Raw genomic sequence first — 288,358 nt, forward strand, 5'->3', positions numbered from 1 at the left:
GCCCTGGCCAGCACATTCTCCAGATCTCTCACCAATTGAAAACGTCTGGTCAATGGTGGACGAGCAACTGGCTCGTCACAATACGCCAGTCACTACTTGTGATGAACTGTGGTATCGTGTTGAAGTTGCATGGGCTGCTGTACCTATACACGCCATCCGAGCTCTATTTGACTCAATGCCCAGGCGTATCAAGTCCGTTATTACGGCCAGAGGTGGTTGGTCTGGGTGCTGATTTCTCAGGATCTATGCACCCAAATTGCGTGAAATTGTAATCACATGTCAGTTCTAGTATAATATATTTGTCCAATAAATACCCGTTTATCATCTGCATTTCTTCTTGGTGTAGCAATTTTAATGGCCAGTAGTGTTTTACTTTAGATACCGGTACTTCGTAAATAAAATTAATAACAATTGATTGTATATCACTTTAACGAAAATTTCTGACTGTGGCTGATGTACACGATTATAACTAACGAAAATATGTACACTGAGACGTCAATCAGTGTCAGGAGTTTACTGGATCATGCCACATTACCACGTGTAGTTCACGAGTGATTTGTAAAGAAATATTCAGAATTATTGTCATATGTGTTTTGATACGACATTAAAGACCATGGTGAATAGTAAAATAAAATCCATCCAAGAAAACGATTTATGGACGGACTGCACGGGTTCAGAAAATATCGGCCTTGGGCAACAACTAGTTCTTTTTTCACTTGAAGTAATGTGTGCGTTCCGTATTACCCTCCTTTATTTATTTTATTTATTTATTTATTGTTCCGTGGGACCAAATTAAGGAGAAGTCTCCATGGTCATGGAACGAGTCAATACATGAAATTGTAACACGATAGTAGAAACAGATAAAATGAAATATAAGTAACATATTCAGGCGACAATTCATAAGTTTAAATAAAGAAAATCAACAACGTAACACCCGAATTTGCTTAATTTTTCAGCTCTTCCAGGAGCTCCTCGACAGAATAGAAGGAGTGAGCCATGAGGAAACTCTACAGTTTAGACTTAAAAGTGTATGGACTACTGCTAAGATTTTTGAGTTCTTGTGGTAGCTTATTGAAAATGGATGCAGCAGAAAACTGCACTCCTTTCTGCACAAGAGTCAAGGAAGTGCATTCCACATGCAGATTTGATTTTTGCCTAGTATTAACTGAGTGAGAGCTGCTAACTCTTGGGAATAAGCTAATATTGCTAACAACAAATGACATTAAATAAAATATATACTGTGAGGGCAATGTCAGAATTCCCAGACTATTGAATAGGGGTCGACAAGAGTTTCCCGAACTTACACCACACATAGCTCTAACACCCCGTTTTTGAGCCAAAAATACCATTTTTGAATCAGAAGAATTACCCCAAAAAATAATACCGTACGACATAAGCGTATGAAAATATGCGAAGTAGACTACTTTTCGTGTTGAACTGTCACTTATTTCAAATACTGTTCTAATGGTAAATAAAGCAGTATTTAGTTTCTGAACAAGATCCTGAACATGGGCTTTCCACAAAAGCTTACTATCTATCCGAACGCCTAGGAACTTGAACTGTTCCGTCCCGCTTATAATATGCCCATTCTGTCTCATAAAAATATCGGTTCTTGTTGAATTGTGAGTTAGAAACTGTAAAAACTGAGTCTTACTGTGATTTAGCATCAAATTATTTTCCACAAGCCACGAACTTATTTCATGAACTACATTATTTGATGTTTGTTGTTGTTGTGGTCTTCAGTTCTGAGACTGGTTTGATGCAGCTCTCCATGCTACTCTATCCTGTGCAAGCTTCTTCATCGCCCAGTACCTACTGCTGCCTGCATCCTTCTGAATTTGCTTAGTGTATTCATCTCTTGGTCTCCTTCCACGATTTTTACCCTCCACGCTCCCCTGCAGTACTAAATTGGTGATCCCTTGATGCCTCAGAACATGTCCTACCAACCGATCCCTTCTTCTAGTCAAGTTGTGCCACGAACTTCTCTTCTCCCCAATCCTATTCAATACCTCCTCACTAGTTATATGATCTACCCATCTAATCTTCAGCATTCTTCTGTAGCACCACATTTCGAAAGCTTCTATTCTCTTCTTGTCTAAACTATTTATCGTCCATGTTTCACTTCCATACATGGCTACACTCCATACAAATACTTTCAGAAACGACTTCCTGACACTGAAATCAATACTCGATGTTAACAAATTTCTCTTCTTCAGAAACGCTTTCCTTGCCATTGCCAGTCTACATTTTATATCCTCTCTACTTCGACCATCATCAGTTATTTTGCTCCCCAAATAGCAAAACTCCTTTACTACTTTAAGTGTCTCATTTCCTAATCTAATTCTCTCAGCATCACCCGACTTAATTCGACTACATTCCATTATACTCGTTTTGCTTTTGTTGATGTTCATCTTATATCCTCCTTTCAAGACACTGTCCATTCCGTTCAACTGCTCTTCCAAGTCCTTTGCTGTCTCTGACAGAATTATAATGTCATCGGCGAACCTCAAAGTTTTTATTTCTTCTCCATGGATTTTAATATCTACTCCAAATTTTTCTTTTGTTTCCTTCACTGCATGCTCAATATACAAATTGAATAACATTGGGGAGAGGCTACAACCCTATCTCACTCACTTACCAACCACTGCTTCCCTTTCATGTCCCTCGACTCTTATAACTGCCATCTGGTTTCTGTACAAATTGTAAATAGCCTTTCGCTCCCTGACACCTTCAGAATTTGAAAGAGAGTATTCCAGTCAACATTGTCAAAAGCTTTCTCTAAGCCTACAAATGCTAGAAAGGTAGGTTTGCCTTTCCTTAATCTTTCTTCTAAGATAAGTCGTAGGGTCAGTATTGCCTCACGTGTTCCAACATTTCTACGGAGTCCAAACTGGTCGGCTTCAACCAGTTTTTCCATTCGTCTGTAAAGAATTCGTGTTAGTATTTTGCAGCTGTGACTTATTAAACGGATAGTTCGGTAATTTTCACATCTGTCATCATCTGCTTTCTTTTGGACTGGAATTATTATATTCTTCTTGAAGTCTGAGGGTATTTCGCCTGTCTCATACATCTTGCTGACCAGATGGTAGAGTTTTGTAAGGACTGGCTCTCCCAAAGCCGTCAGTAGTTCTAATGGAATGTTGTCTACTCCCGGGGCCTTGTTTCGACTCAGGTCTTTCAGTGCTCTATCAGACTCTTCACGCAGTATCATATCTCCCATTTCATATTCATCTACCTTTCCATAATATTGCCCTCAAGACCATCGCCCCTTTTATAGACCATCTATATACTCCTTCCACCTTTCTGCTTTCCCTTCTTCGTGTAGAACTGGGTTCCCATCTGAGCTATTGATATTGATAGAAGTGGTTCTCTTTTCTCCAAAGGTCTCTTTAATTTTCCTGTAGGCAGTATCTATCTTTCCCCTCGTGAGATAAGCCTCTACATCCTTACATTTGTTTTCTAGCCATTCCTGCTTAGCCATTTTGCACTTCCTGTCGATCTCATTTTTGAGACGTTTATATTCCTTTTTGCCTGCTTCACTTACTGCATTTTTATATTTTCTCCTTTCATCAATTAAATTCAGTATCTCTTCTGTTACCCAAGGATTTCAACTAGCTCTCGTCCTTTTACCTACTTGATCCTGTGCTGCCTTCACTATTACATTCCTCAAAACTACCCATTCTTCTTCTACTGTATTTCTTTCCCCCATTCCTGTCAATTGTTCCCTTATGCTCTCCCTGAAACTCTGTGCAACCTCTGGTTTTATCAGTGTATCCAGGTCCCATCTCCTTAAATTCCCATCTTTTTGCAGTTTCTTCAATTTTAATCTACAGTTCATAACCAATAGATTGTGGTCAGAGTCCACATCTGCCCCTGGAAATGTCTTACAATTTAAAATCTGGTTCCTAAATTTCTGTCTTGCCATTATATAATCTATCTGATACCTTGTAGTATCTCCAGGGTTCTTCCATGTATACAACCTTTGTTGTGGCGTAACAAGGTTGCTACGCCACAATGGGAAAGGAGCCGAAAGAAAGGCACGCGTACACAAACGCCGACTGGCGTCAAGTGTGGAACAGGATAACTATTGAATGGTAGCAAGAAAAGTACGTAGCTGCTTTATACTTAACTTTTATTCTTTGATGAATACAGTGTTCTTCTTGAGACATTTATACGATAACTCTCAAACTAGGTAAGGCTAATGGTGCCTTGCTAGGTCGTAGCCATGGACTTAGCAGAAGGCTATTCTAACTGTCTCTCGGCAAATGAGAGGAAGGCTTCGTTCGTATTGTCGCTAGCAATGTCGTCGTACAACTGGGGCGAGTGCTCTATCGTATCTCGAGACCTGCCTTGTGGTGGCGCTAGGTCTGCGATCACACAGTGGCGACACGCGGGTCTGACATGTACTAAATGGACCGCGGCCGATTTAAGCTACCACCTAGCAAGTGTGGTGTCCTGCGGTGACACCACATTCCTCCCCCGCAAATCGGCGAACGGTCGTGTGATAAGGCTTCCGCCCGCCGTGGGGAGGACCCCATGTTGACGTATGCGATGAGGTGGGGAGCCTAACAACAGGCGAGGCTGTGCCACCCGCACCCCGCCATTCGGTCCGAGGGGAGCTAGGAAACGCCTGAAAAACTAGTCCAGGGTGCACGTCAACATGCGGTGTATGCGCCCGTAAAGAGACAGGAGGGGCCAAAGGGTCGACCTCCATTGCGTTGGGGTATCCGACGCGCGATGACGTCATGTGGTCCGGAGTGGGCAAGAGGTCCATGGCGGAGGACGGCTGGTCACGGGAAGCTATCGGCGGCGCGTGACCCAGGGAGGCGCTTGGCGGCTGCAGCGAAGCGTCTAATGCGGGCGGCGCCGGCTGGAGGACAGGTGGCGGCGGCGGCGGCGGCTGCGGCGGCGCGTCGCCATGGGGCAAAATGGAAGGCATCGTCGGTAACACCTGGGGATGAGGCGAGCCAGTAGATGGGTCCCCAGGGCGCTGACCGGACGGCACCGTCGCTGAATGCAGACGGGGAGCGGCAGAACCCGTGCGACGACAGAGGCGCAGCTGATTGAGATGCCGACGCACCTCACCAGAGGCCCCCAAAACCAAATACATCGCGCGGCCGAGGCAGCGAAGAATGCGCCCTGCGAGCCAACGCCATGAACCTCGATAGTTGCGATAAAATACAACGTCGCCTGGAGCAAAAGCAGGAGTCTGCCGCTGCACAGGAACCTGATGCGGCGGATGCAGCAAAGACATCAAGGTTCGATGAGGACGACCGTGGAGCAACTCAGCCGGCGAGCGACCATCTCGGGGCTGAGAGCGATACGAAGACAAAAAGAGCAACAATGCGTCCTCCCGAGAATGCGACTCTTTCAATTTCAACATCTGTGACTTGAAAGTCCGGACCAATCGTTCAGCGGCACCATTTGACTGAGGCGAAATCGGCGCGGATGTCAGATGTTGAATACCATTGGCCCGGCAGAATGACTGAAATTCTGCGGACATGAATTGTGGGCCATTGTCGGAAACAATAGTCTGCGGAAGACCTTCAATGCAAAAGATAGCAGACAACGCTTGGATGGTGGCGGAGGACGTCGTGGAAGACATCCGGACAACAAAAGGAAAATTACTGAAGGCATCGACCAGAACCAACCATCGAGCATTCCAGAATGGACCAGCAAAATCAATGTGCAAGCGTTGCCAAGGGGAAGTGGCTTTTGGCCATGCAAAGACTTTCCGTGGCGGTGCGGATTGTTGTTCGGCACACGCCATGCAAGAAGAACACATATTCGTAATCGCAGCATCGATTCCGAACCAAGTACAGTGCTGACGAGCAAGTTGTTTCGTTCGCACTATACCCCAATGTCCTTGGTGAAGAAGCCGTAAGACAGAGGACTGTAACGAACGTGGGACCACGACTCTGGACTGATCATGATCAGAACGCAACAACAAAACACCACGTCGAATAAAAAGTCTCTCCCTATGAGCAAAAAATCGGCGAACCAACGGATCCTCGATCCGAGACTTTGACAAAGGTCATTGCGTAGAAACAAAACGCAAAACGGTAGCAAGGACAGGGTCAGCAGCGGTGACTGTAGCTACACGACGAAAATCAATCGGAAACGATTCGACCACGTCATCAGTTTCCGCATCAATGAACATGCAAGCAAGTTCGGAAGAATCGAATGCTTTATCCTCAGCAACAGGCAAACGGGACAACGCATCGGCGTTTCCGTGCTTAGCAGTGGACCGATACAAGATATCGTAGCGGTACTGCGAGAGGAAAATAGACCAGCGAATGAATTTCTGCGCTGTACGTGGAGGTACAGACTTGGTCGGATGAAAAAGCGATGTCAAAGGTTTGTGGTCTGTGATGATGGTAAAGTGACGACCATACAAGAAATCATGGAACTTAGTAACACCAAATACGAGAGCCAAAGCTTCTTTCTCTACTGTGAATAATTTCTTTGCACAGACGAGAGCAATTTGGACGCAAAGGCAATAGGGCGATCATGCGAGCCAACTTTGTGCGCAAGCACAGCACCGAACCCGAAATCCGATGCATCTACCATCAACAAAACGGGTTTCCGGGGATCGAAAGGCGTGAGGCAAGTATTAGAAAGCAACGCCGATTTCAACTGGCGAAAGGCGCGTTCGCATTCCGTCGTCCAGACGAACGGAACACCCTTACGGCGTAAGCGATGAAGCGGAGCTGAAATGGAAGAGGCATTGCGCAGAAAGCGATGATAGTAGGTAATTTTACCCAACACACTCTGCAGCTGCTTCACATTTTGAGGGGAAGGCAAATCTTGTATGGCACGGAGGTGCTCTGGACACGGATGTATGCCTTGGGCATTGATGACATGGCCCAGGTGTGGTAAGTCACGAGCAAAAAACACACATTTGTCCTTCCGCAAGCGAAGACCATTTTGTCGCAAGACCTGAAATAACGTTCGTAGGTTCGCAAGATGATCTTCTTCTGTCTGTCCGGAGATCACTATATCGTCCAGATAGTTTGCTGCAGTAGGGACCGACGCACAAATAGTTTGTAAATATTGCTGAAACAATGCAGGGGCGGATGCACACCCGAACGGCAGTCTTTTGAACCTGTACAATCCAAGATGCGTGTTAACCACCAATACGCGCTGGGATTCGTCGTCCACCGGTATTTGCAAGTACGCATCGGCTAGGTCCAACTTTGAAAAATATTTTCCCAGGCACAGTTTAGCCAAAAGATCTTCCGGGCGGGGCAAAGGAAAAGTAGCAGTCACTACTTGTGGATTCACTGTGGCCTTGAAGTCCACGCAAAGTCTCAATTTTCTGGAAGGTTTCGGCAAAATTACTAAGGGTGAGGCCCAGAGAGAAGCTTGCACACGTTCAATTACACCCTGTGATTCGAGATCGTTTAATGTTCTTGCGACCTCATCACTCAATGCGTGGGGAACATTGTGCGCTCTGAAAAATTTCGGTTGCGCGTGTACTTCTAGTTCCAAATGTGCTTCATAGTTTTTAGCGCAACCTAAGCCCGGTGCAAAAATGTCTGCAAATTCTTCACATAACCTAGAAACACTGTCTGAAGTCACAGTCTGATTCACTGATAGGACCTGATTTACTATAGACATGTTAAACAATTGAAATAAATCTAAACCAAACAAGTTCACTGCAGTAGAATAACGAAGAACGTAAAACGACACAAGTTTTGTTTGTCCCTTGTATGTTGCAAGAAGAGTGCACTGTCCTAACACAGGGATCGGCTGTCCTGAATAACATTTTAGCGTAACATTTGCGGCACGCAACGGAGGCTTGCCCAGTTGTTTGTACGTGTCGTGATTGAGCAGTGAAACTGCAGCTCCGGTATCGAGCTGGAATGGTATGACCTCGCCATTAAAATCCAAATCTACAAAAAGTTTATTGTCCTGCTGACGACAAGAGCGACTGTTTTGGGCAATTTGAACAGACACTGGTACAGCATCACTTGCTAATTGACGTGATTTCCGGCGACGTCGACGCACAGTTTTTGTGGGACGAACACAGTCACTGTTAGAAAGAGTGGCACTGGACGAAGCGGAATTAACGACATGAATGTCCATGGGCGAAGGTCCACGAGTCTGAGCGTCCTTGGTTCGATTCCGGCGCAAAGCAAAGGGCCTGGAATGGTTGTGATTGTCTGATCTGAGCTTTTTCTGGCAAACACTTTGAACATGTCCTTTCCTATTACAGAAAAAGCAAATAGCTTGGCGTGACGGGCAATGTTCACGCGAATGTCGAGTAGCACACCGCGGGCATGATTTCACTGCATTTGTGTGCTGGCGCGGCACACGTGGCTGAGAGCGCGGCGGCAGCTGCGTCGACGTGCGCGAGGGCAATTTACCGGGCCGCGCAGATCACCCGGCGGGCCGGTTAATGTTACACACTGCTGGCGAAGTTTCAAAAGATTCCTGAGCACAGTCAAGTGTGTCTTGTCTATCCAATATGTCTATCACTTGTTGAAGGGAGGGATTTACTAGTTTCAAAATTTACTCCCGTATGCGAACATCCGAAACGTTCTGTGCAATTGCATCATGTACCATTGTATCTGAATAAGAAAGGCCACAGTCACAGTCAAAGGCACAGTCCCTAGTAAGTCCTTGCAATGTTGCAACCCACTCCCTATTAGTTTGACCGGCCGTACGTTTTGTATGAAAAAACATATACCGTTTTGCAACCACATTAACTGTTTCTTTGAAATAGGCATCTAAAGCAGACAAAATTTCCTCATAGGACAGAGTTGCTACGTCGCGTCGGGGAAACAATTTCACTATCACACGGTAGGTGGACACACCGACACAAGAAAGCAAAAACGGCTGCCGCTCATTACCTTGAATTCCGTAGGCGGCTAGATGAAAGCCGAACTGTCGGGACCATTCTGGCCACGATTCGTGTGCCGCATTAAAACTGCGAAACGGCGGTGCAACTGCATGTTGTGGCTGCGGTAGCGGTGAATCGGCGGCTGCCGCATCGGTTTGAATGGCACGTTGACCCTGGACGAGCTGTCCAAGGGCATCCAATAACGCCTGCGTCTGCTGATTCTGCAAGCGATAAAATTCGGACAGTACATCTGGAGATTGTGGCGAAGCCATGACACAAATAAATCAGAGCAAAGCAAGTAGAAAGAATCCCATCCTCGTCGCCAATCTGTTGTGGCGTAACAAGGTTGCTACGCCACACTGGGAAGGGAGCCGAAAGAAAGGCACGCGTACACACACGCCGACTGGCGTCAAGTCTGGAACAGGATAACTATTGAATGGTAGCAAGAAAAGTACGTAGCTGCTTTATACTTAACTTTCATTCTTTGATGAATACAGCGTTCTTCTTGAGACATTTATACGATAACTCTCAAACTAGGTAAGGCTAACGGTGCCTTGCTAGGTCGTAGCCATGGACTTAGCAGAAGGCTATTCTAACTGTCTCTCGGCAAATGAGAGGAAGGCTTCGTCCGTATTGTCGCTAGCAATGTCGTCGTACAACTGGGGCGAGTGCTCTATCTTATCTCGAGACCTGCCTTGTGGTGGCGCTAGGTCTGCGATCACACAGTGGCGACACGCGGGTCCGACATGTACTAAATGGACCGCGGCCTATTTAAGCTACCACCTAGCAAGTGTGGTGTCTGGCGGTGACACCACAACCTTCTTTCATGATTCTTGAACCAAGTGTTAGCTACGATTAAGTTATGCTCTGTGCAAAATTCTACCAGGCGGCTTCCTTTTTCATTTCTTAGCCGCAATCCATATTCATCTACTACGTTTCCTTCTCTTCCTTTTCCTACTTTCGAATTCCAGTCACCCATGACTATTAAATTTTCGTCTCCCTTCACTATCTGAATAATTTGTTTTATCTCATCATACATTTCATCAATTTCTTCATCATCTGCAGAGTTAGTTGGCATACAAATTTGTACTACTGTAGTAGGTGTGGGCTTCGTTTCTGTCTTGGCCACAATAATGCGTTCACTATGCTGTTTGTAGTAGCTTACCCGCACTCCTATTTTTTTACTCATTATTAAACCTACTCCTTCATTACCGCTATTTGATTTTGTATTTATAACCCTGTATTCACCTGACCAAAAGTCTTGTTCCTCCTGCCACCTTCTTCACTAATTCCCACTATATCTAACTTTAACCTGTCTATTTCCCTTTTTAAGTTTTCTAACCTACCTGCCCGATTAAGGGATCTGACATTCCATGCTCCGATCCGCAGAACGCCAGTTTTCTTTCTCCTGATAACGCCGTCTTCTTGAGTAGTCCCCGCCTGGAGATCCGAATGGGGGACTATTTTACCTCTGGAATATTTTACCCAAGAGGACGCCATCATCATTTAATCATACAGTAAAGCTGCATGCCCTCGGAAAAAATTACGGCTGTAGTTTCCCCTTGCTTTCAGCCGCTCGCAGTACCAGCACAGCAAGGCCGTTTTGGTTAGTGTTACAAGGCCAGATCAGTCAATCATACAGACTGTTGCCCCTGCAACTACTGAAAAGGCTGCTGCCCCTCTTCAGGAACCACACATTTGTCTGGCCTTTCAACAGATTCCCCTCCGTTGTGGTTGCACCTACGGTACGGCCATCTGTATCGCTGAGGCACGCAAGCCTCCCCACCAACAGCAAGGTCCATGGTTCATGGGGGGGGGGGTATTATTTGATACTGTTTCAATATTACACACAAGATCCTTCACTACCAAGCTGGTGTCATTAGCAAACAGAAATATATTTGAATCACCTGTAATACTAGAAGGCATATCATTTATATAAATAAGAAACAGCAGTGGCCCCCGCACCGACCCTTGGGGAACGCCCTACATAACAGTGCCCCATTGGGACTGAACATCACTACCACTCTCAATACTGCGGAGAATTACCTTCTGTTTTCTGTTCTTAAAGTAAGAGGTGAACCAATTGTAAGCTACTTCCCTTACTCCATAATGGTCCAACATCTGCAGTAATATTTTGTGGTCTACACAGTCAAAAGCCTTCGTTAAATCAAAGAAAACACCTAGCGTTCGCAACCTTTTATTTAATCCGTCCAAAACGTCACAGAGAAAAGAGAATATAGCATTTTCAGTTGTTAAACCATTTCTAAAACCAAACTGTACATTTGACAGCAAATTATGTGAATTTAAATGCTCCAGTAACCTTGTATATACAACCCTCTCGATAACTTTATCAAACACCGATGGCGTAGAAATAGGTCTACAATTGTCAACATTATCCCTGCCTCCCTTTTTATAAAGTGGCTTCACTACCGAGTACTTTAATCGGCCAGGAAACCGACCACTCCTAAAGGAAAAGTTACAGATATGGCTAGGTACTGGGTTAACATACATAGAACAATACTTCAGTATTCTGCTAGATACCCCGTCATATCCATGAGAGTTCTTGGTCTTTAGTAATTTAATTATTAACACAATCTCCCTCTTGTCAATATCATGGAGGAGCATTTCAGGTAACAGTCTCGGAACACTTTTTTCTACGAGCGCTATATGATTCCCTGTTGGGACTAGGTTTCTATTTAGTTCAGCTGCTATATTCAGAAAGTGATTATTAAATACTGTACATATATGTGACTTATCAGTAACACGGATATTCCCACTACGCACTGATTCTATATCCTCGACCTGTCTCTGCAGACCAGCCACTTCCTTTACGACTGACCATATGGTATTAATTTTATCCTGAGACTTAGCTATTCTATCTGCAGACCACACACTTTTTGCATTCCTATAACTTTTTTAAGCACCTTACAATACTGTTTGTAATGGGTTGCTGCATTTAGATTTTGACTATTTCTAACGTTTTGATATAATTGCCACTTTGTTCTACAGGATATTCATATCCCTCTAGTCAGCCACCCAGGCTGCCTGTTTGTGCTAGTACCCTGTTTTGAACGTTCTCACGTAAAGCAACTTTCAAAGAGCACGAGAAAAGTTTTGAGGAAAGCATTGTATTTATCGTCTACTGTATGAGCACTATAAACATCTTGCCACTCTTGTTCCTTGATAAGGTTTACAAAGGTCTCTACAGCAACTGGATCAGCTTTCCTAAAAATTTGATAACTATATTTGACATGTGTTGCAGCACAAAAATCTTTTAGAGCTAAAATTTGTGTATCATGATCTGAAAGGCCATTCACCTTCTTACTAACAGAATGCTCTTCTAGGAATGAGGAATGAACAAAAATTTTGTCTATGGTTGTTCTACTGTTCCCTTGCACTCTCGTTGGAAAGAATACGGTTTGCATAAGATTATATGAATTAAGGAGGTCTACCAGCATCCATTTCCTTGCACAATCACTTGTACAATTAATATTGAAGTCACCACATACAACTAACTTTTTGTATTTCCTATAAAGTGAACCAAGAACCTCCTGTAGCTTTAGCAAAAATGTTGTGAAATCGGAATCTGGGTATCTATAAATAACAACAGTTAGAAGTTTAGCTCCACTAAATTTAACCACACCTGCACAACATTCAAACATCTTTTCAGTGCAGTACTTTGAAACATCAATTGACTCAAATGGGATACCGTTTTTCACACATATGGCTACTCCCCCACACTGCAAAGAGCTCCTAGAAAAGCTGCCAGCCAACCTGTATCCTGGTAAAGGAAGCCTCTGAATTATCTCCTTATTTAAGAAGTGTTCAGATACACCAATAATTTCAGAGTCAACATCTATAAGCAGTTCACTAACTTTACTCTAATACCTTGCATATTTTGATGAAATATACTAATTCCCTCATTAATCGGATACCTAAGCTTTGTCGAAAGTGGTTTCTTTGTTAGAGAGACTTCCCTTAAGCAGGAATACCTATCAGCTGACTTCAATCTAAAAACGGTACAGCTCTAACACCCACTACTACAGGAATTTTCCCATGAGTAATCCCACCGCCCCCACCTATGCTGTCACCTATAAGCTTTGCCAACCTCCCCTTTCCATACCTGTTGAGGTGCAGGCCATGTCTAGTGAAACCTGTCCTGCTGATAGACTCCACCGACACCACTGAAATGTGACTCATGCCTTCTGTCATCAGCGCACCCCCAAGTCTCATGTTATTATGCTTGACGCCTGTATTAAGATGAGGTCGATCGTGACGCTGAAACAGTTCCACGAAATGCACATTCGTGTTGCCAGTCTGAGTGGCTATCTTTTCCAGGTCACCATCATATGTCATACTCACCATCCCCGTCAATACTATTACCAGCCCCACCCACAATTACTACCTGATCCTCTTTAGTAAAATCCCTACATAACCCCCCCCCCCCATGTTAACTGTCACCTAAGCCAATGCCGCATTAGGCTTCACAATGCTGGTGACCTGGTACTCACTCCCCAGCACTTCCTGCAACTGCTGGCCTACACCTCTGCCGTGAGAACTACCTAACAGCAGAACCTTCTTCTTTCTCTTAGACTATGCAACTGTCCTAGCCACCGTAACTGCTGAGGTCTGCTGCATACTTCCTACATCTACAGCTACTAGATAGAGATTCCTCTCCACTAGACTCTGACAGTTGGTCATATCTATTGCAAACATCAATAGTAAAACTATCTGAAAATCTCCTTCTCCTAGCAGATCTCTTACCAACAGCCAGGTCCCATTCCCCAACCCCCTTCTCCCTCCTCATCCTATCTAGCTCCTCCTGTGCGTTTTTCAACTGCACCTGAAGGGCACAGATCTTACGCTCCTGCTCCTCTATCAACTTACTCTTGCTACATAACCTGCAGTTCCTGGAGATGATCTCACCAGAATGCCCACTGGCTTCCCCACTGCATTCCCCCCAGTGAAAATACTTCGGACAAGTCTCACACCGCAATCCACTACTCACGAACCTACGGCAAAGCAGACACTTCTCACTTATGGTAAAATTTTACTATTATTGAAACAAGAAATCTACTTTATCTAAGTTCCGCTACTACAATAAGAAGATATTAAAAAACTGACTACAATAATCACAAACTTGCTCTACCTGAACCCACAGATTCCATATTTTGCTAACAGTCATTGGATCTCGACCAACGCGAGCAGCAATGTCGCGATACGATAAACCGCAATCGCGATAGGCTGCAACCCGACCTTTATCAAAGTCGGAAACGGGATGGTACGCATTTCTCCTCCTTACACGAGGCATCACAACAACGTTTCACCAGGCAACGCCGGTCAACTGCTGTTTGTGTATGAGAAATCGGATGGAAACTTTCCTCATGTCAGCACGTTGTAGGTGTCGCCACCGGCGCCAACCTTGTGTGAATGCTCTGAAAAACTAATTATTTGCATATCACAGCATCTTCTTCCTGTCGGTTGAATTTCGCGTCTGTAGCACGTCATCTTCGTGGTGTAGCAATTTTAATGGCCAGTAGTGTACATGTAATAAAAGTTTTATAAACTACTGACCATTAAAATTGCAGCATCATGAAGAACGTCAAATTCGCATGAAGTGTACTGAATACTTGGATATACAAACCATTAACATTTCAGCATAACCACAGAGAGTATATAGGAGTAACGCTGTCTTTATTCTGTATATACAGGGAAATATTTCACAGAGGGGTTTCTCATCCCTAAATCGCACTCGAATGTTGGTCCTCTGTGAGAAGAACGTGTCATTTCTCGTATAAGATAGAGAAACAGCTACCAGCTCGGGCCGGACTTCGACAATAGCAGAACTGTGGCCTATCGAGATTGCGGTTTATCGTTCAGCAGTATTGGTCGGAGCCCACGCCTGTGTCAATAATCAGTGTGGGGCAAATAAAAGTGGCACTGACGAGTGGCTAAGCGATACAAACAATGTAAGTAATAGTAATAGATGTTTAAACAGGCACGATGTCTACGGGTTAACGTAAGATAGTTTGAGGTCCAGGCTTGAAGCTCAAGAATGCTCCAGGTGAATATCGTGGACACAGTTGTATGGGGTCATTCATCATGTGGGCTGCACAACAGCGAAGCCAAAGCCGTTGTCTCCATTGCTGAAAGATAGCTAATTACACTCTTTATCGAAACAGGACTGTTCCTACTAACGGGAATGTATGCAAGTTAACGTACCAAAATATTATTAATTGAAAAGAAACCTTTCTATGAGGAAACACGGGAGTATCTTTGTACACTCCTGGCCATTAGAACTCCAGCAAATCAAATAACGAAATTTCACGCATTGTACATATACATTATACCAAGAGGAGTAAATGATTAAATTTGTAGGTGATTTGGGGAAATACAGGCTGCGAAAGTTGAAAGGGTACAGTACCGCCCGACATTGAAAATAGGTACAACATACTTCATTATTTTTGTCAGAACAACACATTTTTTTTGTAAAATAACTCAATTTCAATTAATACAGTGAAGCCGGATACCAGTGTGGGAAAGAATGACGATTTATTTATTTAATTGATCACATGTGCACTCCCACAAAATAAATCCCTACATCCAGTTTGGTGAGATCTGTGAAATGAATGAATGTATGGTCGTCTGCTAACCGCAGATAGTGAATGTGAATATATCATCATCTTTGAGACGATCCTTTGGCCACCTTTGGTGAGACCAAAGAGATGAAATTTACCTAAGCTTTGAGCGCCTGAAATGTGGCTGACCAATACGGTAGCAAGGTGCTCCCCCACTTCAGCAGAGGTGCGAGAGGACCAGGAGAACGGCCATATTTCTGGACTCTGCCGCTGGATCTTGTGCTGTTAAGACCTGTTTTAGTTGTGCTCCATAATGACAAAAGAGTGGAGACATGGTATGCATGTGGAATATTTAAGAGTAGTTTGAAATAATAATTTCTCTATTTCAGGAACTTTTGTGGGGAGAATTAAAAGTCAGGCAGGTAATATTAATGGGATCGTAGTAATCTTTGGAAGTGACCAATGGTCACAATAAAACCACGTGTAGCAATAAGTTGAAATACTTCCGTATGCCTAAGTTAAGCTGAATTACTAGCGTGTCTACAATAAGTTGAAATATTTAAGAAATAGCGTGTGTACCATAAGTTGAAATATTTAAGAAATGGCGTGTGCAGGACTTGAAATTAGAGACGAGTACTTCCACGTGGTGAGTACTGTGTGAGTCTCAATCTGTGTATGAGACAAAGGATAAAGAGAAGTACTTGTCCATGGTATCAGTTGAGGACTCGCGTGTGTGATGAATATGTTCTTAATATTACTTTGCGTGATATGATTCCGTGTGACGCTAGATTCAAACTCTGAGAGAGAAGCAAGGTGAGTCGGCCGTCTATCCAGCAACGCCACTTGGCTTGCATTGCACAGGAAGACGTGCATATATCTCCAGAGTTCATAGTAGGAAAGTAGAATTACGAAGTGGGGCAGTGTCGTGTGAAACTGGGATAAATATTAATTGAAGTGGGAAAGCTGAAAGTGATAATGTTGTGACTATTTAGTGTTTTGTATTCCATGTCGTAGTGTGGTGTATGTCATGTAATTTGGGTATGTGTGGTTTGCATGGGAGAGTAGCAAGGTAGTTTCAAAATATTAGTGGGTTATGCTTGTTCCTTCTGTACTGCTCGGTCTGGAGGATAATTTCGTGATGATGATTGTGAGAGTCGAAGTGTGAGAAATAATAAAAGATCCACCATCCTATCCAGAAAGTGCACTGTAGCGTTAAATAATTACGAGACCATAATATAGAGAATCACCAATGTAAAGCCATGCCCACTGGGCGGAATTTCTCATGTGTTATTGTTGTAGGTTATAGAATTTGTGTGTTAAGGTTATAGAATTTATCGGAATAAATAAGATAGTGAAAAGAAAAAGATTGGTGGCCTTTTCCTTCGAATTGTATGTTGTCATGATATCCAGAATTTATAATGTGTGCGCCACTCATATTCAGTGCGATGGCCACGTGTTGATAAAAGCCGTTAAATAAAAAGGTAAGAAAATGTGGTATTGCCAGTGCGTAGTGAACAGTCAGAGTTCTGTAAATTACTGATAGTCAGAAGCGTGTTTCCGTTGCGTATTATTCATACAGGAGGATAATTTGTAACTTAATTGAGAGTACGAGAGTTCATATTACTCGATAAATAAAAATGAATCCACTCGCTTGGCAGACCACTCATCTTGCAGGCCTGACTGCTTGATGCCACAGTATGAGCAAGGCATGTGGGTGCCTCTCATAATTTCGACCCTGCCAGGATATTTTGCTGTTAGGGTTTGCTGTTAAGATTTTTTTTATGGAATGTATTGTGATAGCGCTAATAAGTAAAATTTTTTGGTTTGCAATTTCTTTCTGGATTGGTGAGGATCTTTTATTTTTTTATGTAATTAATTGCTATAGCGTCCAAGGCTGGAAGATCGTTGTATAATTTTCTTTGCATAATGTCCGTAGTAACTAGGTCGCAGTCAAAAAGTGTAGTCACCATGGAGAATAGCGATTCTGGGGTGAACGTTGCAGTGCAGCAGGAAGTAGGTGTCGACCATGGGCTAATGAGCGGGAACGGTAAACACTCGGAAGGGGCTGAATTGTTCAGTTGACCGCTGCCAGGTGATCCTTTGAGCGGCGGGCTTTGTTCACAATCGGGGGCTTTTCCCGACGACGCGGGCGAGCCGGGACTAGGTCAGGTATGCAGTGAAAGTGCAGCTACCCTTAGTGAAGCTATGGTTTCTCAGGCGAACGAGGTGAGCGCACCGAAAGTAACAAATGACAGTGTGCTACTGCAGTTTTTACAGAGGATGGTTAGAGATAATAAGGAAAGATTGGAAGCGATGAATAAAGATAATAAGGAAAGATTAGAAGCGATGAATAGAGATAATAAGGAGAGAGATAGGGGGAATAAGGAAAGATTTGAAGCAAATAAGGAAAGATTGGAAGCGATGGATAGAGATAATAAGGAAAGATTGGAAGCGATGGATAGGGAGAATAAAGAAAGATTGGATGCAAATAAGGAAAGATTGGAAGCGATGGATAGAGATAATAAGGAGAGAGATAGGGAGACTAAGGAAAGATTGGAAGCAAATAAGGAAAGACTGGAGGCAATGGATAAGGGAAATAAAGAGGCAATGAGGAAGCTACACACAGTTATCGATGAGCGTCTGTCCGCAGTTAATAATCGGTTAGATGAGGGGGAGAAGAATCTGGATGCGTTGAAGCAAATATGTGATGCCGTGAAAGAAAAAGCCAATAATTTGGAGGTACGAATAAGTGCAATAGAGAGCGATATTACAGAACGTAGGGACGTGTTGCCGGATGAGCGAATCAAAGAGATAGTGGAGGACTTACTTGCAGATAAACAAGGGGCATTAGACAGCGTGGAAGCTCAAGTCACCCGGCAGGAAGTGGCGCTAAATAAACACAGGGATGAAGTTGTGGAGGTAGTGGTCAGAATGAATACGATTAGCGCAGATGTAGAAAAGATCAGTATGAGATGCAAAACAGGCTCTGACAGTACGCAGCGAGAGGTTTATGCCGACCAGGAGGAGATACAATCACTATTACAGTTTAAAGAGGCACAATTAGAAACAAATAGGAAACATAGGGAAGAACTTGCACAGTTGCAATTAGCGTGCAGAAGTGAAAGTGAAACACCACCAGGTAGACTGCAGAGGGAGAGTGAAATAAATTCAAAAAACGAAAATAGGCAGAAAGAGGAAGACGAACTCAGAGAGTTAGAAGAACGGTTGTGTCGGATAAAACAGGTGGCAAACCCAACTGGGTATAGTCCAAGGTCGGAAAACATAAATGCGGAAGAAGAATGTAGGAGGCACTTCGTGTCGGTACAAACGTACACTTGTTTTCCGGATCTTGATAATTACCAACATCCATGCCTGTGGCTGTCTCAATTTCAAGATTCATTACCTTTATCGTGGGGACCGCTCCTCAAAATGAAGTTTGTGTGTAACCATTTGAGGGACGAGGCTAGAGCGAAAATGCAGGAAGTTATTAAAAACTGTAGTAGCTACAAGATATTTTGTGACAAGTTTTTAAATGAATTCTGGTCGAAAAGTAAGCAGGACCATGTTAAGCAAAGCATATTGATGATGCCAAATTGTAACGAAGGTGGTATAAGAGATCCAGTGTCGTGCTATCAGGAAATGCTGATACGAAATAGGTATTTGGATGTGCCATACGAAACTGGGGAGCTCATTAGGATCTGTATAACGAAGTTGCCAGTGAGATTGCGCAGAGATATAATGATAGCAGGCAGAGGCTTAGACGATTCCGCGTCATTTCAACACTTATTACAGGAACTGGGTAATGAGAGCAACATTGTGAACGGCGACATGACTCATAGGTCAGATAGTGGCGAGGATAGGAACGGCAGAAACTATCAGAATGACAGGAGAGCATGGAATCCTGGCATTTCATTCTTGTCAAAATGGATTGAAGGATAGGAGAAACTAATCCAATATATCAGCCCTTAACATCTTGCTTTAAAACACATGCAGCTGGCACTGAAAATTGTCTAGGTAGCAGACATAGTCTACTGATATGTAGGAATGCAAATACCATACTTCTGATCAGAGAATAAAACACCAGTAATGGCATCTGTTAGGCTGGTCTCTCAGAGCAATATTTGCAAATTTTTATTTCGAACACTAAAGTAAAAGAACTGTTTCCTCAAAACAAATCAGTTGCTAAAAAAAAAAAAAGTTACGTAATAGTGCCAATGAGTCCAGTTTAATTAGTGAGATTTAACTATTGCAGGTACTTAACACGTAATGTAAAAAGTCAACATTGTGATCTGTATGGAATAGGATACGTTTATACTGCTGTTACAGGTAACATCAGTAATGTGATCGAAGTTTTTAAATTAGATGCCATCTGATCGGTAGTATGTCATTGTCATAGTGACAGTTATGAGGTGTTGCGTATGGTTGTTCAGAATCTGGTGTTAGGGAAAGAGGATACTAGCACCAAAGTTTCTAACACTTGGGCTGTCCCATCTCTCCCAGCTTGTATACGCTCTGCACACATTTAATTTTCATGTAAGCTTAGATTCCCAACTAGCAAATTCTTTACTGTGTATAGTCGACCATTCAGAGTGAGGCGAATTGTCCAGGAAAATGCTGTACTGATTGAGACGATCAAGGGAAAACAATCTCGTGGGCTTCATCACATTTCTAACATCAAATTATGGAAAAGTGAAGGATAGATCGAAAGTAGGCAATTTATGGTAGATAGTCAGTGTATTTATTTGTGGTGTGTAACGTTGTGCAGGGTCAAATCGAACATAACAATTTTCAGGCGGGATGTCAGGAAGTATGACGGAATAGACTGGTCGAATGAGTCATGAACAGGAGTCGACAGAGTGGTGTATGTACGTATTTTTTGTCATATGAATAAGGATCAAGCAGAAACGACGTGATGATTAATGAGTGGATAAAGATGGTAGATAGAGAAGCGACGTGATAAATAGTAGTGGATAAAGGTGATATTTAAGGAGAGAGGCGACGTGAAGCAGTGTGATTAATAAAGAGAGATTCAACGTGATGAAACAGTGGTAAATAAAGGTGAGTAGAATTGAATAGTGTGGAGATGTCTTAGATGTATGTTACAGAGAGGCCGGTGTATGCTGCAATCGAGATAGATGCGAATGGCGAAGGAAGACCAGGAAATGATGGAGTAATGGACGGACAGAGAGCCGGAATACGAATGAAGAGATGAGGACAACTGCACAACGTGAAAGGACATAAAAGGAGTATGAGATCCAGATGGTGAACGTTGTGGAATACTGACGTAAGATGTAATGTAAGTGTAAATCTAATTCTTACCATAACAGTTGCTATGTGAAAAAAAATAATTTTTGTTGTTGTTGAAGCCTGGTACCAGTATAACTAATCAAAACGGTACCAAGAATGTGTACTGTTATTTTGCAGGATGAATAATTTGTGTATTTTTTGTTCTTAGATGAAATGTCGCAATTCTAAGTTGATATTTAGCAGGATGAATAATCGGTAAAGTGAATGCAGAGGTAAGCCGAGGGAGAGAGGTGCCAGAGTGAAAGGACGAATTCGGAGACTGGAAAGCTATCTCTGAAACAGCTGCATGTGTTATGTGGTTGAGTATAAGGGAGCAAAGGTATGGTATGTTGTCGTGAGTGTGGTGGTGTTAAGGTTAGCTGACTTATAGACCTATTCTGTTAGTGTATTAATGGATTGAATGAGAAGGAAAATGTGTCTGGTGAGTGAGAGTCGTAGAGTAGTGTGATCAATGCACACACTCCTGTAAAGGTGATGCTACCGATCCATAACTAAAACATTATTGTGTCATTGTTGATTTGGATGAACCTCGATGGCAGGTCAGGATCTGACATCATGTGGATGGTTCATACATGTCCTAGAAATGTTGTTATATATAATAAAAAGGTAAAATATATAAAGAGACACTAATTTCAGTCTGTCACAAGCACAAAGGTGCATTGTATGTTGTAGATTTAGAGTCATCAGTTCCTAAAATGTTTATTGTGTTAGGATGTTAAAGTAGTTTAATATTTAATAACATGTGGTAGGTAATTGTGAGCTGTGTAGATTATTTCTTATTTTTTTGTTAGAACTCTTTCAAGGGGTATTAATTTCAGTCTGTCACAAGCACAAAGGTTCATTGTATATTGTAGTTTTAGAATCAACAGTTTCTAATATTTTCACTGTGATAGGATGTTAGAGTAGTCTACTATTTTATATTGTAATTATGAGTTGTATAGATTGTTTCTTATTCCTTTCTCTTTTTTTTTTTACACTTTCATGTTTTGTATGAGGGATGACAGGTACAATCAATAGCACAAGTGTGGGCCGTATATAGAAAAGGGAGTTGTATAGATTGTTTCTTATTCCTTTCTTTTTTTTTTTTACACTTTCATGTTTTGTATGAGGGACAACAGGTACAATCAATAGCACAAGTGTGGGCCGTATATAGAAAAGGGATAAATGTTGTATGTGTAGAAAACTAGGGTGTATAATTTTATTTTTTTTAGAACAAAGATTCTTTTATTACCAATGTATCTAATAGATCATACATGTAATCAATGAGTATTTAAATAATGTAAGAATATCCTTTTGTCTGTAATGTTGCGAGATGCACGGAAGGGTCTGACTGATTGGGTGTCGTAGCGGTGAGGAGCTATACAGAACACGCCCGTACCACATAAGCCAAGCAGACGTCGGCAACAGAACCGGTGCGCTCCCCACTCCACTGCCGGTCGGGGTACACTCCACGCGCCCGCTACAGCAGGTCAACGGCCTGGGGCGACACGCACGTACCACTGGCCATTCATAAGTTCCGCCACCCTTACGACTGGGGAAAGTATCCCGCGGAGGCAACAGCGGGTGGTTTCTTCTGCTCAACGGCGGAGCGACGGCAGAATGAACGACGTGCGGCAGAGTCTGGTGGGCATTTGTTACCAGCAACTATTAACTAGTACTGGACTGTGGAGCCGTGAAGCAAGATGACTGCTCGTATGTCTCCATAAGGTGGAAAGTGAAAGACTGGTGTTTCCACGTTGTGAGTGGTGGAAAAGATTTTGTCTTTAGCAGACAGGACGATCCTTTTGTTTTGTCTTGACCACTGAACGGTGGGATCCATAAACTTTTGGCAGTGACTTGTTAAGTGTGCTTTGTGAATTGCATGTGGGACGCTTGGTATTCTTGAAGAGGACAGTTGTCGTTTGGTGACTAATTATTGTATGAATGCAAGAAACTAGAGTGGGACATTGACATTTGTGTCTGTAGTAGGAGACATTTCTTGAATTGGTGCGGGAATAAGTGCTGTTTGTTCGAACTTACGACTTTTAATTACACCATGAACTGAAAGGACAGAATCGTGGATAATAGTAGTTGTAGGGCCATTTCTGGACGACCAGATTCTTGTGGATGGTGCGCTGAGAGTGACTATGACATTTGTGTTTAATGTGAGATACAGTTTACTGTTCAGTGCGTGTTCAAAATGCCGATTTGAGTGACTTAAAGACTTTCGTCCGGGTAACCATGGGAGAGCTTTGGCACCGAGACAGTGTTTCTAGGGAACCTGTCAACAACTTTTTTGACCCCAAGAAAATCACAGAATGAAATGATTCCGTGTGACTCGCAAGATAGGGAATAATGTATTTGTAATTGTGTAAATGTTTTTTTATATGTTTCATTCCTGAAGGGACAGCAAGTGTAATTGTATTTCATTAACATTTGTGTTTAGAATAGTTAGTGTTTGTTTTTGTTTGTTCTCAGTTATCAAGTTCACGTAGCATGTTTATTAGAATATTTGGTACAATGATGCTTTAATTATTAGCCAGTGGCGTAATACTAACGTAGCGGCTCCTGTAGCATTGATCAGTAAGGTTGTCACAGGGGAGAAGAGTTTGCATTGTACAACAAATATCGAAATTAATTGATGCATTTTGATGTCATGGACAGTAATGATCTTGTTGGTGTGTTGACTGAAGCCACTTATTTTATTATCACAGTGGTGATATTTCACATTAAAGTGTAACGAAGGCTACTCGAAATGCAAGTTCTTGTCGTCTAAATGTGTGACAACAGAGAAAAGAGCAGTAGAGTAAGATACGAGAGCTACTGGTGGATTCAAGCACTTATTGCTAACTATTTATTGCGTGTATTGATATGGAGCCTGACTTCTATATGTAACTAGTGTACGCAAGTTTTTTTCTTTTGTTGATTTTGTTTTGTATTTAGACATTGCCATGTAAAGATTATTACAACGCAATTAATGAATGTCAGATTACTTGCTCTGTGTTTGGACGGTGAGCTATTTAAAATTTCATGAGTACAATTAGTATTTTTTTTAATTTGTCATAGAATTAGTGAAGTTTGGATTACTCATAAAAATAACGAAGATCCCAGTAACTAAGCAAATTTTTATCTCAACATTATTTTTTATTTGTATGATGTAATGTTTTATTTGTCATGTGGATTGTTGTAAATTTGTATGTGTACGTTACTCCGGATTGTGGAGAGTACAATAATGCAACAACTGTGTCAATAATTTGGTAAAGTAACAGCATTTGGTCGTCTATTTGAGGTCACCAGGGGCTAAGGTCTCCTCCTGGCTATTCTGATGACTTGCTATGTTTGTTCTAATACAGTTTTCTTAAAAAAAATGTTCGTAACTACCCTCGCATTGCAAGGATAGTACCGTGCCATTTTTTTCTGCATGGGTAGCCGGTGGTGAAAGGGTACAGTACCGCCCGACATTGAAAATAGGTACAACATACTTCATTATTTTTGTCAGAACAACACATTTTTTTGTAAAATAACTCAATTTCAATTAATACAGCGAAGCCGGATACCAGTGTGGGAAAGAATGACGATTTATTTATTTAATTGATCACATGTGCACTCCCACAAAATAAATCCCTACATCCAGTTTGGTGAGATCTGTGAAATGAATGAATGTATGGTCGTCTGCTAACCGCAGATAGTGAATGTGAATATATCATCATCTTTGAGACGATCCTTTGGCCACCTTCGGTGAGACCAAAGAGATGAAATTTACCTGAGCTTTGAGCACCTGAAATGTGGCTGACCGATACGGTAGCAAGGTGCTCCCCCACTTCAGCAGAGGTGCGAGAGGACCTCAAGAACGGCCATGTTTCAGCACTCTGCCGCTGGATCTTGTGCTGTTAATACCTGTTTTAGTTGTGCTCCGTAAAGACAAAAGAGTGGAGACATGGTATGCATGTGGAATATTTAAGAGTAGTTTGAAATAATAATTTCTCTATTTCAGGAACTTTTGTGGGGAGAATTAAATGTCAGGCAGGTAATATTAATGGGATCGTAGTAATCTTTGGAAGTGACCAACGGTCACAATGAACCAAGTGTAGCAATAAGTTGAAATACTTCCGTGTGCTTAAGTTAAGCTGAATTACTAGCGTGTCTACAATAAGTTGAAATATTTAAGAAATAGCGTGTGTACCATAAGTTGAAATATTTAAGAAATGGCGTGTGCAGGACTTCTAATTAGAGACGAGTACTTCCACGTGGTGAGTACTGTGTGAGTCTCAATCTGTGTATGAGACAAAGGATAAAGAGAAGTACTTGTCCATGGTATCAGTTGAGGACTCGCGTGTGTGATGAATATGTTCTTAATATTACTTTGCGTGATATGATTCCGTGTGACGCTAGATTCAAACTCTGAGAGGAGAGGGAAGCAAGATGAGTCGGCCGTCTATCCAGCAACGCCACTTGGCTTGCATTGCACAGGAAGACGTGCATATATCTCTAGAGTTCATAGTAGGAAAGTAGAATTACGAAGTGGGGCAGTGTCGTGTGAAACTGGGATAAATATTAATTGAAGTGGGAAAGCTGAAAGTGATAATGTTGTGACTATTTAGTGTTTTGTATTCCATGTCGTAGTGTGGTGTATGTCATGTAATTTGGGTATGTGTGGTTTGCATGGGAGAGTAGCAAGGTAGTTTCAAAATATTAGTGGGTTATGCTTGTTCCTTCTGTACTGCTCGGTCTGGAGGATAATTTCGTGATGATGATTGTGAGAGTCGAAGTGTGAGAAATAATAAAAGATCCACCATCCTATCCAGAAAGTGCACTGTAGCGTTAAATAATTACGAGACCATAATATAGAGAATCACCAATGTAAAGCCATGCCCACTGGGCGGAATTTCTCATGTGTTATTGTTGTAGGTTATAGAATTTGTGTGTTAAGGTTATAGAATTTATCGGAATAAATAAGATAGTGAAAAGAAAAAGATTGGTGGCCTTTTCCTTCGAATTGTATGTTGTCATGATATCCAGAATTTATAACGTGTGCGCCACTCATATTCAGTGCGATGGCCACGTGTTGATAAAAGCCGTTAAATAAAAAGGAAAGAAAATGTGGTATTGCCAGTGCGTAGTGAACAGTCAGAGTTCTGTAAATTACTGATAGTCAGATGCGTGTTTCCGTTGCGTATTATTCATACAGGAGTATAATTTGTAACTCAATTGAGAGTACGAGAGTTCATATTACTCTATAAATAAAAATGAATCCACTCGCTTGGCAGACCACTCATCTTGCAGGCCTGACTGCTTGATGCCACAGTATGAGCAAGGCATGTGGGTGCCTCTCAAAGTTAGTACAAAGACCTGCAGCCTCGCCGGCCGGTCTGAAACCGCGCGACCGTTACGGTCGCTGGTTCGAATCCCGCCTCGGGCATGGATGTGTGTGATGTCCTTAGGTTAGTTATGTTTAAGTAGTTCTAAGTTCTAGGGGACTGATAACCTCAGATGTTAAGTCCCATAGTGCTCATAGCCATTTGAACCATTTGAACCTGCAGCCTCCGATAGCAACAAGAGCGGCCTAACCCAATTCAACTTGCGTGACAGACACGGTTACGTCTTTGCTTACCACTCGAACCCTATATCAGAGTTCATCAATCGCAGTGGCTGGCGACAGATGGTGAGCCAGTCTCTTGGCAATCTAGGAAACGATGTGTTGAGTGGGTGAGAAATCTGGGGAAAGTGCTAGCTAGGAAACGATAAAACTCCTTATGCATCGAGATAGTTCAGACCTGCAGGCGCAACCTGCGGTCTTATGTTGTTGTCATTGTGGTCTTCAGTCCTAAGATTGAATTGATACAGCTCTCCATAGTAATCTATCCTGCGAAACCCCTTTATCTCTGCATACCTGCTGGAAGCTACATCTCTTTGAACCTGCTTCCTGTATTCAAGCTTTGGTCTCCCTCTATAACTTTTAGCTCCCATACTTCCCTTTATTACCAAATTGACTGTTCGTTGATACCTCATGATATGGTCTATCAAATGATCTCTTGTTTCAGTTAGGTTGTGCCAGAAATTAATTTTCTCCCCAATTCTGTTCAGCAGTCTCCTGTACCATCAGATTTCAAGAGCATATACTGAACTGCTCAGAGCCAATGTTTCTTATCTGTACAAGGCTACACTCCAAACAAATATGATCAGAAAAGACTTACTGACACTTAAATTCAGTTTCGATGTTAGCAAATTTCTCTTTCCCAGAAATGCTTTTCTTGCTATTGCCAGTATATATTACATACAGGGTAATAATTATTGAACTATATGAAATAAAATTGTCATAACATCTTAACTGTTTGCTTTAGGACGTTCAAACTGCACGGCTGGCCGCGGGGCATGATGGGAATTAGTATGCGCATGCATATGGTTTGGTTTAGTGACGAAGCCCACTTTCATTTGGATGGGTTCGTCAGTAAGCGAAATTGGCACATTTGCGGGGCTGAGAATCCGCATTTCGCGATCGAGAAGTCTCTTCATCCTCAACGAGTGACTGAGTGGTGTGCAATGTCCAGTCACGGAATAATCGGTGCCACATTCCTTTCTGGCGCGGTGACTACAGAACGATACGTGAAGGTTTTGGAACTTAATTTCATCCCCATTATCGAAAGTGACCTTGATTTCGACAAGATGTGGTTCATGCAAGATGGAGCTCGAACCCATCGAAGTAGGAGAGTGTTTGATGTGCTGGAGGAGCGACCGCATTCCGGCTGTGGCCGCCATATTCTCCGGATATGGACACATGCGACTCCTTTTTGTGGAGCTAAATTAAAGACAAGGTGTACAGCAATAACCCCAAAGTCATTGTTGAGCTGAAAACAGCCATTCATGAGGTCATCGACAGCATCGATATTCCAACACTTCAGCGGGTCATGCAGAATTTCGCTATTCGTCTGCGCCACATCATTGCCAATGACGGCAGGCATATCGAACATGTCATAACCTAAATCCGAATATCTGCAGTGTCGTTTACATGTTGAATTAAGTGTGTGCACGCCGTAGTTTGTAACTAATTTACGTTTTTTTCATGTAGTCCAATAATTGTTAACCTGTATCTTCACTACTTCGACTAACGTCAGTTATTTTCCTGTTCAAATAACTAAACTCATCCACTAATTTTTATATCTCATTTCCAAATCTAATTCCCTCAGCATTAGAATAAAATACATTACCTTTGTTTCACACATATTCCTGTTATTCTTATAACATCTTTTTCAGACACTATCCATTCTATTCAGCTTCTCCTCCAAGTCCTTTGCCGTGTCTAACAGAATAATTATGTCGTCGGCAAATCTCAGATTTTGATTTCCTCTCACTGGGCTTTAACTCCCTTTCGAAATTTCGCCTTGGGTTCCTTTACTTTTTTTTATCTTATGGTACTTCTACATCTACATCTACATTTATACTCCGCAAGCCACCCAACGGTGTGTGGCAGAGGGCACTTTACGTGCCACTGTCATTACCTCCCTTTCCTGTTCCAGTCGCGTATGGTTCGCGGGAAGAACGACTGTCTGAAAGCCTCCGTGCGCGCTCTAATCTCTCTAATTTTACATTCGTGATCTCCTCGGGAGGTATAAGTAGAGGGAAGCAATATATTCGATACCTCATCCAGAAACGCACCCTCTCGAAACCTGGCGAGCAAGCTACACCGCGATGCAGAGCGCCTCTCTTGCAGAGTCTGCCACTTGAGTTTATTAAACATCTCCGTAACGCTATCACGGTTACCAAATAACCCTGTGACGAAACGCGCCGCTCTTCTTTGGATCTTCTCTATCTTCTCCGTCAACCCGATCTGGTACGGATCCCACACTGATGAGCAATACTCAAGTATAGGTCGAACGAGTGTTTTGTAAGCCACCTCCTTTGTTGATGGACTACATTTTCTAAGGACTCTCCCAATGAATCTCAACCTGGTACCCGCCTTACCAACAATTAATTTTATATGATCATTCCACTTCAAATCGTTCCGCACGCATACTCCCAGATATTTTACAGAAGTAACTTCTACCAGTGTTTGTTCCGCTACCATAAAATCATACAATAAAGGATCCTTCTTTCTATGTATTCGCAATACATTACATTTGTCTATGTTAAGGGTCAGTTGCCACTCCCTGCACCAAGTGCCTATCCGCTGCAGATCTTCCTGCATTTCGCTACAATTTTCTAATGCTGCAACTTCTCTGTGTACTACAGCATCATCCGCGAAAAGCCGCATTGGACTTCCGACACTATCTACTAGGTCATTTATACATATTGTGAAAAGCAATGGTCCCATAACACTCCCCTGTGGCACGCCAGAGGTTACTTTAACGTCTGTAGACGTCTCTCCATTGATAACAACATGCTGTGTTCTGTTTGCTAAAAACTCTTCAATCCAGCCACACAGCTGGTCTGATATTCCGTAGGTCTTACTTTGTTTATCAGGCGACAGTGCGGAACTGTATCGAACGCCTTCCGGAAGTCAAGAAAAATAGCATCTATCTGAGAGCCTGTATCTAATATTTTCTGGGTCTCATGAACAAATAAAGCGAGTTGGGTCTCACACGATCACTGTTTCCGGAATCCATGTTGATTCCTACACAGTAGATTCTGGGTTTCCAAAAACGACATGATACTCGAGCAAAAAACATGTTCTAAAATTCTACAACAGATCGACGTCAGAGATATAGGTCTATAGTTTTGCACATCTGCTCGACGACCATTCTTGAAGACTGGGACTACCTGTGCTCTTTTCCAATCATTTGGAGCCTTCCGTTCCTCTAGAGACTTGCGGTACACGGCTGTTAGAAGGGGGGCAAGTTCTTTCGCGTACTCTGTGTAGAATCGAATTGGTATCCCGTCAGGTCCAGTGGACTTTCCTCTGTTGAGTGATTCCAGTTGCTTTCCAGCTTAACTGCTAAGGTCATCAGTCCTTAAGCTTACACACTACTTAACCTAAATTATCTTAAGGACAAACACACACACCCATGTCCGAGGGAGGACTCGAACCTCCACCGGGACCAGCCGCACAGTTCATGACTACAGCGCCTCAGACCAATGGCTCTGAGCGCTATGGGACTTAACTTCTAAGGTCATCAGTCCCCTAGAACTTAGAACTACTTAAACCTAACTAACCTAAGGACATCACACACATCCATGCCCGAGGCAGGATTCGAGCCTACAATCGTAGCGGTCGCGCGGTTCCACGCTGTAGCGCCTAGAACCGCTCGGCCACCTCGGCCGGCGCCTAAGACCGCTCGGCTAATCCCGCGCGGCAGGTTCCTTTACTGAGAGCTCAATGTACAGATTGATTGGCATCGGAGATAAGCTGCAACCCTCTCTACTCCCTTCTTAACTACTGCATCTCTTTAATGTTCATCTATTCCTATAACTGCAATCTGGTTCCTACGCAAGTTATAGATCATCTTTCACTCGTTGTGTTTCATCCTTTCTGCCTTCAGAATTCCAGCATGTGTTGTGTTATTCAAGGTTTCCTACTTTATTTTGATATTTTTGCCTATTTGATTCTCTGTTCCATTCATTATTTCATCTCTCACAGCTACCCTTCATGTACTATCGTTTCCATTTCTCCTGTTCCAGTCAATCGTTGCCTAATGCCCCCTTTGAACTTCTTAAGAACATGTAGTTCTTTCAACTTATCTACCTTCCATGAAGTTGGAAATGTTTGACGGTTTAAAATCTGGTTTCTAAATTTCTGTCTTACCACTACATAATCTATCTGAAATCTTCCCGCATTCCAGATCTGGTCCACAATAGACCGTCTTTCATAATTGTTAAACCATGTGACGGCAATGATTAAATTATGCTCTGTACAAAACTCTCTTTCCTAGAACGGAATTCCGATCCCCCTCCTGTAACTATCTTAATTACTTCTTTTATCTCATCATGCATCCTTTCAATCTCTTCAGTATCTACGGAACTAGTATGGATATAAACTTGTATCACTGTGGTAAGTGTTGCCCTGTATCTATCTTGGCTGTGATAACTCGTTGACCATGCTGCTCATAGAAGCTGAAGGGGATACTTTCTTACACAGTATAAACTAACACTATTTGTTGAAAAGTATACGGACACCTATTAATGAACTTTGATATAGGGTGTGTCCATCCGTCGCCTTCATGACAAGTTGATTGGTGCTGGAAACACTTTCAGTGAGGAGTCTGAATGTCTGTGATAGAATGGCAGCCCTTTCCTCCTCAAGAGTCGAAAGCGAAGAATGTAGTCATGCTGGACGCATGAGTCTGGAACGAAGCCGACGTTCCAACTCACCGCGAAGGTGTTCCATCGGGTTGAGGTTGTGACTCTGGGAGGATCAGTCCATTTCAGGAATTTTATTGCCAAAAACCATTGTCTCACGACGCTACTTTATGAGAGGGTGCATTGTCTTGCTGATAGAATCATTATCCCCGAACTGTCCCTCTATTGTACGCAGTAGAGAATGCTGAAACTCTTTACGCTCAGTCACTGTGCTAGCTGGACCTCTGGTAGCACTTTGGAACTCACGTGTAGTTCCTTCCGCTGTATTCATGTGATTTTCTTACAACAGCTCTCGGCAATAATCGACGGTCCCTGTCTGGCAGTATGGCCTCGGTTATTTAAATGATATCATATTGCTTCCAGCTGTCACTGCTTTTATTTTACTATTGCAACTGCGGCATTTGTACCATTTTAAGCATAAGATTTTTGACCTGCAGACAGACGTTGGGCGATTATTATCTCTGCCCAACGTCAACCTGCACATCATGAATCTTATGCTTGGAAATCTCACAGATGCTGAAATTGCAATGGTAAAAACAGTAACAGCTAAAAGCAGTGTGATAGCAATTAAAAATTTCTATAAGCTCTGGATCCATACTACAAGAAATTAACGTCTTGGTTTAGCTGTGGTTGTTTCTTCTTGTTTACAATTCACAATCACATCACCAACAGTCGGATTTGGCTGCTTTAGAAGGATTAAATATCAGTGATGGATTTGTTACTCAGAGGACATTCCGTGGCTGGTCCACGTTCGAAGTCACAGAGCTCTCTTCACTGATCCAGCCTGTTTCTCTACTGACATCAAAATACTGTCCACCTCCATTTATACTGGCGGGTCTGCCTCTCGTGACATCTATTGCGCAATTTCGCATTACGTAGGGGTATCTGAATACTTTTGATCAGATGGTGTGCTTCTCCATTCGCCCTACTGATTTTTCGTTGATAACCTGACCAGGAATCTTGTACTTCCTGTCACCGCACACCACTAATTCTGACTATTTATAATATGTATTCTCTAACATACCTACCTGATTAAGGGATCGGCCATTCCGCACACTGACACGCAGAAGGCCAATTTTGAATTCCCTGATGACAGCACCCTCCTCTGTAGTCACCTCAACTATTTTACCCCCTGATTACTTTACCCAAGAATTTACTGTCATCATTAAGCCAAATAGAAGAGCTGTGTTTCGTCAGGTAACGTAAAGGTTTTAGTTTCCCTTTGCTTTCTGTCGTTAACAGTACCTACATAGAAAGGCCGTGATGGCCAGTGTAACAAGGCCAGATCCGTTATTTATGTGAACCAGAGGTGATCGTGTTACGTACCCAATGACAACCCATACCATCACACCAGGTGCTTAACCTGTACGACGGTGTGCCGGGTGGTTACAATTGAAGTGCAGCTACTCACAGAGGCCCAGTGTGGGGTGCAATTATCGCATGGCAGTGAAATTAAGATATTTTAATGCTTTAGTGCAGAATCAGTTTACGCTGAAAAAAAATTACTTAGGTTTTCTTCAGGCAATTTTCAGCAGTTGATACATGTTTCAAAAGCTTATGAGACTGAACTGTATGACTGGATTTTATTATTACTACCTGTTTCGGCCGCATGACTGGATTTTATTATTACTACCGGTTTCGGCCGTAAGACAACATCTGGTACGAAAATCAATTAAAACATTTCATTTGTCGCGAATATTGAAACGGAAAGCATTGAATATTTTACTCTACATTAAACACATAATAAAAAAAAACGCAATCATAGCATTTACAAGTGCAGCAATCGTCCTATTTGTAAGAATGCTGCACTTCTAAATGCTACGAATAAGTTTTTTATTCCGTGTTTTATGTGAATTAACCCCCCCATGAACCATGGACCTTGCCGTTGGTGGGGAGGCTTGCGTGTCTCAGCGATACAGATTGCCGTACCGTAGGTGCAACCACAACGGAGGGGTATCTGTTGAAAGGCCAGACAAACGTGTGGTTCCTGAAGAGGGGCAGCAGCCTTTTCAGTAGTTGCAGGGGCAACAGTCTGGATGATTGACTGATCTGGCCTTGTAACACTAACCAAAACGGCCTTGCTGTGCTGGTACTGCGAGCGGCTGAAAGCAAGGGGAAACTACAGCCGTAATTTTTTCCGAGGGCATGCAGCTTTACTGTATGATTACATGATGATGGCGTCCTCTTGGGTAAAATATTCCGGACGTAAAATAGTCCCCCATTCGGATTTCCGGGCGGGGACTACTCAAGAAGACGGCGTTATCAGGAGAAAGAAAACTGGCGTTCTGCGGATCGGAGCGTGGAATGTCAGATCCCTTAATCGGGCAGGTAGGTTAGAAATCTTAAAAAGGGAAATGGACAGGTTAAAGTTAGATATAGTGGGAATTAGTGAAGAAGGTGGCAGGAGGAACAAGACTTTTGGTCAGGTGAATACAGGGATATAAATACAAAATCAAATAGGGGTAATGCAGGAGTAGGTTTAATAATGAATAAAAAAATAGGAGTGCGGGTAAGCTACTACAAACAGCATAGTGAACGCATTATTGTGGCCAAGATAGACAAGAAGCCCACACCTACTACAGTAGTATAAGTTTATATGGCAACTAGCTCTGCAGATGGTGAAGAAATGGATGAAATGTATGATGAGATAAAAGAAATTATTCAGGTAGTGAAGGGAGACGAAAATTTAATAGTCATGGATGACTGGAATTCGAGAGTAGGAAAAGGGAGAGAAGGAACCATAGTAGGTGAATATGGATTGGGGAAAGAAATGAAAGAGGAAGCCGTCTCGTAGAATTTTGCACAGAGCATAACTTAATCATAGCTAACACTTGGTTCAAGAATCATAAAAGAAAGTTGTACACATGGAAGAATCCTGGAAATACTAGAAGGTTTCAGACAGATTATGTAATGGTAAGACAGAGATTTAGGAGCCAGATATTAAATTGTAAGACATTTCCAAGGGCAGATGTGGACTCTGACCACAATCAATTGGTTATGAGCTGTAGATTAAAACTGAAGAAACTGCAAAAAGGTGGGAATTTAAGGAGATGGGACCTGGACAAACTGATAAAACCAGAGGTTGTACAGAGTTTCAGGGAGAGAATAAGGGAACAATTGACAGAAATGGGGGGAAAAATACAGTAGAAGAAGAATGGGATGAAGTAGTGATGGCAGCAGAGGACCAAGTAGGTAAAATGACGAGGGCTAGTAGAAATCTTTGGGTAACAGAAGAAATATTGAATTTAATTGATGAAAGGAGAAAATACAAAAATATAGTAAATGAAGCAGGCAAAGAGGAATACAAACGTCTGAAAAATGAGATCGACAGGAAGTGCAAAATGGCTAAGCAGGAATGGCTAGAAAACAAATGTAAGGATGTAGAGGCTTATCTCACGAGGGGAAAGATAGATACTGCCTACAGGAAAATTAAAGAGACCTTTGGAGAAAAGAGAACCACTTGTATGAATATCAAGAGCTCAGGTGGAAACCCAGTTCTAAGCAAAGAAGAGAAAGCAGAAAGGTGGAAGGAGTATATAGAGTGTCTATACAAGGGCGACGTACTTGACGACAATATTCTGGAAATGGAAGAGAATGTAGATGTAGACGCAATGGGAGATACAATACTGCGTGAAGAGTTTGACAGAGCACTGAAAGACCTGAGTCGAAACAAGGCCCCGGGAGTAGACAACATTCCTTTAGAACTACTGGCGGCCTTAGGAGAACCAGTCCTGACAAAAGTCTACCATCTGGTGAGCAAGATGTATGAGACAGGCGAAATACCCTCAGACTTCAAGAAGAATATAATAATTCCAATCCCAAAGAAAACAGGTGTTGACAGATGTGAAAATTACCGAACAATCAGTTTAATAAGCCACAGCTGCAAAATACTAACGCGAATTCTTTACAGACGAATGGAAAAACTAGTAGAAGCCAACCTTGGGGAGGATCAATTTGGATTCCGTAGAAATATTGGAACACCTGAGGCAATACTGACCCTACGACTTATCTTAGAAGAAAGATTAAGAAAAGGGAAACCTACGTTTCTAGCATTTGTAAACTTAGAGAAAGCTTTTGACAATGTTTACTGGAATATTCTCTTTCAAATTCTAAAGGTGGCAGGGATAAAATACAGGGAGCGAAAGGCTATTTACAATTTGTACAGAAACCAGATGGCAGTTATAAGAGTGGAGGGGCATGAAAGGGAAGCAGTGGTTGGTAAGTGAATGAGATAGGATTGTAGCCTCTCCCCGATGTTATTCAATCTGTATATTGAGCATGCAGTGAAGGAAACAAAAGAAAAATTTAGAGTAGATATTAAAATCCATGGAGAAGAAATAAAAACTTTGAGGTTCGCCGATGACATTATAATTCTGTCAGAGACAGCAAAGGACTTGGAAGAGCAGTTGAACGAAATGAACGGTGTCTTGAAAGGAGGATATAAGATAAACATCAACAAAGGCAAAACTAGGATAATGGAATGTAGTCGAATTAAGTCGGGTGATGCTGAAGGAATTAGATTAGGAAATCAGACACTTAAAGTAGTAAAGGAGTTTTGCTATTTGGGGAGCAAAATAACTGATGATGGTCGAAATAGAGAGGATATAAAATGTAGACTGGCAATGGCAAGGAAAGCGTTTCTGAAGAAGAGAAATTTGTTAAAATCAAGTATAGATTTAAGTATCAGGAAGTCGTTTCTGAAAGTATTTGTATGGAGTGTAGCCATGTATGGAAGTGAAACATGGACGATAAATAGTTTAGACAAGAAGAGAATAGAAGCTTTCGAAATGTGATGCTACAGAAGAATGCGGAAGATTAGATGGGTAGATCACATAACTAATGAGGAGGTATTGAATAGAATTGGGGAGAAGAGGAGTTTGTGGCACAACTTGACAAGAAGAAGAGACGGGTTGGTAGAACATGTTCTGAGGCATCAAGGGATCACAAATTTAGCATTGGAGGGCAGCGTGGAGAGTAAAAATCGTACAGGGCGACCAAGAGAAGAATACATTAAGCAGATTCAGAAGGATGTAGGTTGCAGTAAGTACTGGGAGATGAAGAAGCTTGCACAGGATAGAGTAGCATGGAGAGCTGGATCAAACCAGTCTCAGGACTGAAGACCACAACAACAAAATGTGAATTAAAATATTTAATGCTTTGTGTTTCAATATTTACAACAAATGAAATGTTTTAAATGATTTTCGTGCCAGATGATGACTTATGGCCGAAACCGTAGTACTAATAAAATCTGGTTATTGCAGTTCAGTTGCACGAGTTTTTTAAAAAATTTAATTCCAATTTTGGGCACCAGGTGCGTATCTCCGCTGTGAATGCAAGAAAGACTTATAGAAAGTTTCCATATGTAATGGATTAGCACCGAGTTGTGGGCAGAAAAGGTCAAACAAGTAAGAAAGGCACAATCCTGATTTTATTATTAACCACCGCTTACACAATTTCTTCAATATGAGCACCGGAGACGTCGATGAGTTGCTGTAAGCTGCGAGATTTTTCTGGTGTCAAAAATAGGAATTAATTTTGTTCCAGCGTAGACCGGTTCCGCATTAACACATTATCATATCTACTAAGTTTCGGCCGGCCGTTGTGGCCGAGAGGTTCTGGGCGCTTCAGTCTGGAACCGCGCTGCTGCTACGGTCGCAGGTTCGAATCCTGCCTCGGGCATGGATATTTGTGTTGTCCTTAGGTTAGTTAGGTTTAAGTAGTCTAGGGGACTGATGGCCTCAGATGTCAAGTCCAATAGTGCTCAGAGCCATTTGAACTAAATTTCGGTGCTTCACGATAATTACAGCTCACACTGAAACTCCGTGAGTAGTTGTACTTTAATTATAACAACCTGGTACTATTGCGATCTGGCAACGTTCGTTTTCCTCGGAGCCTCCGCACACGGATACATTGGCTGTGGCGCTCGTCAGAAAAGACAACGTGGTGCCACTTCTATGTACAATGTTGCTATTAGGCGCGTCCCCCTCTGCTGCCGCGTCGAGGGAAGCCGCAACATTGGCCGTCGTGATGCCAGCCCGTGGCGCTCCAGACGTTGTCACACTGTCCGTGTGGGGATTTGTCTCACTATAAGCAAGCCCATTTCTTTGCGCAATGTATGTGACGTGGCTTTACAATCCCGCACTGCCGACCAAACAATGTCCCTGTCCTCTCAGGCCAGTCTGTTGGGGCCGTCAATTTCCTGACGTTGAGTATGACCTCTTGAACGCTTTGATTCTACAGGGTGAGGAAAATAAAAGTGACCCGGAGAACAGAGTACCAGGGTACAAATAAACACAGCAGACGAAAGGAAATAAAGGACTAATCTGACTATAGTAGATGGTGAAAGTGACCCTCATTCATCTCTTGGCACTTTTGAGACCTGGTCAGCAAGCTGCTGAAGGCGATCCCAGCTGGACTACCGGAATCGCTGCAGTCTCATCCGAAATATTCTGCTGCACTCTTGAAGACTATGAGGGTTGTTGAGATACTCCTTGGACTTGAGGGCTCGCCACACAAAATAATCGCACACTGACAGATCAGGTGACCTTGGTGGCCAGCTTGGGCCGTGACCAGACCGACCTCTGCTAACAACTCTGCCAGGTATGAAGATCGCGTAAATGTGCTCCAAGGTACTGCTGGCTGAACGGGCAGTTGCTCCATCCTGTTGGAAATAACGATAGGTCTTTTCCTCCTCCATTATTGCTGCCACAAATTAACGTCCACGCATATCCACTTGGCCAGCCACTTTTATTTGCCCCACCCTGTATATTACCAGGTCCGCTCAAACCGCAATCAAGGGTTAAGGGCGCCCGGAGCGATGGGCGCACGACAATCCTCCTCCCAGTGCCGCGCTGAAGAACGGCTGCACTCTACCTGCAGTCAGGCTGATCGACCACCGGTTTTTTTAACACCATAGAGCAATATGAAATGGAACAAAGCAGTAGCAGGGAAGGCGAATTGAAGGCTTAGATATATTTAGAGGGTCCTAGGCAGTGCTGCGCATGTGCCAACGAAACCGCAGACGATACTGTAATGGAAAATGGTTCAAATGGCTCTGAGCACTACGGGACTTAACAACTGAGGTTAACAGTCCCCTATAACTTAGAACTACTTAAACCTAACTAACCTAAGGACATCACAAACATCCATGCCCTAGGCGCGGTCGCGCGGTTCCAGACTGAAGCGCATAGAACCGCTCGGTCACCTCGGCCGGCTCTAATGGAAACTATTGTTGACTACTGTTACACTTTTTACATCTTTATCACGTAAGCATATCAGTAGACATCAAGTAAATCAGGAACGTGCTGGTAAGATTGTAATAGATCGATACAAACCATATGAAAGTATCACTGAAGTAACAATTAAAAATACACTCCTGGAAATGGAAAAAAGAACACATTGACACCGGTGTGTCAGACCCACCATACTTGCTCCGGACACTGCGAGAGGGCTGTACAAGCAATGATCACACGCACGGCACAGCGGACACACCAGGAACCACGGTGTTGGCCGTCGAATGGCGCTAGCTGCGCAGCATTTGTGCACCGCCGCCGTCAGTGTCAGCCAGTTTGCCGTGGCATACGGAGCTCCATCGCAGTCTTTAACACTGGTAGCATGCCGCGACAGCGTGGACGTGAACCGTATGTGCAGTTGACGGACTTTGAGCGAGGGCGTATAGTGGGCATGCGGGAGGCCGGGTGGACGTACCGCCGAATTGCTCAACACGTGGGGCGTGAGGTCTCCACAGTACATCGATGTTGTCGCCAGTGGTCGGCGGAAGGTACACGTGCCCATCGACCTGGGACCGGACCGCAGCGACGCACGGATGCACGCCAAGACCGTAGGATCCTACGCAGTGCCGTAGGGGACCGCACCGCCACTTCCCAGCAAATTAGGGACACTGTTGCTCCTGGGGTATCGGCGAGGACCATTCGCAACCGTCTCCATGAAGCTGGGCTACGGTCCCGCACACCGTTAGGCCGTCTTCCGCTCACGCCCCAACATCGTGCAGCCCGCCTCCAGTGGTGTCGCGACAGGCGTGAATGGAGGGACGAATGGAGACGTGTCGTCTTCAGCGATGAGAGTCGCTTCTGCCTTGGTGCCAATGATGGTCGTATGCGTGTTTGGCGCCGTGCAGGTGAGCGCCACAATCAGGACTGCATACGACCGAGGCACACAGGGCCAACACCCGGCATCATGGTGTGGGGAGCGATCTCCTACACTGGCCGTACACCACTGGTGATCGTCGAGGGGACACTGAATAGTGCACGGTACATCCAAACCGTCATCGAACCCATCGTTCTACCATTCCTAGACCGGCAAGGGAACTTGCTGTTCCAACAGGACAATGCACGTCCGCATGTATCCCGTGCCACCCAACGTGCTCTAGAAGGTGTAAGTCAACTACCCTGGCCAGCAAGATCTCCGGATCTGTCCCCCATTGAGCATGTTTGGGACTGGATGAAGCGTCGTCTCACGTGGTCTGCACGTCCAGCACGAACGCTGGTCCAACTGAGGCGCCAGGTGGAAATGGCATGGCAAGCCGTTCCACAGGACTACATCCAGCATCTCTACGATCGTCTCCATGGGAGAATAGCAGCCTGCATTGCTGCGAAAGGTGGATATACACTGTACTAGTGCCGACATTGTGCATGCTCTGTTGCCTGTGTCTATGTGCCTGTGGGTCTGTCAGTGTGATCATGTGATGTATCTGACCCCAGGAATGTGTCAATAAAGTTTCCCCTTCCTGGGACAATGAATTCACGGTGTTCTTATTTCAATTTCCAGGAGTGTATGTGCCACGACCAGCAATCGAACCTGAGATTCCGGCTTACCACTGGTAGCAGTCTTATCACCTTACGAAACACTGTTGAGTATTCGAGGAAGAATGAACAACAGTTCTTCTATCCCTCTTGTACATCGTGTGTATGGATCACAGAACTGTGCACCTGTTTGCACAGTACTGAACTGTGTTGTAGAGAAAGCGCAGCTGTCACTCAGCTAATGGAACAGGTCGACTGTTAGGTGACTAGAGTGTCACCTAAATATATACATTCCGAAAGCCATTGTACAGTGAAAAGCAGAGAATACATATTACCATTATATGTCCTATTCCATTTGCATATTGATTGAGGGATAAATGACTTTTTCTATTGTCGTATTCTCATGATATCTACAGGAGATTCACAGTTCAGTCACATTAATGTGACTACAACCCATGTTCGAAATCAACGTGCAATAACAACTCACAGGCAGCAGGTGGCAGCACTAACAGTGGAGGTTATATAAAGCGTGTCTGAGGGCGAGGAAAACAGTGCAGTCGTTGTCGTCATGCGGAACCGGAGCAAATTACCTAACGTCTAAAAGGGCATGATCATTGGCTTTCGGGTCAGGGATGGAAGCGTTTCTGAAACGGCTAAATTTGTGAACTGTTCATATGCAGCCTTGTTAAAGTACACTGTGTATACCAAAATGGCGCTATCCAAAACCAGTGTCGAGACAAGTGTGGTGCATCACGGGACATATATGACAGGGATGAACGATAGCTGCGAAGATGTTGGTTGATTGATTGGTTTGAGGGAAATGACCAAACAGCAAGGTCATCGGTCATATCGGATTAGGGAAGGACGGGGAAGGAAGTCTGCCGTGCCCTTTGAAAGGAACCATATCGGCATTTTTGTGAAGCGATGTAGGGAAATCACGGGAAACTTAAATCAGGATGGTCGGACGCGGGTTTGAACCGTCGTCCTCCCGAATGCGAGTCCAGTGTGCAAACTACTGCGTCGTACAACTGCTGAGCAGTGACTGCCCAGACGAAAAGTATCTCTCAGCGAACGTTGATGCGAATGGGCCTCCGCAGCAGGCGCTTGGTTCGTGCACCAATGCGGACTGCTGTTCATCAGCGGCGAAGGCTGTAATTTACACGCCAATATCACAAAATGAACGAAAAAAAATGTGTGTAAAAATGGGACTTAACTGCTAAGGTCATCAGTCCCTAAGCTTACACACTACTTAACCTAAATTATCCTAAGGACAAACACACACACCCATGCCCGAGGAAGGACTCGAACCTCCGCAGGGATCAGCCGCACAGTCCAAGACTGCAGCGCCTAAGACCGCTCGGCTAATATCGCGCGGCGCAAAATGAACGTCCACAGAGTGGCGACAGGTGGTCTTTCCAGATGAATCGTGTTTTATACTCTCTCGGACAGATGGTCGTTGGCGTGTACGGCGTGAAACGTTTGAAAGGAAACACCCTGGAACAATCGTCAGATGGGCCTAGTCTGAAAGAGGGAGCGTTATGATCTGTGGAATGTTTTCGTGGCATTCCATGGGTGAACTCGTCATCCTGGAAGGCACAATGTATGAACACGAGAATGCATCTACCTTTGGGGACCATGTCCATCCTTAGCAGCAGTTTGTTTTTCCTCGGCACGATGGTGTTTACCAGCAGGACAATGCAACGCGTCACATATCTCGCAGTGTAAGTGCGAGTTTCGAAGAGCCCCAGGATGAGTTTGCCGTACTCCCTTGGCCACCAAACTCCGTGAACTGAAATTCGATCGAGAAGCTGTGGGACTACCTTGCTCGAGCTGTTCGCACCAAGGGTCCTCAACCGAGGACCCCACTGCAGCTGGCTACAGGACTGGAGCCGATATGGCTTCACATCCCTGTCGGTACCTTCCAGAAACTCATTGGTTCTCTCCCTGAATGGCTTGCAGCGGTTCGCGCTGCAAAACGTAACCATTCAGGATTTGACAGGTGGTCACATTTTAATGTGACTGGACAATGTATATGATAGTGGTACCATAATGGTCTTGCAGTGTTCCGTGAATACAAGGTCTCTAAATTTTCCCAACAGGGTTTCTTGAGAACTACCCGGTCTTTCTTCCAAGGAATCGCACTTCTTTTCCCCGATCAGTTTTGTTACAGTTCGTTCAGGACTATACAGACTTTTACAATACTAGCAGCGTATGTCCGCATTCGTTCGATGTGCACTATGTGATCAAAAGTATCCGGACACCCCCCCCCCCCCACAAACATACGTTTTTCATATTAGGTGCATTGTGCTGCCAGGTACTCCATATCAGCTAACCTCAGTAGTCGTAGACACCGTGAGAGAGCAGAATGGATCGCTCCGCGGAACTCACGGACTTCTAACGTGGTCAGGTGATTGGGTGATTGGGTGTCACTTGTGTGATACGTCTGTACCCGGGATTTCCACACTCCTAAACATCCCTAGGTCCACTATTTCCGATGTGATATTGAAGTGGAAATGTGAAGGGAAACGTACAGCCCGACATCGTCTGTTGACTGACAGAGACCGCCGACATTTGAAGGAGGTCGTAATGTGTAATAGGCAGACATCTATCTAGACCATCAGACAGTAATTCCAAACTGCGTCAGGATCAACTGCAAGAACTATGACAGATAGGCGGGAGGTGAGAAAACTTGGATTTAATGGTCGAGCGCCTGCTGATAAGCCACACTTAACGCCGGTAAATGCCAAACGACGCCTCGCTTGGTGTAAGGAGCGTAAACATTGGACGATTGAACAGTGGAAAAACGTTATGTGGAGTGACGAATCACGGTACACAACGTGACGATCCGATGGCAGGGTGTGGGAATAACGAATGCCCGGTGAACGCCATGTGCCTGCGTGTATAGTGCCAACAGTAAAATTCGGAGGCGGCTGTGTTATGATGTGGTCGTTTTTTTCATGTAGAGGGCTTGCACCCCATGTTGTTTTGTGTCGCACTATCTCAGCACAGACCTACATTGGTATTTTAAGCATCTTCTTGCTTCTCACTGTCGAAGGGCAATTCGGGGATGGCGATTGCAGCTTTCAACACGATCGAGCACCTGTTCATAATGCACGGCCTGTGTCGGAGTGGTTACACGACAATAACATCCCTGTAATGGACTGGCCTGCACAGAGTCCTGGCCTGAATCCTATAGAACACCTGTGGGATGTTTTGGAACGCCGACTTCGTTCCAGATCTCACCGACCGACATCGATACCTCTCCTCAGTGCAGCACTCCGTGATGAATGGGCTGCCATTCCCCAAGAAACTTCCCAGCACGTGATTGAACGTAAGCCTTCGAGAATGGAAGCTGTCATCAAGGCTAAGGGTGGGCGAACACCATATTGAATTCCAGCATTACCGATAGAGGGCGCCACGAACTTGTAAGTCATTTTCAGCCAGGTGTCCGGATACTTTTGATCACATAGTGTATATGGTCACGTTTACTTGAGAAGGTCTTCAAACATTGAAACAGTTCTCTAAAACTAGTCGCAGTAGTGCTTAGTATGCGATAATTTTCATACGAGGTGAACCAGAACTCCACCAACGAACTTTCACAGGTGTTACAACGGACCAAAACAAGAAAAACGGTCAATAAACATTGGCTCTAAAAGGCATATGTTAAGAGCTATGAGAACTTATTCAATAGAAGCGATGTGTTTCACAGTAGCGAAGATGAACAAGTGCTCGTAGTTTTTAATTTATGCTTATTAAAGCCCATGTTTACCGGATATTTTTTCTTTGTTTTGGTCCATACTACCACCTCTCAAAATATGCTAAACAAAGAGCTTTTAGTAGAAGAGATGTGTCTTACACTAGCGAAAAGGAACATTTGCTCATAGCCCTTGGGGTATGCCTTTTATAGCTCTTGTTTACTTCACATTTTTTTCTTTTTTTGTTCCATACTACTAGCTCTACTGGACTTGTGGTTCAACTTTCATATACAGGGTGTAAATGTTAAGTTGACAAGCCAGAATAACTCGAAAAATAAGCTTCACATGAAAAAATGTGTAGAATCCAAATTTGATTATCTAGTACTTACTACTACATCCTACTTACTAACAAGTGAACTCATTAACTAAAAAACTAACTGACTCACAAACCTAATTTTTTATTAGATTAGGAGTAATCACTCTTGTTTGCCGAGAAGTCTCACAGCTGGGGTGCTCGCTTAATTTGTGGCTTTTAGTTTGTTAGCTAGTCAGATGATTTGTTTGATAATTAAAAGTTGTGTGGCCTCATGACCACGAAAAAAACAAAACTTATCCGAATCTGGAGAAAAAATTAATATTTAGGTCGACGTTTGTAAAACTCTAATTCCTCTCCCTCAAACCCCACCCTATAGGGAGAGAGGGAGAGTTGTAGTTCTAGCAAATCAAAATTTACTAAGTAAATAATTATTTTTTATTTATCCGTAACCATTTTCCGCGCAAAAATGAGAACATGGATTTTCTTGAATTACAGCGTCAACTGCCCGCCGCTGTGTCCGAGCGGTGTTCTAGGCGCTTCAGTCTGGAACCAAGCGACCGCTACGGTCGCAGGTTCGAATCCTGCCTCGGGCATGGATATGTGTGATGTCCTTAGGTTAGTTAGGTTTAAGTAGTTCTAAGTTCTAGGGGACTGATGACCTCAGATGTTAAGTCCCATACTGCTCAGAGCCATTTGAACCATTTGAACAGCGTCAACTACCAAGAATCAAAACAAATGTTTAAGACAAAATGTACGTAGTTATTCATGTAGAAACTGATTCTGCAATCAAAATGGAGGTTCCCATTTGAAATTTTAAAGTTGCCTCCCGCCCCACCCACAGGGAGCTGCACTGGTAGGCTAATTTTAGCACCAGATGTCCCCCTCGAAAATAATCAACTTTGGATTCTACACATTTTTTTCGTGTGAAGCTTGTTTTTCGAGTTATTCTGGTTTGTCAACTTAAAATTTACACTCTGTATATTGCACTTTCCCAGTACCCTCCGAAAAGCTAAGCCTTCAAATTACGTTCTCTAATACTGATTTTACGGGATCGTCCAGTTCTACCTATACCGCATCTTAGTATTCTGCCTAAATACTTAAATAATGTGATATGCTCAAAATGTTCATCAGTTACCTTGTAATTGGACACCATAGGGTTGTTCTCTTATTTATAGACATTACCTTACATTTAGCCACATTTAAACAGACCTACTATTCAAAGCAGCAAGTGGAAATTTTAGCAAGTATTTATGTTTTCCTTACTACTGTCCACGGATAATAATTTCCTGAAGGCAACGGATTTGTTTGTGAATAATTTTATATTGCTGTCGATCCTATCGGATAAACGATTTAGATGTACGTACAACATTAGAGGCCCTATTACGTTTACTTGGAGCACACCTGATGTTACTTTCATTTTTGTGGAACTTTCGCCGTCCATTATAATGTAATGGGTTTCGTTCCTCAAACATTCCTCGAGCGCGTCACATATTTGCGAAGATACCCCATATAATCGTATTTTGGTCAGTAGGCGAGGATTTTCAACAGTGTCGAACTCATTTCGGAAACCTGGAAAGAAAGGTTCTACTTGATCACCCGAATCTATTGTTTTCAAGACGTCGTGTATGAACAGAACAACCTGTATAACACCCGATGGTTTTTTTCTGAATCCGTGCTGATTCTTTTAGAGGAGCTTGTTTTCCTCCCAAAACATCGCATTGTACGAGCTTAGAATATGTTCTAGGATCCTGCAAAAGATGGACGTCTAGCTTCGTACAGAGAGTCGGCGTGACAGTCCTGTATAGGATGGGAAGGTGCGCCCTATAAGTGCCTTAGAAAGCGACCAGATCGTGGCTGCCCGACATATAAGACACTCCTCCGAGGTCACGCAGGCCCTGGGCTTTCCACGTGCCGCCGTGTCAAGGGTATATCTTGAGTACCTCGATTTACAGAAGACCGCTGCCTCCAGAGTCAACTGCTGTGAACAGTTAACATCTAGACACTCACGTCACGTAACCTCAGTTCTGTTGTATCAAGATGGTATTTGTTCTTTTGGACATGTCCGAAGTCGGCACGGTAGCTCAGTGTGTTCGGTCAGAGGGTTAGCTGCCCTCTGTAATAAAAAAACTAAGTTAATGGATCAACGCTGAACTTCAACGGGTGTCATATGGACGTCCATCCCGAAAAAATGCAACGAACATCAACGAAAGAAAAAAAAAGCTGAATAGAGCGTCTGCCATGTACGCTGGTGATCCCGGGTTCGAGTCCCGGTCGGGGCACACATTTTCAACTGTCCCCGTTGAAGTGTATATCAACACCTGTCGACAGCTTACGGTCTTGATTTAATTATCATTTCATTCAGTTCTGTTGAGCATATCTGGGACTCAGTCGAGTGAGATGTGCGTACCTTGTATCCAATTTGAAGTAGTCTTCGTTAGTTGAGCAGTCATGGGTCGCGATGGTTTCGTATCTCTGTCATGCATGGCCCCTAATGTTGCTGTTTAGAAGCAGACGCTTCGCCTGAGAGCAGTAACCTTGGTGTCGTACAGACACACAGAGCGTAAATATTTCACTGAGGGATGCAAACTGATGGTAACTAGGCAAGAAAAATAATCTTGTGAGCAAGCATATAGACAGACTGCTATCTGCTTCGAGATGTAGAGTCTTCTGATGATGTTCCTCGCAGTTGCGCAATAATGTTGCAAACTGACAAATACTGGCTTCAGATAGGATTGCGGATAGCAATCAGTATTAAATGAAAACCGAGTTCCATCACCGCATGTTGATGGAAATTAAACACTACGAACATTACAGCAGTGCCCTGTATGTCCAAAGGAACATTGCATCGTAATTCGGAAGAACACAAGCACCGCAATATCATATTTATCCACCAGCACTGGGGAAACGATTTTCAATTAAAATATTCCCCTTGAACAGGAATATACGTAATGAATGTACGAGTGCAGGTTGTAGATACATGGTTGACGACGTATGGAAGTTTGGGTGTGGCCGTGAGTCGTGCACGGGTAACCTAGTGGTAAAGTGACTGGTGATCGCTCGTGATAAGCGGGAAATCCGGGTTCGTTCAGTTCCACCTCGAGCACCGGGCGGGAAGGTTGATAGTTTATCGCCTCACCGCAGCGTCTCGCGCGTATAGACAGTTTTTCCTGTCTTGTCTGTGTCTTCATGTGTGTCACATCGTTGTATGGTCCGTAGCGTTAGTTGTTGCGTGTATCCGTTGCCAGCTCCCGTAATGTCCGCCATGAGTTCCAAGTGTGTTCCAAGAAAAGGTACAGTCAGCTTTAGTTTCGACAAATCCACGCATTCTGTGCAGCTCGGATCATTGGAAATTGACGATTCGCTCGTTAATACAATTCATGTGACATCTGACCCGGTTCGTACTGTCTTATGTTTTTTTGAGTCCACTGCAAGTAGATAGGTTGCTTTCGTGTCATGGTTCTCCAGTTCCCTTTAAGCATCGTGATGGTTCCATTACTGTGGTGCTTATTGCTAACGCGGTATTGGATGATGTCAATGTCCGAGTGTTCAGTCTCTCGCCAGATGTTGACGACAGCTTCCTTAAAAAGATGTTGTTCCCATATGGTTAATCAATTAATGTCGCGTGACTAAGGCCTACCGTAGGGTAGACCGTTCGCCGGAACCAAGTCTTTCGATTTGACGCCTCTTCGGCGACTTTCCCGCGGATGGGGATGAAATGATGATGATTAGGACAACACAACAGCCAGTCCCTGAGCGGAGAAAATCTCCGGCCAGCAGGGAATCGCACCTGGGCCCTTAGGATGGACATTCAGTCGCGCTGACCACTCAGCTACCGGGGGCGGACTTCCCTTTTGGTGATGGGAGGGGCATACGACGCGAACACTAGTTCACTCAACACCGGTTCCAATGTTATAGCAGACTCCATTCAGTTGTGAGGATAATGAAATGTAACATTCCTTCCCATCTACAGGTCTGGCTTGCCGCATTCATATTAAGTATAATTGGCAAGTGGCGGCTTGCTTTTCCTGCAAAGAAAGTGGCCACCTTAGATCTAATTGCTCGCGGCGGGTATTTGTGTTGAAGTCCTCATTCGAACAGAAATTGACGTTAATTAATCTCGTTTCTTCTACTCACGACGTTGACGCCGTGTCTTCCCCGGGTGCATTGGAACAATAGAGGGATGCGTCACTTACTGCTCCCGACTTTCCACCTTTACCCTCGCAACACGATCCTGAAACTGATGTTACCAAGCCGACAGTGTCCTCAGTGCAAGTTAAGAGACGTCGTATGCAGGATGGGGAGGGATCAGGTATGTCTACTTCTCATCCACCGCTCCCTGAAGTAACTTTGTCGGTTGATGTATCTTGTAGTGCTAGTTCTGCGTTCCTGATGGGATCGATAGCGCGGAAATAGCTACTGAGGTCTGTAGTGTTTCTCCTAGTGTTCCTCCTGCCGTTGAGGTGATTCCTCCGAAACCAGTCAAGGATGGGGAACTCATTGAGACTTCTGTTGGTCCGATGATTAAACAGTAGCAAATGATACGCCCCTAAAATTTCATTTTCCTTGATGTCACTCATTCAGGAGTCGCCTGAACGACAACCCGTTGTTACGCCAATGGAGGCGATTGGTGGTCATGAAGTCCTACCTGTCGACCCAGATGTTGTGATGCCTGACCCATCTGTTGTGTGTCTATCTGAACTGCAAGCATCCCATTCTACGGAGTGGCCCTCTGTGGCTCCTCGTTTGCCAATTACTTTGTTTAATTTTTAAGAGCCACCTACGTCCCCGACTGTTGATGCTGTATTGTCTCGTAGTAGCTCGGGCGGTGGCTCGTGAAAAGGAGAAACATAAAGATTCCAGAGGCAGGGATGAGGGCCCCCTACCCTTTGACTCGTCACTGGACTCCACAGTTGATCTTGAAACACGTTGATCGCGTAATTCATTTGGTCAGCAGCTCGAATTCCGTTTCTTGTTGTTAAAGTATGCAGGCTTATACATTTCTTGTTGTGGTTGGCAGGAGAGCCAACACCGTGTTACTAGAGGAGGCCGAAATGCACACGTTTTAGCTCACGCAGGTTGGCGTGAGGTCTGGAACAGGACAAGGAAATTAGAATTTAGAAAATCCGACGTAGCTGGTGGAATACTTAACTTTAATACATTAATGATGAACGTCGGTCTTGACGGTACATGATTCACAATATCAATAGTAACTGAATATGACACCTTGCTAGGTCGTAGCAAATGACGTAGCTGAAGGCTATGCTAAACTGTCGTCTCGGCAAATGAGAACGTAAGTAGGCAGTGAACCACCGCTAGCAAAGTCGGCTGTACAACTGGGGCGAGTGCTAGGAAGTCTCTCTAGACCTGCCGTCTGGCGGCGCTCGGTCTGCAATCACTGATAGTGGCGACACGCCGGTCCGACGTATACTACCGGCCCGCGGCCGATTTACAAGCTACCACCTAGCAAGTGTGGTGTCTGGCGGTGACACCACATTTCTTTCTTTGAATATTAATAGGGAGGAATCGGACCTGCGGCCCGCTTCGTTGCGTCAAAAATGGTTCAAATGGCTCTGAGCACTATGGGACTCAACTGCTGAGGTCATTAGTCCCCTAGAACTTAGAACTAGTTAAACCTAACTAACCTAAGGACATCACAAACATCCATGCCCGAGGCAGGATTCGAACCTGCGACCGTAGCGGTCTTGCGGTTCCAGACGGCAGCGCCTTTAACCGCACGGCCACTTCGGCCGGCTTCGTTGCGTCAGTTTATCTACGATCATTATGCTTATTTTCGCTTATCTCTGCCTGGTTTTTGCATTGTGTGTAAGGTGGCTCCCGAATGTTGCACGGGGACTGCCTTGTTTTTTAGGGAGGACATTCCTATCGCAGGGATTGAAGTTTTTGATAACGGTAGAAGAATACTTTTCTTCACCTGACCTTAATTCTCTTGTATGCATCGTCCCGTACCAGACACACTTTGGAGCGCTTCCGATTTTATAAGAATGAGGTGGTTTATTTGTTACGGAAAAGTCCGCAGAATATTTTGATAGGTGGTAACTTTAACTGTGTGTGGCGTCCTGTAGATGAGCCTCCCAATTTTAATTTCTGTCGGGGTTGCAAGAAACTGCAACATGTTTCGGTCTGTAAATATCTGACTCTTGTCAAATAAACCTATTTTACAGTAACTTATAGCAGCAGGCTTGACTGACTTTATTTGTCTGATAGGATGTGTGATAGGATTTTGGCTGTCAATGTTATCCCCTCTAGCTTCATTGACACTGAACAACTACTGTTATTTTAAATCACTCGCGACAGTATGAAATTGTTTCGATCCCCTTGGACGCTGAATGTGGTGCACTTTGAGCATCTCTCCCTCGATGAGATGATCCGGAAAGTGTTGGGACCACGGTCTCCGTTCAACTGCACGATACACCTTTGTTTTGGAATGGTGGGCTCAGCCTGCAAAGCCGAGACTCAGAAAAACGTTGATGCGATTCTGCGCTGATAGAGTGCGGGAATTTCGGAGAACGCAAGAATTTTACTACTCTCTCTTAAGTCACTTTTATGAAAGTGCCCATCAGGCTCCGCTACAGATTGCAAACGTCAGGCGTGTAAAGGGACAATTGTTACGGTTCAAGTAGCGTCAAATGGAAGCGTTAAGGATGCGATGCCAACCACGATCCTTGGTAGCGGATTAATTGACTTCTTTATATCATCTGATTCGAATTCATACTCGTCGTCAAAGTGCATGTATCACGTCTCTGAAGACAGAGGACGGCAGTGTTGTGACGGCACAAAAGGACATATTGCATGCTCTACACCAGGTCTACGTTGGGCTGTATGAGGTCCCCGTTACTGTCGATACGTCTTCCGATTTATTTATCCAGACTCTGGATCGTAGACTTACACCTGTTCATAATGCTGCGATTTGAGGAGCTTTTCAATGTGACTATGCCTGTGACTTTATTGTCAGATCGCCGTCCCGTGAGCCGCTGGGGTTGGATGGCATGCCTAAGGAGTTTCATGTGCGTTTTTGGCCTTTTCTGGGTACTATATTTACGTTGCTTTTGAATGAAGTGTTGAGGGTTTGTGCCTGACTCGTTTAAAGCTGGAAAATTTGTGTTAGTTCCTAAAAGTCCTGGCCAGGCAGCAACTAATAAATTTCGTCCAATTATCTTACTAAATTTTAATTAAAAGACTGTGGGGGGGGGGGGCGGTAAATAGTCGGTTGTCTGCGTTACTGGGGAAAATTGTTGCTGATAATCAAAGCGGTATTCCTGGTCGTACCGTTCTGGTCTTGGTAGCTGAATGTCGTGATGTCATGTCCGTAAGCGTGTTCCTGGAGCTCTGGCATTTTTGGATTTTGACAAGACGTTCGGCCGGATCAGCCTTCCTGTTGCAGGTACTGGAAGCCGCTGGATTCACAACTGTCGCGCGCAGGGCCTTGTATAAATTGTTTACGGATATCCAAACCTCGGTGGCTGCCAATGGCCCACTCACACACCCGATTACCATCTTTAAAGGTTTTCCTCAGTGAATTCAGCTTTCAATGTCTTTATGCGTTCTCTCACGTGAGCGCTTCTTCGAAGAATCATCGCTCAGTTACACAGATGGATACTGTTCGGTGAGACATCTCGGTGCGCGCATTCGCGGATATGTGATTGTGTTACTCCGTTCTTCCAGTGAGATTCCATTGCTCAAGGCTACGTTGGATGTCTATTGCCTTTTATCAAAGAAGGCAAATGCAGATTTTTGATAGAGTTTTGATAATGTTGTCATTCTGTGGGCTACGATGGTCGATGAACATGAATCTTTAGGACTCATAACTGTCCGCTCTCAACTTCAAATGGCTGCATTTAATTGGAAGTCGGTAACGAAGAAGATACAAGGCGCAATCCTGGAACATGAACGGCGTTCCCTTACGCTGCTTCAGAAAGTTCGGATTCTGGATATAAACTTTTTGTGCAAAGCATATTATGTCGATCAGAAATTTCCCTTACCGCGGTGATAGCTGTGAAACTATAACAGCTGTCTAGTCGTTTCATGTGGACTATCACATTTTTCGATTACGATACTAGGTGATTGGTTGGTTGGGTGGCTTGGGGGAAGAGACCAAACAGCAAGGTCATCGGTCTCATCGGATTAGGCAAGGATGGGGAAGGAAGTAGGGCGTGCCCTTTGATAGGAATCATCCCGGCATTTGCTGGTTCAAATGGCTCTAAGCACTATGGTACTTAACATCTGAGGTCATCAGTCCCCTAGACTTAGAACTACATAAACCTAACTAACCAAAGGACATCACACACATCCATGCCCGAGGCAGGATTCGAACCTGCGACCGTAGCAGCCGAATGGTTCCGGACTGAAGCGCCTAGAACCGTTCGGCCACCTCGGCCGGCCGGCATTTGCCTGAAGCGATTTAGGAAAATCACGGAAAACCTAAATCAGGTTGGCTGGACGGGGGTTTGAGTCGTCTACCTCCCGAATGCGAGTCCCAGTGTGCTAACCTCGTCAGGTGATGCGAGGTGGTTGCGCGTGCGCGTTCTCTCTTGGGTTTGAGACATTCCTTTATTCAAAGGAAATCGTCTGTGTTATTTGTCGGGCGCACTGTGCTGACTATTTCTCATGCAATTCACACATTTACGTCTCGGTTTTTTCGGTATCTGCGGCCGGGCAGTCTCGATCCGCCTGTAGATGTTGGTCGAGTGAATTTCCGATTAAAACATGTCCTTGAATTTAATATTGCTGTCAGTTATTTGAGAGCTGCTATTCTACAGAGGCAGCATCTCACTACCGCATTTTTGTTAATGCGTGGGAGAGGGAATGACTGTACGGCGCCGGTTGAACGGGCATCACCGCAAACTTCTTGGAAGATGGTATGATTTCATCTTAACCTTCCTGTCCTACCAATGGCGGCTGCGTCCTAGTGTTATCAAGTGATACACAATCTGTTATCCACCAATGAGCGCCTATTTCGTATTCCACTTAGTGTCACTGATCAGTGCAGTCGCAGTCGTCGTAGACACGCTACAATAGAGATTTACCTGTCATAGTCACGAAGGGAACTGGCACTGGTTTAGAAAACAATTAGCGTTTCTAATTCTATCCGGTGAGACTGCCATTTCATCTGATATCCTATTGCATCCAGACTCCTCCTACTTTCCGAAGGCAAAGTCAAATACCACTGCATGATTATTAGGCCAGTACGTTCATTATATTGTAGATGGAGGGATTGATAGGGACCCACTCGCCTTGTACCAATGTATGGTCACTGCATACTGGAAGTGTTTGTGCCTGCGGCGGTATCGTGACATATTCACCCACGTATTGAACGTTGTATTTCATCGTCAAGGTATCGGTTGAGTTCACCAGCCCTCGTATGTACTCGTATTCTCGTCAAGGCCTCTTTTCAGATGTATCATTACACAGTTTATTTCATTTTTGTCGCCCAGCTTGCCTTTTTTCTTTTCATTAATAAAAAATGAACAAAACGTTGTTGCAATAACTACTGGAAATGAAACTTACCTTTTATTTTTTAAGTGACAGAAAGCATGTAAGATTAACTACGATTTTGTTTAATCTTTACTTGAGTAGCAAATTGTAACGTTTAAGGAACATAAATAAATAACAAAAAAACAGGCCTGTAAGCGGTAAATACGGGTTCGAATGTCAGTCCGGTACAAATTTTCAATGTCGTCATTCCATTTATTATACAGCTGATGGTTGTCCATATTCGCAACCGCGAATTCGTTTCATGCATTTCATAACGGCTGTAGTCGCCGCACCACATCGTACTTCAGCACAACAGGCACTGCAGTATCGTAAAGGTGATAGTTCAGTCGCACTAAAACGAAATAACTATATACATAAAAAGCAAATGAATTTTTCACAGTAAATAGTATCCCAAAAATCAATAGACATCCCACAAACAAATATGCAGCACAAAAAAGGAACTATGTAAGATAGTTGCAATGAAATAGGTACTTAAGACTTTCCTCATGTTCTACTCCAATAGGTTTGCGTTTACACAAGGCAAAAACTTTACAGATCTTAAGATTTTAATGTAATTATTTTTTTCTTTTCCTATTGTACAATCTACCCGAAACTTAATATGATTTTCATCATATTATGCGACTGTGTCTAAAAAAAATGAAGTGAATAATATGTCAAGCCCTCTTCCCCATAGATAGAATTTTGTTTTCAACAATCCTGTCCTTTTAATCTTTTCTTATTTTCTCGTCGATTCAATTGTCGATTTCGTATTTTAGCTGTTAGAATATAAATAAGTTATTATTCGAGTATTTGCTCTCGTGTATTGCATGCCGTTGCTGACTAAAAGGACGCCTGTCAACACTAGTCCGACGAACATAATAAGAAAGAAAAAATCTCTGAGCACTATGGAACTTAACATCTGACGTCATCAGTCCCCTAGAACTTATAACTACTTAGACCTAACTAACCTAAGGACATCACACACATCTATGCCCAAAGCAGAATTCGAACCTGCGACCGTAGCGATCACGCGGTTCCAGACTGAAGCGCCTAGAACCGCTCGGCCACTCCGGCCGGCGAACATAATAAGTAAATCCCATTGTCTGTCATGAGGAAACAACTTATTAAATAAAGGCACAGACACGATGCTGTGTGAAAGTGGATCTACGTTCGGATGCTTACGAGGCATTTTACATACGTCGCACACGTCGGTTCCATTCTGGCGACTTTCGATGCCACACCAACGACCAGTGATACTTTCGGTATTTCACACTCATAGTGGCTGGCCAAATTCCGCACCTGCCCAGCTGAGAAACGACAGCCCTGTTAACGCTGCCAAAATGTTACGGCAAGCTGATTCCGTCCACAGCCAAGTCTGTGCTACGATCGCTTGGCAGCCGAAGAAACGTGTCAACATTTCAGAGACAACACGACGATTCACGTTGTATTTGGTCAGCTGTATGTATAACGCCGTAGCTTAAAATTTGATCACATTAACATCTCAGATTTTCATCACTATAACATAGAAAATAAATAAAAACAGTAAAAATAAATGGCACCAAAAAAATGGTATGTTTTGAGATATTTAATTACACTATTTAAAATACTTGACTTATTACAACAGCCTACATATCCGTTGCTGTTGTTTTTTGTCATGTAGCGTCACTTTAATATTTGGTCACCGAAAACGAAAGGTTATTTTCTCACTGGCAAGAAATATCAGTTGTATACTCATACTTCGTTTCCCTCGCTGTATGTGATGGAGATGTGGTTAAGAAGGAGAAGAATTTAAATGCCAGCCAGGATATTGAGTTTTCATGTGGTTATTCGAAACCTTTTGGGTGTAAATTACAGAGAAGGTAGAGAATCCGATACAGAATATTTTGAGATAGACAACTAACGAGCCGGCCAGTGTGGCCGAGCGGTTCTAGAAGATTCAGTCCGGAACCGCGCTGCTCCTACGGTCGTAGGTTCGAATCCTGCCTCGGGCATGGATGTGTGTGATGTCCTTAGGTTAGTTAGGTTTAAGCACTTCTAAGTCTAGGGGACTGATGACCTCAGATGTTAAGTTCCATAGTGCTTTGAGACATTTGACCCATTTGAACAACAAACGGCCACAAATACACACTACCTGACAAAAAGTGAGGCTCCCAGAAGGGGAAGAGAGGAAATGAAACTTCACAGGTTGCGAGGGTATGTGATTACACAATCTGCTCACTTATCAGTACGACGTTGCACCCCCACTGGCCTGGCATGCACTGATTCGGTACAGAAGGATGTGTGGCTCATGTCGTCACCAATGACGCGTGCCTGTTAGGTTCTGAGGGCATCCTTAGTTCGTACGAGTGATGGGCGGATGTGATGAAGACAGCTGGCCTCGCTCGCTGAGTACAAGCAGAGATCACAACTGGAGGTCTCAACCAAAGGCGCCGTCAATTGTGTGACGATACTGCCTGCAGATTTCTGGACGTGCATTGTGGGGTGGAGAATTGTACGATTTCCGTTAATATATCATGGATGCATTACATAAAGGAAGTACGTTCTCGAATAGCAGATCACTTGTGAAACACACTTTTTTCAGGCGAAGTAGTAGTTTGAGGTACTCTAATGAATGCTCTCCAAGTCCATACCCAGAGAACGAAATTAGATAGCTTACAATTTAAGACATATCGACTGCTAAAATATTAACAATAAATTGTTGAAATATTCGTAACCAAGTTCCTGACTTCATTGCCCTCCAAGAAAGTTGTTGGGCTCCAATTATTCTGGGAACTGACAGCTAGATGAAACATGAAGTAGAAAGCTCCGAAATATTTAGCGAGACATGAAACATATATATCGAAAAGGCAGATTAAAGACCATAGGAGGGAGAGTGTTCATTGCAGCAGACAAAAAAATTGTGTCTGTCGAAGTCGAAAATGGGTTTGTCTATGAAGTTATCCCGTCGAGTGTAACAGGTCAAGGTGAACTCAAGTAAATTATCGGATGCCTTTACCGGCCACCCGATTCAACCGTGACAGAATCACTCAAAGAAAGTCTACACCCAGTAGCGCACAAATACTAAGAACTTACAATATTAGTTACAGGCGAATTTAAATTACCGAGTATAGACTGGGACGTCTACGGACTCATTGCATGTGGTACGGATGGGCAGTCCTGTAAAGTAGTTTTGAACATATTTTCGGAAATTGTCTTAGTAGTTAGTTTGATATCCCCCGAGCAGTGGAAATATTTTAGACCCAGTAGCTGCAAGCAGGCATCACCTTATTCATATTGTCAATATAGTTATAGTGACGGGGATTAGTGATCATATCATCATAGCGTCGATAGTTACTAAAGTTAATAAACTCGTCAAGGAGAGTAGGAGAGTATTTACGCTGGAAAAAGCTGATAATTATTTGTTAGCATCCCACTTAGGCAATGAATGGACATCATTTAGTTCGAATATGAAGGACGTAGAGGAATTATGGGCAGTGTTTAAACTGACTGTAAATCGCATTCTGGAGTTCTATATGTCAAGTAAGTGAGCTAAGGTCTGAAAAGTCCCTCTGTGGTATAATAAAAAAAATCGGAAAATGCTCAGGAAGCCGAGACTCTCGCACTCTCGGTTCGAAAGGATGCGCAAATGACGACAGGCAAAAGTTACTGGAAATTCGTGCGTCTCTAAACAGATCGATGTGCGTAGCATACAACTTCCACCGTCATACTTCAGCAAAACATCTCGCCGAGAACCCAAAAAATTCTGGTACTACGTAAAATCGCTAAGCTTTATCCAGACACTCGTTGATCTTCCTAGTGTGGCAGTAGAAGATAGCAACAGGACAGCCGAAGATTTAAATTTTGCATTTAAGAAATCATCCATGCAGGAGGACCTACAAACACATGGTCGTTTCACCGCCGCACAGATTCCCGTGTGCAAAACATTGGAAAAGGCATCCCTTGTGTATAGGAGCAACTGAAAGAGTTGAAAACAAATATGTCGCCAGGTCCGGATCGAATCCCAGTTCGGTTTTACACACAGTACTCTACGGCATTGGGCCCTTACTTAACCTGCATTTATCACGAATCTCACGCCCAGAGGAAAGTCCCAAGCGACTAGAAAAATGTTTTCTGCAGAAGTCTTGAACATATTCTGAGTTCGAATACCATAAATTTCTTGAGACGGAAAAGCTTACGTCCACAAATCAGCACCGATTTAGAAAGCATAGCTCGTGAGAAACTTAGATTGCCCTTTTCTCGCACGATATCCTGCGATCCATAGATGAAGGACAAGAGACAGATTCCATATTCTTAGATTTACAGTAAGTGATTGACACGGTGCCCAGTGCAGACTGTTCACGAAGGTACCGACATACAGAACAAGTTTCCAGATAGGTGAGTGGTTCGGAGACTTCTTAAATAATATAACCCATTATGTTGTCCTCGCCGGTGATGCAGTCACGTCGATTAAATATCTAGGCGTAATGTTGCAAAGCAAAATGAAATGGAACTAGCACGAAAGGATGGCAGTAGAGAAGGTGAATAGTCGACCACGAATTTTTGAGAGAATTGTAGGAAAGTGGAGCTCATCTATAAAGAAAACCGTGTATAGAATACAAGTACTATCCACTCTTGAGAACTCTTCGAGTATTTGGGATCTGCACTACGTCAGGTTAAAGGAAGACATCGAAGCAATTCACAGGCGGGTTGGTACATTTGTTACCGTGTAAGTAGCCTGTTTGTATGCTGACAGTGCTATAGTCTGTGTTAATATCGGTTTCAACAGGTAGATTCGATCAACACGCGAGTATTACGGAAATGCTTTGGGAGCTCAAATGGGAAACCCTAGAGGGAAAACGACATTTTTTCACGAAATATTATTGAAAAAAAATAGGGATCTGGCATTTGAAGCTGAATGCAGAAGGATTCTGCTGCCGTCAACACATATTTCGCGTAAGGACCACGAAGATAAGATAGAAATAAGGGAACATACGGAGGCATACAGACAGTCGCCTTTCCCACGTTCTGTTTGCGAGTGGAACAGGAAAGGAAGTCGGTAGTGGTCCAAGGTACTCTCCGCCATGCATCATATGGATTCTTGCTGTGTATGTATCGGGTGGCTATAATTAAACTTTCCCTATTTAACACGTTATAACACGTACAACTAATTAGCGTACGAAGACCAAACTCAGTAGCATTAATGTCAAGAACATGGGGAAGAGAAATAATGCAGAATCAACTCAGTTGAAACACTCTTCAAGAGCTGCCTCGGTACATCATACCATTACATACCGGTACCATTACTGCTACAAAAGGGGCCTAATACGGCGCCCATCAGAGTCCAGATGAGTCTGAAAGCTCAGGACTGCATTCCGCACAGCAGAAAGAAGCATGTCTGTAGGTGTGCTGGCTACCTCTCTGGATTTCCTGCGCTTCAGATCAGCACATGTGTGAATGTTCCCCTGGTAAATCCTGTCCTTCAGGTAGCCCCTCAACCAGAAATCACAGGGAATGAGATCATGTGATAGTGCTGGCCAAACATTAGGAAACGATCACTCGATAATTCGGAGAAGCAGGTGAATTTCACGAGCGATGTGCGATGGATCCCCATCTCGCATGAAAACTGTTGAGTTCAATGCGTCTCTCTCCTGTAGAACGGGTATGACATGCTGGCGAAGCATATTGCGTTAACGCTGGCCAGTCACAGTGCACGTCTTTGGTCCTTCAGCGCCAGCCTGTTCAAAAAAGAATGGGCCAATGATGAACGTAGCCGTGAAATCACACCATATGGGGACATGGCCACCATACAGAGGAACTTCATGCACAGTGACTGGAGGTGCAGATCCACACACTCGCCAGTTCTGTGTGTTCACGTCACCCTTCAGAGAAAAATGAGCTTCATCTGTTCATAGGACGGTCCAGGGCCAGCCCTCATCAACTTCAATCCTTGCCAGAAAACGGAGAGCGAAGTCAACACGTCGATGTGCGTCCTGTGGTGCAAGCTGCTGTGCGACATGGATCTTGTACGGATACCATTTGAGAATAAATCGAAGCACCTTCCTTACAGTGCAACACGGGGTGTTCAACTGTCGTGACATAGTCACGCGCACTCCCTGAGATCGGGAATTGCGCGCAGCGTTGTCTGCCATAGCAACAGCGATTTCCTCAACTACCTGTGGTGCAACCGGTCGTCGGCCTCTTCCTGGAGCGACGCCCAGTTCTCCAGTTGATTCGAACTTCATCATACTCTGCACAGCAGGTGGAGGAAGAGGACCCGTCAGTAATCTTTTCAGCCGGCGATATTCTCGAAGTGTAGCTGCAGCATTACTGTTCTTTTGATAATAGAGCTTCACCAATTACGCCCTGCTCCTTTTGTCTAAGTTCATGTTGACACGTCAACAAGTGTACTGCGAGCGGTCAGGTGTGTCAGACTATGAATCACGATGACTGATCACGGCACCTGGTGGCCATAGTTGGAACTGGACGGTAGTGGTGTGACGCATGAAAATCATGCGCCCCATACTCGGGATATTACTGCTACCAATTTTGGTACTCTTACGGTAATTAGTTTCTATGTAATAAAGTGTTAAACAGGGAAAGTTTAATTATAACCACCCGGTATGTAACTGTAGATGTAGATGTTACATAGCCGTTGTATCCTCTCGTGAGGCAATCTAGCACACTACTATTCTAACTGGCCGTTCATATCCTGGGATGGAGTAGACAGGTGTCTGAACTGGCCCCACACATTTTCTATCTGGAACAGGTGGCTTGCCTGCACACAGCGGCTATATAGATTAATCACGAGGCCAGACAGGGTATAAATCAAGCGTCCTTTCGAAGTTAGATCTGGGAGCTGGAGAGATTGAATAAGAATCTCTAATCGTTCTTTCCACCAACCTGTCGTCTTCTAAAGTTGTGTCCCCAGTGCAGAAGACAACTCGTCGGTCGTGGGATCTTCTTCGGCGGAGGCTGCTATGCTGTCATCTCGAACCTGTGATTGTGCCTTTTTTGTGGGATGCCACTTTCTCAGGTTAGTCTCTGTATCTACAGAGGGCAAGATCAGTAGCACTGATGATGATGGTAGGCGACACTTCTCATTAATGTATCCTGTTTGGTAATTATTTAAATATTCACCCATTTTACACTGTCTTTTACAATACTCGACATGGCTTTCTTAATTGTACGGTAACTTTTCCATCCAACTTCCGATATAGTGTACGACATGTTCGTCCCTCCAGAACGACCGAAACTGAGTTACGTGTCCGGCCCTCAACAACGCCCGAAACAGTGACTAGCGCAGCCGATGTAATTCGTCTCCCAGGCGCGTTAAAGCGACCCGTAGGTGCCCGAAGCAGTTCAGTTGCCATATCGTTACTCTTATGTTTCTCAAAACTAGTGAAATTTAATAAACATAAACGATGGACTCGTAAGGTAACCATGAGAGGTTGTCATACTAAAAACTGGGTTAAATACAATGAAATTTATATAAATAATTAATAAGACAAGTTAGGCATTTGGGCGCATAGCACCCGTTATCCAACCAATCAGAAGCAAGTTCAGTGCAATTGGCGGAATCTCCCTCGGGACTGTACATACTGTACCATCTCCACTTTTGTACCATATTATTCTTCGTGTGTATCAAGCTGCATCAAGGCGAGCTTCTAGCAAAATAAAACACTGGCGGCCACAGCCAGGAATATCACAAGGGTTAGGCAACAGAAACGACAAAATAGATGCATGTCCGAAGGAACATTGCATAGTACTTCTTGATAACAGAGGTACTTTTAATTCGTATTTATTCACCAGCACCGGGCTCTTGGCTCTCAATAAATATGTCCTTCCTGGACGGGAACTTATGAAAAGTACGAGTGCAGGTAGTGACACATGGACGACGACATAAGGAAATTCGGTTCTGGCCGTGATTCGTGCACAGATAGCCGAAGCGCTTAAGGCGACCGCTCACGCAAGGCGAGAAATCCGGAATAGAGCCCGGTCCGGTACAAATATTCATTGTCATCATTCCAATAGACAGCCGACGGTTGTTCGTATTCCCAGCTGCGAATAAATTTCCTGTGTGGGAAAATAAATGACATCATAGAGCAGCAACGCTTTACAATGGTTTATTGCTAGAATAAGCGTCAAAGAGTCACGGAGATACTCATCCGGCTTCCGTGGCAGACATGGCAGACGCTGCAAGACAAATGTTGTGCGTCGCAATGTGGCTGAGAGGAACGGCGCTTCCTATGGGCCACTTAAGCCAAAACTGGTATAAAGCTTTTGCTGCTGCCTTGAAATAATGTATGACTGCGTAAAACCTTTACTTGAACATTTGTTTTGATGTAAATGGTGAAAAAAGATTTCTAACTGAAACTACACAGAGCAACAAAATATTTTCTAAGGCATACAGTTCGAGATGTTACGAAAAGTGTCGGATAGTTAAGAAAAGTGTCGGATGGTATGGACCACACAATAAAGTATGGGTTTTTAAATAAAAAGGGTGTTTTTTTTTGTTTACAATCAGATTAATCTGTTTATACGAGGAGCGTTCAATAAGTAAGGCAACATTTGTTTTTTTCTCTAAGCAGGTTGGTTTTATTCAGAATCCCAATGCGCTATATTATTCCTCACTCTTTTTGCTACAAAACGTTAAGTTTCAACATAATCTCCGTCCAATGCGACGGCCTTACTCACCGTACTGGGGGGTCTGTATGCGCGCATGGTACGACTCTACTGGTCGACGTCGGAGCCAACGCCTCGCTGCATCAGTAGCCTTCCCATCATCCATGAACTGCTTCCCGCAGAGTGCATCCTCCATTGACCCAAACAGATGGAAGTCGGAAGGTGCGAGATTCGGGCTCTCCGGTGAATGAGGAAGAACAGTCCAATGAAGTTTTCTGAGGTCCTCTCGGATGTGTAGACTTGCCTGAGGCCTTGTGTTGTCATGGAGAAGTGGTTCATATGTATTTTTATGGTGACGAACAAGTTGAAGTCATTTCCTCAATTGCCTAAGGGTAGTAGAATACACTTCAGAGTTGATCTTTTCACCCTGAGGAAAGACATCAAGCCGGCCGGGGTGGCCGAGCGGTTCTAGGCGCTGCAGTCTGGAACCACGCGACCGCTACGGTCGCAGGTTCGAATCCTGCCTCGGGCATGGATGTGTGTGATGTCCTTAGGTTAGTTAGGTTTAAGTAGTTCTAAGTTCTAGGGGACTGATGACCTCAGATGTTAAGTCCCATAGTGCTCACAAGGGAACCTCCCCATCGCAACCCCCTCAGATTTAGTTATAAGTTGGCACAGTGGATAGGCCTTGAAAAGCTGAACACAGATCAGTCGAGAAAACAGGAAGAAGTTGTGTGGAACTATGAAAAAATAAGCAAAATATACAAACTGAGTAGTCCATGGGAAACATAGGCAACATCAAGGATCATGTGGGTACAGGAGCGCCGTGCTCCTGTGGTTAGCGTGAGTATCTGTGGACCGAGAGGTTCTTGGTTCACGTCTACCCTCGCGCGAAAAGTTTACTTTCTTTATTTTTGCAAATTTATAATCTGTCCGTTCGTTCATTGACGTTTCTGTTCACTATAATAAGTTTAGTGTCTGTGTTTTGCGACCGCACCGCAAAACCGTGCGATTAGTAGACGAAAGGACGTGCCTCACCAGTGGGAACCGAAAACATTTGATCAAGGAAAACACGTCTGATACATTCTATACGACACTGGTGACGGCATGTGCGTCACATGACAGGAATATGTTGTCGACCCACCTAACTTGCACACTTGGCGAATGGGTAAAAAGATTCTTCTACCTTGCCCGATTTAGGTTTTCTTGTGGATGTGATAATCACTCGCAAAAAAGTGATGAAAACATAAGAGTGTGTCACATAAACTGCAACAAATGATTGCAACAGTTTCACAGTCGCACAGTTTTCTCTGTGCTCTGTCAAAACATATGTTTTTAACGTTTTCAAATTTTTCCGTGTGTAGACCGTCAAATCCTGCATATGTCCAAGCAAATCTGAACATGTCCTGGAATTTTGGAGAGCGAAATTGATTATGTGTGAGTGCCTGAACTCTGATAATTGTCTGAAAATAAAAATTTAAACTTTTTACTGGAGGGGAGATTTGAACCACAGACCTCTCGCTCCGCAGCTGATCACGCTAACCACGGGACCACGGCGCTCCGGTGCCCAGAACCTCCTTGATGTTGCCTACGTTGCCCATGGACTACTCAGTTTGTATATTTTGCTTATTTTGTCATAGTTCCACATAACTTCTTTCTGTTTTCTCGATTGATCTGTGTTCAGTTTTTCAAGGCCTATCCACTGTGCCAAATTATAACTAAATCTGAGGGGGGTGTGATGGGGAGGTTCCCTTGTCAGAGCCATTTGAACCATTTTTGAAGACATCAGACAGAATTACCACTTCAGTCTCAGAAGAGCGCCGCCATGACTATACCAGGTGAGGATGTGGCTTTGAACTTTTTCTTCGGAGGAAAGGTGGAGTATCGCCACTGCATGGATTGCCGTCTTGTTTCCGGCTCGAAGTTATGAGTCCGTGTCTCATCGCCTGTGACGATGTTCGACAAGAAATTGTCACAACGTCCCAGCACTTCTGAACAGATGGTTCTTCGATGCTCTTTATGGTCTTCTGTCAGGCGGCGAGAAACCCAGTAGACACATATCTTTGACTACCCTAACTGGGAACGAGTGTGTCATACTATCAACAGAGACGGCCAGTTGAGCAGCGAGGCGTTTGATTGTGATCCGTCAGTCACTTGGAGTGAGAGTGTGGACCCATTCCAACACTGAGCAAAACAGTTGGTTGAAAAACCTTGACTGAACCTGACACAACGCATTAAACTTTTAGACTGAAATTTTTTGTAAGCCGGTTCTGGATGCTTCTTTATGCAGTTTTTGAAATTCAGTTCTGGCTAGCGGCACTTACCTGGAATCTAAATCTCTCATACATGCTACAACTATTTTTTCGCTATTTTCTTCAAATGATGGTTTGAAATCCCCATCTGAGATCTCATAGATGTCTCCTGATTTCCTAAACTGAGTTTAATCTCATTTGCCGTGTAGTTCTAGGTACATGTATGTGCACATTATGTGAAAAATAAAGACTATAGTTACTTCAAACGTATATACAGTGCCACTGTTACACCTTCGAAAGAAAATAAGTAGATGACTGCGAAAATAGGCTGAGGTCATCAGTCCCCTAGAACTTAGAACTACTTAAACCTAACTAACCTAAGGACATCACACACATCCATGCCCGAGGCAGGATTCGAACCTGCGACCGTAGCAGTCGCGCGGCTCCAGACTGTAGCGCCTAGAACCGCTCGGCCACTCCGGCCGGCTAATATCATTTAGCTCTATTAATTTTAGGTGATCTCCGTTAGTAATGTGTTCATTAGTAAAATGTGTACTGAAAAATGTTTTTCGGATTAGTTAAAAAAATCGAAGGTTCGAGCAATGTGTCATCAAATTAGCATACTTTTTGCAAGAGCATTCCACGAGTTCTCCAGTCTTTTGTGAAGGCCTCGCCGCTAGTGCTGGGAAGACCGAGTTGCCACTGTTGTTACAGTAGGCCGAGTTTGTAAGTTCGTGAAACGGCTTCTGGTGCAGTACATCGCTAAGACAATTCCTCCCTGCCACTATTACACAGCTCAGCTATTCCCAAGGGTCAGGCAACAGGATAGGAGAACGAAGGTTCTACAATACTTCAACAAGTTAGTAACAAAGTCACACAATTGAGTTAAAAAGGTTTACTTATCTTTGTGACTTGTTGAATAATGAAGTGTGCAACACTGCATGTAATATAACACAAAGGCCCTCAATGGCTAAGTGCAAATAATCGTAGGTAAACTTCACAGTACATAGCAAATCCAATTTACAACAACTCTCTGTTCACTTCTAAGAATTCACTAAACGACGTTTCCTGTCAGGCCTGGTCGATGATCAGCTCAAGTGGGCGAGAGCTGTTCTTCTATTTTCCGAGTAGGCTTCTGTCCGTTGTCGTCCGATCATTGACGTATTGTACTCAGTCGGCCACTGGAAGAGGCCAAGTCGATTTCTTCATCCTCAGCGCTGCCCATGGCGATGGTGGAACTCGCGCTCATTGACGCATTGTACTCAGTCGGCCACTGGAATAGGCCAAGTCGATTTCTTCATCCTCAGCGCTGCCCATGGCGATGGTGGAACTCGCGCTCATTGACGTATTGTACTCAGTCGGCCACTGGAAGAGGCCAAGTCGATTTCTTCATCCTCAGCGCTGCCCATGGCGATGGTGGAACTCGCGCTCATTGACGTATTGTACTCAGTCGGCCACTGGAAGAGGCCAAGTCGATTTCTTCATCCTCAGCGCTGCCCATGGTGATGGTGGAACTCGCGCTCATTGACGTATTGTACTCAGTCGGCCACTGGAAGAGGCCAAGTCGATTTCTTCATCCTCAGCGCTGCCCATGGCGATGGTGGAACTCGCGCTCATTGACGTATTGTACTCAGTCGGCCACTGGAAGAGGCCAAGTCGATTTCTTCATCCTCAGCGCTGCCCATGGCGATGGTGGAACTCGCGCTCATTGACGTATTGTACTCAGTCGGCCACTGGAAGAGGCCAAGTCGATTTCTTCATCCTCAGCGCTGCCCATGGCGATGGTGGAACTCGCGCTCATTGACGTATTGTACTCAGTCGGCCACTGGAAGAGGCCAAGTCGATTTCTTCATCCTCAGCGCTGCCCATGGCGATGGTGGAACTCGCGCTCATTGACGTATTGTACTCAGTCGGCCACTGGAAGAGGCCAAGTCGATTTCTTCATCCTCAGCGCTGCCCATGGTGATGATGGAACTCGCGCTCATTGACGTATTGTACTCAGTCGGCCACTGGAAGAGGCCAAGTCGATTTCTTCATCCTCAGCGCTGCCCATGGCGATGGTGGAACTCGCGCTCATTGACGTATTGTACTCAGTCGGCCACTGGAAGAGGCCAAGTCGATTTCTTCATCCTCAGCGCTGCCCATGGCGATGGTGGAACTCGCGCTCATTGACGTATTGTACTCAGTCGGCCACTGGAAGAGGCCAAGTCGATTTCTTCATCCTCAGCGCTGCCCATGGCGATGGTGGAACTCGCGCAAGTTGCGAGTTTCTATGCCACTGGCACCAGCTCGCATCTTTGCGCCTGCGGTGCTTTTTGCCTGACTGTGTCTTGTTCGGACGACACAGCACAGTGAGACCTTAAAGATAATTGAAACAGAAGTTTGATTCTGCATCATCGTAGAAGTTACGGAAATGCTGCGCCAAATGGCACAATGCGGCTGCTGAGGTGGTCTGAAAAAAGTTTCTCATATCACTAGCGAGACATTGAACGATGTACCGAACGTGTGGTGTAACTGTCGTATGAACTTTAAAGGAATAATAACACAACTTTCTCTACAAATAGCACGTGAAATACAGAGCTATAATTCATCAGAAATTTTTTTAACTACTTAGTTGTTCCAGTTTATTTAAGCCAATTCATTGTTTAAGTTGTTTCGACAGGGCTTGGGATTCATCACACCGTTTTCTTTTCTTTGCAATTAAGAACAATGATGCATGGCAATAAATTATACGCTTTATTCATTTACTAATAGGTGTTAACGTTGCTTTATGCATTATGTGTATTAGAATATATTTATATAATACAATGCAACATAAATATTACGAATAAAGACATTAGTAAATATGTATATAATACGAGTACAATTAGAGACTTAATAGGAAGAAGAGACGGTCTGTAGATTCTTACAGTCTCTCTCCATTAACTGCATCTGGGGTGAGGTACATCTCTCTTATATAAATGTATGTGTGTGTGTGTAAGTGTGTGTGTGTGTGTGTGTGTGTGTGTGTGTGTGTGTGTGTGTGTGTGTGTGTGTGTGTGTGTGTGTGTTAAATTAGAATATATATATATATATATATATATATATATATATATATATATATATATATATATATATATATATATATATATCAAGGCGTGGTGTGAACTCTAATATCTTTTCTTTTTGAGCTTTCATATTCTTAACGCACATATACACACACAAAATCAGATGTGTATACTAAAACACTAGAATAAACAAGTAATAGTATTACAGATACACTACAGAAACACTTCATATACTGCATACATTCACTCTCTCTCTATAACTCCAGTGAATAGTGCAAGTACGGCAGAGTTTCAATTACCCCATCGCAAATGATTCACCTGTCATCATGAGAAGACAGACCGATTTTTTTTGGGATACAATATGAACCACATGTCCCCTAGCCTGACAATTAACCTGATGCACCACGCTTGCAGCACCATCTACAACGCCATTCAAGCATGCCAAGTATTCATCAGCTGTAGGAATCCATGCAGCAGCATGTTCTACGCCTTTAGCCTGCCTTAAATTGTTCCATACAGTACGCATACATTTCACATAGCATACCTACGTACTCCACAAACTGACCCATTTGCCTCATCTTTCATCAGACCAGTAACTTTACTGTAGGCTGGATTTATACCATATGCATTATCGGTTTCATATCCAGGCATGTCGAATGCATAAGGATGACATCTTATAAGCTCATATGGATTGCACTCCTTCTTCCAGTAAATGAAGCTTCTCTTTATATGTGCAAAAAAATCTTGGTCCTTCAAAATGGGTTTTAGCAAACTCATACTGAAAACGGTACACATCGACATTGCGTAGGTGCAGTACACACACACAAACTTAAATAGGTTTCGTGAACTGTACTGCAACCTTTGCCATCCCCAGAGTCACAGATTTTTCACCGAAGGAGGTTGTAGGTCACATAAAATTTGGCTTGATGATCAATTATTTAATGTCGCTGTGTTTTTCGAATATTCTCCATTGTCTTTCTAAAATCCACTTTGTTCATTAATTTATAAAAATCTTGCTCAGTTGCCCATGAAGGCGATGATCTTTTACCAGTCTTCATATTCCTTCAAACAGCGGCTCTCGTTGAGCTAGATAACACATGTGACTATTCAGTTACATACCCAGCTTGACACACTGCTGGAGGTTCCCAAAATGCATAATCTATCTCTTTTTGTCCCTTTAGCGCTATCATCAGCTTGGGGAGGGAATCATGTCGTGAATCTTAGTTCTCTGAACACAATTTGCAAATCATTATGCTCGTCATGCGAACTATTTAGATATGCCATGCCTACTTCCAAGACATATCCAACACCACAGTCAATTTCCATAGTTGAAAAACACAGACAATCGCTTTGAACATGAGTCAGTCACCAAAAAAAAGTCCTCCAGTATCTAGTAATTGTTGCATGGCGAACCTGTGTAAATTGTTAACATCCAAGTGAAGGATGTAACTCGAATCGATGGTGTTGTCGAACAACTCACCTGTTCGTGAGGCATTGGCCTTGAAGTGTCTATAAATACATTGGCAAAGTCACCCATGACTCAAACACACACAAAGAACAACATGTCGACACCAGTTAAAAGCTCGAGTTCAGGATGTGTGTTTTGGTGTATTATGTTGCACAATGACATATGTGTGGCTTAGCAGTATTTAGGATCCAGACTGTATGTTGCCAGACACACACTATGAAATTGTTTAAACACATCTGCAAGACAGTTTACTTCACTATCCATGCAAAACCTTGTATACTCCCCTAAGTTAGAGATTTTAAATTCCTGTCTACCAAACACAAATTATGTCCTCATATTCTGCATTGTTGTGCCATCGCCTGTAAGTTTTTTGGGGAATGAGGATATGTTGGGTAGCATATTTTCGTAGAGTATCCCTGCCGAATCCAGATATTCAAAGAGGAAGATCCTTTTCTTAATGCGGATATGTGGGGTAGCACAGTTTCGTAGAGTATCCCTGCCGAATCTAGATATTCGAAGAAAAAGATCCTTTTCTTAATAATGAGCTTGAACTTAGCATCATTGGAATGTGCCCCATAAGAGGTGTATATTCTTGTGGTGTAGAATTTCAGCAAGTTTCTGGAGGGTGGCTGCATGTATTTTAAGGAGTCCATGAGGCTATATTCTTGGTAATACTCTTTAAAAATGAAATTTCTTTGTGCTCTCGGATAGGACATTAACCCGCCCACTACCGAACCAAAAGCAATCATGTGCTCAACAATGAAGCAAGCATCATATTCTCTAAAATTGTGGAAAAACACGGTAATGCGATATGGGAGCTTGGAATTTAGTTTGCATTCATTGCATGCTTTCCTGTCAAATATACTGGTTCAACGACTGTGCTCCATATGCAGCTATTGTCTGGTATTTGCTAATGACAGCTCACAAATATGACACTTAACAGGTTCATCATATTTCGACTGAACTTCTCTTGTTACAGTTACAGGCAAGATGGTACCATGCATCTTATCGACTTCCTATGTTCCCCTGCAAGCACTTGAAGCTCAAAGAGCAATAATTTCATATAATTTTCCTTGTAATAGGATTATCTCTTCCTACATGTGATTGACAGATAGAGACTGTAAGCATCTAAAGTCATGTTACATCTCTAGATTGTATACATATTTATTAAGGCAGTCTGGACATCTGGGTCTTTTTCCTAATGTCTGTAATTACACAGTATAAACATATCCTAATATGAATTGTGCATACAACAACTTTAGCATCAGTTATTAAATGAATAAAGAAAATAAATTATTACCATGTACCCTCGTTCTTATTAACGGAGAAAGTGAAACATGCATTGAGTCCCAAGTGCTATCACAATATTTTAGAATGATCTGACTTCAATAAACAAACAGTTATGTGGTTAAATAAATATTTCAGGTGAATTATAGGTCTGTCAGTAATGTGATATTGATAGAGCAAAATATATTATTATTGCTTGAAAGCTCACCTGACATTTCCATCATACAGGTAAAATATATGCCTACAGATGCATACCCTGCAACCTGTAGAGGAGTGATTGAACAAGTTGAAACTTGCAGGGAGCTTCCTCAAATCAGACAGTAAAAGAGTCGTGGTTGTTGGATTGCGTGAATAAGTTGAAACTTGGAGGGAACTTGTTAAAGCCAGATAGTAAAAGAATAGTGGCTGTGGGAATGTGTAAACAAGTTGAAGCTTACTGGGAGCTTGTGTGAACAAGTCATTATGGGGATGGTATAGATGATGGTGAACAAGTTGAAACTTACAAGGAAGTTGTTCAAACCAGGCGGTTGAAGAGTGGAGATGGTATCAGCGTTGAACAAGGCGAAACCTGCACGGAGCTTGTTCAAACCAGCCAGCTGGCTCCCACAGCAGGTGGCTTTTTCGCCACACATACAGGCATTTTCGACAGCCATCATTCAAAGCATATGCTGCATGGACACGTTGCTCCAGTGCTCACGTGCTCCTCCAGTGCTCATGTGGAAATTGTTTAAAAATAATAATAATGGTAATAGTAATAATAACAGGATACACAGCTAATGCTCACTGAAGACGTTTCAATATAAACACCTAGGTGCACACAGGCATGGGAAGCAGAACTGAGGGTTTGGGAGAATTGTAGAGGAATGCAGTGAGAAGGAGTGATTGTATTATGGGGAAGTCGGTAACCTTGAGGAGGGAGGGTTATGGGTTGACGTTGACGGATAACCTTGAGGGGACCAGGAGCTCAGGACTGCTCATTTCTATGTACTCGAATAGCAAGTGCCTGGCACCCCACTCACATCAACACGTGAATTAATTAGACACCTCAGGGTCACATCAGACTCATTAATATGCACCTCACACTGACACCTGCGACACTCATGGCCATCCTCCAACGTGCAGTTCTTCTTTTCGCCTTGGAAGGCTGTGTGGGAAAGAAAGTAATTGTGCTTCACGTGCAGTTCTTATTTTGAGCTCAGACAGGTGTGCTTCACCACTGACATACTCACAGTAAGTCATGAAAAATTGCTCCAGCCAGTTGCTTAGCTCACCTCAAGAGCGGGTACAGTCGATAGCCATTTCTCATAATATATGTTGTGCAGATGGAAGCTGCTATAGCACTCACACGCTGTTCCAGTGCTCACATGGAAATAGTTTATAAATAAATAATAGCAAGATGCCAAGCTACAGCGTTCCAAAATCGTTTAAATAAAATGTCTGGTATACGCAGACAAGAAGTGGGAAACGGAGGGGCAGGGGAATTGTGGGTCAGGCGTGACCTTGAGGAAGGGGGAGAAGAGGAATTGATCGAATGCAGCTGACACTGTGAGGCGAAACAGGCGCTGTATCATTGTAAGAGGTACAGAGCCGAGTGAGTGAGCCAGGGTTTACCGCAGTTCAGTATTGCTAGCGGCAAGCCATCATAACGCGCCTGTGCTTAACATACAAAGGACTGTACCATAATCTAAGAGTGAAATTAAAAATTAAAACAACTTTCCCAACTTTGTCAGTGTATGCTTTAGTATATTAATGTCAACATTGTTAAATCTCAGAATGATCAAATGAATATGTTTCGCTAAATATGTTATATTAAGAAAAAAAATAAATGGCGCTGAATAATGAGGCTACAAAGCTAAAATCTGTTGAGAATGTGCAAATGTATGTTACAATTGAAAGCCACAAGTCTCAAGCTTGATCAGAGCAATATTTTGGTCAAAATTGGCGCTTTTAGGAAAAATTGAAGGCGATAAATATTAGAATCAGAAAGATGAAAATTCCTGTGTAGCCTCAATTTGACATAAAAATATAAAATATGTAACATCAATAGGCTATCTCTATCAGTATTCAAGTTATTTGCTAAAAACCAAATTTGAAACGAATACGTCCTTGCTCATCGTAGATTAAGTATCAGTTGTATTTGTTATAGAAAGTTCCAGTTACAGCACTTGATTACATTGATGAAATAATACAGTTGTACCAAGTTTCAAGACTTTATTATAAATGACAGACATTACAAGGAATCTTAAAGATGCAGTTCAGAGATCATGTTCTACTGTTGGTTCCGTTCTAAAAATTCTAACCACCAAAGTTTAAGTGTAGTCGAGCTAAAACTCTTTCAGTAACTAAAGCAAACTTAACTCCATTCAAATAAAAATTAGGATGATTTTCAATTGTTATTAATTTTTACGAGTCCAAAAAAGGGGCCATTTAGATGCTGCTACCTGTGCCTTAGCGGGTGATCGCAGATATTCCGTTTAACGGTCCGCTGCGCCCATAAGTACGGCCAAAGAGGCAATGGGAAGGGACACTTCGCACTGAGATATGAATGTGTCCACATCCGTCAAACGCCTGCGTGCGCTGTGCCTCGGATGACGTCAGAGATGGGTACTTATAAAAAGCGTTTCCGGTAAAAGTAGGAAGCGAACTTGCGAGGACTGTACACCGTCCTGAATTGCTTATATTTCACGGAAGTAACTGTGCACCGTCCGTAATGTTGACAAAACCACTTGGCAGCGGCGACATTATTTTCCGCTTTTGGAAATGGAAATGAAGTCCCATGCTTCTTGACAGAGCGTAGGGGAACGATACGGGAGACCCGCACCGCCGTACTAGGCAAGGTCCTAATGGAGGTGGTTTGCCGTTGCCTCCCTCCGACCGTAATGGGGATGAATGATAATGATGATGAAGACGACACAACAACACCCAGTCATCTCGGGCCAGGTGAGAATCCTTGACCCTGTGCTGGGGAAGCGAGGACGCTACCGCTAGACCACGAGCGGTGGACTTTCCACTTTTAAGGCGAGGAATTTGCTTTTGACGATTAGAAGTCAGGACCATAAGCTATTTTACCTGGAACTTCCCGTAGAACACGCCTGTGAACTGTTGCTACTGCTGTTTCCGATAGGGACATTAGTATTGTTATCAGGAATGTTATTATATTTGTGCGTGTTAACTGTTATTGAATATACTAATCAGTTACGACTGAAAACTTCTATTTATTGTCTTACTTCCTGATCCTGCTGAGTAAATAGCAAGTAGGAACATTTTCTTTCAGTGAGCACAATGAGTAACGTGGACTTGCAGACTGGAAATTTTGGTCAGTATGTCCTCCATTGCTTTCTGACTGACCGCTGAAATAGTTTTCAGGCTCTTGTAAATGGCAAAGGTAGGTTTAGGAGAGCCCAGACTATTGAAGTGTCTTTTCATAACGTCGTAACAAAAAGTAAAGACCAGTAAGATTATTTACCCAGCGCCCCGCAACTGACACAGATAGACTCATAACTGTTCTATAGTCCCTTAACCCCTTAAACCTACGAAAGGAAGCTATTAGATACACATAAATGTCTGCAAGTTCCAAAGCGATAGGTATAACATAAAACATTTAAAAAAACGGAACTCCCGCCGTGAAGACCACGCGATTGTTGACTGACTGCCGTGTCATCATCAGTCATTCATTACCAAATGTGGTATAGAGGAACATGGGGTCAGACACCAAATTCCCGCCTGTTGTCGATATAAATGCTCCATAAGCTGTTCTGTTTCACGTCTTGAGCTCCCAAGTGCAACTGCACGAATCATTAATTGAAACAGTGAAGTTCCTGGGTTGCAGAATGCATGGTTGGATTTTTATAATTTGATTACACTAGGTGTCAATCGAACACATTTGTCAATTTACCCTAGAAAATTTTTCACAAAGTTCGTAAAATATGCAGGTAAGAATGTTGTTGTTGTGGTCTTCAGTCCTGAGACTGGTTTGATGCAACTATCAATGCTACTCTATCCTGTCCAAGCTTCTTCATCTCCCAGTACCTACTGCAGCCTACATCCTTCTGAAACTGCTTAGTGTATTCATCTCTTGGTCTCCCTCTACGACTTTTACCCTCCACACTGCCCTCCAATACTAAATTGGTGATCCCTCGATGTCTCAGAACATGTCCTAGCAACCGATCCCTTCTTCTAGTCAAGTGGTGCCACAAGCTCCTCCTCTCCCCAATTCTATTCAATACCTCCTCATTAGTCATGTAATCAACCCATATAATCTTCAGCAATCTTCTATAGCACCACATTTCGAAAGCTTCTATTCTCTTCTTGTCTAAGCTATTTATCATCCACGTTTCACTTCCATACATGGCTACACTCCATAAAAATACTTTCAGAAACGACTTCCTGACATTTAAATCTATACTCGATGTTAATAAATTTTTCTTCTTCAGAAACGCTTTCCTTGCCATTGCCAGCCTACATTTTATATCCTCTCTACTTCGACCATCATCAGTTATTTTGCTCCCCAAATAGCAAAACTCCTTTACTACTTTAAGTGTCTCATTTCCTAATCTAATCCCCTCAGCATCACCCGATTTAATTTGACTACATTCCATTATCCTCGTTTTGCTTTTGTTGATGTTCATCTTATATCCTCCTTTCAAGACACTGTCCATTCCGTTCAACTGCTCTTCCAAGTCCTTTGCTGTCTCTGACAGAATTACAATGTCATCGTCAAACCTCAAAGTTTTTACTTCTTCTCCATGAATTTTAATACCTACTCCGAATTTTTCTATTGTTTCCTTTACTGCTCGCTCAATATACAGATTGAATAACATCGGGGACAGGCTACAACCCTGTCTCACTCCTTTCCCAACCACTGCTTCCCTTTCATGTCTCTCGACTCTTATAACTGCCATCTGGTTTCTGTACAAATTGTAAATAGCCTTTCGCTCTCTGTATTTTACCCCTGCCACCTTCAGAATTTGAAAGAGAGTATTCCAATCAACATTGCCAAAAGCTTTCTCTAAGTCTACAAATGCTAGAAACGTAGGTTTGCCTTTCCTTAATCTTTATTCTAAGATAAGTCGTAGGGTCAGTATTGCCTCACGTGTTCCAACATTTCTACGGAATCAAAACTGATCTTCCCCGAGGTCGGCTTCTACTAGTTTTTCCATTCGTCTGTAAAGAATTCGCGTTAGTATTTTGCAGCCGTGACTTATTAAACTGATAATTCGGTAATTTTCACATCTGTCAACACCTGCTTTCTTTGGGATTGGAATTATTATACTCTTCTTGAAGTCTTAGGGTATTTCGCCTGTCTCATACGTCTTGCTCAACAGATGGTAGAGTTTTGTCAGGACTGGCTCTCCCAAGGTTGTCAGTAGTTCTAATGGAATGTTGTCTACTCCAGGGGCCTTGTTTCGACTCAGGTCTTTCAGTGCTCTGTCAAACTCTTCATGCAATATCATATCTCCCATTTCATCTCCCATCTACATCTACATCCTCTTCCATTTCCATAATATTGTCCTCAAGTACATCGCCCTTGTATAGGCCCTCTATATACTCCTTCCACCTTTCTGCTTTCCCTTCGTTCCTTAGAACTGGGTTTCCATCAAAGCTATTGATATTCATGCAAGTGGTTCTCCTTTCTCCAAAGGTCTCTTTAATTTTCCTGTAGTCAGTATCTATCTTACCCCTAGTGAGATAAGCCTCTACATCCTTACATTTGTCCTCTAGTCATCCCTACTTAGCCATTTTGCACTTCCCGTCGATATCATTTTTGAGACGTTTGTATTCCTTTTTGCCTGCTTCATTTACTGCATTTTTATATTTTCTCCTTTCATCAATTAAACTCAATATTCCTTCTGTTACCCAAGGGTTTCTACCAGCCTTAGTGTTTTTCCCTATTTGATCTTCTGCTGCCTTCAGGTAGAAATATGCATTGCAATAAAATGTTCACAACTCATGGCATTTTATGGTTTAAATAAAACTGAGTTTATTCGCTGTCTTTTTAATACCGAATCAACTTCATAAATGTTTATCAATGAATTAATGCACAACTGTGTGAGAGCTTTAAAAAAAAACCAAAAAAACCAGAGCAGTATCTCAGTTAAACATCATACAAGAATTCTGGTAAAATCTCAGAAATAAATCAAAGTTAATTTAGCGTAAGTTTTTAAATTAAAGTCCCACATTTGCAAAACAGTTAAAAGTCACAAGTTCATGTCAGTGAATTAGACACAGAACGGGGAAATACACATTTGTTGCTTTAATTTTGGACATCATTGTGTAAACATATGCATTTTGTGAGGTTAAATCCCTGTAAAACTGGCCGCAAGCTGTAAATGCGGCTATGCGCGCATCTTGGTGTGATGGGAAAAGCAGGCATCTGGGAGTGTTTTAATAGCTAACAAGGCTTTCTGACCTTGCTGTGCTGAGCTCACAAGGGGAAGGCCTCAGACACGGCCAACCGATTCGGCTCAAATTTGGCAGGTCGCTTGTGTACAATCTAAAATAAAGGAATCTAAGATATTTTGGGTCAACACACCCTCGTTTTTGAGAAAATCACCCCTAAAGGTTATGACGAGCAATCAACACAAAATTGACGGGATCGATAGATAATTGTAAGTAGAACATTTTTCATCTTCAGGTATGGGGTCCGAAAACGCATACTTTTCCAGAAATGGGGGTAAGAAACTTTTACAACTGCCGCATCTGTACCATCATGGTAAACGCTATTCGGCGACAGCGCTGATAGCGCACCGGCCAAGGTAACTGGCTGGGTCTCGAAGAACCCGGGTTCGAATCTCGAAAGATAGGACACAACAAACAATGACTAGTTACTACAGCATAAACAGACGAGCTAATTACTAAAAACTACATACAGTACTCGTCATATGTTACTTACGGAAGGGCACTGTATTCATTCACAAGACGTATTTCATTCGGTGCATTAGCGATGGAAAAATCACTACATGTATCCGCGAGGTTCGCGGCAGCCTAATGACGGAAAACAACTCTTTCCGACTGACTTCTATAAGGCTCGTGCTGGACACCTTCACTCTTCCAGGTTCACAACTATGATATGACGAAGAGACAACCGGGACAACTTAACTCTCCGCGCGTGCATTCCGTCCCGTGCCTCGCTGTAAACAAGCGTTGCGTGGTTGGCTATCTGTGATCCCTCGTGAGGAATTGGCTCTGAGCACTATGGGACTTAACATCTGTGGTAATCAGTCCCCTAGAACTTAGAACTACTTAAACCTAACTAACCTAAGGACATCACACACATCCATGCCCGAGGCAGGATTCGAACCTGCGACCGTAGCAGTCGCGCGGTTCCGGACTGAACGCCTGGTGAGGAATTCGTAGCACTCTTACTCGGAGTTGTTTTCGTGTGACAAGGCTTAAAAGTTTAATACTTTTCTAACTCACGGCGTTCGGGAAATTAGTTTGCCTACCTTATTATTATCATTCCTTATTGATTTACTTACCTTATTAACCCTCCTTTCCCTATCAATTGAGATATGGAAAGATACAAACGAAAAGAATAACATCCGCTACGTTTCTTCGAGATTCGAACCCGGGTTCTCCCATTCCGAGCCAGTTACCTTGGCCATTGCGCTATCGGCGTTGCCGGCGAAAAGCTTTTTGCATGTCGGCATAGAAGCGGCAATTGTAAAAGTTTCTTACCCCCATTTCTGGAAAAGTATGCGTTTTCGGACCCCATACCTGACGATGAAAAATGCTCTACTTACAATTATCTATCGATCCCGTCAATTTTGTGTTGATTGCTCGTCATAACCTTTAGGGGTGATTTTCTCAAAAACGAGGTTGTGTTGACCCAAAATATCTTAGATTCCTTTATTTTAGGTTGTACACAAGCGACCTGCCAAATCTGAGCCGAATCGGTTGGCCGTGTCTGAGGCGTTCCCCTTGTGAGCTCAGCGCAGCAAGGCCAGAAAGCCTTGTTAGCTATTAAAACACGCCCAGCTGCCTGCTTTTCCCATCACACCAAGATGCGCGCATAGCCGCATTTACTTTTTACAGTTTGCGACCAGTTTTACAGGGATGTAACCTCACAAAATGCATATGTTTACACAATGATGTCCAAAATTAAAGCAACAAATGTGTATTTCCCCGTTCTGTGTCTAATTCACGATATAATCATACAAACTATCAACAGATGTCCGTACGATCGTTTTCTGCTAGGAAGATGGCGTTCCAGCCAACAATGAAGTCAGGACACCTATGAAACGACGTAGTGTTTTTCGGGTAGCCCCATATCCACACATGCACTCAGAGGATGCCCACCAGACTCTCTGCGGTGGAGGGATAGAGAAAGAAAGGTACAGGACAGTTGCAAACTGGTGTGGCCTGATAGATTAGTGTAAATCGTTCTGTTATTTCTAGGATGTGGTGACAGTGTATACAGACCAAAACTATATCCCGAAGATCATAGCCCCGGCCTTTGTGGCGGAGCGGTTCAAGGCGCTTCAGTCCGGAACCGCGCTGCTGCTACGGTCGCATATTCGAATCCTGTCTAGGGGACTGTTGACCTCAGATGTTAAGTCCCATAGTACTCAGAGACATTTGAACCATTTTTTGAACCGAAGACCATGGCAGAGCTGGCCACGTGTAATTTCAGAAGAGAGGACAATTATTTGGCTGTAAGGGCACTACAGTTCTGCCTGAATACTGCACGACAACTGGCATCTGAGCTCGCAGCATCCACAGGACGTGTTGTATCGGGGCAAACGGTGTGCAGAAGGCTACGGCAGAGTGGTATTTATTGTAGGAGACCTGCTGTATGTCTACCTCTGACGCGTCTTCACAAAAGGGAGCGTCATGAGTGGACTCATCAACATGCCACCTGGACTATCGAACAGTGGGACAATGTTGGTTTCACAGATGAGTCCCGATTCAGTGTGGAGAGTGGTTCTCGAGGGATCCGCATCTGTCGGGTCCCAGACGTTGTGGAAAGAGACCCATATGGAGGAGGCTCCCTGATGGTGTGGGCAGGGATTATGTCGACCACTCGAACCCCTCTTCATGAAATTGTACAGGTGAATTGACAAGGTTTAACTACTGTTAGGTATCGTGACGAGATTTTGGGACATCATCTGCGGTTGTTGCGAGGTGCTGTGGGCCGACACTTCATACTGATGGACGACAATGCTCGACCTTATAGAGCACGGGTGGCTGATGTTTTCTTGGAAACGGAAGATATTGCACACATGGCGTGGCCTGCTCGCTCTCCAGATTTGAATTCCGTAAAGCATGTCTGGGATGCACTACGGAGACGGCTTGCATCATGTCAGCATCCACCAATAACTCTCCGAATCTGCGAGCAGCTCTGCAAGAAGAATGGTCGCTATTGCCTCAACATGAGACTGATGAAATCATTCACAGCATGCCCCGTCGTTGTTACGCCTGTATTGCTGCGAGAGGTGCACGTTGCAGTTGTTTACGTTCAGTATTCTTTACATTGTTTCTACGTTACTGTCACCTTTTTCATAGTATGAAAGCTTTCACGACCGGATGACATATCTTCTGGTAAACCTTCCGGGATGTAAGGTCGTGGTCCATGAAATTCTTCAGCTCCTAACGTTTCGTCCAGAGCTGCGCTGGACATCTTCAGAGGGGTGTTTCTCCTCCGGTGAGTCTTGCCGACTGACGGGTCGGACGTCTGAGAGCGACTTATATATCGTAGAAAGTGGGCGTGACCAGAGTTACACGTGATATGCACAGATAATCTTTGTCAGAGATAAAACTTAACTATCGATCGTAATCTTGTCACGGATAAAACTGTCTAGCAATTCTGAAGTGCTACTGTCCAAATATCACTAAGTTTCATGGTCTCTTCTTTCCGATTAAAATCATCGCTATGTTTATATATTTCAATTGCTTCTCTACAAAGCCGTGAGTAATAGTTCGTCGTCGTAGATAAAATTTTTGTTTCGGAAAACTTCACTTAATGATTTCCTGGCTGAAAAGCGTGTTCTGCTACAGCCGATTTATCTGTTTTTCCTAATCGGCAAAGACTTCTGTGTTCTTTTAACCGTGTATTTACGCTTCCTTTTGTTGTTCCAACATAAACTTTACCACATGTACACGGAATTTTATATATGGTTTCGATCTATGGAAACCATAATGGAAACGACTACTAGAAGGCATAAGAAGAAGTTCGAAAAGTTACAAACTTATGCAGAATCTACAAATAATATAGTGATGTCCGAAACTGTTATTAACAAGTCAGACAGAGTATTATCTCAAGACGAAATTTCAGTTCTTGCAAAAGGAGGAAACTATGCTATAACACCTCCGAAAGTTCCTGTTGAAGATATTATTGCAAATGTAGAAGCAGGTATACAGACTCTCCCCAAAGAAACCACCAGAGTATTATGCCGCAGTAAACCTCTGGAAAGTAATTTAACCAATGGCGAAAGAAAGGCTCTGAGAGATTTAAATGCAGATGAAGACACAGTGATTGTTCCTGCTGATAAAGGGAATGCTACTGTCGTTTTAAATACAGAAGATTATCAAAGCAAAATTTTGAATCTTTTAACCTCAGGACAATACAAAAAACTTAAGAAAGATCCTACAGCCAGCGCACTACGGAAAACAAATAATCTGATAAAATCGGCCGCTTCTATTCAAAAAGAAGAAAAAAGAGCTTTATTGAATACTGAAGCTATGTGTCCTAGACTCTATGGCCTACCCAAGGTACATAAAAAGGACCTTCCTCTGAGACCGATTGTTAGTGCTATTAATTCTCCTAGATATCTAACAACTCGTTTGCAACCATATATTGGAAAAACTGACTCATATATAAAGGACTCATGTCATTTTATAGAGAAAATTGAAGGTTTAATTCTGACTCCTGAAGATATGTTAGTAAGTTTTGATGTAGTATCTTTATTTCCTATGGTTCCAGTTAATGAAGTTATGGATTTTATAACGGATATTTTTCCAGAAGATCTGACTGCTCTTTTCAGACACTGTCTTACTTCCAGTCGTTTCCAGTGGAATAATGAATTTTATGAACAACTTAATGGCGTAGCAATGGGTAAGCCATTGGGTCCTGCAGTAGCTAATTTCTACGTGGAGAAATTCGAACAGTCAGCCTTGGAAAAAGCAGATAAGAAACCATCTCGCTAGTATCGGTATGTAGACGATACATTTGTGGTCTGGCCACATGGTAGAGAAGCCTTAGGCGAATTTTTTTATTACCTTAATAATATAAATCCAAGAATCCAGTTTACCATGGAGAGAGAAAATGATAACAAAATACCGTTTTTGGATGTTTTAGTTATGAGACAGACGGATGGAAGATTGAAACAACAGATTTTTAGAAAAATAACGCACACAGACAGATACTTACATAAAAATTCTAACCACCATCCACAACAAAAGAGAGGTGTGATTGCAAGTCTCGTTGACAGAGCCAGGCGGATTTGCACGCCGGAGTATCTAGACGTCGAATTAAAACATCTGAAGCACGCTTTTGAGAAAAATGGCTACTCAAAGGAAGAAGTAAGCAGAATTCTGCACCCAAACAACAAAAAGCCTAAGGACAAGCCCGAAAAACGATGGAAGAATACAGTCTCCCTCCTTTTTATAAAGAAAGTAACGGATCACATTGGAAAGATTTTAAATAAACATGATATTAGACCTGTTTTTAGACCAACGAAGAAAATTTGTCATGTTCTTCGGTCTGTAAAAGATAAACGCGCTCCTCTATCAGCCAGTGGCGTATATAAAATTCCGTGTACATGTGGTAAAGTTTATGTTGGAACAATAAAAAGAAGCGTAAATACACGGTTAAAAGAACACAGAAGTCTTTGCCGATTAGGAAAAACAGATAAATCGGCTGTAGCAGAACACGCTTTTCAGCCAGGAAATCATCAAGTGAAGTTTTACGAAACAAAAATTTTATCTACGACGACGACCTATTACCCACGGCTTTGTAGAGAAGCAATTGAAATATATAAACATAGGGATAACTTTAATCGGAAAGAAGAGACCATGAAACTTAGTGATATTTGGACAGTAGCACTACAAAATTGCTAGACAGTTTTATCCGTGACGAGATTAGGATCGATAGTTAAGTTTTATCTCTGACAAAGATTATCTGTGCATATCACGTGTAACTCTGGTCACGCCCACTTTCTACGATATATAAGTCGCTCTTAGACGTCCGACCCGTCAGTCGGCAAGACTCACCGGAGGAGAAACACCCCTCTGAAGATGTCCAGCGCAGCTCTGGACGAAACGTTAGGAGCTGAAGAGTTTCATGGACCACGACCTTACATCCCGGAAGGTTTACCAGAAGATATGTCACCTTTTTCTACTGTTTTGTGGCAAAATAAATGCAACCTTGCAAAATTTCGGTTTGTTGTTTTACTTTTGGATACCAATGTAATTTGGAAAGGAGACCAGAATTCTATACTTGGTCAAAGACGTTTTCAGAGTGTATGGGGACAAAAAATGGCGTTTGTTCAGTTATAGGGAAAGGATGTGAATTCGGTTGTGGAGTGTGGAGCGTTTGAGATAAAAGTCACAATGGCTGATGGGAAGGGGTAGTTGGTGTTCTATACGTCTGTATGTCTGTGGATGCTCTAGATGTGAATTATATCAAGAGCATTGCAAAAAAAGAAAAAAACTTGATGGGTATATATATATATATATATATATATATATATATATATATATATATATATATAAATAATATCAAGAGCATTCCAAAAAAAGAAAAAAAACCTGATGGGTCTATAGGATGAGATTTTACTTGGAGTTTTGTGAGGCTTAATGAACAGGAATACTTTGGAGATCTTCTATAGCTTGAGATAGAAACCTGTAATTAGGATGGCTCTGTACGGCGCGCCAGGGGTCTTACAGGAAGGTGAAAGGACTTTCTTTAGGTAGGTAATGGTGTCATGATCCCGTATTGTGTTTACTGGAGAGTGTTGTTTTAATGTTTTGAGCTCAACTATTGCCTTTATTCGGTTTATGTTGCATAGTTACTGGGGGAAAGGATTGGAAACACATGACTGGCAAATCTCAGACTAGCTCTTCACTACCATATCAGAAAAATAACACCCGAACAACTAAGAGATGAAATAAAAGAAAAAGTTCGCATATCGACGGTATAAGATGCATACGATGTTCCCTATTATTTTAGGATGAAGCGTCGACGTTGCATCATGGATGGTACCTGGTCTCGGATGTAAATGAACGCATAGGTAGAAGTTACCGGCCTGACAGTGAAATACTAAATTTATTATGTTAGCAGTGCCTTCATGCCTTCTGCATTCGCCTTTCCAGACAACGCACATTATATAACATATGTCCTTGTAAACAGATTCCGTAGTTGAAGTGCAGTTCTGGAAGCCTTTAAAATACGTTTCTACAGTTGCCATAGGTTCTTCATCAGGCTGAAAACGTTTTACAGCTGCAAGAGTCTTTAGATGTGGAAATAATTGGAAGATATTCATCGCTACACCTGGTGAATGTAGAGAGTCACTGAAAACATGCGTAAAATAAAATTCCTGTTTCCCAACTGTCAAAACGCTTTTCATTGCTCGTATGAAAGATGATTTTTTTGTCTTTTATAAGAGAAACATGTTCGTACATGCGTTTAACAGGTGTTTATTAGGTCGCTGTCTTTTCTTTTTGCCTTTTCTGTGCAAATATTGCAACTGATTTTAAACTAATTTCCGATGACCTAGAGACTTGAAAATATCAACATACCCCAGAACTGGATAACAGTGCAATATTAATTCTCCTTCTTGTCTGGTGTGTGGCGGAGGCTACTTTGCGGACCACTGCCACTTATCACGTTTCCTGTTCCACTCGCGAATGGTTCGCGGGAAGAATGATTGGCGGGAAGCTTCCGTGTGAGCTCTAATATCACTAATTTTTACCTTCACGGTCTTTTCGCAGTATATACATAGGAGGAAGCAATAGATTGGTTGAGTCAGGCGAAGAGAAATTAACATAAACCTTAAGTTTACCACATGTCTGTGCAGTAATCTCATCAAAATGTTTGAAATCGACTGAATAATTTGACACACAGACAGGACTAAAAAGCATTAAATAGTTATTTAAACAAAAATGAATTTTTAATATTCCATGTTTTTAAATCGGACTAGAAAGTATAAAATAATTTCTCCTAGCTCCATACAGATTCCTAACTCTATACAGATAGTCCTGAAAATTTGTGATAGTAAATTTTTAATAGCTATGAAAAATTTGTAAGATTTATAACGAACATCGTGGGGCGCATGCAGTACATAAGTGATACATGAGAAGTTCACCTCCTTACTGTTATCTGTTGTATGGTCCCCAAATTTTTCGTTTTAAATCTTACGAGTATTTCCATGGATATTAAAAATTATCATTCGGAAATTTTATGGGGTATTTGTAAGGGGTTAAGAATCTGTAATGGACTAGGAGAAATTATTTTACACTTTTTAGTCCGATTTATAATAAAAATTAATTTTTTTAAATGATTATTTCATCGATTTGCAAAGTAATCAGTAAGAAGTGTCTCATGTGTGTTGTAGGCAACACTGGCCGTCAGTCTTACGCCAACTTCAACTTCTGTGGTTCCAGCAAACTGCAACGATCGCTGTTTTAGATCTACCTTGAAGTGGCCGACCTATGTGTCATCAGAAACTAGGCTTAAAATCAATTGGATTTTTTTAACGGTCCAAACATTGCTGAGAAATCGCTTTACGTATTTCCTCTTGGTCAGCATTCAACAAATCCAGCATCCATCTTGCGCAAAACAGGTAATGCTTTGCCTATAATGAGCTGAACATTTTCTTCTGACGTACACATGGCTTTAGCTATTTCATGCACCTTTACGCACTGCAGTATAAAACTGGATTATATGACGACGCCCTGTTCCAGTGCGCCCATTTAAAAGTAACTCACGCAACACTATTTTAAAAAGCTGTAGAAACAAAACCACTGCGCAGGGCAAAGCAACATTTGACTTACGTTATTGTGCAACACGTAACAACATATAAAAAATAGAGTTTCCTGGTGTTATGTCTTTGTGCTGATCCGAGAACTTTTCATTTTTGCCATCATAATATGCCTAAATCCAGGATAGGTTAGTGCTACAGCGTCTACACTTGTTAACACACGAAAATGACGAAATTACTAAGTAGATGCCTGCCTATATACCTGTTTCCCAAAACTGTTTGAAGTGTCGTCTGATGTGCGAGACTGAATGGCTACTGAAGTTGCATAATGCAAAAAAAGGATGCGTAGTCATTACGATTTTGATCGAAGTGAACGTATCACATTGCAAACCTAGATGACTTTGTATGAACACAGCTAAAAAAAATTTGATTTTTTTCTTATGTCTAAATATTCTTAATCTACATCTACATATATACTCCGCTAGCCACCAAGCGGTGTGTGGCGGAGGGCACAATTCGCGCCAGAGTCATATTCTCCCCTTCTGTTCCACTTGCGGATTGCGCGAGGGAAAAACGACTGCCTGAACGCCTCAGTACGAGCTCTAATTTCCCTTATCTTTGAATGGTGATCACTGCGTGATTTGAAAGTTGGTGATAATAATATATGCTCTACATCCACGGTGAAGATCGGATTTCGGAATTTAGTGAGCACCCCCTACCGTTTAGCGCGTCGTCTATCTGCAAGTGTGTCCCACTTCAAACTTTCTATGAGATTTGTAACGCTCTTGCGATGGCTAAATGTACCAGTCACGAATCTTGCCGCTCTTTTTTGGACCTTCTCTATCTCTTGTATCAGACCCAATTGGTAAGGATCTCATACAGAAGAGCAATACTCTAAGACTAGACGTACTAACGTATTGTAAGCAATTTCATTTGTTGAAGGACTGCGTCGCTTCAGGATTCTACCAATAAACCGCAATCTAGAGTTCGCCTTACCCGTTACTTGTGTAATCTGATCGTTCCATTTAAGATCATTTCGAATAGTCACAACCACACACTTGACGGATGTTACCGCTTCAAAACTGGACATTTACTTTGTACTCGTACATTAATGGGGATTTTCACCTTGTTATACGCATTAGGTTTGTAACACCTCCGTTCATTATCCCGATCTGATCTGATCGAATAGCAGCCCAATATTTATTATTAACATGACCGTCAACCTAATGGGGCTGGTAATCGGAATTGACTGCTACGGAAGTTGTTACTTTCCAGTTCGTCCTGTTCAATACTATAATACTGAATGTCTGGTAATAAGGAACACCAACACAGTTTTACTAATTACGAACTTATATTCTTCTCAAAACACAAAAGGGAGACAGCCACTGCCTTCGTCATACATATCTAATTACTGCTAATCTCAGCACAGACTTCCTTCATTTTCCATTATCGTCACACGCTAATCCATCACTGCATCCAACACTGCAATCCAAGGTTAGGCCGGCGCGGTAGACGCGAAACCAAATATCGGCGGCCGGCCGGAGTGGCCGAGCGGTTCTAGGCGCTACAGTCTGGAATCGCACGACCGCTGTGGTCGCAGGTTCGAATCCTGCCCCGGGCATGGACGTGTGAGATGTCCTTAGGTTAGTTAGATTTAAGTAGTTCTAAGTTCTAGGGGACTGATGACCTCAGATGTTAAGTCCCATAGTGTTCAGAGCCATTTGAACCAAATATCGGCACTAGTAACGTCACTGATCACTTTCATAATGATACTTCATCACTTTACCGGTATTAATTTATTATTTAGGGGTCTAACCACGGCGATGGTGACACCCTTCTCGGTTAAAGACCCTGTATTTCAATAATGGCTTCCACACACACCATTCCCACCAACCACACTGGCGCGTCTCGACACTCGCTCTCGCAACACGTCACAATCGATTGTTCGCCCTATCGATCTGTGCCGAGTGCAAAGTTATAGTAAGGGCCTACGGACCCCCTACAGGTTACACTTACTAATGAGAGATAACTGCCAGTCATTACACCACGCATTTATTTTCTGCAAACCCTCATCGATTTGTTCACAACTTTCTTGTGATACTCCTTTCCTGAAGACTACAGCATCATCGGCAAACATTCTAATGCCGCTATCAATACCATCAACCAGATTGTTTATGTAAATCGTAAAAAGCGGCGGACCTATTACGCTGCCCTGGGGCACACCTGAAGTTACGCTTGTTTCTGTTGAAGTCACCTAATTCAGGACGACATACTGCTCTCTGTCTGTTAGAAAACTTTCTATCCAACCGCATATGTCATCGGATAGACCATAAGCGCGCACTTTTTGGAGCAAGCGGCAGTGTGGAACTGAGTCCAACGCCTTTCGAAAGTCGAGACATATGGCATCAACCTGGGAGCCGGTATCTAGAGCCTGTTGTATATCATGCACAAAGAGGGCCAGCTGTGTCTCACATGCACAAAGTGGGCCAGCTGTGTCTCACATGACTTCTGTTTCCTAAAACCGTGCTGGTTTCTGCAGATGAGCTTCTCCGAGTCTAGAAAGGTCATTATGTCTTAACAAAAAATATGTTGCATAATTCTACAACAAATCGATGTTGGTGAAATTGGCCGGTAATTATGTGCATCCGATTTTCTACCCTTTTTATAGATTGCTATAATTTGGGCCTTCTTCTAGTCCCGTGGAACTTTCCGCTGTTCCCATGATCTCTGATAGATGATAGTAGCATAGTAGCATAGTCAATTTATAATCTTACGGGGATACCGTGTGGGCAGATGCCTTCCTGGCGTCTAAGGATTTTAACTGTTTTACAATGCCAGATACACTAAACACTACGTCAGCCATCCTTGCGTTTGTTCGATGATTTAAAGGGGGAATGGTGCTGCAGTCCTCTACCGTAAACGAGTTTTTGAAAGCTGGGTTTAGAATTTCGGCTTCCTGTTTATCATCATCCGTTACGTTGGCCGCACTGTCAGCAAGAGAAGGTACTGAATTATTTGTTGCGTTCATAGATTTTACGTACGACAAATATTTTTTGGGGTTATTTTCAGAATCTGCAGATAAAATATTGCTTTCAAATTCATTAAAAGATTCTCTCATTGACCTTTTGACAGCTGCTTTCATTTCAAATAATTTCTGTTTGTCAGCGGGGCAGTGACTACGTTTAAAACGACTGTGCAAAATTCTCTGCTTTCTCAGCAACTTCCTAATATGTTTGTTGTACCAAGGTGGATCCTTACTCTCCCCTGTATTTTTGCTAGGCACGTACTTCCCTAGCACGTGGTGGACAGTACCTTTAAATTCCGACCAAAGATGCTCAATATCTTTATGTCCCGCGGTGAATGCTTGGAGCTGACTATGAAGATATTCATTAATGACATTGTTATTTGCTTTCCCAAACAAGAAAATTCTACGGAGTTTTTTGCAACTTCCACTGACATAGAAGCCACAACGACATTATGGTCGCTAATACCCTCTTCTAGATATCTAATATGTTCCCATCTCGAGTTGGTTTTCTAACCCATTGCTCAAGGTTCTATGTTGAGAGTGCTCCTAGAATAACTTCACACGACTCTTTGCTTCTGCCACCTGTGATAAACGTGTAATTTTCCCAGTCAATGGATGCCAGATTAAAGTCTCTACCTAAAACTAATGGGTAATTTGGATATTTATTTCCTGTGTACTCAAGACTTTCCCTGAAACGTTCTGCGACGTTTGTTGCGGATGCTGGTGGTATATAAAAACATCCTATTACAATGGTTAATCCTTGTCTGATTGACAGCTTTATCCAAACTATTCACAGTGCAACCCAATCGTGAATTTTGTAATTCATGGTTAATTCTTCTTGTGATCTAGGGAAGAGCATATTTGAAAAAAATTTAGCTAAGTAATAGAAATAAGAAAGGAAGGAGTTGTAGGGTGGGAAGCCATCTCGCGAAAAGAGAACTCTACGCCATTAGCAAATTAATTTCATTTCAAAGTAAAGCTTTCGTACAATGCTAAAAAGTGAGTATTAGAAGGAGTGCGTGCTATATTAAGGACCTGTAACCTTTATTCATACTGATAGACGCCGAATGAAAACGTAATTGGCACACAAGTTTTATTGCAGCACACCTGTGGCCCACATCGACTTCGACTGTAAGCCGGGAACACGGATTAACTTTGTACATGAAATTTATTAGGCTAATCAGTTTCATTGGCGGTAGCTTTTCGTGTTAAGTACATTAGTTCATTTGAATAAATTCGCAGTAATAAATCAGGATTGTACTCGATATTCAACAAATACGAAAGCGACCTAGCACATGTTTTTCTCATACTAAATTTTAAATGTAAAGTGTGTCGTATATTTTTATGAGTCTATGGTGTCATCAATTTCATACAGCTTTAATCGTCAGTTGTCCAAAATCGAATAGTGTACTTTCTTGAGCTTTTATCTGTGGTCACTGTTCTTGGACTAGCTTTCCGTTTATTCATATTCAAGAGAAGTACAGTCACGTAGAAGTCAGTCATCTAACTCTTAACTGTTGAAAGTTAAGAAGACTATTCTTATAAATCTTTAATCACTTTCCCCAATTTCTGTTGGTGATAAAGCTCCCAAAACAAAAATATTTTGGATGGCAGGGTACACCAGATTATCATTATGAAGAATAAATACAAACATTTCTAATTTACAAAGATGTATGAACAAAACTATTCCACAGATGAAGTTTATGGGCAGCATTAAATAAAATCATTGACATAAACCCCAACTCTGTGACAGCCTGAAGAATTTTCACCCTATCCTCTTACGATAACTAATGTCTTCTTACACCCTTAAGTCACACTTCACATATAACATTAAGATCTGAGAGAACTTGATGTATCAGCAGAAGTCTGTAGGTTTGTGTAGAATGTACCTAAATATAAAAACTCTAAGGAAATTCTTATGGAGATCAAAATTAAAAATTTTGTGCAATAATTTTAAGTATCGTGTACAATAGGCTATTGCAAATCTACCGCCGGCCGAAGTGGCCGTGCGGTTAAAGGCGCTGCAGTCTGGAACCGCAAGACCGCTACGGTCGCAGGTTCGAATCCTGCCTCGGGCATGGATGTTTGTGATGTCCTTAGGTTAATTAGGTTTAACTAGTTCTAAGTTCTAGGGGACTAATGACCTCAGCAGTTGAGTCCCATAGTGCTCAGAGCCATTTGAACCATTTTTTTTGCAAATCTACCCCAAAGGCGCAGAGACTGTAGCGCACCATTCAGCTCGAATGCAGGCAGCCACCCTTCAGCTCGAATGCAGGCAGACGCAGCTAGTATGTGCTACCCAACAGAGGGTCCAATTAATTGCATTCGCAGCATTCGAGAGCCTTTTGGCCAGTTGTGCCCTCGTGCGTCCAGCTGGTGCAGAATTGGAGCATACACTACCGCCCACCTACCTAGCTGTCCACAAGTCAGTTGTTTGGCCACCTCTGTCCACGTGTGTCCGTGGGCACCCAACTGCTCGCCGGTGGGCACACAAGTTGATACAGCCTACAATCCTACATTGTACGCTGTACACAGGGGAAAAAAAGTGGATAAATGTAGCGAGTGGTTATAAGTGATGTGCAGCTACTGACGTAGGTCTATTGTGGGCTGTAATTATTGTATGACATTGAAACTTTGTAGATCTGCTAATGTCTTAATGTGGAACCGATTTGCACTGGGAAAAAAATAGTTCCAATTTTGGCTATCTGGTTCAAATCTGGCGCTGTACAGCGTCTCGTGGACGTCTAGGGTGCTGATATTGAACAAATTGTGTAAATGGAGGTTAATAATAAAATCAACATTATGCCTTTCTCACTTGTTTGTCCTTTTATGTCCATATTCTGTTTGTAATCCGTTACATATGGAAACATTTCTATACATATTTCATACATGCACAACGCCAGACGTGCACCTGGTGGCCAAAATTGGAACTGACTTTTTCCAGTGTAAAACGGTTCCGCATTAACACACTGGGATATCTACCAAGTTTCGCTGCCAGACGATAATGACAGCCCACATCGGACCTCTGTGACTAGCTGCAGTTTAATTATAACCATCCGGTATGTGGCATCTTAATGTCAAAAAAGTTCTGTGCAGTAATTTCAGATAACCTCTATTCTTTTGCATAAATACTTAACACATTTAACATAAAATGAATCACTTTTGTAACAGTAGATGTGTTCCTACATATGATGACTTCGAACAATGGAGTTACCCGCAGCAATAGATCCCTAAGGAGTGGAGGAAGGATAACGAGCAAAAAAGGCGTAATAAATAGATTTACACAGATGTGTAATTATCATAATGGGAGCTATTTTATTCAATTCATGCAGCGCCCTGTAAAGCGCTTTTAATTGGATGATAACATGTCATTGTTTGCAACAGGGAGCCTTATCATGTAGTAGTCATACGACCCTTTTTACCACAAGAGTCACTTCTTTTAGGTGGGGAGGCAGTATGTCACATAGGAATAGCAATACCCTTTGCATGTGAAGAGCAAGTAGGAGCTGACAACCTCTAAGATCTTAAGGATGTAGTCTAGTGAAGAGTAACGTTGCCATTGTAGGTAACAGCTCCACCTAGGCAGGGAACAACGTTTTAGAGGCCACTAGAATGTACCGTATAGGATGATGCCTGCTGTGAATCAAATTGTCTCTAACTTGGAAACCATAGTCGTGGTGGCCGAGCGGTTCTAGGGGCTTCAATCCGGAACAGCGCGACTGCTACGGTCGCAGGTTCGAATCCTGCCTCGGGCATGGCTGTTTGTGATGTCCTTAGGTTAGTTAGGTTTAAGTAGTTCTAAGTTTTAGGGGACTGATGACCTCAGATGTTAAGTCCCATATTGCTCAGAGCCATTTGAACCATTTTGGAAGCCATCCATAGTTGACAGTTCATTATACATATTGATTCGTTATTTTCTCAGGAATTACCTCTTATAGTTCGTCACCATTATAGAGTAAAACGAAACACGCTGGCTTACACGACTGGGAACTAAACTAGAGCTGGGTGGAAACACTACACACATAAATAAGTGTTGGGTCCCGTACGATACTCAGTCTGAGATTATATACTTGTAGAACGGCTATGGCTCCAGACCACTTTGACTGATCTTGAACCCTGTTGACGTCATGAGCCGTCATTGAACTTGAATGTATGACAACACGCTGGATGCCACATCACACGCTCCCTTCTATGGTATCTTCATCATAGCATCACAAGCCATGGGGAGACAAGGGTAGGAGATTTAAAGAAAGTGCAAGATAACATAAATTGATTCGGCCTTGTCGGTAAATTCATCTCCCTCACACACACACACACACACACACACACACACACACACACACACAGCGTAATATTCCCCTCTCCTCTCTCCCTCCCTCGCTCCCTTCCTGTCTGTTTTGCTATTTGACTTAAAAATTGTGTATGTCCAATATTGTACTGTCTCGTCAGTAAATTTCATCTCGCTTGTGCGCACACGGCAACAAAAAATTACATAATGGGTGTAACTCAGCGTTTCCCCATCTGCCTGATCAGTAAATCTCACCTCTGTCTGGTTCATCCTCCACTAATGCTTATATCAAATACTACACTGCGTTATAAGAAAATTTCGTCTGTCTCTCTTTTCTGTGTACCACTAAAAATATTTATTTCAAATACTGTACTGCTTGAATAGTAAATTTAATGTCCTTCTCTCCCTCGCCTTGTTTTATACTCAGTTAAAAAAAGTTACGCTAGATAATGAACTGCCTAATCAGTAAATGCCATTGCTTTAGAGAACCTTTGAGTGTGTAGCATCATTTCTCACAGGTAAGCTCAAGTGTTACAAACGTTATAAGGTATCACAATAGTGGTCCACTTCCTGTGGATCTGAAGGACTGTCAGATGAAACAGATAAAAGTAATATATAATGTGTATTTATTTTCACACACCAGAACTGTTGCAAATCATATTTAATGTTTTGACATTTTCACACGTGCATCAAAATAAGTTACAACTCAATTTATTGTTTTCACACAAACACTGAAATCCGTTACTAACCACATTTAATGTTTTTTCATTTTTAGGTGTTAATGATCCCAAGCTAAGGTATTAACATCAGTTACAAATCACATTCATTTTTTTTTTACATTTTTCGCACATACGTTAAAAACAGTTACAAAACGCATTTAACAGTTTTTAGACCGTGGTGACCACAGCCACGTATATTCACATCAGTTACAGATCATATTTAATGTTTTAAATTTTTTAATTTATCTTTTATTTAGCTTTTGGATTATCAAACACTGAGACTGTTTAATTTAACAGCAACTAAATTTTCGTTTAAAGTAACATTCCTTTGAAAATTGTGTTTTACAGTTAATGCAGCACCCTCCCAGGATGCTGTTATTTTAATGTCTCTCATCTTTTGTACATTTTGTAAAGTTTTACCAAACGTACCATTATTCATCAGTTTCAAAAAGTTCTTCTTAAATCATTGCTTGTAGACGTATGTATCTGCGCGTTAATCAGTCTTCATCCATGGTACTTGTCGAAATGATAAAATTCTGTATGCCTTTTTAATACCACTTTATAATGTACACATTGTCTTAAATTTCTGTAGTGAATGAGATAATTTTTCTTATCACATAACGTAGAAATTAATTTCTTTGGTTTGTTACTATTAATTGGTGGTGCCACTTCTTCCAGGTCACAGGGCAAATCTAAATCACAATCGTGAACATTCGCAGAATATTCAAGATCTACTTTTAAAACGTCTCCAACGTCATAATCGTCTGGTATGGATTTCGCATTTAAAGTTTCAACACATTTTCGTGAAAGCCAAACAAAAATGGAAACTGAAAGATACAGTAACATTGCCCAGCTGTAAAGGCTATTCACATCAAGGTATATATTGCAAGTTTCGTCAGTTTTATCATCATAATTAGCCATGAACCTATTGTTTGCAACAGCACGTCAACATGAACAATTTACAATACCGCCTTTGATGCCTCTTTCAATAAACTGAAGCTGTGCAGAGTCGATAATAAGCTGATCTTCTGCTCTAGTAATTTTCAGTGAAGCATCACGGGCCAAGTCAGATGACGTAGTTAATGAGCAGGATCCAGTTCATATGTTTTAAGACGCAGGCCATGAAAGTTTTTAACACACCAGAAAGCAGTAGCGTGTTAATTTTTAAATATAAATCAGAAGACGCTCCTAGTGCCTTACACTTGAATAAATTGCATACGCCGCAAGACCTTTGGTATTCGCCTTCTGTTATAATTCCACCTGTCAATAAATTTTTTAACTTCTCATTTGTAGGCAAATGATCTGCAAAAAAATGTTCAAATGTGTGTGAAACCTTATGGGACTTAACTGCTAAGGTCGTCAGTCCCTAAGCTTACACACTACTTAACCGAAATTATCCTAAGGACAAACACACACATCCATGCCCAAGGGAGGACTCGAACCTCCGCCGGGACCAGCCGCACAGCAAATGATCTTACAGTAAACACGATTCATTACTCACATACTCATAAAGCAGAATGCCTTTCTGATAGAGTAAATTAAATTAACACTAGTCAGTAAAATACGTACTCATTACCTTGAGTTCGTATGATTTCAAGTACACTCATTTACAGGAAAAACAGAACACCCTGAACAACTAGAGATAGAACGTTCGTATTCCCAGTACATGTACAGGGCTATTACAAATGATTGAAGCGATCTCATAAATTCACTGTAGCTCCATTCATTGACATATGGTCACGACACACTACAGATACGTAGAAAAACTCATAAAGTTTTGTTCGGCTGAAGCCGCACTTCAGGTTTCTGCCGCCAGAGCGTTCGAGAGCGCAGTGAGACAAAATGGCGACAGGAGCCGAGAAAGCGTATGTCGTGCTTGAAATGCACTCACATCAACGACACTTCAGGACGAAGTTCAACGAAGATCCACCAACTGCTAACTCCATTCGGCGATGGTATGCGCAGTTTAAAGCTTCTGGATGCCTCTGTAAGGGGAAATCAACGGATCGGCCTGCAGTGAGCGAAGAAACGGTTGAACGCGTGCGGGCAAGTCTCACGCGTAGCCCGCGGAAGTCGACGAATAAAGAAAGCAGGGAGCTAAACGTACCACAGCCGACGGTTTGGAAAATCTTACGGAAAAGGCTAAAGCAGAAGCCTTACCGTTTATAATTGCTACAAGCCCTGACACCCTATGGACAAAGTCAAACGCTTTGAATTTTCGGCGCGGTTGCAACAGCTCATGGAAGAGGATGCGTTCAGTGCGAAACTTGTTTTCAGTGATGAAGCAACATTTTTTCTTAATGGTGAAGTGAACAGACACAATGTGCGAATCTGGGCGGTAGAGAATCCTCACGCATTCGTGCAGCAAATTCGCAATTCACCAAAAGTTAACGAGTTTTGTGCAATCTCACGGTTTAAAGTTTACGGCCCCTTTTTCTTCTGCAAAAAAAAACGTTACAGGACAAGTGTATCTGGACATGCTGGAAAATTGGCTCATGCCACAGCTGGAGACCGACAGCGCCGACTTCATCTTTCAACAGGATGATGCTCCACCGCACTTCCATCATGATGTTCGGCATTTCTTAAACAGGAGATTGGAAAACCGATGGATCGGTCGTGGTGGAGATCATGATCAGCAATTCATGTCATGGCATCCACGCTCTCCCGACTTAACCCCATGCTATTTCTTTCTGTGGGGTTATGTGAAATATTCAGTGTTTAAACCTCCTCTACCAAGAAACGTGCCAGAACTGCGAGCTCGCATCAACGATGCTTTCGAACTCATTGATGGGGACATGCTGCGCCGAGTGTGGGAGGAACTTGATTATCGGCTTGATGTCTGCCGAATCACTAAAGGGGCACATACCGAACATTTCTGAACGCCTAAAAAAACTTTTTGAGTTTTTGTATGTGTGTGCAAAGCATTGAGAAAATATCTCAAATAATAAAGTTATTGTAGAGCTGTGAAATCGCTTCAATCATTTGTAATAACCCTGTACATTACTATGTTCTGCAGAAACGATTAGCATTTGAACCATGTCGACCCTCGGGTTCAAGTCCAATATCGATATCGCAGCGCAACACCACCTACCGGTAAAATGTGCCTCCTGCACTCGTCGTCGCTATAAACCGAAGGTATGAATCAGCTGACGTGCAGGATGCCTCCCAGACGTATGCGTGAACGGTACCGTCAAATCATGAGTTTGAAAGAGGGCGCATTACTGACATGAGAGAAAATGATGCATCCAGCCGGGAAATTTATGCTCGTGTGGGACAAAATGCTTCCGCAGTGCAACGGGTGTGAGCAGAATCGTTCACGGAAGGCCGTAGAACACGACGAGATGGATCAGATCACACCACTCAAGCAACCCCCTGAGGAGATGGACACCTCATCCGAATGGCACTGCAGGAGAGATCTGCGTCCTCCTCGGCTCTGGCGCAACAGTTGAACAGTGTAACACATCGTAAACTGTCAGAAGTGACAGTTCGTCGCCGTTTATTACAGTAGGGGTTACGTGTGGGTCGTCCACCTCTTCGCCTACCTTTGACAAACGTGCAAGAACATGCTAGACGGCAACGGTGTATAGAACGACGTCACTGGGGACAGGAATGCCATCAGATAGTGTTTTCAGACGAATCCAAGTCCTGATTGTTTCAAAATGATGGAAACATTCATACAAGACATTCTATTCTGTTGAAGAGTTCCTTGAAAAATTAATCTGATTCTTACGTTATACTGTTGACTGCGTTTACTTAAACTTATGGCTTGACTTTTTTTGGGTTCATAAACATTTATTTTATCTGTTATTACATTTATGTTGTAATTTCATGTACTGACACGTTCCATGACCTTGGAGATTTGCTCCTCAATTTGGTCCTACGGAACTAGGCATGTAAACAAATAAATACAGGGCCAACTGATGGCCATATGGTGTGGGGTGATATTGGGTACAGCCACAAATCACACTTGGTTCGTGTCCAGGGCACTGCGACCATTGCGACCTATGTGAATGACATCGTGCGATTCGTAGCCATACCCTTTCTACGCAACACCCTAGACGCCATTTTTCAGCAAGGCAATGCACGACCACTTGTTGCTGCACGAACACGCGCCTTCTTGGTGTAACAGATGTCAGCCTTTCGCCCCGGCTCCCGAAATCACCAGACTTGTCACCAATCGAAAACGTGTGAGATATGGTGAAACGACAGGTGCAGCGCTGTTACATATTAATGTACGTGTCCTGTGAATATGAACGTTCTGTCTCTACTCGTTCGAGGTGTTCTGTTTTTTTTCTGAAAATGAGGGAATTATGTACCCTTTTCAAGGGAAGATGTCAAAAAATTAAGCGAATCTATAAATCAGAAATCTATATTGCATCTACTCTCTCGTTGCGTTACTGCAATTCTCTTTGTAAATGATTTATACTTTCCCAAACTGAATGGTAGCAGAGAAACAAGACATCAATTTAGTTTAACTTCTTTACCACCCTCCGTCGTTTGTTAGCATATGTTTGTGGTCAGGGAATGACCATCATAATTGCTCAGATTGTGGAAAATTACTGGGAATGTGAAGTGAGGCCTGAAGTTCAAATTGCAGCTAGCATTTGCAACACCTCCATTTGCACCAGTGAAATTGCCGTGGTCTCTATGTTTAACATCTCCTTCCTCCTCTCTTCAGGTCTTGGCAAATATGACAGACCTGTGGTGAGTGAAATGCTAATTCGTCATTGGCACTTACGTCCATCCTTCTATTTTGCAATGAAAACTCAGTCAAAATCTCAGCAATATTACATACAGTTGTTCATTGAACCATTCCATGGAATCACTGCCACTGTACAATTTAGATACAGTCTACGACGCTCAAAAAATGGTTCAAATGGCCCTGAGCACTATGGGACTTAACTTCTGAGGTCATCAGTATCCTTCAACTTAGAACTACTTAAACCTGACTAACCTAAGGTCATCACACACATCCATGCCCGAGGCAGGATTCGAACCTGCGACCGTAGCGGTCACGCGGTTCCAGACTGTAGAGCCAAGAATCGCTCGGCCACTCCGGCCGGCTACGACGCTCACCCTAGCGGGATTTCTTAGTCAGTCTTCAGAGTTTGACCAGTGCTCCGATCGGCCATTTTTCCCGGGAGATGACAGCCATTGCTTTCTCCCCCTCCCAGCTGCTTCAGACTCTTCAACAACGAATGGATAAAGGCTTCTATGGGATGCACCAAGTAATCAGTAGATCCAAGATGGTAGATTGTATGTAGCAATATGTGTCAGAAATTTTTTACAGTTGCACACTCATCCAAGGAGCAAAGGATTGAACGATGATGATTATGATGGTACAGCATCGACAGCATGCGACTCCAAGTGGCTGCAGTGAACGATATATCGAATGGCGTATGTAAAATACAAAACCACACTTACTACTATGACAGCAAATAGTAAGTAGTTCTAGCGTGCATGGTGTATCACCATAAATAGCATTGAAGCGCCAAAGAAACTGGTATAGGCACGCGCATTCAAATACAGAGTATGTAAACAGGCAGAATACGGCGCTGCGGTCGGAAACGCCTATATAACACAAGTGTCTGGCGCAGTTGTTAGATCGGTTACAGCTGCTACAACGGCTGGTTATCAAGATTTAAGTGAGTTTCAACGTGGTGTTATACTCGGCGCACGAGCAATGGGACATAGCATCTCATCGCTACTGTGAAGTGGGGATTTTCCCGTACGACCGGTTCTTTAGTGTACCGTGAATATCAGGAACCCGGTAAAAAGTCCAATCTCCGACATCGCTGCGGCTGGAAAAGATCCTGCAAGGGAATCAACGACGACTGAAGAAAATCGTTCAACGTGACAGATGTGCAACCATTCCGCAAATTGCTGCAGATTTCAGTGCTGGACCATCAACACAAAGCCTTACGCCTCCCTTGGGCCCGTCAACACCGACATTGGACTGTTGCTGGCTGGAAATATGTTGCCTGGTCGGACGAGTCTCGTTTCAGATTGTATCGAGCGGATGGACACGTACGGGTATGGAGGCAACCTCATGAATCCGTGGGCCCTGCATGTCATCAGAGGACTGTTCCAGCTGGTGGAGGCTCTGTAATGGTGCAGTTGGAGTGATATGGGACCCCTGATACGTCTAGATACGACTCTGACAGGTGACATGTACGTATGCATCCTGTCTGATTACCTGCATCCGTTCATGTCCATTGTGCATTCCGACGGACTTGGGAAATTCCAGCAAGACAATGCGACACCCCGCGCGTCCAGAATTCCTACAGATTGGCTCCAGGAACACTCTTCTGAGTTTAAACACTTCCGCTGTCCACCAAACTCCCCAAACATGAACGTTATTGATCATATCTGGGATGCATTGCACCGTGGTGTTCTGAAGAGATCTCCAGCCCCTCGTACTCTTACGGCTTTATGGATAGCCCTGCAGGATTCATGGTGGCAGTTCCCTCCAGCACTACTTCAGAAATTCGTCGAGTCCATGCCACGTCGTGTTGCGGCAGTCCCGCGTGCTTGCGAGGGCCCTACACGATATTAGGCAGGTGTACCAGTTTCTTTGGCTCTTCAGGGTATAGAATGCAACTTTAGCTTGTTGCTAAACTTGGTGTATTTTATGAACTTATTCCTGCCTTAAACTTTGTACAGTCAACAAAATGTACATCGGACTTTTCTTTTAAATGAAACAACACAGATAATAGTCACATAAAGTGGTAGATTTACTATGTGCAACAATGCTATAATATGCTAATCTTGACAAGTTCTTATACAACTGAAATGGTACGTATCTGTATTAGCAACCTGCAGCATTAATAGATTTACGTGTTTCCCATGATGGCGTATTGTGGCTGAAGGTGGTACAATTCGAAACGCTTTCACATCTTTCTTTCTTGTCTACAGTCATCTATTCGTAATCAGAATAACTGGTGCCGCAGACGTCTGCTGTTCGAATACATATACATGTTTCAGCGCTATAGGAAACAGTATGTTAGGGAGGTGTAATTACTTTGCATAAGGAAAACGGTTAGATACACATTGTGTATGCTGATTTACAGGATACAAAGCAGCTAGAGTTGACCACTCGAAACAGACATTATCCTTTGAACTTTTATTTGAACATTTATTACTGTGGTTTTATTTGCATTCACTTTTGGCAGCAAGTATAGTATAGTATAGTATAGTCATGTGTAAAACCCTTTATTTTCATTAACATAACCTTGCAGATGAACTATTTGTTTTAACTCCCAACCAGAATCTCTCTTCTTTAAGGTTTCCCAATTTGTTTAACAGCTTAACAATAACATTATTTGTGTAACACTTATCGCTAAATTTTGATAGGATTGGACTCATATTCTTGTTATTCAGAAAGACTTTTGTTGCTTCACCTGACTTGGACATGAGAAATTTGCAGATAGTGAAAAACTGATTTTGAGAGGTTGGTTAATTTGATGCAGTCTCTTTTCAAAGATATGGAAACAGGAATTCAAGAAATGTCTAGGGTCGTTAAATTCAAACTTATTAGCTATCACACACACATATTCAACTTTTAAATCCACATTCAGCAGAAATCCATTATGAGTCATTCTTTGGAATCAGTTTAATACAATTTGGAGATGATTCGCCCTTGTAAACAACACGAAAAATGAAGTGTACAAACATAATTATTAAAAATATTCTCCCACTTTTTTTTTTTTTGCAAGATACTTCACTAAGACAAATTCTCTTGCTCTTTCACTGTTTCTGGAAGACACTTCACTAATACAATAATATTATTAGGTTACTACTTATCTATGCAGTTGATGATGTACATGATGTTCATGTGGCTCAGCGGTTCTAGGCGCGTGAGGCTGGAACCGCGCGACCGCTACGTTCGCAGGTTCGAATCCTGCCTCGGGCATGGATGTGTGTGATGTCCTTAGGTTATTTAGGTTTAAGTAGTTCTAAGTTCTAGGGGACTGATGACCACAGATGTTAAGTCCCATAGTGCTCAGAGCCATTTGAACATGATGTTCATCCTACCAGACTTGTCAAATATAAGTCGGTCTTCTGTCTTTGACCTGTGCTCCGATCGGTCATTTTATACGGTAGATGACAACCACTGCTTTCTCCCTCTCGCAACAGCTTCAGATTCTGCAACAATGAATGTGAAACAAGCATCTCTGAGTTGCACAAGGTAATTAGTAGTTGGAAAGTAAATGATTGTTTATACACACATCAAAAACAGTTTTGCATCACCTTGCTTCTGAGAGTTCCGGAACCTGTACAGAAAATTTGAATAGAGATCAACATAAACATCATTTCCGCCCTTTTTATTGCTCATGAAATCCACACATTTCACGTTGTACCGCCATACAGCGATACCTTCAGAGGTGGCGGTCCAGACTGCTGTATACACCGGTACCTCTAAAACCCAGTATGACGTCCTCTTCCATTGATGTATGCCTGTATTCGTCGTGGCATACTATCCAAAAGTTCATCAAGACACTGTTGGTCCAGATTCTCCCACCCCTCAACGGCGATTCGACGCAGATCCCTCAGAGTGGTTGGTGGGTCACATCGTCCATAAATAGCCCTTTTCAAACTATCCCACGCATGTTCGATAGGGTTCATGTCTAGAGAGCATGCTAGCCACTCTAGTCAAGCGATATCGTTATCCTGAAGGAAGTCATTCACAAGATGTGCACAATGACGGCGCGAATTTTCGCCCATGAAGACGAATGCCTCGGCAATATGCTGCCGATATGGTTGCATTATCGGTCGGAGGATGGCATTCACGTATCGTACAGCCATTACGGCGCCTTCCACGACCACCAGCGGCGTACGTCGGCCCCACATAATGCCACCCCAAAACAGCAGGGAACCTCCACCTTGCTTCACTCGCTGGTCAGTGTGCCTAAGGCGCTCAGCCTGACCGGGTTGCCTCCACACACGTCTCTGACGATTGTCAAGTTGAAGGCATATGCGACACTCATCGGTGAAGAGAACTTGATGCCAATCCTGAGTGGTCCATTTGCCATGTCGTTGGGCCCATCTGTACTGCTCTGCATGGTGTCGTGGTTGCAAAGATGGACCTCGCCATGGACGTCGGAAGTGAAGTTTCGCATCATGCAGCCTATTGCGCACAGTTTGAGTCGTAACACGACGTCCTGTGGCTGCACGAAAAGAATTATTCAACATGGTGGCGTTGCTGTCAGGGTTTCTCCGAGCCATAATCCGTAGGTAGCGGTCGTTTGCTGCAGTAGTAGCCCTTGGGTGGCCTGAGCGAGGCATGTCATCGACAGTTCCTGTCTCTCTGTATCTCCTCCATGTCCGAACAACATCGCTCTGGTTCACTCCGAGACGCCAGCACACTTCCCTTGCTAAGAGCCTTTCCAGGCACAATGTAATAATACGGTCGCGATCGAACCGCGGTATTGACCGTCTAGACATGGTTGAACTACAGACAACACGAGCCGTGTACCTCCTTCCTGGTGGAATGACTGGAACTGATCGGCTGTCGGACCCCTCCGTCTAATACACGCTGCTCACGCATGGTTCTTTTCATCTTTGAACGGTTTTAGTAAAATTCACAGACAACGTCTATCTTCAGGAGTTCTGGGAACCGGAGTGATGCAAAACTTTTTTTGATGTGTGTAGTAATATGTGTCAGATATACATTTTTTAAGAGTTGCACACGCGTCCAAGAAGAAAAGCATTGAAGGGCGATGACTATGGTGATACAGCATCGATAACGTGCATGTCCAAGTGGCAGCCTCACCTACCTTCCTGCTGAGTCAACAAGTTCAGTCCGGTTCTATTTCAGACTTGTTCTGACACGCTCTAACTTGTTCGAACAAGAAAAGACGAACAGTCAGTGAGTTTTTTCTTTTCAAAAGAAACGGCTTGACTTGTCAATGCCTACCAAGGAATGGTCCTATTTTGGTAAGATGGCTCGAATGCACATGTACTTTCAAAACAGATACGTTGAAGAAATAGGAAACGTAATCTCGAATGACGGTGTGCTCTCAGGATTTGTACGATCAAGGAAAATATAATGCAGCCTCAAATGCACATGTCAGTAATTTTAGCCTTATTATCTGTAAGTTTTATAACAAACGAAATGGCTACATTGACTGGTTTTATAGTAGTAACTGTAATTTTGCAGTTAAAATTAACTGCTGCTCCCTGGTATGAAAGCGCATCATAGTAAGAGAGCTGTCAGTTGCTCAGTCGTTACAGTCATGTCGACCAAGTGCTAATACGAAGCATCATGTAGAATCACGTCAGTTCTCATGTCTGAATCCTTTGTTGCCTTGCCTTATGTGCTGGTTTATTTAATCAACGTGGCTGTGTCATCAGTAATACTGCATGAATCGTTTTTCTGTGCATAAATGTAAGTCTCTTAGGTATTTAACCACTGATCAAAGTAATTCAGTCAGTCTGTGTCTGTGTGTGTGTGTGTGTGGGGGGGGGGGGGGTGTTTGTCAATTGTATGTGCTGTTTGTCAGTACCGCTGCATGAATTGAGAATGTGCTGTATAAATTAAATTAGGCAACTAGTCGTATAGGTGGTCCTATCCCGTAATGTGTGATGTTTCTGAGGAATGTTGTCAAGCAATTATCAGATAACTTAAATCTGTGCAAACGGTTGTAACCTCAAATCAAAACGTTAAAATATGACTGCATGGTTAACACATATCTGTAAGCCATTTGCAGAGTTTAAAAATTGGAACACTTAACCGGCATTTGTTTCCAACTTTAGGTTCTACACACGAACTCCAATGGAATGCCAGTAGCATTTATGAGTTCGCAAAACAATTTGTTTATAAACTGAGTCAATTTGTTTCATGCGTATCTGTAACCGAATATAAAACGAGAGTGACTACATTCACTGCCTGCTTATTGTGTTTGGAGCAACTAACACTGCCTTTATTGTTTTGTTTCAGTTTTTCAACTGTGATTTGGCATGCTGATGTATGTTACTGGCAGTAGAGTGGTGCCAGTTCTCACATCTTCTTCTTCCCTTCATTTTTGTAATACTCAAAATGGCGAGCGCAACCTATCAGCCTACCAAATTTAACATGTAGTTTTTGTTTGGACGTTGAGTGAGATGGAGTGTTTGTTGTAAGGAAAAACCATAGTACAGATCACAATTTATTGGTTTTATCAGTGCTTCTGCTGACAGATTAATGATTACACAGCACCAAGGTAAGCCTTAGCTTTGTATCGTATAGTTGTCGAATAAAACCATCCATAAGGGGTGATGGTAGTCACCTTGATCTGAGGTTAATAGCAGTCACCACGTCAAATGATCTTCATCGCCCCACGATAGTATCCACAATTCGTTCATGATGTATTGCGCACTTTTTAACATTGTTAGTTGTGGTAACGACTATGGGACCAAACTGCTGAGGTCATCGCTCCCTATGCTTACACACTACTGAATCTAACTTAACCTAACTTACGCTAAGGACAACACACACATCCATGAGCGAGGGAGGACTCGAACCTCCTACTGGGGGAGCCGCGCGAACCGTGACAAGGAGCCCGAGACCGTGCGGCTACACCGCGCGGCGGTAGAAGATGACAAACGGTTTCTACTGTGAGGTAAAATTCTTTTACCCTAGCATATAGTTGAAGGAGTATATAGAGGGTCTATACAAGGGCGATGTGCTTGAGGACAATATTATGGAAATGGAAGAGGATGTAGATGAACATGAAATGGGAGGTACGATACTGCGTGAAGAGTTTGACAGAGCACTGAAAGACCTGAGTCGAAACAAGGCCCCCGGAGTAGACAACATTCCATTGGAACTACTGACGGCCTTGGGAGAGCCAGTCCTGACAAAACTCTAGCATCTGGTGAGCAAGATGTATGAAACAGGCGAAATACCCTCAGACTTCAAGAAGAATATAATAATTCCAATCCCAAAGAAAGCAGGTGTTGACAGATGTGAAAATTACCGAACTATCAGTTTAATAAGTCACAGCTGCAAAATACTAACACGAATTCTTTACAGACGAATGGAAAAACTAGTAGAAGCCAACCTCGGGGAAGATCAGTTTGGATTCCGTAGAAACACTGGAACACGTGAGGCAATACTGACCTTACGACTTATCTGAGAAGAAAGATTAAGGAAAGTCAAACCTACGTTTCTAGCATTTGTAGACTTAGAGAAAGCTTTTGGCAATGTTGACTGGAATACTCTCTTTCAAATTCTAAAGGTGGCAGGGGTAAAATACAGGGAGCGAAAGGCTATTTACAATTTGTACAGAAACCAGATGGCAGTTATAAGAGTCGAGGGGTATGAAAGGGAAGCAGTGGTTGGGAAGGGAGTAAGACAGGGTTGTAGCCTATCCCCGATGTTGTTCAATCTGTATATTGAGCAAGCAGTAAAGGAAACAAAAGAAAAATTCGGAGTAGGTATTAAAATCCATGGAGAAGAAATAAAAACTTTGAGGTTCGCTGATGACATTGTAATTCTGTCAGAGACAGCAAAGGACTTGGAAGAGCAGTTGAATGGAATGGACAGTGTCTTGAAAGGAGGATATAAGATGAACATCAACAAAAGCAAAACGAAGATAATGGAATGTAGTCGAATTAAGTCGGGTGATGCTGAGGGAATTAGATTAGGAAATGAGACACTTAAAGTAGTAAAGGAGTTTTGCTATTTGGGGAGCAAAATAACTGATGATGGTCGAAGTAGAGAGGATATAAAATGTAGACTGGCAATGGCAAGGAAAGCTTTTCTGAAGAAGAAAAATTTGTTAACATCGAGTATAGATTTAAGTGTCAGGAAGTCATTTCTGAAAGCATTTGTATGAAGTGTAGCCATGTATGGAAGTGAAACATGGACGATAAATAGTTTGGACAAGAAGAGAATAGAAGCTTTCGAAATGTGGTGCTACAGAAAAATGCTGAAGATTAGATGGGTAGATCACATAACTAATGAGGAAGTATTGAATAGGATTGGGGAGAAGAGAAGTTTGTGGCACAACTTGACCAGAAGACGGGATCGGTTGGTAGGACATGTTCTGAGGCATCAAGGGATCACCAATTTAGTATTGGAGAGCAGCGTGGAGGGTAAAATTCGTAGAGGGAGACCAAGAGATGAATACACTAAGCAAATTCAGAAGGATGTAGATTGCAGTAGGTACTGGGAGATGAAGAAGCTTGCACAGGATAGAGTAGCATGGAGAACTGCATCAAACCAGTCTCAGGACTGAAGACCACAACAACAACAACAGCATGAAGTGAGTATAATGTTTTACTGACTTTGAAAATTAGTCAAAACTGGGTAGTTGAAAGCACAGCAACTGTACAAAATCATGGTGTCACTGTAATGTTCACAGATTTAATAGTTTGTTTCATTTAAACATCGATGAATTACTAGTAGCTTCCGAACTATCGCTTGCAAGGGCACAACACATTGGCTCTGGGAGGATTTAACACCCTGAGCAAAAATCCATCACGAAAATGATGTGTCGTCATTGAATGCATATTTTCAGCACTAGGCTGTTGACTTATCTCTGTAAGGGTGCGGTTGTCTGTAGCGAGATATGTATTTTATCATGCCTCTCCTGCAGTTGGACGAAAATTTCTGTTCCGACACTGACAATGTTGAGTGTTTATGGAAAAAGTTCAAGGCAATCGTAAAATGCGTTTTAGACAGGTACGTGCCGAGTAAAACTGTGAGGGACGGGAAAAATCCACCGTGGTACAACAACAAAGTTAGGAAACTACTGCGAAAGCAAAGAGAGCTCCACTCCAAGTTTAAACGCAGCCAAAACCTCACAGACAAACAGAAGCTAAACGATGTCAAAGTCAGCGTAAGGAGGGCTATGCGTGAAGCGTTCATTGAATTCGAAAGTAAAATTCTATGTACCGACTTGACAGAAAATCCTAGGAAGTTCTGGTCTTACGTTAAATCAGTAAGTGGCTCGAAACAGCATATCCAGACACTACGGGATGATGATGGCATTGAAACAGAGGATGACACGCGTAAAGCTGAAATACTAAACACCTTTTTCCAAAGCTGTTTCACAGAGGAAGACCGCACTGCAGTTCCTTCTCTAAATCCTCGCACAAACGAAAAAATGGCTGACATCGAAATAAGTGTCCAAGGAATAGAAAAGCAACTGGAATCACTCAATAGAGGGAAGTCCACTGGACCTGACGGGATACCAATTCGATTCTACACAGAGTACGCGAAAGAACTTGCCCCCCTTCTAACAGCCGTGTACCGCAAGTCTCTAGAGGAACGGAGGGTTCCAAATGATTGGAAAAGAGCACAGATAGTCCCAGTCTTCAAGAAGGGTCGTCGAGCAGATGCGTAAAACTATAGACCTATATCTCTTACGTCGATCTCTTGTAGAATTTTAGAACATGTTTTTTGCTCGCGTATCATGTCATTTCTGGAAACCCAGAATCTACTATGTAGGAATCAACATGGATTCCGGAAACAGCGATCGTGTGAGACCCAACTCGCCTTATTTGTTCATGAGACCCAGAAAATATTAGATACAGGCTCCCAGGTAGATGCTATTTTTCTTGACTTCCGGAAGGCGTTCGATACAGTTCCGCACTGTCGCCTGATAAACAAAGTAAGAGCCTACGGAATATCAGACCAGCTGTGTGGCTGGATTGAAGAGTTTTTAGCAAACAGAACACAGCATGTTGTTATCAATGGAGAGACGTCTACAGACGTTAAAGTAACCTCTGGCGTGCCACAGGGGAGTGTTATGGGACCATTGCTTTTCACAATATATATAAATGACCTAGTAGATAGTGTCGGAAGTTCCATGCGGCTTTTCGCGGATGATGCTGTAGTATACAGAGAAGTTGCTGCTTTAGAAAATTGTAGCGAAATACAGGAAGATCTGCAGCGGATAGGCACTTGGTGCAGGGAGTGGCAACTGACCCTTAACATAGACAAATGTAATGTATTGCGAATACATAGAAAGAAGGATCCTTTATTGTATGATTATATGATAGCGGGACAAACACTGGTAGCAGTTACTTCTGTAAAATATCTGGGAGTATGCGTACGGAACGATTTGAAGTGGAATGATCATATAAAATTAATTGTTGGTAAGGCGGGTACCAGGTTGAGATTCATTGGGAGAGTGCTTAGAAAATGTAGTCCATCAACAAAGGAGGTGGCTTACAAAACACTCGTTCGACCTATACTTGAGTATTGCTCATCAGTGTGGGATCCGTACCAGGTCGGGTTGACGGAGGAGATAGAGAAGATCCAAAGAAGAGCGGCGCGTTTCGTCAGAGGGTTATTTGGTAACCGTGATAGCGTTACGGAGATGTTTAATAAACTCAAGTGGCAGACTCTGCAAGAGAGGCGCTCTGCATCGCGGTGTAGCTTGCTCGCCAGGTTTCGAGAGGGTGCGTTTCTGGATGAGGTATCGAATATATTGCTTCCCCCTACTTATACCTCCCGAGGAGATCACGAATGTAAAATTAGAGAGATTAGAGCGCGCACGGAGGCTTTCAGACAGTCGTTCTTCCCGCGAACCATACGCGACTGGAACAGGAAAGGGAGGTAATGACAGTGGCACGTAAAGTGCCCTCCGCCACACACCGTTGGGTGGCTTGCGGAGTATCAATGTAGATGTAGATGTAGATGTAGAAAGCAACACTCCAGCGCTCACTTGACAAGGTCTTCGCAGAGATGTATGTTATCTATCGCTGAAGTGGCCAACGCCCTACGGCCTACACAGAAGCTTTTCCCTGGAGCCTCCCAACTGCATTCAAGTCTAGAGATGTGAACATAACATCTTTTTCACGACAGATTTTTTCCGTCAACTAAGCAGCTCAAGAAGTATCACATCTGCAGGAGACATTTTTTTAAAACGTCTTTGTCATCAGTTCATATTTTCTTTACTGTGCACGGCTTCTGCAGGCTGGATTTGCCGTTCTGTGAGTGGATGATGTGCATTTCAGAATATGCAAGGTGGGTTTCGTTGTAGTGGCCTGAATGGAGTGAAATGCTGTAATATAAAATAAGTACATATATGCACTCATCTTCTACACATCCTTCTGACTGTTAGTCTGTATCCGCTAGCACCGATCGTGTATGCTCCTACAGGTTGAATGATAAGAGAAGGATGGGAACTGATCGTAAGTTCTTCTTTATTGAATGTTATAAATGTTGTTGTTTTTGTTGTTGTTGTTGTGGTCTTCAGTATGCAGATTGGTTTGATGCGATGGAGCTCTACATGCTACTGTAACCTGTTCAAGCCTCTTCATCTCTGAATGACTACTGTAACCGACATCCATTTGAACCTGCATACAGTATTCATCTCTTGGTATTTCTCCAATAACAATTTGATGATTACTTGATGTCAGTCAAGCTGTGCCACAAATTTCTTTTATACCCATGTAATCTTCGGCATCCTTCTTTTCCCTGAACTGCTTATCGTCCAAGTTTCAATTCTATACAAGCCTACGCTCCAGATTACATTAGGCTTTAGATCGTGTTTGTATTATCTCATGATTTGGTCTTTTCTTGTAACAGTGATTGATTTCACCATGGAGAAAATGGGGGAGGAAAATAAACACAAAATCCATATCAAAACGTGTGTTTTGGAGCGAGGAGAGCACGAAAATCCAGGATAAATATGGGATGAGTCGAAAAGGACTTTACCACTTTGGAATTTTGTAGAAATTTATTGAGATAATTGACGGAATCGGTAGATGTGTCATTTTGTAGCAAATAATACCAAGTTTCACGTAAAAGTGTCAAGTGTCACTTTGGTCTTACGTGACTACCATTTGTGATGGAGCAAACATACCAACGGTAATTAGTCACTTAGCACATTCGTTGCAGCATATCGGTCGTAACTTACGCAACGGCAGGGTAGATTCGATTTTCAGGCCAGCTAAATTGTTTGCTAAAAGAGTTACATACACACCGCCTTTAATGGAACCCCAGAGACAGAAATCCAGTGGTTCGTTTCATGAAATCAAAACACACAGCGACCATGCTCCACATCGGTGAAAGTAGCCATTTTAGCTGTGCACTACTCTGGCGCTCCTGGCGGTTGAATGGGGTACTGATGCACTGCGTGAACGGAACTTCAGATCGTTTGCTACAAAATGACACATCTACCGATTCTGTAAGATATCTTAGTAAATTTCTGTATCATTCCAAAGTTGTAAAGTCCTTTATCACTCACCCTGTACATCTTTACTAAAAATTTATAAGAGTTCATAGTTTGTTATAATTATAACGATTAAAATCATGTTTGTAATTATACCATGATATTGTTCTTTCTTTAACAATTATTGATCTCTTAGTGAAGGTGAAGAAAGAAGAGGATAATGTGGATGTAATGTCAATATCCAATCGTATGTGTTGGGTTCATTGAACTATCTTCAGACTGTTTCTCTATCGTTCCAATCTCTAACAGTGCGTGTGAAAAATGGACTTTCTGTAAGAGCTCTGATTTCTCTTCTTTTATTATGATGATTATTCCTCTCTGTGTATGTTGGCTCCAATAAAATATGGCTGATTAAAATTTTGTGAAAAGATCTTGCAGCATCGAAAATCGCCCTTGTTTTAACGATTGCCACTCGAACTCGTTTATCATAACCGTGACCTTCTCTTCCGTTTCACGACAATACAAAATTATACTTTTTCGATGTCCTCCACGAACCCTCTGTGGTAAAGATTCCACACTGCACAGCAGTACCCTAGCACAGTGGCGGATACATACGGGGGCGCACGGGCGCGTCCCTCCCCTCCCCCGCCCCTCTTGCGAGGCCACCAAAATTGCCTCCCGCGCCACCCCCGCCAGTAAGCCCGCATGCTATTCGTTGGTTTCTTTCGTCAGTCGACTCGACTGAATCGAGTTATCGAGTAGTTGTACTTTCCTATGTAGCTCGAGCGTCCGCGTCATCGTATTTTATGCGTTTCTGTCTGGCACATAGATAGCTAACACGTACCTACGGGAAAAGTCATGGCCATTCTAATGATCACGATACGTTGCGGCCATTCTAGTGATCTCGATACGTTGTTCTGTCTGGCATTTGTTCGAGAAAAGTCGCGAATATTCTGCTGTTTTCTTGTACAGAGAACCTTCGATAAGTAACGTTATAAATACGGACTAATCGCCGAATAGGAAGCTAGTCTATATTCAGAAGCAGAAATATTAAGACTGAAGAATGAATAAGTAAAAAGTCCTAGTTGTAGCAGAGAGTAAGTGTGAAAATTAGTAAAGAGTGAGAGTGACCAGTTGATTGTGAAGTATTAATAATAATAATTCATAGTTATTTCTCAGTAAAAATATTGTTACAAGACTCGTAACAACATTTTTACTAATAATATCTCCGGTAATAGTGACTTTCGAGAAGATTCATAAAAACGAATTGTTACTATATAGGCTCTCCATCGAATGCACTATAAAGGAACAGAATCGACAATAAAAGTTCCACATATATAAATTGCCGAATGAAATCATCATTGGAAACTCTCCCATATATTATATTGTACATCGTAAGGTACATATTGATTTGTCGCTTTCACAGTAGGTAAATGTCTGGAAGCAAACATTCTAGCAGCGAATGTTCTCGAAACAGCCGAGCCACGTATATAATGGAAGCAGAGTTTGAAAGCTGCAATAGTCGCGATAACTTGTAAGTGATAAAAAGTGAACAACTGCGCTAATTGGCTATTACCACGGACTTCAGTCAGTGTTGTGCTTAGTGATATTAGAAATACGCGGAGTGTCATCATGTGTGTTTTAGTGCTAAGTGTACTAGTGTTGTATTTTTCAGTGCGAATAAAGTGTTTATTCGAGAGTAATTGGCATCTAATTTACCTACGTCGTAACAATATAATAAAATGGATCGTTATGTAATAAGAAAGAGAAAAGTAGAAACATCTGAAGATTCCGATCACCATTCAGCCCCAAAAACACCACTAGATGTACAGGCAGCGCCCAGCATTTCGTCGAAACTTCCACAATAAAGTTTATCAACTGATTCCTTTAATCCCACGGATGTTGGCAATTATTTGGATATACTAGCGTCAGGTAATATTAGTGATGATATAAAACACAAGCTTCTCACAGCTCCAAGGAAACCTGAAAAAGATTATATCTTTCCTACTTCCGAGCACAATAAGAGGGGACGGATTGACCGCAGACACTTTGAACAGTATCCATGGCTGGTGTTCTCACAAGCTAAAAAGAGACTTCTTTGCATTAACTGTTCAATTTCTGTGAATAATAAAATGTTTGGAGGAAAGAAATCCATTATCGCCAAGAAACTTGTGACTGAGCCACTAACAATATTTGCCAAACTTACTGGTAAAGATGGTGACATTGAGACCCACTCTCAGCTCAACTACCACATTGAAGCGTCAACAGATGCAAAATTGTTTTTGGCGACACAAGACAACCGCGAACTTGAAGTCATAGATCAATTGTCAAAACAAAGAATGGAAAGCATTAGGGAAAACAGAGACCATCTTGTGCCTGTAATAAAAACAATCATATTTCATGGAAAGAAAGTGATCGTGAAAGTATAGTGAGTAACGAGGGAAACTTTAGAGCTCTTCTCAGATTTAGAATTAACGCTGGGGACTTTCAACTAAAACATCGCCTTGAGACCACTAAAGCGAACGCCACTTACATAAGTAAAGCAGCGTGTAACGAACTTATTTCACGCTGTGAAACAGTGATGTTATCGACAATACTGGAGGAAATCAAAGATTCTCTTTATCACAGCATAATCTTCGATGAGACTACGGACATAATGCACATCGCTCAACTGAGTTTAATTGCAAGATATGTTGACAGTAACGGCAAGTTACACGAAAGATTTTTGGGTTTCGTTGACATCCATAAAGACAATGACTGTAGTGGAAACATTGACGACGAACCACAAGAGAGTTACCATGAAGAGCGTAACGTTACTGGTGAAGTACAGGGTGTTTCAAAAATGACCGGTATATTTGAAACGGCAATAAAAACTAAACGAGCAGCGATAGAAATACACCGTTTGTTGCAATATTCTTGGGACAACAGTACATTTTCAGGCGGACAAACTTTCGAAATTACAGTAGTTACAGTCTTCAACAACAGATGGCGCTGCAAGTGATGTGAAAGATATAGAAGACAACGCAGTCTGTGGGTGCGCCATTCTGTACGTCGGCTTTCTGCTGTAAGCGTGTGCTGTTCACAACGTTCAAGTGTGCTGTAGAGAACGTGGTTTATTCCTTAGAACAGAGGATTTTTCTGGTGTTGGAATTCCACCGCCTAGAACACAGTGTTGTTGCAACAAGACGAAGTTTTCAACGGAGGTTTAATGTAACCAAAGGACCGAAAAGCGATACAATAAAGGATCTGTTTGAAAAATTTCAACGGACTGGGAAAGTGACGGATGAACGTGCTGGAAAGGTAGGGCGACCGCGTACGGCAACCACAGAGGGCAACGCGCAGCTAGTGCAGCAGGTGATCCAACAGCGGCCTCGGGTTTCCGTTCGCCGTGTTGCAGCTGCGGTCCAAATGACGCCAACGTCCACGTATCGTCTCATGCGCCAGAGTTTACACCTCTATCCATACAAAATTCAAACGCGGCAACCCCTCAGCGCCGCTACCATTGCTGCACGAGAGACATTCGCTAACGATATAGTGCACAGGATTGATGACGGCGATATGCATGTGGGCAGCATTTGGCTTACTGACTAAGCTTATTTTTACCTGGACGGCTTCGTCAATAAACAGAACTGGCGCATATGGGGAAGCGAAAAGCCCCATGTTGCAGTCCCGTCGTCCCTGCATCCTCAAAAAGTACTGGTCTGGGCCGCCATTTCTTCCAAAGGAATCATTGCCTCATTTTTCAGATCCGAAACGATTACTGCATCACGCTATCTGGACATTCTTCATGAATTTGTGGCGGTACAAACTGCCTTAGACGACACTGCGAACACCTCGTGGTTTATGCAAGATGGTGCCCGGCCACATCGCACGGCCGACGTCTTTAATTTCCTGAATGAATATTTCGATGACCGTGTGATTGCTTTGGGCTATCCGAAACATACAGGAGGCGGCGTGGATTGGCCTCCCTATTCGCCAGACATGAACCCCTGTGACTTCTTTCTGTGGGGACACTTGAAAGACCAGGTGTACCGCCAGAATCCAGAAACAATTGAACAGCTGAAGCAGTACATCTCATCTGCATGTGAAGCCATTCCGCCAGACACGTTGTCAAAGGTTTCGCGTAATTTCATTCAGAGACTACGCCATATTATTGCTACGCATGGTGGATATGTGGAAAATACCGTACTATAGAGTTTCCCAGACCGCAGCGCCATCTGTTGTTGAAAATTGTAACTACTGTAATTTCGAAAGTTTGTCTGCCTGCAAATGTACTGTTGTCGCAAGCATATTGCAACAAACGGTGTATTTCTATCGCTGCTCGTTTAGTTTTGATTGCCGTTTCAAATATACCGGTCATTTTTGAAACACCCTGTATAAGCTACTACGATTCTAACGAGAATGGAAAGCCTTTCTCTTTCACTGGAGAACTGTGTGGGTACCGGCTGTGATGATTGCTCAGTTAATATGTCAGAATTGAAAGGAGTTGTGGCTACAATAAAAAAGAAAGCTATTAACGCGCAAGTAGCACCGTGTCGAAGTCGTCAGCTTAACCTCGCTGTCTCTCGCAGTTGCACCAAGTTGATACTATCGAAGAAGTAGTATCGTTCTTAACAGCGTCTAGCAAGCGGTTCGCTACATTGAACAGTCACCTGAAGCACTCGCTGCAGTCACATTGTCAAACGAGATGGGTTGAGCGACTTGATGGTGTTATTCAATTCGCAGCTGATCTCGGAACAGTTTGCAAAGTTCTTAAAGAAATGCAGTGTTGGAGGGATAGAACAACGGCTGCCAAAGACAATATTCTCCTTAGAGCTCTCTCTAATTGCAAGTTTATTATCACTCTGTTTACAGTGAGTGACATTATGGCATAACATATCCAGTCAGCAAAACCTTACATGGCCCTAGCTTGGACGTCGCGATGACAAAATCAAAATTAGATTCGACTCTCAAGATGTACGACGGCATGAGAGCTAATGCTGATAGCCACTTTGCTCGTATTGTTGAAGAGGCGAAGGCAGTTATGGAAAAGTTAGACGTGGAGATGAGTGTTCCTCGTCTTACAAGTAGAAAATCTGCGACCAGAATGATGATGCTATGACATATTGGAAAAGAACTGTTTTCATTCCAACACTGGACCATGTCACGAGAACGTTTTGCTGAAGAAAATATTTATCATTTAAAATGCAACATACTTTTTCCCTCACAACTACTGAAACATGATGGTAATGACCTGGCACATAAACTGAATCAGTGCTTAACTGAACCACCGTTCTTTGAAGAAGAATCACTCTTCGTGATTAAAAAGAGACTGAGGGGAGAGATTCTTCAATACAAGCAAACGAGCATAAACGCCCTTAATGACAGTGACTTTGTTATGTAAGCGTTGTCTGTTTGTTCCAGATCTGACTGTCCTACTTTGCACATGCTGTACAAAATACACTCCTGGAAATTGAAATAAGAACACCGTGAATTCATTGTCCCAGGAAGGGGAAACTTTATTGACACATTCCTGGGGTCAGATACATCACATGATCACACTGACAGAACCACAGGCACATAGACACAGGCAACAGAGCATGCACAATGTCGGCACTAGTACAGTGTATATCCACCTTTCGCAGCAATGCAGGCTGCTATTCTCCCATGGAGACGATCGTAGAGATGCTGGATGTAGTCCTGTGGAACGGCTTGCCATGCCATTTCCACCTGGCGCCTCAGTTGGACCAGCGTTCGTGCTGGACGTGCAGACCGCGTGAGACGACGCTTCATGCAGTCCCAAACATGCTCAATGGGGGACAGATCCGGAGATCTTGCTGGCCAGGGTAGTTGACTTACACCTTCTAGAGCACGTTGGGTGGCACGGGATACATTCGGACGTGCATTGTCCTGTTGGAACAGCAAGTTCCCTTGCCGGTCTAGGAATGGTAGAACGATGGGTTCGATGACGGTTTGGATGTACCGTGCACTATTCAGTGTCCCCTCGACGATCACCAGTGGTGTACGGCCAGTGTAGGAGATCGCTCCCCACACCATGATGCCGGTGTTGGCCCTGTGTGCCTTGGTCGTATGCAGTCCTGATTGTGGCGCTCACCTGCACGGCGCCAAACACGCATACGACCATCATTGGCACCAAGGCGGAAGCGACTCTCATCGCTGAAGACGACACGTCTCCATTCGTCCCTCCATTCACGCCTGTCGCGACACCACTGGAGGCGGGCTGCACGATGTTGGGGCGTGAGCGGAAGACGGCCTAACGGTGTGCGGGACCGTAGCCCAGCTTCATGGAGACGGTTGCGAATGGTCCTCGCCGATACCCCAGGAGCAACAGTGTCCCTAATTTGCTGGGAAGTGGCGGTGCGGTCCCCTACGGCACTGCGTAGGATCCTACGGTCTTGGCGTGCATCCGTCCGTCACTGCGGTCCGGTCCCAGGTCGACGGGCACGTGCACCTTCCGCCGACCACTGGCGACAACATCGATGTACTGTGGAGACCTCACGCCCCACGTGTTGAGCAATTCGGCGGTACGTCCACCCGGCCTCCCGCATGCCCACTATACGCCCTCGCTCAAAGTCCGTCAACTGCACATATGGTTCACGTCCACGCTGTCGCGGCATGCTACCAGTGTTAAAAGACTGCGATGGAGCTCCGTATGCCACGGCAAACTGGCTGACACTGACGGTGGCGGTGCACAAATGCTGCGCAGCTAGCGCCATTCGACGGCCAACACCGCGGTTCCTGGTGTGTCCGCTGTGCCGTGCGTGTGATCATTGCTTGTACAGCCCTCTCGCAGTGTCCAGAGCAAGTATGGTGGGTCTGACACACCGGTGTCAATGTGTTCTTTTTTCCATTTCCAGGAGTGTATTTGCTTGTCTACCTGCATGTATTGCTACAGTAGAAAGAAGTTTTTCAATATTGCGGTGTACGAAGACATGGCTGAGGTCGACAGTGAAGGAGGATCGACTTAATGGCTTAGCTCTGTTGAACACTCACCCTGGCATGGATTGTCCTATTGACGATGAATTAACCAATTTGCCAGGAAGAATAGGCGCATAGAATTCATCATTTAACGAAGAGAACCACAATTGTAACTTTTTTACATCATAAGATGATATTGTCTTGTGTATATGTATAACCAGTTTAAATAAAACTTCCTTAAACTTTGCATGTGACTTGATTATTTTTTATTACGTTGAAAGTAAAGATAGCTCAAGATATCTTTAGCGCGGCTGGTCCCGGTGGAGATTCGAGTCCTCCCTCGGGCATGGGTGTGTGTGTTTGTCCTCAGGATAATTTAGGTTAAGTGGTGTGTAACATTTTTGTATGTTTAGCGCCCCCTCCTTGAGGTTTTTCTGTATCCACCACTGCCCTAGCAGAGGACAGACAAGCTATTTTGTTCTTTCTTTGACAGTTCTAGATCTCACAGAGGTTTAGGACGACGATGGTGCTACTGACGATATTACATCAATCGAGTGAACATTGGAAGAAACATTAATCAGGCGTTACAATAAAAACCCATCCACAGTCTCACCAGCTACATACAGCTGTTCAGCGAACCATTTCATACAATTACTCCATCTGTACAATTTAAACTCTGAATATCCTTCATCATAGCAGCAGTGCATATAATAGGCTATACTGAATAGTGTATGTAAATGTACCCGACTGACATTTGCTTTAACTATGTGCAGTCAACCAAGTATGCATCAACTTTTTTAATGTAATTTTTTTATTGTAAAATTTATATTTAGAGTGATTTTTTGGTTTCTCGGTAATTTGATGCCTCATGCAAGCAACCGTTACAGAGAGGGATGAAATTTACTGATGAGGCAGTACAGCACTTCAGATGAATATTTTTAGGGAAGTATAATACGGAGAGAGAGAGAGAGAGAGAGAGAGAGAGAGAGAGAGAGAGAGAGAGAGAGAGAGAGAGAGAGATGAAATGTATTGATGAGGCAGTAAAGTACTGACGTAAACAATTTTTGTGTTGTGTAAAACTGAAAGAGATGGAGATACAGAGACAGAGGGAGAGAGAGGGACAGAGAGAGAGACAGAGAGAGATGAATTTAATGATGAGGCAGTATTTTTGCTGAATGGGGCCAATTTACATCATTCGAGTGAAGGTTACATAAATTTTTGGTAATTAAAATACAGGTGTGGAAATACTGCAGTATTGTTAATATCTTCGCATATTTTTGAAAAATAATTCGAGTGGTTTGGATACTTTTGAACATGGCTTCAATTTACGCTATCTTCCATTTTCTTAATTTCCCGTCATGGTGACGTCATGGAAACAGGAGTGTGGCTTGTGACGCTCCATATTACGTATTACATTCAAGATCAATAGCCGCACGTAATATCGCCATGGTTCAAAGTCAGTCAAAAAGAGCTGGAGGTACCAGAGACATTTTACTCTCATTATTAAATGTTTTTCGACGTTTGCTTGGTCAAAGTCCAGTAAGCCTGTCCACAGAAACTCAAGACGTTAATAGTTGAAATAGACAAGAATAATTTTTACGCAATTCACTGAAAGATCACGGACACTAACTCCTCCATCCATGAAACTGACGTTTATCGTGAGGAGAAAACGGTATTTTTCTAGTGTCTAACCAATAAATCGGTGCCTTTCTTTGCCCAATCAACAACTAAACCTACCTGAATGTTTTACTTCATATTACCACGTGTCGTTACTCCCAGATAACTGTATGTTTCGATTGACTACAGCAGTTAATTATTAATCACATAGATGATGAAGAGATTGATGAAATGTATGATGAGATAAAAGAAATTATTCAGATAGTGCAGGGAGACGAAAATTTTATAGTCATGGGTAACTGGAACTCGACAGTAGGAAAAGAAAGAGAAGGAAACGTAGGAGGTGAATACGGAATGTGAGTAAGGAATGAAAGAGGAAGCCGCCTGGTAGTATTTTGCACAGAGCATAAATTAATCATAGCTAACACTTGGTTAAAGAATCATGAAAGAAGGTTGTACACGTGGAAGAAGCCTGGAGATACTGGAAGGTATCAGGCAGATTATATAATGGTAAGGCAGAGATTCAGGAACCAGGTTTTAAATTGTAAGATGTTTCCAGGGGCAGATGTGGACTCTGACCACAATCTATTGGTTATGAACTGTAGATTAAAACTGAAGAAACTGCAAAAAGGTGGGAAATTGAGGAGATGGGATCTGGATAAACTGAAAGGACCAGAGGTTGTAGAGAGCTTCAGGGAGAGCATTAGGAAACGATTGACAGGAATGGGGGAAAGAACTACAGTAGAAGAATGGGTAGCTTTGAGAGACGAAATAGTGAAGGTAGCAGAGGATCAAGTAGGTAAAAAGACGAGGTTTAATAGAAATCCTTGGGTAACAGAAGAGATAATGAATTTAATTGATGAAAGTAGAAAATACAAAAATGCAGTAAATGAAGCAGGCAAAAAGGAATACAAAAGTCTCAAAAATGAGATCGACAGGAAGTGCAAAATGACTAAGCAGGGATGGCTAGAAGACAAATGTAAGGATGTAGAGTCACATATCACTAGGGGTAAGGTAGATACTGCCTACAGGAAAATTAAAGAGACCTTTGGAGAAAAGAGAACCACTTGTATGAATATCAAGAGCTCATATGGAAACCCAGTTCTAAGCAAAGAACGGAAAGCAGAAAGGTGGAAGGAGTATATAGAGGGTCTATACAAGGACGATGTACTTGAGGACAATATTATGGAAGTGGAAGAGGGTGCAGATGAATATGAAATGGGAGATACGATACTGCGCGAGCAGTTTGACAGAGCACTGAAAGACCTGAGTCGAAACAAGGCCCCGGGAGTAGACAACATTCCATTAGAACTACCGACGGCTTTGGGAGAGCCAATCCTGACAAAACTCTACCATCTGGCGAGCAAGATGCATGAGACAGGCGAAATACCCTCAGACTTCAAGAAGAATATAATAATTCCAATCTCAAAGAAAGCAGGTGTTGACAGATGTGAAAATTACCGAACAATCAGTTTAATAAGTCACGGATGCAAAATACTAACGCGAATTCTTTACAGACGAATGGAAAAACTTGTAGAAGCTGACCTCGGGGAAGATCAGTTTGGATTCCGTAGAAATATTGGAACACGTGAGGCAATACTGACCCTACGACTTACCTTAGAAAATAGATTAAGGATAGACAAACCTACGTTTCTAGCATTTGTAGACTTAGAGAAAGCTTTTGACAGTGTTGACTGGAATACTCTCATTCAAATTCTGAGGGTGACAGGGGTAAAATACAGGGAGCGAGAGGCTATTTACAATTAGTACAGAAAGCAGATGGCAGTTATAAGAGTCGAGGGACATGAAGGGGAAGCAGTGGTTGGGAAGGGAGTGAGACAGAGCTGTAGCCTATCCCCGATGTTATTCAATCTGTATATTGAGCATGCAGTAAAGGAAACAAAAGAAAAATTCGGGGTAGGTATTAAAATCCATGGAGAAGAAATAAAACTTTGAGGTTCGCCGATGACATTGTAATTCTGTTAGAGACAGCAAAGGACTTGGAAGAGTAGTTGAACAGAATGGACAGTGTCTTGAAAGGAGGATATAAGATGAACATCAACAAAAGCAAAACGAGGATAATGGAATGTAGCCGAATTAAGTCGGGTGATGCTGAGGGGATTAGATTAGGAAATGAGACACTTAAAGTAGTAAAGGAGTTTTGCTATTTGGGGAGCAAAATAACTGATGATGGTCGAAGTAGAGAGGATGTCAAATGTAGACTGGCAATGGCAAGGAAAGTGTTTCTGAAGAAGAGAAATTTGTTAACATCGAGTATAGATTTAAGTGTCAGGATGTCGTTTATAAAAGTATTTGTATGGAGTGTAGCCATGTATCGAAGTGAAACGTGGACGATAAATAGTTTAGACAAAAAGAGAATAGAAGCTTTCGAAATGTGGTGTTACAGAAGAATGCTGAAGATTAGATGGGTAGATCACATAGCTAATGAGGAGGTATTGAATAGAATAGGAAAGAAGAGAAATTTGTGGCACAGCTTGACTAGAAGAAGGGATCGGCTGGTAGGGCATATTCTGAGGCATCAAGGGATCACCTATTTAGTATTGGAGGGCAGCGTGGGGGGGTAAAAATCGTAGAGGGAGACCGAGAGATGAATACACTAAACAGATTCAGAAGGATATAGGTTGCAGTACGTACTGGGAGATGAAGAAGCTTGCACAGGATAGAGTAGCATGTAGACCTGCATCAAACCAGTCTCTGGACTGAAGACCACAGCAACAACAACAACAGTTAAAGGTTACTGCGTTTTATGTTTCGTGAGATGTAGAACTTTACTCTCTTTACATTAGCTCCTTGTTGCCTATATTTTCAGGTTGGTGATATTCTGTCAAGCTCTGGCAGAACAGTAGTACACATTTTCCACACACAATACTTCATTCTCTTAAAAACGTTTGATATTACACCTAATGCTGTCTTCCATGTTATTAAGATTTAATTTACATAGAACATAGTTACTTCTAATTGGACTGTCTGATGCGTTCGTAAATCGTAAACCATGTGCTTACACAGAGTTTTAATCAGCATCACTTGTTATTCACACTGTGTTCTCCTACAAATTTGGAATAAGTCATTCTCGAAGCACCGCTGAGGCTATGGTTAAGTCGAACTCTTTATTACAGCCTTCCTCTCGAGGTCACTATTTCTTCAGCATCGTAGCAGAGTCTGTGCAGGTTGGACATGGCATGGAAAGGAGTTAACGGTAAGCTAACGCTCTGTGTCGGTCTGAGCTACACTGGCACCTAATGACAGATATCTGGGTTCGAATCTCGATCCAGTGCACAGTTTCCGTTTAGCACAATAATGTTCATAGTCACTTATGCGCCGCTAAAAGGTAAGAACAATTTATGACAAATAGTACCTTGTTTACTGAGAAATCTTTCGCTGTTCCTCGTACAGTATTATTGTTAGTTTCGTCACTGGTGTTGGGGAAGGGGATATGTAACAGATTCTCAGCTCTAAGAGAGACAGTAAATGATGGATGTGTCCAAGTTTCCTGGTTGCAAGAGTTAGTTGTAGTGTTCAATTTAAACTTCAGATTTGTCAAACAAATTGAATATAGCTAGAAGCATTCTCGTACTGAATTGCGGTATGATTAAAAGGGAATATTTAGATCATAGGATTGATTTGGTGAGCTTAACTGTCCTCATAACGCGATAATCAATTTCGAGATTTGTCCTTAAACAAAGAAAAAAATCGTAGATTCCCCTTGCATATTATAACAATGCTACCTAAGCAGACCAGACAAGAAATTATTTTCCCTCAGAAGACATTAGGCGAATACCATGTGACACCATCTTTAGCCATGGTAATCGCCTGAAATCGGCTTCGTGGTTAGTTCCTTTTGAGCTACTGAACTGCTGGGTTGCTGATTTCCGCGTTTCTCCTCGTGTTTCAAAAAGTCCCACAATTTCACTATAGATTTAAATACATTCTAAATTGCGAATATGGACAACCATCACCTGTAGAGTAGAGTGACGACAATGAAAATTTGTTCCGGACAGGGACTCGAACCCGGATTTCCCACTTATCGCGGACGGTCGCCTTGCCATTTGGCTACCCATACACGACTCACGGAGAGACGCATACTTCCATTCCTCGTCAACTATGTTTCTACAACCTGTACTCGTATATCCATTATGTATATTCCATCACGAGTGAGGCATTTTTCTTGAAAGTCGCTTGCCAAGTAACAATATTGCAGTGCCTGTGTTATTCTGAATTACGATACAAAGTGAAGTGTTGGCAGAAGAGCCAACACCGTGTTGCTAGAGGAGGCCGAAATGCACGCTTTTAAGCTCACGTAGATTGGCGTGAGGTCTGGAACAGGACAATGTCTTGAGAATTGCAAATAAAGTACGAAGATCTTGGAATACTTAACTTTAATCCATAATTGGGGAACATCGCTCTTGATGGTACATCTTTTATAATTTCAATATTAACTGGTAATGGCGCCTTGCTCGGTCGTAGCAAATGACGTAGCTGAAGGCTATGCTAACTATCGTCTCGGCAAATGAGAGCGTATTTGTCAGTGTAGCATCGCTAGCGAAGTCGGCTGTACAACTGGGGCGAGTGCTAGTAAGTCTCTCTAGACCTGCCGTGTGGTGGCGCTCGGTCTGCAATCACTGACAGTGGCGACACGCGGGTCCGACGTATACTAACGGACCGCGGCCGATTTAAAGGCTACCACCTAGCAAGTGTGGTGTCGCGGTGACACCACACAAAGTCCCTTTGGACATGCATGAACTTGAACACAGGCAATACAATATCGTGTTTTCTGTAGTTTTAGGTCCAGTGATTTAGCGGGGCAGTCGAGGCGCGGTAGGGTGCCCGAGTGTTCATCAAACCACGAACGAATGCTTGCAGCCCTGTGAACAGGACTGTCATCATTTTGGAAGATGGGAGTGACTACAAAATACTCGTCTTGATGATGTAGAAGAAAGAGAAGCACTTTTTTGTCGAGAGTAATGAAATAACATCCTGACAGTTTAAGTTCTCGGTACCTGAATCAGTGAGCCCAATTTATGGAACATAAAACACTCCCAACACATCTCCGGCCTGAACCACGCTCTCCACACACTGCAGGTTAAACGCCTAGTTAGGTCGCTGGAGCACTCAATGCCTTCCAGAGTTTGAAAACAGTCAAAACCATGACTCGTCGGACCACAGTACACAATTCCAGTCAGCTACTCTCCAACGCCCAATGGAAAACATGCATATTTATGTGTTGCTGTGAGCAGTAGCCTTTTGCGAGGTACCAGACTCCAAAATATCCACCGCACGCTCGGAGAATAATAGGATGGATGTGCATTTACTGACAGTAGCAGTTCCTAAAATCGTTTAAATGGCTCTGACCACTATGGGACTTAACATATGAGGTCATCAGTCCCCTAGAACTTAGAACTACTTAAACCTAACTAACCTAAGGACATCACATACATCCATGTCCGAGGCAGGGTTCGAATCTGTGACGTACCAGTCGTGCGGTTCCGGACTGAAGCGCCTAGAACCACTCGGCCACAGCGGCCGGCAGAAGTTCCTGTCGGATCTGATACAGATTGTTATTGTGAGGGCAGGACACTTGTCTCTTGTCGCTGACGGTCCAGATATTTTTACGACCACTGTTTTTACCTCGTGTTATATGGCTGTGAGAGCTACTCCGTTCCTTGGAGCCACGCTGGACAGTCCACGCTGATACGCTAACGAATCGGGCAACTTGATATACGGTGTGGCCACTGTCACGTCCAAACACGATAACTTCTTTTTATCTTTATGTATGTGTCCTCGTCGAACCTTACAACCGTATGGCAAACACACACCACTTCATTGGCACAACAAGCGTCATGCAGGGTCAAATGACCGTCTAGTATCAGTTCTATCCCATCTACAGCGCTCAAAAGCTCGTTTAAGTCAGTGACTAATTTTTTTTCGGTGAACTTAAGTGTTTAATGACATGAAATAGACAATTCGGATTATAAGTTTCCTTGGGCGTCTGCCTATACTAACGCAAACTATAGTATGAGGGCCGTCAAAAAAGAAATGCAGCAATTTTTTTCCTCGACCAGCTCTGGTTGAAAAATGCGGAATTTATTGAGGGACATTGTGGCATATTTCCGCTCGAGCCGCTATAGCTTCGTGAAGTTCCGAAAGGTGGCTGCGCTATACATAGACCTCAAAATGGCGTCTGTAAACGGAGTGCGCTCCAAGCAGGAAGTTGTCACTGAGTTTCTTCTGGGGGAGAACCAGACATCGCCGATATTCATACGCTTGGCAGTGAACAAAAGTACGGCGAGCTTTTGGACGAGTCATCTGTCAACAATGTCGCATAAACCTGTCCCATCTCTCGCCACAGAAATGAGATCGGATTTCTCCATGACAACGCAAGCCTACACATAAGACTGCGCATCCAAGAGGAGCTCAAAGAACTTCATTGAACTTTTCTCCCTCATCCACCCTACAACTCGCATCTCGCACCTTCCGACTTCCATCTATTTGGCCCAATGAAGGATGCATTCCACATGAAGTGATACGCTGGTGATGGGGAGATTATCGATGCTGTAAGACGTTGGCAACGACGTCGATCATAAGAGTGGTACCATGTGGGCATATAGGCCCTTCCAGAAACTTGGCGTAAGGCCGTCTGACTGAACAGAAATTATGCTGAAAAATAGGATTTTCCTGCCAAAAGAGCGCTGAATAATATGGTGCATTGGACTCCTGAATAAAATCATCTTGAATCCAGAAAAAAATGTATCGTATTACTTATTGAACGCCTCTCGTGTGGCTAATAGAACCACATGGTCGACCTCGGTCAGGCACTGGTGAAGAATCGAATCCTGCCTCGGGCATGGATGTGTGTGATGTCCTTAGGTTAGTTAGCTTTAATTAGTTCTAAGTTCTAGGCGACTGATGACCTTAGAAGTTAAGTCGCATAGTGCTCAGAGCCATTTGAACCATTTGAACTGGTGACGATTCTATGCCTCATAAATATGGTGCGGCTGATATTACCATCAAGTTTCTCAAGTTGAAGACTGGAACTTCAAAATCGGTTTTTGAAATGGTGATTGCGCTTTGTGGTCCTCTTTAATGTTTGGTGATTAAAGATTGGCATCCTTCCCTTAATTCTCTTCGCCAATTATATCTCGGCATAACTCGTGTGAGGAACGTTAGAATGTAGCGTCCTACCGACAATGCGGTCATGAGACTGAGGATAAAAAATTCGAACCATGGACTTCAAGAAAACATCTCAGCTTTTGATTTAGGGATTTACGAAAACAGCGATAATCGTAAACCATGATGACAGTATGGAAATGTGTAGCTCGCTCTTTCCAAATACGAGTTCAGCGTCTCAATCATTATGACAGCTCCATCCTTTTTATGGATTCTTTCGTCACTTCTTGGTAGAAAAATTTAAAGTTTGAAAACCTTCGTTTTTGTTCTACTAACGTTTGTTAGACAAAAATCCTAGTTTGCGTGATAAATGGCAGCTAGCTTTAATGCAGAAAAATGCGGATAAGTAGGAAAAACAATCCTGTAATGTTCGGATACAGCGTTAGTAGTGTCCTTTTTGACGCAGTTACGTCGTTTAAATATCTGGGCGTAACGTTGCAATGGTTTTGAAATGGAACGAGTATGTGAGAACTGTGGTACGGAAGGCGAATGATCGACTTCGGTTTATTGGGAGAATTCTAAGGAAGTGTAGTTTATCTGTAAAGGAGATCGCATATAGGACGCTAGTGTGACCTATTCTTGAGTACTGCTCGATTGTTTGGGATCCGTACCTGGTCGAATTAAAGGGACATCGAATCAACTGAGAGGAGAGCAACTAGATTTGTTAATGGCAGGTTCGAACAACACGCAAGTGTTACGGAGATGCTTCGGGAACACAAGTGGGAATCATTACAGGAAAGGCGACATTCTTTTCGAGGAACACGATTAAGAAAATTTAGGGAACCGGCGTTTGAAGCTGACTGCAGAACGATTCTACTGCCTCCAGCATTCTTTGTGCATAAAGATTACGAAGGTAAGATACGAGAAATTAGGTCTCATACGGAGGCATATAGAAATTCGTTTTTCCCTTGTCCTATTTGAGAGTGGAACAGGAAAGGAAATAACTAGTAGTGGAACGCAGTACCCTCCGCCACGCACCGTACGGTGGACTACGGAGTATCGATGCTACGTGGATGTAGATTTGTTTATTTCTGATCGATTTTTACATTACTGGGCCATCGTCAGGATACAACTGACTGGCGTGCAAAGCGGAACGATAGTGTATAGCAAGTCAAACATGTTATCTATATACATAAAATCTTTCGTACAGACATTAGGTGAGAACAGTGAAATTGAGCGCACTTCACTCTTGTTATGGATCAAACCTAACACACATTTGATAGGCCGAAACATAATGACCACTGCCCACTGCGATACCGCTTGGTGGCGTTGCGGGCATGTCACGGGGTTAGGAAAGTATGTGAGCGGAACAAAGACAAATGAGGAATCTTTCCAGTGACGAATCGAGCTGCAGATGGGAAGGTTCACTGACATAAGCACCTTTGACGAAGGTTAGGCTTTTAAGGCGCGGCAACTGCGAACGATTGTCTCGGATACAGCGAAACCGGTCTCTTGTTCGTATACTACTGTCGTGAGCATCTTTGGAAAGTGGTTCAAGAACGGTGAAACCACGAGTACGCGACAGTGTTGGACGTCCGCGCCAGATGACAGAATGTGGAGGTCGGCGGCATACCCCCTCTGTAAAGCAGGATAGACCGTGGTCTATAGCAGATCTGGCTCCAGAGTACAATCCTGGTACAGGCATAAGTGTTTCGAAGTACACCGTTCAGCGCACGTTGTTGAAAATACAGCAGTCGACCCATACTTGTTCCCATGTTAAAACAACAGCATCGTCGTGTGACCCTTCAAGCTTTCCCGGCGGATGTGTTGTAAATAGTCTTCATGGGTTTGCCGCCGGATCACGTTGTGCAAATTCCATAATATTTCCTCGGAGTATAGTGTCTGACTAGCAGTCATTCATCGCCAGGTGACGCTGCTATCGCCTGGACGGGTTTATATCGATAGCAGGTCATAACGTTCTGGTTGATCATTGTAGGTCGTTGGATCGTTCTAGCTCAGGTTCCTTTCACAGGTCCCCAATAGCATACTACTATCCCTACTGGTGGGTACATGTTTCGATCAGCATTTATCTTGGACAATGGCGTACTTTGATACGACCATCAGCCTTGCAAACTACCTGTATGTCTTCACTGACTACGGCGGCATCTTCCAGCAGGATAACAGCCCGTCTCATAAGGTCAGAATCGTACTACAGTGATCCGAGGAGCGTGACAGGGAACTCACACTGACGTCATGGCCACCAAATTCGTCTGACCTGAACCCGCTAGAAAACATCTGAGCCACTACTGGGCGCCAGATGGTCGTATCCAAGTACGCCATTGTCCAAGAGAAATGCTGATCGAAACATGTACCCCACCAGTAGGGATAGTAGTATGCTATTGGGGACCTGTGATAGTAATCGAAGGCACCATGACGGCTGTGGACTACATGAAAATTATTGCAAACTATCTGTGTGTCTTCACTGACTGCAGCGACATCTTCCAGCAGGATAACAGCCCGTCTCGTAAGGTCAGAATCGTACTACAGCGATCTGAGGAGCGTGACAGTGAACGCACACTGACGTCATGCCCACCAAGGTTAGGTCCACTGTTTCCGATGTGATAGTGAAGTGGAGACGTGAAGGGACACGTACATCACAAAAGCGTACAGACCGACCTCGTCTGTTGACTGAGAGAGACCGCCGACAGTTGAAGAGGGTTGTAATGTGTAATAGGCAGACATCTATCCGGGCCATCATACAGGAATTCCAAATTGCATCAGGATCCACTGCAAGTATTATGACAGCTATTAAGCACATTAAAATATACCAATTGTTGAATGTAACAATAAAAACAAAATAAGGCATAATGATTCTTACACTATGTGATCAAAAGTATCCGGATACCTGGTTGAAAATGACTTACCAGTTCGTGGCGCCCTCCATCGGTAGTACCGGAATTCAGTGTGATGTTGGCCCACCCTTAGCCTTGATGACAGGTTCCACTCTCGCAGCCATTACACAAGGCTGATGGTCGTATCCAAGTACGCCATTGTCCAAGAGAAATGCTGATCGAAAAATGTACCCACCAGTATGGATAGTAGTATGCTATTGGGGATCTGTGATAGTAATCGAACACAGTCTTCGTCAAAGGTGCTTATGCCAGTGAACCTTCCCATCTGCGGCTAGATTCGTCACTAGAAAGATGTCGGACAGTTGCTCCGAGGAAATATTGTGGAATTTGCACAACATGATCTGGCGGCAAACTCGTGAAGACTATTTACAACAACATCGTCAATTACCATTTTAATGGGCAAGAGATCATCAAGATTGGGCCGTGAATCTACGGTAACAATTCACTCGGTCGGATGAATCACGTTACTTGTTACACAAGGCTGATGATTGTATCCAAGTACGAAATCGTCCAAGAGAAGTGCTGGTCGAAACATGTAGCCACCAGTAGGCATAGTAGTATGCTATTGGAGACTTGTGATAGTAATCGAAGGCACCATGACAGCTGTCGACTACATGAAAATTATTGCAAACTACCTGTATGTCTTCACTGGCTGCGGCGGCATCTTCCAGCAGGATAACACCCCGTGTCATAAGGCCAGAATCGCACTACAGTGGCCTGAGGAGCGTGACAGTGAACTCACACTCACGTCATGGCCACCAAATTCGTCTGATCTGAACCCGTTAGAACACATCAGAGCCAGCTACGAGCCCACAAACCACCAGCCCATAATATACGGGAGTTGAGTGATCTATGCTTAGATACCTCGTGCCGCTACCTCTGGAAACCCAACAAGAGGTAGTAGAAGTAATGGCACACAGAATCGCTGCTGTATTGCGTCCCAAAGATGGACCACCACACTATTAACCAGGTGGTCATAATTTTTTGGCTCAGTAATCTATTAAATTACAGTAATAAATGATAATTTACAGGATGGATAGTCTCAGAGACAGCAACGAAAGAAAATTAACAACATTAAAATATACCAATTGTTTGAATGTAACAAGAAAAACAAAATAAGGCATGATGATGTGGTGTCACCGCCAGACACCACACTTGCTAGGTGGTAGCTTAAATCGGCCGCGGTCCATTTAGTACATGTCGGACCCGCGTGTCGCCACTGTGTGATCGCAGACCGAGCGCCACCACAAGGCAGGTCTCTAGATACGGACTAGCACTCGCCCCAGTTGTACGACGACTTTGCTAGCGACTACACTGACGAAGCCTTTCTCTCATTTGCCGAGAGACAGTTAGAATAGCCTTCAGCTAAGTCCATGGCTACGACCTAGCAAGGCACCCTTAGCCTTACATAGTTTGATAGTTATAGTATGAAATGTCTCATCAAGAATGCTGTATTCACGTGAAGGAATAAAAGTTAAGTATTCGAGGAGCTGCATACTTTTCTTATTAGCATTCACTACTTATCCTGTTCCAGAATTCACGCCCGTCTGCGTTAGATAGCGTGCATTTCGGCCTCCTCTATCTACAAGGTGTTGGCACATTTGCCAACACATCAAATGATAGTTACACTATGTGATCAAAAGTATCCGGACACCTGTTTGAAAATGACTTACCAGTTCGTGGCACCCTCCATCGGTAATTCTGGAATTCAGTATGGTGTTGGCCCACCCTTAGCCTTGATAACAGCTTCCACTCTCGCAGGCATACGTTCAATCAGGTGCTGGAAGGTTTCTTGGGGAATGACAGCCCATTCTTCATGGAGTGCTGCACTGAGGAGAGGTATCGATGTCCGTCAGTGAGGCCTGGCACGAAGTTGGCGTTCCAAAACATCCCAAAGTTGTTCTACAGGATTCAGGTTAGGACTCTGTGCAGACCAGTCCATTATAGGGATGGTATTGTCGTGTAACCACGCCGCCACAGGCCATGCATTATGAACAGGTGCTCGATCGTGTTGAAATATGCAATCGCCATCCCCGAAATGCTCTTCAACAGTGGGACGCAAGATGGTGCTTAAAACATCAATGTACGCCTGTGAAGTGATAGCGCCACACAAAACAACAAGGGGTGCAAGCCCCCTCCACGGAAAACACGACCCCACCATAACACCACCGCCTCTGAATTTTACTGTTGGCACTACACACGCTGTCAGATGATGTTCACCGGACATTCGCTATACCCACACCCTGCCAAGGGATCGCCACATTGTGTACCGTGATTCGTCACTCCACACAACGTTTCTGTTCAATAATCCAATGTTTACGTACTTTACACCAAGCGATGCGTCGTTTGGCATTGACCGGAATGATGTGTGGCTTATGAGCAGATGCTCGACCATCAAAATCCAAGTCTTTTCACCTCCCGCCTAACTGTCATAGTACTTGCAGTGGATCCTGAAGCAATTTGTAATTCCTGTGTGATGGTCTGGATAGATATCTGGCTATTATACAGCGACTCTCTTCAACTGTCGGCGGTCTCTGTCAGTCAACAGTCGAGGTTGGTCTGGACGCTTTTGTGCAGTACGTGTCCCTTCACGTCTCCACTTCACTATCACATCGGAGACAGTGGACCTAGGGATGTTTATGAGTGTGGAAATTTCGCGTACAGACGTATGACACAAGTGACCTGACCATGTTCGAAGTCTGTTAGTTCCGCGGAGCGCCCCATTCTGCTCTCTCACGACGTCTAATGACTACTGAGGTCACTGATATGGAGTACCTGGCAGTAGGTGACATCACAATGCACCTAATGTGAAAAACGTACGTTTTTGGGTGTGTCAGGATGCTTTTGATCACATAGTGTATATTGTGATAGAATTTTCTGGCAATAAATGTGGTTATTGAGATCTAAGCCAGGGATTGTGTGGCTAGCTGATTGTATCATGTGAAGTTTAAGAATGGAGATGTCTTTAATGGTAACTGATCATTTGGAACCCGATACGTGTTTCGTGTTACATACTTGATGTACTTCTATAAGTGGTGGTGGTGGTGGTGGTTAGTGTTTAACGTCCCGTCGACAACGAGGTCATTAGAGACGGAGCGCAAGCTCGGGTTAGGGAAGGATTGGGAAGGAAATCGGTCGTGCCCTTTCAAAGGAACCATCCCGGTATTTGCATGAAACGATTTAGGGAAATCACGGAAAACTTAAATCAGGATGGCCGGAGGCGGGATTGAACCGTCGTACTCCCGAATATTCTATAAGTTAACACAAACGAAACTAGCCTGCTGTCTTTACATTGAAGACTGTTTTATCAATAAACTGAAGAGCCTCGTAGCTTACGATTCAAGTCGCCAGAGCTAGAACGATCCAACGACCTACAATGCTGAACCAGAACATTATGACCTGCTATCGATATAAGCCCGTCCATGCGACAGCAGCGTCACCTGGCGGTGAACGACTGCTAGTCAGACACACGCACGGTCCATACAGTATCAGTGAGCGTGCTGCCCGTGTATAGAATGGGGAAGGTGCTCGATCTATCTAACATTGACTGGAGGAGACTGTCCATCGCCCGGAGGCTCGGCGCGAGCATGTCGGAAACTGCATGACTTGTCGGGTGTTGGTGAGTGTCTTCAACACGTGGTGTAACCAAGGTGAAACCACGTCCAGACGTCGGGGATTTGGGCGGCCATCCGTCATTACAGATGTAGGACGTCGTAGGCTGGGCAGACGGGTAGAACAGGACAGGCAGTGAACTGTGGCAGAACTGACATTAGACTTTAATGCTGGGCAGATTACAGATGTGTCTTAACACACGGTGCACCAAACGTTCCTAACGATGGGCTTACGCAGCCAACGGCCCATGCATGTACCAATGTTAAGACCACGACATCGGCAACTACGACTGTAATGGGCACAAGACCATCGACACTGGACTTTGGCGCAGTGGCAGAGCGTTGCATGGTCTGATGAATCCCGATACCTTCTTCATCATGCCGATGGGACGGCGCGAATCCGTCGTCTTCCAGGGGAACAGCTCCTTGACACCTATTCTGTGGAACGGAGAGAAGCTGGCAGCGGCCCCATTATGCTCTGGGGAACATTCATGTGGGCATCCATGGGTCCAATGGAGCTCGTGCAATGTACCATGACGGCCAAGGAGTACCGTACACTGGTTGCAGATTACAAACATTCCTTCATGACTATCGTGTTTCCCAAGGGCAGTGGTATTTTTCAACAAGATAATGGGCCATATCACAAGGCGAGGAGTGTGATGGATTGGTTTGGGGAACACCGTGGCGAGTTCCAATTGATGTGCTGCCCCCCACCTCGCCAGATCTGAGCCAGATCGAACACATCTGAGATGTGGTTGAATGTGGCGTCAGAGCTTTTCGCCCCCCTCCCCGGAATTTACGGAAGTTAGGTGACTTTGTGTGCAGATGTGATGCAATCTCCCTCGAGCGAACTGCTAAGGCCTCATTGCTCTATGCTACGACGCGTCGCCGCTATTATCCGTGCCCGAGGTGTCAAGGTGAACATACCGGCTATTAGGCAGGTGGTCATAATGTTCTGGCTGATCAGTGTATTTCAGACGTTCAGACGGAAGTCTCATTCGTTGGGTTACCGAATACGTAAGACAGCAACTGATGCACTACAAACTAACTTTCCCATGTGTAATAACAAATGACATGCGGAGCACATGAATGATTGTTGAGACCGAGCCAATACACTGCATTTTGGAAAGCAACCGTTTTCATTTAATGGATAATCATCATCGCGTATGGCATTTAATACCCACTGTCGAATAAACACCTCATCCAAACGTCTCCACGTATTACAGTCTTGAGCTCGGCACATTCATGTTGCTGTCTGCATGGTTTGTAATAACATCTCCCTGCCCGTCGATTACGTCGTCCTCTCGAACCCTTTCCTTTTTATTAGTTTCCGGAAAAGGACTTCCTTGGGTCATCTACTATGCATTTGCCTTGCGACATTGCTAGCCATTGAAATTGGAATGCCAGGAAGAATAGAAAATAATAAATTCCACTTCTTTTTCCCTCATCTTCACGGCGTCGGCGTCTTAATTTGGATTTGGCAATGAGACTGGTAAAGGGTGGCCAGATGCCCTTCCTGCCACCTTCCCTTTCCCCCTGGGGCGGAATAGGTGTATCCCACTTGTCTGTGTTCAAAAAATTGTTCAAATGGCTCTGAGCACTATGGGACTTAACTTCTGAGGTCATCAGTCCCCTAGAACTTAGAACTACTTAAACCTAACTAACCTAAGGACATCACACACATCCATGCCCGAGGCAGGATTTTAACCTGCGACCGTTGCGGTCGCGCGGCTCCAGACATTGTCTGTGTCTTGTATTATCCGATTCGAAAGTGTGAGAACGTTTCTAAATGTTTGCGAATCGTGTAACTGAGGCGGGATGTGGGTATAACTGATGTGGGAAATGTACCAGCCCAGTATTCAGCTAGTTGGATGTGGAAAACCGCCTGAAAACCACATCCACGCTGGCTGGTACACAGGCCCTCGTCGTTAATCCACCGGGCGAATTCGATCCGGGGCCAGCACAACTCCCTGAATCCCGGAAGCGGCGTATTAACAAACGCGGCAATTCAGGTGGGTTAAATAACGAAATTCTACTTAATTTGTTCATTCAGTGCAGTAGGAAGAATACATGACTAAATTTGTAGGTTATTTGGGAGTAATCATTGAAATGTAATTACGTTTCGCTTTTGCAGGTTCGTTGTTACATTAACACTATAGTATCCTGTGTTATCGAAAAAGGCACGCGCGTAGATATGCTGGTATGGATGGTGCAGCGTCTTGCATAGCTCTTTGGCCTAATCGGGCCCGTGGCTTGCCTCATGGAAGGCTCTTTGGTTTGTAGCGGCCAATCAGACGCACGCCGTGAGAATTCGCTTGGAACTCAGCGTGGTGTGGTCCAATTACTCTTGTGTCTGTTTTGGTTCTTCTCGGCCACATGGTTGTAGGTTGGTGTTGACTTCATGTTGATGCAAATCTGTTGGTGAAACCGCTACATGCTATTGGCGTAAGCAACACGTTGCAAATCTAATCAGATGCATTCATGTAGGACGAACTTATTTATCGATGTCACAGTTACACACAAATTTTTTTTAATGTTCCTTGGCATTGTGACTGAAAACAGAACCTAGTTCTTAGTGGAAGGGACTGAGTCTTGTGCTCATGTGGACCGGAATTCTATTTCCATCCATGGTCGTACTAGATACTAAACTCCCCTCTTATTCAGTAGCAATGCTCTTCGATTATTTGACATCATTATTTTAAGTATCCTGTAATGTGATCCATTTTCTTTGTACTTTATCTGAATTTCGATTTGATTACTGAGCTTCAGTGTATTTTTTTTAAATGCGGGGTTTTCTAACGTAACAAGCTATTATCAAATCTGATCTCCATGTACGCTAAGGGTTCACAGTCTGTGTACCACCCTTTCACTTGCCTTTTTTATAATACTATCTAATCATTTCCTTCTTAATCTCAAGAGTTTGTTTTCCGTTGCATCTCCAAAAGTTAAGTGTCGTTGCCACATAAATAATAGTTAGATGCGTCTTTACTAGAGCTTACCGGATAAACAGCTATAAAACATTGCAAAACAGCTATAAAACATTACAAATACACTCTAAGACTACAAAAGAAACAGCGCACCACGAAGGAGTTATCCGAATGGGGCGGAAATCGGTAGATGTGATGTACATATACAGAAAAACAAATGACGATTTATTCAAGGGTAAGAATAACACAAATTGAGCAATTCAGTAACGCGTTGGTCCACCGCTGGCCGCTACGCAAGTTGTTATTCGGCTTGGCATTGAATGATAGAGTTGGTGGCTGTCCTCTTGACGGATATCGTGCCAAATTCCGTCCAACTGACTTGCTAAATCGTCGAAATCTCGGGTTGGTAGGAGGACCGTGTCCATAATGCTCCAAACGTTGTCGACTGGGGAGATATCCGGCGGTCTTGCTGGCAACGGTAGGATTTGGAAAGCGCGAAGACAAGTAGTGGAAACTCTCGCCGTGTGCGGGTGGGAATTATCTTATTGATATAAGCCTAGGATGGCTTGCTATGAAGGGCAACAAACGGGGCGTAGTGTTGTAAGGGTACCGCCGATGACATCAAATGCGATCCTATGAAAAGAAATTGCACCCTAGACCATCACTCCTGATTGTTGGGCTGTGTAGTGCGTGACAGGTTTGTATCAAAACGCTGTCTGGGGAGTCGAATCTCATTCACCGGAGAAGAATTGTCTTTAGCGATGAGTTCCACTTCAAATTGATCTCCAGTCACGATTGGAGACGTGTCTGGAGACTCCCCGGACAGCACTGGGATACCAACGTGACTTTCGCCCGCCATACGGCCCTACAACAAGTGGGGTGCCATTTCTTTTCACAGGGCCCCTTTGATGGTCACCCGTAGTACCCGTACAACTCAGCGGTACGTCGTCGATATTCTACGTCCCGTTTTGTTGCCCTTCATGGCAAGCCATCCCAGGCTTGCATTTCAACAAGATAATTCCCATCCACATATGGCGAGAGTTTCTACTGCTTGTCTTCATGTTTTCCAAATCCTACCATAGCCAGCAAGACCGCCAGATCTCACCCCATTCGACAACATTTGGGACATTACGGGCTGGGCCCTCCAACGAGATCTGGATTTTGCGAATCTAACGCGCCAATTGGACAGAATTTTGTGCAATATCACTCAGGAGGACAACCACCAACTCTTTCAGTTAGTGGCAAGCTGAATAATTGTTTGCGTATGGGCCAGTCGTGGACCAACGCGTTATTGACTTGCTCAACTTGTGAAGCTCTTTCTATTGAATAAATCATCCAATTTTTCTGAAACTGTAAACGTTTGTTTACCTTTAATAAATCAACCAATTTTTTCTGAAATTGTAAACATATGCTTGCCTGTACTATTGAGCTTGAATGACAGGTGCTGGTGCCATTCCATCCTAAACGAAATCTTTGCCAGAGTTCATCAATCGTCGTGGCTGTCAAGTGGTTGGTGCTAGCCTCTCGGCAACACGTCACCGGATATTTTCAGTGGGTGAGAGATTTGGAGAACGTTCTGACCAGGACAACAATCGAATACTCTCTGTATCGAGGTAGATCTGGAGACCACGGACAACACGCGGTCTTGCGTTATCTTGTTGAAAGATAAAGACTTGGAGACCCTGAAACAGAGATACGTTCATTGTGATTCTATAACCAGAACCACAACTTGCCTGAAACGATGAAGTGATGCCACCCACGCGTCTAGTGTTGTCGTTGGGCGCACCACGAAGTGCGCGCCTTTCTCTTCTGCAACATCAAGGGAAACCGGTACAGTGGTTCCTACCCTGAAAGGCCGTGATGTTCTAGGATTTGGCGTACTGTCCGTGTGGATTTTTGTCTTGTTGTAAACAAGCCCATTTCGTGACTCAAATACGTGAAACTGTTGTACGATCCTGCACAGCCGATCGAACAGTATGTCTGTCCTCCCTGGCGTTTGTCACGCAGGGCCGTAGAGATTCTGCATGGCGTTAAGTATGACCTTCCAGAACACATCGATCCAACAAGAGCAGCAATACTGCGGAATAATAAATCTCAGTCGCGATAGGCCAAGATCCTCTTGCTGTCGAATCCCGACACGTGATGATACACGTTCCTCATTCTTAAGTGAGGTACAACATGATATCCTCACAAAGAACCAATGTTCAAATGCGATTCCTTAATGAGAAACCCCCTGGATAGTCTTCTCTTATGTACAAAATATAGATGACGTTAATCCTACGTACGTTGTCCGGTTTGCATATCCGTGCCAATTTAGCGTTAGTTCTATGCCACCTTCATGATGTTGCTATTTTAATGGGCAGCGGCATACACGGCTCTCCCACATACACATGGTGATTCAGATGCCCCTACCACTGTCGTTTTATGCAGCCCACAATGTTACAGCAGGCAGTCATAATCCACACGCCAGATTTTCATTTCCTTCTCGCTCGCTAAGCGCAATTAGTCCCAAGGAAAAAATGAGCAGGAAAGATTACCAGAAATTTCAATGTAGTTAAATTTTGTACTGGGGTAGGTTTTCGCTGGAGGCCATGGTTTTCGAGTTATTCAAGAAAAACGTACAAAAGTGACCTTTAAACGTAACTCCACCTCACACTCATCCCTCACCAGTCAGGATTTCTAGTGGCTCTACTGATTAGGCTATTACGCCGGCAGCATAGTCTGCTACTTCGTTAACGTTATTAATTTATAAGTGCCCGTGAGCCCGTGAGGGTAATGAAATAAAAACGACTTTTGTAAACTTTACGATAAAACTAATTACGTTGACAATTCGATCCAAACCTACCCCTTACAAGCACAACAGTTTCGTAGTCAGAAGGCCTGACGAATACAACGATATAATTATTTGTTTTATGTTGTTAAAATTCACAAAAATGATAGGTAAAATTTACACAAACGTCAATTTGATAATATCTAACTGTTTGACTAAACCGATGGCGTGAAAAGGCCAGTCACTGAAGAACAAAAAAGTAGAATGTGGGAAATAATCCGTGCAATCGCAAATATTTGTACAGTAGTAAGAAGAGTGCCATGAACAACACAACAATACCCGACCGGTGGGGCTGAGTGTAGGAGTGGGGTGCATTTGATCACTTTTGAACGTTTTTCTTGAATAACTCGAAAAGTGTGGCCTCTGTCGAAAACGTATCTTGTAAAAACATTTAAATGCATTAAATTTCCTAAAAAGGTCCTGCTCTTTTTTCTTTAAGACTAATAGTTTGCGTGTAGAAAGTGAGAGAATATGAAGGCCAACTATAACATTGCAGGTTGCATAAAACGACAGCAGTAGGGACAGTTAATGACCTTCTACACTGAAGCGACAAAGAAACTGGTATAGGCATGTGTATTCAAATACGGAGATACGTAAACAGACAGAATACGGCATTGCGGTCAGCAACGCCCATATAAGACAACAAGGGTCTGGCGCAGTTGTTAGATCGCTTACTGTTGCTACAATGGCAAGTTATCAGGATTTAAGTGAGTTTTATCGTTGTGTTATAGTCGGCGAACGAGCGATGGGACACAGCGTCTCCGAAGTAACGACGAAATGGCGATTTTCCCATACAACCAGTTCACTAGTGTATCGTGAATATCAGGAATCCGGTATAACGTCATATCTCCGACATCGCTGCAGCTGGAAAAAGATCATGCAATAACGGGACCAACGACGACTGAAGAGAATCGTTCAATGTGACAGAAGTGCAACCCTTCCGCAAATTGATAGGAGATATCAGTGTTGGGCTATCAACAAGTGTCAGCGTGCGAACCATTCAACGAAACATCACCGATATGGGCTTTCAGAGCCGAAGGCCCACTCGTGTACCTCATGACTGTGCGACACAAAGCTTTAGGCCTTGCCTCGGCCCGTCAACACCGACATTGGACTGTTGATGAGTGGAAACATGTTGCCTGGTCGGTCGAGTCTTGTTTCAAATTGTATCGAGCGGATCGATGTTTTGGGGCGTGTACAGTTGGAGTGACATGGGACCCCTGATATGTCCAGATACTACTCTGACAGATGAGACATTAGTAAGCATCTTGTCTGATCACCTGCATCCATTCATATCCATTGTGGATTCCAGATGGACAATGCGACACCCCACATGTCCAGAATTGCTACAGAGTGGCTCCAGGAACACACTTCTGATCTTAAACACTTCCGCTGGCCACCAGAGTATTCAGACAAGAAAATTTTTGAGCATATATGGGATACCTTGCAACGTGCTATTCAGAAGAGATCTCCATCCCCTCGTACTCTTACGGATTTATGGACAGCCCTCCAGGATCCACCGTGTCAGTATCCTCCAGCACAATTTCAGACAATAGTCGAGTCCATGCCACGTCATCTTGCGGCAGTTCTGCGTGCTCGCGGGGGCCCTACACGACATTAGGCTGGTGTACCAGTTTCATTGACTCTTGGGTGTTGTTTGCGCGTGGAGACCGACAGAATATGACATTCTTGCGCCTGGTTATGCAGTTATAACACTTGCGCAGTTATAACACTGCGGGCTGCATAAAATGATAGCAGTAAGAACAGTTGTTGGCCTTCTACATCACACTAAATACAGTGACACGTTTTCTTCTCCTTTATACATTTATTTCTTTTCTTGTGTCTCCCAATAACTGACAACATGCGTTTCTCAACTAAGCGATGAGTAACCCATTATTTTCAGTAGCTGTCGCATCGAAAGTTTATGTGTCACTGTAATATATCAAAACTGGTAATAGGCTGTAATTGTATATTTATACATATTTTTATTTGTTTACTCTCATATCTTTGGTTTGATACCTTAAAGCGTGTACTACTACAATGATATCGGTGAAGAAAGTAGAAGGAAACGCTACATTAGTACATAATAAAATACAGCAGGGGACAAATCAAAGTGGCCTGGATATTTTCAAACCATTTGTGGCAGCATTAACGGAGGAGGAAAAGACCTATAGTTACTTCCAACTGCCCATACAGTCGGTCGAACTTTGGAGCCCATTTACACACTCTTCACGACTGATAGAGTTGTTTAAGGTGTATCACAACAATCCTCATTATCCTCAAGAACTGCAGCAGAAAATTTCGGATGAGAATGCAGCAATTCCAGCAGGTCCAGCTTCGATCTGCCTTCAGAAACTTGTTGACCAGGGCCCAAAAGTGACAAGAAATGAATGGTGGTCACTTTCAACATCTGTTATGGTTAGGTTAGCACTGTATTTCCTTTCCTGTGCTGTGTTTCTTTACACCCTAAAAGCCTATTCCCCGAGCCACTTTTATTTGCCCTATCCTGTAAATTCTAACAGACACATCGGAAACTTAGTTTTGAAAATCTATTAATTTACCACACCATTTATTTGAAAACCATCTCTGAGCCAAACCCAGAACTTTTTCGCCATGTCCTCACACAAAATGGTAAGGGGTAATTGCGATACAGTGTGTACATTACCCTTTGCCACACACCGTGTGCTGACAAATGAAGGATAGACGCCCAACTAGATGCGAAAATTATACCATCCCCTTAGTAGTTAATCCAGTATGTGGATTTCTTCTTTATCTTGCTAGCTAATGCACAATCGGCTATACACTTAGAACAACAAAATACGATGCACTTTTCGCAAAAATATTAGGACCTTTTAAGAAATTTAAAGCAAAAGAATAATCTACTTCTACATCCACATGGTTACTCTGCAATTCACACTTAAGTGCCTGGCAGAGGGTTCATCGAAGCATTTTCATACTACTTCTCTACTATTCCACTCTCGAATGGCGCATGGGAAAAAGGAACACCTAAATCTTTCCGTTCAAGCTCTGATTTCTCTTATTGTATTATGATGATCATTTCTCCCTACGTAGATAGGTGTCAACAAAATATTTACACATTCTGAAGAGAAAGTTGGTGATTAAAATTTCGTAAATAGATCTCGCCGCAAAGAAAACCGCCTTTGTTTCAGTAACTGCCACCCCAACTCGCATATCATATCAGTGACACTCTCACCCCTATTGCGCGATAACACGAAACGGTCTGCCCTTCTTTGCACTTTTTCGATGTCCTCCGTCAATCCCACCTGGCAAGGAGCCCACACCGCGCAGCAATACTCCAGCAGAGGACAGACAAGTGTAAGGTAGGCTGTCTCTTTAGTGGGTTTGTCGCATCTTCTAAGTGTTCTGCCAACACAGCGCAGTCTTTGTTTCGCCTTCCCCACAATATTATCTGTGTGGTCATTCCAACTGAAGTTGTTCGTAATTTTAACACCCAGGTACCTAGTTGAATTGACAGCCTTGAGAATTGTACTATTTATCGAGTAATCGAATTCCAACGGATTTCTTTTGGAACTCATGTGGATCACCTCACACTTTTCGTTATTTAGCGTCAACTGCCACCTGCCACACCATACAGTAATCTTTTCTAAATCGCTTTGCAACTGATACTGGTCTTCGGATGACCTTACTAGACGGTAAATTACAGCATCATCTGCGAACAACCTAAGAGAACTGCTCAGATTGTCACCCAGGTCATTTATATAGATCAGGAACAGCAGAGGTCCCAGGACGCTTCCCTGGGCAACACCTGATGTCACTTCAGTTTTACTCGATGATTTGCCGTCTATTACTACGAACTGCGACCTTCCTGACAGGAAATCACGAATCCAGTCCCACAACTGAGACGATACCCCATAGGCCCGCAGCTTGATTAGAAGTCGCTTGTGAGGAACGGTGTCAAAAGCTTTCCGAAAATCTAGAAATACGGAATCAACTTGAGATCCCCTGTCGATGGCGGCCATTACTTCGCGCGAATAAAGAGCTAGCTGCGTTGCACAAGAACGATGTTTTCTGAAACCATGGTGATTACGTATCAATAGATCGTTCCCTTCGAGGTGATTCATAATGTTTGAATACAGTATATGCTCCAAAACCCTACTGCAAACCGACGTCAATGATATAGGTCTGTAGTTCGATGGATTACTCCTACTACCCTTCTTAAACACTGGTGCGACCTGCGCAATTTTCCAATCTGTAGGTACAGATCTGTCGGTGAGCGAGCGGTTGTATATGATTGCTAAGTAGGGAGCTATTGTATCAGCGTAATCTGAAAGGAACCTAATCGGTATACAATCTGTACCTGAGGAGTTGCCCGTATCAAGCGATTTGAGTTGCTTCGCAACCCCTAAGGTATCTACTTCTAAGAAACTCATGCTAGCATCTGTTGCTCGTAATTGTAATTCCTAGGTATTTAGTCAAATTGACAGCCCTTAGATTTGTGCGCTTTATCGTATACCCAAAATTTATCAGATTTTGCTCTTCCCTTTGTTCGCGACGCGTGCTTCAGTTCCACTGGGAACCTGCTACGCGTTCCGTGTGCAGAAGGCGTGCCTCGGATTTGGGTTCCGTGTGCGGAAAACCTCGTGGACAAAGGAAACGACCAGATCTTCGCGTGTGCCTCAAATACAAGAATAGCGAAGACAGCCCAGTGAAGGCAGGGCGGTAGTGGGAGAAGCGGAGAGAGCGTTCAGAAGCGCGTTTGCCGACATGGGCGCTGCAGTGCGGCTCGGCGACTCGTCCAGTGCTGAGATTCACAGTGAGTACGCAGCCATCGCCTCGCTATACCTCTGTCCACTCCTGCAATACTGACGCTCGAGTACCTTCACTCATCGTGTCACGCCGTTCCGTTTGACGTTCGAGGGGTGTTCTGTGGATACCGCGTTCTCTCGAGACGCCGTGCGACAGACAACACACGCTAGCCGTTTACACCGCTAGCAAATTCTTGTGGGGTTATTGAAAACTCTTGTGAAGAAAATTTTCTCTCGTGCCTGTCTTGTTTCCTCTAAGCGTTACAAATGGCGCTCGAGCCACCATGTCCTTGGTCGACGCAAATGAGATACTGCTTCGAAGCGTTACTTGTTCAGTGTCCATTATTCAATCGCAGATAACTCTCTGAATTTATTTTCGAGATCTTTTCTGTGACATTACAGATGCCACAGATGTTTCTCTTATATTGTAGTTTCTGAAACGCTTTCTGCGTATAATCTGGTTAGTGATAAACACAACTGATCCACTTACCATTCTTAACGTTATAAAGGACAGCAATGTTGTGGCAGTACCTGCGATAGCCTCTCTGCATAAAAAAACTTTATGTATTCACGGAGGAGTCTATCTTGCTGTAATTAAGTGCTTATGCTGCTATTACACTCACAGTCGTTTCCTGTGGGACGGCTGCTAAATAACGAGATAAAGTGCATTTCCGTCGAGGTCGTCCATTGTTGTAAGAGAAGTGAAATAATGGAAGCTACTCGTAAATAATTGCGCGCTCGTTGTACGCTTAGCATAATGCATGGCCAGTTCTTCTACAAAGAACAGCTGAGTTCTGTGTGTGGCGTAAGAAGGAATATAAATGTGGGATAAAGGAACTACTACTTATATTCATTGGCCCGATGTTGTTTATCGTGCTACGAGAGGGACCAGAACATCTGCGCTGTGATGAGGGCAGGCAAATAAACTGAGTTTCGACCCTCCTGCAGCAGCAATAGCTGTGCTAACATCTATCAGTTTAGGTCGTTGCTTCAAATGAGTGTTTTACGTGTGCGTGCTTATTCATAAACGACAAGGCATGACTAAAAGAGGTTTTGGAAGTTTAGCATCAATAACTGCTGCTTTTGTTGACGTTATATGGTCAGTTTTATTTAAAATCATTGCAGTTAATGGAACAACGTTGTGTCATCTCTTGTCGTTCTTGTCTCGGTTGACACAGTTATACTGTACTCATAAAAAAAGCTAAAAACCCTTCCATTACTCCTTTTACTGTGTACAGAAGTTAGTACTGCATTTGAAAATAAACTACACATCAAATCGTAAAGGTAATGTTGGAGATAGAAACTGCACATAACAATTTATTCTTTGTTGTCGAATGATGATGGTAACACGTATATTTATTCACTTAAAATTTTAGTTAGCTAAGGCGGCCACTTTTGCATTAAATATCCTTCCTGTTACATACTCTGCTTTAAATAAACATTTACTCTTGGTGTGTGCACGACACAATGACACTGCTGTATTGGTAAACAGTAACTCATTTCGTTCTTCTTGTCACAATAAAGGAATTTACTAGAATTGCACAGTAACGTGTGTCCTAATGGGATGAAATAGTCCGAACACTGGGAGACTTGCCAGTATGAAATCTATTTATCATCAGGACATATTTGCAAGTTCGACCAGTATTCAAGAACTGTTAACAGCATAAAACACAATTTCAGTCTCTGTTTCACTGCAGGCTTAATATTACGTTTGATCTTTTGAAAAGAACAAGATACATTTATTTTTATTCTTCATAAATGCGAAAATATAAAACATTATTGTTATTTAAAGAACAGGAAATTTTAACCGTTGAGTTTGTCTCTTCTCTGCTTGCAATAACAACAAGCTGCTGGAATCTTCTCTAGAAACTTCAGCGGCATTAATAGACTACTGGCATTCTCTTGATTCCCAGTAAAAACAAAGAATGATGTCTTGTCTGTGACTTAAGATTACGCACTTTTTAACACATTATAGACAAAATTTTTATCAATACCTCCTACGTGCTTCCATCAGTGCATGCAGCGTTCATCCTTGTGAATCACTCTCTCTTTTATGTGGTTTGTGAGAAAGGAGTGGAATACTTAGATTGACAGTGCAAGCCTTCGACAACTTGAGTATGTCTTTGGAGGAAAACTTGTTTGGAACTGATCGCCATATGAGCCCCGCTGCCTTCTTTTAACGAGCTTCCTATCTCCAGGTTGTCTATATCCTCAGTTTCTCAACAGGTGAAAGACATCTACTATTTTCGTTATTGCCGCATTTTTCCAGATACTTGAAAATCATTGCTTTTAGTTTAGTAACTTGAATACCTTTTAAGTCTCAAACATCTGTGTCTTCTCGATGCAGTAGTTGGTCAGAAATATTTTCCTGGATGCGTTTGTCTGACGGAGCAGGGTGGCGCCACGATTAAGGTACTTGACTCGCATTCATGAGAGCGGGTTCAAATGTACACATGCGTGTGAATTCCTAAAGGACCAAACTGCTGCGGTCATCGGTCCCTATACTTACACACTACTCAAACTAACTTGTGCTAAGAACAACACACACACCTATGCCCGACAGAGGACTCGAACCTCCGGCGGGAGAGGGAGCGGATTCCAAATAATCTGAAGCCCTTTTGACTATTTTTCGACTGTGACTATCTCAAGAAATATGTAAAGGTTTTTTAAATTACCGCTACCACTCACAAACATTGTTAACTATTGTATTACTTATTTATTTAGCGACATGTTTCGAGGGACTGCCTCATCTTCAGGCTAAATGGCATTACAAAAACAATTTTACAATAAGGTCATACTGATGTTACATAGTCTTTCCATGAACGTTGTGGTTATTCTGTGGAAGAAGAGAAAAATTCGTAAGAAGCGATGTCACTATGAAAGCTGGACTGATGCTTGCATTAAAATGTTTTGTAACGGTTCCAAATACGTATACAGTCATTCAGATTCAAGTTTTCGATGGGTTCCAGAAATCGATTACAGTGAATGTCAAGGTGGTTTCCATATAAAAAAAATGAGTCCGTTTCCTCCTTCATCCTAATGGACGGTCCTTTATACTCTACCAAATATTAATATGTTTTGCGTTTGTCCAAGAAATGTCACATTCCTAAAAACTGGTAGAAAATGTCTCTGTTACGATTTTCATAAGAAGATGATATAATATAATATGGAGATGACAACAGGTACTTGTTGAAGAATGGTATTGGTCTTAGTATCCCAGTCAATATTTCGTTTCCACAACAGGAACCAAGGTTTAGACAGTGAAATTAATTTGTTTCATTTTTCAACTTTTACTGTCCTGTATCCGACGAGATAATCATTAAGGATACAGTAGAATAATTCTGATAAGTGTGACGGGAAACATGGAGCCACGCAACACTAATTTAAGACGATTCGTAGAAAGCATGGAAAACACGAAAAAGCCACAATCTGATATTAGTGCAGCATTCTCTAAGCCTCGAAGACATTGAACCAACGATACACTATCGAAAGATTAGGTTAATTGTTTTGTGTAATTGTCTTGATACATTTCGAATAATGATATTGATAGTAAAAGTATCTAGCTACAAGAATGAATTTCATACCAGGAAATTATAAGGCAGCAGCGTAAAAAAAATGCTGTCATTATGAGGGTAAGTGAAACCATACATACCTAAAAGTATAAATGCGAATATTTCATAAATGAGATGCGCAACTGAGTACTGTATTTTTTTTTCACAGAATGAAAGCACAAAGAATTCACATAGCTAACATACATGGAGTAATTCAGATCATGTGACATACGTTTAATAATACTTCGTGTTCGTTTCTTAAGGAGAACAATGTCCATTTCTACCACATAACTGATAGAATAAGTGTTTTGATTCACAATTAACATTATTATTTGTTATAGCGCAAATAGTTCATGAGATATAGTCATTTCATTCGATGAACTTAGTCCACCCCAGTAATATCCCATCTGCTGATGTATCTGCTCGTTAGGGCATTCAGCTCACAGTAAGGATCACGCTATGTTGACGTCGTTATGGTGTTTCCAACTACGAAATTGTGTAGTATGGTAAACAAGACTGTCATGCAAAATGGAACACCTTCTGTCCATACGGTTAGTGTCACACAGAAACACCACCGAAAACTACGGTAGAAGATCATGCAAAGGAAGGATATTCGGATTTAAATACTACCCGATGGCCTTGACTGGACTCGAACCGACAAACTGTTGGTTACGGGCAACTCACCATAGAACGCCCGTCAAGCTGGGCAGGTTTACCATGCTGAAAAGATCCTCCTTATCTGAAAGATCCATGAACCGTCTCATACTGGCGATGAGACGTGATCGTGCAGATCACCGACAAAGGAACGGGCTGAGAACGACATTTACATCTATGATCAGCGAAGGAAATGTAAAACTTAATTTTGCTCTTGTTCAGGAGGACTTTCTGACGATATAGAAGCGCGAGGAAAAAAGATAACCTGTACTGCAAGTCTCGAAGTTTTTCAAAAAGTAACCGAACATGGTACCTGAGTGACATGACAGGACTCTCATGTTCAGACGGAGCCGAGTCAAATCCTGTTATTGTCATCTGGATTTGGATGCTTTTCAGTTTGCCTAAATCGCCAGACGGTTTCTTGAACAACACCTCAGCCAATCCCTTCCCTCGTGCTTTCTCAATTGAACCTCTAACGATACCACTGTTGGTGAAACTTAAACTTCGAAAAATTGAGAAAAAACACTAAAGAAACTGCAAAAAGAAAGAGAAAGAAGTCGCAACTGTTGCTTGATTTACCCAAGCTACGTATGAATTCGTTTATTGAATTTCTATTGAAGTTTAATAATTTTAGATTTTATTCAGCGTCTGTATGAATGATTTTGAGATCAGTGACTGATATATACGAATGAATGAAGATTGTTTGCTGTGCTAGTCACTACGTAGTTTTTTTATTTTTTAAAAAATGGTTCAAATGGCTCTAAGCACTGTGGGACTTAACATCTGAGGTCATCAGTCCCCTAGACTTAAAACTACTTAAACTTAACTAACCTAAGGACATCACACACATCCATGCCCGAAGCAGTATTCGAACCTGCGACCGTAGCAGCAGCGCGGTTCCGGTCTGAAGCGCCTAGAACCGCTCGACCACAGCGGCCGGCTTTCTTTTTTATGTGCACTATGCGTTTCGAGGACATGCTCTCGTCATTAGGTACCTTCACATTAAGCTTATTTGTAAGGAAGCGGGATGTGCCAGTTTTAGTGGTATAAAGTTTATACCATACCCGTAATTGTTCACTAAAAAAGAGCGAAAGAGAGAAAGAAACTTATACATTTGTAACGTACTCCTTACACGTTTAAATGGCGCACAGACATATATGAAACATTGATACAAAAGTGCCAAGCGACACTTCTCAATATCGACACAACAAACATATCTTCTAAGATGTGAATCAAAAGTAGCATAGGGGTGGAATAGTGCCAGTAATATTTTTTGTTCAAAAGCTATTTACATTTCCTCCACCCCTTCCAGTTCAGGGGAGGGGGGGGGGGCAGGACGGACTCGCAGGGGCCATGTTGCCGCTATTTAGTCTTTGATTTTTTTTAATTTTTCAGATTAAAATACAACAATTTATGAAACTAAAATGCAGACGATGATGTTTATGAAAAGTTGACATGGTGGGCGTTCAAAATCATAATGAGGATGATATGATGCGGGTCCTGGTAACTGTGAGTGTGAGTTGGGATGTGGCAGGATGTTGATGGAAAAGGGCGAGGGATGTCTTTTTGGAAAGGGACTGACAGTTGGGGCACAGGTCTTACGATAGGAGCGGGATGCCAGCTGGGTGAGAAAAGACTGGATTGGAGCATTCATTTTGAATGCTATACTGTAGTATGGTACAGCATGGGATGGGAATGGATGGTGTGGGATAGAATGGCTAGGGCAAGGTAGGGTAGGGTTGGAAGGTGAGTTCATTTCGAGGATGAGTTCATGGTCTGGGAGGGCAAGGCAATTCAGGTTCCGTTGGGAAAGGGTATGGAGTGCATGAAGATGGAGCAAAGGTGGAAAAAGTCTTTTTTTCTTTATTGTCGTTTCTTTCCCACAGACCCATATCGAGAGGTGGGCTGCCAGCGGCAGAACATCCTGCTGTTCAGTCACAAGCTTTAACAACCTAAATAAGGGCGTTGCAAACAAGATTAAAGATCGCAAATCTAAAAAAAAAAAAAAAAATAAGAAGATAGATGTTTGATGCTATTTACATTAAATTACACTGTTATTTTTCTTCGTTTCTTAATTAAAATCAAAAAGATTAGAAGGTAAAGGTAAAACGAAAAAAATAGACACTTAAAACACTATGAAAAAGACGGTGAAGTTCATTTTAAAAGGAGCATTGGACTTTAACTAAAACACTGAAAGACCTGCACTGAGGAAAAAAATGGTTCTGGCAACAGGAAAAGCTGAGTTTTATGTTAGGTGGAAGGCTGTGGATGTAAATATATGGTCCATTGGGTGGTATCTGTGTAAATGAGGGTAGGTGCTAGGGTGGCTAGAGCGAAAACGAAAAGGGAGGACTCTGTTTTGTGGGTAGGGCAGTGGTATCAAGGAGAGGAGGGATAGGGAGAGATGGAGAATAGAGGTGGATTGGGAAGTTGTAGTTCGTAGGACGTATAAATATCGGGGCGGATTTATTTGTCTGGGAGAAGGAGTCGACTGAAGCTGCGTTAGGGTAGGATATGGAATGTGTATAGTTGTAAGTGTAGGTGACAGTGGAAAGTGTTGATAAAAGTGTGGCACCATACTAGGATTGGTGATCAGAGCGGAAAGAAAGTAGATTCCATCAAAGAAAAATTGCCTACACATGTGTGTGTTGGACTCAGAAGTACATATAAAGACGATATATTGTGATATATGGAAGAAATGGTCAAAAATGAACATTTCAGGCTGTACGAGGTCTTAAATCAGCAACGCGTGTGAGACACGGGTTTGTAGCCTGATTACGTTTCATGATAAGCAACTGCCAGCCACATCTACGATGATGGCGTCACCTTAAAATACAATATACAGTCGCCTGCTGTGTATCCATGAGGGAGTTTATCACCGTTTACAGTTTCTGATTGTCGGAGATGAAACATTACTTGTTCCAGGAATATACAGAAAGGCTTTTAATGAACGGCACAGAGTGTAGTGCCCGGAAAGCCGAACGAATCTGCTGAGAAAACTTTCACAACGTACGTCTTCCTAATGGAAAGAAATGGATTGCCATTGTTATAATCTTACGAGACACGGGACCGTTCAGACTACAGAGAGATGGCCAAGGTTCTCGAGTAAAAATTGTTCTCAGAGTAGGAGCTGAGAACATGGTATCGGATTGCGTGAGCCCCTTCCCTCCCAATTTTTCCCTAACACTTTTTCCCCTTCATAATGTGGCCTTACGACACTCCCAACTACTCTTCCCTTCCTATCCCCCAATATACACTCCTTCTCCATCGCTAATAACCATCAGTGCCCCATCCTTACACCCACACCCTCCTATCCCAATACACACCTAACCTTTCCTCTCCAACAACAGACCTTCTTTCCCAGGGTAGGCCCTTCAACTTTTAGTAATAGTGCAGTACTTCATTTTTAAGATCAGCGTTTTATATAGTGTTTTAAATGATTCAAAACTATTGTTAATGTTTTCGTTTTACCTTTAAGTACTCCTGTTTTAAATTAAGAAAGGAGAACATCGAGTTTCTTTCACATTAAATCTTCCATAAATTTGTCTTTACCACCTGTAAAATGGCTTGTACATACACTAAGGTGACAAAAGTCATGAAGTACCTCCTAACATTGTGTCGAACCTCCTTTTTCCGGGCGTAGTTCAGCAACTCGACGTGGCATCGACTCAACAAATCGTTCGAAGTCCTCTGCAGATATACTGAGCCACGCTGCCTCCACAGCCATCCATAACTGCGGAATTGTTGCCAGTACAGGATTTTGTGCACGAAATGACCTTTCGATTATGTCCCACAAATGTTCCATGGGATTCGTGTCAGGAGATCTGGATGGCCAAATCATTCACTCAAATTGCTTACAATGTTCTTCAAACCAATCGCGAATAATTGTGGCGCGATGACTTGGCGCATTATCATGAGAACATGAAGCCCACGGTAGGCTGTAAATGGTCTACAGGTAGTCGAACATAACCATTGCTGGTCGATGATCGGTCCAGATGGACCATAGGACCCAGTCCAATCCATGTAAACACAGCCCACACCATTATGGAACCCCCACCCGCTTGCACAGAGCCTTGTTGACAACCTGGGTTGAGGCAGGATTCCCGGGATATGTGCCACACTCTAACCCTACCCTCGCATTTTACCAGCTGACTCATCCTACCAGGGCACGGTTTTCCAGTCGTCTAGGTTCCAACCGATACGGTCACGAGTCCACTAGAGGCGCTGCAGGTGATTTCGTACTGTTAGCAAATGCACTCGTGTCCGTCATCTACTATCATAGCCCATTAATGCCAGATTTCGCCGCACAGTCCTAACCGATGCGTTAGTCGGACATCCCACATTGATTTTTGTGTTTATTTCACGCAGTGTTGCTTGTCTATTAGAACCGAAAACTCTACCAAACGCCGCCGCTCTCGGCCGTTAAAAATTCAAATGGCTCTGAGCACTATGGGACTTACAATCTGAGGTCATCAGTTCAAATGGTTCAAATGGCTCTGAGCACTATGGGACTCAACTGCTTAGGTCATTAGTCCCCTAGAACTTAGAACTAGTTAAACCTAACTAACCTAAGGACATCACACACATCCATGCCCGAGGCAGGATTCGAACCTGCGACCGTAGCGGTCTCGCGGTTCCAGACTGCAGCGCCAGAACCGCGCGGCCACTTCGGCCGGCGAGGTCATCAGTCCCCTGGAACTTAGAACTACTTAAACATAACTAACCTAAGGACATCACACACATCCATGCCCGAGGCAGGATTCGAACCTGCGACCGTAGCGGTCGTGCGGTTCCAGACTGAAGCGCCTAGAACCGCTCGGCCACATCGGCCAGCTCGGCCGTTAATGTGAAGGCCTTCGGTCGCTGCATTGCTTGTGGTGAGAACTAGTGAGTGAAATTTGGTATTCTCAAAGCACTCTTCAAGCTGTTGATCTCGGAATACTGAATTTCCTAACGATTTACCAAATGGAATGTTCCATACGTCAAGCTCCAGCTATCATTCCGCGTTCAGTCTGTTAATTCCCGTCGTGCTGCCATAATCACGTCGGAAACCTTTTCGCATGAATCACCTGAGTACGGCCTTTTCATATCATGCTTAAGCGATACTACCGCCATTTGTATATGTGCATATCGCTGTCCGATGACTTTTGTCATCTCACTGATCCCTCCTGGATTTTTTTTTTTTTTTGTTTTGCCTTAGCTTATGTTACTTGGTTACTTGTCCTTTGGATGAAGTGCGGACTGATTGTATCGCTGACACCCCCCCCCCCCTTCCCCCATATAGGGCATAGGGCAGGGGAGATAAAACGACAATAAAGAAAAATCCTGCGAACTAGCACCTAGGATACACACTTCGAAGCGTACTGTGTTGAGAGTACTGTGTTCAAGCGCTGAGGCCAAATGGTTTTGAATGCATCAACACCTACATCCACATGACCACTTTGCACTTCACAATTAAATGCCTGCAGAGGGTTCATCGGACCACATTCAAGCTATTTCTCTACCGCTCACCTTCAAACAGCGTGTGGGAAACCGGGATGTTTTAATCCTCTCAATTAATTTTTAGTAATACATGCATTGATGTTGACTTTCGTCAGTTTGAATAGTCTGATTTCAAATTATTGCAATCAAGTGTAAGTAAGAAAACCAGGTATTCACTTCCGAACACTCCTGGAATGATCCAACATTCTAGAGCTATTTATGGAGTTAATTTTAACATCTTCTTTCAGAACTGACGTTTTGTAAATTATTGTAGAATATTTCAGTCTTTTCGTAAAAGTTCATCAACAGGAAAAAGGAATAAAGAAAGGAAGATGAAGGTACAGAGTGCTGTCGACGAGGATGTCATTAGAGGCAAAGCACGAGTTCGGATGGGGGAACGAAATAGACCGCGCCCTGACAAAAGGGACCGTCTGGAATTTGCCTTAAGCGATTTAGGGAAATCACGGAAAACCTAAATCAGGATGGCCGGGCTGGGATTTTAACCGCCATCCACCAAAATACGTGGCCAGCGTCATTCCATTGCGACACCTCGCTCGGTCAATAGAAATAAGCGTCGTAGCCTGCAACTATAGACAAAGCTTGAAGTACCAAGTAATAGTTCACAAAACTACAACTAACAAGGAGTCGGCACGACCCTGGGGTCCGAAATTTGTCCAAAATTTTGTGTGGTGAAAGAGGACCCCTAACACCTCACGTAGTTAAAATATTAGGACGCACTACTAGGCAAATCCCGAGAAAAATCGATCCAAAGTTTCTTAGGTGCCTTATGAGTATAAAACGTTAGTCCATTGCCGAGCCGCCGTCTGGCCTACACGGTTAGCAGTCGGACCCTTACGCCAGAGTTCTAGGGTTCGATTCCTCTTCTGGCACTTTTTTTTCCTTCTGTTGCTTGCAAAATTGCAGCGCATTGTTACAGGAGAATCGTGAAATGAATTCCCAGGAAGACTGTATAAAAATTCATTCTATAATTCACCATCAGTTATCGTCAGCAATATTCCGAGACATGATTCAATATGCCTGGTTTGGCTCAAAATTATCAAAAACTCAAAACATTTTCGTAAATATTAATGGGGCATACTTTTGTACAGATTTATTGCAAACGCCCTGTGATTGTAAAAAATCCGCTTTTATATGTTGCGCAAGATGTCGCAAAAATTATTGCTTTGTTTGTTTTTACGTTAATTACCACTGCGGTTCTTGTTTATAATTATTATATGTATAAAAATAGAATGTTTCCCAATCTAACTTGTCATTCTGATTAAAAACCCAATGATTCTCCTTATATACTTTACAATGAAAAATGGAAAACCCACCGCCATGAATTTTGTTGTTGGACAAAAAGGAAATAATTTTTATTCAATAATGTAACTAATTTGTTAAAGATAATGTAGGTTTGGGAATCTTTCTGAATAATTGGTGGACTAACAAAAGAAAGTGAAACAGAAGACAAAAAGTGCCAGAGGAGGAATAGAACCCGAGACTTCTGGCGTAAGAAACTTTGGATCGATTTTTCCCGGGATTTTCCTGGTAGTGCGTCCTAATATTTTAACCACGTGAGGTGTTAGGGGTCGTCTTTCACCACACAAAATTTCGGACAAATCTCCGACCCCACGCTCGTGCCGTCTCCTTGTAAGCTGAATTCTTGACTAGGTTTTCTCAAAGAGATTCTAATCTCGCAGCATTGTAGGAAAGCTTATACTGAGTTTGGAAGTTATTGAGCGAAACTAGAGGAAAATTAATTCTTTAAGGCGGTATATGAGGCACACTCACATACAGCTGGTGCCCTGGTTCGTATCCCGTTCTGGGACAAGATTCCATGGTCATCGCAGTATGTACTCTGCTAAAAAGAAAAAAAGTATTATTCGATAAACGGCGGTGTGATTTCTTAAACGAACCGAGCACCATCTCCTCCAAATGAGTTTACTCTTCACTTGATTGTGCGGTCGTCGCCTGTGCTTGTTGCCCCACTCCTCAGAGCGTTATGGGAGCGAGCTGGGAAAGTTTGCGTGCCCGGGCCCCGGGGGAGGAGCAGCAGATTGCCACTGCTTGGCGCCGGGCTTCCACGGTCCGCTGGCGCGTTTCCTCACTTTCCTCAACGCCGTCAGCGTGAGGCAACTCCGTGACGCAACGGCGACGTCACAGCGGAACTTCTTGTTTAGCTTCGTTTTCCCGACTTGAGCGCCGGCGCCGTGGGACCAGCCCCATTTCATCCGGTGCTGATACCGCAGTACATTTATCTGTTTTCAGAACCTTGATGCTACTGGGGGTCATATGAAGCTTTCTTTCCCTTCATCAGTATTCTGACTGGTTTGATGCGGCCCGCCACGAATTCGTCTCCTGTGCCAACCACTCCATCTCAGAGTAGCACTTGCAACCTACGTCCTCAATTATTTGCTGGATGTATTCCACTCTCTGTCTTCCGCTACAGCTTTTGCCCTCTACGGCTCCCTCTAGTACAGGGCTTCCCAACCTTTTCAGCTGACGGACCCCTTCTTCAGTCGAAAATCCATGGTGGACCCCTCGTCAGTCAAGAGCACAGTAACTTTAAATTTCAGAGCGAAACCCATGGGGACTGAAAGCTTCTTAATGCAAGTGGCATGTTCCCAATGAGCCCCCCCCCCCCCCCCCCCGAAGTATCAATAGTCTTTGGTTTAGAGATGAATGAAAACAACTTGAAATTAACGATCCAATTTGAATTCCCACTGTATCCAGACACTTACTAGTAGATTTACTCCCTTTGCTCAACACACTATAGCCTGATTAAAATTACTTGGTAATTGAAATTTCACTGTCTTCCTCCAAGAGCAATCAACGTCACGTCCAAACTGTTCGCTGATGACAATCTGCCGCTTTTGGTCTGTTCACTTCTACTATTTGGCTACTGTTGTGTAAGGAGCATCCATATTTCGTAACAGTCGTGTATGTGTGTGCGTGTGGTTTTTCGTGAAATCCGAAGAAACATGTTCAAATGTATGTAAAATCTTCCTTTGGTCGTCCTCCCTCCTCATTCATTTCAACTGGAATCTTCCCTTGTTGTGAAGACGATGGAGAAACTGATCCTGACTTCAGCCACCGATCCATGTTAGAAGTAATAAACTGGTGAAAAACCGACTTATGAAATAGGTAGTGCACTGACAAAGCAAGTTTAACATTTAATGATACCTGGGGCCGCATACGTGCCAGCGAGCGCTGTGATTGGTCGACAAAGCTCGCTCCGTGCATGCGTAAAAGGTTTCAACGCATCTAGCGCCGTGAGCCGGGGCACAAACGACCCCCGTATTGTTGCTACACAGTCCATCAGAGAAGCCGCATTCTCCGGCACTAACTGTGTATACGTTAGGAACCGCAAAGGCTGAATGGGGATACGATCTGAAGTAAAACTACACATGTTTTTCACACGAAAAAAAAATAGTGATGAATTTGATTTTCACATTTTTATTCAATAATTTTACTCATTATTTTACACGATTTGGTGAAAGGTGGCCGCGGACACCCTAGAAAAAGCCGGCGGACCCCTAAGGGGTCCGCGGACCACAGGTTGGGAAGCCCTGCTCTAGTACAATGGAAGTCATCCCCTGATGTCTTAACTGATGTCTTATTACCCTGTCCCTTCTCCTTGTCAGTGTTTTCCACACAATCCTTTCCTCTCCGATTCTGCGCAGAACCTCTTCGTTCCTTACCTCATCACGCCACCTACTTTACGACATTTGCCTGTAGCCCCACATTTCAAATGCTTCGTTTCTCTTCTGTTCCGGTTTTCCCACAGTCCATGTTTCACTACCACACGTTGTTTGCTCCAAACGTACATCCTCAGAAATTTCTTCCTCGAATTGAAGTTCAAAAAATGGTTCAAATGGCTCTAAGCACTATGGGACTTAACTTCTGAGGTCATCAGTCCCTTAGAACTACTTAAACCTAACTAACCTAAGAACATCTCGTACATCCATGCCCGAGGCAGGATTCGAACCTGCGACCGTAGCGGTCGCTCGGTTCCAGACTGTAGCGCCTAGAACCGCTCGGCCACTCCGGCCGGCTCTTCACTTTCACTCAGGTTAGCAACATCATCAGTGAATCGTATCATTGATATCCATTTACCTTGAATTTTAATTCCAATCCTGAACCTTTCTGTTTACTTCCATCATTGTTTCTTCGATGTACAGATTGAACAGTAGGGGCGAAAGAATGCATCCCTCCTTACACCCTTTTTAATACGAACACTTCGTTCTTGGCCGTCCACTCTTATTATTCCCTCTTGGCTCTTGTAGATATTGTATATTACCCGTCTCTCCCTATGGTTTACCCCTATTTCTTTTTTTAAGAATTTCGAACATCTTGCACCATTTTACATTATCGAATGCTTTTTCAAGGTCGACAAATCCTATGAACGCATCTTGATTTTTCTTTAGTCTTGCTTCCATTATCAACTGCAACGGCAGAATTGCCTCTCTGGTGCGTTTACCTTTCCAGAAGCCAAACTGATCGTCATCTAACTCATCCTCAATTTTCTTTTCCATTCTTCTGTATATTATTCTTGTCAGCAACTTGAATGCATGAGCTGTTAAGCTGGTTATGCGAGAATTCTCGCACTTGTCAGCTCTTGCAGTCTTCGGAATTGTGTGGATGATATTTCTCCGAAAGTCAGATGGCATGTCGCCAGACTCATACATTTTACACATCAACGTGGATGGTCGTTTTGGTGCCACTTCCCCCAACGATTTTAGAAATTCTGATGGAGTGTTATCTACCTGTCCTGCCTCATTTGATCTTATGTCCTCCAAAGTTCTCTTTCATTCTGATTCTAACGCTGAATCTCTTATCTCTTCGAAATCGACTCCTGTTTCTTCTTCTATAATATCAGACAAATCTTCCCCCTCATCGAGGCCTTCAATGTACTCTTTCCACCCATCCGCTCTCTCCTCTGCATTTAACAGTGGAGTTCCGTTGCACTCTTAATGTTACCACCCTTGCTTTTAATGTCACCGAAGGTTGTTTTGACTTTCCTGTAAGCTGAGTCAGTCCTTCCGACAGTCATTTCTTTTTCGATTTCTTCACATTTCTCAGACAGCCATTTCTTCTTAGCTCCCTCTGCACTTTCTATTTATTTCATTCCTCAGCGGTTTGTATTTCTGTATTTCTGAATTTCCGTGAACATTTTTGTACTTCCTCCTTTCATCGGTCAACTGAAATATTTCGTCTGTTACCTATGGTTTCTTCGCAGTTTCCTTCTTTGTACCTATATTTTTCTTTCCCTTCCTCTTCAACCGTACTGCCTACTGATCTGTTCCTTATTGCTGTATCTATAGCCTTAGGTTACTTCAAAGGTGTCTCGTCATCCCTTAGTATTTATGTATCCCATTTCTTTGCGTATTGATTCTTCCTGACTAATCTCTTGAACTTCAGCCTACTCTTTATCACTACTACATTGTGATCTGAGTCTATATTTGGCCCTGGGTACGCCTTATAGTCCAGTATCTCATTTCTGAATATCTGTCTGACCATGATGTAATTTAACTGAAATCTTCCTGTATTACCCGGTCCTTCCCATGTGTACCTTCTCCTCTTGTGATTCTTGAACAGAGTCTATAGTACCAGTACGTAATTTCATTTAGCATAATGGGCGTGGGACAGATGGGCAGAACAAGAAACCCTTCTCGACTGACATCAATTTGTTCTAAAACCACGGAGCATAAAAAAATGAAATGATCGTATGGCATTTCTGGCCGGAGGTCCCCATCTGGGGTTGTTCGGCCACCTAGTGCAAGCCTTTGTTTGACGTCACTTCAGTGACTTGCACGTCGATGATGATGATAACACAATACCCTTCCCCCCTCGGATATAATATCCAACCCAGTCAGGAATCGCACTCGGGCCCCCTGCGTGGCAGTCACCGGTGATGACCATTCGGCTACGGAGGCGGACTACACAGCATATTTTGTGCTTATATACACTCTTCCTCTCCATCAGAACCGGTCTCGAAAAGCTCAACGGTACCGACCGACCGTCATGTCATCCTCAGTCGACCGGCGTTGCTGGAAGCGGATGTGGAGGGCATATCGTCAGTACACCTCTCTCCCGACCCTTGTCAGTTTTCGTGACCGGAGCCGCTACTTCTCAGCCAAGTCACTCAGGAGACCCGGATAGTCACCTATCTAAATGCTATTCAAGCCCGACAGCGCTTAACATCGGTGATCTGACTGGAATTGCTGTTACCACTGCTGCACGGCCGTTGGCTCATGTACACTACTAGACGTTAAAATTGCAACATATAGAAGGATAGCTAATAACGAAATCTTTACTCATTGTGCGTATACAGTATACTAGGAAGAATACATGATGAAATTTGTAGGTGATTTGGGTATATACAGGGTTGCCCGCCCGGTTAGCCGTGCGGTCTAATGCACGTTTTTCCGGATTGGGAAGGAGCCCCTGGTCCCCGGCACGAATCCGCCCGACGGACTTGTGTCGAGGTCCGGTGATCCGGTCAGTTTGTGGATGGTTTTTAGGCGGTTTTCCATCTGCCTCGGCGAATGCGGGCTGGTTCCCCTTATTCCGCCTCAGCTTCACTATGTCGGCGATTGCTGCGCAAACAAGTTTTCCACGTATGCGGACACCACCATTACTCTACCACACAAACATAGGGGCTATACTCGTCTGGTGTGAGACGTTCCCTGAGAGGGTGGGAGGGGGGGGGGGGGGAGATGGGGGGTCCACCGGGGGCCGAAACGCACAATAACCCTGAAAGATTGGTTCGGTGTGGGGCGGCGGAGGGATGAAGTGGGCTGCGGTAGTAGTCGTGGGGTTGTGGACCACTGCAGCTGCGGCGGGGACAGAGCCTCTCCGTCATTTCTAGGCCCCTCGTTAACATACAATACCATACAATGCAATACATATACAGGATTAAAAATTTAGTATAGCTGCAATTTTTGGTAGAAACGATGGCTCTAACCGGGCTGGACATCTATTTGAACTGAGCTTCGATGACCCAAATCGTTACTTCTGTTCTGTCAGCTTTCATCAACTGTACTGGCTGGCAAGTATTGGGGAGGCAATCTCTCAGCAACCCGTGACCAGATGTTTTCAAAGGGTTAGTGATCTGGACAACACGCTTCCTAGAAAACAGATGAATATAACTTGTATCCAGGTGGATCATGACAGTGCGAGCAATACGCGATCCTACATTATCTTGTTAAAGATAACGTCACCGTAACCTAGAAGACAGGGCACAGCCACTGACTGTAACAGGCTAGAAATGTAATGCTTAATTTCTAAATTACCGACTATGCAAACCAGAGGCGAACGTGTAATGCAATCATTGGCACCATAGATACGGTCCAGTTACATTAAGGTGACCACCTCCTGTATTCGACATCAACGTGCAGTAACCACTCACAGAAGCACTGGTAGTCGAGGGTATATAAAGTGTGTCAGGGCACACACGGGAAAACAGTGCAGTCGTTGTCGTAATGCGGAAAGCGAGCGATTTATCTGACGTCCAAACGGGCATCATCATTGACTTTCAGGTCAAAAGTGAAAGGATTTCCGAAGCGGCCAAATTTGTAAACTGTTCGCGTGCCACCGTGGTTAAAGTATACCGCGCATGGCAAAATGGCGCTATCCAAAACCAGAGCCAAGGCAACTACGGTGCACCATGGGCCATAGATGACAGGGAAGAAAGACAGCTGCGGAAATGTGTACGGGTGAATAGGCGTACAACTGTTGAGCAACTGACAGCCCAGATGAACCAAGGAGCTACAAACAGTGTCACCTCTACGACCGTTCAGCGAATGTTGCTCTGTACGGTCCTCTGCAGCAGGCGCTTGGTTCATGCACCCACGCTGGCTGATGTTCAGCGAAGACAGAGGGTGGAATTTGCACGCCAGTACCGCAATTGGACGCCCACTGAGTGGCGATAGATAGCCTTTTCAGATAACAAATGTAATTGTCGTGTGAATAGAGCCTCCCGTCGGATAGACCGTTCGCCAGGTGCAAGTCTTTCGATTTGACGCCACCTCGGCGAATAGCGCGTCGATGGGGATGAAATGATGATGATTAGGACAACACAACAACCAGTCCCAGAGAGGAGAAAATCTCCGACCCAGCCGAGAATCGAACCCGGGCCCTTAGGATTGACATTCTGTCGCACTGACCACTGAGTTACCGGTGGCGGACGCCTTTTCAGATGAATCACGTTTCATGCTCGATCGTACAGAAGGCCGTCGGCGCGTATGGCTTGAAACGTCTAAAATCAGAGGGCCCGGGCTGGAGGAGGGAACGTTATGGTCTGTCGAACGTTTTCGTGGCATTCCCTGAGTGGTTTAGACATTCACGAAGACACAATGGATCTACGCAAGTATGCATCTATCCTTAGGGACCACGCAGTTAGTCTTTTGTCAGCACTACGGCATCTACCAGCCAGCTGGACAATGCAGTGTGTCGCACAGCTCACAGTTTATGTGCTTGGTTCGAAGAACACCAGGATGAGTTTATTGTGCTCCCCTGGCCACCAAAATTCCCGGATTTAAACCCAAATGAGAATCTGTGGGACCACCTCGATCGGCGGCCGGGGTTGCCGAGCGGTTCTAGGTGCTACAGTCTGGAACCGAGCGACCGCTACGGTCGCAGGTTCGAATCCTGCCTCGGGCATCGATGTGTGTGATGTCCTTAGGTTAGTTAGGTTTAAGTAGTTCTAAGTCCTAGGGGACTGATGACCTTAGAAGTTAAATCCCATAGTGCTCAGAGCCATTTGAACCCTTTGAACCACCTCGATCGGGCAGTTCGTGTCGTGGATCCTCAGCACAGAAATCCAGCGCATCTGGCCACGGCACAGAAGTCAGCTTGGCTCGGCATCCCTGTCGGTACCTTCCAGAACTTCAGTGACTCTCTCCCTGCACGTCAGCGCTGCAACAGGTGGTTATGCAGGCTTTTGACAGGTGGTTACATTGATGTAACTGGACCGTGTATCCTCACGCCAGCTGCTAGGCCCCTTTGACGATGATGAATGCAATCTGTCAACGTTTATTTCCTCGGAGCCTCCACACGGCTACGTCCATCGTGATGCTGCACGCAGAATGGAGACTCGTCTGAAGAGACGACGTGGTGCCACTCCTGTGACCAGTTGTTGGCTTTGGGCGCATCGCTGTCTGTCTGCTGCCGAGTCAACGGAAGCCGCCACAATGGCCGCCAATCTCACAGTCCGCGGTGCTCCGGAAGTCACTGTACTGTCCGCCTGGATACGTGTCTTGCTAGAAGCAAGCCCGTTTCCTGACTCAAAGTATGTGACGTAACTAAACGATCCTGCGCGACAGAGTGAACGTGTCTTTCCACGAGGGTGCTAGGCGTGTGGGGCCATTGCTATTTTGCAAGGCATCGAATATGGCCGTCTCCGGCCCATCGAAAGAGAGCCCATCGGTTCCGTATTCGCATGACAGTCTACCGAAGCGAGAAATGATATCACAGAATAAGAATCCGCAGTCTCCATACGCCACAAACCTTTCGAATTCCGACACAACTTGGTAGACGTTTCGCCTTCTTACACGAGACGTAACAGCCTCTAATCAAATACAGTTTCTGAATGAGAAACCCGCTATTTAGTTTTTCGTAGCATGCAGAATGTAGTTGGCGTTACTACTACCTACTTTGTGCGGTTGCGCTGAAATGTTAATCGCTTATATGTCCAAACACGTAATAGGCTTTACTTCACTCCGACGTTTGTTACATGCGACATTCACGGTGTTGTAATTGCAGAGTATGATGAATTTTCAGGAGACCGAAAAACTCTATACGAATTATCAAGGATTCTGCAAGCACCAACACTGTAAAACTTACTCTTTCGTTAGATTTGGAAGGCTGTGGATACCGCAGCACAGGTTGATGCCACGTTTTTTAACATCCGGGAAACATAGGATACTGGAACAAAGTCTACTGAATATCGAAACAAGTCTGGGATTGGACTGAAAATTTCCTACCGAACAGATCTCAGCAGATCCTTCTTGACGGGTACATACCATGAGAACTGATAACAGCGGCTAGTGTAGCTAAAGGAAGAGTGATAGGACCATTACTGTTCACGATGTATATAAATGACCCAGCAGAAAACTCTACAGGTCTCTGCCGCGGTCTACAGACTGTGTAGTTTAATAAAAGTAGATCATATCTATATAAACCTGTTACGGAATGTTGAATCGCTCGCAGGAGATCAACATTTGTTGCAAAGACTGTGAGTTGACCCTCAACACAAGCAATGCACGTAGAAAGGAAAGAAGTGTAGCTCCGCCGTTCTGCTTCAAAAGTGTCAACCGGGACCGATAGACCACCGTGTCATCCTCAATTAGTGGTGTCATGTGGATGCGGTATGTTGTCAGCGCACCGTTCTCCCAGCCGTTTTTGGCTTTGCAGACCTTCGAGCCGCTATCTCTCATTCAATCAAGTAGCTCTTCATTTGGCATCACGAAGAAAATCCCTGATAGTATTGGGAATTGAACCAAGGTTCTCAACAGTACTGGGAACTGAACCAGCGTCCTCCGCATTGCAGTAAACCATGTTGACCATTAATGTATGGAGGTGGACGTAACGCACACAAAAAACTAGGTATCGTTTGACTACACACTAAACGATAAGTCGCTGGAACCGGTCATAGCCATCAACCTAGGAGTATCTGACTGTAGTGGTTTAAGATGGAAAGCCCGCATAAACCAAACTGTGAATGGAATGTGTCAGAGTGAGATTCGTAGGGAGAATTCCAAGGAAGATGTTTATTCCAATTCTCAATACGTTCGTCTGGGACTCTTAACAGGTTGGGTTAATGGAAAAAATAGACATTCTCAACAAGCTGTTGTGGGAGATGCTACAAGAAAAGTGCTACAAGTCGCGAAGAGCTTTAACCTCAAACCGCATTCTAGAACGAGTCAAGACTGTCATTAATTCGTCCAATATGGATCTCCCGTAATGACAAGGATAAAATTTAAAAAAAAATCTCGCTTGTATAGAGAAGTTCCAAGAATATATCTTCTAGCGCTGCAACTGTGAGTGGATCATGCAGCATGGATCAACTACCTGCTTAGGCTGCATTCAGGGCGTTTTGGTATAATTAAAGCAGTGAATCCAGATATAGGTTCCCTCAGATCATTCAAGGCGAATTCCAGTACGTTTCTCTAGGAGATGCCCTGGACAGCGGTGTGATAACAACCTGACTGGCGCCCGCCATACGTCTCGAGAACCAGAAGTGATGGTCTAGGGCACCAGTTCTTTCCATAGTAGGTCCTCTTTGGTTGTCACCTGCAGCATTCTGACAGCACAACAGTACGTTGACGATATTCTATACCCAGTTTTATTGCCCTTCGTGGCAAGTCATCCTCGCCGTACATTTCAGCAAGATAATGCCCGCAAGCACACGGCGAGAGAATCTACTGTTTGCCTTCGTGCTTGCCAAATCATACCTTGACCAGCACTGTCGCCGGATCTCTCCCCAGTTGGGAATATTTGGAGTATTATGGGCAGAGTCCTCCAACTAACTCGGGATTTTGTCGATCTTACGTGCCAACTGGATCGAATTTGGCACAATATCCCTCGGTGGACATCCAGCAACTTTATTATTCAATGCCAAGTCGAATAGCTGCTTGCATGAGAGCCAGGGTGGACCAGTGTGTTACTTACGTGCTCAGTTCCTGAAACTCTTCCTCTTGAATGTATTATCCAATTTTTCGGAAATTGTAATCATTTATTTGTCTGTACATGTACATCACATCTACATATTTCCGTCCAATTCGGATAATTCCTTTGTGGTGAGTTGTTTTTTGGTTTTATAGTATATATGTAACACTACGTTGCAAAATCTTTCGTTGCGGTCAGCACACACACATACCCAACATTTTAAAACAGGCCGATGAAAGCAGTGGCAGATCACCTCCATTAAGACCTTGTCTGCGAAAGTAGTTCGTTTTTCCTACGTATCGTGAAACATTCATTGATGAGTTTGGTCCTCGCTGGTACGTTAGGAAGAGTAATGATGCAAAGATTCTAAACAATGTTTGCACTAATACTACAATACTCATTTACAGTTTGTGGAAGTCATAAGTGTCTATACCCGCTATGACATCCTCAGTGAATCCTTTAAAGACTCTTAGATGGAAGTGTAAATAATTATTATTTTCGGATACTCTTTCGTCACTTTCACATCAGAATATAACCACGAATGTAGGTACCGTTTGTGTTATTCGTGCTTGAAAACTGTGAATTATTCATTAACTATGATGACAGTAGTGTACATCCAAAGATATCTAACAGAATCAGTTTGACTGTAACTCAGCAAAAAAATTTAGAACATTTTTAGAATGTGGGGGGTCTTTGCGCACTGATGAAGATGCAGTAATACTCGAGTAACATTTATCTGTTGTACGACTGGGTCGGTTGATGTATGCGAAAACTTACGAAATTTACGAAACTTCCCACATTCTCTGGATTAGTCACTTTTATAACAACACATAGTTGAAACGAACATATACGTGACGGTACGCTCCAACATGACAGATAGATCAACACAGTCAGGCACCGTAAACTATCTTTCTAGTTTAAGTTACGTGAAATAATTGTAAGTCACCACAAACATTATGTTACAACTTCTGCATCGATGAGAAATTCAATTGAAGTTATATAAAACCCGAAAAATAGAAAAAATTAAAAAACGGTTAAATGTTTTGTGAAATGATTTGTGTAAAAGTCAGAAATCGGAGAAATATTTAACGCGTCTTTGAATTATGCTCGAAATCATGTATAGTATCTCACGGGCATCCACCAAGTGTCCTCAAGTAGCCTCTAAAAATCTAAACATCTAATTGTTGAACTTTAAATTCTCAATCAGCACCTCATTTACTGTACATGATTTCGTTCATCGTTCAAAGGCGAGTCAAATGTCTCAACGTAGTCTCTTATGTTGTCTATGTAGTCTATCATTATTAAGAGTATATAGCTCAAGAGAAAGAAGTTTCAGTTTATGCTTTGATTTGATGTTTTTTTGCAAAAAGAGCACACACCTTGGTCTGTTCGATACCTCATATGTCCATTTCCTACTCTCCGTTTGGCTATGAAAATACGGACAAATATCCATTGTGTATTTTTCGTTCACATCACTAATAATTAAGTTTTTCGTAATTACTCTGATTATTTTCAAGCAATTGAATATTTTTTTGTAAAAACTGACTTCATTTCAGTCAATTTGATACTCCATTTGTTGGTTTCCCACTCTTATTTTGGTTATGAAAATTCGGACAAACGTCTCTTGTGTAATTTCTAGGAAACCATGTTTTCTCGCCAATCAAACATTTGTTGACAGCAAAATATCTTACCAATGTAACGTTTTGTGTACAAAACAGTTAAGCCTTACAAAGAAAAACTTTTTGATATTTAATTTACACAGCGATCAGCAGCTGTTCGTGAAATATTTCAATTTTCCCTCATCACTAACTAACTTTTTTTTTAAATTTCTCTAATTTCTTTCAATCGGTTAAATCTCTTTTTGCAAAACTACACTTCATTCAGATCAATTTTATATTCCGTTTATCATTTAGCACTTTTCTTTTGGCTATAAAACTTGGGACAAAAATTATCCCTCAAACCACTAATGAAGTTTTTCTTAATTACCCTGATCACTTTCAAGTAGTTAGACCTTTTTTGTCGTACTAGAACTGACGCTGGTCAATTTGATATCCTTTGTATTCCATCCTTCCTCTGGCTATGAAAACTCGGACAAAAATCTATTGGGTAATTTCTAGGGAGGTTCTGCTCAAACATTTGATCAATTAAGGAAAATGTCTTCGCTCTCTTGGAAACTACGTTCGCATTTCGAGGAATGTGTATGCCCATTGCCGTTCTTTCTATTTCGCTCGCTCTTCATTCTGCACAAACTTCTATAGAATAACGAAGCATTCCTGTCTCGGCATGGTGACACGTTTGTAACTCGATACGGATTTTATCGCGTTTCTCTAGGTTCGATTTCACATAGTCACTTTCATTACTATGCAGATCTATGCACTTTCTGTGATGCTCTTAATTTCTCTTTCTGTATGCCGCAGTGTTTGCGGAAGTCTGTTGGTGACCCTGTTGTTGAACGTTTTCACTACGCCGTTGTCATCACGCACAGACGACTTCCGCCCAATACACGAAGGATCTGTAACGCAGCAGTCACGGGACCACAAGATATAAATGTGTTACGTAAGGTGAAAAGTTTTTGGTCTAGCAGTAAAAGACTGCGTTTTTAGATCGAACATGCGCGTATTATTCGACATAGTTTTCTTTGAGGTCGTTGTACTTCGTCCAACATTTTCCATCGAGTAAATTCTATCCTTGAAGTGCGATTTTGGAACGTCTGCAAAATATGACTACCGTACCTTCTTCACTGACAAAGTGAGTGCAAAACGTTATACAGCCACATATTTCTGTAAATGTAGGAATAACTGGACGTGACAGGGCGACGAATCTTATGCCCAAATTATACGATCCTACAATTAATACTTAAAATTCCTCAATTTTCTAAAACACCTTTTTGAGGAGGTGCGTTATATTAATAAAGAGCGATTTTTTTCTTTTGCAATCCACGAATGATCCACATAGTTTTTCATCTATTGCTTCCAGAGTATTCACGTCATATTAGCCAGTTTTTGTTTTACTAGTAGATAAGAATAATTTATTTTGCATCCTGAAAGCCACTATCCATTACCTTTCCTGCAAATGGAATGGACTGCTCTTTTTTTGGTGCAGGTTCACCAGGTGACATAAAGTCCTTTGCTAATTCGTTTCTGATCTCTCATAGCGACATTTAATAAATGCTACAAATAATGAACAGGAATTGCTTCTAGTCTATATTTACTTCTTGTTATCATTCAAAGCTTTTCATTATAGTTAGTGCAATACAATATTGTGCACCTTCTCAATAATTTTATCAGTGGCTGCAGGTCTAGGACATGCTTTCGTGGATCATCTTCAAGCTGTTTTAAATAAAGAAGAAAATTTGACATAAACTTTCACCTTGAAATGATTTCCATTTGCGAGAAACGTCCAATACAAATATTTTTTACGCGGGACGGTATTCTAGATTCTCCATTCGAACAAAACACATAAAACATAACTATTTTCAAAATCGATAAAAATAAAATTATTCCACGGAATCAGTTAACACTTACGCTATTGCAAAACATATACGAATTTTTTTTTTTAATTTGTTGTCTCGCGCCAACGTTTTCGTATTCCAATAGAAGATTCAGATGATGTGTAGGGGAGTCAGTCGGTTACCATAATATCAGCAAAAGTTTCTAATTCTGCTGATGACATCTTTGATTCTTTCGAAGACCAACTAATCTTACGGCAATTGTAGTTCCTTTCACACTGAACATAGCTGGAAACGAAGTGACATCTAGATGATCCTGTTTGTTAACGGACTGTAGACATCGCAGGAATAACGGCTTTTAATTGCTGAGACAATGAGTGAAAAATCAGTAAATCGTTATTAGTAACGGTGCTCCAAATAACAATAGTCTGGAACACCAGTGTGACTATTTACCGCAGTCGCTTTCATTCGGCCCAGCCGCTGTTGAATTAAAAGAGAGAACCGATGCTTCTCACAAGAAGGCATTTGGCCGCAGCTAAGCCACATTTAGGTAAGCAATCAATTCGCCTCGAAAACTTCTCGGATGAAGCTCGTCGCTCTTCCGGGTTTGTAGGAGTTCAGCCTCCTGGCGCCCCACGTGGTATTTACAGCGAAGGTTCTCCTGGGCTAACAGCTGTCGAAATAAACAATCCAGCTGTAAGAAGAGTTTCAAAGTCCTAAGCGAGGAACTTGGGATAACGGCGCTCCTCTCAACTAGCAAAGAGCTTAACTCGAACTGTGCCAGAATCACGATACATCTTTTATATCGCAACTGTGCGTACACTCTTTTGATGACGAACACTAGACTTTGGAAGAAGAGTACAAGAGAAAGTATCTTCCAAAGTTATATCACCCTTTTTTTTGCTGTTGCAGTGGTTAACTGGCTTTTTTAAGTTCGTCATGGGTCATTCTAGTTTGTTTTCTAACTAAAACTTGAAGCGGTTTTTGTTAACCGCGTAAGAGATGTTAACTGAAGAGAAAGGCAATTGCAGATCCGAAGTAATAAGAATAATTGCATTAACAAAAGCGTACGTCAAAAAATCGTAACAGATGTTCTATGTTACTGAAAACTTTGCAGTTGTGTTTTTCCTAAGTTCTTAAATTACTCTTAACTTCAGTGAGGTTATCACTTCTCACGCAGACGAAATACACTAACGTTTGTGACAATGGCAACACCAAGTACTCGTACACACGAGAATTTTATACAGTTGATCTGATATATGACAATAAATCTTCATTAAGAGTAGAGAACTTTATGTGATCTTTGGACCTGAGAGTGTGGTGTAAAACCCCACGTGCTGCTAAACATGGTGTCATGGAATAAAAGGAGGACCTGCACGTTTTCCGGGAAATCTCTTCTATGTGAGCCCACAAAGCATCAATAGTTGTTGCTGGAAGACCGTAATGAATAAGTTGGCGGCCAGCCAAACACTAGGCATTCGATGGGTGACTCGTCAAACGGACGTGCAAGAAACGGATTCAGTGGCACTCGTCATTCTTTGAAGAAGCCTTGCATATTCCTCGCCATGTGCGGTCGTGTATTATACTGATGAAAGTGGCATGTGTAGTTGACTGAAGGAGAGCTAGTAACTTGGTTCGTAAAGTCGAGATGACATGTATCCAAGTGAGCATGTGTAAACTTTCGCTCATAGTAAAGAACGAGCTAAGAGGAGTCAAAAACATAATAAATAATATTGTGATCAAAAAAATATAGTCCAATGAATTATCCTGATACTTGTTTCCGCCAATCTGGCGATACACGTATGGCAGACGCTCAAGGAGGCCTATACGTCGGACAGTACTGGCAGCGTATTGGTGTTAAACACGGGGGCAACGTTTGGCGATGCTGATTGCCTTGGCCCATATCAATACATAGCTTTAATGACCTGTATTAAAATAAACGTCTGTTGATTGAGGAATTCTTAGTATAATAACGAGTTTTCGCAAAAATGAGCCTGAATTGTCTATTATCACCCAGTTTAGCTTAGAAATTGTAATCGTTTTAAATCTCACTTCGATCTGCAATCGTCACTTAATATTTTATGGTTAGCCACAGTGCCCTAAGAACTTCAATTTATCATCACTGTCAATATCATCACAGAGCTATCTACCACAAAAATACAACGTCTTGTTGAAAACATCGAGAAGAATGCCTCATATATAGGTCAAAATCATCGCACAATTAAATAATTAATAAATGTAAAAATAAACAACTGAAACACAGTACTTAAAATATGCTAGGTGAATGAGGATCTGCGAAACAGTTCTCCTGAATACGATTTCAGATTCGTTCTGCATCAGCTCGCTTTGTCTGATCTGCAAATGATAGGTAATTCGTACAAAAGCAACTTAAACATTTCTTAAGTGACAGTAACACAGTGGGTGACACTGAATCTGAAATGTAGAACGATTTTTTATAGTTCCGTTTATAGTAGTGATAACTTACTACTAAAAATACGAGATACAGGTGAGGATGCATTACGTCTTCAAGAACGACTGCAGTTTCTGCTTTCGGCATCAAGAGAAGTAATATTGTTTCCATGTGTTTAAAAATGTAAATGAAAAATAATTGTGGCTTGATGAAAGTTGGGTTATGCTACTCACTTCTGTTAGCAGAAAACCTTGTAGACAGGACAACCACGGCTGTAACTAATCATCTTGGGGATTAAGAATTCGCTTCAGCTACATTTAATCTTTTTATTATCAAATCATAACCGGTTTCGTGGCACTGAAGACCACATCTTCAGGTGACATGTAACTAAGTCATGAGAGCTAAGTATCCTGAAACATGTTAGACTTGTTTTGATGGCTTGCTGATATCTTACTTTGAGAATAATTCTTATCACACCCAGCAGTACTCCAAATTCTACATTTATCATGGGTAGAAATGCTATGAAAAAATTATTCACTGCATCGACTGATCAAAGGCTAGCCGAAATGTTGGTCAGTTTAGCCAAAAAGGTACTTAAGCAAAAGATGTATCTGGGGAATTCCAAAATTTGTCACGATTCCCGCAAATTTAAAATGCAATTTGTAATACATTACGTGATCAAAAGTACCCAGATATCCCTATATAAAGCAGAAATGTCACGATAGGCAGACCCGCCAGTAGTCGCGGGGTATTGTGTTGTCAGTAGAAAAGCAGTAACAGCATAGAGGACTGGTCACGGGAACTCATTGATTTCGTATATGTACTTGTCATTGGACGTCGCCTGAGTAATAAATCTAACAGGAATATTTGAACCTTTCGAAAATTGCCCACATCGACTGTTGGCGACGTGACTGTAAAGTGGAAATGCGAAGGGACAACCGAAGCTAAACCGAGACCGTGCAGTCCTCGTGCACTGACGGACAGAAACTGTCATACGTTGAGAAGGGTGGCTGTAAAAAAAAAATGATATCAGCAGAAGGAATCACTCGTGAGTTCCAAAGTACTACCAGCAGCCCAGCTAGCACAATAACTGTGAGTAGGGTACGACGGTGTTGCAGCTTCTCACGAGCTAAGCAATTCTGTAGTCACTGATAACCGACGCTTGAGATGGCGTGAAGAGCGACGCCAGTGGACAGTGGGTTACTGGAAACGAGTGACTTAGAGTGATGGAAGAGTTTGGGATTGGCGAACGCTTGGAGAACGTTGCCACCATCACTTGGAGTGCCAGTGCGTAACTCCAGAGGAAGTTGTGGAACTGTATGGGGGTGTTTTTCGTGCTTAGGCTGTAGTCCCCTTATTATGCTTAATTAAGGGCTAAATGCAGGAGGATATGAACAAATCGTAGGAACAGTTCGGAGACGATCAGCATGGCAATGAACGCCGTCATAAAGCAGCATCTGTGAACGAGTGGTTTGTGGAGAGTAACATTTCTGAAATGATGATGATGATGTTTGGTTTGTGGGGCGCTCAACTGTGCGGTCATCAGCTGCCGTACGAAGTCCCAAGTTTTACACAGTTCCATTTTTTCACAGTTCAATCTAGACACTCTCACGAATGATGATGAAGATGATAATGATGAAATGATGAGTACAACACAAACACCCAGTCCCCGGGCAGAGAAAATCCCCAACACGGCCGGGAATCTAACCCGGGACCCCGTGATCCAGAGCCAGCAACGCTAGCCACTAAACCACGAGCTGCGACATTTCTGAAATGAACTGCCGTGCCAGACTTCCGATCTGCAACCAATGGAACACCTTTGGAACAGGTTAGAAAATCGACTTCTTTCCAGACCCCATCGCCCATCATCACTACCATTTCTGGTTTCGCAGATTGAAAAATAATGGGCTACTTTTCCTCCACGTGCACTCCGACACCTCACTGGAAGTATCCCCATCAGAGTTGAAGCCATCATAAAGGCGAAGGTTGGACACACTCCATATTAACGTCCACTAATAGCTTTTCCAGCCGGCCACTGTGGCCGAGCGGCTCTAGGCGCTTCAGTCCGGAAGCGCGCTGCTGCTACGGTCGCAGGTTCGAATCTTGCCTCGGGCATGGATGTGTGTCATGTCCTTAGGTTAGTTAGGTTTAAGTAGTTCTAAGTCTAGGGGACTGATGTCCTCAGACGTTAAGTCCCATAGTGCTTGGCGCCATTTGATTTCTTAAGTTTTCCAGACAATTTTTAACAGAAACTGTATGTATGCATATAAGGTTGTGGTTGTAATGAAAGTTTTTGAAGTGCAGAATTGTCTTTCTGTTGTATGGATGCAAGTAGTGGAGATGAGACAAAGACAGAGGCCAAAATAAGGGTCTATCACATTTCACTACCACAGCAGAAATTAACGTCTCGTTAGAAAGAACAGCCGCGCTGGATTAGCCCGGCGGAAGTTCGAGTCCTCCCTCGGGCATGCGTGTTTGTCCTTAGGATAATTTAGTTTAAGTAGTGTGTAAGCTTAGGGACTGATGACCTTAGCAGCTGAGTCCCATAAGATTTCACACACATTTGAACATTTTTTTAGAAAGAGCAGCTTTGCATCGAACCGGAACGCATATGTATTTCACTTCATACAACGATGCGGAGGTGTTAGGAATTTAATCGGCGTGTTGGAAGCCGCCGCTAGCTCTGCTCGTTCTGGACAAACACTGGCGACAATTGTTATCTTCGAGCCACGTAACTGGACGAGCCACCTGCGGGATGATTAGCACTGTGTGCCACTACGAGTTAGCGACCTCGGTCACAGAGGCCGCTAATTAATATAAGCACCACAGTTCTTTACCAGAAACGTAACTAGCGCTTTCAGCGTCTACAGAGTGTTAACAGAAGAAAACAACATACGTTAATATTCTCTATTCTTTGGTAATGTTAAGTAGTTTACCAAGCAATGTACGTATGCCATTCAACAGATAATGATGAAATCGGCACACCGTACATGACAGTTCCTGGTTAATTGCTTTTTATGTATCTCTCAAAATAATGGGTTTTTATTAGTTTCTTAATGCCTCACCGACAACGGTGACATTGGAGATGAGCTACGGGTGTAATCTAGGAAGAAAGTAGCACGGCAACTGCTGACTGTCATCAGTTACAAACTGTGGTGTAGAGACACCACAAATATCACAGACATTATTCTCCTCGTGGAATTTTAAACCAATACGTATTGGAGTTGAGACCAGTGTATTAACCGCTCTCCCTTCGACCAACAAGGTGGTGTAGACACCTGGTGGCGAGGGTTTTACAGAAGGAATTGAGAAAGATCAGTTGTTTTTGCATTCTCGTTATACATCTTTATTACCACGCAATAGACGGACACGAATGCTTTAAAATCATTAAAACATACTTCCGAATTGGAGAAAAATATTACTTTGATGATGACTGACCTATGGAAGTGAAAGGAAGCCGCAACGAACACGAAAATCATCTATTCACACGCCAAGGAGCATCTCTAAATGCAGATGTCAATAATCGTGAGAACATTAAGCAAAAATAATTACGTATCAAAAAGAAAATTATGTATTGCAGTCACTTTTATAAATCATGTCTAAAAAATCTAACTTTACATGTGAATACGAGCGGCGCGCTAAAAAGAAATGCCTCCGAATTTTTAATGTGGAAACTCTTAAAGCTTCTTAAATAAAACGAACATTATTAACTTTCTACGTCTTTATTCTTCGTGTCTACATATTTGCAACTCTCTGACGCTAGAGGCGTTTAATATGGCGATGTGTAACGTGAAAATAAATATGTAGACATAAAGAATAAAGATGTAGAATGTTGTATTGTATTGTATTGAACTGGGGACTTCGTCCCCGTCGTAGCCCGCAGTGGTTCACAATCCCACAACAGGCTACAGCAGTCCACTCACGCCACCGCCGCCCCACACCGAGTCCAGGGTTATTGTGCGGTTCGGCCCCCAGTGGTTTGTGTGCTATCATCTACGCTACAAGAACAATTGACACTAATTGTATCTGGTGGACTGCTTGAACTGCGTGCGCAACTTCCTGATGTGCTAACTGCAATGCTAATTAACTCGGAAACGGCGCAAATCTTAACAATTATTTCTCAGCACAGCCTACCCCAAAACACCCTTATAAGCTTGTCAGACTGTTTGTGACCTCCCTGTATAGGGCGTCCCAGGAGGAGTGGTCAGTATTTAGGGATATGACAAGAACGATCATTGTTGTTGTTGTGGTCTTCAGTCCTGAGACTGGTTTGATGCAGCTCTCCATGCTACTCTATCCTGTGCAAGCTTCTTCATCTCCCAGTACCTACTGCAACCTACATCCTTCTGAATCTGCTTAGTGTATTCATCTCTTGGTCTCCCTCTACGATTTTTACCCTCCACGCTGCCCTCCAATGCTAAATTTGTGATCCCTTGATGCCTCAAAACATGTCCTACCAACCGATCCCTTCTTCTAGTCAAGTTGTGCCACAAACTTCTCTTCTCCCCAATCCTATTCAATACCTCCTCATTAGTTATGTGATCTACCGACCTTATCTTCAGCATTCTTCTGTAGCACCACATTTCGAAAGCTTCTATTCTCTTCTTGTCCGTACTAGTTATCGTCCATGTTTCACTACCATACATGGCTACACTCCATACAAATACTTTCAGAAACGACTTCCTGACACTTAAATCTATACTCGATGTTAACAAATTTCTCTTTTTCAGAAACGATTTCCTTGCCATTGCCAGTCTACATTTTATATCCTCTCTACTTCGACCATCATCAGTTACTTTACTCCCTAAATAGCAAAACTCCTTTACTACTTTAAGTGTCTCATTTCCTAATCTAATTCCCTCAGCATCACCCGATTCGAGACAAAAATGTTTAGTAATCTCGGATTATAGAATCCGTTCCTTACGAGCTATGAGCAGTTCTTTATCTTCGTCATCGTGAAACAAATCTCTTCTACTGCAAGTTCTTTGCTTTCCATATTTATGGAGGAGGTAGTATGGATCAAAACAAGAAACAAATTGCCCAGTAAACGTGGGCTCTAAAATGCATGCTTTAAGAGTTATAAGCACTTGTTCAGAAAAAAAATGTGTTTCACATTAGCGAAGTGCCCATAGCTCTGAAGGTATGCATTTTAGATACCATGTTGACTAGACTTATTTGCTTCAAATGATAGTTCCTGTCATTTGTCTGAATACTGACCACTCCTCTTGGGACCCCTTGTAGAATAGTGGCTGGCAAGAGAGAAAAGGGCACCAAAGAAAGCGAGTACTGTTCCTTCTGCAGGTAAACTTATAGCTACCTTTCCCCTTTTTCCCTTCTTTTCCTTTGTGATGTGGTGACCACAGATAACCTCCACAGTTGTAGGAGCATCACTGGGAGAGTATTAGGGCACACTACTAACCAACTGACTGATTCTATTAAAGATGAATGTCCACAAAAATAGTAAAGCAGTCTCCCATCGCGGTAATACACCCTCACACACGTTTCGAATCGTTGCTGCAAAACCGTGCTGCCTTCGATTCGAAGTGCTTGCATACCTGCTGTATTCGCTGGATTTGGTTCCCAGCGATTACTTTATGCTCGCAAAATTGAAGAAGAAGCAGGTTGGACGAAGATACATATAACACTGAAGCCGATACAAACGTTTAACTGCACAGATGAAAAACCTTTTTTGTGCTCAGAGTATTAATACGTTGAAAAGTCATTGAACCTTTTACAAGGTGCCTAAGTTAAAAAAAAAAATGTGTTTTCCTTGTAAGAAAGAGAATTTTCAGCATACATAAGAAGCGGAGGGCTGGACGAAAATGCGTGTGCCAACCCTCGCTGCATTTTGATGGGAAATCATTATTATGAAAATTAATGTTCCAGTCTGGATTTTCGCGACGATAAAAATCGCTTTTAGAATGACCTGCTCGTATAGTTTAATGTGCTAGCTTGTGAGAGAGGGGGGTGATACAGACCTGGCTCGAATCCGCGCGGTGAGTGTGGTTTGTAGGCGGTTTTGCTCGCTCGATTGGGCAAATGCTGGGCTGCCCCTAGTCTCCGCTTTAGACAGTTAAAGTACGACAACACACAGAAAAAATGGAATTTAAGTAGCAAAATTCGTCTAGTGTCTTTTCCACGGAATTTGTTCTACACTAATGTACATTTCGAAGCCATAGCTTCATCTTCAGGGCTGATGTTGTCATGAAACGTCCTTCACTGCAATGTCGAAACGTCAGAAACGCTTCTCCACGAACTTCGTTGAATTATTTTGCACGTGGCACCACAATGAAGGAATTCCCACATGTTGTTTACACTGTTATATCAGTATACACAGTTCCTGGCTTGTTGACATTACAATGATGGTCCTTATGTGAAAGATGCAGCCCTGATAATTGAGTTATGATTTCAAAATGTGCCTTGACAACGTAGAAACGCTACTGAAATAATAATAGACGGATGTCATTATTAGGTTTGCGTTTTCTTTATTACCTGCGTTTTTCCAAGGCAGGCGGTGCACATGCCTTCCCTCCCGAAAGAGATTGTGATTCTGGCGACAGTAAGTTCCAAGACTGGAAAAAAGCGCCAAAAGAAAAGACTCGCAAAATTACAGACCAATATCCTTAACATAGGTTAGTTGCAGAATTTTTGAGCATATTCTAAGTTCGAATAAAATAAATTTCTTTGAGACAGGAAAGCTTCTATCCACAAATCAGCACGGCTTTGGAAAGCATCGCTAATGCGAAATCCAGCTTGCCCTTTTCTCACGTGATATCCGACGAACAATGGATGAAACGCAATAGGCAGATTCCATATTCCTAGATTTCCGAAAAGCATTTGACTCGGTGCCCTTCTGTAGGCCGTTGACGAAGGCACGAGCATAGGGAATACGTTGTCACATACGTGAGTGGCTCGAAGTCTTCTGAAGCAACAGAACGCAGTACGTTGTCCTGGACGGCGAATGTTCATCACAGACAAGAGTATCGTCAGGAGCGCCCCACGATGGTGTGAGAGGACCACTCTTGTTGTCTATATACATAAACGACCTGATGGAGAGGGCGAATAGTAATCTGCAGCTATTTACTGATGACGCAAAATGGTACAGGAGGAGGACTACAAGAGGACACAGAATGACTTAGGACATCTATTTCGTGTGATGAATGACAACTTGTCCTAAATGTAGAAAAATATAAGTTAATGCAAATGTGTAGGAAAAGCAGTTCTGTAATGGTCGAATGCAGTATTCATGGTGTACTGCTTGACAGAGTCACGTCGGCAAAACAACTAGATGTATGGCTGCAAAGCGATATTAAATGGAACGGGCGTGTAAGAGTTGTAGTAGGGAAGGCGAATGGCCAACTTACGTTTATTGGGAGAACTCATCTATAAAAGAAACCGCGTTTAGAATACCAGTGCGGTCCATTATTGACTACTGCTCGAATGTTTGGAATGCCAAGCAGGTCGCATTGAAGACGACACAGAAGTAATTCAACGGTAGGTTCGATGAACGCGTGAGTATTACAGGAATGCTTCGCGAACTCAAATGGGAATCTCTCGACGCAAGACGACATTCTTTTCGTTACGGCGATCTTTACACGAAATTTCAATCCTCAGAGATTTTCTTGGAATGCGAAGATACACTGACGGAAAAAATTGCAACACCAAGAAGGAGTTGCGCGACATAAACGAAAGTTGGCAGGTGTGTTTCTACATCTGAAGGATGATGTCCAGTAGCGCCACCATGAGGATGCAAATCAGGTTTGATTTAAATACACGCTGTAATCGTCGTGAGTGTTAGTGACCTTTGAGACTGGACGAGGTGGAGGTCTGTTATGTTTCCTGATGTAAGCGGGTTGTCTTGGTTAGAAGGACGCCAGATAAGGGCCTGCAACCAACCTGTCTGCGAGCTAGACACACTGGACCTACACCTGGAGTTATTGTCTGGGTTGCGATTTCGAATGACAGCAGGAACACTCTCGTGGTTATCCCACTCACCCTGACCGCAAATTTTGTACGTCAATTTGGTGATTCCACCTGTTGTGCTGCCATTCATGAACAGTGTTCCAGGGGGTGTTTCCAAAAGGATAACGCTCGATCACCTACGGCTGTTGTAGCCCAACATGCTCTGCAGGATATCGATCTGTTGCCTTGGCCTGCTCGATCACCAGATCTGTCTCTAACCGAGGATATACGGGACATCATCGGACGACAAATCCAGCTTCTTCCACAAACGGCATTAATCGTCCTGTGCTGATCGACCAAGTGCAACACGCATGGAACACCATCCACAAACTGGCTTCCGGCGCCTGTACAATGCAATGCATGCACGTTTGCATGCTTGCATTCAACATTCTGGCGGTTACACTGGTTATTAACGTACCAGCATTTCGCACTTGCAGTGGCATATCTTGAGCTTACATTAGCCTGTGGCCTTGCAATGTTAATCACTTAAATATATTACCTATAAAAATGTATCCCCGAAATTTCATTACTCTACATTAATAATTTTTTGGTGTTGCGATTTTTTTTTTTCGTCAGTGTGTTGGCATCCACCTAGATATGGAGATATGATCCATCGTAATCAAATAAGAGAAATCAGATGTCGCATGGAAAGATTGAAATTTTCGTTTTCTTCGCGGGCTGTTAGAGAGTGGAATGGTAGAGTAATAGTATGACACAATTTTATCCATTGGTTTTCAGTGTTTCGTCCGCGACTGTTTTACTTTCGTAAAATGAAGAACAAACCGCCTTCAGTCACAAGTTGCGTTTATTTACTGCACTATGCATTTCGAGCACTGGAGGCTCCTCTTCAGGTGCTTTTTAGTGATTTACATCAGGTTTTATTTTTTAGTTTGCCTGTTGATATTACATTTTTGTGTTACAACATGGTATATTGTAACACAAAAGTGTAATATCAACAGGCAAACAACTAAAAAAAACCTGATGTAAATCACTAAAAAGCACCTGAAGAGGAGCCTCCAGTGCTCGAAATGCATAGTGCAGTAAATAAACGCAACTTGTGGCTGAAGGCGGTTTGTTCTTCATTTTACGAATAGTATGACAGGTTGACTAGGGGGAGGGGACCAATCAGCGAGATCATCGGTCCCATCGGATTAGGGAAGGATGGGGAAGAAAATCGGCCGTGCCCTTTCAATGGAACCGTCCTGGCATTTGCCTGAAGCGATTTAGGGAAATCACGGTAAAACTAATTCAGGATGGCCGGACGCGGGTTTGAACCGTCGTCCTCCCGAATTCTTGTACAGCATGTTCACCACTGCGCCACCTCGCCCGGGTGAAATATATTAAAGTGGTTCGATGAACCCTCTATCAGGCACTTAAGTGTGAATTTCAGAGTAGTCATGTAGATGTAGATGTAAACACGATTGCGAAAATTTGGAGAATATGCATATGCGGCTAACTGCAGAACGAATCTACTGCCTCCAAGGTACATTTCGCGTAACGAGCGCGAAGGTAAGTTAAGAAAGAATAGGACGCGTGTGGAGGCGTATAGATAGTGAATTTTTCCTCGTTCCATTTGTGAGTGGAACAAGAAAGGGAATGACGAATAGTGGTACAAGGTACCCTCCACCATGCACTATTTGGTGTATGTATGTAAACGTAAATGTAGAGGTAGAGTGGTATTGAGCTACAAAGTTAAAAGTAAACAGAATTCGCCAAGCCAGGAGAAACGAGCAGCTAACGGCATAAACGGTGGGAGAGAGAGAGAACAATGGATTCTAAAAAGCCGTATTACTGTAATGGGTTTCTTACTGAGCAGTTCTTGACTTGAAAGTCTAAAACTGTTAATCAACCGTGGCACAAGGAACATGGCACGGTACACCACGAGTGGGTAGCGTGTGACGCAGGCGTGTAAAAGTGCGTTCATATGCATGAGCGTTGGTTGGCAGGCGACAGCGCCAGGCGCCTCCGTGGCGCGAGCCATCGGCCGAGTTGGCGTCTTTTCCCTCGTATCGTGTGTACTACCACCTCTTCGACTATTTCATCTACTTTTTTTTTTAACAAGGCCGGTGTTATTAAGGCGCGTATTGCCCGGCTGGAGAAAGCTCCGGTTAACCTTCACTTTCACCCGGATGCGTCCCTTCCACTTTCGCCGGAGCGGCCGGTGGCCGGTGGCCGGTCAGCGAGGGACGTCCGTTTCCCTGGCCGGCCAGCGCTGACGTCAGCATAACGAGTCCAGCAGCTTTTCCCCCGCCTGCTTCTCATTACACTTTACTGCCCTTCATTCTTGCTTTCAATGTCGCTTTTTCGAAGGCGTACTATCGCTGTGACAACACCTGTTCCCGTAGTCTGTTATATGGCAATGTCCTCCACTTACCTCTAGTACACTGGATAAGTATTTAAAAAGAAAGAGAATCCTACAGCGTGACAATTATTGAACTATATGAAATAAATCGTCATAATTTCTGAACGGTTTGCGTTGGAACGTTCAAACTGCACGATTGGCCTCGGGGCATGGTGGAAATTACACTACTGGCCATTAAAATTGCTACTCCAAGAAGAAATGCAGAAGATAAACGGGTATTCATTGGACAAATATATTATATTAGAACTGACATGTGACTACATTTTCACGCAATTTGGGTGCATAGATTCTGAGAAATCAGTACCCAGAACAACCACCTCTGGCCGTAATAACGGCCTTGATACGCCTGGTCATTGAGTTAAACAGAGCTTGGATGGCTTGCAGCTTCAACACGATACCACACTTCATCAAGAGTAGTGACTGGCGTATTGTGACGAGCCAGTTGCTCGGCCGCCACTGACCAGATGCTTTCAATTGGTGAGAGATCTGGAGAATGTGCTGGCCAGGGCAGCAGTCGAACATTTTCTGTATCCAGAAAGGCCCGTACAGGACCTGCAACATGCGGTCCTGCATTATCCTGCTGGAATGTAGGGTTTCGCAGGGATCGAATGAAGGGTAGAACCACGGGTCGTAACACACCTGAAATGTAATGTCCACTGTTCAAAGTGCCGTCAATGCGAACAAGAGGTGACCGAGACGTGTAACCAATGGCACCCCATACCATCACGCCGGGTGATATGCCAGTATGGCGATGACGAATACATGCTTCCAACGTGCGTTCACAACGATATCGCCAAACACAAATGCGACCATCATGATGCTGTAAAAAGAACCTGGATTCATCCGAAAAAATGACGTTTTGCCATTCCTGCACCCAGGTTCGTCTATGAGTACACCACAGCAGGCGCTCCTGTCTGTGGTGCAGCATCAAGGGTAACCGCAGCCATGGTCTCCGAGCTGATAGTCCATGCTGCTGCAAGCGTCGTCGAACTGTTCGTGCAGATGGTTGTTGTCTTGCAAACGTCCCCATCTGTTGACTCAGGGATCGAGACGTGGCTGCACGATCCGTTGTAGCCATGCCTGTCATCTCGACTGCTAGTGATACGAGGCCGTTGGGATCCAGCACGGCGTTCCGTATTACCCTCCTGAACCCACCGATTCCATATTCTGCTAACAGTCATTGGATCTCGACCAACGCGAGCAGCAATGTCGCGATACGATAAACCGCAATCGCGATAGGCTACAATCCGACCTTTATCAAAGTCGGAAACGTGATGGTACGCATTTCTCCTCCTTACACGAGGCATCACAACAACGTTTCACCAGGCAACGCCGGTCAACTGCTGTTTGTGTGTAAGAAATCGGTTGGAAACTTTCCTCATGTCAACACGTTGTAGGTGTCGCCACCGGCGCCAATCTTGTGTGAATGCTCTGAAAAGCTAATCATTTGGCTATCACAGCATCTCCTTCCTGTCGGTTAAATTTCGCGTCTGTAGCACGTCATCTTCGTGGTGTAGCAATTTCAATGGCCAGTAGTGTAGTATGGTTTGGTTTAGCGACGAGGCCCACTTTCATTTGGATGAGTTCGTCACTAAGGAAGAATGGTGCATTTGGAGGACTGAGAATCCGCATTTCACTATCGAAAAATTTCTTCACCCTCAACGGCTGGCTGTGTGGTGTGCAATGTCCAGTCACTGAATCATCGGTGCGATATTCCTTGATGGCACACTGACTACCGATCGATAAGTGAAGGTTTTGGAAGATGATTTCATGCCAATTATCCAAAGTGACCCTGAGTTCCACAAGATGTTGTTCATGCAAGACGGAGCTCGATGCCATCGATGCAGGAAAATGTTTTATGTCCTGGAGGAGCATTTTCGGGAGCGCATTGTGGCTCTGGGATATGTAGAGGCTACTGGCATTGGCCTCGATTGGCCGCCATATGAACATATGAGACTCGTTTGTGTGGTGCTATATTAAAGACAAGGTGTACAACAATAGCTCCAATACCACTGATGAGCTGAAAACAGCCATTCAGGAGATCATCGATAGCATAGAGTTCCGACACTTCAGAGGATCAGGCAGAATTTCGCTCTTCTTCTGTGACACATCATCGCCAAAGGTGGCAGGCATATCGAACATGTCATATCCTAAATCCGAATATCTGTAATGACGTTTTCATTTTGAATAAAATGTGTGCACGCCATAGTTTGAAACTAATTTACATTTTCTATAGTTTTAGTTCAATAAATTTACGTTCTCAATAGTTTAGTTCAATAAATTGTCACCCTGTACAACTGAATATTTAACAGTACAAAGATGCTAACTGTCATATTTATTATAATAAGTTATCGTATAAAAATGTACAAAATGCTAAAGAAAGGAAGGAAGATTAGTGGGTAACGTTCCGTCGACAGCAAGGTCAGAAGGGACGGAGCACAGAAAGGATGGGAGAGAGTAAATCGACAGTATCCTTTCAAAGAAACCATGCCGGTATTTTTACTTAAGCAATTTAAGGAAATCATGTAAAACCTCAATCAGAATGGCTCGACAGAGATTTGAAGCGTCGTTCTTCCGAATGCCCGTCCAGTGTGCTGACCACCACGCTATCTCGCTCGGTGTACAAAATTGTGGGAAGCACTGCGTACCAAATGGGCGAAGTCCAATGGTAGTCCAAAGGGTAGCCAAGGCGACGACCAAATGGTAACGAGGCTACATCTCGTATATACCGTGCAACACAGATTAACATTAATTTATGTACGAGGGATTGAACTTCCACAGTGGCAACTATTTATTTACAACTTATACAAAATAGATATATGTTTCAAAGTTTTATTGTCTTTCCGAGTAATCTCAGCTAGGTGCATAACTTGTTGTCAGCGATGCGGAAGTCGTAGTATACCCTTAACAGCGCCATTTGTATTGATAGTTCCAGTGGAAAAGCCTATTGCCCAACGAATCTCTGTAACCGGTCTGAAGCGAATACCGTGAAGTGTTTTCTTCAATTTAGGAAATTTGGAAACTTGTGGTAAGTTCTATGGGACGAAACTGTTGAGGTCATCGGTCCCTAACCTTAAACAATAGTTAATCTAACTTAAACTAACTTACGCTAAGAACAGCACACACACCCATGAGCGAGGGAGGACTCGAACCTTCGATAGGGGAGCCGCGCGAACCGTGACAAGGCGTCTGAGACCGCACGGCTACCCCGCACAGCTCAATTTAGGAATCCAAGTTGAATTCACAACTGCAGAATGTGTCGCCGCTCCTTTCTCTAAGCTGTTCGAAGGCTGTGTTCCAAAGCTGAACAACTTAAAGAAAGAAGCGGGGTCACAGGCTCCTTTTTCTGTCGTATTACGTCACATACAACACCACATACATTTTGTAAAGACCTCAGTGTCACAGGCTGCCCCGACGTCGCTAACACAACAAACACGTGTTGTGTTAACTCACATCAGTCCACCTGGTGGTGGAAGATTATACCTCTAATACGCGTAGGGAAAATAAAAAAAATTGCGACTGAGACCCAACTCGCTTTATTTGTTCATGAGACCCAGAAAATATTAGATACAGGCTCCCAGGTAGATGCTATTTTTCTTGAGTTCCGGAAGGCGTTCGATACAGTTCCGCACTGTCGCCTGATAAAGTAAGAGGCTACGGAATATCAGACCAGCTGTGTGGCTGGATTGAAGAGTTTTTAGCAAACAGAACACAGCATGTTGTTATCAATGGAGAGACGTCTACAGAAGTTAAAGTAACCTCCGGCGTGCCACAGGGGAGTGTTATGGGACCATTGCTTTTCACAATATATATAAATGACCTAGTAGATAGTGTCGGAAGTTCCATGCGGCTTTTCGCGGATGATGCTGTAGTATACAGAGAAGTTGCAGCATTAGAAAATTGTAGCGAAATGCAGGAAAGTCTGCAGCGGATAGGCACTTGGTGCAGGGAGTGGCACCTGTCACTTAACATAGACAAATGTAATGTATTGCGAATACATAGAAAGAAGGATCCTTTATTGTATGATTATATGATAGCGGAACAAACACTGGTAGCAGTTACTTCTGTAAAATATCTGCGAGTATGCGTGCGGAGCGATTTGAAGTGGAATGATCATATAAAATTAATTGTTGGTCAGGCGGGTACCAGGTTGAGTTTCATTGGGAGAGTGCTTGGAAAATGTGGTCCATCAACAAAGGAGGTGGCTTACAAAACACTCGTTCGACCTATACTTGAGTATTGCTCATCAGTGTGGGATCCGTACCAGATCGGTTTGACGGAGGAGATAGAGAAGATCCAAAGAAGAGCGGCGCGTTTCGTCACAGGGTTATTTGGTAACCGTGATAGCGTTACGGAGATGTTTAATAAACTCAAGTGGCAGACTCTGCAAGAGAGGCGCTTTGCATCGCGGTGTAGATTGCTCGCCAGATTTCGAGAGGATGCGTTTCTGGATGAGGTATCGAATGTATTGCTTCCCCCTACTTATACCTCCCGAGGAGATCACGAATTTAAAATTAGAGAGATTAGAGCGCGCATGGACTCTTTCAGACAGTCGTTCTTCCCGCGAACCATACGCGACTGGAACAGGAAAGGGAGGTAATGACAGTGGCACATAAAGTGCCCTCCGCCACACACCGTTGGGTGGCTTGCGGAGTATAAATGTAGATGTAGATGTATCAACAAACTCGTTGTTTATATTGATAACTGAAAAAGCCTGTAACATGTAACAACTAAAACGTACAACACAAATGCAATAATCCTTGTCTGCAAACATACACTGAGGTGACAAGTCACAGAATAGGGATATGCACATATACACTGATTAGCCTGAACATTATGACCAGCCGGCCGTTGTGACCGAGCGGTTCTAGGCGCTTCAGTATGGAACCGCGCGACCGCTACGGTCGCAGGTTCGAATCCTGCCTCGGGCATGGATGTGTGTGATGTCCTTAGGTTAGTTAAGTTTAAGTAGTTCTAAGTTCTAGGAGACTGATGACCTCAGAAGTTAAGTCCCATAGTGCTCAGAGCCATTTGAACCATTATGACCACCAACCTAATAATCTTAGGCATGGATAACAGCGGCGACGCGTCGTGGCATGGAAGCAATGAGGCCTTTGTAGGTCGCAGGAGCGAGTTGGCACCACATCTGAACACACAAGTCACCTAATTCTCCTAAATTCCGGGGAGGGGGGCCATGAGCTCTGATGCCAAGTTCAGTCACATCCCAGATGTTTTCACTCGGGTTCAAATCGACAAGTTGCATGGCCAGCACTTCAATTGGAATTCGCCACTGTGTTCCTCGAACCACTCCATCACACTCCGGGCCTTGTGACATGGCGCATTATCTTGTTGAAAAATGCCACCGCCTTCGGGAAGCATGACAGTCATGAAGAGGTGTACGTGGTCTGCAAACATTGTACGACACTTCTTGGTCATCATGGTGCCCTGCACGAGCCCCACTGGACCCTTGGATGCTCACGTGAATGTTCCCCAGACCATAATCGAGCGGCCGCCAGCTTGTCTCTGCACCGCAGTACAGGTGTCAAGGAGCTGTTCTCCTGGAAGACAACGGATTCTCGCCCTCCCATAGGCGTGATGAAGAAGGTACCAGGAGTCATCAAACCATGCAATGCTCTGCCACTGCACAAACGTCCATTGCAAATGATCACCTGCCCATTTCAGTCGTAGTTGTCAATGTCGTGGTGTTATCATTGGCACATGCGTGGGTCGTTGGCTGCGGAGGGCCATCGCTAGTAGTGTTCGGTGCACTGTGTGTTCAGACACACTTGTACTCCGCCCAACATTAAAGTCTGATGTTACTTCCGCAACAGTTCGCCGCCTGTCCTGTTTTACCAGTCTGCCCAGCCAATCACGTCCGACATCTGTAATGAGGGCTGGCCACCCTACTCCACGACGTCTGGACGTGGTTTCACCTTGGTTTTACCACCTGTTAAAGACACTCACCACGCCACTCCCCAAACACCCTACAAGTTGTACTGTTTCCGAGATGCTCGTATCGAGCATTCGGGCCGTCGCAGTCTACCCTCGGTCAAACTCAGATGGACAGTGCATCTTCCCCATTCTACACACAGACAGCAAGCTCACTGATACCACATGCACCGTACGTCTGTCTATTAGTTATTCCTCGCCAGGTGACGCTGCTATCGCCTGGACGTGTTTATATCGATAATAGGTCTGTGGTCACAATATCCTGGCTGATCAGTATACATGTGGCGGTAGTATCGCGTACACAAGGTATAAAATGGCTGTGCATTAGTGAAGCTGTCATTTGTACTCAGGCGGTACATGTGACAAGGTTTCCGATCTGATTATAGCTGCACGACGGGAATTAGCAGACTTTGAACGCGGAATGGTAGTTGCAGCTAGACGCATGTGACATTCCATTTCGGAAATCGTTATGGAATTCAATATTCCGAAATACACAGCTTCAAGAGTGTGCTGAGAATAACAAATTTCAGGTATTACCGGCTACCACGGACAACGCAGCGGCCGACGGCCTTCACTTAACGACAGAGAGCAGCGGTATTCGCGTAAAGTTGTCAGTGCTAGCAGACTAGCGCCGCGCGGGATTAGCCGAGCGGTCTCGGGCGCTGCAGTCTTGGACTGTACGGCTGATCCCGGCGGAGGTTCGAGTCCTCCCTCGGGCATGGGTGTGCGTGTTTGTCCTTAGGATAATTTAGGTTAAGTAGTGTGTAAGCTTAGGGACTGATGACCTTAGCAGTTAAGTCCCATAAGATTTCACACACATTTGAACATTTAACAGACAGGCTACACTGCATGAAATAACGGCAGAAATCAATGTGGGACGTACGACGAACGTATCCGTTAGGACAGTGCGGCAAAATCTGGCATTAATGGACTATGGAAGTATAAGACCGACGCAAGTGTCTTTGCTAACAGCACGATATTGCCTGCAGCGCCTCTTCAGGGCTCGTGACCATATCGGTTGGATCCTAGACGACTGGAAAACCGTAGTCTGGTGCGATGAGTCAGTGCTGATGGTAGGGTTCGAAAATGGCACAGACCTCACGAAGCCATGGACCCAGGTTGTCAGCCGGCCGCGGTGGTCTAGCGGTTCTAGGCGCTCAGTCCGGAACCGCGCGACTGCTACGGTCGCAGGTTTGAATCCTGCCTCGGGCATGGATGTGTGTGATGTCCTTATGTTAGTTAGGTTTAAGTAGTTCTAAGTTCTAGGGGACTGATGACCACAGATGTTAAGTCCCGTAGTGCTCAGAGCCATTTGAACCATTTGCACCCAGGTTGTCAACAAGTCACTGTGCAAGCTCCATAATGGTGTGGGCTATGTTTGTGTCGAACTTTGCTCACTACACCGGGCAAAAGGAGGCCGACACGATAATAAGAGGTATCGCATGACTTTTATCACCTCAGTGTAGTGTGCTGCGCCTGCTGTCACTGCGGGAACGGTTCGGCATAGCGTCGTTGTGCCGCTCAGCCATTGTATTCAGTGAACCCTTACGTTAGGTGCGTGTTGGACAACTTGCTATCAGTAAACCTACCCATACTGTGAACATATAACTAACAGTGCCAGAAATCATCTCCGAGACATAATTAAGCAGTACTGAATGTAGAGTAAAGTGGGGATTACTGTTGTCAGTGGCAAGTGGCTGGAACAAATTTATTTTCAGACAATATTTGAATATCGTTTTCGTAAATATTATTATGATACCTTTTGTATCCCGCCTGGAAGGCGGCTCGTGGGTTGGATCAGGAAAAGGTAAAACACGTCGGTACTGCTGTATGAATTTAAGTCCCCTTTACTCAAGCAATAAGAATACATAACTTTAAATGAGGTGTGAAGCGGAAGCGTAGTGTCCTGGCTGGCTGTAACTGATGAAATTGGGAGAATCTGTCGCGGAGCTCGTAGAGATGCACAGCACCAGCTATAGGGCGCTGCCATCGGTGTCTTGTGGTAGTGCCAACCTTTAAAACTATGTGGCATCGTTACTATCGATACAACAATAGCATTCTGTTGTAGTGTCGGAGGATACAGAATTTTATCTGCGTGTTCAGAATGTGCTTTCATGGAAGAAACGCTGTCGAGAAGGTACTTGCGTCAAACAACCTATCCTCAGTACTTCATCTGTTATGTCAAATACACTCCTGGAAATGGAAAAAAGAACACATTGACACCGGTGTGTCAGACCCACCATACTTGCTCCGGACACTGCGAGAGGGCTGTACAAGCAATGATCACACGCACGGCACAGCGGACACACCAGGAACCGCGGTGTTGGCCGTCGAATGGCGCTAGCTGCGCAGCATTTGTGCACCGCCGCCGTCAGTGTCAGCCAGTTTGCCGTGGCATACGGAGCTCCATCGCAGTCTTTAACACTGGTAGCATGCCGCGACAGCGTGGACGTGAACCGTATGTGCAGTTGACGGACTTTGAGCGAGGGCGTATAGTGGGCATGCGGGAGGCCGGGTGGACGTACCGCCGAATTGCTCAACATGTGGGGCGTGAGGTCTCCACAGTACATCGATGTTGTCGCCAGTGGTCGGCGGAAGGTGCACGTGCCCGTCGACCTGGGACCGGACCGCAGCGACGCACGGATGCACGCCAAGACCGTAGGATCCTACGCAGTGCCGTAGGGGACCGCACCGCCACTTCCCAGCAAATTAGGGACACTGTTGCTCCTGGGGTATCAGCGAGGACCATTCGCAACCGTCTCCATGAAGCTGGGCTACGGTCCCGCACACCGTTAGGCCGTCTTCCGCTCACGCCCCAACATCGTGCAGCCCGCCTCCAGTGGTGTCGCGACAGGCGTGAATGGAGGGACGAATGGAGACGTGTCGTCTTCAGCGATGAGAGTCGCTTCTGCCTTGGTGCCAATGATGGTCGTATGCGTGTTTGGCGCCGTGCAGGTGAGCGCCACAATCAGGACTGCATACGACCGAGGCACACAGGGCCAACACCCGGCATCATGGTGTGGGGAGCGATCTCCTACACTGGCCGTACACCACTGGTGATCGTCGAGGGGACACTGAATAGTGCACGGTACATCCAAACCGTCATCGAACTCATCGTTCGACCATTCCTAGACCGGCAAGGGAACTTGCTGTTCCAACAGGACAATGCACGTCCGCATGTATCCCGTGCCACCCAACGTGCTCTAGAAGGTGTAAGTCAACTACCCTGGCCAGCAAGATCTCCGGATCTGTCCCCCATTGAGCATGTTTGGGACTGGATGAAGCGGCGTCTCACGCGGTCTGCACGTCCAGCACGAACGCTGGTCCAGCTGAGGCGCCAGGAGGAAATGGCATGGCAAGCCGTTCCACAGGACTACATCCAGCATCTCTACGATCGTCTCCATGGGAGAATAGCAGCCTGCATTGCTGCGAAAGGTGGATATACACTGTACTAGTGCCGATATTGTGCATGCTGTGTTGCCTGTGTTTATGTGCCTGTGGTTCTGTCAGTGTGATCATGTGATGTATCTGACCCCAGGAATGTGTCAATAAAGTTTCCCCTTCCTGGGACAATGAATTCACGGTGTTCTTATTTCAATTTCCAGGAGTGTGCATACAAGCACTCCGCAGCCGCCGTAAAAGATCTGATACATGCATCATCTCTAAATCTTTCTCCATCTCCTTCCCCATTTCAGCTATAGGCTGTGGAACAACCTATCAAGTAAACTGCGTCTTATCCTCAACTACGCTTCATTGAAGAGTAGACTAAAGCTTTTTCTGTCACCATCGGCGCAGCTTACCTGTCAGCATTTCCCAGCTGTCTTTCTCCAGAACAACGTCGAACCAGTATCTCTGTCACACTGCCAAATGCTCTTAGCATTCCTCATCTTAATCTCGCTCTGTTTCTTCCATGTCCATTACTTACTGTTTCATTATATCTTTCGTTAGCTCTTCCTATCGCTTTTTGCTCCATTCCGAACCAGTTACCTTCATCTACGTATATGATTATTTTCGTACTCCTACCATACCCTCCTGCCGGTGTACCATTCATTATTCCTATTTAACAGTAACTTTATATTATAAAAATGTGAAACTTCCCCTTTGAATGTAAAGAATGACTGTGCTGGTAAACTACGTTATTTGATACAGAAACAGCTGAGTAAAACTGAACGTACTCAGACAGTTCTCTCTTTACTTATTCTGATCATTTCTAAACTGACACAGACTATTTTAGCGCAACGCAATCTGACTTTTAATAATCCCTACAAAAGAATAGCCCTGACTAACAATAGCCGATACCCTTCATGAATCACTTACCTCACAAAAATCTTCGTTACTCGAACTGCTGCAATACAGCGAGCGCCAATACTGCCAGCTAAATGAAAGATTCTAACTACTGAAGGCACTAACTACCGATAGGCATATAGTTAACAAATGAAAGATTTCGATAGAGAACAAACAGTGTATTTACCTTAATAGTGTTCAAAAGTCATTATATATATATATATATATATATATATATATATATATATATATATTCTTGACATCCATTTTGACAAATTTCCTTTTTATGACGGACACACGTCCAGATCGTCCGCTCATATTAACATCTCAAAACTCTGGCATCTCTCTCCCCACATCCACCACTGCTGGCGGCTTCCCTCCAACTGCCCAACGCTACGGGTGTTCACGTCCAACTGCCCAACAATACACTAGCGAATAATCCAAAAATGAGTCCAACCAGCCACAGACTGCACACAGCGCAGTCAGCGACTTTAATACAGAACGCTACATGGCGACACCAACATAAAAACCTAAACAGTCAACTTACAAATGGCACTCATCACAATGTTAAGTGATATTTCTATAAAAGCTATGGTTTTGCCGTCAATTCTAGGCTAACACTGAGAGTGAGGGGGAAGGAAGGAAGAGGGAGGAAGGGGGAGGGGGTGTTGGGAGGGTCGGTAGTGACGTCTTCCTAATCGCCAGACTGCGCCAATGTTCACATTACAGTCCACACCTCTCCATAGCGTCTCATGACGTGCTGATGGCAATTCGTCTGTCAGATAGGGATGTGAGGCTTCGCGGTTCGAGAGGAGTGGGCTATGTGCCGACACCGGGTTTGATCCTCTCCCGTCCCTTCGTCCATAACATTACAAATAGAACATTACACAGTACAAGTAGTCTCCCCAGCATCCACGAGACACAGATGCAGGGCGACAGTTATTGAACTATATGAAAAAAATGCGAATTAGTTACAAACTACGGCGTGCACACACTTTATTCAACATGTAAACGTCACTACAGATATTCGGATGCAGTTTATGGCGTGTTCGATATGCCTGCCATCATAGGAGATGATGCTGCGCAGATGAACAGCGAAATTCAGCGTGACCCGCTGTGTTCAGCTCAGTAGTGGCTTTGGGATTATTGCTGTACACCTTGTCTTTAATATAGCGCCACACAATAGAGTCGCATGTGTTCAGATTCTGAGAATTTGCCGGGCGGTGTAGCCGCTCGATCTAGATCGTCTTATCACCGTTCGCGTGGCTCCCGCCGTCGGAGGTTCGAGTCCTCCCTCGGGCATGGGTGTGTGTATTGTCCTTAGCGTAAGTTAGTTTAAGCTAGATTAAGTAGTGTCTAAGTTTAGGGACAGATGACCTCAGCAGTTTGGTCCCGTAAGATCTTACCAAAATCTTTCCGAGAATTTGACGGCCAATCGAGGCCCATGCCAGTGGCCTCTGGGTACCCCAGGGCCAGAATGCGTTTCCAAAAGTGCTTCTCCAGGACATGAAGTTTCGGGAGTCGAGCTCCGTCTTGCATAAACTACATCTTGTCGAAATCAGGGTCACTTTGGATAATATGGATAAAATCATCTTCCGAAACCTTCACGTACCGTTCGGTAGTCACCGTTCCATCAAGGAATATCGCACCGATTATTCCATGACTGGACATTGCACACCACACAGTCACCCGTTCAGGGGGAAGAGACTTCTCAATAGCGAAATGCGGATTCTCAATACCTCAAATGCGCCAGTCATTCTTGTTGAGGAATCCATCAGAATGAAAGTGGACTTCGTTCCCAAACCAAACCATATTCACATACTAATTCCCATGATGCTCAAGGCCAACCGTGCAGTTTAAACGTCCGAACGCAAACCGTTCAGAAGTAATGATGATTTTATTTCATATAGTTCAATAATTGTCACCCTGTACACTCGAGGCGCTTTACAACAGTTCGGAGGAAGGCAAAACGCAAAACCACCTGCACTACGGCCTACGACAGGACTGCAAAGCTGGATTCCTGTAACTGCGCAAAACGCTCTTTTCCTGAGTATGGCACCGACTTTGACTTTTGTCTATTATACACGTTGCAATAAAAAATGAAAAGATGTATGCCTTGTTGGACTTATAAAATGGCTTAAACGCATTTACCTAACCACTTAAAGTTAATGCACGAACCTACTACACGGACCATTCAAAGTCATGCTTTTGGAGGGCCAAAATTTCTTCAAGATTGAAGCCGCAGCTGACAAAACGGCAGCTACAAGAATCCGAAAGTTAAAGCTGAACATTACTTACGTTTATCGGATTTACAATGTAGAAGTCAGAGAACCACACAATGAAGTAGTTTCTTTACAGAAGTACTATCCCGACAGTGGCTATGGCTCTGAGCACTATGGGACTCAACTTCTGAGGTCATTAGTCCCCTAGAACTTAGAACTAGTTAAACACAACTAACCTGAGGACATCACAAACATCCATGCCCGAGGCAGGATTCGAACCTGCGACCGTAGCGGTCTTGCGGGTCCAGGCTGCAGCGCCTTTAACCGCACGGCCACTTCGGCCGGCTATCCCGACAGTGGCCTTAATCGATTTAGAGAACACATCGAAAATATAAATTAAAATGGCTAGACGAGGATCTGAATCCTGCTTCTTCCAAATGTGAGAGCAGTGTGATCAACCACTGCTCCGAAACATATGAGTGATACTAGAAGCCGGCCGCGGTGGTCTCGCGGTTCTAGGCGCTCAGTCCGGAGCCGCGCGACTGCTACGGTCGCAGATTCGAATCCTGCGTCGGGCATGGATGTGTGTGATGTTCTTAGGTTAGTTAGGTTTAAGTAGTTCTAAGTTCTAGGGGACTGATGACCTCAGATGTTAAGTCCCATAGTGCTCAGAGCCATTTGAACCATTTGATACTAGAACCGCGACAACGAATGTTTGCTTCGCATTTTAAGACACAAAAAGCAGAAACTGATGGTTATGACTCCCTACCTAAACTAGGAGAAACACTATTTATTTTACTCACAAATGTTTGGAAAATGAGAGGCACGTAGCACGTACAACAGTTCTGTGAGATTTTGTACCTTTCATAAAATTTAATTAGGTTTCGTCTCAACACTAATATTTCAACATTATTAACAAACTGGCAAAAAGACATGATCAGAAATTTATTGATCAACTTTTATTCACTTCTGAATAAGAAATTATAGAAATTCTAGAATATATATATGCCTTTTCATAATAATTTATATTCGAAAATTTGACACTTTGCCGCGTTTCCCCCTCCATGAAATTAATAATAACTACGTCCTTCAAGTGGGTTCAGTAGCATTGTAATATATGCTGGATGTAGAACATGACACACCTAACGAGAAATCTTATTTTCCACTGGGTACGTTTCTAACGTCAATGAACTGTCAGATAGCGAAAGGTAGCAAGACGTCGTATGTATATTCGATGTTACAGCAGGAGTAAAGGAAGGTGCAACAAATTTCGTGGTTGCCATACTTCCAGTTACACTAAGTGTCCGCCGTTGAAATGGCAGCTTAACCGTTATGCCTTGCGTGATTCACCAAGTGATTTTCAAAAATAAATTTTCTTAATCAAACTTAGGAACTATGTGATCTACATCCGACACAAATGCTGGACAATTACGCATAAGAATTTCAGAAGAATGATCTAGAACGAGCCGGCCGGAGTGGCCGTGCGGTTCTAGGCGTTACAGTCTGGAACCGAACGACCGCTACGGTCGCAGGTTCGAATCCTGCCTCGGGCATGGATGTGTGTGATGTCCTTAAGTTAGTTGGGTTTAATTAGTTCTAAGTTCTAGGCGACTGATGACCTCAGAAGTTAAGTCGCTTAGTGCTCAGAGCCATTTGAACCAATGATCTAGAACACATTTCAACAGGCCAATGTAAAGTACACTTTTGTACCGCGAAATGCACACATTTAAACAATGGAACAGTAATCAGAAGGAACTGTTACTAGCATTAAAAATTGAAATTCGGACGTCGTGTTGCATCGTCAGATGAAACATCCCATAGTGTTTGTGCAGATGAAATTTGAAAGATGTCACAGCAGTTAAACCATAGATTTAAATGCCGACCAATCATCCAGATTATGTTTTCCCTTTCTTCCTTATATTACTGCAAGCAGAATACCGAGATAATAAGCTTAATAAGGATAAGAACGATTTTCTGTTTCATTCTTCCTCTGGCATTTTAGTGACATCTTGGTCCACAAAATGTTAAATTGTAATCGTACATTTTACACATTTTCACCGTTCTGACATAGCTACGCCTTTTCTCAGTGCATCAATGCTGAACTTGAAGTGTATTTTTATTTTTTTCACCACATTTGTCTGTTTGCTTGTCTGCATTGCAGGCCGCTCATTTCTGCTCTGCTTCAATATTCGTAGCGTTCAGATACGTACACCAATGAGGAGAAGTTGGATATACTACTTCTAAACGATGAATGTAAAGGAAATACTGTAAAAACAGAGCAGCGGTGTACGGCTATGTATCCGGATCGCCATGTCTGACGCGCCAGGCAACTGCACGAATTATTAAGACGCTAGTGCGGACAAGCTGCTTGAACGTCTAAAAGAGGATAAGAAAGAATATTGAAACTGACGACAACACATAGTAGCTGTCCTGACTACGACGCTAATATAATGAATCCGCAGAGTGGTACGAGACATATGAACGTGAAATAAGCCAACCGAGTGTAATTTGCGTCCTGCATCGACAGAATTTCCATCCCTGTCATCTGTCACTACATCAGACACTCGGCGACCGTGATTTCGAACGTTGTAGAGAATTTTGTGGGTTTGCCCTTCAGCAAGTGAGAGACGACCCTACGTTTTTCCAACCTGTGCTCTTTACCGATGAAGCAACGTTTACTAACCACGCTACTGTAAATTTGCGTAAATGCACTACTGGGCAGCCGAAAATCCACACTGGCTTCATCAGGCGCAACATTGACGGCCGTGGAGCGCAAACGTATGGTACGGCATCATAGGAAATGACATTGTGGGACCTTACTTCATCTCAGGCGTTCTAAATGGACATTCATATGCACACTTTCTGACAAACATTTTGTCAGTTCTTCTAGAGGAGGTACCACTGGATATTCGACAATGTATATGGCTGCAACACGACGATTGTCCAGTTCACTCGACCCGTGTTGCAACGCAGATACTGAATGAGAATTTCCTAGACGCTGGATAGGACAAAATTCTGTTCTGAAATGACCAGTAAAGACCCCCGATTTGACTCCTCTTCATTTCTTTCTTTGAGGAGGACTCAAAGATGAAGTCTATAACGAAGCCCCAATTACGCCAGACGATACGTATCGTCGAATCGCCAGTGCATGCTATACCATATCATCCACTGTAATTACATCTGTTCATCGTTCTTTCGAACAGTGATTGCAAATGTGCCTTTCAGTCCATGGTCAACTGTTTGACCACATGGTTAAATATAGGATAAAGCTTTTTTTTTTTAAGACAAAGTTTATGTTAAGTGATTTTCGTGGTTACCAGATCATTGTTAATAAATTGTTGATTTCATTTACATCTGTACGAAACTGCATTGCAATGTCAAATAAGTCGACAGCGTGTAATTCATGTAGCTGGTAACGCTGTCATTACGCACTTACGTTCAGCATGAAACGACATTTCGCTAAGGAGAATATTTATTTTGCAGTTTACTAGTGGTCAACAAAGTATTTTTAATTATGCGTTTAGCTCAACGAATGTATCCCATATGATATAGTTTAGAGCAGTGTAGGTAGAGACAGTTGTCCGACAGCATGTATTTTACCTCTAAGAAGCACACAGCCACGTACAGGAAAAGACAGTTCAAATCTTCCTTCTAACATTTAGATATTTATTACAGTAGTTGCTTTTTGCAACGTATGAGAGCTCTTTATTTTTGAAGAATGAACAGTTGATTTTTCTGTTTCAGCTCACGTATATCTGGGAGGATACACAAATGTGAAATAGTTTCCTAAGCCATTTCTGGGACGCTAGATTCTAGCCTATGTCGTATCCCCACGTACAACATTCGTAGGTGAATCTGCATTTAGGTCGTAAGTTGGTTGAAGGGGAAATAAAGCTTTATTCCCGTAGCTCAAGCCTACCTTACGGCACATAAATCCCCAACCTGGTCCGAGACGCCTGCTTGGCAATGTTTGCACAGCAAATGCTTTTTCCGGCCGCCATGCTCTCAAATTCTAGGACATTTTTCGAATTTTTAACGACAGGTTTCAACGTCAACGTTAAAAAACACTATGCCACTGTAATTTTCTTCTCAAGAGCTATCGGATGCAGGTACAGGGTGTTTAAAAAATGACCGGTATATTTGAAACGGCAATAAAAACTAAACGAGCAGCGATAGAAACACACCGTTTGTTGCAATATGCTTGGGACAACAGTACATTTTCAGGCGGACAAACTTTCGAAATTACAGTAGTTACAATTTTCAACAACAGATGGCGCTGCAAGTGATGTGAAAGATATAGAAGACAACGCAGTCTGTGGGTGCGCCATTCTGTACGTCGTCTTTCTGCTGTAAGCGTGTGCTGTTCACAACGTGTAAGTGTGCTGTAGACAACATGGTTTATTCCTTAGAACAGAGGATTTTTCTGGTGTTGGAATTCCACCGCCTAGAATACAGTGTTGTTGCAACAAGACGAAGTTTTCAACGGAGGTTTAATGTAACCAAAGGACCGAAAAGCGATACAATAAAGGATCTGTTTGAAAAATTTCAACGGACTGGGAACGTGCTGGAAAGGTAGGGCGACCGCGTACGGCAACCACAGAGGGCAACGCGCAGCTAGTGCAGCAGGTGATCCAACAGCGGCCTCGGGTTTCCGTTCGCCGTGTTGCAGCTGCGGTCCAAATGACGCCAACGTCCACGTATCGTCTCATGCGCCAGAGTTTACACCTCTATCCATACAAAATTCAAACGCGGCAACCCCTCAGCGCCGCTACCATTGCTGCACGAGAGACATTCGCTAACGATATAGTGCACAGGATTGATGACGGCGATATGCATGTGGGCAGCATTTGGTTTACTGACGAAGCTTATTTTTACCTGGACGGCTTCGTCAATAAACAGAACTGGCGCATATGGGGAACCGAAAAGCCCCATGTTGCAGTCCCATCGTCCCTGCATCCTCAAAAAGTACTGGTCTGGGCCGCCATTTCTTCCAAAGGAATCATTGGCCCATTTTTCAGATCCGAAACGATTACTGCATCACGCCATCTGGACATTCTTCGTGAATTTGTGGCGGCACAAACTGCCTTAGACGACACTGCGAACACCTCGTGGTTTATGCAAGATGGTGCCCGGCCACATCGCACGGCTGACGTCTTTAATTTCCTGAATGAATATTTCGATGATCGTGTGATTGCTTTGGGCTATCCGAAACATACAGGAGGCGGCGTGGATTGGCCTCCCTATTCGCCAGACGTGAACCCCTGTGACTTCTTTCTGTGGGGACACTTGAAAGACCAGGTGTACCGCCAGAATCCAGAAACAATTGAACAGCTGAAGCAGTACATCTCATCTGCATGTGAAGCCATTCCGCCAGACACGTTGTCAAAGGTTTCGGGTAATTTCATTCAGAGACTACGCCATATTATTGCTACGCATGATGGATATGTGGAAAATATCGTACTATAGAGTTTCCCAGACCGCAGCGCCATCTGTTGTTGAAAATTGTAACTACTGTAATTTCGAAAGTTTGTCTGCCTGAAAATGTACTGTTGTCCCAAGCATATTGCAACAAACGGTGTATTTCTATCGCTGCTCGTTTAGTTTTTATTGCCGTTTCAAATATACCGGTCATTTTGGAAACACCCTGTATAAAAAGGGTACGGTTTCTCCGTTGATGCCAGCGCTAAAAACGTTAATCAAACGAAAACATACGTACCCCTCGACGCTCTAACATTTTCTGGAAATCGCGTTTCGATATGTGTAACCGTTCACGAAATTAAATGGGAGTTACGTCATACGTGACTCCTACCCCGTGTAGGAGCACACTACACATGAAGTTGTTGACAAATTGTTTATTCTTTTCTATATTAAACGAATTGTTCACTACGGATTAGCGATCGGTGACTAAGGACGTTGGAAAACACACGACTACTTCATAGGGTCTTTATGATTGTTATATTTCGGAAATGTTGTTTCGGCTTCAGTTACCCACGGTCCAGACAAGCAAACATGAAAACATGGGAGAATTTGGCAACTCGATTAGCCGACTGGTATACAGAGAACGGCTTCCCAACAGAGGTTAAGTCAGAAATAGTGAGGATTATGAGCTCCATACGGCGTCACGGTGGAGGTAGCACTTGTGACGATGGGGAAGCCGCAACATGCACCCTCCGATATCGCTAAGAGGGGAAGGTAGGCACGCAGTAATTGGAACTGTTATTACAACTTATACGTTTATTACGGTATAACCCTTCGCAATGTGCAAAAAAAGAAAGCCTTTGTCACCACTGACGGCTTTAACGGCTGTGCGAGGGAAGGTAGAAAATTTTGTAGCCTGGCGCAAAAATAGCATTGCCACAAATTAAACTTTGTTTTTGTATACTAGTACAAGTTTTAGTAAAACGTATGTCAAGTGCCAATCTGACCTGCGGGATAGTTTCGTCTAAATGAATTCTTAAAGATGTCTTGTTGGGTACGATAAACTCAAACTATTATAGCGTTGTTTTGAAGGGTTACGGGCGTCGGAATGAAATTTATGAAGTGTCTTCATTTCATCCAGCGGCGTTGCCTCAGTGATAACTGTGGTGTCACCGCCAGACACCACACTTGCTAGGTGGTAGCTTTAAATCGGCCGCGGTCCATTAGTACATGTCGGACCCGCGTGTCGCCACTGTGTGATCGCAGACCGAGCGCCACCACAAGGCAGGTCTCGAGATACGGACTAGCACTCACCCCAGTTGTACGGACGACATTGCTAGCGACTACACGGACGAAGCATCGCTCATTAGCCGAGCAGATAGTTAGAATAGCCTTCAGCTAAGTCCATGGCTACGACCTAGCAAGGCGCCATTAGCCTTACATAGTTTGATAGTTATCGTATGAAATGTCTCATCAAGAACGCTGTATACAAATGGTGGATTAAAGTTAAGTATTTCAGTAGCAACGTACTTTTCTTTATAGCATTTATCGAGCGTCCTGTTTCAGACCATCAAGTCCGCCTGCTTGCTTAATGGCCGCCTCCCTTAAATAATGTGCGTAGTGTTGGCAATCTGTCAACACTACAATAACACCGGTTTCCGTCAGATCACCGAGGCTAAACGCTGTCGGGATTGGCTAGCAGTTGGCTGGGAGACCGTCCGGTCTGCCGAGCGCTGATGGGAAACGGGGTGCACTCAGCCCTCGTGAGGCCGGTTGAGAAGGTACTTTATGGGGAAGTAACGGCTCCGGTCACGATAACTGACACCGTCCGGGAGAGCGGTATGCTGACCACATGCCCCTCCATACCCTCGTCCAGGGACGCCTGTTGGCTGGTATGGCACGGCGGTCGGCCTTCAAGGCCTGTTCGGACGAAGTTTATCTTTAGTCTTTATTTACAACCGTTGATAGCGTGTGTCCGAATCTAACATGGACATACTTTTCTTGAAAATAATCCGGATGTCGGACCTCTCAAAACTGGAGCAAAAGGTGAAAACGTGAAAGAGCGTAATGTGCTGTTGAGTAATTGGTCATGAAAGATGTATGAACTAGTTGAAGCCATGGACACATTTTAAGTTAAGTATAATCTATGAAGAAGCTTTATGCAAGGTGGGTGTCGCATCGGTTGAACGTCCTAAAGGCAATTGCGAAAACTATTATCACAGAAATTTTTGTAATACTCAAAAAGAAAGCCGTTGATTTTATGGGTCTATTTGTTTCTCTGAGTGTTATTTGGGTCCACAGCGTAAATGGAAGAGCAAGAAAAGCAGTATGTGGACGTTGTTGGCTATGTACCAAACAAAGGGAGGCCGATTTCATCTGCCGAGAAGGTTACGATTAGTTTCTACTGGGATACGTAAGGTGTTCTTCTTATTTAATGCATAAGACACTAATTGACGAATAGTATGCAAGTCTTCTACACTAACTGGACGAATAGGCACACACAAAAAAAATACTTTCAGAAGGTGGTGCTCCATAGCTTGTAAATATTGAAGAACGTCATGATTACCGCCAAGAGCTGCTGATAAAGTTTAGTTAACAACCAGTTTCGTCCCACAGACCATCATCAGGGTCCTGTGTACAACTGGAAAAATATACAGGGTGAGTCACCTAACGTTACCGCTGGATATATTTTGTAAACCACATCAAATACTGACGAACCGATTCCACAGACCGAACGTGAGGAGAGGGGCTAGTGTAATTGGTTAATATAAACCATACAAAAATGCGCGGAAATATGTTTTTTAACACAAACCTACGTTTTTTTAAATGGAACTCCGTTTGTTTTGTTAGCACATCTGAACATATAAACAAATACGTAATCAGTGCCGTTTGTTGCATTGTAAAATGTTAATTACATCCGGAGATATTGTAATCTAAAGTTGACGCTTGAGTACCACTCCTCCGCTGTTCGATCGTGTGTATCGGAGAGCACCGAATTACGTAGGGATCCAAAGGGAACGGTGATGGACCTTAGGTACAGAAGAGACTGGAACAGCACATTACGTCCACATGCTAACACCTATTTATTGGTCTTTTTCACTGACGCACATGTACATTACCATGAGGGGTGAGGTACACGTACATACGTGGTTTCCGTTTTCAATTACGGAGTGGAATAGAGTGTGTCCCGACATGTCAGGCCAATAGATGTTCAATGTGGTGGCCATCATTTGCTGCACACAATTGCAATCTCTGGCGTAATGAATGTCGTACACGCCGCAGTACATCTGGTGTAATGTCGCCGCAGGCTGCCACAATACGTTGTTTCATATCCTCTGGGGTTGTAGGCACATCAAGTTCACATTCTCCTTTAACGTACCCCACAGAAAGAAGTCCAGAGGTGTAAGATCAGGAGAACGGGCTGGCCAATTTATGCGTCCTCCACGTCCTATGAAACGCCCGTCGAACATCCTGTCAAGGGTCAGCCTAGTGTTAGTTGCGGAATTTGCAGGTGCACCATCATGCTGATACCACACACGTCGACGGGTTTCCAGTGGGACATTTTCGAACAACGTTGTCAGATCATTCCGTAGAAACGCGATGTATGTTGCAGTGCTCTCCGATACACACGATCGAGCAGCGGAGGAGTGGTACTGAAGCGTCAACTTTAGGTTACAATATCTCCGGATGTAATTAACATTTTACAATGCAACAAATGGCACTGATTACGTATTTGTTTATATGTTCAGATGTGCTAACAAAACTAACGTGGTTCCATTTAAAAAAACGTAGCTTTGTGTTAAAAAACATACTTCCGTGCATTTTTGTATGGTTTGTATTAAACAATTACACTAGCTCCTCTTCTCACCTTCGGTCTGTGGAATCGGTTCGTCAGTATTTGATGTGGTTTACGAAATATATCCAGCGGTAACGTTAGGTGACTCACCCTGTATATGCTGTTTCAATTGGTATACAAGAACCTGATGATGGTCTGTAGTCCGAAACATTTTTTTTTTCTTTCAGTTGATATACAGAACCCTGATGATGGTCTCTGGTCCGAAACTGGTTGTTAGATATAGAAATTTTATTAGCAGCTCTTGGCGGTATTCACGACGTTCTTCATGCTCAAGAAGAGGCCCGGACTGCAACAGAAAAAATATTTGACGTTTTGGCGTGGTAAGACTGGGAGATTTGAAGTAAGAATTGTTGGAATATGTATCTAAATAAGATGCAGGTTCTAATACCCTCTGACTTTCACCTACTCCCACAGCTAAAGAAACACGTGGCTGGAAATCTTATGAGATCAATGAAACGTTTCTGGAAGCCTTAGATTTCTATTTCGCAGATCTTACAGAATCACTCTCAGGAATGAAGTCTACTCTTTGATAAAGGATTACACAAACTGCATTGACGTGAAAGGGGCAATACGTCAAAAAATGTATTTTTTGTTTAAAAACACAGTACTCACTGGCAGAACGATGAATTTTCGCGTTGCCCTTATAGGACCATATGACACCGAATGTTTCAGTGAGCTACAATGTTCATTACATATGCCAGCGGTCTCTCATGCCTTTACTCACCTTGAACTAGTTACTTGAATGGACTACCAGCAATCAAATGAAATGAAATCAACAACGCGCTCGAGGCGCTTTCTGTACAAAGTACGTCAGTGAAATAGACTCAAAAATTTCGCATAGTCTACGTGCAGATATTTCCGAAATGATCCCTGATGTGAACTTTGTATTTCACGGCTCGTTGTCACAAGCAGTGAAAGAGTACAACCCACGTCGAATACAGTGCACTTCCTATCAGACGAGTAACTAGCTACGTCATTTGTGTTTGTACAAAGTTGGACCTCAAAATTTTATCTGTCAAACCGAGTATGAACATCTGATGTGATACTGCGTATTGCTACACTTAAAATCTGATCCAGAACTGCTATAACAAGCAAACATTACAGGTAAGAGGTAGAAAAACACAAATTTAAAAAAAAATCCTACTGAACATTGAAATAGTGTATAAATTAATCGAAACACCACATTGTGCCTTCACAGTTACACGTCTAGAGATGCGGTTCACGGGTTAATGCATTGGCTTTCCATCCTCGGGAAGAGTTCATATCTCGTCCGGATATTCAGACTGTATCTTAAATCACTAGAGACTAATGCAGAGATGGCTTCTTTGAAGAGACTACGGGAGATTTCCTACTCCTTCTCTGTCCAGTCCGTTATTGTCCGCCGTCTGTAATGACCTCTTCGACAGCAGGACATAGGTATTCTATTCCTCATATTTCCGTTAATACTAGTTTATAGAACTTTGTTTCACAATGAATTAGTTGTGGACATTAGTCGAACTGGAAGGATCGAAGATTCAGTTACTTTCACCAGTTTGAGATAACAATTTATTGTGATGTATTTCTGCAAAGTGGCAATATCTAACGGCAATTACCAGGAGTGTATTACAGTTTCGTTCGTTATCAGTGTCCACGTTTAATTAATGACATTGTAAATGCTTCCTTTTTTTCTGTGTTTATTATCATATATATCAATGTTAACATCATTCCACAGCTTTTACAAAGCTTTTGGTACGCAATTACCTTACTGTAACTACTACCAGTTATTATTGTCTCTGTTTCGATTGCCAGCAGTAGTCGTCTGAGCCGAGGAAATAACAGACAATCTTCAGAATTTACGCATTAAACAACAGACATTCCAATTAAACTGAAGTCAATTAAATACGGAGGATGTTTCACGGCGGTCTGGATAATTACGGCAAAAACGAGTTCCTCAATGAAGGAAGGCTGCAACAGGTACAATAAGGAAACACTTAATGGAAACTAGGGGTCGTTCTAGCGCAATATACAGCTTTCCGCAGTAAGGTTCGATAAGCTACACTATTTTCGTCATGGCGCCAGAAGTGTACACGGCGGGAAGGGAAAAACGTGTGCCCGTTACATAAGCGACGCGACACGCATTCCGCAGCGTACGGTCCTCGGCATTACGCAAGGGACACCCATGGACGGATGCCAGCATGTACTGGACAGTGACCCAACGGTGGCAGAGAACCTCCGGCCATAAAACGCCGCTTTCACAATGCGCGGCTCATTTGGCATTCGGCGCGTCGCAGTGACACCACGCAATGTCAGCTGCGCCGACATTTGCTAGCTGGATTCAAGCGTGCGAATACCCCAAACAAGTTCTGGCTGTACTTAATTCGTCATTTTATTCTCTGCCTCTAAAAATGAATGATTACTCTACCTCTGCCGTATAGTTTCACCAAAATGTTCTGATTTTAGTAACAAACAAACGAAAGCAATCGTAAGACAAATAGAAGGTAAACTTTCTCGGCCTCGTTCGGAGATGATGTCGATATCAAAGAAATTTTGTCTATTCGTATTGTGATACATGTTGCGCAATAACGTAAGTCAAATATTAACTTGACCCAAGAAATATTTTTGTTTATATGGCTTTCCTTTAAAAACCAGTCGTATTGTCCGTGTCCACAAATCTAAGACCTGGATAACGGTGTCTTCATAAAATGCTTCGGCAACGGAAATTGATCAGACATTTGCGAAATTTTTGTAAGGAATATGCTTTTTCACCTTCAACAGTCCAGAAATATGAGGCAGAATTTAAAAACGGCCGCACTTATCATGATGGCTCAAATGGCTCTGAGCACTATGGGACTCAACTACTGTGGTCATAAGTCCCCTAGAACTTAGAACTACTTAAACCTAACCAACCTAAGGACATCACACACATCCATGCCCGAGGCAGGATTCGAACCTGCGACCGTAGCGACTTATCATGATGATGACCCGTACAGTGCAAATGCCAAAACTGGAGTCACAGATGAAAACGCCGAGAAAGTACACAATACAGTACTGAACGATTTGTAATTAAAGGTATAAGGAAAGTGACGTTACAGCTATGCTAGAAAAATTAGTAAGTGATATTTTACACTGAAGAGCCAAAGAAACTGGTACACCTGCCTAACATCTTGTAGGACCCCCGCAAGTACGCAGAAGTGCCGCAACATGACGTGGCATGTACTCGACTAATGCCTGGAGTAGTGCTGAAATTAACTGACACCATGAATCCTGCAGGGTTGTCGATAAATCCGTAAGAATACGAGGGGTTGGAGATCTTTCCTGAACAGCACGTTGCATGTATGGGGAGTTTGGTGGTCAGCGGAAGTGTTTAAACTCAGAGGAGTGTTCCTGGAGCCACTCTGTAGCAACTCTGGACGTGTGGGGTGGCGCATTGTCCTGCTGGAATTGTCCAAGTCCGTCGGAAAGCACAATGGACATGAATGGATGCAGGTGATCAGACAGGATGTTTACGTACGCGTCACCTGTCACAGTCTTATCTACACGTATCAGGAGTCCCATATCACTCCAACTGCACACGCCCCACAAAGCTTGAACAGTCCCCTGCTGACATGCAGGGTCCATGGATTACACGTCCATCCGCCCGATACAATTTGAAACGAGACTCGTCCGACCATACCACATTTCTCCAGTCATCAACAGTCCAGTCCAGCGTCGGTGTTGACAGGCCCAGGCGAGGCTTTACGTCGTGCAGTCATCAAGGGTACACGAGTGTGCCTTCGGCTCCGAAAGCCCATATCGCTGATGTTTCGTTGAATGGCACTCTGACACTTGTTGATGGCCCAGCATTCAACTATGCAGCAATTTGCGGAAGGGTTGCACTTCTGTCACGTTGAACGTCTCTCTTCAGTCTCGTTGGTCCCGTTCTTGCAGGATCGTTTTCCGGCTGCAGCGATATTTGAGTTACGATGTTTTACTGGATTCCTGATATTCACGGTTCACCCGTGAAACGATAGTACGGGAAAGTCCCCACTTCATCGCTACCTCGGAGACGCTCTGTCCCATTGCTCAGGTGCCGACTATAACACCCCGTTCTGACTCACTTAAATGTTGATAACCTGCCATTGTAGCATCAGTAACCGATCTAACGACAGCGCCAGACACATGTTGTCTTATATAGGCGTTGCCACCAGCAGCTCCGTATTCTGCCTGTTTACATATTCTGTATTTAATACGCATACTTATACCAATTTATTTGGCGCTTCAGTGTATATAAAAAATTAACTGTGAAAAAGCTTTTGTAAGATGGTACCGTTACTAGAGAAAGCGAAACCGAATTTCTCATCTATGTATCGACCATTTTGAAAAAAAATCAATGTAACTTGTGCTCCTACCTGTTATTGTTAATGAGAAGTGAGTCAACCACTTCACGCCGAGAGGAAAGAGCAATGAAAGCAGAGTGTAGTAGTGGGTAATTCTGTATTAATTATCAAAAAAGTTAATTTTCACATTTTTCTGGGATATAAACCAGATTTTTCGTATCGATTAACATGCTAAGGTAACACCACGTTCGTCTGATAGGCCAACTGGCCTGGGGAGATAATAAATAAAGAAAAATATCGTATTTCATTACATCGCCAAAAGTGGTTTCGCAAAGAGAAAACTGAGATTTGTGAAGCACGAATTATTGGAATGTTCATGACCCTCAGTAGATTTGGCGCGCTCTATATTCCACTTATTCCTATATCTGAGAAATGTGTGATTGGAAAACATTTTAATCCAAAGTAGATGTTATGGCAGTTGTCGATGGTTATTGTTCAGACCTTCAAATATCGCTGTTGAGGAACAGGATCTACGCACTAGAAAAATATTGTTTGAATTTCATTATCTTAAAAGGACGCTACATCCAAATTAAGCGCACATTATTCAAAAAAAAAAACACGCTCTTTTCTAAAAGTCTGGAAACTTTTCACCCTGCCCTCGTAGATTTGTACGTCTGGCATAATGCATTGTTATTTGTTATTTAGCTTTAGCCAAAGATTTTTCGGAGATGTTTCGAGGTGAGCTGAGGGCTTCAAATTAATTTTTTTACACTTTGTTTATTTTAAATTTACAACTCGTACAGAATTTCATTTTTTAGTGTCATAAGGGACGAAGATCAGGATTTATCGTTCCATCGACGGCGAGTTTATTATACACAAAACGCTAGTTCACATCAGACAGGGATGGATTCTTTTCAAAGGAAACATCGCAGCATACACCTTAAGTGAAAACCTAAATTTGGATGACTGGAGCATTATCTGCCCCTCCTGTTCCAGAAGCAGAAAATATAAATTGATTGGCTACTCCATGGCGTGTTGTGTGCACCACGACCAAACAGTGGATAGAATTGGAAGGAAAATCAGCATTGGTCGTGTTTTGTTGTTTTATTGTCAGCAAAACCGAATTTCGGTCACTTAGTGACCATCCTCAGTGCTGTAATATACAATTAAAATTGGTAGGCACTGGTATCAAGCTATAACCACAAGCTTAGAGCGATCACATTAACTCGCTCTAAGCTTGTGGTTATAGCTTGATACCAGTGCCTACCAATTTTAATTGTGTATTACAGCACTGAGGATGGTCACTAAGTGACCGAAAATCGATTTTGCTGACAATAAAACAACAAAATAGGCCAATGCTGATTTTTCTTCCAATTCTATCGGAAATATTAATATTACGCCAAGCTCATCCTCTTCTAATGACTTATATCATTTTGTCAAGCTTTGTATTTGAAGAGCCATCAAATGATTTGTAACTGTGAGAGCAATGGCGCAGTACCAGAATGTAATGAATTCTAACAATGTAGAATGATTGGTCTTCGTGAAATAGCTTTCTCTTATGTTGTATTTCGGTTAGTCAGGGTATACCGTTAAGATAGTGATACTTATGTGGAACTGTGGATAGATGAGAGTTGTACAAATCCAAAATAAGATACTAGATCAAGCAATGTAGCGACAACATTGGATGACCGCCATATTTTCCGCATGGCCGTAACAGAGTGCTGGATCGACTCATATCTAGCAGTGGGCATGTGGATTCTGTCATTGGTGTGCTAAGCGTCAAAATACTGTTCGTTTGGGCGGGCCCCGCTTTCGGCTGTCTTGCACTGATTGGAACACAATGTTAGACGGTGCTGGGGTGGACTCACTCCGACGGCCTGCGTTGTTGAGCAGCATAGCGGACGAACGTCAGTTGTTATGGTTCTAAACGCTAGCAGAAAAACGTATGAAATCATTTCTTACTCTTACCTGTGGGTGAAAACTTGGACAATCACATCTTTAAGTGGTTTATTTTCTGTGTCTCGCAGCAAGCTTACTGCAGGAGGAGGTCGAGCGGTTACTAAAACACACATAAAATAACTCATTTTACTATAACTCTTTAGTGTACAGAGTGATTCAAAAAAACCTTTACTGACTGATGTGGACCATCGGGCATACCACAAGGATCAGTAATCACATAGGAACTGGCGCCCGGGGCTAGTAAATGATGTTGCAGTTATTTAGCCACATGCTACAAATGGTCGCCCACTACAGGAGATGCTCAAAGTTATGTTCAGATGCACCGAGACAGGCTTGACATCGACGCTGCATTCAATGGCGCACCTCTCAAAGAGGGCGGTGTAATAGGTGTCTTATACGCAAGGCCACTCAGATATCGCCACAAGAGAAAACCGACTGAGGACAGATGAGGTGATCGTGGTGGCCATGCGACTGTCTCCCACGACCAATCCAGCGGCACGGAAAGGTTGCCTGCATATGTGCCCTCATCTGTCTGCTGAAATGCGCGAGGGCTCCGTCGTGCTTAAATCGAAAGCGGCGACCAACAGGCATAGAACATCATTCAGCACGTCCGGCAGGACCTCTTGCAAAAATACAACACACTTGCGACCATCAAGTCTGTCCGGGAGAATGTAAGGACCAATTAAATAGTCTCCGACAATGCCAGCCCACACGTTATGCGTAAATTTGCGTTGTGAGTCATGCGTACGCGTAGCATGTGGGTTCACATCTGTCCACGTATGCAGGTTGTGATGTTCATCACACCATCGAGTGAGAAGGCACTGGTGCAGTCGCCGTGAAGCTCCAGTCTCATTACCGCCGCGTCCTCTCTTGGCGTTTGCGACCCCCTACTCCTATGTGATTACCGATCCCTGTTGTATGCCCGATGTGCCATGACAGTTTGTAAACGTTTTTTTGAAACACCATGATTAATTCTTAACTTAAATTCGTTCCATGTCCATTTATTGCCGGCCACGGTGGCCGAGCGGTTCTAGGTGCTTCAGTGCGGAACCGCGCGCCTGCTACGGTCGCAAGTTCGAATCCTGCCTTGGGCATGGATGTGTGTGATGTGCTTAGGTTAGTTAGGTTTAAGTAGTTCTAAGTTCTAGGGGATTGATGACCTCAGATGTTAAGTCCCATAGTGCTCAGAGCCATTTGAACCATTTTTTTCCATTTATTACTGTCGCCAAATACAAGAAGAACTGAAGTACAGTCTCATTTAATTCTGTCTAATAGTCCTAGCGCTGCCGGATCTGAGCTTTGTTGATGCTGCAGTCTTAATCGAATATCACAGAAAGAGAAGAACGGGCTGTGGTCTGACGTAAGTAGTTTTCCAGCAGCGGCGGCGTATGGAATCTCTTGAGGATGTGTCTTCGCCGACGTCTCTCATTCGTGGCTGCGTCTGGCAGCGACTGTTTTTAGCTTATGGTGCCGTTGTGAGGTACCAACTGTAATATGGGTCCACGCTCGTCGCACGCCACCACATTACTGTGCAGTGGCACCGCCCCAAATTCAGGCACTTCCACGTGTCATATTTGAACAGGACGATACTCTTCCTGGCAGATTAAAACAGTGTGCACGACCGAGACTCGAACTCGGGACCTTTGCCTTTCGCGGGCAAGTGCTCTGCCATCTGAGCTACCGAAGCACGACTCACGCCCGGTCCTCACAGCTTTACTTCTGCCAGTATCTCGTCTCCTACCTTCCAAACTTTACAGAAGCTCTCCAGCAGGAGACCGGGCGTGAGTCGTGCTTCGGTAGCTCAGATGGTAGAGTACTTGCCCGTGAAAGGCAAAGGTCCCGAATTCGAGTCTCGGTCGGGCACACAGTTTTAATCTGCCAGGAAGTTTCATATCAGCGCACACTCCGCTGCAGAGTGAAAATCTCATTCTGAGGACGATACCCGCCTACGTATCCCGGAAGTGTGAAAAACACTTTAAAGACAGACAAATTCTGTGTCTTGCATATACGCCTGACATATCGCCTATCGAACATTTCTGACGTAGGATATGGTCAGCCATCAAATTGATCAGCACGGTACTCAGCAACCACAACTGATGCTTTATGCAATCGCATAGAAATCAGGTGAAGGCAAATTCCTCGACATATCCAGAACATACTTGATTCTGTGTCACGACGTTTGACGTCTCTGGCTGCAGCACGCGCAGACTCCATATCATACTGAATTCTCATTGGCAGAGATACTGTACAGTTTTATAACATGCGTCACTTGTTTACTGTCATGTACTTTATACTATAAAGTTAATTTTAGCTGTGTATAACTTCCGTCGAGTCACGTTTTTCACCAACGTGAGAGTATTGTAAGACCTGCCACCTGCGAGTGAACCACATTTTCTGAAAATGTTTTAAGGAATTTCAAATTCAACTTATATATCATTTAGCTAACTTAATTCACAGAAATTTGATTTGAATGTGAACACAGTCATCCAGAAGAACAAGTACAGTGCTGGCCATTAAAATCTCAACACCATGCAGGCGGAATGCAACAAACATTCAGTTGGATTGTACATGCTTAGACATACAAATGATTAGCATTTCATCACAAACGCACGAGGTACGGGGTGGTTATAATTGAACTTTCGCTGCTTGAGAGTGCTCCCATAAAAAACGAGTTATCGTAGAAGAATGAGACTTTGTGGAAACATTTGTAACTACATGTGGAAGAGAAATAATGATTAAACCATTGAAAGAAACACATTTTAATTTCCACAAGATGGGGTAACATTTGTTAATTGCGTACATGTCTTCGTTCCATGCTATAAACGTTGCTCAATACGGCGACTATCTTCATAAAAAAAAAAAGGTTCAAATGTGTGTGAATTCCTAAGGGCCCAAACTGCTGAGGTCATCGGTCCCTAGACTTACACACTACTTAAACTAACTTATGCTAAGAAAAAGACACACTCATGCCCGAGGGAGGACTCGGACCTCCGGTGGGAGTGGTCACGCAATCCGTGACATGGCGCCTTAAACCACGCGGCCACTCCGGGAGACTCCCCCTCTGCATCGGTGACAGTCTAGAAACGCACTAGAGATTGCTCCATTGCTGCCCGAAACATCTAAGATGGGCTATGGACTGTTCAGCTGTCGTGACACAGCTCTTGCATTGGTTGTAGTCTGCGTACAGCATTCTCGGCCATGGCAACAGTAACTTCTTCAACAATTTGTGGCTCAATTGGCAGTCGGCCTTTACCTGGAGCAATGCCCAAATCACCAAATCAAAAATGGTTCAAATGGCTCTGAGAACTATGGGAGTTAACATCTGAGGTCATCAGTCCCCTAGACTTAGAACTACAGTACCTAAACCTAACTAACCTAAGGACGTCACACACATCGCCGGCCGAAGTGACCGAGCGGTTCTAGGTGCTACAGTCTGGAACCGCGCGACCGCTACGGTCGCAGGTTCGAATCCTGCCTCGGGCACGGATGTGTGTGATGTCCTTAGGTTAATTGGGTTTAAGTAGTTCTAAGTTCTAGGGGACTAATGACCTCGGAAGTTAAGTCCCATAGTGCTCAGTGCCATTTGAACCATTTGAACTTCACACACATCCATGCCCGAGGCAGGATTCAAACCTGCAACCGTAGCACAAAAAAATGGCTCTGAGCACTATGGGACTTAACAGCTGAGGTCATCAGTCCCCTAGAACTTAGGACTACTTAAACCTAATTAACCTATGGACTCACACACATCCATGCCCGAGGCAGGATTCGAACCTGCGACCGTAGCGGTCGCGCGGTTCCAGACTTTAGCGCCTAGAACCGCTCGGCCACTGGGGCCGGCACGCGGTTCCAGACTGAAGTGCCTAGAACCGCTCATCCACAGCAGCCGGTTCAAATCACCAATTAATTCAAACATCCGAAACATGTTCTTCAGGCGCAGTGTGGAAAGAGGGCTTCTCCGTATTCCTTTAATGCGTCGATTACTGCACTTAACCTTCCGTGGACGTTGTGGGAAACATGCGGTGACGTTACGGTAAACAAGTACAGAGTTCATTAAGGAAAACGCATCGCACTGCGAATGCTTCCAGGACATTTGTGCGTATACAGTCAAGTGATTCAGCGTGTCCTTGTGAAATATCACGACAAAAACTCACGATAAGTAGACCGAAGCGCCCTCACTCCCAGGTACAATAATACTGTGGTCGACTAATACTCGCAAAGACCAGCAGCACTGATGCTATTGTTTTGATAAAATAGCTTTACGAGTAAAGCCCTGCTCGCGTTGTACAGGCCCGTGTTGACTGCAGCTGTAAGGCACACTGAAGCTTGCGAGGTAACGGGCGAGTTGTAGCGCCCTGGAAATATTCTATGTTCGGAGTTGGGGCGGCCGCACAGGACGCTCGTCAAAGCCGCTGCTCGTCAGCAAGCGCGTGATGCCGCACAATAGCTGGATAACGTGGTTGCTAGCCGACCGCGTGACTGGGAATTCCTTGGTGACGCTATGTCGATGAAAGAGACTTGTACGCCGGAGTGCCAAAGATGGCGGACTTTGTGAAACCTTAATGGCAGACATTTCACAGTTCACATGGAAATAAATAATAGCCAGAGGAATCATAATACCTTAAAAAGAAACATGTACCTTACCATTATTTGCACGACGATTCTGATGGTGTAATCAGATTTTCAAAAATGTTTAAATGTGTGTGAAATCTTATAGGACTTAACTGCTAAGGTCATCAGTCCCTAAGCTTACACACTACTTAACCTAAATTATCCTAAGGACAAACACACACACCCATGCCCGAGGGAGGACTCGAACCTCCGTCGGGTCTAGTCGCACAGTCCATGACTGCAGCGCCTGAGACCGCTCGGCTAATTCCGCGCGGCTCAGATTTTCAATATCTTTATTAGTTTAAAGTTAAGTATCTGATGATAAATTATACAAATAACATCCAGCAAAGAATTTTCAAAATATAAAAGGTTCATCCGATTTTGTCGATCGACGTGTCTTTAGAAAGCTATTAGTGTAAACCTGAATTGGTATAAATTACAGGCATGTAACTTGAATAGTACATGAGTTATTGGAGGTCAAAATGGACGATTACTTTCGATCGCGTAGGGCCGTAAGTACTTCACAGTTACAGCATGCTTATAAATATACTTATTCATCTATGTCTTTGTTTGTATCCGATATATACTATTCATGAAGAAATTGGTTAAATATTTGCTGTGTTTAGAAAGCACAGAGAGATTAGGCTACAAATGGCTCTGAGCACTATGGGACTTAACATCTGAGGTCACTTAGAACTACTTAAAACTGCAGTGCGGATCGGCGGGACTGCTACGGTCGCAGGTTCGAATCTTGCCTCGGGCATAGATGTGTGTGATGTCCTTAGGTTAGTTAGGTTTAAGTAGTTCTAAGTTCTAGGGGATGTTAAGTCCCATAGTGCTCAGAGCCATTTGAACCATTCTGACCTACTTAAACCTAACTAACCTAAGGACATCACACACATCCATGCCTGAGGCAGGATTCGAACCTGCGACCGTAGCGGTCGCGCGGTCATTAGGCTAAAGGCCTACTTTATTTCTATTCCTTTGATATATGTTTATTTAATTTGTTTATGTATTAAATAATGTGTGTTAGAGCGTGTTTATGGTCCAGCCATAGGAATATTTATTTCATTTCAAATTATTTAAATATAAATCCAGTATTTCGTATGTGTTTGAATATGTTTGTGAGTGTGCGTTGGCTTGGAGACATGGAGGGAGCGCTCTAGGCAATCACAGTGCTCGTAACTAAGGGAGGCAACTACCGAAGTGAATGGAGGGGCAGTTCTGAACAGTGCGGCGTGAGGGACAAGATTTTTGATTGGCGTAAAGAATGGCAGCTAACTCTAAATATAGATAAATGTAAATTAATGCAGATGAATAGGAAAAAGAATCCCGTAATGTTTGAATACTCCATTAGTAGTGTAACGCTTGACACAGTCACGTCGATTAAATATTTGGGCGTAACATTGCAGAGCGATATGAAGTGGGACAAGCATGTAATGGCAGTTATGGGGAGGGCAGATAGTCTTCTTCGGTTCATTGGTAGAAGTTTGGGAAGATGTGGTTCATCTGTAAAGGTGACAGCTTATAAAACACTAATACGACCTATTCTTGAGTACTGCTCGAGCGTTTGGGATCCTTATCAGGTCGGATTGAGGGAGGACATAGAAGCAATTCAGAGGCGGGATGCTAGATTTGTTACTGGTAGGTTTGATCATCACGCGAGTGTTACGGAAATGCTTCAGGAACTCGGGTGGGAGTCTCTAGAGGAAAGGAGGCGTTCTTTTCGTGAATCGCTACTGAGGAAGTTTAGAGAACCAGCATTTGAGGCTGACTGCAGTACAATTTTACTGCCGCCAACTTATATTTCGCGGAAAGACCACAAAGGTAAGATAAGAGAGATTAGGGGGCGTACAGAGGCATATAGGCAGTCACTTTTTCCCTCGTTCTGTTTGGGAGTGGATCAGGGAGAGAAGATGCTAGTTGTGGTACGAGGTAACCTCCGCCACGCACCGTATGGTGGATTGCGGAGTATGTATGTAGATGTAGATGTAGATGTAGGGACAGGGTTGCGAGAGATAGAAATATTTCGTAGTGCCGACCTGTGCACTTGTGAGATTTTCGTGGCCTCTGCAGTGAAGACATAGCATGCGTTTAGAAGTGAATATCTCGCGAGCTATGTTGTTGCTCATAACTAATTACGTGAAGTAGGAATCTATTGTTTCCCTGTCATTCAACTTTTATATTATGTAATTCCTGGACCATCGACACCAATAAATGTTTTACAGTAATAAGGGGCATTCTTAAAGGTACTTCCCATATCTTACTCATCATTTAAAGTCGTTAAAAAAGTACTCGCAGATTTTACACTACTGGCCATTAAAATTGCTACACCAAGAAGAAATGCAGATGATAAACCTGTATTCATTGGACAAATATATTATACTAGAACTGACATGTGATTACATTTTCACGCAATTTGGGTGCATAGATCCTGAGGAATCACTACCGAGAACAAACACCTCTGGCCGTAATAAAGGCATTGATACGCCTGGGCACTGAGTCAAACAGAGCTTGGATGGCGTGTAGACGTACAGCTCCCCATGCAGCTTCAACACGATACCACAGTTCATCAGGAGTAGTGACTGGAGTATTGTGACGAGCCAGTTGCTCGTCCACCATTGACCAGACGTTTTCAATTGGTGAGAGATCTGGAGAATGTGCTGGCCAGGACAGCAGTCGAACATTTTCTGTATTCAGAAAGGCCCGTACAAGACCTGCAACATGCGGTCGTGCATTATCCTGCTGAAATGTAGGGTTTCGGAGGGATCGAATGAAGGGTAGAGCCACGGGTCGTAACACATCTGAAATGTAACGTCCACTGTTCAAAGTGCCTTCAATGCGAACAAGAGGTGACCGAGACGTGTAACCAGTGGCACCCCATACCATCACGCCAGTATGGCGATGACGAATACACGCTTCCAACGTGCGTTCACAACGATATTGCCAAACACAAATGCGACCATCATGATGCTGTAAACAGAACCTGGATTAATCCGAAAGAAAATGACGTTTTGCCACTCGTGCACCCAGGTTCGTCGTTGAGTACACCATCGCAGGCGCTCCTGACTGTGATGCAGCGTCAAGGATAACCGCAGCCATGGTCTCCGAGCTGATAGTCCATGCTGCTGCAAACGTCGTCGAACTGTTCGTGCAGATGGTTGTTGTCTTGCAAACGTCCCCATCTGTTACCTCAGGGATCGAGGCGTGGCTGCACGACCCGTTACAGCCATGCGGATAAGATGCCTGTCATCTCGACTGCTAGAGATACGAAGCCGTTGGGATCCAGCACAGCGTTCCGTATTACCCTCCTGAACCCACCGATTCCATATTCTGCTAACAGTCATTGGATCTCGACCAACGCGAGCAGCAATGTCGCGATTCGATAAACCGCAATCGCGATAGGCTACAATCCGACCTTTATCCAAGTCGGAAACGTGATGGTACGCATTTCTCCTCCTTACACAAGGCATCACAACAACGTTTCACCAGGCAACGCCTGTCAACTGCTGTTTGTGTATGAGAAATCGGTTGGAAACTTTCCTCATGTCAGCACGTTGTAGGTGTCGCCACCGGCGCCAACCTTGTGTGAATGCTCTGGAAAGCTAATCATTTGCATATCATAGCATCTTCTTCATGTCGGTTAAATTTCGCGTCTGTAGCACGTCATCTTCGTGGTGTAGCAATTTTAATGGCCAGTAGTGTATTTAATTGCAATCTTTCATTTATAAAATTCTATATAACTTTCAAAATTCGCCATTGCCGAGTGACAGGAACCTTCGACCATTCGATTTATGTATATATTCATATTGTATACTGTAGACGCAGCAGTATTTGGCTTGTAATGCAGTAACTACGTATCCCAGCCCCTGGACAATGAAACCAGCAAAAAATTTTAGTATTTCAACTCTGAGTCTGAGGGTAAGTAGTTGAGGGCCACATCACACACCACATCATTTTATCTGAAAACCCGCAATCTCGTGTTCCAACCCTACCAGTACCGGCACGTCATCACAGCAACACTACTAACGCAGATCCTACAGCGCACAGTCTGAACATCATGCCTATCAAGTTCGGTATCCATACGGTAAACAGTGTTTCGTCTACATTGGCTCAAGTAGCGAAAGTTTAATTATAATGGTCCTGTACATAAGCGTTTACCACCTGCAAACTGTATATAAGGAAAGATTACACACCAGGTTTCTCATCAGAAACGGCATGTGACTGTTGGTTGTTAACGAGGAGACGTGTTATGCCCCGTGTAAGAAGGAGAAACGTGTAGCAGGACGTGTCGCAATTGGACAGCGACAGGATAATGGTCTATTGACACTGCGGTTTATGGTTCCGCGTAGAGAAAATAAATTATGACTGGGAACAATAAACTTGTAGTTTCAATTGACATCTGTAACAGTCACGGTAAAACCTAAAATAAAACATTCCATCGAGCTCTATTCGGAGGTAGGCGATTTGTGCCCTTTAGTGCAAAGAAATTTTCGTTGTAATGGATACAGAAATGATAGCGTACAGTTGCTGATCACAAAACTTTACCCCGTATCTGCTTTCAGTTCTGCGCTCTTCCACAGTATCTCATGGAGGGAGTATATATGACACAGCTGGCAGAGCGCTGGGTTTCACTGCTTAGCATTCATAACAAAACCAACACTACACTATAAGGCGTAAGCATAGTCACACATACCGTGTAGATACACACACGAAACTTCGTAAAAGCTGGTAGGTAGGCAAATGCGAACTAGACGCATATTGACGTTGCCCACAAGGAATAGCCGCGATTTCTGAAGCGCCTCCAACGCCCATTTCTTGAGTAAAGCACTGAATTTCGTTTCAGCTAATATGAAAATGTAAATATATTAACAAAAGACTGAACTGTAAAAGAAAGGCAACATAAACAACTGAGGAAATTATAGGGGCGTAGGTCTATTAACAGTACCATTGGGGCATACACAGACCACGCTAAAATTTAAAAAAAGAGCACCTACATACAATTTTCGAGTTGAAACTTCCTGGCAGATTAAAACTGTGTGCCGGACCGAGACTCGAACTCGAGACCGTTGCCTTTCGCGTGCAAGTGCTCTACCAACTGAGCTACCCAAGCACGACTCACGCCCCGTCCTCACAGCTTTACATCTGCCACTACCTCGTCTCCTACCTATCAAACTCTACAGAAACTCTCCTGCGAACCTTGCAGAACCAGCACTCTTGAAAGAAAGGATACTGCGGAGACATGGCTGAGCCACAGCCTGGGGGTGTTGTGGGTTGGCAGGAGAGCCAACACCGTATTATTAAAGGAAGCCGAAAGGCACGCGTTTTAGCTCACGCAGGCTGGCGTGAGGTCTGGAACAGGACAAGGAAATTAGAATTTAGAAAAACGGACGTAGCTGATGGAATACTTAACTTTAATCCATTAATGATGAGCGTCGCTCTTGACTGTACATGATTCAGTATCAATAGTAACTGGTAATGGTGCCTTGCTAGGTCGTAGCAAATGACGTAGTTGAAGGCTATGCTAACTATCGTCTCGGCAATTGAGAGCGTATTTTGTCAGTGAACCATCGCTAACAAAGTCGGTTGTACAACTGGGGTGAGTGCTAGGAAGTCTCTCTAGACCTGCCATGTGGCGACGCTCGGTCTGCAATCACTGATAGTGGCGAACTCGGGTCCGACGTATACTAATAGACCGCGGCCGATTTAAAGGCTACCACCTAGCAAGTGTGGTGTCTGGCGGTGACACCACATTCCTCCCCCGCAAATCGGCGCATGGTTGTGGCATGAGGCTTCCGCCCGCCGTGGGGAGGACCCCATGTTGACGTATGCGACGAGGTGGGGAGCCTAACAACAGGCGAGGCTGTGCCACCCGCACCCTGCCATTCGGACTGCGGGGATCTAGGTAACGCCTGAAAACCTGCTCCAGGGTGCACGCCAACATGCGGTGTATGCGCCCACAGAGAGACAGGAGTGGCCGAAGGGTCGACCTCCATCGGGCCGGGACACCCGACGGGCGAAGACGACATATGGTCCGGAGCGGGCAAGAGTTCCATGTCGGAGGACAACTGGTCACGGGAAGCGATCGGCGGCGCGTGACCCAGGAAGGCGCCCGGCGGTTGCAGCGACACGTCCACTGCGGGCGTCGCCGGCGGGAGTACATTCGGCGGCGACGGTGGCGGCGGCACGTCGCTATGGGGCAAAATGGAAGGCAGCGTCGGTAACACCTGGGGCTGAGGCGAGCCAGTAGATGGGTCCCCAGGGCGCTGACCGGACGGCACCGTCGCTGAAAGCAGATGGGGAGCGGCAGATCCCGTGCGAGACAGAGGCGTAGCTGATTGAGATGCCGACGCACCTCACCAGAGGCCCCCAAAACCAGATACATAGCGCGGCCGAGGCAGCGAAGAATGCGCCCTTCGAGCCAACGCCGTGAACCTCGATAGTGACGGTAGTAGACAGCGTCGCCTGGGGCAAAAGCGGGTGTCTGCCGCTGCACAGGAACCTGATGCGGCGGATGTAGCAAAGACATCAAGGTTCCATGAGAGCGACCGTGGAGCAACTCAGCCGGCGAGCGACCATCTCGGGGCTGAGAGCAATACGAGGACAAAAAGAGCAATACCGCGTCCTCCCGAGAATGCGACTCTTTCAACTTCAACATCTGTGACTTGAAAGTCCTGACCAATCGTTCAGCGGCACCTTTTGACTGTGGCGAAAACGGCGCGGACGTCAGATGCTGAATACCATTGGCCTTGCAGAAAGACTGAAATTCTGCGGACATGAATTGTGGGCCATTGTCGGAAACAATAGTCTGTGGAAGACCTTCAATGCAAAAGATAGCAGATAACGCTTGGATGGTGGCAGATGACGTCGTGGAAGACATCCGGACAACAAAAGGAAAATTACTGAATGAATCTTCCACAACCAACCATCGAGCATTCCACAATGGACCAGTGAAATCGATGTGTAAGCGTTGCCAAGGGGAAGTGGCTTTTGGCCATGCAAAGAACTTCCACGGTGGTGCTGATTGTTGTTCGGCACACACCATGCAAGAACAGCACATATTCGTAATCGCGGCCTCGATTCCGAACCAAGTACAGTGCTGACGAGCAAGTTGTTTCATTCTCACTATACCCCAATGTCCTTGGTGGGGGAGCTGTAAGACAGAGGACTGTAGCGAACGTGGGACCACGACCCTGGACTGATCATCATCTGAACGCAACAGCAAAACACCACGTCGTACAAAAAGTCTCTCCTTGTGAGAAAAAAATCGGCGAACCAACGGATCCCCAATCCGTAACTTTGACAAGGGCCATTGCGTAGCAACAAAACGCAGAGCGGTAGCAAGGACAGGGTCGGCAGCTGTGGCTGTAGCTACACGACGAAAATCAATCGGAAACGATTCGACCACGTCATCGGTTTCCGAATCAATGAACATGCAAGCAAGTTCGGAGGAATCGAATGCTCTATCCCCAGCAACAGGCAAATTGGACAACGCATCGGCTTTTCCGTGCTTAGCAGTGGACCGATACAAGATATCGTAGCGGTACTGCGAGAGTAAAATAGATCGGCGAATGAATTTCTGCGTTGTACGTGGAGGTACAGGCTTGGTCGGATGAAAAAGCGATGTCAAAGGTTTGTGGTCTGTGATGATGGTAAAGTGACGACCATACAAGAAATCATGAAACTTTGTAACACCAAATACGAGAGCCAATGCTTCTTTCTCGATCTGTGAATAATTTCTTTGTGCAGACGAGAGCAATTTGGACGCAAAGGCAATAGGGCGATCGAGCGAACCATCTTTGTGCGCAAGCACAGCACCGATCCCGAAATCCGATGCATCCATGATCAACAAAAGGGGCTTCCGGGAATCGAATGGCGTAAGGCAAGAATTGGAAAGCAACGCCGATTTCAACTGGCGAAAGGCGCGTTCGCATTCCGTCGTCCAGACGAACGGAACACCTTTACGGCGTAAGCGATGAAGCGGAGGTGAAATGGAAGAGGCGTGGGGAACATAGCGATGGTAATAGTGAATTTTGCCCAGCACACTCTGTAGCTGCTTCTAATTCTGCGGCGAAGGCAAGTCTTATATGGCACGGAGGTGCTCTGGACTGGGATGTATGCCTTGGGCATTGAGTACATGTCCCAGATAGGGTAAGTCACGAGCAAAAAACACACATTTGTCCTTCCGCAAGCGAAGACCATTTTGTCGCAAGACCTGAAATAATGTTCTGAGATTGGCTAAATGTTCTTCTTCAGTCTTTCCGGGGATCACAATATCGTCCAGATAGTTTGCTGCAGTACGGACCGACGCACAAACCGTTTGTAGATATTGCTGAAACAATGCAGGGGCGGATGCACACCCGAATGGCAGTCGTTTGAATCGATACAAACCAAGATGCGTGTTAACCACCAAAACGCGCTGGGATTCTTCGTCCACCGGTATTTGCAAGTACGCATCTGCTAGGTCCAACTTCGAAAAATATTTACCCGGGCACAGTTTGTCAAAAAGATCTGCCGGGCGGGGTAAAGGAAAAGTTGCAGTCACTAGTTGTGGATTCACAGTTGCCTTGAAGTCCACACAAAGTCTCAATTTTCCCGAGGGTTTTGGCAAAATTACTAAGGGTGATGCCCAGAGAGAAGCCTGCACACGTTCAATTACACCTTGTGATTCCAAATCGTGTAATGTTTTTGCGACCTCATCACGCAATGCATGGGGAACATTGCGCGCTCTGAAAAATTTCGGTTGCGCGTTTACTTTCAGTTCCAAATGTGCTTTATAGTTCTTAGCGCAACCGAGGCCCAGTGCAAAAATGTCTGCAAATTCTTCACAGAGACGAGAAACACTGTCTGAAGGCACAGTCTGGTTCACTGATAGGACCTGATTTACTATAGACAAGTTAAACAACTGAAATAAATCGAAACCAAACAAGTACACTGCAGAAGAAGAACGAAGGACGTAAAATGACACAAGTTTTGTTTGTCCTTTGTATGTTGCAAGAAGGCTGCACTGTCCGAGCACAGGGATCTTGTGAGCCGAATAGCTAGTTAACTTAACAGTTGCGGCACACAACGGAGGAGTGCCCAGCGGTTTGTATGTGTCTTGATTGATCAGTGAAACTGCAGCCCCGGTATCGAGCTGGAATGGTATCACTTTGCCGTTAATGTCCAAGGCCACAAAAAGTTTATTGTCCTGCTGACGACAAGAGCGACTGTCTCATGCAACGTGAACTGACACTGCTACAAAATCACTTGCGACTTGACGGGAGTTCCTGCGATGTCGATGCACACTATTTTTGGGACGAACACAGTCACTGTTAGAGAGAGTGGCACTGGTCGGAGTGGAATGAACTATACGAATTTCCATGGGCGAAGTTTCGCGAGCCTGAGTATCCTTGGTTCGATTCCGATTCCGGCGTGAAGCAAAGGGCCTGGAATGATTTTGAGTTTCCAATTTGAGCTTTTTCTGGCAAACACTTTGAACATGTCCTTTTTTATTACAGTATAAGCAAATAGCTTGGCATGACGAGCAATTCTCACGCGAATGTCTAGTAGCACACCGCGGGCATGATTTTAGCACTGCATTTACTTGCCGGTGCGGTACACGTGGCTGAAAGCCTGGCAGCAGCAGCGCGGTCGGGCGCGAGGACTGTTTACTCTTCCGTGCAGCTCGCCCGCCGGGCCGGTTAACCTGACACACGGGTGGCAAAGTTTCAAATGATTCCTGAGCAAAGTCAAGTGTGTCCTGCCGATCCAATATGTCCATCACTCGTTGAAGGGAGGGATTGACTAGTTTCAAAATCTGTTCCCGTATACGAACATCAGAAACGTTCTGTGCAATTGCATCACATACCATAGTATCTGAATAAGGGAGTCCACATTGACACTCAAAAGCACAATCCCTAGTAAGGCCTTGCAAGGTTTCAACCCACTCCCAATTAGTTTGACCTGCCGTACGTTTTGTACGAAAGAAGGTATACCGTTTGGCAACTACATTGACTGATTCTTTGAAATATGCATCTAATGCAGACAAAATTTCGTCGTAGGACAGAGTTGCTACATTGCGCCGGGGAAATAATTTGACTATCACATGGTACGTGTGCACCCCTACGGAGGACAATAAAAAAGGCTGCCGCTCGTTACCTTGAATTCTGTAGGCGGCGAGATGGAATCCAAATTGGCGTGACTACTCCGTCCAGCTTTCCAGTGCAGCATCAAAAGGACGAAAAGTTGGTGCAACTGCGTGTTGTGGCTGCGTTAGCGGTGGAGCGGCGGCTGCCGCGTTGTTTTGCATTTCACGTTGACCCTGGACGAGCTGTCCGAGGGCATCCAGTAAGGCCGACGTCTGCTGATTCTGTAAGCGATAAAACTCGGACAGTACATCTGGAGATGGTGGCGAAGCCATTACACAAGTAAATCAGGGCAGTATAGTTACGAACGCGGTGTTGCCTTGTCGCCAGTGTTGTGGTTTGGCAGGAAAGCCAACACCGTATTATTAGAGGAAGCCGAAAGGCACGTGTTTTAGCTCACGCAGGCTGGTGTGAGGTCTGGAACAGGACAAGGAAATTAGAATTTAGAAAAACGGACATAGCTGGTGGAATACTTAACTTTAATCCATTAATGATGAGCGTCGCTCTTGACTGTACATGATTCAGTATCAATAGTAACTGGTAATGGCGCCTTGCTAGGTCGTAGCAAATGACGTAGTTGAAGGCTATGCTAACTATTGTCTCGGCAATTGAGAGCGTATTTTGTCAGTGAACCATCGCTAGCAAAGTCGGTTGTACAACTGGGGCGAGTGCTAGGAAGTCTCTCTAGACCTGCCGTGTGGCGGCGCTCGGTCTGCAATCACTGATAGTGGCGACACGCGGGTCCGACTTATACTAACGGACCGCGGCCGATTTAAAGGCTACCACCTAGGAAGTGTGGTGTCTGGCGGTGACACCACAGAGGGATGTTTCTAGAATGAAATTTTCACTCTACAGCGGAGTGTGCGCTGATATGATACTTCCTGGCAGATTAAAACTGTGGTAGAGCACTTGTCCACGAAAGACAAAGGTCCCGAGTTCGAGTCTCGGTCCGGCACAGGTGCTGATGACCATGCAGTTGAGCGCCCCACAAACCAAAAATCATCATCGAAACAGCTGAAATGAAATTCCTGAGAAGACGGGCTGGCCGTAACCTTAGTGAAGAAATGAAAAACAAAATCATCATACAAGATTTAAAGATATTACTATAAATAAACAGTCATAAAAGACTGTATAAGAAATTATTACGAATGGAAGACAAAAAGTGTACGAAAAAGAATTCGCACTAGAACCTGAACGGTTGGAGAGATACTGGACGGCTGTGGGTGAGATTAGAGGATGCCTTGAATTCCTGTTTCAACAGACAGGGTTGCGTGGTTCACCAAGAAGGAAATGATAATGATGAAGTTGTAAATTATATTATCCTCTCTTTACTGACCCTTGGCCGGCTGGAGTGGCCGAGCGGTTCTAGGCGCTTCAGTCTGGAACCGTGCGACCGCTACGGTCGCAGGTTCGAATCCTGCCTCGGGCATGGATGTGTGTGATGTCCTTAGGTTAGTTAGGTTCAAGTAGCTCTAAGTTCTAGGGTACTGATGACCTCAGATGTTAAGTCCCATAGTGCTCAGAGCCATTTGAACCAGCCTTAGGTTAGTTAGGTTTAAGTAGTTCTAAATTCAAGGGACTGATGACCTCAGCTGTTAAGTCCCATAGTGCTCAGAGCCATTTGAACCATTTTTTATTGACCCTTCAACATTGGCCGCAGTTCTTTCACTCATACGCCCATGCTGTTGAAGGTAATTGGTGCCTCATTAACGTCTATACAATTGAAGGAAGGGAACAAAGTTTGACTTTAACATCCTGTCGACAGCGAGGCGTTAGAAGGGATAGAAAACAACATTAGAGTTAGCGTCCTATTTACGGCGAGGCCATCAGAAATGAAGCACAAGCTTGAACAGGAAAACGGTGGGGGAGAAAATCTTCAGTGTGGTTTTTAAAGGAACCATCCCAGCATTCAGCTTCATCAATTTCAGGAAAGCGCTGGAAACCTAAATGTGGTTGGTCGGACGTGCGTTTCAAACTCGTTCCCGCCACCCCCCCCCCCCCCCCCCCCCCCCGGCCAAAGTCATCGTAGCCTGAGCAGTGACAAGGAATCCTCAATGTCCTAGCCACAGAACCCCGGAATTCGCTTGAAGTAATTTAGTGAAATGACGGAAATTCTATATCGGGATGGACAGTCATGGATTTAAGCCTCTGTCCCTCCGGAATATGAGCTCAATCTCATAAACACTGTATACTTCGTTCGTTGTTAAGTTTAACATTTCGCTATTTATCGTTCCCGCAGAACGTAAACCACGCGTTTCCGAGTAAACTTGCAGATGTGTACGACGGCGTGCTGAAAAGCAATGCCTCCGAATATTTTTGAGAAAAATTTTAACGCTATTTAAATAAAAAAGTTATTAACGTTCTGCGTCTTTATTCTTCATGTCTATATAGTCACCCTGGCGTCGAACATTTTTCTCCCAACAGGAGACCAGTTTGTGATAGCGTCATTGTAGAATGTTTGACTTTGTTGACGGAACCGCAACCTCAACTCTGCTTGTACTGCATCATTATTAGCAAAGTGAAGTCCCCGAAGGTGTTATTTAAGTATTGGGAACGGATCAAAATCGAATGGCGCTACAGTCTGGAACCGCGCGACCACTACGGTCGCAGGTTCGAATCCTGCCTCGGGCATGGATGTGTGTGGAGTCCTTAGGTTAGTTATGTTTAAGTAGTTCTAAGTTCTAGGGGACTGATGACCATAGATGTTAAGTCCCATAGTGCTCAGAGCCATTTGAACCATTTTTTTTTTTTTTTTGACAACTTCGATTACCGTAAGCATTCTATAAGTTCTCCGCGATCCTCAATTCAAAAGCTGCGGTCTCACTGAATTGAACATGACTACACATACGTACTCATGAGCAATTGAATCTGAGAAGGGTAGTGTGCTGTATAAATGGAAATGAGCGTTTGGTGCCGAGTCCCCTTGCGGGGCAGGTCCGGCCGCCTTGGTGCAGGTATTACGACATTCGACGCCTGCTCGCCGGATGGGTATGAAATGATGATGAAGACAGCACAACACCCCGTCCCTTAGGGGAGAAAATCCCCGACCCAGCCGGGAATCGAACCCGGGCCCGTAGGACGGCAATCTGTCACGCTGACCACTTAGCTATCGGGGCGGACAGTGTGCTGCAGAGACAGCGTGCGTGTCGGCACGGCGAGTGGAATGGCTCAACGTGTAATGCGATAGTGATTTTATCAGATGTTATATTGGCCGCAGGTGTGACAGTCGAGCATAGGTGGGGCAGGACGTGTGATATCATCGCCTTTCATCACGTCCAGACCCTGAAAATGTCGGTAAGGGGAAAATCCCAGCCAGTCATGCATATGCAACAACGCACTGATGACAGGAGTCGCCGCCGACAATGTCAGATCGGTACAGGAGATGAAGTGTGACAATACAACAAATCACTCGCCAATTCAGTGCTGAACAACAACCAGTAAACAGCCCTACCATCCAGAACCGTCTCCTGCGTATGAGATGCAGAAGCTACCATCCCATACTTCTTCCTCTGCTTACGGTATGTCAAAGGGTACGGAAGTTAGTATGGAACCGCATTATGGGACGCTCTAAGCATAAAAAAGTCACCTGGACTGATGAGTCGAGGCCTAAATTAATCACGCCGATGGAAGAATACGAGTATTTAAAGAACCATCTGGGGAAACTCAACCTGCTTGCCAATGGGGCACACTTTAGATGGTGGTGGTTAGTGTTTAACGTCCCGTCGACAACGAGGTGATTAGAGACGGAGCGCAAGCTCGGGTTAGGGAAGGATTGGGAAGGAAATCGGCCGTGCCCTTTCAAAGGAACCATCTCGGCATTCGCCTGAAACGATTTAGGGAAATCACGGAAAACCTAAATCGGGATGGCCGGAGACGGGATTGAACCGTCGTCCTCCCGAATGCGAGTCCAGTGTGCTAACCACTGCGCCACCTCGCTCGGTGGCACACTTTAGAAAAAACGGTTCAAATGGCCCTAAGCACTATGAGACTTAACAGCTGAGGTCATCAGTCCCCTAGATTTAGAACTACTTAGACATAACTAACCTCAGGACATCACACACATCCATGCCCGAGGCAGGATTCGAACCTGCGACCGTAGCAGCAGCGCGGTTCTGGACTGAAGCGCCTAGAACCGCTCGGCCACAGCGGCGTGCACAATTTAGAAAAGTGGTGGAGGTATTGTTGTGTGAGGGATGGTTACATTATATGAACTGGAATCCTAGGTACATCTGCCATTGTCACAAACCTGCGAACGACACATGAACCAACTATGCAAGCAAGTTCAACTACAGCACCCTGCAGGCGGTCTGTATGTTCAGCAAGACAGTACAGAATGCCATCGCTTTAGAATTATGTCAGTATGGTTTGAGAGACGTTACACGGACATGAACGAGCTTGTGATCTGCTCCTTCGCCCTCCCCCTCTGTCATTCGATTTCGATCCTACTGAGCACCTCTAGGAAGCAATCGAACGGAATGTACGGCCTTAATACACAGCTAAAATCACTCTCTGAGATTTTAGAGCAGCGGTTGAACGGTTATAGATTAGCATGGCTTCTCAGCGCTATAAAAGTCTCATGGAGTCCACGCCACCGGCACAAAAGCGAAATCAGGTGGTACAGGCTGCTAAGCAAGGTCTAAACTGATTGCTGTTCCAACATCTTACTGAGTCACTTCGACTCCTACAGATGTTACCCCAAACTATATCCGATCGATATTCTCAGTATTGTCCGCCGGCTTAGCTGAGTGGTAACGTGTTTGCCTACCATGTAGCGGTCCCGGGTTCGATTCTCTGTCGGATTGGAGATTTTCTCTGCTGTTGGGCTGTGTGTCGTGTTGTCCTCATCATCATGTCATCATTACCCGCCCGCACGTCTCCCAATGTGGCGTCACCTGAAATAAGACTTGCAACCCGGCGGCCAAAATTCCCCGGATGGCTCCTACCGGCCAATAATGCCACACGATCATTTCATTTCACTCTCAATATTATGGTATACTACTCTCACTCCATTAAATGCAAAAGTAAAGCACTTGGCAAGGCGGAAGAGATTCATCTTCTTTACTCACTGACATGATAGTCAATTATATGAATGCGAGGCGTCTGTTCTATCGGACATATTCGAAAGAACGGACACCATGCAGAATCCACAGTTGTTTTGCATTGTACGTAAATTGAAGATGGAGAAGGGGACAAAGGAAATGGAGGGGATCACGGCTGTCAAATGCATCAAGGCGCTTCGCGGAATCAGCGGCGACGAGTGAAAATGTATACCAGACTGGGATTTGAACCCAGGATCATACGCTTACTAGATAAGTGCGTTAAACGTGCGCCATCCGGGACACAGCCTCAATACAACTGCGCGGACTATCTCGGCACGCCTTACGGACCGAGCGAGGTGGCGCAGTGGTTAGACAATGGATTCGCATTCGGGAGGACGATGGTTCAATCCCGCGTCCGGCCATCCAGATTTAGGTTTTCCGTGATTTCCCTAAATCGCTCGAGACAAATGCCGGGATGGTTCCTTCGAAAGGGCACGGCCGACTTCCTTCCCTAATCCGATGGGACCTCGCTGTCTGGTCTCCTTCCCCAAACAACCCAAACCCAACGCCTTACGGCCGATCCACATTCCCATCGAGGGCCACATATCTGCAGTCCCTTTCCATTTCCTCCAAAGATCGCTCTCTGAGATTCCCACAGTAGGTCGGACGTATTTGTGCATCTGCAAAGAAGAAGATGGATCCATGCCCAGCTAGGTCAATCATGTGCGAAAGAACAGATACCACGAATTCATATTATAGATTGTTCTAGCTGGGCATTGGATCCACTTTCTTCTGTGCGGATACACATATACGTCCGACTTTCTGCGGGAATCTCAGAGAGCGAACGTGGAGGAAATGGACAGGGACTGCAGATAGGTGGCGCTCGGTGGGAATGTGGATCGGCCGTGAGGCGCGCTGAGATATTCCGTGCCGTTTCGATAACGCTGTGTCCCGGATGGCGCAGTGGTTAACGCACCTACTCTGTAAGCAGGAGATCCCGGGTTCGAATCCTGTTCCGGTACATATTTTCACTCGTTGCCGCCGATTCCGCGAGGTGTCCCGAGGCAGATGACAGCAGCGACCCCTGTCTCTTTCCTTTCTCCTCCTCTCCACCTTCAATTTACATACGACATTATAGTCGAGTGAGGTCCTAGAACGACCCTAGAAAGTTACCAGTGTGAGAGGTTCAATCGAAATTACTGCCATTTCCCCGGTAACATCCGACTGCTTCATCAGTTGAAATCCCCAGGTGTGTTGCAAACTTTGTCGTTCGCCAACGTTGTATTCCGAAAGATGGATAGTTTCACATTCTGTATGCTCACCGGACAAAATACTGCTCACCTCCTAAAAAGAGCACGCTGTTAGTATTGCAGCGCTGTAGATGGTGCACAAGTGGTACCAGGCGGTCATGTGATCCTCTACTGCAATCGTATGTTATGGCAGTGATGTGCCTGTCAGTTGAATGGAATCAGCACAGTAACATGGGTCGAAAAAACTTGAAAAACGTCAAAAACGAGTTTTTGTTTAGATGTGTCCACACCCTGAATGAAATTACACGATTTGTTGGTATATCAACGTGGACTGTCCAACGTGTGTACGAACAATGATGTACCAGTCGGAGCAATGTAAGATGTGGTAAGAACCGTGGTCCTAAGAAGTTTCTAAGCAACAAGGACCGCAGTCAAGTGTCTCGCTTTGTCAACGACTGTCGGCTTCAAACCCGAATGGAACTTTAGCTATCGATGAATGCAGAGCCACCTCATCCAGTTTCCGAGTGAACATTGCGAGAGGAACTGTATGCATTGGACATTTGGAATCGGGTGTCATGCAAAAGCCACTCCTCGCAGTAGCGCATAAGACTGCACGTCTCCAATGGACCAAACAACACAGAAACTCCAGAATGAATGCTTCGATATACAGCGGAGTGAGCGCTTATATGAACTGTGTCCCGTACCCTGACTCAAACTTGGGACCTTCGAGTTTCACGGGCAAGTGCTCTGCCGTGAAAGGCAAAGGTTCCGAGTTCGAGTCTCGCTCGGTACCCAGTTTTAATCTGCCAGGAGGTTTCTTATCAGCGCACACTCCGCTGCAGATGAAAAATTTATTCTGGAAACGTACAACGAGGTACTGGCGGAAGTAAAAGCTGTGAGGACGGGGCATCAGTCGTGCTTGGGTAGCTCAGATGGTAGAGCACTTGCCCGCGAAAGGCAAAGGTCCCGAGTTCGAGTCTCGGTCCGGCACACAGTTTTAATCTGCCAATGTCTTTACCCTGTACGCGAACCGTGTTAGGTCTCTGCGTATCGACTGCCGACCGTTCATCAGAAGACCTCAGAGTATCGTCTAGCTTTAAAAAAAAAGAAAGAAAGACATGTGCTCTCCACACGCACTCAGGTACCCTAGTTGTTACTTCCTCTGTGTGGTGCAACTCTGACCCACCAAGTTCTCCAGTCCATAACGCAGGTCCAGTAATTTGCAGCCAAGAGGGTCACAGAACACAGAATTGTCGGTGTCTGTTGTTGAGATCCTACACTCGGCTCCAGACCAAAGGTCCCTCATGAATTCTGGGAACGATATTGGAAACTTTAACCTCTGCTTGCATCCCTCGAGCGAGGCCAACAGCCTTCACCATTTCCGGCAGCCACCCACACGTACTGAGAATGACCATCCACATGAACTATGAATGGCCTCGGAACCCAAGCTACAGGCTTGAAAATGACTACACCCGCACCATCAACAACCGCAGGCAGGTCCTCCTCCACACCTCGGATGAAGTTCCCAGCAGCCATACCGAGTGCATGCAGGACTTCTTTCAAACCGTGAATGCTATTTCCCTAAGGGTCTCCACAAAATGAGTAACGCTGGATCTCCTAATAACTAGCAAACTCCTCCCCCGTGTGCCTGCTCGGAACCTGGTGAAGAATCAACCAATCGTCCATTCGCTGGTTGAATGGGCGGGGCCACACAGCGAGTCCCCACACTGACCCCGCCCCTCGAGCGATGCGAAAGTGTTACAGCCCGCTACTATACTCCGCGGTAAGCGCAGTTCCCCACATCGGGTACGCTGGAAGATTCCGAGGCAGCAGAGCGCATGAGCGAAACAACCAACACTTGAGGTATCCCATGCGATACGCCAGTTTCTCCACTGCTGCAACACCTAGGGACAGCAGCCTGCAGACGGCTGACTGCGACCAACAGCATCATCAGCTGTTCACGAACTGTGGCCAGCCCCTCCAGTGTCAGCGCACAGCATGCACACACCCTATCCACCCTACAACTAACATTCGAATATAAACGATAGGGATAAAGAATGAAAACGAGCGCTGTTAACTTTTAGACAACCATTTGCAGTACCAGAATCGTTAAAAACACAAACACAAGGGAATAGAAAACTCTGGGCTAGTCACTGTCACTAGCTCATTCCCTAACGACAGACACAAACAAATGATTCACTCTTCCGGTGGCTCACAAACGGAGGCTGCCACCTGACTGAGCTGCCTTACCAATATTCGCTGTCTGTCCAAATCAATACAAGCGCAAAGGTGATACCCCGTCCGTACAGGCCTTGGAAGGCCGAATGGTACCAGCCGACGTGTCATCCTCTGCCGATAGGCGTCACTGGATGCGGATATGGAGGGGCATGTGGTCAGCACACCGTTGATGATGGTGATGTTTGGTTTGTAGGGAGCTCAACTGCGCGGTTATCAGCGCCCGTACAAATTCCCAACCTATTTTCAGCCCAATAAAATGGTTCAAATGGCTCTGAGCACTATGGGACTTAACATCTATGGTCATCAGTCCCCTAGAACTTAGAACTACTTAAACCTAACTAACCTAAGGACATCACACAACACCCAGTCATCACGAGGCAGAGAAAATCCCTGACCCCGCCGGGAATCGAACCCGGGAACCCGGGCGTGGGAAGCGAAATCGCTACCGCACGACCACGAGCTGCGGACTCAGCCCAATCTCGCCACTTTCGTGAATGATGATGAAATGAGGAGGACAACACAAACACCCAGTCATCTCGAGGCAGGTGAAAATCCCTGACTCCACCGGGAATCGAACCCAGGAACCCGTGCTCGGGAAGCGAGAACGCGATCGCGAGACCACGAGCTGCGGACAGCACACCGTTCTCCCCGGCGATGAAAGTTTTCGTGACCGTAGCCGCTACTATTCAATCACGTACCTCGTCAACTGACCTCCCATACGCTGAGTGCAGCTCGCTTGCAGACAGCCCAATGGTCACCAATCCAAGAGTTAACCAAGGCCGACAGCACTTAACTACAGTGATCTGACGGGAACCAGTGTTACCATTACGGCAAGGCCGTTGGCAAAGATGATGCAGAATCCATTCATGTCCATTGTTCATTCCGATGGACGTGGCCAATTCCAACAGGACAATGAGACACCTCACACGTCCAGAATTGCTACAGAGTGGCTCCAGGAACACTCTTCTGGGTTTAAACACTTCCGCTGGTCACCAAACTCCACAGACATAAGCATTATTGAGCATATCTGGGATGCCTTGCAAAACGTTCTATTCAGAAGAGATATCTACTCCCCGTACTCTTACGGATTTATGGACAGTTACTTCGGACATTAGTCGAGTCCACGCCACGTCGTGTTGCGGCACTTCTGCGTGCTCGCGGGGGCCCTACACGATATTAGGCAGGTGTACCAGTTTCGTTGGCTCTTCAGTGTATATATTCTTAATAACGTTTCTTTTATTTAAAAAGCTTTACGAGTTTTCACACAAAAAATTTGAGGCATTACTTCTCAGCACGCCCTCGTAAAATACACAAACAAATGATCTGAAAAAACAGCGAAAGGAATGCCGAAGTTTTATATTTTGCTTTTACATATTCAGTCACATAGGAAGATTGTACAGAGTTACCACTGTTCGACAGCCACACAAATTCTCAAATGGATGGCATATAAGTAAAAATTCCTGGTACTGAGAAGTAACTAAACCTGTTAAAAACTTGATGAAGTCCCTAGGAGTTTTGAAAGAGTAATTTGCACATTGGCTCCTTTCTAAGCTCTTGTTTATCGTGAATCTATTGTATAGCGAACATTCTTAAGCAATTGGAAAAAATGCAGGTTACTCCAGTACACAATAAAGGCAAAACAACGAATGTGTAAAATTATTAAACCAAAATTCTTAATTTCCGCCTTCTGCAGGATCCATGAGCTCATTCTAAACTTGAATATTGTGAGCCTGCTAGAATGAGATAAAATTTAATCTGTCAGCATGGATTTAGAAAACATCGATCGTGTGATATCCTGTTCTTCATTTATGCAAGCCAACAGACATGTTCGCATATACCTGAATTTCCAGAAAGCGTTCAGCAGGCTAGAACACTGTCGGCTATTAAGAAAGGACCGAGGGTACGGAATTGGTTTCCAAATACGTCAATGGTTCGAAGACTTGTAGAGTAACAGAATCCAGTATACTGTCCTGGATGGCGAGCGTTCATTGAAGACAAAGATAACATCACGAATGCCTTTGGGAAGAGAGACAGCAATGCTCATATGCCCCATCCGCACAAACGATTAATCGAATAGTACAGGTAGCATTGTGCGACTGTTTTCAGATGGATCTGTTGTGTACGGAAAGTGCGTCGTCGAGTACGACTTGCACAGATTTTCTATTTGGTATGATCAATTGCAGCTTGCTTTAACTGTGGCAAAATGTAAGTTAACGTCACACTCCCTCTCGATAACGGAAGCCTGTAACTGTGGAAGGACAAGACTCGTCTTCCGCGGAAGAATGGCAGTGAACGCTGGCAAGTGTACAAGTCACTGAATAAATTTCAATCGCGGAAGATCCAAGAGCAGTACAACCAAATACCGATCCAGTACGGGTGGCCTGAACTGTAAATGTGGACAAGAACAAATCACAAGTCACATGCTCCAGTGCCCTCTGGGTCACGAATCTTGCACATAAGATCATTTCATTCAAGCCACTAATACCATTGTTGTTGCAACTTCCTGAGCTCATAAATATGAAGATACAAGTTAGATCTCATGTGTTATATGTTGGTCTATAAAGAAACTGCAAAAAGGCAGGAATTTAAGGGGATGGGGTCTGGATAAACTGAAAGAAACAGAGGTAGCACAGGGTTTCAGAAGGAGCATTAGGGAACTATTGACAAGAACAGGGGGAAGGAATACAGTAGAAGAAGAATGGATAGCTATGAGAGATGAAATAGTGAAGGCCGCACAAAATCAAGTAGGTAAAAAGACAAGGGTTAGTAAAAATCCTTGTGTAACACAAGAGATACTGAACTTATTCAATGAAAGCAGAAAACATAAAAATGCAAAAAATGAAGCAGGCGAAAGGGAATAAAAACGTCTAAAAAGTGATATGGATAGGAAATGCAAAATGGCTTAGCAGGAATTGCTAGAAGACAAATGTAAGAATGTAGAAGCGTATATCACTTGGGGTAAGCTAGATACTGCCTACAGGAAAAGTAAAGAGACCTTTGGAGAAAAGAGAATCACCTGTATGAATATAAATAGCTCAGATGGAAAACCAGTCCCAAGCAAAAAAGGGAAAGCAGAAAGATGGAAGGAGTATGTAGAGTGTCTATACAAGGGAAATGTACTTGAGGGTAATATTACGGAAATGGAAGAGGACGTAGAGGAAGATGAGAAGGGAGATGTGATATTGCGTGAAGAATTTGACGAAGCACTAAAAGACTTAAATCAAAACAAGGCCCTGGGAGTAGACAACATTCCGTTAGAGCTACTAATAACATCGGAGGAGCCACCCATGACAAAACTCTTTCATCTGGTGACCAAGCTGTATGAGACAGGCGAAATACCCTCAGACTTCAAGAAGAATACAGTAATCCGAATTCCAAAGAAAGCAGATACTAACAGGTGTGAAAATTGCCGAAATATCAGTTTAATAAGTCAGGGATGCTAAACACCAACTCTAATCCTTTACAGAAGAACGGAAAAACTGGTAGAAGCCGACGTCGGGAAAGATCAGTTTGGATTCCTGAGAAATGTAGGAACACGCGAGGCAATACTAACCCTACGACTTCTCATAGAAGATAGATTAAGGAAAGGCAAACCTACGTTTCCAGCATTTGTAGACTTAGAGAAAGCTTTTGACAATGTTGACTGGAATTCTGTCTTTCAGATTTAAAAGTCGGCAGTGGTAAAATACAGGGAGCAAAAGGCTATTTACAATTTGTACAGCAAGCATATGGCAGTTTTAACAGTCCAGGGGCACGAAAAGAAAGCAGTGGTTGAGAAGGGAGTGAGACAGGGTTGTAGCTTTTCCCCAATGTTATTCAGTCTGTATATTGAGCAAGAAGTAAAGGAAACAAAAGAAAAATTTATGGTATGTATTAAAGTTCAGGGAGAAGAAATAAAAACTTCGAGGTTTGCCGTCGACATTGCAAATCTGCCATAGGCAGCAAAGGACTTGGAAGAGCAGTTGAACGGAATGGACAGTATCTTAAAAGGAGGATATAAGATGAACAACTACAAAAACAAAACGAGGATAATGGAATTAGTCGAATTAAATCAGGTGCTACTGAGGGAATTAGATCAGGAAATGAGACACTTAAAGTAGAAAATGAGTTTGCTATTTGGGAAGAAAAATAACTGATGATGGTCGAAGTATGGAGGATATAAGACGTAGACTGGCAATGTCAAGAAAATCGTTTCTCCCGGCGGAAGTTCGAGTCCTCCCTCTGGCATGGGTGTGTGTGTTTGTCCTTAGGATAATTTAGTCTAAGTAGTGTGTAAGCTTCGGGACTGATGATCTAAGCAGTTAAGTCCCATAAGATTTCACACACATTTTTGAAAATCGTTTCTGAAGAAGAGATATTTGTTAACATCGAGTATAGAAGGTATTTGTATGATGTGTAGTCCTGTATGGAAGTGAAACATGGGCTATAAACAGTTTAGATAAGAAGAAAATAGAAGCTTTTGAAATGTGGTGCTACAGAAGAATGCTGAAGATTAGATGGGTAGATCACTTAACTAATGAGGAGGTACTGAATAGAATTGAGGAGAAGAAAAATTTGTGCGCTACGGTCGCAGGTTCGAATCCTGCCTCGGGCATGGATGTGTGTGATGTCCTTAGCTTAGTTAGGTTTAAGTAGTTCTAAGTTCTAGGGGACTGATGACTTCAGAAATTAAGCCCCATAGTGCTCAGAGCCATTTGAACCATTTGAACCAAAAATTTGTGGCACAACCTGACTAAAAGAAGGGATCGGTTGGTAAAACACATTCTGAGGCATCAAGGGGTCACCAATTTAGTACTGGAGGGAAGCGAGTGGGGTAAAAATAGTAGAGTGAGACCAAGAGATGGATACAGTACGCAGATTCAGAGGGATGTGGGTTGCAGTAGTAACTCGGAGATGAAAAGGCTTGCACAGGACAGAGTAGCATGGAGAGCTGTATCAAACCAGTCTTTGGACTGAAGACCACAACAACAACATAAACACGTAAGCGTGGGGGTTAGAGGGAGACCCAGAGATGAATACAGTAAGCAGATTCAGAGGGATGTGGGCTGCAGTAGTTACTCGGAGATGAAGAGGCTTGCACGGGACAGAGTAGCATGGAGAGCTGTATCAAACCAGTCTTTGGACTGAAGACCACAACAAAAGCAACATAAACACGTATTTACTGTCCGCATACCAGCTTTAAATGTGTAAGTTCCCACTTGGAAATATTAAAATTAGAGAAGTTTTGAACATTTCAGCGGCTTTCTAGGCATTCTGGTAGTGCACGTGGCTAACTCCGACCTTCGAAATTAGTTACGCAGCCGCTTAAAGGGGTACCTGCTATTCATATCTTAGGAGCGACGGGGAGTGAACCTCTGACACTTGCCCGGAAACAGTAATCAGTGCACCATCTAGGTATGCTGGATTAAGTAATTACAAAAGTAATATGTGTCAGAATTTTCCATTAGTATTAAAACTGCAAAGAAACGTGTCTCAAAACGCACAGAAACTTCTACAGAACAGAATCAGAGGATGATTTTTACATGATGATCCTGCTACACCCTGCAGTATCCATTCAAAAACAGGAACTGGAGCCGCTTGACACCTGAGTCGGATGCTCACGGCCGTGCCTAATTGTGGTGCTTTTGGGAAGTGAACGGACAGGTCTTCCGTGCTGGTTTCGTGCACTGGCACAAGGCCGAATTAGGGTCACGCGTTTACGACGACCAAGGGCGGCCCTGTAGTGGTGAAAGCAGATTCTCAGCGAGTCATAGCGGTAGCGTAAGGTGCTAACCAACAAGGAATGCAGTCTCACTAATGATCTAACTTTCACACTATAGCTTGTGGCTTCTTCATTCTTGTGAGTTATTCCCACTTTTCATCACACATCATACTCTCTTTTGGAGGGCGTGCTGAAATGTAATGCTCCGAATTTTTTATTCTGTTCTCAATATCAGTTGATGTCTTACATTTCACGCATATTACTTGGTCGACTTTTCCGTTTCGCATACGCAAGCTGCAACCCTCTGCCGCCAAAGGGCTCCGAATTTTTGCGTTTAACAGGGCGGTGTGTAAAGTAACTATGTGAGAAACACCACTGTAGCCGAGTTCTAACTGCAAAACAACGTGCCTCCAATCCAAAATCCTCTCCCAGAGCATGACAGTTCCAGACCACATACGAGCGTTGCGACATCTGCAACAATACGACGTCTTCGGTCCATCGACATCGATTGGCACACAGTCCCGATTAGGTGCCGGCCGGGGTGACCGAGCGGTTCTAGGCGCTACAGTCTGGAACCGCGCGACCGCTACGGTCACAGGTTCGAATCCTGCCTCGGGCATGGGTGTGAGTGATGTCCTTAGGTTAGTTACGTTTAAGTAGTTCTAAGTTCTAGGGGACTGATGACCTCAGAAGTTATGTCCCATAGTGCTCAGTCATTTGAACCATTTGAACCCGATTAGGCCCCGTCTGATTTTCATGTTTCCTAAACTTAAAGAACTCTTTGGAGGACTTCAATTCGATAGTGATGAAGCGGTGCAAGTAGAGGTGAGGTTGTGGTTCCGTCAACAAATTCAGACATTCTACAGCGACGGTATCAACAAACTGGTCTCTCGTTGGGAGAAATGTGTTCGTCGCCAGGGTGACTGTGTTGAGAAATAAATATGTAAACATGAAAAATAAAGATGTAGAATGTTAATAACGTTAGTTTTATTTTAAAATCTTCAAGAGTTTACACACAAAAAATTCGGAGGCGTTACTTTTCAGCTCACTCTCGTACGTTCATCACATAATGGAAGTCGTTGGAAAGGGAGTGTGGGGCGTTTGGAAAAATAAAATATGATCTACTATCAAGTGTGTAAGAAGAAATTTTAATATTTTCATCCCTGTGATACAAATCTGCGACAATCGTTGCTTTAAATCTATAGTAAGTACTTGATTTTTCTGAAATAAGCATTGTATGAGTGCGGGAAGCAGACTCGGGAGCAAAGCAGCTGAAATCGTACCCGCATCAAAATATGGAGACCAGTCTTACGTATGTACACGAATGCATCTAGATGAGCAATAAAAGACTGCATATATTTCAGACGACGCCTGGAAACAATGCGCAGACGAGCGCTTTGAGCAGTACTATTGTGATGCGTACAGTATAGTGTTTCAGACTAATGTGAATACACCGAATACCAAATTGTGGTGTCACCGCCAGACACCACACTTGCTAGGTGGTAGCCTTTAAATCGGCCGCGGTCCGCTAGTATACGTCGGACGCGCGTGTCGCCACTGTCAGTGATTGCAGACCGAGCGCCGCCACACGGCGGGTCTAGAGAGACATCCTAGCACTCGCCCCAGTTGTACAGCCGACTTTGCTAGCGAAGCTACACTGACAAATACGCTCTCATTTTCCGAGACGATAGTTAGCATAGCCTTCAGCTACGTCATTTGCTACGACCTAGCAAGGCGCCATTATCAATAGATATATAACTTGTGATGCCTGTACCGTCAGACCGATGTACACCACTTATGTATTAAAGCTAAGTATTCCAAGAACTACGTTCTTTTCTTTATAGGATAATTACTTTACCTTGTTCCAGACCTCACGCCAATCTGCGTGAGCTTAAAAGCGTGCATTTCGGCCTCCTCTAGCAACACGGTGTTGGCTCTTCTGCCAACACAGCACAAATAAATCACTTTTTCCGAAAAAACACACTGCAAAATAGCTGTTGCTGTCTCACCTCCTGACACCTGTTGTCGTCACTAATTGTCTGCGTTCTCTGGAACGCCAGCCCGCCTTTTTAAAGTAGATAACCGGCTCATTTCACGAGGGTTTACTGAACCTGTTCATTCTATGTGCAATGAATTTAAAATTTTATAGCAACTTTCACATTTTTGACATTATAACTGAAATATAAAAGGCGCCACGGAGTAATGTGTAGACTTTACAGCTAATATAACTTTAAGTATTAGGAAATCTTTTCTGAAAATATTTGTTTGGAGTGTAGTCTTGTGCGGAAGTGAAGCGTGGACGATAACCTGCTCATACAAGAATATGTAGAATCTTTTGAAATGTGATACGACAGAAGAGCTCTGAATGTCAAATGGATAGACCGTATAATTAATGAAGTAGTATTGAATCTAACAACAACAACAACAACAACGATAATTTTGTGCAGAATTGAAAGTGGCTATTTCATGTAGTAATAGAAGGTCGAAAAATATTCCACTCCGGGTTGAAAAAGTGTTTAAGGTACTGTAATAAGTGTGAGACATTACAAGTATTAATCAGAAAGTCAAGAAGAGCAATTGTGGAATGTCACTACGAGTGGTCTGTGCCATGACAAACACCTAAATTGAAAATTCATCAAAAAAGTGGAAGAGCTGTTATCCTGTCATAGACAAGTAGAATTATACACTATGTGATCAAAAGTATCCGGACACCCCCAAAAACATACGTTTTCATATTAGGTGCATTGTGCTGCCACCTACTGCCACGTTTTCCATTTCAGCGACCACAGTAGTCATCAGACATCGTGAGAGAGCAGCATGGGGCTCTTCGCGGAACTCACGGACTTCGAACGTGGTCAGGTGACTGGGTGTCACTTGTGTCATACGGCTGTACCCGAGATTTCCACACTCCTAAACATCCCTAGGTCCACTGTTTCCTATCTGATAGTGAAGTGGAAACGTGAACGGACACGTACAACACAAAAGAGTACAGGCCGACCTCGTCTGTTGACTGACAGAGACCGCCGACAGTTGAAGAGGGTCGTAATGTGTAGTAGGCAGACATCTATCTAGACCATCACACAGGAATTCCAGACTGCATCTGTATCCACTACAAGTACTATGACAGTTAGGCGGGAGGTAAGAAAACTTGGATTTCATGGTCGAGTGGCTGCTCATATGCCATACATCACGCCGGTAAATGCCAAACGACGCTTCTATTGGTGTGAGGAGCGTAAACAATGGACAACTGAACAGTGGAAAAACGTTGTGTGCAGTGACGAACCACGACACACAATGTGGCTATCCGATGGCAGGGTGTGGGTAAGACGAATGCCCGGTGAACGTCATCTGCCAGCGTGTGTAGTGCGAACAGTAAAATTCGGAGGCTGTGGTGTTATGGTGTTGTCGTGTTTCTCATGGAGGGGGCTTGCACCCCTTGTAGTTTTGCGTGGCAGTATCACAGCACAGGACTACATTGATGTTTTAAGCACCTTCGTGCTTACCACTGCTGACGAGCATTTCGGGGATGACGATTGCATCTTTCAACACGATTGAGCACCTGTTCATAAAGCACGGCTTGTGGCGGAGTGGTTACACGACAATAAAATTCCTGTAATGGATTGGCCTGCATAAAGTCCTGGCCTGAATCCTATAGAACACCTGTGAGATGTTTCGGAACGCCGACTTCGTGCCAGGCCTCACCGACCGACATCGATACCTCTCCTCAGTGCAGCATTCTGTGAAAAGCGGGCTGCCATTCCCCAAGAAACCTCCCAGCACCAGACTGAAGGTATGCCTGCGAGCGTGGAAGCTGTCATGAAGGCTAAGAGTGGACCAACACCATATTGAATTCCAACATTACCGATGGAGGGCACCACGAACTTGTAAGTCATTTTCAGCCAGGTGTCCGGATACTTTTGATCACATAGTTTATATTAGAATCTATCGCTCAGTCTTAAAACTTTTCTGATTCACTGAAAATAAAAAAAAAGTACGATTATGGACTATTACGTGGCTCGGTATTTCAGTTGTTGGTGAGGTTAATTTATAAAATATTTTACTGCCTTCTATGAAATGTACATTCCGTTGTCTCCAGAGTGTTATGGACCTTTTTTAATTCAACACTGACAAGATGAAGGGGCAGGATGATAGGACATGTATTTAAGACATCAAGAAGTAACTTCCAAGTACTAGAGGGAGCTGTAGGCGGTAAAGGCTGTAGGGGAAGACAGTAATTGGAATCCATACAACAAATAATTGAGGGCATGGGTTGCAAATGCTACTCTGAGATGAAGCGGTTGGCACAAGACAGGAATTCGTGGCGGGCCACATAAAACCAGAAAGAAGACCGATGACTCAAAAAATAAAAAATTGGACTTAATCCATGAAGAGCTCTTTGGAATAAAGCAGAGGTCACATGTCATAGTTAATGAAATCAGCAACAGTAAAGGATGCAATTCTACTACAACAGACCACAGAAGAACGGTAATTGTAAGTTAAAGGTACTTCAACAACCCATCACAATTGCGAATATTTCTTAAATCAGCCGTGTTAGGCATGGAAAACGTACCTACTGGTGACAGACGAAAATTCGTGCCGGACTGGGACGCGAAACCGTATTTCCTGCTTATCCTGAACGATCGCCTTAATCAGTCGGCTATCCGTGCACTCTTCCAGGACCAATCCAAACCTGCATATGGCACAGTATGTGCACCCCCACTGCTCACAGCTTACTTGGATTCCCGCAACAGGGTTAATGAGACAGACGCGTTTAACGTTAGTATTATTGTCGTTTTGCCTGTTAAAGCTGTAATATTTATTATTACATAGTCTATTCCTTGGGACACGCATGCATTAACGCAACAGCTCGCGATAAGTGGGAAATCTGGGTTCTAGTCTCTGTGCTGCACAAATTTTCATGTGTCACCAACAGATATGATTTCCACGCCTAATACAGCTTATGTCAAAACTATTGTCAGTTGCGACAAAATTTCGTAATATTACTACAGCTGCAGATCGTAACCAATGTCTCTTCCTTCAGACACGCATGCGTGTTTGGTGGGGGCTACCACCTCTCAAAATATTCGACACCCTTTTCTTAACATCTGGTATATAGAATATAAATGGCGTTACTCCTATCTGGTTTCTGCGGTTTGGCTGAAACGCTAATCACTTACCCTTCTTTGCCCTACGGGATTTAAAAGTCCCGTCAGTTTGCAGAGTCATAATACAGCATGAAGTCGTATTCATGCACTGTCATGCTGTCTGGCCCTCTGTGTACCTATTCTGTAACAAAGGAAACTTTGTCTGTGACTGTCAGTATCTCTACCCCACAGGGCAGAAAACAACGGCAGACTGTCATACCATTGTGTTGTTCATTCTTCATAAAAAAAAGTACGCCTGCTGCTGACGTGAAAGGTTATTATCGTGTTTTGATGTTTATAATAGGTTTCGCATTGTTTTGATTAATGCAAACTGATATTACTAATGTAATAAGTAAATAACCCTATTGGATATAACGAATGTATCTTGACCTGACTCAGAAATCCCGCTTGCGTTTCGTACATAAATTAAAAAAAAAAGGTTCAAATGGCTCTGAGCACTATGGGACTCAACTGCTGAGGTCATTAGTCCCCTGGAACTTAGAACTAGTTAAGCCTAACTAACCTAAGGACATCACAAACATCCATGCCCGAGGCAGGATTCGAACCTGCGACCGTAGCGGTCTTGCGGTTCCAGACTGCAGCGCCTTTAACCGCACGGCCACTTCGGCCGGCCATAAATTAAAACAAATACATTTATTACAATACAATATTGTGTTTCTAGTTCCTTCGGTAATAGTCTCACAAATATTAAATGCTTTAGAACAGTTTGCATAGTTTGGGCAAGAAAGGGTTAAGCAGGCAGTACACGTAATGCCAATTTGACGTTTTTTGCATGCCACCTTCTTGATGCTGCAATTTGAATGGCCAGTAGCGTATTTTAGTCGAGTACTAAATCCATCTGCTAACTCGACAGAACAAGTCTTGAGCTGTCTTTTTAACATTTCAGTAACACAAAGTATGTTTCTTTTTCAGACTTAAATACGCTGTAGAAAAACCCAACTATTGAAATAAATGGAAGAAAATCGTCTCCAAATACAGCCCATTTTTACAGAATCTTTCTCCTGCTTCAAGTATTTTCAAAAGTTCTCGAGAAATTTTCAGTAGAGTACTGTCAAATTTTTCTGATCAGATGTTTTTAACTGCTCTCAATTTGTCTTCCGCACTTGCGTTCAGTGCAGAGAATTCTACATGTAATGTGACACATGACCCCATAAATTAAGTACTAACAGAGCTATACTGGCTAAACAAGCATTTTGGTATATACAGTATGCACCATAAAAGCCCATTCAGTAAACTAAAATGTTATACATTTAAAACTTTCCGCACTTCTAGATTGTTCTATGAAACTTCGGAAAAACAGGCGGTGTCAGCTCTGTGACTAAGTTGCGCACCCTGTATACTCCAAAATCACCTGCGTATTTACATCTACATCTACATGATTACTCTGCAATTCACATTTAAGTGTTTGGCAGAGGGTTCATCGAACCACAATCATACTATCTCTCTACCATTCCACTCCCGAACAGCGCGCGGGAAAAACGAACACCTAAACCTTTCTGTTCGAGCTCTGATTTCTCTTATTTTATTTTGATGATCATTCCTACCTATGTAGGTTGGGCTCAACAAAATATTTTCGCATTCGGAAGAGAAAGTTGGTGACTGAAATTTCGTAAATAGATCTCGCCGCGACGAAAAACGTCTTTGCTTTAATGACTTTCATCCCAACTCGCGTATCATATCTGCCACACTCTCTCCCCTGTTACATGATAATACAAAACGAGCTGCCCTTTTTTGCACTCTTTCGATGTCCTCCGTCAATCCCACCTGGTAAGGATCCCACACCGCGCAGCAATATTCAAACAGAGGACGAACGAGAGTAGTGTAAGCTGTCTCTTTAGTGGACTTGTTGCATCTTCTAAGTGTCCTGCCAATGAAACGCAACCTTTGGCTCGCCGTCCCAACAATATTATCTATGTGGTCTTTCCAACTGAAGTTGTTCGTAATTTTAACACCCAGGTACTTAGTTGAATTGACAGCCTTGAGAATTGTACTATTTATCGAGTAATTGAATTCCAACGGATTTCTTTTGGAACTCATGTGGATCACCTCACACTTTTCGTTATTTAGCGTCAACTGCCACCTGCCACACCATGCAGCAATCTTTTCTAAATCGCTTTGCAGCTGATACTGGTCCTCGGATGACCTTACTAGACGGTAAATTACAGCATCATCTGCGAACAACCTAAGAGAACTGCTCAGATTGTCACCCAGGTCATTTATATAGATCAGGAACAGCAGAGGTCCCAGGACGCTTCCCTGGGGAACACCTGCTATCACTTCAGTTTTACTCGATGATTTGCCGTCTATTACTACGAACTGCGACCTTCCTGACAGAAAATCACTAATCCAGTCGCACAACTGAGACGATACCCCATAGGCTCGTAGCATGATTAGAAGTCGCTTGTGAGGAACGGTGTCAAAAGCTTTCCGGAAATCTAGAAATACGGAATCAACTTTAGTCTTTCTACTATGCTACAACATATGCGTACACTAATAAATTTTCGTTGTTTCCTATCCTCAATGAATTGTACAATATCTCCTGGAACAATTATCCACATGGTTAAAAGCAGGTTAGAGAGGTGTCGTGTAGAAGGAAAGTGAAAATTCTCTCATACACTCCTGGAAATTGAAATAAGAACACCGTGAATTCATTGTCCCAGGAAGGGGAAACTTTATTGACACATTCCTGGGGTCAGATACATCACATGATCACACTGACAGAACCACCGGCACATAGACACAGGCAACAGAGCATGCACAATGTCGGCACTAGTACAGTGTATATCCACCTTTCGCAGCAATGCAGGCTGCTATTCTCCCATGGAGACGATCGTAGAGATGCTGGATGTAGTCCTGTGGAACGGCTTACCATGCCATTTCCACCTGGCGCCTCAGTTGGACCAGCGTTCGTGCTGGACGTGCAGACCGCGTGAGACGACGCTTCATCCAGTCCCAAACATGCTCAATGGGGGACAGATCCGGAGATCTTGCTGGCCAGGGTAGTTGACTTACACCTTCTAGAGCACGTTGGGTGGCACGGGATACATGCGGACGTGCATTGTCCTGTTGGAACAGCAAGTTCCCTTGCCGGTCTAGGAATGGTAGAACGATGGGTTCGATGACGGTTTGGATGTACCGTGCACTATTCAGTGTCCCCTCGACGATCACCAGTGGTGTACGGCCAGTGTAGGAGATCGCTCCCCACACCATGATGCCGGGTGTTGGCCCTGTGTGCCTCGGTCGTATGCAGTCCTGATTGTGGCGCTCACCTGCACGGCGCCAAACACGCGTACGACCATCATTGGCACCAAGGCAGAAGCGACTCTCATCGCTGAAGACGACACGTCTCCATTCATCCCTCCATTCACGCCTGTCGTGACACCACTGGAGGCGGGCTGCACGATGTTGGGGCGTGAGCGGAAGACGGCCTAACGGTGTGCGGGACCGTAGCCCAGCTTCATGGAGACGGTTGCGAATGGTCCTCGCCGATACCCCAGGAGCAACAGTGTCCCTAATTTGCTGGGAAGTGGCGGTGCGGTCCCCTACGGCACTGGGAAGGATCCTACGGTCTTGGCGTGCATCCGTGCGTCGCTGCGGTCCGGTCCCAGGTCGACGGGCACGTGCACCTTCCGCCGACCACTGGCGACAACATCGATGTACTGTGGAGACCTCACGCCCCACGTGTTGAGCAATTCGGCGGTACGTCCATCCGGCCTCCCGCATGCCCACTATACGCCCTCGCTCAAAGTCCGTCAACTGCACATACGGTTCACGTCCACGCTGTCGCGGCATGCTACCAGTGTTAAAGACTGCGATGGAGCTCCGTATGCCACGGCAAACTGGCTGACACTGACGGCGGCGGTGCACAAATGCTGCGCAGCTAGCGCCATTCGACGGCCAACACCGCGGTTCCTGGTGTGTCCGCTGTGCCGTGCGTGTGATCATTGCTTGTACAGCCCTCTCGCAGTGTCCGGAGCAAGTATGGTGGTTCTGACACACCGGTGTCAATGTGTTCTTTTTTCCATTTCCAGGAGTGTATTTTCTTTCATCTATGCCGCCATACGGCTACTAGATTACTTGCACAAGCACCTTTTTCGTTTCTGGGCAGTTCTTTCCTCCGGCATAGTGTCGCAGATCAGTTATAACGAGACGTGTGTGAACGTTTGTGAACCGGCACGGCCGTGGCCTGTGCGTGTAGCGGTGGGCAGGAAACGCTCTCGCGTGCAGGATGACCGCTCGCTAGACAGCCAGGCGTAGTTCCTCTGGGACTTGCCTGGGCATTGGTCAATGGCTGCTGCACACATACTGACATCTCCTATTGCTGTCTGAACTTCGCAGTTCGCTCCTCTCCCCCAATCCAGTATTCAAAATTTTTATCGCTCATGAATTATTCTGCCTGCCAAAAAATGTGAAGCACCCACAAGATTTGGTCGAGTGTCAATGTAATTTCGTACACCTACACACAGTCGACACGTATTTAAATTATTTGAGTTGGAATTGACAAGCAGAATGGCCACCTGAGTGCTTTAGTGTTAATCGTGTTTAACGTTGTTACCACACCTGGTAGGGTATACACTGATCATCCAGAACATTATGGCTACCAACCTGCTATCGATATAAACCCGTCCAGGTGATAGCAGCGTCACCTGGCGTGGAATGACTGTTAGTCAGACACATGCACGGTGAATGTAGTATCAGCGAGCGGGCTGCCCGTGTTTAGAATGGGGAAGGGGCACAGTCCATCTGAGTTTGACCGAGGGCAGACTGCGAAGACCCGAACGCTCGATACGAGCATCTCGATCTGTCTGAGATTGACTGCCAGAGATTGTGATGGCCCGGAGGCTCGGCACGAGCATTTCGGAAACTGCACGACCAGTCGGGTGTTCAAGAAGTGATGTGGTGAGTGTCTCCAACACGTGGCGAAACCAACGTGAAACCACGTCCAGACGTCGTAAGAGCTGCCAGCCACCCCTCATTACTGATGTCGGACGTCGTAGACTGGTAAAACAGGACAGGCGGCGAACTGTAGCGGAACTAACGTCAGACTTCAATGCTGGGCAGAGTATAAGTTTGCCGGAACACACAGTGCACCGAACACTCCTTACGATTGGCCTCCGCAACCGACGACCCATGCATTTGGCAATGTTAACACCACAACATATATGGGTTCAGTGGAGCTCTTGCTAGGCACCATGACGACCAAGAAATATCGTACACTAGTTGCAGACCACGTACAACCCTTCATGACGATAATGTTTCCCGACGGTAGTGGCATTTTTCAACAAGATAATGCGCCGAGTCGTCACAAGGCAAGGAGTGTGATGGAGTGGTTGAGGAGCATAGAGGCGATTTTCGAGATACTAGTTCACAGACTCTGCATAATAATAATCTGCCCTTTGTCAAAGTCGCTTATTTCGATGGATTTCCCTATTACCAGCCCATATCTTCGCTTGGGTGATCCCCAGTCCGTGTCTGCACCGCTTACATACTTTTTGTTACCGCGTCACGTTCCCTCAACGCCACCGAGCGGCATCCAACGCCGCGGTGAGCAGTGGTCATAATGCTTTGGCTTATCAGTGTAAACACCGCCATTATTAGCTTTATGGCCTGTGAATCGGGGAGCCGTTTTTTTTATTGTTATTAGAAGGCATTTAAGTGTGAGCTGAAGAGTAGTCATGTAGGTGTTCCCCAACGATACTGTTGTTACAGTCGTCAGTCTGAAGACTGGTTTGATGCAGTTCTCCACGCTAGTCTGCCCAGTGCAAGTCTGCTTATCTCTGTATAACTATTGATCTACGGGGTGTTACAAGAAGGTACGGCCAAACTCTCAGGAAACATTCCTCACACACAAATAAAGAAAAGATACTATGTGGACATGTGTCCGGAAACGCTTAATTTCCATGTTAGAGCTCATTTTAGTTTCGTCCACCTACGCTCAAGGGAGTACGTTATCATGATTTCATACGAGATACTCTACCTGTGCTGCTAGAACATGTGCCTTTACAAGTACGACACAACATGTGGTTCATGCAAGATGGAGGTCCTGCACATTTCAGTCGAAGTGTTCGTCCGCTTCTCAACAACAATTCGGTGACCGATGGATTGGTAGAGGCGGACCAATTCCATGGCCTCCACGCTCTCCTCACCTCAACCCTCTTGACTTTTAATTATGGGGGCATTTGAAAGCTCTTGTCTACGCAACCCCGGTACCAAACGTAGAGACTCTTCGTGCTCGTATTGCGGATGGCTGCGATACAATACGCCATTCTCCAGGGCTGCATCAGCGCATCAGGGATTCCATGCGACGGAGGGTGGATGCATGTAGCCTCGCTAACGGAGGACATTTTGAACATTTCCTGTAACAAAGTGTTTGAAGTCACGCTGGTACGTTCTGTTGCTGTGTGTTTCCATTCCATGATTAGTGTGATTTGAAGAGAAGTAATAAAATGAGCTCTAACATGGAAAGTAAGCGTTTCCGGACACATGTCCACATAACATATTTTCTTTCTTTGTGCGTGAGGAATGTTTCCTGAAAGTTTGGCTGTACCTTTTTGTAACACCCTGTATATCTGTTTGAAACTGCTTACCTTATTGAAACCTTGGTGTCCCTCTAAAAATCATCCTCTCTTTCTCTCATTAGCAAATCAACAATTGCTCGGTGGTTCAGGCCGCACACTGTCACCATTGCCCTCCTTTTAGCCAAGTAGGTCCGTATACCTCTTTTTCCGCCGAATTTATCGCTTGTTATTTTGGGGTGCGCAGTAGAGTGTGCTGCTACGTCTAACTGTGGTGTCCTGGCACATAGAGTATGTTGGTTACAAGTTATACTGGGTATTCAACCCTTAGAAATTGCCGCCAAGTATCAGACCTCCTCATACTGACTGTACAAAGGCGAACCCAACGAAGTACAAAGTCCAACGTTTCTTTGAATTACCAATAAGATCCAAATGTGGTGGATGTCTGGTAGGAGGACTGAACTGTAGCTGACAGAATTGGTCGAACATCGATTAACGACTTACGTTACGTCATGCTCACCGATTCAAGGCATGATTCACAAACAGCGCATGGTCCTTATTCGAGCACGCCCATGAGATCCAGCACTGGTAAAGAGGTACATGTGACTGTCGTGTATAGGGTACTCCAGACCAAATTACATTGGAATACCAAGTGCGCGCCGGCTGCTGTGGCCGAGCGGTTCTGGGCGCTTCAGTCCGGAACAGCACTACTGCTACGGTCGCAGGTTCGAATCATGCCTCGGGCATGGATGTGTGTGATGTCCTTAGGTTAGTTAGGTTTAAGTAGTTCTAAGTCTAGGGGACTGATGAACTCAGATTCTAAGTCCCATAGCGCTTACAGCCGTTTGAACCATTTTTGAACCAAGTGCGCAACCACGCTACACCTGAACACGCCCTTCATAGTCCACTTAGTACTATTGTATTTTACCCGGAGATTTACGAGGCATTCTGGATGATGCGATCTCACAACAGCTGTGTAATTATTTCTCTAGAAATTTACCCGATCCGTCTTATACGGTACCTGTGAGTATAGTTAGTTAGTTTCATGTTCTATAGTTCATCTGAACGATTCTTTTATGAAAATGATGTAGAACGAATTAATTTAAAAGATTTATAGGGTGGTCAGAAACAGTCTGAAAAGCTTGAAAGGGTGTTCAAGCGTAGGCTGTACTCAGAAATAACTGTTAGAAAAATATTCGATACGTTGCGCCATTCCCGAGTTAATTTGGATTGAAGTTAGCCAATCAGGTCATTGAGTTCGCGAATTCAAGCAGCCCGTCAGAGACGCTGTGGCCAAGCGTGTTCTTTGTTTGGTTTCCTAAAACCAAACAAGAGAACGATACAAAAATTGGACATACGACGGTTTTAAGAATCTAACCCGAGTCAAAGGCTGAGCAGTCTCGTGCGCTATCATCTACGCTATGAGAACGACTGATACTAATTGTTGTATCTGGCAGGCCGCTTATATTTGCGTGCGAAATGGCCTGATTCAATGCTAATTAACTCGGAAAAGGTGCAACGTATCGAATTTCTTTCTTATTACTTATTTCTTAGCGCAACGTACCCTGCAACACCCTTACAAGCTTCTCAGACTTTTTCTGGCCACTCTGTGTACACCTAATTAGTGTTAACCTTAATGAACACATTATTTTTATTGTTATTCATGCAATTACACTTAAAAACAAAGTTTTCTTACAGATTAACAGTTTTAAAATAGAAATTTGTCCGTGGAATAGAAGAAATTGTCCAGAGGAAATTATTTTAGATTAAATTTAAAACATACTTTGCTACTTGTCAGACATTTTTATTAATGAGCAAATGATCAAAACATCTTGTTGCTGTGTATTGAATTCCTTTCCGTGTCATTGGCAGCTTGAGTAATGGGTAATAAAGGTCTTTTTTCTCGTAGTGTTATAGGAATGGACATCACTGTTCTTCTCAAATTGTGATGGATTATTTATGACGAATTTCGTTAGGGAATATCGTCAATGTATCGCGACGCCGGTGGAGTGGCCGAGCGGTTCTAGGCGCTATATTCTGGAGCCGCACGACCGCTATGGTCGCAGTTTCGAATCCTGCCTCGGGCATGTATGTGTGTGATGTCCTTAGGTTAGTTAGGTTTAAGTAGTTCTAAGTTCTAGGGGACTGATGACCTCAGAAGTTAAGTCCCATAGTGCTCAGAGCCCTTTTTTTGTATCGCGACGGTACAGTTAAATCCTTAACTCTCTGAAGAGGTACCTACACGACGACTGAGGATGAACACTACATATTCATACTGCTCGCTTCTGTGTGCTCAGGACTTTATTCTGAGTGGTGACTTATCCCAGAAAATTACTTTCTTTCCAAGTGGTGGGTTACCGCACAAAGTTATTCAATAAGACATTATTGAATGAAAATGTGCAAAATGTGTCATTAGGTTAATTCGGCTGTTTCCAAGACTAGCAATCGTACGATGAACAAAAGTAACTGAACTTAACTTTGAGGAGCTGAGTAATATGCTTCTTCGAGTTCAAGTATACTCAAAAATTTGGAGCATTCTACCCTACTTACTGACTCCTATTCATGAGCTGCATCAGTTGTTGGTATAGTTCTGTTGTACAGAACTGAATAATGCGTTTTTTTTTAAATTAAAGGGTAGTCCATTCTCAGACAGCTACTTAATAATTCTTTGAAAAACATAACTGACAATCTCTCCTGTGGCTTTCTCTCTAATAGAATTTATTATAACCTCGTATCGTCAGCAAAAGTGTGTAATTCTGCTTGTTGAATGTAAAGTGGAATGTCCTTCACATAAATAAGGAATAGGAGTGGACCTGAAATTGAACCTTAAGGGACTCACTTTGTGATTTCTCGCACGTCACTAAAATTTTCTACACTTCCTACATTGTTTGAATTATACAGCACAACTTGCATTCTATCTTAAGTATGGTTCAAACCCGCTATGTGTAAAGCTATCTGTTACAAAATAAAAGACCTTTAGTATTTGTAAGAGTGTAATATTACCTACACAATCGAATGCCTTATTAAAATCACAAAAATACCAACAGATGGTATTTTATTATTTAAGGCATCCAATATCTGATGAGTGAATGTAACCAACGTTAGTGAAAGAACTAACAACAACGCTGCTAGTTATGCGTGAAATAATATTTGTGATGTGTTTACGGTAGTGGTTGCTCAGCTGACGTGCAGTTCGTCAAACTCAAAACAGAATCCACCACGAAGTCACCACCGATCACTACTACTACAATTACAGCTTATACTGGTATCTGTGGCTACAGTATTCATCGCTATGAACTACCTTAAATGGTATTACATCAGCAGTATTTAATACACGTCTAACATTCAATAACATTTGTGTAAGGTAACGGAAGAATCGTGCGTACTTCAGACTGCATTCGGTAATTCTTCGATAAGCTGTGTAACATCCGGTGGTAGTAGTTGACACTAACATTAAGTGTAGAAAAGTGTGTAATTCTGCTTGTTGAATGTAAAGTGGAATGTCCTTCACATAAATAAGGAATAGGAGTGGACCTGAAATTGAACCTTAAGTTATGGTGCCTGCCGGCGTGTGGCAGGCTGATGTTTTCCCAGGACACTGATGTAACCTGCGGGGATCTGTGTATTGTAGGTTGCTCGTGTTCTTACATTTCATTTAATCTTTCATTGTAGTTAGTGGTTAGGTTAGGCTTTAGGCTTTGTTTCTTCCTGCATTTGAAATAACTGTGTAATAGACTAATCATGTAGTGACTGACGTGTTCCACTTCGTAATTTAACATTGCTGCAAAGCAATATCAGTGGCTTATTTTATATTACCTGTTGATGGAATCATGTACGTACAAGAAACTAAAAATAAAATAAACTGTAGTTACATTGACGATCTAAGACATCATCGAAGAACTGCGTGAAGGAAGAGTCAAACCAATCACAGTATGTCAATGCAGGATTTTCCGACTTGGCTCAACCAACCACTGTTTTATGGCATTACTGGTGATTTGACATTTATTGATACCTGCCCTCCATTATTAAACGCTTAACAGTCACATTGAGACTTAGATAGCGAATTTATGTTTCCACCATCTGGCTATGCAAGAAGACGTTTACTTGGAGTCACACAAAAAATATTGCCTAACGCAAATTAAAAGTATGCAAGTTACCTTAAACAAGTACACGAGCAGTCCGGCCTGAAAGCCGAAAAAAATTTTGATACATAGTAAAAGGTAAAAGGATACAGTGGTCTAAAGCTATTTAACTGAAGAACTTCGGATATTTGATCGCTAGAATTACCTTCCGTTGTTTATGAGAACCAGGGAAACATATGAACGAAGATAACAGAAGCGAAATGCAGGAAGGAAGTGTCTACGTGTTCACGCCGGTCACTTTCTTCCTGTGTTCAGCAGCAGTAAGAATGTCCATAAAACTGTACGCCAGAGAAACTTTCATTAAGGTTATCTTACGGTTCCTTTCCCCCTCTACCTTTCTCTTACGCGCACACGCTTTCTTCACAAAATGATAAAGCATCTCCGAGAGCAGTAAACCTTTAACAAGATACGCCGTTACGTACGGACTCAGCTCTCAAGGTCTCTTATTATCATACACGTGCTTATTCCCGTATCATTAAATGGGAGAAATAGTGCTATGGTTAAGATACTGGAAAGAGTGCCTGACGCGCCGAGGTTCAGTTGCTATATTGGCTACCCAGATTCGAGTTTTCAGTGGTTTCCCTACACCAGTTCTGTGAAATACTGGAAAGATCCCTTTAACGCCACTGCCATTTTGTTTCTCTACCCTTGTCTAACTGAACTATGGATGCACCTCTAAAATTGTCTCAGCCCAATAAATGAAATATGATCCCAGTATGAATCTTTCACACTACACTGGAGTGTGCGCTGTTACATACATGGCATGTTCACATTAATATGGCCGCGGGATCTGTTTGACGTCAACGTGCAATACGCACTCACAGACGCATGTAGCAGTTCTAGAAGCAGGAGGGTGGGGGGGGGGGGGATATAAAGCATGTCAAGGGACACAGGAAACAGTGCAGTTGCGGGAATGGAGCCATTTATCTGACGACCAAAAGGGCATGATCATTGGCTTTCCGAAACGGCTAAGTTTGTAAACTCTTCACGTTCCGCCGTGATACCGTGCATGGCAAAACGGTGCTAAGGCAGGCGCCGTGGAGCACCACGGACCATAGATGGCAGAGCTTAACGACGACTGTGGAAATGTGTACGGGCAAACAGATGTGCCACTTTTTGTATCTCGATATACACTGAAGAACCAAAGAATCTGGTACACCTGCCTAATATCGTGTAGGGGCCCCGCGAGCACGCAGAAATTCCGCAACACGACGTGGCATGGACTCAACTAATGTCTGAAGTAGTGCTGCAGGGAATTGACGCCATGAATCCTGCAGGGCTGTACGTAAATCCGAAAGAGTACGAGGTGGTGGCGATCTTTTCTGAATAGCACGTTGCAAGGGATCCCAGATATTCTCAACAATGTTCATGCTTGGGGAGTTTGGTGGCCAGCGGAAGTGTTTAAACTTATAAGTGTGTTCCTGCATCTACTCAAGTAGCAATTCTGGACGTCTGGGGTGTCACATTGTCCTGCTGGAATTGCCCAAGTCCGTCGGAATGCACAATGGGCATGAATGGATGCAGGTGACAGACAGGATGCTTACGTATGTGTCACCTGTCAGAGTCGTTTCTAGACGTATCAGGGGTCCCATATCACTTCAACTGCACACGCCCCACACCATCATAGAACCTCCACCAGCTTGAACAGTCCCCTGCTGACATGCAGGATCCATGGATTCATGAGATTGTCTCCATATCCGTACACGTCCATCCGCTCGGTATAATTTGAAACCAGACTCGTCCGGCCACGCACATGTTCCCAGTCATCAACAGTCCAATGTCGGTGTTGACGGGTTCAGGCGAGGCGCAAAGCTTTGTGTCGTGCAGTCATTAACGGTGCACGAGTGGGCCTTCGGCTCCAAAAGTCCATATCGATGATGTTTCATTGAATGGTTCCCACGCTGACACTTGTTAATGGCCCAGCATTCAAACATGCAGCAATTTGTGGAAGGGTTGCACTTCTATCAAGCTGAACGATTCTCTTTAGTCTCGTTTGTCCCGTTCTTGCAGGATCTTTTCCCAGCCGCAGCGATGTCGGAGATTTGATGTTTTACAGGATTCCTTATTTTCACGGTAAACTCGTGAAATTCCCACTTCATCGCTACTTCGGAGATGCTGTGTCCCATCGCTCATGCGCCGACTATAACACCGTGTTCAAAGTCACTTCAATTTTGATAATTTGCCATTGTAGCAACAGTACCGATCTAACACCTGCGCCAGTCACTTGTTGTCTAATATAGGCCTTGCCGACCACAGCGCCGTATTCTGCCTCTTTACATGTCTATTTGAATACGCATGCCTATACCAGTTTATTTGCTGCTTCAGTGTAATTGTCATCAAGGAGTGTGAGTGAATGAAATTTAAAATGTTTATTTGACACCACAAACGGTCGTCAAGCCACAGTCACTAAAAAAAAATTTTTAAACGGTTACGTCACTAGTTTCGACGCACTGAGTCGTCATTTTCAAATGTAATCACAAACTTGGAAAACTGCATTAATAATTGCAACCAAATTTCTTTCTAGTATGACGAAAAATACTCTAAAACCAGTAAACTGAAGCAAAGGCAGCATATACGGGTCAAAAGACGTCATGGCAATTTTTGGTTGATCAGTCATTTCACACCTTAATGCAGTGTAGATGAAAACTGCAGCGGGTTGGGAGATATTATATACGCCTGCATTAAGTCCCGCAGTGATGCGACGATCACTTTGCAAACAAAGGCATATCCGTCCGAAAATTAAGAAATACGTGCATTTAAGTAACATCATAGCCAAGTAGTTACCATTGTCATTTTTTTTTCCTTTAATGTATTTCGATTCCAACCCGACGGGGGTGAGGGGGGGGGGGTGCTGGCAGCAGCGTAACACGCTGCTATGCAGCCTACAGAGAAAGTTAAAAAACATAATAAGGAGACATAACAATAAAAGGAGGAGAGCCGGCCGAAGTAGCCGTGCGGTTCTAGGCGCTGCAGTCTGGAACCGCGAGACCGCTACGGTCGCAGGTTCGAATCCTGCCTCGGGCATGGATGTGTGTGATGTCCTTAGGTTAGTTAGGTTTAACTAGTTCTAAGTTCTAGGGGCCTAATGACCTCAGAAGTTGAGTCCCATAGTGCTCAGAGCCATTTGAACCATTTTTGAGCCCAAAAGGAGGTGATGAAACGGTGACTGTTTAAAACTGGTAAATGGCGAAATATCATTGTCTCACGTAATCTCATAACATGCAGCAAGCCCAAAACTAGAACACAGCGCGCGATGGTACTGTGTTCTGCTAATGAAACTTTACAAAGACGGCGCACTCCCATTTGGGGCTAACACAAGACTAATCTGCAAGCATGACATCGTTTCAGTTGCCCGGTTGCACATTAAATCAGTAGAGGGCATACGTGTAGCATACAAAAACAGAAGACAAAAAGGGATATACATAGAGTTTACAATAATAAGCGCCACATTTCTACGAACATGTCTCTTGTTAAAACGTAAACATTAACCAAAAGGTTCTATTTATTATTCACAACCTTTAAAGACGGTTGACAGAGTGCATCGTAGTAGACGAATGATAAGAGCTTACAGCAAGAAGTTTCTTTACAGTGCAAGGATACAATCGACCACGTCTGACCACCAGAAGGGAGGATCGCCGTATTGAGCACCGAACACATCGTATCCGCCTAAAATCTGTGCTAGCCATTTGACAACAAATAATGGACTGTCTGCGACATTCTGTGTCATCCCGCTCCACTGGTCAGAGACTAACAGCAGGCTGACTAGGTTCAAAAAATGGTTCAAATGGCTCTGAGCACTATGGGACTTAACATCTATGGTCATCAGTCCCCTAGAACTTAGAACTACTTAAACCTAACCAACCTAAGGACATCACACAACACCCAGTCATCACGAGGCAGAGAAAATCCCTGTCCCCGCCGGGAATCGAACCCGGGAACCCGGGCGTGGGGCTGACTAGTAAATTACCGTCCGATACGTAGTCTGCCCTTAATACCACACCACAAACGGCCTTGACCGGGAAGCACAGTTTGCTAATGAATGGCTTCGCATTGTGTTGAGCGATAAATCACGATTTTGCGCTACCCATTATGACCACTGCCGGTGAGTATGGCAGCGACACGGGGAGAGGACCCATCCTTCCAATGATTTGGACCCATGGTGTGAGGAGCCATGGTGCGTGGAGCCATCGCGTATGACTTCAGGTCACTGCTGGTAGTGACTGAAGGAGCTCTAACGGCACAACGGTACATGGCCCACATCCTGTGTCCTGATGTGTTACCTCTCGTATAAAAGTATCGTGGTGCCTTCTTTCAACAAGACAGTGCTAGTTTAGCCCGCCTGGCTAGCCGCGCGGTCTAACGCGCTGCTTCCCGAGTGGGAATACGTGCCGGTCCCCGGCACGAAGGCACGAATCCGCCTGGTGGATTAGTGTCGACGTACAGTGTGCCTGCCAGCCTGTGGATGGTTTTCCATCTACCTCGGTGAATGCGGGCTGGTTCCCTTCATTCTGTCTCAGTTAAAATGTGTCGGCGATTGCTGCACAAACGCCGTTTCCACATACGTGTACACCATAATTATTCTACCACTCAAAGATTTCGGGTTACACTCATCTGGTATGAGATGTTCTGGGGTGGAGGGGGGGAGCGGGGTCCACGGGGGGCTGAGCTGCACAATAATCCTGGGTTCAGGGTGGGACAGCGGTGGGGTGGGTGGACTGCTGTGGCCTGTTGTGGGGTTGTGACCCCACTGAGGGCTACGGCGGATCGAAGCCTCTCCGTCGTTTCTAGGGCCCCGGTTACAATACAAGTGCTAGTTCACACACATCACGTGTCTGTGAGCTGCCCGCATGATTTTGATACACTTCCGTGACCAGATCTGTACTAGGTAGACGTGTGTGGGACCAGCTCGGGTGTCAACTCTTTTATTATTCAGAACATCAATGACCAGTCACTATAGTTGTAGGCCAGCTTGCCTCAGGAGAGGATACAACGGCATAGTACCCTTCCCAGCCGAATCAGTTCTTGTATCCTAGCCACAAGGGGTGCAACGTCATGCTGATTAGCGGGTTCATGCCAAGTTCTATATAAATTTAACTCGTTTTAGTAATCACTGAATTGACATTACATATCCTCTCGTGAAATTACATTTCGTTTCCTCCTCCTGTTCTGGGTGCTTCACTTTCTTGTCAGGCAATATATTTTCAACTGCGATTCTGAAGTTTCAGAAACTTTTACTGAGGAAAAGTGGGGAAAAAAAGTTTGAATTCACACCACATCGACGTCTATTTCATTATACACGAGTTTCCAGAAGTGAATTTGGGAAACCGCTGTAAGATTCGGGTAAACGCTGAAATGGTTCCATCCTTATCCAACTAATGCTTCACTCTCGTTATCTCGTTGGCGATGGCGTTGTAATGCGCTACCTTCCTTTTTTTTTTTTTTTTTTTTTTTGTCCTCCACTGTTTTCATAAACCCGCCTTCGTATACGAGGTCGTCACACAGACACATGCGGTGGCGACTAACTCGCAGGTACCCGAGTCGAATCTTGGAGATGGAAGAAAATTTTACCGACATATTTGTTTTTCCTCGAGTAATGGAGGAGGGGTTATGGTGATAATTTTCACCACATGGTGCACCAGTGACTTGGACTAAATTCCAAATCTTCCCACTCTCATGGAGTGAGGATACGTTATATTGTTGATGGTGACCTGCATGTCGAATCGGAACGTCAAGCTGGGCGGTGCCGGTGCCTTTGATGCTATTCGAAAGGAACGGGCAATGTGCCGGCTCCTCATTTCACCTGTTCTATCACTTTCACTCGTGACAACACAAAATACCATTCTACACAACTCATGCACTCGTAAAAGTCCTCCAAGCGATACAGATACACACGTGACACCTCATAACATCTCGGAGGAATGAAACGGCAAAACCTGTTCACTGAAATCTTTCCCAGGTCCGTGGCATTCCTGCAAGTGCACCGAACGCTCTTTTCCAGATTACAGGGGCATCATTTTTTCCATCACCAAGATTCGAACGCGCTACTTACGAAGATACCCGGACAAGCATGTGTTAGTGTCCTAATAATATCGGCCACACACTCAATTAGCTCACATTTTTGATAAACTTACTTTTCTGTTTTATACTCACAGACAACGCGAATATTTCGTCTATAGTTAAAGATTCCGGCAAACGATAATACGCAAAGCGGCAAGTAACTCAGTGTAATGTCAACAATGGTATCATTTTCGTACACGTATGTACGGAAATAGAGAAGTTTTTTTTTATTGGACGATATACTTTTTAACAACATCCGAAATTTCTCCAAAAGAAGAGTTCCATGGTTTATCCTTTGTTAAGGCTTTCAGTGAAATTTTCGCTAAAATAATTAGGTAATGTGTTAAATCTAACTACTAATGCAAGCGGCAAAATAATCTCTTCTCCGCTGAGACCAAAATGACTGAATATTGCCCGTCCCATTGCTGGAAATTGTGCGTTTCCCCCACATTCTGGAGGGAAGACTGCGTCTTGCTGCTCGCCTTGTTACTTTTATTTAGGAAATTATCTAGTTCTTCTTGCGAAACTTTCACTGTAAAATTTAAAAAAGATGTATCACTGATTTCTCTTTTTAAATGATTTTTAATGTCGTTAAAATTATCTCCTTCTGTATAAAATAATTACTTGCTCCATAATCTCAGTAAATAAAAAAGGTTAAAGTGTTACCAAACAGCAAATTACTTACCTCTTTTCGAACTTTTATATCCCAGAAACTTTGTTTCGATCCCTATAACCTTGTATTTAGTGTCCAAGTTACGATATTCATATAACCAGTATTCCAAAAGTCCAATGACGAGATTGTCGTCTCTGTCGACAAGTATTGTGCAGATATTTCAGAATCATACTTGAGGAATGGAAGAACATTGCACAGAGTGCATTGATTTAACAGGGGACTACGTCGTACAATCAGAGATTTCTTCATCTGCTGCACAAGGTAGGAAAACTTTCTCCTTCGTAAATATCGGCTTCGAAATCCTTCAGACTTACGTGTCGTGCAGAGGTCGTCGCCGAACTCAATGTAGCACAGTTCCATAAGCCTTCGCTCAGTAGGACATTGATGCTAGGCTATAATTTAACCGAGGAAATAGGCCGACATTCTGGTGTCTAAGGATTGTTAGTGTGCCACCTCTTCAGGCTCCCAGGTCAAATTCAATTGGTAAAAACCGTTTCCATCTCTGGGATTCGATCCAGCTAACCTTCGTACAACGATAAAACGTTATTCAATTTCGCAAGGTTAGCTATGAGACACGACCACAAATTCAGCACATATCAACAACGAGAAGGGCTCTAGGATACAATATGACAATTGTATGCACGAAGAATAACAAAGATCGTACAAGCGGTGTCACGTGCTTAACATCTAGCAACCATTAATCGCTGATAGGCATTTTCGTCAAACAAGATACTTCCCACACCATAGCTTCGACTGTATTTATTCACAATGTAATGTGGATTCATCTCTTCTACACAAACACCTGACTGTCTTAATTATAGAGTTTCATGGTACTCTTGTAAAATTCTAATGCAGTATGTGCCGGCCGCGGTGGTCTAGCGGTTCTAGGCGCGCAGTTTGGAACCGCGCGACTGCTACGGTCGCAGGTTCGAATCCTGCCTCGGGCATGGATGTGTGTCCTTAGGTTAGTTAGGTTTAAGTAGTTCTAAGTTCTAGGGGACTGATGACCACAGATGTTAAGTCCCATAGTGCTCAGAACCATTTGATTTTTAATGCAGTATGCCCTATTTTCAACTATATTTTCTCATTCACCCATGATTATTAGTTTAGTTCGGGATCTTTTGCAACTGAATTCACTAGGTAATTTTTCTAAATATTTTTTTGCTAACCCAGTAGTCAAGTTCCGTGCGACAAAAATTGGGCAGTTTTCTCAGAGCTACAGGGGCTCATTTTCTAAAATGTCTCTCAATCGAAAGTAGTCAAATGATGGCATGTCCACTCTACTGAGACGGTTACACTGAGATGACAAAAGTAATGGGATAGCGTTATGTGTTCGCAGCTCGTGGTCGTGCGGTAGCGTTCTCGCTTCCCGCGCCCGGGTTCCCAGGTTCGATTCCCGGCGGGGTCAGGGATTTTCTCTGCCTCGTGATGACTGGGTGTTGTGTGCTGTCCTTAGGTTAGTTAGGTTTAAGTAGTTCTAAGTTCTAGGGGACTGATGACCATAGATGTTAAGTCCCATAGTGCTCAGAGCCATTTGAACCATTTAATAGCGTTATGTACATAAATGGATGGCGGTAGCATCACGTACACAAGGTGTAAAAGGTAGTGCATTAGCAGAGATGTCAGTTCAGCATAGATGATTCATATCAGATGGTGTCCGACGTGATTATGGCCGCACGACAGGAATTAACAGACTTTGAGCTTTGAGCTTTGAGCTAGACGCATGGGACATTCCAATTTGGAAATCGTTAGGAAATTCAATATTCCGATATCCACTGTGTCATGACTGTGCCGAGAGTACCTAATTCCACGTATTACATATCTCCACGGATAACACAGAGACCGACGACCTTCAATTAATGATCGACAGCAGTGGCGTTAGTCTAGAGTTGTCAGTGCTAACAGACAAGAAACAGTGCGTGAAGTAACCATAAATCAATGTGGTAGGTGCGGCGATCGTGTCCGTTAGGTCAGTGCGGCGAAATTTTGCGTTAATGGGCTACGGTAGCAGACGACCGACGCGAGTGCGATTGCTAACAGCACGATATCTCCTGCATCGCCTCTCCTGCGCCCGTGACCATATCAGTTGGGCTCTAGACTACTGGAAAACCGTGGCCTGGTCAGATAGTCCCGATTTCAGTTGGTAAGAGGGTTCGAGTGTGGCGCAGACCCCACGAAAACATGGACGCGAGTTGTGATCAAGGTACTGTGCAAGCTGGTGGTGGCTGCACAATGGTGTGGTCTGTTTACGTGGAATGGACTGGATCCTCTGGTCCAACTGAACCGATCATTGACTGGAAATGGTTATGTTCGTATATCTGGAGACCATCTGCAGCCGTTTCTGAACTTAATGTTTCCAAACAAGGTTGAAATTTTTACAGATGACAATGCACCGTGTCACCAGGTCACCATTGTTTGCAGTTGGTTTGAAGAACATTCTGGACATTTCGAGAGAATTATTTGGCCATCCGGATTGCCCGCCGAAGGACACACTTGAGAGGTCAGTTAGTGCACAAAATCCCGCACCGGCACCACTTTCACAATTATGGAGGCTATAGACCAGCGTGATTCAATATTTCAGCAGGGGATTTCCAACGACTTGTGGAGTCCATGCCACGTCGAGATGCTGCACTTCGCAGTGCAGCAGGAGGCATCCTATGACTTCTGTCAAAAAATGGTTCAAATGGCTCTGAGCACTATGGGACTTAACATCCGAGGTCAGCAGTCCCCTAGAACTTATAACTACTTAAACCTAACTAACCTAAGGACATCACACACACCCATGTGCGAGGGCCGGCCGGAGTGGCCGTGCGGTTCTAGGCGCTCCAGTCTGGAGCCGAGCGACCGCTCCGGTCGCAGGTTCGAATCCTGCCTCGGGCATGGATGTGTGCGATGTCCTTAGGTTAGTTAGGTTTAATTAGTTCTAAGTTCTAGGCGACTGATGACCTCAGAAGTTAAGTCGCATAGTACTCAGAGCCATTTGAACCATTTTTTGAACCATGCCCGAGGCAGGATTCGAACCTGCGACCGTAGCAGTCTCGCGGTTCCGGACTGAAGCGCCTAGAACCGCTCGGTCAAAGGGCCGGCTGACTTCTGTCGCCTCAGTGTATTTACACATTCACTGAACACATAATAGTATTTTGAGTAATAGAATATCATCAACTGCAGTATTCTACCACTTAGGTCAAGGATTTAGCTGTGTTATTCACAGCATTTTCTTGGAGAAGATATGCTTCTATTAAATTCAAAACTCAGCATACGTCAGGTTTCGTTCCTATTTGAGCAACGTAAGCCGGCCGTTGTGGCCGAGCGGTTCTAGGCGCTTCAGTCTGGAACCGCGCTGCTGCTACGGTCGCAGGTTCGAATCCTGCCTCGGGCATGGATTTTTGTGATGTCCTTAGGTTAGTTAGGTTTAAGTAGTTCTAAGTTCTAGGGGCCTGATGACCTCAGATGTTAAGTCCCATAGTGCTCACAGCCATTTTTTTTTATTTGAGCAACGTAATGTAGGAGTAGACGTTAAACTGTTCAAGTACTTCAGAAAAGGACGCAACATTATTTACAATGGGGAAAATTACAACGAACATTCAGCATGTTTCAATCATGAACACAAGATTGTTCTTGCTCTGAGTTAGTAATCTACTTTTTATTTTTTCCAAATCAAGACACTCAGTCAATCGTCTTCGAAAGTCACATCACTGCTGTTGTCGAAGCCGAGCAAGAACCATCAAAAGGGAATTTAGTACACGAAGTACCTGTGGTCATCAGTAGACGGTTTTGCACAGTTGTAAACAATAAAAAAACATGGTTCGTCAGACTACGTACTCTCCAAAATACCCCACCTTCGATTAATGCAGAACACCAATAATAAATGGTAAACAAAGTAAAAAGATTTTTGCTGTGCGTATTGATGAAAACTTAGACTAACAGTTGTTGTTATTGTTGTTGTTGTCGTTGTGATCTCCAGTCTGGAAGCTGGTTTCATGCATCTCTCCACACTAGTCTACCTTCTATATGTCTCCTCATCTTTGCATAAATACTAAACCCTACATTAACTTCAACCTGTTTACTGTAATCGAGCCGTGGTCTCCGTCACCATTGCCAAGTTAACTATACCGTGATATCTCAGAACGTTTTCTATCAACCGATACCTTCTTTCGGTCAAGTTGTGCCATAAATTTCTTTTCGCTCGAATTAAGTTCAGTACCTCCGCATTAGTTACCCCATCTACCCATCTAACGGTCAGTATCCATACAAATTCAGAAAGTACTTCCTTCCTATCACTTATACGAGGGTTGGAACTTAAATAGTGGCAACTATTTATTCACAACCGATACAAAAGAGTTACATGTTAGCACCTGTTACTGTCCTTCAAAGTAGTCACCAGCGTTTTGTAGAACCCGTTGCCAGCGATGTGGAAGGCGTAGTATACCGTTAGCAGAGCCTGTTCTGTTGATGGTGTGCTTCAGTCCGGAACCGCGTGACTGCTACGGTCGCAGGTTCGAATCCTGCCTCGGGCATGGTTGTGTGTGATGTCCTTAGGTTAGTTAGGTTTAAGTAGTTCTATGTTCTAAGGGACTGATGACCTCAGATGTTAAGCTCCATAGTGCTCAGAGCCATTTGAACCATTTGTTAATGGTGCGAATTGAGCGGTCTACTGTCTGTCGTATCTCTGGAACAGTTCTGAAGTGAATGCCACGAAGTGGTTCCTTCATCTTCGGAATCAAATCAAAGTCACAAGGACTTAAGTCTGGGAAGTATGGTGGATGGTACAGTACTTCCCAGTCCCATCGACGGAACAGAGCAGCCATAGCTTTGTCACGCAAAATGATGGGTGGGTTGCGCAGAAAGTGTTGCAGCTTCTTTCGCAAAGCAGATCACAGGTGATGCTACAAAAATGAACAGTAATTCTGTGCATTGACGGTCTGCCGTGGAGGAACGTAGTGCATTAGGATAACACCATCACAGTCGTACACGAGAATCACCATAACTTTAGACCGCTCCATTCCCACCATGAACAGAACAGGCTCTGCTAACGGTATGCTACGCCTTCCACATCGCTGGCAACGGGTTCTACACAACGTTCGTGACTACTTTGAAGGACAGTAACAGGTGCTAACATGTAACTCTTTTGTATCGGTTGTGAATAAATAGTTGCCACTATTTAAGTTCCAACCCTCGTATAAGTGGTGTTATAGAGTGTAAAATTGCCATTACCATATCGTTGCCATAGAATGTAAAATTGCCATTACCATACCACATCCAGACTGACGATTGAAAAATGTTATACCTCTAAAAGATGTGCCAAAACATTGTATTCTGCTGGAGCCGTGAAGGAAAATCACCTGGCAAATATCTGATACTCCAATCGAATCGTTACCTTACCAAGCTTTCAATGCATACATTCTTCTAAAAGAAACTTTTTAGGATTCGTGCAAGAATTTAATAACCTTTGAGGCATTTTAGGTCAGCGATGACGAGTTAAAGCCGGAGACGTTTCCCAGATGCGGAGAACGAAACGCGGTCTGAGCGACGTAAGCCGAGGCCGAATACTATGACGACATACAGCCTCGTCTGGTCCAGTGCGTCACCACATACGCAACTTAACATTGGAGTCTTACGTTATAGCGGTGAATAGCAAACAGCAGGCTCATTCTCGTAAGCCAGCTTTCCAAGTAAAATGAGTACTAACACCGACATTCCATGTCACATCTTTCGGAGAAATCTCAGTTCTGTGAGAAACGCTTCAAACTCTGTGGCTACGTCGTTTATCTGATATAGAGATGTTCCTCATTCCTAAAACTTCTCTCAAGAATTTTTAAACTTAAAAATGCCACATGTTCCTAGTATCTCAGTATTATAAAAATGGAAGTAAATTAACGTTAAACGTTTTGTCGACATCGAAGGTACCAAGGGATGTGATGTAGCGGCTAATGCACTGGAGATGCACTCTGGAGAAGATGGGATCAAATCTCGACCCGTCTATTCAGATATAGGTTTTCTGTGCCATCCATAAATTGCTGAGGGCAAAAATCAGGATGGTTGCTTTGAATAGACCATGGTCTATTTTGTGCTCCATCCTTACCCATTCGGTGATTGTTTTGGGGCTCGAACGACCTGAGCGTCGACGGAACATTAAATACTAATTTTTGCTTTTTTCATATCAGAGTCTTAAGATACGGACTGCTATCTCAGTTTCAACTTGGAAGAGGAACAGAACTGACTGGACCTCGTTTGAGAAATCATCCAGACATTCATCTTAAGTGGTTTAGGAAATTAGTTGAAAATCTCCAGGAAAGGTACGAAACGGGAATTTTTATAGCCGATCCTCCGGAATTCAGTGTTTAGTCAGTGCTTCACCTCGCTCGGTTCCACGATTAGAGGGCCGCACAGGGGACAGGTTTTATGTTTGGCTTTCAGCTTTTTCTACTTTTTATGTCGCTTGAAACAGAACGTTTGTTTCAGGATTTCGTAGTGTAACGAAAATTAGGGAAGATTAAACCCTAACGACGCGTCGACGACTATGGCATTAGAGACGGAGGAAAGTGACTTTTTCAAAGGAACCATACCAGCATTTTTCATAGGAGATATAGTAAACCACGAAAAATCTAAATCTAGAGGATCGGTCGGGGATCTGAACTGCAGTCTTCCCGAATGAGAGTCCTTTCCTCTACCGCAGCACCGCCTCGCTCCGTCGAGTATAACAAATACGTTGGTCGTAGAAAAGAAACATTTTCAGTGATCTTGAGGGAAGCCACTGTCTTGCGTATGCTATTTTTATTTTTGACATAGACACTTTATTTCGTACTATTAGCCCATTTCGTCTCCTTACGCATTTTAAGCTATCCCCGTCACTGTGAAAAACTGTAGTCACATGTCTTATCTTCCACACATTAGTGTGGAGGGAGCTCCATCTAATGGTGTCCCTAACAAAGGTTACTACTGGAAGTCATGGGACAAGGCACAACTTTCACACATGTGAATTCCATGGGTAAAATGATAAAATGCAACACTCATACAGATATTTGTCGCTATGCTAGCGTAAACGATTTTAAAATCGGTTGGTTCACATGTACAACGACTAAACATTTTTAGATACGTCACAACATTTCTTCACTGCGAAGGAGGTAGCTTGAAAATGGCCAGGGGTACGAAATTGGCTAATAGCGCAAAAGTGTGAATTAAAGCGTTTATTTCAAAGATACAAACAACCTACGCAGCAGGACAGTCGCTTCTCTCAAGAAATCTGCAGCGGCTGTGGACTCACATATACAAAAGACTACTTTCGGAGATGACTATGGGAAGAAACCGAGAATCTTACGATTTAACTTGTAGGCAATAAGTTTGTTTCTTTCTTTCTAGGTATCTAATAAAGTTGCAAGAACGACAAACCGTACCGATGACATAGTAGTTCTCTTTAAATATTCGTTATATAAATTGTAACGCATTTTTCTTGCTGTAATCTATATTTATTTATGTTCCATAGCCGTTTCGCTTTATGCATTAAGGCATCTTCAATGGATTTAATCTGGATTACTACCGATTTTTTTTTTGTATGCGATGCTTATAGATTAGAAAACAGTTCAGGTGTAATTTTTACATTAATAAATTATTACTTACAATTTATTAATGTAAAAATACAGCGTGAACTGTTGTCTGAGCTATAAATACTGCATATAAAAACAAAACTGTATTATTCCAGGTTAAATCCACTGAAGATGCGTTAACGTCAACGGTGAAACGCGGTTGGGACATGAATAAATGTAGATTGCAGCAAGAAAATGGCATTTCAATTGATAAAACGAATATTTATATACGTGCTGTGTAAAATATCCAGACCAACAAAACTTGTCTCTTTAAACAGCTTAGCACCGATCATAGTGGTGACATTTCCAGAAAAGTATGAATCGTCATTACGGTTCAGAGGAAATTTCATTCGTGGCTCACTCTAGTAATATTGACGTCATGCACATAATCGTTGCTTCGTATGCTGTAGCCCGTCGCAAGCGTACGGTTCTCCTGATTAGTCTAGCCAGACAACAAGCAGGTTGTGCCGTACTCTGTTAATATGCGGACCGTCATTGTTCTTCAAATATGGATTGGTTCATTGTGTGAACCACTCAGATTGTTCCGTTTCCCTTTCATCTTAGCTTTCTTTGTATTGGATTTATAAATTACTGCGGTCGTTCAATAAGTAATGCAACAGATTTTTTCACTGCTAATTTCAGTTCAAAGAGTGCGTAATTTGTTGTGGGACATTGTAGATTATTCCCATTTCAGCCCCTGTAGCTTCATGAAGTTCTCATAGGTAGTGGCGCTATATGTAGCCTTCGAAATGGCGTCTGTAACGGAGATACCTTCCAAGTAGACAGCTGTCATTGAGTTTCTTTTGGCGGAAAACCACACCATTGCCGATATTCATAGGCGCTTGCAGAATGTCTGCAGATACCTGGCAATGAATAAAAGCAAGGCGAGTTGTTGGCGAGGCGTCTGTCAGCATCGCAACAAGGTCTCGCAAACGTGTCCGTTCTCCCGTATACATACACTACTGGCCATTAAAATTGCTACACCACGAAGATGACGTGCTACAAACGAGAAATTTAACCGACAGGAAGAAGATGCTGTGGTATGCAAATGATTAGCTTTTCAGAGCATTCACACAAGGTTAGCGCCGGTGGCGACACCCACAACGAGCTGACATGAGGAAAGTTTCCAATCGATCTCTCATACACAAACAGCAGCTGACCGGCGTTGCCTGGTGAAACGTTGTTGTGATGCCTCGTGTAAGGAGGAGAAATGCGTACCATCACGTTTCCGACTTTAGTAAAGGTCGGATTGTAGCCTACCGCGAATGCGGTTTATCGTATCGCGACATTGCTGCTCGCGGTGGTCGAGATCCAATCACTGTTAGCAGATATATGGAATCGGTGGGTTCAGGAGGGTAATACGGAACGCCGTGCTGGGTCTCAACGGCCTCGTATCACTAGCAGTCGAGATGACAGGCATCTTATGCACATGACTGTAACGGATCGTGCAGCCACGTCTCGACCCCTGAGTCAACAGATGGGGACGTTTGCAAGACAACAACAATCTGCACGAACAGTTCGACGAAGTTTGCAGCAGCATGGCTGCGGTTACCCTTGACGCTGCATCACAGACAGCAGCGCCCGCGATGGTGTACTCAACGACTAACCTGGGTGCACGAATGGCAAAACGTCATTTTTTCGGATGAATCCAGGTTTTGTTTACAGCATCATGATTGTCGCATCCGTGTTTGGAGACATCGCGGTGAACGCACATTGGAAGCGTGTATTCGTCATCGCCATACTGGCGTATCACCCGTCGTGATGGTATGGGGTGCCATTGGTTACACGTCTCGGTCACCTCTTGTTCGGATTGACGGCACTTTGAACAGTGGACGTTACATTTCAGATGTGTTACGACCAGTGGCTCTACCCTTCATTCGATCCCTGCGAAACCCTACATTTCAGCAGGATAATGCACGACCGCATGCTGCAGGTCCTGTACGGGCCTTTCTGGATACAGAAAATGTTCGACTGCTGCCCTGGCCAGCACATTCTCCAGATCTCTCACCAACTGAAAACGTCTGGTCAGTGGTGGCCGAGCAACTGGCTCGTCACAATACGCCAGTCACTACTCTTGATGAAGTGTGGTGTCGTGTTGAAGCTGCACGGGCAGCTGTATCTGTACACGCCATCCAAGCTCTGTTTGACTCAATGCCCAGGCGTATCAAGGCCGTTATTATGGCCAGAGGTGGTTGTTCTGGGTACTGATTTCTCAGGATCTATGCACCCAAATTACGTGAAAATGCAATCACATGTCAGTTCTAGTATAATATATTTGTCCAATGTTTATCATCTGCATTCGTTCTTGGTGTAGCAATTTTAATTGCCAGTAGTGTATGTGACTCCCGCAATGTTGCAGCGTTAGGACACTCTCAGTCGAGTGATCGACCGATCGGAAAAGAACTTCTCCTTCCCCGTTACGACGTAAGGCCTTACACAAATCTGTGCAGTCCAGAGGAGCTCACAAAACTTGGCTAGGCTGTTCTACCTCATCTATCCTACTGCCCGGATCTCGCACCTTCCGACTTCCATCTGTTTGGCCCAATGAAGGATGCATCCCGCTGGAAACAGTGCGCGACGTTGAACGAAGATAATGCTGAAAAATAGGGTTTTGTAGGCAAAAGAGTCGGGCACAATATGGTACATTGGAATCCTGAATGAAACCAAACTACTTCCAGAAAAAGATGTGTTGGACTACTTACTGAACGCCCCTCGTAGAAAGAGAAAGATTAAGGTTTAATGGCTGGTCAACCTCGAGGCCATTACAGGCGGAGTAAAAGGTCGGGATGTCCAAGGATGAGGTATAAAATCGGTCATGGCCTATTCGAAGGAAACATCAGACAACTGGCTGAAGTGGCTCAGGAATGCTACGGAAATTTCAAGTCTGGATGGCATCAAGGGGAATTGAACTCTGCTCCTTCGTGACGTGACTCTAGTGTTTAGCCATTTCGCCACGTCGCTCGATTGGTGATATTGTGAAACTGAGTATTCTTAGTAGCCTGAGATTTCCCGCTTTGATTATATCGGAATACCGACATAACTTTATACGCTTACCATCCAACCTTATACGTGCTGGAGCGTAAGTTAACTGAAGTAATTGTCAATAACAAAAGCAGAAAGTATTGCTCCTTACTTTCATTGCCTGTGTAGGGTAGCAGAAGTGTGTGATCATCATATATGTTCTCAAGTTAGCATCCCTCTTTCTCAACACATACTAATCACACAGGAATGAATGAGGTATCATCAGAAAGATTTTTTAGCGCTTCTGACATTGCAAACGTATTTTGCGCTAAGACTTACTATTTGTGGAAAATTTTAACATAAAAGAGTCTTAACTACCATAGGCAACAGGGCATCATGAGTGCCGAGCTTCATACCTAGCTAACTTATTAATCACTAATGAGAGACTCCCTTTTCATATTATCTTATTACAGACACCGTTTTATTTGCTTTAAAGTACTTACTGATTGGATTATTTGTATACAGCATTGTCCTAGATAATAATCGTGACCACTGCGATAGTCCATTCTCTCTGCCCGCAGCACAAGTTGACGAATACACTTTCCGAAACGGCAAACATATTTATCTATTTGTCATTGCCGCCTTGAATTCTGATATACGTATTGCTACTACGGCCTAACATGGTTACATAAAGTACGAAGAACAGTTAAAGTTTCAGAACACAATTAGAGGTTATCGTGGCCTTAGGGAAATACTAGATAAGAAGTGAACACTACGTCCTAACCTATACGTTTCGCAGTAACTTACTTCTTTGTATTTTATATTCGTATTTCATTAACGAGTAAATGTAAGTATTACGGACTGAAGTTAGAAATTACAAAAAATGGCTCTGAGCACTATGGGACTTAACATCTATGGTCATCAGTCCCCTAGAACTTAGAACTACTTAAACCTAACTAACCTAAGGACAGCACACAACACCCAGCCATCACGAGGCAGAGAAAATCCCTGACCCCGCCGGGAATCGAACCCGGGAACCCGGGCGTGGGAAGCGAGAACGCTACCGCACGACCACGAGATGCGGGCTAGAAATTACAAGCAGCTGATGACAGTCAAATATTATTATAATCGGTTAATTGTATTTCTTTACTTCTTGTGCTTGTATTTGCTCATTAATTATTAACTTCTGTCAACAAAAAAATGGTGAAATGGTTCTGAGCATTATGGGACTTAACATCTGAGGTCATCAGTCCCCTGGAACTTAGAACGACTTAAACCTAACTAACCTAAGGACATCACACACATCCATGCCCGAGGCAGGACTCGAACCTACGACCGTAGCGGTCGCGTGGTTCCAGACTGAAGCGCCTAGAACCGCTAGGCCACACCGGCCGGCTTTTGTCAACAACAGGGTGGTGTAAATAGTACTATCATAAACAATAAATGACAAGTTTACGGAACCATGGAAAAGACCACAGCCGGCCGCTGTGGCCGAGCGGTTCTAGACGCTTCAGTCTGGAACCACGCGACCGCTACGGTCGCAGGTTCGAATCCTGCCTCGGGCATGGATGTGTGTGATGTCCTTAGTTTAGTTAGGTTTAAGTAGTTCTAAGTCTAGGGGATTGATGACCTCAGATGTTAAGTCCCATAGTACTTGGAGCCATTTGAACCGTTTGAAATGACCACGAGAAGCTGTTAGTGAAAAGCGTCGCTCCAAAAGGGTGCCTGCAGCCCTAACACTCGCTCAGAGGGAAAGGTGGCCCTTGTCACAGCGAATACGCTTATTTCCAATACTGTCACTATTTAAAACCATAAAACTACGAAAGTTTCGCATGGTCCTTTAGTATTTCTATATTTCCCCAAGCAGAAGAGGCGTGAAATTAAATGTAGCTCATCTTTTTGATGAAGATGTATTAATCACAATCTAAAAATCGCAGCACGTTGTCATTATCATATAACCACAGTTACTATATATACCGAGCGAGGTGGCGCAGTGGTTAGCACACTGGACTCGCATTCGGGAGGACGACGGTTCAATCCCGTCTCCAGCCATCCTGATTTAGGTTTTCCGTGAATTCCCTAAATCGTTTCAGGCAAATGCCGGGATGGTTCCTTTGAAAGGGCACGGCCGATTTCCTTCCCCATCCTTCACTAACCCGAGCTTGCGCTCCGTCTCTAATGACCTCGTTGTCGACGGGACGTTAAAACAACACTAACCTAACCACAGTTACTATACTCCCTTCTGAGCCTCTGCAACTCGTCCACTCTAAGAAGACTACCGACGTGGTTGGTAATGGAAGTGAATGAATGCGTTGAACAGTACTTAATGCTGATTGATATCAACGTTACAATTGCACATATCTCAGCGATCGTTTGCTACACGGTGTCAGTTCTGGTTTGGTACGAGGGGCGCTCAATAAGTAATGCAACACGTGTCTTTTTCAGAAAGTAGGCTGGTTTTATTCAGGATTCCAATACGCCATATTACTCCCCCCTATTTCGGTTACAGAATTATGTTTTTAAACATAAGCTCCGTTCAATGCGATGGCCTTAGGAGACCTTGCTGGGTGGCCCGTATGCTCGCATGGTACTACTCTATTGGTCGACTTCGGAGCCAATGTCTTGCTGCATCAATAAACTCCGAATCATCCACGAACTGCTTCCGGCGGATTGCATCCTTCATTGGAGCAAACAGGTGGACGTCAGAAGGTGCGAGACCCGGGCTGTATGGAGGAAGAGGACCAGTCCAGTGAAGTTTTGTGAGCGCCTCTCGATTGCGTAGCCATTTGTGAAGCCTTGCGTTGTCAGGGAGAAGTTCGTTTGTATGTGTTGGTGACGAACAAGTTGAAGCTGTTTCTTTAGTTTCCTCACGGTAACATCGCAGGAGTCACAGATAGGTGCGGCCGACCAGCCGGCTCGCAGGGAAATCGGACAGGTTTGCACCACCTTGTTGCGGTAATGACAGACGCCTCGTCCAACAAGTTACCGTGCTTTTGTTCACTATCAGGTCTCTGTAGTCATTCTTCAAGTGCCTGTGAATACATGCAATGCTCTGCTTTTCTGCCAAAAGAAACTCGACAGCTCCCTGCTTGGAATGCACCTCCGTTACAGACGCCATTTTGAATGCTACGTATAGCGCCGCAACCTATCGGAACTTCATGAAACTATGGAGGCTGTTACTTATCACTTGATACATTACAGGATAATAGCTTCATCTTAATATTCAATTTACTATAAAGGAGTGTCACAGTGCTCTGGAATTTCTTGAGAGCGTGTCTTCGCCGACTTCTCTCATACATTATTGCGTTATGCAGTGACTGTTCTTATTCGCGGTTCCGTAGTGAGGTAAAAATAACGACGCGGAACCTTGTTCTTCGAACGACACCAGAGTATCTGTCCCGAGCGATTTAAACTGGAACGACGACATCAAAGAGATATTTATCCGAAACTTTCTGTGGAATTATAATTAATTTACAGAGAATTTAGATTTTAAGACAACCGTTCGGACAATAGTTCGTCGTTCTGGGATAATTAGATCGTTTGATTAACAGAATATAAAGAAAATATTCAAAGAAGAGCAGCGCGATTCGTCAGGAGTTCGTTTATTAATCAGTGCGAGACGTCAGAGAAATGCCAGCAAACTCCAGTGGGACACGCTGCTAAAAAGATATTGGATCTTATTTTCAAAATCCCAATAGCACATGTTCCAGTACGAGACAAGAAAAACACACTAAAAAAAGAAAGAAAGAAAAAAGAAAGAGCGACTCACTTGGAAGAAATTATCCGAATGGGATGGAAATCGGTAGATGTAATGTACATGTACAGACAAACAAACGATTACTATTTCAGAAAAATTGCATGATTTATTCAAGAGAAACAGGCTCACAGATTGAGCTAATCAATAGCCCGTTGGCCGCACGGGATTAGCCGAGCTGTCTAAGGCGCTGCAGTCATGGACTGTGCGGCTGGTCCCGGCGGAGGTTCGAATCCTCCCTCGGGCATGGGTGTGTGTGTTTGTCCTTAGGACAATTTAGGTTAAGTAGTGTGTAAGCTTAGGGACTGATGACCTTTGCAGTTAAGTCCCACACATTTGAACATTTGAACAATAGCCTGTTGGTCCACCTCTGGCCTTTATACAAGCAGCTGTTCGGCTTGGCATTCATTGATGGAGTTGTTTCGTGTCCTCATGAGGGATATCGTGCCAAATACTATTCAACTAACACCTTAAATCGTCAAAATCTTGAGGTGTTTCGAGGGCCCAGCCCATAATGTTCCAAACGTTCTCAGTTTGGGAGAGATCCGACGATCTTCCTGGTCAAGGTACGGTTTGATAGATATGAAGAAAAACAATAGAAACTCTCGCCGAGTGAGGGCGGGCATTATCTTGATGAAATGTGAGCCCAGTATGGCTTGCCAAGAAGGAAAACAAAACTGTGCGCAGAATAACATTAAAGTGTCGCTGTGTTGTGAGGGTGCCGAGGATGTCAACCAAAGGGTTCCTGCTCTGAAAATAAATGGCATCCCAGACCAACTCTCCTGTTTGTTGGGCCGTATGGAGGGCGACAATCAGGTTGGCATCCCACCACCGTCTGGGGCGAGTCCAGACACGTCTTCGTCCTGGAATCTCATTGACTGGGGTGGAATTGCCTTCAGTAATGAGCTCCTCTTCGAACTGAGCTCCGATGATCAGCGGTGGATACCACCCTGACTGTCGCCCGCCATGCTGCCCGACAAACAGGAGTGATAGCCTGGGGTTCCATTTCTTTTCATAGCAAGATCCCCTAGGTTACCTTCAGCGGCTTCCTCACATCGCACCGGTACATCTACGACATTCTTCTCTCCGTTTTGTTGCCCTTCGTGGCAAGCCTCTTGGTCTTGCATTTCAGCAAGATAATGGCTGCCCGCACAAGGCGTGTGTTTCCACTGCTTGTCTTCGGGCTTACCAAACCCTAAAGTGGCCAACAAGGTCGTCGGACCTCTCTTAAATTGAGAAATTTTGGAGCATTATGGACAGGGCCGTTCAACCAGCTCGGGATATTAACGATCTAACGCTCCATTTGGACAGAATTTGGCATGAGCACATTCAACAACACTGTCCAACAATGCCAAGCCGAATAACTGCTTGCATAAAGGCCATATGTGGACCAACGCGTTATTGACTTGCTCAATTTGGGAATCTCTTTCCCTTGAATAAAGTATCCAATATTTGTAAAAGTGTATTCATTTATTTGTCAGTGCATGTAAATCACATCTACCGATTTCCGTCCCTTTTGGGTAATTCCTTCGTGGTGCGTCTTTTTTTTTTTTTTTTTTTTTTTGTCGTAGAGTGTACTTTAGTTCTTCCAACTTACACCTTTCACGATGAGCACTGTGGTGTAACTAGGGAAGCTAGGAACATACAGCGGAATCCTAAATATCGCTCTTCCGTGAATGAAACAGGAATATGGAATGTGCGGAGAGGAGGGAAGGAGGATTTACGACAGTAAGTACTCTCAGTCACACGCCGTAATGTGACTTTCAAATCTACAGACGTAAATTTAAAATTAACAGCAGTGAAATAATATCTTTTTCCTTATTGTCTCTCATATGGGTAGGGGATTGGCCGTCAGCGGGTCAAAGATCCCACTCTTCAACCGAAAGTTTTAAAAATTCATAAGGATAGGAGAATATAATTAAAGAGTGAATCGTTTACATATGTCTTAAAAACTGATAAAAAGTAGAATTTCATAGGTGATATTTATATAAAACTAAAATGTTGATTTTCTTCGTTTTTCATATAATCAAACAACTAAAAAATAAAATACAAATAATAAAAAAAAATTTAAAATGTTGCAGATAGTTCAAGATCTTAAAATGAAGCACTATGCCTTCACAATAGTTTGAAGGATCTCCACTATAGGAGGATATGTAGGAAGGCAAACTTTAGGTTTTTGTGGGATCTATGTTGAGAAACAGCTAAAATCGTTAAAATTGAATAAACCTTTACGACTCAATGGAATCCCTGTCACTTTGGATACCGAATTTTGCAGCTGAATAAACCTCTTTTTTAACCACATTCTACCGTAGATCCCTCGAATATAAACCGTTCCCAGTAGCTGGAAGAATGCATAGGTCACATCCATCTACAACAAGGGTAGCAGAAATGATACAAAAAGCTACCGCCTGGGATCTTTGACTTGTATTTGTGGTAGAATCTTAGAATATATTCTGAGCTCAAACGTAATGAAGTATCTCGAACAGAATTACCTCCTCCAGCATGGATTCCAAAAACAGGTACCATATGCAAGCTAACTCGCACATTTATCACATTGTATCCTGAAAGCCATGGATGAATGGTACATGAAATTGTTCTCGATTTCCGAAAAGCATTTGACTCAGCACCATATCTACACTTATTATCAGAAGTACGATCGTACGGGCTATGAAGCGAAATTCGTGACTGGATTGAAGGTTTCTCGGCAAGAAGGTCGCAGCATGTTAACTTAGATGGACAGGGATCGACAAATGAAGAAGAAACTTTTGGTACGCCCCGGGAAGTGTGCTAGGACCCTTTCTGTCTCATGTTGTATATTAATGACCTTGCATATAATATGCAGCTTTACTGTATGATTACATGATGATGGCGTCCTCTTGGGTAAAATATTCCGGAGGTAAAATAGTCCCCCATTCGGATCTCCGGGCGGGGACTACTCCAGAGGATGTCATTATCAGGAGAAAGAAAACTGGTGTTCTACGGATCGGAGCGTGGAATGTCAGATCCCTTAATCGGGCAGGTAGGTTAGAAAATTTAAAAAGGGAAATGGATAGGTTGAAGTTAGATATAGTGGGAATTAGTGAAGTTCGGTGGCAGGAGGAACAAGACTTCTGGTCAGGTGACTACAGGGTTATAAACACAAAATCAAATAGGGGGAATGCAGGAGTAGGTTTAATAATGAATAGGAAAATAGGAATGCGGGTAAGCTACTACAAACAGCATAGTGAACGCATTATTGTGGCCAAGATAGATACGAAGCCCACACCTACTACAGTAGTACAAGTTTATATGCCAACTAGCTCTGCAGATGACGAAGAAATTGAAGAAATGTATGATGAAATAAAAGAAATTATTCAGATTGTGAAGGGAGACGAAAATTTAATAGTCATGGGTGACTGGAATTCGAGTGTAGGAAAAGGGAGAGAAGGAAACATAGTAGGTGAATATGGATTGGGGGACAGAAATGAAAGAGGAAGCCGCCTGGTAGAATTTTGCACAGAGCACAACATAATCATAACTAACACTTGGTTTAAGAATCATGAAAGAAGGTTGTATACATGGAAGAACCCTGGAGATACTAAAAGGTATCAGATAGATTATATAATGGTAAGACAGAGATTTAGGAACCAGGTTTTAAATTGTAAGACATTTCCAGGGGCAGATGTGGACTCTGACCACAATCTATTGGTTATGACCTGTAGATTAAAACTGAAGAAACTGCAAAAAGGTGGGAATTTAAGGAGATGGGACCTGGATAAACTAAAAGAACCAGAGGTTGTACAGAGATTCAGGGAGAGCATAAGGGAGCAATTGACAGGAATGGGGGAAATAAATACAGTAGAAGAAGAATGGGTAGCTTTGAGGGATGAAGTAGTGAAGGCAGCAGAGGATCAAGTAGGTAAAAAGACGAGGGCTAGTAGAAATCCTTGGGTAACAGAAGAAATATTGAATTTAATTGATGAAAGGAGAAAATATAAAAATGCAGTAAGTGAAACAGGCAAAAAGGAATACAAACGTCTCAAAAATGAGATCGACAGGAAGTGCAAAATGGCTAAGCAGGGATGGCTAGAGGACAAATGTAAGGATGTAGAGGCCTATCTCACTAGGGGTAAGATAGATACCGCCTACAGGAAAATTAAAGAGACCTTTGGAGATAAGAGAACGACTTGTATGAATATCAAGAGCTCAGATGGAAACCCAGTGCTAAGCAAAGAAGGGAAAGCAGAAAGGTGGAAGGAGTATATAGAGGGTCTATACAAGGGTGATTTACTTGAGGACAATATTATGGAAATGGAAGAGGATGTAGATGAAGATGAAATGGGAGATACGATACTGCGTGAAGAGTTTGACAGAGCACTGAAAGACCTGAGTCGAAACAAGGCCCCCGGAGTAGACAATATTCCATTGGAACTACTGACGGCCGTGGGAGAGCCAGTCCTGACAAAACTCTACCATCTGGTGAGCACGATGTATGAAATAGGCGAAATACCCTCAGACTTCAAGAAGAATATAATAATTCCAATCCCAAAGAAAGCAGGTATTGACAGATGTGAAAATTACCGAACTATCAGTTTAATAAGTCACAGCTGCAAAATACTAACACGAATTCTTTACAGACGAATGGAAAAACTAGTAGAAGCCAACCTCGGGGAAGATCAGTTTGGATTCCGTAGAAACACTGGAACACGTGAGGCAATACTGACCTTACGACTTATCTTAGAAGAAAGATTAAGGAAAGGCAAACCTACTTTTCTAGCATTTGTAGACTTAGAGAAAGCTTTTGACAATGTTGACTGGAATACTCTCTTTCAAATTCTAAAGGTGGCAGGGGTAAAATACAGGGAGCGAAAGGCTATTTACAATTTGTACAGAAACCAGATGGCAGTTATAAGAGTCGAGGGACATGAAAGGGAAGCAGTGGTTGGGAAGGGAGTAAGACAGGGTTGTAGCCTCTCCCCGATGTTGTTCAATCTGTATATTGAGCAAGCAGTAAAGGAAACAAAAGAAAAATTCGGAGTAGGTATTAAAATTCATGGAGAAGAAATAAAAACTTTGAGGTTCGCCGATGACATTGTAATTCTGTCAGAGACAGCAAAGGACTTGGAAGAGCAGTTGAATGGAATGGACAGTGTCTTGAAAGGAGGATATAAGATGAACATCAACAAAAGCAAAACAAGGATAATGGAATGTAGTCTAATTAAGTCGGGTGATGCTGAGGGAATTAGATTAGGAAATGAGGCACTTAAAGTAGTAAAGGAGTTTTGCTATTTGGGGAGCAAAATAACTGATGATGGTCGAAGTAGAGAGGATATAAAATGTAGACTGGCAATGGCAAGGAAAGCGTTTCTGAAGAAGAGAAATTTGTTAACATCCAGTATTGATTTAAGTGTCAGGAAGTCATTTCTGAAAGTATTCGTATGGAGTGTAGCCATGTATGGAAGTGAAACATGGACGATAAATAGTTTAGACAAGAAGAGAATAGAAGCTTTCGAAATGTGGTGCTACAGAAGAATGCTGAAGATTAGATGGGTAGATCATGTAACTAATGAGGAAGTATTGAATAGGATTGGGGAGAAGAGAAGTTTGTGGCACAACTTGACCAGAAGAAGGGATCGGTTGGTAGGGCATGTTCTGAGGCATCAAGGGATCACCAATTTAGTATTGGAGGGCAGCGTGGAGGGTAAAAATCGTAGAGGGAGACCACGAGATGAATACACTAAGCAGATTCAGAAGGATGTAGGTTGCAGTAGGTACTGGGAGATGAAAAAGCTTGCACAGGATAGAGTAGCATGGAGAGCTGCATCAAACCAGTCTCAGGACTGAAGACCACAACAACAACAACATATAATATTAGTAGTAACCTCAGATTTTTCAAAGATGAGGCAGTTTTCTATAACGAAATACTGTCTGAAAAAAGCTGCAGAATAGGGAGGAAATAAATATACAAAGGCTTGCTGCAAAGTAGCTCCACCGATTTTTTTTATGTGAAAGCTCTTAAAGCCTTTTAAACAAAACAAATTAATTAACATTCTACGTATTTCGTCTTCGTGTCTATAAATTTATTTCTTGACATAGTCACCATGGCGACCAATATATATCTCCCAAAGAGAGACCAGATTGTTGATACCGTCAGCGTAGAATGTTTGACTTTGTTGCCAGAGCCATAACATCACCTCTGCTTGAACCTCTTCATCATTATCAAAGTGAAGACCTCAGAAGTGTTTTATAAGTTTTGGAAACAAATGAAAATCGGATGGGGCCAAGCCGAAACTGTGTGGGGGATGATTAATGACAGTGAACTCAAGTCGTCAGATTTTTGCAGATGTCTCAGCGCCCGTGTGTAGTCTGGCACTGTGATGCTGAAAGAGAGGGTGCTCCATTTGTGGACGAACTCTTCGAAATCGAAACGTGATCACAGCATGATGTTTCTCACACACCGACGTAGTTATGTTACACACCACCACGTTACACACTGCAATTCGAAGCCATCTAGTGGCAGAAGGCTGCAACTACAGGGTGTAACGGATATAAGTGTAGATATTTTTATATGTGGTACCTCAACCAGATCGCAGTTATAAGAGTCGAGGGGCATGAAAGGAAAGCAGTGGTTGGGAAGGGAGTGAGACAGGGTTGTAGCCTATCCCCGATGTTATTCAATCTGTATATTGAGTAAGCAGTAAAGGAAACAAAAGAAAAATTCGGAGAAGGAATTAAAATCCATGGAGAAGAAATAAAAACTTTGATTTTTGCCGATGACATTGTAATTCTGTCAGAGACAGCAAACGAAATGGAAGAGCAGTTTACGGAATGGACAGTGTCCTGAAAGGATGATATAAGATGAACAAAACGAGGATAATGGAATGTAATGGCATTAAATCAGGTGATACTGAGGGAATTAGATTAGGAAATGAGACACTTAAAGTAGTAGATGAGTTTTGCTAATATGGGAGCAAAATAACTGATGGTGGCCGAAGTAGAGAGGATTTAAAATGTAGTCTGGCAATGGCAAGGAAAGCGTTTCTGAAGAAGAGAAATTTGTTGACATCGAGTATAGATTTAAGTATCAGAAAGTCTTTTCTGAAAGTAATTGTATGGAGTGTAGCCATGTGTGAAAGTTTAGACAAAAAGAGAATAGAAGCTTTCCAGATGTGGTGCAATAGAAGATTGCTGAAGATTGTAGGGGTAGATCACGTAAGTAATGAGGACATAATGAATAGAATTGGGGAGAAGCGGAATTTGTGACACAACTCGACTAGAAGAAGGGATCAGCTGGTCAGACACGTTCTGAGGCATCAAGGGATCACCAATTTAGTGTCCGCCGCCGGTAGCTGAGTGGTCAGCGCGACAGATTGTCCGGCTGGGTCGGAGATTTTCCCCGCTCAGGGACTGGTTGTTGTGTTGTCCTAATAATCATCATTTCATCCCGATCGACGTGCAAGTCGCCGAAGTGGCGTCAAATCGAAAGACTTGCACCCGGCGAACGGTCTACCCGACGGGAGGCCCTAGTCACACGACCAAGTTAGTATTGGAGGGAAGCGTGGAGGGTAAAAATCGTAGAGGGAGACCAAGGGATGAATACACTAAGCAGATTCAGAAGCATGTGGATCGCAGTAGTTACTCAGAGATGAAGAACCTCGCACAGGATAGAGTAGCATGGAGTGCTGCATCAAACCAATCTCTGGACTGAAGACCATAACAACAACAATAAATCTTAATGTGTACACAAGTCAGTGTGTTGGTTGTTTTTTCTCTACACTGAAAAGTCTTCCCACAAACACGTCACAAACTTTACGACATGATGTTTTCTGCATGGTCGTCCTACACCACTAAGTGGACCACGCCCGTCAGTACATACTAACCGTTTTTCATCCACATTTTCGCCGGCTGGAGTGGCCGAGTGGTTCTAGGCGCTTCAGTCTGGAACCGTGCGAACGCTACGGTCGCAGGTTCGAATCCTGCCTCGGGCATGGATGTGTGTGATGTCCTTAGGTTAGTTAGGTTTAAGTAGTTCTAAGTTCTAGGGGACTGATGACCTCAGAAGTTAAGTCCCATAGTGCTCAGAGCCAACCACATGTTCACACTTCAACACCTGCCCTGCTGCCCAGTGGAAAATAAGCATTAGTAGCTTGTTCTTGCCACATGTACTTGCAGGTACTAACCAACCTAAAAACATATAACTTGTAATGGCTATAATTATTAGTCTGCAAATGATGTAAATATTGATATACTGCTATTCAGTATGCCGTTCTCAATCAGAAACAGACATATCTGTATTTATATCCGTTATATCCTGTATGTAGACGTAAAGACTAAAGATGTAAAACGGTAATAACATTTCCTTAAAAAAAGCTTTACGAGTTTTTAGATAAAAAATTTGGAGGCATTACTTTTCAGCGCATACTCTTAGTTGTTAGGATTTCATTGTCTGGGATAGGAGTTAGTAGGCGTTTCCTTGGGAGAGAATATGAAGTTCAAAATGGTTCAAATGGCTCTGAGCACTATGGGACTTAACTTCTGAGGTCATCAGTCCCTAGGACTTAGAACTACTTAAACCTAACTAACCTAGGGACATCACACACATACATGCCCGATGCAGGACTCGAACCTGCTACCGCAGCGGTCGCGCGGTTCCAGACTGTAGCGCCTAGAACCGCTCGGCCACTCCGGCAGGCCAGAATATGAAGTGTGTGTGGAGGAGCAGATTGGTGGCATGTTTCTGTATGTGCTGGGTGGTAAGACGAAAAGACGAACTTCAACCTGTCATTGACATCGATAGCATTCGAGACGAACCACTGCATCAATTAGTCAAGCAGTAGGAAAAAATCAGGAGGCTAAAGAATGATTTCAGCATTCACTTCATGTGATTAAGGGGCACAACAGGAAAGCCAAATTGTAGGGGCCCGACGGGCATACGAGCCCCGCCCCAGTGTGTGTTAACGCGCTAGGCCTGCGCGAACTAAGTTAGGAGACAGGCTGGCAGTGAAGTAAGCGCGGCGCGATGTGGAACGTGGCATTGCGTGCAAGGCTTTGACCTGGATGCGGCCGCTCCCATCCCCCTTCCTCTTCCTCGTCCTCGGCCTTGCACTAGTTGTGCCGCGCCTCCCGGTCGTTGTTCTGCGTTATGTCAGCAATCTCGCACCTTACATCGTCCGCTGCAGCCTTAAAAAATCTCAACAGACTCTGTCTACTAAGATTTCACGTAACACTAAGCGTCAGCTGGATGACTTCCAAGACTGATGGCTGACGTCAAGGTCACTAAAGACGAAGGATTTGAATTTCGATATCCTACGAGTCTCAGGAACGAACTCATTGTGCGATCAATTAAAAAAAAATCTGCCTGAAATTTTTCATTGACTCGGTTACGTCTGTTCTTCGCGAATCACTATGAAGTAGACTCTAAGACAAAGAAAATGACGCACCAAGAAGGAATTACCGAATGGGGCGGAAAACGGTAGATGTGATGGAAACGTACCGACAAACAAATCATCACAATTTCAGAATAATTCGGCCTGGAATCTCACTGACTAGGATAGAACTGTCTTCATTGATGAGTCCCTCTGCGAACTGAGCCCTGATGACCAGCGAAGACACCCGGACAGTGGCGAGATACCAGCCTGACTGTTGCCCACCATATGGCCGACGAACCAGGAGTGTTGATCTGGAGAACCATTTCTTTTCATAGCAGGACCATTTTGGTGGTCAGCCGCAACACTCTTACAGCACAGTGGATATTCTGCGCCCCATTTTGTCGCCCTTCATTTCAAGCCATCCTGGGCTTATATTTCGGCAAGATAATACCCACCTCCACACGGCGAGAGTTCCTGCTGCATATCTTCGTGCTTGCCAAACCCTATCTTGGCCAGCAAAGCCGCTGGATCTCTCCCCAACTGGGAACACTATGGGCCGGGCCCTCAAACAATATCGGGATTTTGACGATCAACGAGTTAATTAGACAGAATTTGCCACGACATCCGTCAGGAGGACATCCAACACCTCTTTCAACCAATCAAACCAAGTAACTGCTTGCCTAAGGGCCAGAGGTGAACTAACGTGTTTCTGAGTTGTTCAATTTGTGATGCTATTTCTGTTGAATAAACTATCCAATTTTTCTGAACTAGTTACCATTTGTCTGTCGGTACGTTATATCACATCCACAGATTTCAGTCCTATTCGATGCATCTTTTTTTTTGTTTTTTTGATTCAGTGGACACCTCTTGAACCATAGATTCATTTTTCGTCGTATTTTGTTCACGGATGGAGCTTGGGAAGGAGGACTGCATGTGCTCATAATAAACGTAACACCACTCACGGATTAGCCCTTAGGTCTGTTAACGAGTGCTGGCTACTAGGCTGTTCGAAGAGCGACCTACGATCGCGGGACATGTCATCGGCATACCGTCAGTCCCTCCAACCGTTAGTGCCACTAAACGAATCTTGATGATTCCACTTCTTCTTTATTCAAGCAGATCCGCATTTGGCCTCACGAGATCTGAGATACCGGGAATGAAACCCGGGAACTTCCACACCGAATACAGCGATGCTAAACATTTTTTAAACTCTGAATACGACGCTAATTTCCTTTCTATTTGTTTCTTCGTCGTTTTTCTTCTTCAGTTCTGTTCGGATGTGGTGTGGCATCTCTCAAATTCCTTCGATGAAAAGTTTACTCAACATTTCATTTCTGAATCTGACCGGTCTCCCGACGGAATACGCTGAGCTACCATGTCGGCCTAACAAGTATTTCATGGAGCTAGGATCTGAACTGACGACGCTAACCGATGATCCAGACTGCATACTTCCTACACTACCGCTCTGCTGCGTAGCGGTCGCACTTATTAGTCAAATTCTATTTCCACAGTCTCTTTGGAAGCGGTACGTAAGTGGATGAAAATCTTTGCAAAAATTTTGTTTTCACAGTCTCTTTGGATGAGACCGGTTCATTGAACTGACCAACTAGGTACCTACACTGAAAGGCCAAAGAAACTGGTACACCTGCCTAATATCGTGTAGGGCCTCCACCGGCATGCAGAAGTGCCGCAACAAGATGTGGCATGGACTCGACTAATGTCTGAAGTAGTGCTGGGGGGAATTGACACCACGAATCCTGCAGGGCTGTCGATAATTCCGTAAGAGTATGAGAGGGTGAAGATTTCTTCCGAACAGCACGTTGCAAGGTATCCCAGATATACTCAAAAATGGTCATGTCTGGAGAGTTTGGTGGCCAGTGGAAGTGGAAGTGGAACTCAGAAGAGTGTTCCTGGAACCACTCTACAGCAATTCTGGACGTGTTGGGTGTGGCATTGTGCTTCTGGAATTGCCCAAGTCCTTCGGAATGCACAATGGACATGAATGGTTACAGGTGATCAGACAAGATGCTTACGTACGTGTTACGTGTCTGAGTCGTGTCTAGGCGCATTAGGGGTCCCATATCACTCCAAATGCACACGCCCCACACCATTACCGAGCCTCCCCCAGCTTCAACAGTCCTCTGCTGACATGTAGGTCCATGGATTCATGAGGTTGTCTCCATACCCACACACGTCCACCCGCTCGATACAATTTGAAACGAGACCCGTCAGACCAGGCAACGTGTATCCAGTCGTCACCAGTCCATTGTCGGTCCAGGCGAGGCGTATAGCTTTGTGTCGTGCAGACTTCAAGGGTACATGAGTGGGCCTACGGCTCCGAAAGCCCATAACGATAATGTTTCATTGATGGTTCGCACGCTGACAGCATTGAAATCTGCAGCAATTTGCAGAAGGGTTGCACTTCGGTCTCGTCGTTGGTCCAGATCTTGCAGGATCTTTTTCTGCCTGCAGCGTTGTCGTAGATTGGATGTTTTACGGGATTCCTGATTCTGACGGTACTGTCGTGAAATGGTCGAACAGGAAAATCCCCACTTTATCGCTACCTCGGAGATGCTGTGTCCCATCATTCGTGTGCCGACTATAACACCACGTTAAGACTCACTTAAATCTTGATAACCTGCCATTTTAGCAGCGGTAAGCGATTTAACAGCTGCACCAGGCACTTTTTGTCTTATGTAGGCGTTGTCAACCGCAGCGCCATATTCTGCCTGTTTACATATCTCTGTATTTGAGTACTCATGCCTGTCCATCATAGATTTTGTGGCGGACGGTACACACTAAACGACTATAACTTTTACCTGTAACTGTTAAATTTAGGTGGAGCAAAGACTGTCCCTAGCCCTCTGGGTACGCCCGGATTCCTCTCCTTTTAAAATTGTGTTCATTACACTAGATGCATTTTGTATGCAGCACGTAATACGTTTCTTGATTCGACTTGGAATATCGGCTCTCGGAACTTTGAGATTAAGTTTTTTCGTGATACAGAATGTCTTTTTGTAGCGGCAGTCATTTGAGTTTGTGAATCTCTGTGAAGTTCTTGTGCTGAGTGAACAAATCCGTAAGGAATCGTGTAGTGTTCTCTGAATCATATCTATTCCTTCCGTAAATTGGTAATGCTATAAGATCAACGATCAGTACTCGGTCGGTCTGGAAATTTTTCTAAGTGGCCTCCTTCGTAGGTGAATTACATTGCCTTCAAATTCATTCAACAAATCTGAGTCTGGAATTTGCCTTCTTTGTTGCTATATTTACGTGGAGTTCCATCTAAAATCGCCCCGAACAGATACTTCCAGCTGCTTACATCTACAGCTGAATCTAGCGGGCGATCGCGTACTCTAACATTATTGTATCCTTTTATGTATCTACACGCAACCCTTTCCACTTGTTTATGTCATCTACCAGCTTTTCCAGTTGGCGCCGATTATATACAAGTCACTCTGCGTTTTGTACCAATTTTAAAGTGTCATCACCTTCTGCCAACAGTGTCAGTAAGCAGCAGATGTTATCTGCGTAATAACTTACACTGCCTGACAAAAAAAAGTATAGAACGACCGCCAGAGTGTGTTAGTTCTGTTCTTGATTCGTGTTGTTACCTGGCCTGATAGGCTGTACACTGATGAGCCAAAACATTACGTCCAATTGTTTAATAGCTGGTTGGTTCGTCTTTGGAACGAAGTAGATTACTGGTTCTGATTATCAGGGATCCGACAGTATGCTCGTAGGTTTGTGGAGGTATGTGATATTAAATGTTTACTCATAGGTCGGTAATTCGCATAAATAACGGGCCGCTGATTTGTGTATGCGGTGATGGCCCCCGATGGCGACCCAGATGGGTTCAATACGACTTCACTATAATGCTCCTCGAACATCTGTAGCACGGTTCTGGCCCCAAGACAAGGAGAATTGTACTGCTGAAAGATGACATTACCCTCGGGGGAGACATCAAGCATGAAGGAATTCAGGCGGTTCTCAGCTGTCAGTGTGTCTTAGATTACTACCACAGGTCCCACGCAAGTGCAAGAGAATGTCTCCGATAGCATAATACTGCTCCCACCAGCCTGCGAGTAGTAGGACTAAGTTTGTACGGCCCCACTCTGCATTGTTGCCAAATGTATTCAAGATGGCGGACCCAAAATGACGGCGATAGTTGTGGCAAAGTCGCAATGACTTCATGGAGGGAAGTTCAAATTTTGACGGGAAAATAGGTCAATTGGGCTGCCTCCACTAACCTAACCCCCTCCCCTCTCCTCTCTCCCATCACCTCCCCCAGAAAAAGGCGGGAAGTTCAAATTTTCGCGGGAAAAAGAGGTCAATTGGGCTACCTCCACCAACCTAAGAAAGTGACGGGAAAATTTTGGCGGGAAAATAGGCCAATTGAGTCAGCTCCACTAATGTAAGTCATCTGACCACAACCTCTTCCTTGGAATTGGCGGGAGAAGGACTCAACCTGTGCTGGGCTGCTGGATAGGATGGACTTAAGTCTTTATTTTGCATGCAGTGTTTATTTAAACAATTTGAGTTGTCACCAGCTGTAGCTCCACCCAGTGTGTTCACCATGACGTTTGGAGCCCAACTGACCTAGTACCTAGTACACAGTACAGTCACCTGAGGGCACTATCGACCCATAGTGGTCTGGAGAAAAATGGCGGGAAAAGGACTCAGTCTGTGTCCAGCTGCAAACATGCTCAGAACCCTTAAACAGCCGAAAATAATGCACTGCACAAACACTCATTGCACCTAAGAAAAAAGCTTTCGAACTATCATTAAGAAATTCGATCAAGACATATCAGCGATCTGTTCCCTACAGAGCTCCAAGGCGCTCACGCCGGTCCAATCCGTCCCACGTGCGAGACGCCTCTGGCCGTGCACATGTATTTACCTAGGCACCGTTGCTGGCGCGATAGTGCGTAGCCATGAGATGATTACCTAGCAACTCATCCTCTTAGGTG

Source organism: Schistocerca serialis, chromosome 3 (genome assembly GCF_023864345.2).
Source record: "Schistocerca serialis cubense isolate TAMUIC-IGC-003099 chromosome 3, iqSchSeri2.2, whole genome shotgun sequence".
In the NCBI taxonomy this organism is placed as follows: domain Eukaryota; kingdom Metazoa; phylum Arthropoda; class Insecta; order Orthoptera; family Acrididae; genus Schistocerca; species Schistocerca serialis.